This window comes from Triplophysa dalaica, chromosome 11 (assembly GCF_015846415.1).
Source record: "Triplophysa dalaica isolate WHDGS20190420 chromosome 11, ASM1584641v1, whole genome shotgun sequence".
NCBI classification, from domain to species: Eukaryota; Metazoa; Chordata; class Actinopteri; order Cypriniformes; family Nemacheilidae; genus Triplophysa; species Triplophysa dalaica.
This window is the reverse complement of record NC_079552.1, coordinates 21,687,273-21,975,630: the sequence shown is the minus strand read 5'-3', so window position 1 is coordinate 21,975,630 and position 288,358 is coordinate 21,687,273. Positions and strand designations below refer to the sequence as shown.

General features: G+C 39.5%; 10 protein-coding genes across 14 annotated transcripts; 5 read left to right on the top strand and 5 right to left on the bottom strand.

Moving 5' to 3' along the window:
- Window positions 1-57,429: 57,429 nt before the first annotated feature.
- Window positions 57,430-59,895, bottom strand: c1d (C1D nuclear receptor corepressor). Its single transcript, XM_056761089.1, has 5 exons — window positions 59,781-59,895; window positions 59,128-59,279; window positions 58,967-59,033; window positions 58,825-58,880; window positions 57,430-58,106 (listed from the first exon to the last, which is right to left on the bottom strand). Exons 2-5 carry the CDS (start codon window positions 59,263-59,265, stop codon window positions 57,930-57,932), a joined length of 438 nt encoding a protein of 145 aa, XP_056617067.1. The 5' UTR covers window positions 59,266-59,279; window positions 59,781-59,895; the 3' UTR covers window positions 57,430-57,929.
- A 548-nt stretch (window positions 59,896-60,443) lies between these two features.
- Window positions 60,444-70,864, top strand: LOC130431866 (equilibrative nucleoside transporter 3-like). Its single transcript, XM_056761085.1, has 7 exons — window positions 60,444-60,586; window positions 61,428-61,534; window positions 62,021-62,420; window positions 63,798-63,880; window positions 64,841-65,067; window positions 65,612-65,774; window positions 70,071-70,864. Exons 3-7 carry the CDS (start codon window positions 62,097-62,099, stop codon window positions 70,681-70,683), a joined length of 1,410 nt encoding a protein of 469 aa, XP_056617063.1. The 5' UTR covers window positions 60,444-60,586; window positions 61,428-61,534; window positions 62,021-62,096; the 3' UTR covers window positions 70,684-70,864.
- Window positions 70,865-71,316: 452 nt separating this feature from the next.
- LOC130431860 (broad substrate specificity ATP-binding cassette transporter ABCG2-like) lies at window positions 71,317-78,847 on the top strand. 2 transcript variants are annotated; one of them, XM_056761079.1, is made up of 16 exons: window positions 71,317-72,127; window positions 72,242-72,402; window positions 72,501-72,560; window positions 72,743-72,860; window positions 73,091-73,246; window positions 73,417-73,574; window positions 73,724-73,875; window positions 73,951-74,034; window positions 75,754-75,929; window positions 76,038-76,189; window positions 76,874-76,963; window positions 77,042-77,166; window positions 77,298-77,452; window positions 77,581-77,670; window positions 77,815-77,867; window positions 77,951-78,847. In XM_056761079.1, exons 2-16 carry the CDS (start codon window positions 72,266-72,268, stop codon window positions 78,096-78,098), a joined length of 1,854 nt encoding a protein of 617 aa, XP_056617057.1. In that variant the 5' UTR covers window positions 71,317-72,127; window positions 72,242-72,265; the 3' UTR covers window positions 78,099-78,847. The 2 variants fall into 2 exon arrangements, with proteins under 2 accessions (XP_056617057.1, XP_056617056.1); XM_056761078.1 differs by lacking the exon at window positions 71,317-72,127 and having other exon boundaries at window positions 72,139-72,402.
- Window positions 78,848-79,386: 539 nt separating this feature from the next.
- LOC130431862 (prosaposin-like) lies at window positions 79,387-88,247 on the bottom strand. The gene is made up of 14 exons (XM_056761082.1): window positions 88,088-88,247; window positions 84,011-84,144; window positions 83,854-83,928; window positions 83,654-83,779; window positions 83,153-83,338; window positions 82,913-83,056; window positions 82,751-82,807; window positions 81,475-81,639; window positions 81,287-81,379; window positions 81,012-81,195; window positions 80,754-80,917; window positions 80,443-80,523; window positions 80,255-80,362; window positions 79,387-80,149 (listed from the first exon to the last, which is right to left on the bottom strand). Exons 1-14 carry the CDS (start codon window positions 88,116-88,118, stop codon window positions 80,114-80,116), a joined length of 1,584 nt encoding a protein of 527 aa, XP_056617060.1. The 5' UTR covers window positions 88,119-88,247; the 3' UTR covers window positions 79,387-80,113.
- Window positions 88,248-90,111: 1,864 nt separating this feature from the next.
- On the bottom strand, window positions 90,112-90,471 carry LOC130432042 (28S ribosomal protein S6, mitochondrial-like). The gene has a single exon (XM_056761269.1). The coding sequence runs from the start codon at window positions 90,469-90,471 to the stop codon at window positions 90,112-90,114; it is 360 nt and encodes a 119-aa protein (XP_056617247.1).
- A 496-nt stretch (window positions 90,472-90,967) lies between these two features.
- Window positions 90,968-98,358, top strand: LOC130431859 (nucleolar and coiled-body phosphoprotein 1-like). Of its 2 annotated transcripts, none has more exons than XM_056761076.1 (12): window positions 90,968-91,125; window positions 91,696-91,751; window positions 91,848-92,005; window positions 92,237-92,346; window positions 92,421-92,538; window positions 92,619-92,743; window positions 92,836-92,962; window positions 93,063-93,188; window positions 93,280-94,605; window positions 96,579-96,664; window positions 97,005-97,088; window positions 97,210-98,358. In XM_056761076.1, the coding sequence occupies exons 1-12, from the start codon at window positions 91,015-91,017 to the stop codon at window positions 97,366-97,368; spliced, it is 2,586 nt and encodes an 861-aa protein (XP_056617054.1). In that variant the 5' UTR covers window positions 90,968-91,014; the 3' UTR covers window positions 97,369-98,358. The 2 variants fall into 2 exon arrangements, with proteins under 2 accessions (XP_056617054.1, XP_056617055.1); XM_056761077.1 differs by having other exon boundaries at window positions 97,028-97,088; window positions 97,210-97,349.
- Window positions 98,359-103,269: 4,911 nt separating this feature from the next.
- Window positions 103,270-160,025, bottom strand: LOC130431863 (calcium uptake protein 1, mitochondrial-like). The gene is made up of 12 exons (XM_056761083.1): window positions 159,857-160,025; window positions 152,759-152,923; window positions 150,537-150,720; window positions 144,088-144,250; window positions 127,676-127,719; window positions 112,784-112,898; window positions 112,163-112,245; window positions 110,146-110,346; window positions 109,071-109,208; window positions 107,082-107,190; window positions 104,222-104,311; window positions 103,270-103,976 (listed from the first exon to the last, which is right to left on the bottom strand). Exons 2-12 carry the CDS (start codon window positions 152,920-152,922, stop codon window positions 103,813-103,815), a joined length of 1,455 nt encoding a protein of 484 aa, XP_056617061.1. The 5' UTR covers window position 152,923; window positions 159,857-160,025; the 3' UTR covers window positions 103,270-103,812.
- Window positions 160,026-175,062: 15,037 nt separating this feature from the next.
- On the top strand, window positions 175,063-242,655 carry mcu (mitochondrial calcium uniporter). The gene is made up of 9 exons (XM_056761086.1): window positions 175,063-175,587; window positions 205,791-205,904; window positions 231,525-231,588; window positions 234,066-234,236; window positions 235,828-235,932; window positions 236,027-236,187; window positions 237,351-237,554; window positions 237,664-237,780; window positions 239,156-242,655. Exons 1-9 carry the CDS (start codon window positions 175,471-175,473, stop codon window positions 239,234-239,236), a joined length of 1,134 nt encoding a protein of 377 aa, XP_056617064.1. The 5' UTR covers window positions 175,063-175,470; the 3' UTR covers window positions 239,237-242,655.
- Window positions 242,656-244,501: 1,846 nt separating this feature from the next.
- Window positions 244,502-255,239, top strand: oit3 (oncoprotein induced transcript 3). 2 transcript variants are annotated; one of them, XM_056761081.1, is made up of 9 exons: window positions 244,502-244,581; window positions 247,719-248,093; window positions 248,171-248,284; window positions 251,503-251,625; window positions 251,706-251,828; window positions 251,907-252,067; window positions 252,403-252,815; window positions 253,567-253,666; window positions 254,528-255,239. In XM_056761081.1, exons 2-9 carry the CDS (start codon window positions 247,850-247,852, stop codon window positions 254,690-254,692), a joined length of 1,443 nt encoding a protein of 480 aa, XP_056617059.1. In that variant the 5' UTR covers window positions 244,502-244,581; window positions 247,719-247,849; the 3' UTR covers window positions 254,693-255,239. The 2 variants fall into 2 exon arrangements, with proteins under 2 accessions (XP_056617059.1, XP_056617058.1); XM_056761080.1 differs by lacking the exon at window positions 244,502-244,581 and adding an exon at window positions 244,606-244,855.
- Window positions 255,240-255,525: 286 nt separating this feature from the next.
- pla2g12b (phospholipase A2, group XIIB) lies at window positions 255,526-262,194 on the bottom strand. Of its 2 annotated transcripts, none has more exons than XM_056761087.1 (4): window positions 261,703-262,194; window positions 259,487-259,575; window positions 257,251-257,416; window positions 255,526-256,495 (listed from the first exon to the last, which is right to left on the bottom strand). In XM_056761087.1, exons 1-4 carry the CDS (start codon window positions 262,049-262,051, stop codon window positions 256,377-256,379), a joined length of 723 nt encoding a protein of 240 aa, XP_056617065.1. In that variant the 5' UTR covers window positions 262,052-262,194; the 3' UTR covers window positions 255,526-256,376. The 2 variants fall into 2 exon arrangements, with proteins under 2 accessions (XP_056617065.1, XP_056617066.1); XM_056761088.1 differs by having other exon boundaries at window positions 259,499-259,575; window positions 261,703-262,193.
- Window positions 262,195-288,358: the final 26,164 nt, after the last annotated feature.

Genomic DNA, 288,358 nt, shown 5'->3' with positions numbered 1-288,358 from the left:
TGTGTACTCAGCATATTAAATTTGTATCTATAAACACATACATGTATATTTCTAAGAAATATTAATATTTACAGTAATTGAAAGTAGTATATACAATATATAAATGTTTATTAAATTTGATATTTTTCTTAAATACTGTATGTGAATGTATGTTTATGTTTTTAATTAATATGCACAGTACATATATTTTGTAATCACAAACTTTTATTCTGGATGTGTTTAATCGCGACTATCGAATCGTTTGACAGCCCTAGGTATATTTGTTGTCTATAATAAGCTTAAGATCATATAAAACCCATGGCAGTTGTGTATTTGTCTATGTAGATACTGTTGTTGCTCTCTCTAACCACACAGCTGTGAAAGAGCTATTTTTAAAACCCCAAAGCATGCTGGGATGTCTTGACACCCTGCGTTAGCACGTGTTTCTACGAGCTGAGGAGCTGACGATATTATTACTTATTATTGAAATAACCTACCGCCACCTGTCTCCAAGCAAACTCCTGCCAAAGTATATACCTATAAAATGCCTCTCCTTACCGGCCATCACACCCACACCACTGCTCACTGACGGCTGTGAAATAGTAAATGAATTCATTAATCCATGTATCAACTATGCTCTCCTTGTGACTAGGACCTTGTTATAATTTACTGAACAGTATGACAGTAAATATGACACTTACTCATACAACCTTACTTCAGCGAACTTGTGGAGTATTCTAGAATTTAGTTAACTTTCAAATATAATTGTTACTGTACCTTAAAAACTTTAATTTTATAACTTATTATAAGCAGCCATCAAAGATGTTTAAGCTTCATGAACATGCACTTTTATGCAGGGCCGGGTCTGGGGGGGCTAGGGGGCACTGCCCTCAGCTTTTTCCTGGGACCGTCCAAAACTATCCATCTGACAATTAAAATGATTACAAATTAAATGTGCCCACATACTAAATACTTATTTGTCAATTTACTCAGATAATTATTTTTTAAATGAAGGATAAATTTGATAACTTGACATTCCTACCATTAAGATGTCTGTCACAAAGAGGGCTGTGTTCAAAAAGCGAATATTCTAAAGAGGGCATGAATGCAGCTGCATTTTCATTCTGACATATATTTACTTCAGGAAACTCAAACAGCAGCAGCCGCGGCCGCCTCCTCTTCGATACGCCCCATCATGCCTCACCTTCTAAGAAAACACCATGTCAGGCAAATCGCATCTGTGTGTTTGGAGAGAAATGGTGCCAGCGCGGTTCAGCAAAGCTGCTGAGCTCCCACCTCATCCATCAGGGCTGTAGAAAGGCCTGGCCGGAGACTGACCAGAGCGGCACGCCGAGCCGCCCTCCCTGACTAAAACACTTCTGACACTGTAAAGTCAAGTTATTACCACGAGAGCTAACCTCATTCATCGTCACTGAAACGGCGATCGTGGTGAATGAAGGCGCACGTGGTCGACCCCACAAGCGCTGAGTGTGTGTTAACCTCTGTGGATGAATACACAATGGACACAGAGCGTTCCTCTCCCCTTTACACGCTCAGCATATACACAAAAAGTTTTCCTCTTGCCATGTCATGTTTTACATAAAGCTTTTTACGGAAGGAAAATTCATGGAGATATAAACAAACTCTTTCTAATGCAAGTCCAGGCATGCAACTCTAAAGTGTCGAGAGTGGTGCACTTGATGCATTGGGCTCGATGCAGCGTGGTGGCTATGGTCAGATCTGCCGGTTGTAAGATTAAAGGGCAGTTCGGTATTGTTGTGAGTTAATAGCTCTGAATCTGAGCTCTTTTTGAAGTGGAGATCTTTAAGAGCACAGACAGAGGCCCCTGGCAGACAAGCAGGCCTCCGAGCATGTAATTACGGGCAAGGGCAGGGCAGGGACCTGGTGGCGCGGGGCTTTGAAGAGCGGTGAGGTCACTAGAGGTGAGCCGCAGGTCTGACAGGAGCGAGAAACACACAGAGATGTAATTCATTGGATTCCCCTCAAACTCGCAAAATACGGAGATCGACTGTCAAATCATGTGGACACTATCAAAATGTATGGCTATCTAAGTTGTATTTTAAAATCAAATCAAAATTGACCCTGGTCACTTTTTTAATGCATTTTGCTGACATGATTCTGCCACTGTGAACTGTTAAATTCACATTATTTTAAATAAAAAAATATTAGTCTTGGTAAACTTGATCTAATAACTTTTAATATATATATATCATTTTTATTTAAAAGGACAGTTCATACCAAAAAAATATTGGAAACACTTTCCTTGAAGCATGTATGTGTAATGCATAATAAAAGTAGTTTTAAAGCGTTATAATGCACCTTATTTGCATTGTAATGTCTTATTTCAGTTATTACAGTTAATACATTATAACACTTAGCAAGTCACTGTTACACTACACATATTAAATTGGTTATAATTCTTTACAACGACATATAATCAATTACAACACACATTATGAAGAATTATAATGCATTTTACACTTTAATAACTCTTTATAATGCATTATACATACATGCTTCAAGGAAAGTGTAACCAAATTATTCTTTCATCATTTGTTCATCCTTATGTCATTCCAAACCTGTATGACTTTGTTGCTCCAGAACACAGAATGTGAATTATTTTGGTCGTGCGGCTTATGTCGTGACAGCCATTGGTAACATTCACCCTCCACTATTTTACTGTAGAGACTTTGTTTAGGTTTCCAACATACCACATCTACAAATGCACATAACAAAGTTAGAGAAATCAGATTAGAGAAAGGTTTGAAATTAGCCAGGTAGGTTATCAAATCATACGACAGGATATATTATCAGAGAGGGGAGGGGCTTGGCTCCTTTATCTAATCAGATGGCATCTGTGCCAGCGAGATCTCTTCCTATAAGCTAATGTGCTGTATTTCCTCTAATTCACTTTCTTTTATTTATATGCTTTATGTGTAATATCTGAGCATGAATAAATATGACGTAATTTCATTCCATGTTGTTTATTGAACCTGATTCAGCTTTATTTTTTGCAGGGTGATAAATTGGGAGGAGGCCGAAGAGCCCGTATGGATGAAGGGGTAGAGAAGGAGACCTGCACTGGATTCATTTCTTGGCTGATTCAAAACAATTATTCTATCTTACCCTTGATCGAAATAAGGCCATTTCTATGAGCTCTAGACTCATGGTGACATATTGTTTGGGTTTGAAATCTCAGGTGGAGCTCTATGCTCTTTTCTTGTCTTTTTCAGCCTAGAATAAAGGCTACATTGTTGGCAATGAGGCAAACAGTGGTGGGGTCTTCAGGGTAAAATGATGTGTGTATGTGGGATTTTATTAGCTGTGTATCTCGTAGGTCTCTGGGATATATTTACTCTTCTGCCCTCTGTTTGAACTGCAGAGACATTTACATCCCAGTCAAATAACTTAGCTCTACAGCAAACATTTTCTGTGAAAGGGTGAAACTGGAATGAGTCAATCACCAGACCGGGGTCAGATGAAAATTTTGTCCTAAAAATTGTAATGTTGCGTGAAGGTTGCCCAAGTTCATTTCGAAAGTTAAGTTCATATAAAACTTCTGATCGTTTCAGAGGATTTTTTTCTCCCTAAAAGTATTCTTTTTTTACAGTTATGGAGACTTACAGGAATTGAGTCCTCAGTCATTTCATTTAAGTATCATCTATTGTTTTTAATATACTTGTACAGGAGGAAAAGGATACTCACATTTCTCTTCATTTAACCTCAGTACTGTCTAGGAAAAACAATTGAGAAATTGAAGCGGTTTCATTTGTGATTTGTCTTTCCAACATGTATCAATCATAGAGGCTATGCAGTCTAGAGAAAAGCTGAGAGAGAGCATTTGGCAGCTCCATCTGCCGAGCGGGGGCAAAGTTTGGGCACACTGCTCGGGTGAACACGCGACCACTTTATTTTGGGGCCGGTTAATGGGACAGAATTTTAAATTGAGATGTTTAACAGGGTCATATCCCACCGGCTGACAACGCAGAAGTTTATGACTCGCTTAGTTATTGGGTCACCCACCCTATACTCACTACTTACGCCAGGGTCAGTATGTGAGCACCATTATATCGCAAGCAAATCTGGTCGGGATGATGAGCTTTTTGGCAGCCAATCATAGGACATCTTGTGTTCCTGATAGGTCATAAAAACAATAAATAATTAGGCTTTAAAAACACGGATCTATAAAACATTTATACACCCACTCATCTGTTAACATCTTTATGCTTGAGCAAAGCCAGACTGCTCTCTGGCCACATACTGGTTATTGAATCTCAATACCAAATATAGGATTTGTTTCTTGAAAGATCCTGTACTTACGCTTACTTGAGGACATGAGTTTTTGTTGTCTTTTGACAAACTTACATTTGGCTCAAGTGTTGCTTTTGGATTCTGCAAATAATGAGTTTGGTTCCAAAATGAAATAACTCTGTTTTAAAACATATCAAAAATCAAGTTTTTTTATTGTGCAGTCCAATTAATAATAAATCAAACTGTAGTTGGTTACACAGCTAACTTATACAATAAAACACAATAAAAAAATTAGAACATAATAAAAGACATGATTTTTGATTTTATTTTAAAACAGAGATATCTCTTTTTGGAACCAAACTCGTCATATATATGTAGACGTGAATACATTTTATACAATACAAGTGGAAAAGGTTATCAACCACAAAAAATGTTAAAATTGAGAAAAATCGTCATGATATAATAGCCTAGCTCATAATTTAGTCTTCTCGTGGTTTGAATGCTGTTCTCTCTCACAAACTCATTGTAAGGGCACCTGCGTATGCGAGAATTGCCAGAGATCGCATTTCGTGTCCAACTTCGGCTTGTTGATCTGCTGATTTATTGCACGGGGTGGAACATAATGTAAAAAAAGATAACAAGGCAATGGAATGGATACAACACAGAGGCAAAAAGCTCACCCGTTTGTGTGGGTTCACAATACCCTAAAGCATTATCATTCCAATCTTAATCCCTACTCGTCTCCACAGCCCCAGTCACCGGTGTCCTATTACCCCTCCATTGGCACGGCTTCCACACGTGTGTGTGTGTGTGTGTGTGTGTGTGTTTAGCCGTCCTGACGCTGATACTCAAAGTCTTAGACTGCCCTCTGCAGCAGCAACAATAACTCTCTCATATTCAACTACAAAAAACACATTCCAAATATGTCATAAGTCGAAGCACACCAAGGCCAAATACAGCTCAGGTAACAGCGAGCTAATTTTAGCCCAGCTCAGCACACAGGAAAACACCAAAAAATCTTTAACAAGCACCATAAATCGACCAGCTAACCCATTTTTTTTAAGGAGGATGAAAGACTTATTACAGCTTCATACGGTATGTGGTTAAATGTACGACTAGAGACACACAAAGACAAACATGCAGGGTGAAATGTGTGTTTGTGCTACGCTCCTCCAAGGCAACGAAAACAACAGACACACACTGACTGCTCTCAACCTCGAGGTCTCACAACATTAATAACATTGCCAAAACTTTCCTACTGAGGGGATCTCTCAGTGGCCTCAGAAAGAACTGAGACATAATACACAAAAATGTATTACTGCAAGCCTTTGTATTATAAAATAACATTTAAAGAAATATATCACATATTTAGAATGTTATAAAAATTAAAATTGTTTTCTATTGTGCGCTCCACAATTTTGCATTGTAGACCTGTAGACAGTAAACGTAGGAAATGATTAAATATAGGCGGTTTCATCGGACGCATATACTGGTCCGAAGTTAACACACGGTCTGTAATGGTCATACTATTTTATTATTATGATTTTAAATTTAACATGTATTTTATATTGAATTTAAATGCATGTTGACTTATATTATTAATTTATTGTAAACTAATTATATTAAATTACATTAAAACTACTCAACGGTGATTGATTCTTAGCGGTGGTATACCGGAAGTTAAGTTTGTTTATGTTGTTGCTGTTAAAAGTGTCTATTAAGAATTCATATTTTTTCTTTAGATGTACCTTTGCAATGAAATTGGAAAAAATAACTTTAGCGATAATAACTGTAAAACTGAAATAACTGTAGATTGAAAGTAAAATGTCTGTAAAAAGTATTCATCTGCATTTATACGTCATAGTTAATGTCAATACAATTCTTTGTGTTACAACATTTGATTTTTGAAAATGTATTAGTAAATGCTGAAATGAACATAAACAAAGATTAATAAATGCTGTAGAAGTATTTGTTCATTGTTAGTTTGTGCTAATGCATTAACAAATGTTAACAAATACAACTTAAAGTGTTAACAGAATATGTATACGGTTCAACAGATCTGATTTCAAAACAATTATTTCAACACTTTCTGTTGTTAGAGCTATGTGTCCATGTGATGAACTACACCTGTGGTTACTCAGCTTGGACATATGTGTGAACTGTGAGAGACATCCTTCCACTAAAAATCACCCTGGGACCACTTGGTTAAGTAACTTCCCCAGCAAAGGCATTTGTTTGCAGATGCCACTTCGCTATCAAATGCAACGACATTTAGACATATTTACGTCTGACTTAAACATCTGAATACTTTTGGGGGTCTAGGTATTAATACAGATGCAGAAGTACCTCACAGGGTGGAAATAAACTGCACCACAGGAAACCTCCACCACAAACCTGCAGAGAGAGAGAGAGACTTTTCCAGCTGCACGGGACAGTAATATGATACAAGGCTCTTTTTTCCTACAGCGTTGAAGAGTCTCCCATGTGAGAAACAGTTCAGAGGAGTTGTAGAAAGTGAGAGAGACTACAGCAGTCTTGTCTGGCCCTGAGGCCTCGCTTTCTCCCTTTTGCTAAACCACAACCATTCAGTGCTTCCCTCTGAAGCCCAGTCTCTGGTACTCAACGTCTTCCAGAACCCACAGACTGACCACCAATTCATCTGGACTGTGACACAGACACGCACATATCATTTTTTTGGTGAAACTATTTTTCAAACCATCACTTTGACATGAGGTTGTGCGCAAATCTTCTCTGTGTACTGTGAAGAACACAAATTTGGGTTCATATGAAGAAAGCGTGGCAGGGTTTGACATGAACGCGTCTTCATTGACCTTTAAGAAAAAAAAGGTTACATCTGTAGTTTACAGCTTGGTCTATACTGAGCATGTAAATAACTTTAAATGTAGATTCAATATATTTAATATACACTACTTTTTATAGTAGTTGCTGTTTACTTTCAATAAATTTCAATAAAATAAAAATGTAATTGAATCTTAAAGAAAACTAAATTGACTTTGTTAATGCTTCTTAATTGGAAGAAAATATATTCTTTTCAGGCAGAAAATCATCAGTCCTTTTTACTTTTTCATCCAACCATCAGAACGTCCACTTTTCATAACCCAGTAAATATTCAATGTGTAAACTTAAGTCTTTTTTGTTGAATATGTCATAAAGAATGTACGTATAGAAATTCAATAGCACAAGTAAAACCAATTTGATAATGCTCTACAAATTATAAAACAGTTGTATCCCTGTTTTTCATCTCAACTTTTGAGACCTGCATACTCAAAGAGTAGCCGGGAGTGAAACTTAATGGCCACTTAAAGTATCCATTCTCAGTAAGAATTGCCAGCAAAATCATCCCAAACATTTGTTCCTTGACTAACACTAGTACATGGAGAGGCCAAGTGGACACCGATACAGATTACAGTTGAGAATACAGTAATACAGAACACAGGAGAGAACCCAGGAATACAGAACACATAAGAAAATACAGGAATAGAGAAATACAGGATACAGGATTGAATACAGGAATACTTAAAAGAATACAGAACACAGGAGGAAATAACGGATACAGGATACAGGAGAGAATTCAGGAATACAGAACACATAAGAAAATACAGGAATAGAGAAATACAGGATACAGGATTGAATAAAGGAATACTTAAAAGAATACAGAACACAGGAGGAAATAACGGATACAGGATACAGGAGATAATACAGAAATACAAAAGAGAAAACAGGAATACTGAACACAGACAAACTGTAGAGAATACAGAAACACAGAAGATAACATAACGATACAGAAGATAATACAGTAATGAAGATTAAAGGAAAAAATAAAGGAAAACAGAAATACAGAACAAATAAAAGAATGCAGGAATACAGATGAAACAAGACAATATTGGAAAACAGACCACCCAACAAAGGTGAGACTATAGAAAGACAGAACAAAGAAGAGAATACAGGAATACAGAATATATAAGAGAATACAGGAATATAGAATACAGAATAAAAAAGTCAAAACAGGGACACAATACAGAAGACAGTACAGAAACTCAGAAGACAACACAGAAATACAGTAGAGAATACAGGAATACAGTTTAGAATGCACTGTGGAAAGACATGTGAAATCACATAATTGCGGGAGATTTTGCCCTTGAGTTTTCTTCATGACGGATTTGGTTTCGTTGAATGAAATTAGACAGAATGACTCATAGTTCATTGTCTATTTGCAAAGACTAAAAAAACATTAGTTTGGTATAATCAAGTATTGACAGTGTAAAACTGTTTTAACAAAATAATGGTTAGTGACTCTGACTGTTGTTATTGAAGTACAGTGCTTGAAAAGAGAGCTGTAGGACTATCTATCAAAGAGCCACAAACTCAGGCTTTTCTAGTCTCCCTTATAGAGGCGATGGCTTTGTTGTCTCCTTTGAGGGCTTTCAAGCTTTCATCCAATTTTATAGCTGAACAAAGCCTGCAGAGCTTTGTTCGAAATCTCAAAGCTGCAACATAGCTCTGGAGAGCCACATAAAATATGAGTGGAAAAATGAAAACCGCAGCATAAGAAAAAAGCAGACGCAAACATAAAGACGTTTTTATAGTATGCAAATGCCTTTGACTCCTACATTGAATTTGCCTATTGAAACATGTGAGTTTCTTGGATTGCAAGCCCTTTTATATTTTTTAACATTCATATTTATAATCACAGCGAATCATGCTTCATAGAATCAATAGGCACCCTTAGAGAGATGTGCTTGAAAACACACACCAATGATTTCCAAATAAATTAAAATAAATGAATAAAAACTGCACGAAAAGTGAGATCACAGAACACAGATTTAAGAGGGACTGTCACTGTCAAGTTGGTAAGTTTGTATTAATAAGTGGTACTCCAGGAGATATTTACCTGTGTACAGTATAGGAATAGCCTCAACCCCTTTTGGGTTGGGTCTTTTACAGCCATGGACCATGATCCATTCTAGGGATGAACCGATACGTACATTTTGGCCGATAACAATATCCAATGATTCTTTAACATTGGACACCCACAACAGATATATTGGCTGATATACAGTATCTAGATCTTAATATAACATTTCCTAAGACTGAAACAAAATGCAAAAAATGGACAACTGCTTTTATATGAAAAACATTTACTGAAAAAAACAAGTAACTGTTAGTTCCCTTTTTTCACCTGAACAACATGTACCAAGCCTACTGTAAAGTCTTCTTAAAGATTATTTAACCTTCAAACTTTTCTGGAATATTTTTTATTCAACAAACAAATTAAAGATGTTTTTCCCGAGCAAACCAGAAAAACATTCTTAATATTCATAAGAAAGTCTAACAGGTCTCAAGACAGAAAGCATTCAGACAGCAATCGGTACCGATACCGATAACTTTAAAAATGACCATTTATCGGCCGATACCGATATGGCCGATGATTTATCGTAAAATTCAAGATAAAATTCCGATTCAATGCCAGGGAATTCATCATTTCAGGAAATGACATCACAGTCATTTAATTAAATTACAGTTCAAAGTCTTGTCTAAATGCATACAATTCTATAGTCCACGTAGTTCACTACTTCTGGACATTTTGATGCACAGTCTACACAAATCGTCTCGGGTTACTTGGCTGTAACCCTGTTCCCTGAAAAAGCGGGAACGAGATGCTGCGTTTCAAACGCTATGGGAGAACAGTCTTTGTTCGACCGGTTGTGAAGCACGTGTGTCAAACACGCCAAAAATTATTTTGGCTTTAAATAACCTCGGCAGGTGACGTGGCTAATTACACCCGCACCTGCCGGTTATAAATACGCGTGAATGCGGACGCGTCATCAGGTTCCAACTTTGTCTGAAAGGACGTCCGGGCACGCCTACAGTGCGGCATTGAGGCGCAGCATCTCGTTCCCGCTTTTTCAGGGAACAGGGTTACAGCCAAGTAACCCGAGACGTTCCCTATCAAAAGCTACACTCGATGCTGCGTTTCAAACGCTATGGGAACGAGAATACCAACGCCGCCGCACTGGAAGTGTCTGGAACCCCCAAGGTTGTGTGACGTGTGTGCACAATCCGAGAGGAGGCCTCAGATACGACTCTGGGATGTGGACTCCAGGACACGTGAGCCTGGAGTGGCATGGACATCCAGACTACAAAATCTAACAAATGTGTGCGGAAAGGACCAGCCCGCCGCATCACACACTTGCTGCAAGGGGATAACTCTTGTTAAGGCCATAGAAGATGAAACCCCCCTTGTGGAATGAGCTCTGACTCCTAGAGGTGAAGCTTGACAGCGCGCCTCATAGGCCAGAGCAATAGCATCCTCACCCAATGTGATATTGTTTGCTTTGTTACAGCCGCCCTTTATTGCGGCCCCCATAGCATATAAAAAGTTGCTCTGATTTACGCCACTGGCTAGTGCGGTGGACGTAAGTCTGAAGAGCACGTACTGGACACAGTCGATGTAATCGTTCCTGCTCTGACGTCGTGAACGGCGGAGGGCAAAAGGCCTCAAGAATAACCGTATGCACTTTTGAGAACGGAACTTTAGGCAAGCACCTGGGGTGAGGATGCAGAATAGCTTTGACCATCCCAGGGGCATAATTTAAACAGGACCCCATAGTCCCATGGAGGGACTGTCCTTCTAGAAGGAGGCATCGGCCGCCTTGCTCCACAATAAATCGGGCGAGTAAAGGGTGTTTCCCACAGAAACCCCATCAATCAGGGCGTGGCAAGCCGAAATGGCGGCCACATAAACCCTGAGAGTACCGCGGCTTGTCACCGAGGACAGTTTCTCTTGCAGAAACTCCAAAACTGAAACGATCTGGCAGTAATTGGGTCTGCATGGTGTACCATGCACCATCTGTGAACATCGCTCCATGTTAGGGCGTAGCTCCTTCTAGTGGAGGGAGGCCTAGCACTTAGAATAGTCTCTACTACATTAGGCGGAAGCTCGACATCTCTCAGCTGGTGCCCTTCAGGGGCCAGGCATGGAGGTTCCAGAGCTCAGGATGGGGATGAAACTCTGTCCCCTGCGCCTGAGAAAAGAGATCTCTCCTGACTGGGATTGCCCATGGCTATTCGTCGAGGAGGGATACTAGGTCCGAGAACCAGATACTGGTTGGCCAATGGGGAGCCATCAATAAGAGGCGCGAGCCCTGTTGACGGACCTTCGCCAGGACTCCCGGGAGCAGAGCTGCTGGAGGAAATGCGTAAAGACGCAGTTTGGGCCACGTATGGGCCATCGCGTCCAGACCCAGGGGAGCTGGACGAGTCAGAGAGAAGTAGAGGGGACATTATGCTGTCTCCTACGTAGCAAAGAGGTCCACCTCTGTTTCGTAAAATCTTTCCCAGATTTGACTACTTCGGGGTGGAGTTTCCATTCCCCGTTTGTCACAGCTTGTCTGGACAGCAAGTCTGCTCCCACATTCATATGCCCAGGGATGTGAATTGCACTGAGGGACAGAAATGTGCCCTCTACCCAGGGCAGAATCTGCTGGGCCAATGTTTTCAGGTGGCGCGACCGCAGTCCACCCTGGTGATTTATGTACGAGACTACCGAAGTGTTGTCCCCCCGCACTAGGACGTGGTAGCCTCGTAACTACCGGAGGAGGTATTTCAGGGCCAGAAATACAACCATCATTTCGAGGCAATTGATGTGCCATTCGAGAAGATGACCTCTCCAGATCCCTTGGGCTGGACAGCCATTTAAGACCGCACCCCAACCCATAAGGGATGCGTCTGTCGTTAGCAACTTGCGACGACAACACGGACCGAGAGTGGGACCTAAAGTCAGAAACCGAGGTCTGAACCACATAGTAAGGGTGAGAAGCCCCTGGCGCGTCACCCTTGTCTGCCTTTGGGGGTTGGCCCTTGAATAAAACCCCCGGCTTTGAGCCACAACTGAAACGGTCTCTTGTGCGGGCATCCCAGAGGTATCACCGTGGAAGCCGCCGCCATGAGACCTATAGCTCTTTGAAAGTTTTTGCTTTCTGGCCTAGCCTGATGCTTCTCAGGGTGCTCAGGATGGATTCGACAAGTGCAGGAGACATTTGTGCCTGCATCGTGGTCGAGTCCCATATTTTCCCTAAATACCTTGTATTTTACGAGAGAACGCTCTTTGTGGCGTTGAGTCTTAACCCGAGAGCTTTGAGATGAGATAGGACGACATCCCAATGTCGAAGCGCTAACTCGCAAGACTGAGCTTAAATTCAGCCAGTCGTCTATGTTCAAATGCGGATACCCTGGAGTCGCAGGGTGCATTTTGTGTATGTGCGGGGTGACAAGGCAAGGCCGAATGGAAGAACCCGATACTGGTAAGCTTCGCCCCCGAAAGCGAACCTCAGGAATTTCCTGTGTTGTGGCAGGATCTCTTTATGAAAGTATGCACTTTCAGATCGTTCGTCACGAACCGGTCGTGGGACTGAATGTACGACATAATCATCTTGATTGTCAACATTTTGAACATGTGCGTCTTTGGACGCAATCCCCCATCCCTTTTGGGAACTAAAATATACCGGCTTTAGTAGCCTAATTCTCTGTCTGGTAGGGGAACACATTCTGTGGCCCCTTTAACCAGCAGGGCTTGTAATTCTTGTGCCAACCGATTTGCTCGCTCCAGTTGCATGGACGTGAAGACCACGCCGTTCGCGGAGGGCGATATGCAAATTTTTATCCTGTAGTCCTGGTCTACGGTTCTTTCAACCCATGGAGAGATACCCGGCAGTAGTTTCCACGCTGCCAGCTTTTCTCCAAAAGGGGTATCAATTTTGGCACTTCTCATTGGGGGGATGCCAGATGTATGGCGGCCTGAGATATGGCAGGAGTCAACCGAACATCTAGCATACTTTTTGAGCCCGCTAATCCCCGAAACGCCCAGTGGCGGCGGAGATTGCAAAGTGACCTTTTGACGGTGCCGAAGGGGAGCCTCCAATTACTCTTGGAATTTTAAGAACCCCTCCTCGGTGGGGGCACATCCCCACAGTCCCGGGCACACATATCTTAAGATCTCTTCTTAGAAGAGATAAGGCACCTCAGGTCCGGCCCTCCCGAGGCGGCCTGAGGGGCACGGTGGGCCGCTCCCCTGCCTCTGCGAGGGGGGGCGCGACTCACCACACTCTGCCGGAGGACCTCACGTCTCAGGTAGACTGGACCCATCCGAGACTGTGTGCCTGGATGGGACTGTGGAACTGGTCCGGAGTGGGTGGCAGACACTCCAGACGCTTGGGCACGGCGGGGTAGGTATTTTACGAAAGCCTCCTCATGTCGTCTCGCCTCCCGGAACCTGGTGACAACGGTATTAACCGCATCTCCAAACAGTCCGGAAGGCGAGATCGGGGCATCAGGAAGGAAGGTTCTGTCCCTGTCCTTGATGCCCGTGAGGTTCAACCACAGGTGCCTCTCCGCAGTAACCAAAGCAGCCATGGAACGGCCGATGGCACGGGCCGTCTGCTTGGTTGCACGGAGAGACAAATCTGTGGCGCAGCGTAGGTCCGAAAACGCTGCTTCGTCAATCACCCCGCCAGTGCTGACATCATCTAGTAGGTCAGCCTGGTACGCCTGCAATACCGCCATGGTGTGCAGTGCAGCACCAGCCTGACCCGCTGCCTGAAAAGCCTTTCCCACCAGCCCAGATGTAACTCTGCAAGGCTTGGTGGGAAGAGAAGGCTTCTTCAGGGACGACGATGTCCCAGGGGAGAGATAGCTAGACAAGCTTCTCTTCAACCTTGGGCATCGCCGTGTATCCCCGTGTCCTTGCACCAACGATGGTCGAATAAATCAACGTCGATGGCACGAAAACACGGGAGGAGTGAGGTTTCTGCCATGAGCGAGATAGTTCGCCGTGGAGATCCTCAAAGAAAGGGAGAGCCCGATTTTGAGGCTCATCCCTCCAGCCACCCGACAGATATCTGTCGTTTAGCTTTGAACTCTTGGAAGCCTCTTGTTCCTGCGGCCAGTCGAGTTTGAGTCTGTCGACTGCCTTTGTTACCGCCCCGAGTAGATCCTCAACCGCTTTAATATCGCGAGAGGAACGCCCCGAGGCGGAGCTATCTAACCCCGCAGAAACAAGGGAAACCTCGTCCTCCGCCGGCTCAGAAGAAGTGCCGGGGCACGCTTCAAAAGCGGACGCGAGGACGTCGCGGTTCAGCGAATGCACGGGAGAAGCGGGCGGTTCCGTCTCCCGTGCATCAGCAAAAACAACCCGCGAACCACAGGGTGAGGAAGAGGTGGCTCGGTCTCGTTTAAAAAAGGCGAGCCGAGCACGCAGAACTCTCAATTCAAATACATCACAGAGTTCACACTCTCCCTCAAGTCCCTGGGCGGCATGGTCAGCCCCCAAGCATTCGAAGCAAAACTCATGCTTATCGAAATCGGAGAGCATCCTCTCACAGGGAGGAACACATCTCCGATCAGAGTCAGTCATGGTTTTGTTTTAATTTTCCTTATTCTTAAACTAGGCTAAGTAACTCAGAGAGTGCTTGGTCACTAGTGTAAGAATGTAGGTAATATCTTTTTCTATTTGTTTCTTCAAGTGAAAACAACAAAGAAGGAGACTTCTCCCTCACACACACGCACACACAAAGCGGTCCTTGAAGACAAAAAAACCTGATGACGCGTCCGCATTCACGCGTATTTATAACCGGCAGGTGCGGGTGTAATTAGCCACGTCACCTGCCGAGGTTATTTAAAGCCAAAATAATTTTTGGCGTGTTTGACACGCGTGCTTCACAACCGGTCGAACAAAGACTGTTCTCCCATAGCGTTTGAAACGCAGCATCGAGTGTAGCTTTTGATAGGGAACTACTATTTTGTCAGTTTTTTTTACCCAGCATTACGAGCTTTGGTCACTTGCGTGTCAGTGCAGATTGTCCCTTCTTGATCAAAATGAGCTGCAAACTGGACTTTATGCTTAAAGCCCCAAATAGGCGTCACAAAATCTCTATTGGGCCTTGGTTAGAGAAGATGATGTGTTGCCATTTTCCAGGTAGTTAGCTCTCATAAAGGGGAATATATCAGAAAGCAGCTGTTTAAGTCCCCATTAAAACACCCATTATTTCTGCAGCAGTGCTCAAATGACCAGCCCTGTCGTCCGGTTCGGTTAAGGTCAGCTCCGAACCTCCATTCGTGTTCCTTCTGCCCGTGTCTCTTCTCATACCCAACTACTTGTTAAAAGACTCCAGAGATCCAGCGCGGCTGTGAAAATACACTTGTCACATCATAAAAAGAGGATACAGCCGGCGTTAAACCCAGACGATAACCTGTTTGTGTGTGCGCTTGTTTGCATTTTGCCTGCGAGGCTCGCTAACATGCTAAATGAATGAGACGTGAGGAAATATCCAGAAGCTCGGTGATCAAGCAATAAATGATGGATTAATTTGCATTCTGGGATTAGGATTAGGTGCTAAATTAAAACGGATTGGAAAAGTGCATCTAACGCCCCAAGAAATGTCGGAGTGCTTGTTGAGGTTTTACACCACAAAGAAATGCGATGTTGTAAACTATACATAAAGCCTCAATCAGTTCTCGGCCTGGACATGCGCCAGATATCCATAGGGCATTAGCAACCAACTGGTGAACCTCATTAAAAAGTAGAGAAACCTATAACCATTAAAAGCCCATTAAGCAGCATGTAATTTTGTGGAACTAAATAGCAGAGAGTAATCTAAAGCACATGAAAGCCAGCTGGGAAACTAAGCAAATTGTTTCGATTAGGCGAGAATCCATCATCAAAAACACCAGCCTGTATTTTTTTTTTGGTGACGTTAAATTCGTTCTCAGCGCTTGTCTCTTTCCCTCTCTTCTAATTTCCACTTTAAAGACACAAACTGATGCGTAAAACAGGCGACAGTGCGTGACCTAAATACACTTTGTCCTCCAACAACAATTTCAATATTTCAAACTATAGATTTAGAAACAGTTAAAGGTACAGTTTGTAAGAATTTAGGCCAATGTTATATATTTTTTTCAGCTGAGTACTTACAATTTCTAAGATGTTTCCAACTGCTTATAAATCCTGAGAAAATCATCATTCTAAACAGTGGACAGAGGCAGTTTAGTCGCCTGTCAATGGTGTCATATCTGCGTTACTCTTTGTTACCGCCTTTACTGACGTGGCAAACGAGTGACACTGTCGTAGACATACGCAGAAGTAGTTTGTACCGTCGGTCCATCTAGAATTACTGCAAATGATGTGTGTACATTGAAAATAACATTTACTATGATTGATTTGAACTGCGCAGTGTTATCACACCATTGAATTGGACAATTACTGTAACATCTACGACTAACAATTTAGTTTTAAACCTTACATTACTTATTATAATGAAATAAAATGATTTCATCAAACGCAACATTTATAAAACTGTGTTACTTTATCTCATCCGCTAACATGATTTCTCGTTCCTGTCTGATTGACATATCCGCCGTACCATCAGTGGAGGAGTAGAAGACAACATATCCCATCATTCCACGCTTCTACACAGTGTCATCAAGCTAAATGATTGTTTGATCGTGCGTCCCCTAGCTATTTACAGAAAATACTGAAACCACATTATATTTATTGCACTATTAAGGTTGACGTTCCTTCAAAGCGGCAGATTTAAAAATCGGGAAACACATCAGACCACAGCACATGCTATTATTGCAAAATAATACGAAAGTTTTGCACTTATTTTGTAAATGCTCAGGTTTGTCGTATTTGATAAAGGGACAGAAGACATACGTATGTCATATGGGTAGGAGGATATGTTGGTTTTAATTTCCTTCCATGGCTCTTGAACCCTTTTCTGCCAATACACTTTGTGTAAAGTAAATGTGGTTAAAAGGTTCTTTACAGGAAGCCATAGAAGAACCACTTTTGGTTCCACATGGAACTATTTAGTCAAAGGTTCTTTAAAGTTCTCTTTCCTAATTTTTCATAATCCGAAGAACCTTTTTTGCAACAAAGAACCTTTTTGTGAAACAGAAAGTTTCTTTGGACGTTAAAGGTTCTTTATGTAACCATTTAGACAAAAGGTTCTTCTATGGGATTGCGAAGCACTTTTATTTTGTCTAAAATTGTCTTAAAATACTGTGACAGCTTCACTGCTGAATGAGACTTACTGCAAGGAGAGAAGACCTGTGCATTGTAATAAAATGCATGAAAAGGCCACAAAATGCTGAATTAAAGAGATTTGAATTTGAAATTAAAGATTAATTTGTTTACAGTTGTCTTTTAAACTGCATTGCCTTGTGTATTAGTATTGTTGCATTTCATTGTGATTTATGGACATGTTCTTAAAATTAATAGATATTGTCCTGGCTCCTGGCAGAAAGTTCCTAGTTTAAGATTTATTTTTGTACATAGTAGGAATTAGCTGGGGTGAGCAACCATTACATTGAATCAGTATTAAAACCAGTAAATTCATTATGATTCAAACATTGAGATACAAATAATCACAAATTACTCCCAGTTTCAATAGAAATTGCAAAATATTCCTGGTGGTGTCATATTTAAAAAAGACCCAAAAATGGAGAAAGTTCAGGCTCATAAAGAGAATTGTCAAACCACAGAGGACAGACGCACCTCACTGTTAAACGGTAGCCAAGACCCCTTTATTATGTGTAAAATGTCATTACACGCATCAAGAGGCATGTATACATACTGTATACATATATACATACTGAGTTTGAATTAACTTTTTTACATTTTTCAAAAATCATAATTTTTTTGTTAGCTGTATTTTTTAGTTGTTATGGCATTGGTGTAAATCAAAACAAATTAACGGCAGTTTGATTGACATGGAATGTACAGTAAAAAACATGATATTTGAAAAAATAAAAACACTGAGTCATCTCATTTTGGAAAAAACTATGCTTTCATACATTTCTTTGTTTTAGTTGAATTAATACATTTTTCATCTGTTGCTAAATATTCTGATTTAATTTAGAACCACAAGCTATGTTTTGCAAACAACAGGAAAAACATTGAATACAGTGAAGACACTCATCATTTCAAAAGATCTTTGACTCATTTTTAAAGATCAAGAGAATAGGGAGAAAATCCACCATCCTCCATAAAGCTTGTGTGAGGGAACGATCCACAGACCAATTTTCCTGTTTTCCTGACATCTCTTTCTGTCTATTTGACAGTCTTGAAAGCACATTGTGAAACCCTCCATGCACTGTAAACATGTAGCATATTCACAGGTACTGTAGACAAATGAAACCCACACAAAGCCCTTCACATCAAAGAAGAGATTAATGTGTTTGTATCATGTTTGTAAGACTCACAATTATGTAATTTTATTCAAACAGCATGAACCAACAAACATGAAACATTATATGTGAAACTGCTGATGTCTTTGATGGGCAATATAAACATACAGTTTTTGTTAATGCTCTAAGCAATGTGAAGCAGCTGAAGTGACCCTACCATGACCGTTTCGTTCTGTGGTTTTATTGTGTGAGCGCAGGCCTCTGAGCTCTGGGGTGTGTAGGCGTCTTTACAGAGATATTTTTGCCCAGTGGCAAATTTTACGAGAGGACATGCCCTCTACTTTGTTGATTATTACAGTGGCCCTGAAAATAATAAGGCAGGGAATTGGTTTACCAGAAATGGACCACAGTAGTTCTTTGAATTACAACTCAGTTAGAGAATGATTTTTTCGTTTTCGATTCAATACCTGGTTTGAAATTAGGAAAAACACTGATAGTGATTCATATATACAGTAGCTGCTGTAAGTATCTAGAAATTCAAGAATTCTTCACAAACTTACATTTATGATGGAAATTTCTGGGTTTTTTTTATAAGAAATGTTTCATCTTAAAGAATTAACAAACATTAGGAGGAAAATTAAATCAAACGTTAATCATTAAAATGTAAATCAAACTATTTAACACTATTCATATAATGCATGTGCATAGAATATATATATATATATATATATAGTGGGTACGGAAAGTATTCAGACCACTTCAATGTTTCACTCTTTGTTATATTGCAGCCATTTGCTAAAATCATTTAAGTTCATTCTTTTCCTCATTATTGTACATACAGGACATACATAATGACAGAAAAACACAGAATTGTTGACATTTTTGCAGATTTATTAAAAAAGAAAATCTGAAATATCACATGGTCCTAAGTATTCAGGCCCTTTGCTTGGACGCTCATATATTTAACTCAGATGCTGTTCATTTCTTCTGATCATCCTGGAGATGGTTCTACACCTTCATTTGAGTCCAGCTGTGTTTGATTATACTGATTGGACTTGATGAGGAAAGCCACACACCTGTCTATACCTCACAGTGCATGTCAGAGCAAATGAGAATCATGAGGTCAAAGGAACTGCCTGAAGAGCTCAGAGACAGAATTGTGGCAAGGCACAGATCTGGCCAAGGTTACAAAAATACCTTGTGTGGAGAAAACCAGGCACCTCTCATCACCTGTCCAATACAGTCCCAACAGTGAAGCATGGTGGTGGCAGCATCATGCTGTGGGGGTGTTTTTCAGCTGCAGGGACAGGACGACTGGTTGCAATCGAGGGAAAGATGAATGTGGCCAAGTACAGGGATATCCTTGGTGAAACCCTTCTCCAGAATGCTCAGGACCTCAGACTGGGCCAAAGGTTCATCTTCCAACAAGACAATGACCCTAAGCACACAGCTAAAATAATGAAGGAGTGGCTTCACAACAACTCCGTGACTGTTCTTGAATGGCCCAGCCAGAGCCCTGACTTAAACCCAATTGAGCATCTCTGGAGAGACCTAAAAATGGCTGTCACAGGTACCATCCAACGTTTACCATCCAACCTGACAGAACTGGAGAGGATCTGCAAGGAGGAATGGCAGAGGATCCCCAAATCCAGGTGTAAAAAACCTGTTGCATCATTCCCAAAAAGGCTCATGGCTGTATTAAATCAAAAGGGTGCTTCTACTAAATACTGAGCAAAGGGTCTGAACACTTAAGACGATGTGATATTTCAGTTTTTCTTTTTTTTATAAATCTGCAAAAATGTCAACAATTCTGTGTTTTTCTGTCATTATGGGGTGCTGTGTGTACATTAATGAGGGAAAAAATGAACTTAAATGATTTTAGCAAATGGCTGCAATATAAGAAAGAGTGAAAAATGTAAGTACGTACCCACTGTGTATATAAGGGCTGTCAAACGATTAATCACGATTAATCGTATCCAGAATAGAAGTTTGTGTTTACATAATATATGTCGGTGTACTGTGCAAATTAATTTTCTATTTAATAATACAAAAACATGTACATGTATATATATTTAGGAAATATTGAGATGCATTTACTCATATTTAACAACACATTAAGTTACATCCAAATATCTATTAATTATGTATTATTTTTCGTAAATATATGCTTGTATGTGTATGATTTTATAAATACAAAATGAATATGCACAGAACACAGACATATATAAACACAAACCTTTGTTCTGGCTCACAATGTTTGTTGTTTATTTAAGATAATTTTTTTTACATATTTATAAATATATTTTTTAAAGAAAACACAGTGGGTGGTTGTTTTAGGGTGTAGCTTATATTAAATGTCACATTATAGTTATTGATATAGATAATTTGATTGAAATGCATTGTGGGATACGTTATTCCACACATTCCATCTTCTGCTAGTATGCTTCCTTGTGTATGTATATTTGTTAAACATTATGTGGTTTACTATAGATAAACAAAATCTGCCAAATCAGCATTCTTTGTGATCATAGCTTTATGATAATAAAGGGCTAATGTTGTGATAACATCATAACACGTTTACAATTTAATGTAAAATATTTTTAGACGCAATGTTTTCGATTTTTACTGAAATTTATACGAATGCATTGGTGAAAGTATAAAAGTATATCCCATAATCTGTTTGTCATAGCAAACTCCACCTGGAATTTCCTAAATGTTTCAAGGTTCAAGTGCACCTTTTTCACCTTTCTAGTAAGTTAGAAATTCCTACTTTCCGAGCTGAATGTATCACAGCATTACTGCACACTCAACGGTATGTATTTTACCATCCTTTGTGAATTAGAAAGACACACGTCTTTAACAGTTTACTTTTGATCATCACTGATCTGGTTTTGTTTGACTGGCTGACCTGCAACCTGCTGACTGGCTAACTTCCATGCAGTGTTGTTTTGTTCTCCTGTTACATTGAATTCTGCATCATTGTTTAACACCCAGCTGTGATTGGTCAATGGGCTGGCATTGTGATATGAACTGTGAAGTTTCGCCTCCTTTGGATGCTTCATTTAGTGTGGGACAGCACTCACCTCTGACACCTGACACTGGAGGTAAGCGTGGAGGGGCTTTCCGGCAGGCATCGTTTTCCACATAGCCACTCAAGGGCGTCCTGCCGTAGTATGCTGGTCACGGGTGGGTGTTAGGGTCACATGACTTCAGATTCATTCCTGCAGAGAATGTGTGGGTCTGACAAACAACATCTGATAAGGAGTCTTTTGACTGGACAACCATATCGGTTTTAATTAAACCGTTGAAGCGGCTTTGTTTGGACATTCTGAGACTTTTCCATTGTTATATACAAAGAAAAGATTGCAGTGCTTTGTGAATCTCTGAACATTGTGAAGAACAACATCATACCAATCACTTGCCCCAAAAGAACAATTAGAAGTTGCCATCACACGAAAACCAAAAGCTTAACTTAACGTAACTTCCAGTAACAGTCATACGCGTGCTTGCACGATAGTTGAGTTGCTCTGACCTCATGGAGAAAATCACATACACCTGGGATGGCATACGTGTGGGTGAGATCATTTTCATGACTTTTTAGTGGAACTATTCTTTTAAGAATTCTCCAAAATTCAACTTTCCTAAAGTTGCAAAAGAGACCCCATAATGTTTTAACTGTTAAGACTTTCCAGTATACCAACGAGATTTCAATACGAGTTAAAATATTTCTCATCAAATACGGTTATAGGTCTGACTCACTCAATGGGTCATGTTTTGTATATAAAACACTGCGAGGGGAACATTATCGGTTCATCTCCTCATCAGAGCCACAGTCAACTGACGTCGCTTTCAGCCTAAAGAAATGTGTCCACACCCTTAACATAATGCTTTTATAATGGCATACATGGCTACCGAAAGACTGACAATCATCTCGCTTCATGTCTGCTTTCATCACTTTGTTTTTTTAACAAATGGACTTGGAGTCCTGAGTTCCTGAAAGGATTACAATAATAGTCCTTGTGAAACTGGATCGGATACTTTTGGACGTTTCATACAAGCTGTTGATTTTTCCAGACCCTTTTTCCTCCTCAAGTGCAGTTTCAGCTCTTCGGTCGGTGGACGTCAATAGCTCAGTAACCCTCATCCACCCTCCTCTCTGGCTTGGAACTTGATCTTGGAAGTTTCTTCCACTATTACTCATTTACAGCACTGGCCTCCAGCCTGAGGATTAATCTCCAATATCAGGCCAGGGTGATGTATTCTTTATACACCTCTAACTCCAACATTAGTCTGGCTCCCTCTTAATCCAGAGTGACTCCCGATCCTTCCCTGGAGGGTTTTTACACACAGATGAATTTGATTTTGGTGATGCTCAGGTGCAGAGGTCTCGGCAAGTGCTTGGCTGATGAAAAAGCCACATGCATTTCGACTTATTCTTCAAGAAATCTGATATCATAGTGGCGGCAAAGCACGGCCTCACTCTGAACTCACTGAAAAGAGAAATCGCGGAAACCTCTTTGATTCGAGACAGACAATAAGTCTCAATGGTGTCTTAAACTGTGCACAGATTTGCCAACGTCTGCAATCAAAAACTAAATACTTTAATAAAACCACAAACCATTCTTGCCTGAGCATAAATGATCAGAGCTAATTTATATCACTTACATACTCTGTATGTCAACATCTGTATCTATTACACCTGAAGAATTTAAGATGTTCTGAGAAACATCGAAAAGTTTGTTGAAACTAAATATTACTGGCAACAATACTAAGTCTCTGGATCTATTTGAAGCATGGCTTCTAAATCCATTTATTAGATTACTGATGTCCTGCCTTATTCTCGAGTAAAGTCGAGTGTGTCAGTACTGCGATGAACTCCTTCACACACTCACTCCATCAGGCTCAGAGAGGGAAACCCGATCGACGCAGGTTTTTCTGCCGGCCCTAAATCTTTTTCCCCTCAGACTGATGTGTGAGAAGGATTGATCGGCTTGACCCGGTCTTGGTCAAATATCTCTCTACCCCTCGTGCTGTTTATTTCTGTCGTTGCTCTCTTTCACTTTCTCCTTCAAGCCCTCCATGCATCCACAAGTACCCACAAGTTTCCCATGGCAACCGGACACCAAGTGCAATACTTGTGATGTCGTTAAGGAGGCGGCACATTCGGTGAGACATCCAATATCCCCACAGGGCACCTCAACATACCCCGCCTGCTCGCCGAGCAGCAAGTGATTATCTGTCTGCTGAGTGCGTTTATTTATTCTATTTGCTTACACTCTGCAAGAAAAATCGCAGATGAGATCTTTGTAATATCTCAATTATTTCTTCTAGACGTTTGTGAGATTAAAAGAATGAGAGCAAATGGAAACTTAATCCTAGTGTGTGTAAATACATCTCCTCTCGCAAGTGTCTTCAGAAGAGATCTCCACATAGTCCCAAACTGAGCTCAGCATAGTCAAATCCACAATCAAAAGATCTCAATATGAAATCAATCATTTCCCATCAATTTACCAAAATCCAGATTATTTTACCTCGACAATGTAATGTACATTCTTTTTAGACCTCCACACTCTTCATGGAATTCAACAAATGTCTCAATATTTTCACTTCTAAGCAATTTTAAGTGAAACATCTCAATTGATTTTTTAATTGTTACTCAAATGAACTCCATCAAATCTTCGAAGCTATGATAGATTATCTTCTGAGCAGTATCATTTTTATTGTTGGACAAAACATCAAGTTTGGGAGCAGTTTTTTGTCTATTGTATTTGTTAATTATTCTTATTTTTTCATTATAGGCTCAGCACAAAGGGTCAAGGTGAAAGTTGAGAAAACAGATGTTTTCTTGATCTGAGGAGTGCTCCATTGTCTGCTTCACAAATTAAACTGACAAGCACGATCTAAACAACAGCGAGTGCATTCTTATTGGCTGGCTTTATGCAATTCATGGAGAACGCCTAGAAACACTGTGTTGCTCAGAGGTCGCTCTCTCAAAGCTTTTGGGACTTGCTTGTGACCTCATTTGAGTCTCACTAAATGTGTTCTTTCAAAAATGATCATGAGGAAGAGTTTAATCGGGAACGTTGAGAACATTTGTTTAGATCGTAGAGATCTTGGCAAATCTGAGTACACTTTAAGATCAAATCTCTTCTGAAAAGAGATGGATAGATTACTGGCATTCTCAGGGGAAAAAACAAGACACGTTTTATTACTTTCTAGGAGAATGAAACTGGATGAAAATGTTATTGCTCAGAGGTCGCTCTTTGATAGCTCAGGAGATTCGATGGAGTTCTTCTTTATGTTAGTGTTGAGCTGTTAAAACAAACAAACTAGAAAATTGTTGACATCCATGAAGAGCATATGGAGGTGTACAATAAAATGAATGTAGATGTAAAATAGTCTTCATATTCATATTGAAATCTTCAATGGTATTGAGTTTTGACAGCAGACTTGACAAATCTGAGCTCAATTTGAGACATTGTAGAGATGTCCTCTGAAACTAATGGTCTCATTTCTCAGATTTTTTGTTTGTTTTCTCATATCTGAGATATAGAGGAGACTTCATGTAATCTCACTGATGTTATGCGGACTGGAGAGTTTCTAGTAACAATGAAGCGAGATGTGTATGTGAGGGTTTTATGATGGGCCTGTAGGGTAATATAAAGCGCTGTTGACTACTCACACCTGTCTGTTTAAGAGATGATTTATTTCTCACACATGACGGCTGCAGCTCTTGTTTTGACTGATCCTCCCAGAGCTTCTGGGGCCGGTATCGGAAAACAACCTCCCGCTGGAATGAGCCGCTCCTTGAAGGCCCAGTGACCCTTCTAAACCTTAAACATTTCTGGATGAATTTCAGTTGTCTTCCTATCACAAAGCGCTTGTAAATTAAAACAAGGCCTCTGCAGTCCTGACCACGGCTCCCATCCAGTCTTGTGTTACCCTTTGAAAGGACCTCCCAGCTCTGTTTGTTTCCTTGTGATTTTTTATTTATATCACTGCATACTACAGCATGCGTAGCTGACAGGGCAGAAGATATTCCCTGCATACTGGAAACAGCTGCTCCACGAACGCGGGGCCACATGTGCCCCCCGTGAAAGGCGGCCGTCATTGCGTGATGCTGGGATCAAACATGACGTCAAAGAGCAGGTGCTAATGGAAGCCAGTTATTGAGGTAAGTGGCAGATCGTGCGGTGTTGAGGTGCTGAAGGGCCAGCAAACATGTGACCCTGTGAATAACTCTCAGGGTAATTCATCAGGAGAGATTGGTGTCCTCTTGCAGACAGGCACAAACTAGTAGCGTGAAGCACATACCAGCACATACTTACTCGCACATCTCATACGAGGGTCTGCCAGGTACTAATATCATTGGATGAGCCATGTATTTTCAAATACATTTTATAAACACAATAAACCATTTTAAGTTAATAAACCATTTGTGTTTTACTATAGCAAAGCCGTTTCTTAAAATCACGGAATGGCTTAATGTTTTATTTTACAATTTAAATGCTATTGTAACTTTTGCCTCCGTGTTGTTATCTTCGTTTGAAAAAATGATATGTAACTTTATGTATTTTTTATATGCGTTTAAGACAAATTAATTCAATATGACAATATTTCCCATAAAATCGGACCTGACAGCTCAAATTATGAATCATGTTTATTCACAAAATCATTTATTTATACATTCATCTTTCACATTAAAAACTTACCACTGTGAATCAATATTGTAATTTAGTATTAAATTAAATAATCTCGTAATCATTCATTTTTTTATATTTTGTTTTAGTTTAGTATTTATTTATTTATGTTTATAATTTTTTTATTTCAGTTAATTCCTGAGGCGACATTTTTCATTTTAAATTAGATATACTCCTATATTTTTTTATATTTCAATGAATAAATTATTAAAAGTGTTTTAATAGGAATCTTGATAAGGAGACAGTGGTGTGACAATGCGTTTTTTCTTATTATTAAATATATATATATATATATATATATATATATATATATATATATATAATGAGTGTTGCTCACTAAACCCTCGAAACTGTGGTTTGATCACTATTATGAAATGGGATGGTATAAGAAATATAATAAAATACATATTTATAAAAAAATCTAGTTTTTTTTACCATAACTGTCCTTCTGTGATTCTCAAGCAGCTATGAAGAATCTTCTTTTAACTGATTTGAACTCGATGGATGGGTTGTTTTTATTGCTATTATAGGTTTTGGATGTTTATTTAGATTTTAGTGCCAAAACTACTTTCTTTTATCCCTTTTGATTATAAAATCCGATATTCACTTTCTGAGATCACACATTTGTGCATATGTCTACATGGATTGAACACAGTGAGATCAATTTATTGTCCAGATTCGTGCTCTACTGTAGGAGTAGATGAGCAACAGGAGGATGGCTGTTACCATGGAAACGTCCTGTTTGCATTGAGAGGCTGGTGGAATGTTACATGGTCCTGCTCTCTGTGGCTAAGTGGTTTCCTGTATTTATCTGTGCAGGGTACAACATTTTGTACAGTTTATCTGTATCAGCTGTTGGTTCAAGCCCGATAGTTTGTCAAAAACTCTTGTTTTTTATAATGTTTAAAATCCAATACTGATTTCTGTATATGGATTTGTAACAATCCAGACATTAACATTACAGTGTTTTTTATTAAAACATTTTCATCTACGTTTAACAGTTTGTGATGCTTCCCATTTTAAAATAGAAGTTAAAAACAACTCGTACTGCTTGTTTATATTGTTTTACTAACATTTTATGAATAGAAAACAGTAATTTGTGCTTTGACATTAAATAGCATTAATCATTTTTTCTATCCAGAAGTCACAAAAACTCATGTTTCTTAGTTCAAATTAAGAAAATAAGCAGTACCCCCCATCATTATCAGTCAAGGTTCTGTTTGCTTGAGTTTGTCGTTCACCGTTCACTAGAACATCTCAGAATCAATCATATTTTACAGCAGCGTTCAGTACGGCCCGACACGCATTGTAACATATTGCTCCCAGAAGGTCTTTCTCCTTTGACATTATTCCAAATGTAAATCCCTAGAGCGTCTTTTTAAATCCTTCATTCATGACATGTTTCTCTGATGACATATGCATCTACTTTTAGATTTAGACATATCGTCAAATGCATTCGTCATTACGGCCCTAAATAAAAACCAAATGTCCCGGAGACTGCGATAAAATCTATTTTCATGACTCCAGCGGAGTGTTGTATTACATGTTTTTTTCCTCTCTGCTCGCTGGCTTTCTAGTCTCCCCTCTGTCTTTGGATGCAGTAATTGGATCATTTATACAAATAAGGTTTGCTATTAAGCGGCTGGCAGATCAAAGGTAATTACCTGACAGAGCCGGGCCCCAAATGCAGCAGGGCCCGGCCCGTTCGGGCCCCGCGTTCCCACGCATTCCTAACAGAGAAGCAGAGTTTATTTGTGAAATGTGGTCAGTGCCTCTGTCAAATGCATTATTTAATCAGCCGGCTGTTTGATTCTGTGATAATTGATTCTGTGTTTTCTTACTCGGTTTAGGCACGAGGCATTTGGACAATAAACAGACTTTTAAAAAAGCTAATATTTTGTGAATGGGGTATTTATTTAAAAAAGGTAACTCCTGCCAAGCGCTTGATTATTTGTATGATCAAAAAGCCATTTTGCCACATTGTTTCATTCACCAGCCTTTCATGACCGGCCACATTTAAATAAATATGAAAAAAGGGTCCTGAATGGAAAGATCACAAACAGATGGGCCGCTCCAATGAAAATCACACTCTTTTAAAAGGTCCATGTGCTGGCCAGCACAATATGAATGTGATTTTTAATTGCCGGTGACTTGGGCTCGTGGTTTCCTTTCGAGGTGATCTCAATTAAAGCGCTTCAGGAAACAGTGAAGAATCGTGGAAGGAAAAGAGTTTGACTGCTGAACACGCGCTTAGCTGCGGAGCAAGAAAATGTCGTTTTGTATATCTGATTACAGATTTCAATGTGTTTTGTTTTTTCCATTAAAGTCCCCCACCACTACAAACAATCAGCGCAGAGATCGAAATCAAACCCTGCGCTCTGGAAAAGTTCAGATACTGGTGGGTAAGTCCAACACAATCAGAGCGGTCCCAAGACTGAGTCTTTGGTTTCACTGAGCTTTTGGCATTTTCATGACGTCGAATACCCACGGTCAGAGTGAATCAGAGGAAATTCAAACATGGCAGCCATACAACCCTTGTGTACTGTTATTTCACCTTTATGTCATATGTTGTATGAATTTTCACCCGAATGACTAGCGCTAGACTCAGTACATGAATTCAAGCATTTGTGTCCACAACATTTGATGAAGCATCTTTCTATCCTAAGGCCCTGTCCACACGAAAACATGTTTTTTCAAAACCGCAGCCTTTTCAATGCGATTTGGCCGTTCGTCCACACCCTAACGCAGTCACGGTCACTGAAACCAAACTTTTTTGAAAACTCCGGCGAGGGTGAAGATTTTTAAAAACTCCGGTTTCAGTGTTGTCATGTAGACTGAGATTTGGCGTATGACGATGGAACGTGTGCCGCTATCTCACTGTTTGACGTCAGATTCCAGGCTTCTGATTGGCCAACATGGCTTTATGGTTAGATTGCCACCTGTTGGTTTGGCATGCATTTGTCAGCGCATTATAGTGTGTTTTTGCATTTTCGTGTGGATTTCGTTTTAATGCCCACCTTCCAGCCAATCAGAATCGAGTATTCAAACAGACCATAGTAAAATACAACGTGTATAACCTGAAGTGTACATTATTTTTATTTTATGAAAGTAGTAAAGGTATTACTTTAATCTCTTATCTTTTATTTTTAACCATATCGGTTCACCACAGCAATCACTGTAAGAAAGTCTTAAATCAGAAAAAGTCAATTTAACTAAATGCAATGAGTGCAGCAGAAATCTATCTAGATAGGTTTTAGTGGGTGAGATTTGTTGTGGGTGAGAAAAGAGTTAACTTAACCACTATGTAAAAATATTCACTCATTTATGCATCGTAAAATAGTTGTAAAACTGAATAACATATCACTGCTGTCCTTCTGAAACCTAGTACGTCCAATTTTGCTGTTTTTCAGGAAACAAAAAAACACTGTACTTTTTAAATGATTAAAAACTGTGATGTCAACGTTGACAACATTTTATGCTTTTTATTGGTTGGATATTTGCGAAAACCAGTGACAAACAGTGAACAATAATGATGATTTATGGCAAAAGAATCATGTGTGACGATTTGGTTGTATTTCTGGTTCATGTTGTCTTTTATTTTGGTAGTTCTTGTTTTATGGGCATTATAGTTCTTCTCATCTGTTTCTTTCATTGTTCTTATTTGTTTATTGTTTGATTGTCATCAGGTGTTCCTTGTTGGTCTCTACTCAATGTGTGTAAATATACCACAATGTTTCATGTGGCTTAGTGTGCACTATAGTGCCTTATTATACGTCAATTTCATTTCTACATGTATATAACACTACCTCTACTTACAACATTATCCATTTGCACAAGTGTACCTAAAATCTGTAAATATGTTTATTCGACTATATAATACCCTGTATGATGTCTCTTATGTGTTATTATCCCACATTTTCTGTACAACAGTCTTTTATTTTATATATGCATATTTTAGAAACTTTTTCGATTGTTAATCTCAATATAGTTGTATTGTCATTGTGTTAAATGTCTGTAGAAGCTTCCAACCCCAAAGAAAATTCCTTGTGTGTTCAAGCACACTTGGCAATAAAGCTCTTCTGATTCAGATTATTGAACGTTATCTGGGTTGCTCCGTCATGTTTTCTGGTTCTCGCTTCATGTTTTGGATTATTTCAAATTTTGGGATTTATTTTATCTGCGAATAGACCCATCGGCAAGTTTCATGTTTTTGGCAACTTCGTTACATCCTGAAATATGGAGATACAAGGTTTCAGAAGGACATCAGCGATTAAAAATATTCTACCAAAACTTTCTTCAAAATTCCCCTTTCCAATATGTAAAGGCACCTTTATACTAGACTGACTGTCTATAGTCGAAGTGACAGAGCATTCAGCACGCACTGTATCAGTTTAACCATCAATGTCTCCAGCTCTCCAATTCTCCCTGAAGCGTAACTCAATCAAGCCCTGTGCCGTCAGGACCCATGAGAAATAAAGGCTGCATAATAACACACTCTCCAACAACATCCACAGCGTGTTCCCACAGCCCGTGTAAAACAAAACACATCCACGCTAACGGCGCATGCTCGACCCGTGTTCCCGGCGGCACCACATTAATTCACTTTCATGGTTATTTACAGGTCAGAGATGACGTGTAAACGAGCTGGAGTGTGTCTTTAGTCTTGGGTCCGAACTCCAGGCCAGGCTGCATAGTAAATAATGAGCTCCCATGGGTCATAGCTGTGCTGCCCTGGAGTCCATGTCCCCAAACTGCAGGCTTCTCATTACTTCACCAACATTCGATTCAACGGCCTGCCCGGACTCATTGTTAAGGTAAGCCAAGGCTTAGCAGCTCTGGGGGTAAAGACTTGTAACCCAGCGCTAAGAGCTGGCAGCAGATATGGTGTACTGCGCAGTCAAAAAATGTCATTGGGTTACCATTGCACTGAGGTAAAATATACAGTCTAACAGCATAATTGCCTAATATCCCCTGTAGCCGATTTCTAAATGGACTGACAGCTTTGCTTGGGCGAAAACAGCAAATTTGACAACTGCTACATTTTCCCAAAACTATAACGCATGTAGTACGGTTAATGTATATGTGAAGTCATGTAAAACTTTCATCTATTGTTTGTTGTAACTTTTGTAAACACAGAATGTTTATTTACCAAGAGTCTCTTTATTTTCCAATCTACAGACATGGTTCGGTTTCCGCCTTCATTGTATGCCTATAAAATGCAATTGGTTCACTGCTTGCCTCATCCAAAAGTCCTGATGCTTTGAATATGAAAGCTTATTAGTAGTATGTGCATGTGTGATTCATACAAGTGCATGTGTGTATTTTTACATATGGCCGTGTGTGCATGTGCACCAGACAGTTAAAGAGACATTTGTTTTGCTGCCAAGGCATTCCTGGACCTTGTGCGAAGAAAAAGCGATGGGTCTGCAACACCTGAATGCAATTCCTCAGATTGCACATGATATAAGCAGAACTTTTTTCATGCCAGTGGAAATGTGAGCTCTCACCAGCTGGCTTGGCCAGACCTTAGCCTCTAAATTCTATCCATCTGTTAGCCGATTCCCATGCTGCACTTCAAGGGTTCTTTCTGGGGAACATGGGACACTACGGAGAGCAGGAGACAGGCCGGATTTGATCTGGTTTTAATCTGGACTGTAGAAGAATATAGAGACTCACTTTGGCACTGCACGGCCATATCATGTAAAGAAACAGAGAGCCATTTAAGAGACGAGAGCCCATGAACGCCACCCCCACTGGGATGGGATTATCTTTATGCTCTGGTTATCAAAGTTTAGTGTGTGTTCAGGAATTTCTATAACTCCTGAAGAAATCATTTCTATTCATCTCAAAAGCTGTTGCTGGACTGACGTAGGACCCCTCAGAAGTCATTTGAATACGGCCAGTGCACAGTGATTTTCTGGCCAATTGCGTGAGGTGTAAATGCCATGTGACTGATGACACTGGAGCGGCAGGAGAATGATACTGATTCATGTCACCACAATAATTTACAAAAAAAAAAACCTAAGGACTATTCTGAGCTGTGTATACTACAAACAGGGAAAAGATGATGTCATTCAAACACAAGAGCCCTTCAAACACATATGGTGCTATTACAATATCTACTACAAAGTGTTTATTTGCATATATTATATGTTATGTTGTAGAAAAAGGTCTACTTTTCATGGGTGTATGAAATTTGAAAATGATCAAATTAAAAGAAAAATAGCACTTCCAGTGCCTCAGTTTCAACAATTTAACTTGAGTACAAATTATACATCATAACAACAATTTCAGAACCTGTAAGTGAAACATTTCCAGAGACCAGGAATCCCTATCAATCTATGTTGACCTTCAACCAATCTCTTCCTCTGTCTTTCCCCTTTAGAGGCCACAGCAGGTGTAAGGAAGGTCAGCCGACTGTGCTTCACCTCCACCTGTCCACAGGAGACGCCAGCTGCAGATGATTGAAGAGTGTGCAGATGTTTGAACACTCTAAAGAATTTGAGCAAACAGCGGTTTTGCTTGCTTTGTTTGTGTAGACGTCATCTGTTTTTGTTGCGGTTTTAAGTGAGTGTGTGGGGGTTATTCCACATAGCCTTTGAGAAATCAATCAAAGATTGTACATTATATCATGTAATTTGATATATTCCATGTTCCAAAGTTTTCGCCGTGTACTTACAGTACATGCTTTCTTTCATTCTTTCATTCTATCATTCTTTCTTTCTTTCTATCATTCTTTCTTTCTTTCTTTCTTTCTTTCTTTCTTTCTTTCTTTCTTTCTTTCATTCTTTCATTCTTTCATTCTTTCATTCTTTCATTCTTTCATTCTTTCTTATTTGCAACAATATTTATTAAAATATTTATTAAAAAAATTCTAATAAATAAGTTGTACAACTTGATACAGATGCACATTATGCATCAGAAAATTTTGTTCATTACACTATGACCACATTCAATTTTTGATTCAGCAGGTGTCCAGTTATCATCTACTCATTATAGTTCTGTTTTTAGTTTTATTCATATTTTAAATTAGCTTCATTTTATTTTATTATTATTTTTATGTTAATTTTTATTAAATCTTATTCAATTTTGATCTGCTCTAATTTATTGTTATATAAGATAATTACTTATATATATATATTAATTATAGGATTGTTTATTATTATACTTTTAGTGCTTTAAACTTATTTAACTTATTTCCGTTAAAATTTGTAACGTTTTTCAAAAAATTAGGCCAACATTTTTGTTGACCTAAATAAAAAGAAACTAAATAAGAGTTTTAATTTTAGTAAACTAAAATAAACTTGCTCTTAAAAAGTGTTTTTCTGTTTCAAATCAAATTTTGTGTCAAAGATGGCTGAAATTGCTCCACTGAACTGGTATTGAATGGTCGAGTGCATTGCATTGTGGGATACAATACTCTGCAGTTAAAACAAATCCACATTTAGCCAAATGAAGAAGATAGTCAGAATTTTCCTTGCATACCGATAATGTACATGCATGTATAGTCCTGAATAAACAGAGTATAGTAGGATGTTGATCTAACCATGGTGACACAAATCTTTGAAAATATACAGTAGCCGAGCAGAACACAGGACAGGAAATGTTACGTGAGGACATGAAGACCTTCCATTCATTCATTCTGATTTACAGTCATAATAATAATGTCCTTCTCTTTCACTCTGAACTCTAATCTCATTTGCGGCAGTCTGGCTGTTCCTACAACAAAGCTCACTGTTTCTCGTGAATTTATGACAGAAGAAGGAGAATTTGCCATGAAAGAGCGTTTCTTTCTTGACCTGGTGCAAGTCAGTAAATGATGAGGCCCATGTGTATTGGGTTGTGTAGTTTGTGCTTTTCTCCAATAGTGAGTAGCTGTAGAAATGGTCTGTTCTTTACTCTCTCCACATGAGCCAACAGTATATGAACTATGTGCAGTACTTGGCTTCGCACTGAAGGCGTAACAGTGGAGGAAATGTCAACGCATTCATGACCTTGCGGCGAACACATGCACACAGACGCCACCTGTGCAGGGACACACTGTGTGCTTGACTCTGAATTTATGGAACATCATTTATCTTGACACTGTTATGTGAAAGACGTTTAACATAACCTAACATAACATAACAAAGTGTAGAGAATCAGAGGCTCCTAAACTAAAACTCTGTCCTGTGGGATTTGGACCAGAGAGATTTTACTTGCCCAGATCTTAAGTACCCAACGTGAACAACAAAATCTCTGTGTCCAAAATCTGAATATACAAAGTCTGAAAGGCAACAAGGCATGCTTGAATCTATTGTAACACACTTAAGAACGTCAATTAGAAATATTTTTCTAGATATAACCATTATGTGTGTTAACATTTGCATTTATAATGATGAACATATTAAACAAAACATACCTGTAGCTTGATACTTTCTTGTCCTACAAGTACGAAGGAAGATGATGATTTGAATCCCTTGATTCCCATCTTTAATATCAACAAAATGTATTTCTGCAGTCTCAACACAAAATAAATAAGTAAAGTTTACTTTTACAACTTTAAATGGGTTGAACATAAGGCTGTGTTGGATACACTTCATAAATTGTTCATTCAAAACTACTCAAACAAAATAAAAAAATCTTAACAACAAAATATATGGATTTTATTTCATACGTTTTTAGGTTCTTTTATTTCAAATTATAGTTGGAATAAACAGGAACAGAATTATTAAGTATATTTACAGAATTCTTTTTACAGTATACATTTAAGGCAGCGTCCCAGCATTACAATTTGCATGGTTGGGGGAGAAATAAATGATGAGCAGAACAGACAAAAGTATAAAATTAAACAAATAAAATATATATTTAGTTCTGATGTTAAACTTTTGACATCCTCACTTTTAGTCTGAATTAAAATGTTGCATCGGTGTTTCATACAGTAGTTGTGCTTGGAGTATAATTTGAAGCTCAGTATTCAGAATTTCATGAGGCTCGATAAAAAATTACAAATGAGCAAATCTTACGGAGACAAGACCCATGAGAACGCCTTCAAAGTATTATAAATCCCACATTCACTGAGACACTCTAATTTGCATTTGGCAGAAAATATTTTGGTTCAACTCTACATTGGGGATCACTAAAAGCAAAGAAAGATTTTTTTCGCTTTTGGTCAATACTGTATATTTAACTCATTGTATACATGTCTACTTGGACATAATCATTAAATGGTTAATTGGGCATTTCTCACATGAAGCAGATGGTGTTTAGTCATGTCAAATGTGTTTCTGTATATATATATATAAATACACCATTATCATTTTTTGTTCTAACCCACCTGAACACAGAATAATAAAACACTTCTGGTTCGGCCAGTGATGTGGTGTGTGTAACTTGTTTGTGGATACGAAGTAGGTCGCTGGGGATAAGTGTGTTTGACAAACCATTGGGCCACACATTTCTATATAAATGTCATCCATAGTCCATCAATAATTGTCATATTGAATGAAATGTTACTGTACATTGATTTTACACTGAAATTTATACTCATCATATTTCATTCACAAGGCCCATTATTTTTACACTTCAGTTTGGTGCAGAATTGACACACTTTCCTTTTAATACCTTAAACAGATGTTTGTACTTTTTATACAGATTTCTCAAGCTAATATGTAATCAATGTAAAGTGCAGTACACATATATAGGTCAGCTATGGTTTCTCAAGTGTGTGTGTGTAGTGGACAGTGGCAGTGTGAGGGAGATTCCAGCGTGCTCAGGGGAGCAGTTAGTGCAGTCACGCTCTCTCACAGCCCCGCTGAAGCGCTCCCACTGTCTGTTTCGCATTAAAGTTTACTCACATAGGACCAGAAGGCACTGCTTTATGAAGGTATAAATTACCCACATAATTACACCATATGTAGCTCTCCCAAAACAACGGCAGGCTCAGATGAATATTAAACACCCTTCCAACCGTACTGAAAGATGGATACATTGACTGTTCATTACATCCATAGTCACATATACGTGTCATAAACAATGCTTCACGGGTTCTATGGTATTAGAATCTCTTAATTTACTGTGTTTTATGGATCAATGGAGTTTCATGTAAACACAGCATTGGGTGGAACAAAGGCAACGCGTCTCCTGAGCTGATATAAACCATTTGATTTAATGTATACATTACGAGCGGTGAGTGATTGAGGTCGTAGTTTAATACCGAATCCACGAGAATCACTCAACAGAGTTCGGGCTTTAACCTGGTCATGTTTGGATTGGGATTCTGACTCCAGATTTCTCAGCCAATGGTATTACAGGGATTTTTAAACAGTATAATATTGAGGAAATAACATGCCCTCTTAGCTGAAAAGTGAAGCCATAAATAAAGTGATGTATTGACTGAAGGCCAATCCACTGAACTCCAATATTACCTTCATTTGTATTTACGTTTTCAGCATAAGTGAGTTGTTTGTTGTTTTCTTATTTGTGGTGTGTACAATTTGTATCTTTCAATTGATTTTAAAAAATGTTATTGCATGCAGCTATGCTTCAAAAGCTGTCTTCAAAAGAGTTTGTGTCATGGCAGTAAAGCCAACATTTAAAAAGTGAACATAATTGATGGTGAAGATTAGATCTTGACTGCAAAAAAAGAAAAAAGTCTTTACACTTTACCTCCCGTTGACTCCAATTCACCACTTGAGACTGGTGACCTCACTTGAAGATGTTTTTGCATTTCATTGCATTCAAAAGTTCAGGGGACTCATTTATAAAACGTGCGTACATATTTATAAAACTGATCTTTGACGTGGAAAGGGCTTAGCTCCACGTCAGGGTCTGAGCAAATGTGCACACTTTTGCTTGTCCGAGTGCTGCAGGAAATATAAGTCATCCTTGCAGCTCGTATTGGATTTGGATGTTGACAGGTGCTCTTACATATATCAATGACATTAGTAAAACATCTTTAAAGGGGTCATATGGCGCAAATATGTGTTTTTCTGTGTCTTTGGTGTTATAAGTTGCCCATGCATGTATGATACACGAAAAACTGCAAAAATTAAAGTGGCGAAACAAAAGATGCATTCTTTCTAAAAGCGAATGCTCATCCGGACCTGAAACGCCTCTTGTAACCACACCCCCACAACTCTATGTTAGTTTGTCGTATGAGTTGACTAAGACCGCCCAAATGTAAACAATGTAAGATGGGTGTACTTTATGTTCCAAATATGACAAGAGGTGTTACATTTCCGTCACATGCTTGCAGTATTCCAACAATCACTACGCACTGGTTAACTGGCCAATCATAGCACACCTCGCTTTTCAGAGCCATGAGCTTTGTAAAAAATCTGCGCGTTTCAGAGAGGCGGAGCAAAGAGGAGATACAAACATGCAAGGTATGTGAAAAAGACAGCGTTTTTTAAGCTTAAATGGTATATACACGTTGCATTACATCTAAAACAAACCATAATATTTGTCTTAGACTTGTCATATCACCCCTTTAAAAGGCGGAGATCTGAAACTGTTCAGCTGGGCGCAATTTCTAAATCATATGCGATTTATAGATTTCACATCTGATAGAGAGGCGTACACACCTTTTCTGTGCGTATGTTTGTTCTATGAATCACACGTACGTACTCGTAAAATCAAATTCAGGGCGGTTTCTACTCAACATTTTTTAAATGAGGCCACAGGTTTGGTGAATTCTGACATGTGAATTTATATCATGAATGAAGTTGTACGATCAATAGAAAATTGAAACATCACAATGTGACTTGTCCAGAAAATCCAAGATGGAGAAAACACTGATCTTAGCAGAATTGCAGAATCCCATTTTGTACATTAGAGCTTTAAATAACAAAATCAACAATAACATCCCAAGCGTCATAATGATGTTTGAATAAAAAATCTGAAAGCCTTGTTGCTTGACATCATTTACATTTAGTCATTTAATAGACGTTTTTATCCAAATCGACTTACAAATGACAAAAATATCTTGTTGCCGACCAAATGTGTGCGGGGTGCCATTGAAACATTTTTCATGCTGAAGGTTTAGTGTGTGGTTGGTATTTTTGTCTGTGTACTGTATGTCTCTCCTCTCTCTCTCTCTCTCTCTCTCTCACTTTCTGTCTCGCTCATGGGCAGCATTTGAGATGGCCTGCTGGTAGGGTCATTTGTTAACATCAAAGAGGCAGATGATGGCCTCCTGTGAAGTGAGGAGAAAGAGCAAAGATTCATTACCGCCACCGCATGAGCTGCACCTTTAAAAGAGCTAAAGCGGTCAGAAGACGAGCAGCTCCTAAACTCTCACTTCAGTAGCAGGCAGAGTTTGCCTTTTACACATGACACAATTTCTAGGTAAAAAATTCCCATTAAGGTATGTTTTGTGAATTATATCTCTAGTTTTCGTTTTGTTTAGCTTTTTAAATGATGTTACAAGATTTGCTCAACCACTGGTGTTGGTACGGCGTGAATGACAGACCTTCCTCAGAAAATGACAGAATTGTTTTGGACGAACGTCGGTCAGGACAAACACACATGTACACACTTCCCTCGTCTCATTCAATCTGCAAATCTCCTCTTTCTCAGTAGACCGGAAGCGTGTCTCTGCTGACTCAACCTCTGACATTTTCACCACAGGATCTTGTGCGGTGGCCAAATTATGGGCTGGACTGCAGTATCTGAATGTTTGGACTCCTTTTTGTTGTTTGTAATGGCACACACAGACGCACACACACACACTCAATCCTCTGTTCTGACTCTGAGCACAGATTTGTTATGGCACCTGTTTGTAGTGTCACTGTGCTTCCTTCACTGAGAGACAGAGAACATGTGGGATTGCATTTTTGTGCAGGATACATGCACACTACATACATCTGGCCACAAATGAATGGGAATAAACTGAAAAATATAATGCAAAATAGTACACAAACATATATTGAAACCAAGTTTTCAAATGTAAATAAAAAATGTAATATATTGACCTTTATTATATTTGCTTAAATGTGCTACCTATGATGGCACCTTACTAGGTTCTGGAACTAATACAATTGATTGCAAACGGCAACTTCTGTCAGTATATTTAAAGCGATAGTTCACCAAAAAATAATAATAAAAAATAATTGTAATATAAATTATATTTTAAATATATTTTTTTTATAAATAAATAAGAATAGACTATTTTGTCATCATATACTCGCCCTCTTGTTATTTCAAACCTTTATCATTTTCTTTCTTCTGCATTACACAGAAGAAGATATTTTGAAGAATGTTTGTAACCGAACAATGGCAGTACCCATTCTATTGTATTGACACAAAACCAATGCAAGTCAATGGGTACTAACATTGTTCAGTTATACATTTTTCAAACTATCTTCTATTGCGTTCTGCAGAATAAAGAAAGTCATAAAGATTTAAAATGACAAGAGGGTCCAAACGATGGGAATAAACGATGACAGGAATTTCATTTTTGGGTAAACTATGCAGTTTGATTTTTAACATATAGCTTGCCTCATGATTTAATCCATACTCTTCATCTTATTACATCTGATGGCTTTTATACGCCTCACAGGCAAGGAAATTGCAGGGCTTTTTTCTTCTGCATGCATTATTAATATAAACATGGGCAGTGGGCGCTTACTGGAAACGTTAAGTGCTAAAAACACACGTTAGCCTATGAGCTAATGTTTAGACCAATTGACATTGGCACACTGAAACAGTCAATGGGGGAACAGACTGCCACTCGGGAGGGTGAAATCCGAGCGCTCTCTTCTCTCAGTGAGGGTTCGAGTGATGGGGTAACACCTCCATCTGCTGAGCAACACCACATAACTGCTAATGAAGACCGTCATGACACATTTCAGCTTGCTGATGTCACATAGAAGACCTTCAACCTGAAGCAGAGATCTATTTCATAGCTGAAATAAATAAACATGAGCATTGTCACATATTAGTCAACATTAAAGTTATGGTTCACCCAAAAATTGTCATCATAGTTGTTCCAAATCTGTATTAATGTCTTTGTTCTGATGAACACAGAGAAAGATATTTGGAAAAACGCTTATTACCAAACAGTTCTTGGCCACCATTAACTTCCATTGACTTAAGGAAAGGATGCTTTATAAATTTCTTTATTCTGTTGAACACAAAAGAAGATATTTTAAAGAATGAAGGAAAGAAAACCGTTCTGGGCACTTTAGACTATCATTGTATTTTTTCCTGCTGTGGGACTCAATGGTGACAAAGAACTGTTTGGTTATAAGCATTCTTCCATATATCTTTCTCTGTGTTCATCAGAACAAAGAAATGTTTACAGATTTGGAACAACTCAAAGGCGAGTAAATGATGACAGAACTTTCATTTCTGGGTGAACTGTCCCTATAAAGCAAACAAGCATCTTATAAAATGAACCATGGTTTTACTTATGTAATTGTAGTGCTACTGTGATATTTGTAATATATACCACTGTTTTATTGTATTTATTTTATAAATCATTTATAATAACATTTTAAAGATATTATAAATGACTTTCTGGCAGTTCCTGAAGTTGTACCCTTGGAGTGAATTATGTAAACAACTGTCTGCATCTCCACAGGTCGCAGTCAAATAGCCATTGTTGTCTTCCTCTCAGACAGAAAAAGACAAAAAAAGGTATCGAGAGACTATCACATACTAAAGAGAGAGCCTAAGGGTAACGTTACCTTTTGAGGTTATGATCTCTCCTGGATAAAATTCAATAAGACAAACTTCTTTGAATTGAAGCGCTGGAGTGAAGCCAGGTCTGTGTCAATACAGTCGGTAAAAGCAGAGGGAGAGAAATGAAGCTATAAGACTCATCCCTGAGCTTCTAACCTACTTCTATAGGTGACACCTTTTCTCTACTTCACACCTGAGGCACAAGTGCTGTTTGGATTAGTGAAGTAGCCAATACATTGCACTGGATTAGCACACATAATAGGCCACGACCAAGGCTGACAGCTGACCTTTTTCTGAAGAAAGCTGTGACAGATATTAAAACTAATATCTGAGGGTTCTTAGAGGAAGAAAAACGAAATCCCGGTCTCATGATGCCAGCCAGATCGGTTCAATGACCTGTTTTCATGTGTTTCTCAATGTGGGCCGCTGGGACCTGGGGTGGAAAAAAGAGAGAGCTGCGCCCCGAGACCTGATCATGTTCTCAAAAAGTGTCATCAAAACCAGCGATATACTCCATATATATCTGTCTAATCAGAGTTTGAAAAGAGCAAGAATTTCATTATTACTCTGGTTGAGTTACGATTACTTAGCTTTTTTTGTATGCTTGATCATATAAACCAAGCGTTTTGCATCTCATAAACATATAAAGACGCATAAATATGTTTAATGCAACAAGACTGATTGAAATAATGCTTGCTTTGTGGATGTGAGACAGAAAATTAAAATGTTGTAAAAAAAAGGAAAGTTCTGTCTCACCTTTGAAGTTTTCCAAATCTGTATAAATTTCTTTGTGCTGATGAACACAGAGAAATATATTTGGATGAATGTTTATAACCAGACACATTTTGCCCACCATTGACTCCCATAGTAGAAAAAAATACAATGGTGGTCAAAAGTGCCCAAGAACTGTTTGCTGTCACAAATTCTTCAAAATATCTTATTTTCTGTTCAACAGAGCAAAATAAATGATAAAGTATTTTTTCATACTATGGGAGTTAACAGGGAGGCAAGATCTGTCTGGTTATAAGCATTTCTCCAAATATCTTTCTATGTGTTTATGAGAACAAGGAATTGTTTACAGATTTGGAATAACTCGAAGGTGAGTGAGTGATGACAGTATTTTCATTTTTGGGTGAAATATCCCTTTAAGAGTAAGGAGAGAGGTTTTGGGGGGCCTTTGGGAATCCAGCTGTTAGTTTAAAGCATGTGGGTGGTCTTAGACACTCACACATACATCACTCTCAACTCTCCACATCATCAGGATTGATGTACATTAAATCCGCCACAGATCCACGCAGAAGCATTGCTCATTGGTAAGATTTATAACATGAGATTAAAAACTCACCTGCCAATATGAAACCAAACTCTATAGTTTTTTTCATTGATTTTGAGAATCGCCACAAAGAAAGATGCAAATTACAAAAGTGGATAATGGGCAGATAATGGACAGAGTGACCTTCAAACTAGTGTTTCAGTCTGAGCCACAGCTGTTTTCATGGGCTGAGACCGTACCACACAATGAGATTAGAAAGATGGCTGAAAGATAAAGGTTTGTACTTTCTCACACATTTCCTATACATTGTGTGGACTTTCCCTGAATACCCAAACCCTTAAATCCCTCAAAACATATTTACATTTTGTCTTTTAGCAGACGCTTTTATCCAAAGCGACTTACAAAGGAGGTAAACAATAGAAGCCATTGTAACAACATAAGGGGCCATTCACATTTCTCGTCTTTTGCACACGCAAGTTCATTGTTTTAAATGTATATAGGTAGCGATGCAGTTGCGACGCGTATCTTTTTCTCGGCGTGTCGGCGCCTCAACGAGATGGTAATATTTCAACTTTTCAGTGTGAAAAGCACACACCCTGGGTGACTAGAGAAAGCAGCACGGCTTGCGTTTTCCGTGCAGTTTTAGATGCGAAATGTGAATCACCCCTTAGGACAACACTGCATAAGTGCAATTAAAAATCGTCTCAGTTAGACTACCACAGTATACAAAACTAAGTATCTATTTTTAAACACAAATCCTCACTGAAATGTTTGCATTTTTACATATTTAAATAAGAATCCTTATGTATTATTAATAACCAATTTCCATTGTGGTGTGATTGCTGATTGGTCGCAATAATATTAGTAGATTTGACTACATCCCTATGCTTGTGGGGACATATATGTACACACCCTCCAACCCTTTAAAGCCTCCAAATCAAACTCTAACCAATTAGATTAAGTAGTAAAAACTAAACAATTTGAATATGACTACACTTTGGTTTATTTTTGTGGTAAATTCACATGCACATTTTATAATTATTATGTATTATTATTATGTCATATTTGGAACAAATGAACAAAACAAATGTAACATAAATATGGTCCATATGATGCACTACAGCACAATTTTCCAACACTGTTTATGTATAGCTTTGTGTGAGAACGGCCCAAACTTGTTGTTATTCACTTGTCATCTATAGTACACAACAGGTGTATGCTAGACAGTCAGTCTTAATAATAATGTACTGTGACATTTCCAAGGTTTATGTGCTCTGAACAAAAATACTCTTTATGACAGATCCAGTTACACAATCAGTGACCCCGGGTGCTGTAAAAATGAAATCGCTGAGGACTGGTCAAGTTAAATAAACCCATGCAAAACTATCTTTTGATAAAAGCAGTGAGCGCAAGTTTACTCTAATGACTTCGTCATAACTGATGGGAGAGTCAAATAATGCGTTCACTCAAAAAAAAGAGGAAGAAAAAAAGGCCGGCTCGCTTCCCTCTTAACACATGTTGTTAATTACACAAGCGTGTTTGACAAAGAGTTCAAATTGCACTGTTTTCAACTCAAACAACTCACACACAATTATTCTGCCAAGGTTTGTGTGCATTGGCACGTCGTTTCATCTTTACTATTGTTTGGTTAGTTATTAGTGGCTGTTTTCTCAGCATGTGTGTGTGTGTATGTGCGTGCGTGCTTGCGTGCATGTGTGTGGAGCTTCACATGGGCCCAATGATGACTACAGTTTTCATTGACAGCCATTGAGAAAAACATACAAATGTTTCCCAAAAGAGTTCGAGGATCGACATTCTACTAATTTTGTAGAATTAAAGTTGGATCTGTTTTAAAACAGACATCTGATTAATAATCAACTAGGCCATATGATGTCTCTTATTGAATCAACATTATTAAAGATGGCATTTCTCCTAAACCATTGTTGAGACCAGGAAGATTAGTAATTGTATTAGACAAACAGAGATAGATTGATTCATTAGCATTCCCATTTAACTCATTCCAAGTCGCTTGGCTTGCTCGTGGAGGGTCATACTGTACACAAGTGAACTGCAGTATACACTCACAAACATTAAAACATCAAAATAGTTCATTTTAGGGGAATGAAAATAATGTATATTTATAAATAGATGTATTTTGTTTCATTGAAGAAATTTAAAATTTTCCAGGTTGTACATATAAAGAGAGAAATGTTAATAACTCAAATTGAGGTCATGCCCTAAACCCTATTGCAATCATTAGATGACCAATTTTATTTATAAACAGATTTTGTTTAATTTGAGAAATATAAATTGTACATGTTGTGCAAATTTTGAGTTTGCATCCAACAAACATGATAATTCACTAATCGTTCATGGAAATTTGCTACATAATTAAAATACATTCAACTGATGACCTACAGATCAGGTCTGGGATCTTAATTCCACAAGAATAAGCTTCAACATGGTCCCCAGGTCACATTTTAACCCAAAGAATTTAAGAAAATTTGTGTTTTAGGATCATTGGTAATACTGCTATACAGTAGAGAGGAAGAAGGGTTCTGACAAGGTTTCTTCACAAATTAATTTTTATATTTATTGATTGTTTACTTTTTTTTTTGTTTTTTTGGCTGTTATTTTAATTGTTTTGTTTGGTTTACTTGTGGACATTCTTCTTTTTTTTCGAAATTTTTCGGTTTTTCAAATACTGAGTTATTCAGAGATAAGAACTAATATATGCTGATAAATGTGATTATTTTAAATTGATAAGTATATGTGATTTAATCATAAAGATAAAAGGATGGTCTTATTTGAGCAGTGGAGAAGGGGGTAAGATTATAGCAGATAGTTGCTTCTTCCTGTTCCTTTTCGGATATGTATACGTCAAGATTATTTTGTTTTGTTATCGATTGATTTATTAGGTAAAAATGTATTTTTTTACATCTTCGAAATTAAAGTTTTTTCATTCATTCATTAATTCATACAGTCAAGGATTTGTTCACAATCCTTAGGAAGTGATGTCATCAACAGTTTTCACCACAAAATGAAGGTCTGTGTCAACTTAAGTCATCATCTGTTTCAGGCTTATCATTTAAGCAAATATGTTAACATTGCATCTGCTGTGGTGTTCTCCACACATGGAATGAGCTGTTATCAGAAAACCAACTTTACACAAGTTCCCTTCACACAATGCCACTGTTCTTTCTGTGTATACACAAGGCACATCAATATCCCTTCCACTATCTGAGTCAATATTAACAGGAAACTATTTGGCCTCGGTGTCACTGAATCAGCAGGTGCCTCCATTCTGTGTGAAGATGCCAGTGTGCGTGTGTGGGCACCTTGTTGGTTTGACCTTGGCTTCCGTGTCAGGGACATGTAATACTGTGCTTATAACCTAAGACCTAACAAAAGCCTTGAAAATAAAAAAAACTGTTCCATGCACGCAAATTCTCATGACTGGCATGCGAAGACATGGAGTCTAATGACGAATTAATGGCCAAGAATGTTAGCGTGTACGGTACATTTTCACCATCTGTGCCCACTACCGTAGGCTACTGAACGTCCTTAAAGTCAACATGAAATCAAAACTTGAGTTGCATTGGCCAATGATTTGCATCTGTGCTTGTGTAGAGTTGATTTCTTGCGTGCTATAAATTGAGTAGGTGCCATTTCACAGATATCCCAGCATGCTTTTCATTTGACCGGAGCATCAGGCTAAAGGGCAGTCTGGGAGATCATCCTCCTCGGTGTCAGCTGTGTTGTGAGAGCGAGGTCACACCTGCAGGCACCCATCCGGGTGATAGATGATGTTTCTTTAAACTCCGGAGACCATGGGTTTCAGGAACTCTCTCTTGAAGTATAATGGGCTCCTTTGAAGGGGCAGAAGTTCTCAGACTGGGAGAATACAGCTCGATTAGTTAATGACACGTTGGGCTTAAATCAAGTATAATCACCATTAGCCACTCAGGCAGCTCACATGGGCTGTGCTATTTCCTACTAATAGCGGTCCGCTTTAAATAGCTGTGCACATCTTGCAGGAAAACAAGAGGGAGGTTGAGAATGTGGCAGTTGGATTGGCAGTCGGCTAAATTTTATCGTGGAAGAAGTTTGAGGCCAAACACAGCATATGGTATTATTGTTAACGGATTTGTCTTGAGGTTGTTCTTTAGTTTTCCCTGACATGAGATGGTTTGCAGGTCTGAGCTGGACTGCCTTGATAGTTTAGAAGGGTTTCTTTGTCACTGTCACCTTTGGCTTGCTCTCTGCAGTGGTGTAAAGCAGGGGGTTTCAAACTGTGGGTCGCACAGTGGCATGAGGTGGGTCGTGGAAAGTCACTTGGCTGTTAAATGACAAGATGTTTTTATATATTACCATAAAATAATTTGGTATTTTTTAGCTTAAATTTAATTTATTCTATGTAGAGAAATAAAAACGACTCTATTTTAAGAGGATGACTCTGTATTTTCTCCTCATATTTAGATAAAAATATTTTGGGGGGTCTCAAGGTAGTTTTTTCCTGTCTAGGTGGGTCCTGGAATGAAAAAGTTTGGGAATTGACAGTGTAAAGTATTGGAGTAAATGTAATTAGTTACTGTACTGAATTATTTTTCTGCCTACTTTGTAGTACTGAGTTTTAAAGATATTAGCAACTTTTACTCTCTTCTTTACTAGATTTTAGATCAAGTATATGTACTCAATTTGTAATGACTAATGCAATCACACATTACATTGCACCAATTTTCTTTGCAATAGTTAATTTTTCTACAGAAGAATTCATATTGCCATTTACAGGATATTGAAGGTACTTCAATCTTGTGGATTTTGCCCTATTTTTTAAATGTCAACATGGCTTCTTTATGTGAATAGGTGTGCAGCATCAGGTAGATGTCAATCGCTAACGGTTTATATGGGAAATGAGGACATGACTGCAGCTGGCAATAAGGCAAAAACCAACATGTCCTGAGCAAAAAAGCTTTTTCATTTTACTAAATATTATTTTATTTTTTGGTTATATTTACCTTTTTGAATGAGATTGGTTTACTTATGAGCACTTGAACTTTAATGAGACTTGGGTGTTTGTAATAGATGTAGGTTATGGTGTCGGCCATGATTTGTTGCAATTTTAAGGTGTTCAGTCTTGTTATGATTTAAGAAAATAAATGCCATTCTTAATAGATCAATTTCTTGTTTTTCACTGACATATCTCTTAAGTGTTCTGGACTAGTGCTTCTTTGGGCCTACATTCAGTATGAGTAAAATGCTCAAGTACTGTTAAAGTCAGGTACTCTAGACTTTTACTGAAATCGTTTTGGAATTGGTGACTTGTTACAATTTCGCTGCAAGGAATCTGTACTTTTAATTAAGTATGGTTTTCAGGTACTCTTTACACCTCTGGCTCACTGGGAGATCTTAGTTAGTTTAGACATATAGTAGTCTCACCACTTTGATCTCAATAACATGAACAACCCATTGAATTATGGGTAGTCACCGCCATGTTTTAGGTAACGATCGTCAGCCGCAAGTATTACAAGACAGTAATATCAAAAAGGAAAAACGATGCACCAATCCAAGGAAAAGAAAAATCTTTGACAACCAATTGAGGGTAGTTCTGTTTCTGATGCTGCAGTCCATTTCTTGAAATACTGATGTAGTTGTCTTTAGTTTAGTCACCTTTCTTTTAGAAACCGAGTACCATCTTTTTTACCTTAATTATTTGTTATTAGGCTATCGCTAACATACATCTTATAAAGCAGTCCTAATATGTACTGTAAATCTGCGTTGCAGTAATGCAACATGGTGAAAAGTGCTGTAGAAATACATTTGAGTTAATTTAAAGTACATGACGGGCTGCTAGTCAGCTGATCAGAGACATGAAGCTTAATGAAATGCTAAGCAGGTTGGTCAGGCTGAAAGACCAGTTTAAACCACCTTAAACCAGCAAACCATCTTAATTCAAGCATTCATTTTGTCTGTTCATAACAATGTTTCCTTGTCAGATTGTAAAATATGACATTGGATAGCCGCTTAAGCGTGTTTGTATTAGCAAAGGTATGCAATCATGTCGAAGTCTATGATTTAAATCTTATAAATCTATACAGTACATAAGTCATGATTTACAATACAGTGTTGATGTCTGAAATCTCGGATGTCCAAATTTGCTGATTTTCAGGAAATGGGAAAAAAACATTGTACTTTTTAAATGATTAAATGCTGTGTTGTCAAAGCTTACTTTTAATAGGTTTTGTTGGTGAGATGTTTGCTAAACCCAGTGACAAACATAAAGGGTGACATAATAACGATTAAGGCAAAAGAAATATGGAAATATTTTTATAGTGATCATTGAAAGATATTCATTTTGAACATTTAATTTAAGTACCATTTTAGTTTCATCTATTAAGTATTGTTATTTTCACACATTTTTTTACCATATTTGTGCTTTTTTTTCCACATACAACAGATTGTCATTATAAAGATACAAGTGTTTCCTGTAGTGATAACTATGTAATCAAAACCTATGCATACACAAGAAATGCTTTTTGAATCGCTGTCCACTGTAGGACCGCTTTGTGTGAAAAGATGAATAATACACCTGATATCTCACACATCATCACTTGCTGTGTTTCTATTGGTTCTTCGTTCAATGACCTTCATGAGAAAACTCAAACCGTAGAGTATATCAGGCGACTATATCGGCCTCATATAGAACGGTCAATCTAAGCCATCCAACACTTTTGTTTCTGCCAAATTATGTTTTTTAAATTTGTTTTTAACAACTAATTGATTGTGGACCTTTGATATTATGGCTACGTGCATTACAGTCCCACAATGTGTGTCTTTCTTTTAGGTGTAGTGGGTTCACGGGTCACATGAACTTTTTGCCTCATGTTGTCTTTTGCTACAGAAGCAGGTATTGCACACATATAGGATGTTTAAAGAAGAGCATATAAACTTACAGCCCGCGAGGGTCAGTTGAGATTCTTGTCAAGTGCTCCTCTTCAGTTGTGGGCCTACGGCACAACCATGATGTCAGAGTGACAGTCTAGACAGCAGCTGTCTCACCAAGAGCTTTTCCTAAACTCCACACAAGACATCCTTTCCTCCTACACGCACCAATCATTTATCTCTATTCAAGCCCAGTCAGAGGAGAATGCCTTTCACTGCATAGCTTGCTGGAAGATAAGGGTTTCATTGGGCCGTGTGCCCTGCAGAAACATTCCATCAAAGTGGTCTTTAAAGTAAACATGGGTATTGACGCCTTCAGGCATAGAAGTGCTAAAAAGCACCTGTTAAAACTCATATGGGGGCCAAACAAGTTTAAGAGCACTATTAGAAAGGTGAAATTTGATAATAAGGCTCTTATTGCAGGTGACACTGTTAAGAAATGATATATGACAGTCTATATTTTCTATCTGTGTTTTAGCTACATTAAATAATATAATACATGTTATATTGTATTGTGTTTTATCATGTTTTTATATTGTATTGTTTTATATTATATTTTTCTATAACCCAAATTATTTTATGCTATTTAATTTAAATCAAAATTAACCAACCGAAATATCGAACTAACACATTTCACAAATCATCAATTGTGATGTGTTGGTTTGTCAGACTTGCAAAAATTTTGTCTAGCAAATAGTAAAAGAAAATAAAGACTTACACTGAGGTCAGCTCTTCTGATTCTATCAATGCCCTGATGACCAGCTATATTGCACCCAAGGCATTGTATCCTTTTCTTGAGGAAATGTAAAGATCTAAAATTACATCATATATTAAAAATAAAAAGAAAGTGTGGTTAATCAAAGATTCTCTGTAAAGTAAAACACAGATAAGGTTAAAAGGTAGAAATTGACTATTGTCTATTAAACAGTGAAATGAGGGCCTTTGAATCTGCTTGCTTTAACAATTATTGGCATTTGTGTTCTTATTTGTGGTCATTTGTATATTTATCACCAGACTCAGTGTTAGTTTGTTTACAGTTTTAGAGGTTTAGAAGCATACCATCCTCATACAGTATGGCAGTGTGTTGAGCTGGTAAAAATAAGCAGTCTTACAGTGTCACCTAGTGGTCATTTCATGATACAGTTTCGTAACACAGTAAAGGTTGCATTCTTAGCACTTGGATGTTTGATCTTAGCCTACAATAAACAAAGAGGAGATAATAGGTTTTATTTGTTAATAATAATAATTTAAAAAGCTTATAAAAAGTTATGAGATAACCTTCTGCAGCGATTCGCACACAAAATCCTAAAGTTAAAAGAAAAGTGTATTGATAAATGAAATATAAAATAATACTGGCAATTCTAGCATTCAATATAATGAAAAAGGAATTCAGATGAAAAAGAAAGTCTGACGGGGGGGCACGGTGGCTTAGTGGTTAGCACGTTCGCCTCACACCTCCAGGGTTGGAGGTTCGATTCCCGCTTCCGACTTGTGTGTGTGGAGTTTGCATGTTCTCCCCGTGCCTCGGGGGTTTCCTCCGGGTACTCCGGTTTCCTCCCCTGGTCCAAAGACATGCATGGTAGGTTGATTGGCATCTCTGGAAAAATTGTCCGTAGTGCGTGAGTGCGTGAGTGCGTGAGTGAATGAGTGAGTGTGTGTGCCCTGCGATGGGTTGGCACTCCATCCAGGGTGTATCCTGCCTTGATGCCCAAAGACTCCTGAGATAGGCGCAGGCTCCCCGTGACCCGAGGTAGTTCGGATAAGCGGTAGAAAATGGATGGATGGAAGAAAGTCTGACGATGTCGACAACATTATATTGCATGTTACATGATTTAAATTCAGAAGACAATTTGTTTCTCTTGAATTACTTAAAAGTATCTAAAATGTATATATATATACAATGGTGATTTCTATTATAAAATTTATATTATAAAATTGTGCAACCTTGTTAATCTCATAGCAGGAAAAAGATGCAAAAAGATGAAAGATTACTTTTTATGATGATAAATGAGTGTTGAAAAAGTAAGCACAAAGCTGTGAGAAAATCATTAAATTTCATAAAATCATTTTCTCTAGATTTATATATATGTTTAATCTCTATTCTCTGTAAGGACACATGGAATTATACAGTTAAATCTTGGACGACTTATTTACATTTGTTTCTTCTTTACGTTATGTACATTTTGGGACATTATTTAAAACAACTTCACAGAATGCAAAAACTTTGAAGCTCATTATCTCAAAACTGCTGAGAATGCCGATAGCCTTGTAATTTCAAGGCGACAATAAAAGGTGCATTTTTGAATTTTCCTGTTTAAATAAATGTATAACCACCATTGACAGGGTGCTTGAAGGATATATACTTCCAGTCAGTCAGCCAGTGTATTGGATTCTGGAAAGAGAGAGTCTGAGGCTGTTTTTCAGCTACTTCATTCAGATCATAAAAGTGAAGGGCCCAGAGTTTACTACACCCTTAACCACCGTTACAGTGAACTCACATCAGTGTTGAGTGTGCTACATACACACTCCCCACATACAGTCATAAAACACAAACATGACACAGGGTAGACAGCCTCCCCTGACATTCTATAAAGCACTTATTTCATTGTAGGGAAAAAAAGAGAGCTCCAATACCCTTCCTAACAACCTTTAAACTTATCTACCAGCCATTAAACACCAACATCCCTCTTGATAATATACTTTAGATAAAAAAAAAGGTGTCAGTGTCATCGCCTTATGCAGAGTGATTCAAACAAAATGTAAATTTGCATCGTGTATATGGTCAGTGTAACTTATAATGTCTTTACAGTAGTATTTTACCTTCTTTTTCTGTTAAAATGACTTCAAATTGCAATGTACTCGAGTACTTTTTTGCTAGCACATCTTAAAATACTGTTAGCACAAAAACAGGGTAATACTTTATTTGGTCGACTTTATACATTCTATTAACTAAACCTAACTTTGCAACTTCTTTCATATTGGAGTATTCTATACATTAGTAGACTGTCTGCTTAATATCTGCAAACGGTTTATTTTGATGGTCCCAAAAAAGACATTCTATTGACTATGGAATTATAAAGTTAAATCTTAGTCAAACTGTGCAACTACATGGCAACGTATTCTCCTAACCTTAACCTCTAGCATAAATACTCTTATGAGCGTCTTTCATCTGTAAGTTGCAAATTAATGAGAGTTAGTTAACATATGTAGTTGCAAAATATGAGCTTGTATTGACATGTAATTCCAAATTAATTAAATTAAGTTGACATGTAGTTGCAATTTAATGAGAGTTAGTTGACATGTAGTTGCCAATTAACGAGTGTAAGCTTACATGTAGTTGCAAAATATGAGCATCTATTTACAAGTAATTGCAAATTAATAAAAGTAAGTTGACATGCAGTTGCAAATTAATGAGAGTTCGTTACTTATAGTTATTAGAATGTGCAAAGTGGATTAAGAAAATAAAGTTTTAAAAAACTATTACACAAATACCATTAAAAGCCTCTCAGAGGGAAGACTACGTTGTCCAGACATTTAATGATAATGACCACAGGACAAATGTTGGTCAGCTGCGGTGCTAATGCCAGCTGTCGTTTTACAGGGCAGATTTCATCCTGATCATCTGCCTTACAAACGCACAACACACACTTTCCTCCACAGTGCGTGTATACAGACAATCCTTAAAACCTATAATCTGTCATTGGGGAGAAATTTGAATTCACAGCCGTCAGCTACAAGTCTGAAACATTCTTCAGGAAATATATGTAGCGACAGCTGTGGTTTGCTCTCGCTATGACTGCTGAATAAACCACTGTGTTGGATCAAATCCATTACACAGCACCTCAGTGTGTGAGATCCATCACTGAAGAAGAACCTTTGGAGAGTTTGTGGCCTTTTAATACTTGGCAAGTACTTCAAAACCCTAACAAGCGTTCAGTCAACTTTCACACAGGTTTGCCCTTAAATTTAACAAATTTGTCCACACTCTGCTGAAAGGATAAATGATGAAAATATCTGAAAGAAGTCCCTTGCATCCATAAGCCTGAGTAGACGGTGTGTTTAATGTGCCGTGAACGAAAACGAGGCTCCTGGTACAGATCACATTTCACTCTAAAAAAAAGAAATTGCTTAAAGAAAATATAGCCTATTTTGGAACCATTGAGATTTTTGGCATTGTGTCAAATGCATGACCTCATTCTCATAATTTTTATACAAAAATTTGGTAACACTTTACTTAAAACATATACAGTATGTATAATGCATTATAAAAGTAGTTTTAACGTATTAATTATTCCTGGTAATGTATTGTAATGTCTCTTGAATAATTATAACCAAAGTTAATACATTAAAACACTTACCAATTTATTGTTACACTTTGCATTTTTGGGTAAAATTTTGGTTTAAATTCTTTACAACAACATTTAATGTGTTACAAAACACTATGAATAATTATAATGCATCATATCCTTTAATAACCTTTTATAATGCATTATACATAAATGCTTCAAGTGTTACCAAAACTTTTATTTAAATTTATATGTTATGCAGGATTTAATTTATGTTGTAAGTAAACGTTTAACATTAAACAATATGTAGCATTTTTTATTTATATATTTAATTTTCACATACAACAATTTTTCGGGAAAATGCCTGTAGCCATCCCAAATGAAAAAAAAATGCAGCAACTGATTTTGGATAAAATGCGACGTGATTCCAACAAGATACATTCAATTATGCCATCTAGGCCTCCTCGAGACTTGAGTCAAGGTGTTTCAAAACACCTTCTCACAAAATATCATTTCATAATCCATGAAGCACTTTCATGTAGTCATAAAGGCAAGACTCTGATCAAAAACCTGCATGCGTGCCTTCAGCATGCTGTAATTTCCTCTTAATGTAAAACCCCTGTGCATTGGGGAAAAAGAAACGGAAGAGAAAGCGAGAGGGGGAGTCTTTAGGCTCCGTGGTGGGGGCCGAGTCCGACTTTCAAAAGCAATTTGTCCCACTCAGCCCAGCGAGGGTAAATAAAAGTCTCTTATCCTGATTAATCTATCCTTCTACACCCAACAAGGTGAATAGAAGGTGGCACAAATGAGGGAGAAGAATGTTTGGTGTGCTGTGTAAACAGCCTCTGGGTCAGACTCCACTCCATCACTCACGGCAGGGACGGCCTCTCTTGGGTCCAGGCCCCGATCATTTATTTGGAGCCAACAACAGCACTGCTGAGGTCACGAGCTGTGATTAGACTGGGAGTGAAGGGGAGGTAAGGGTTCTTCCTAACATACTCTGTTCTTTTCCCATTCCATCTGTCGTGCATTCATCAGACCGGCTATTTGAAATAGTACACTACTTTTATCATTTGTGCAGTATTCCAATGTTCAGAGCACACTGCATGGAATAATATCGTAACTCACAATGCAATGCACTGGGCTTGACCTTGCATTTCCAATACAATTATTTAGGAACATGATTTTGGACACATTATTTGAATGGACTCCCAAAAGTTTAGACATAAAATCTTAAATGGAAAATAATGGTTATACTACGAGTCAAGTTTGGTAATCGGTTTCCTAAAATGGTTCTGTAAACTTCCACACAGAGTAAAAAGTTATGCGACAAGACCAATTCAATGTTTTTGTGACTAAGTCTGTGTAAACCAGACTAAAGTCTCATGATCTGATTATAAGATAATGGGCTTCAAAGTTTGATTCCTTTCACTATGATTTCGATCTTTGACATGACCTTACTCAAATATTTAAGATATCAAGAATATGTTCTCACATAATGTTCTTAACATAATTTTGCTTTAAATACGATTTAGAGCAAAAGTTTCTCTGGTGTGAATGAATATTTTAACTGTATATTATTGTGCTGCCCCAGAGAATAGCAAATACAGTTCACTGCCACATTAACTACACTGTCAAAAATATCCAATAAAATAATATTAATATTATTACTGTAATATTAATAACAATAATTACAGTCTAATATTCCAGCAGCTCCAGATAGTGTAAAATAAAGTTTTTCAGGTTTTTTCCTACTTATTTTCTAACTAAATTTTTACTGTATTTTAATGTGAACATTGAGTAAAAACTGCAAAATTCCATCAAATTAAAGGCTTTTAGTGCAAGTAATCATTTCGATGCACCTTATTGATATGCTTTATTATCAGAATATGTTTACGCACTTAATTGTACAGTAAAACCAAATGACTATGGACGAATTTTGACCAATACGAATAAGCTTTGCCGAAAGCTGTTAAAAATAAAGTTCTTGTTATTGAGCAGGAACATACAAAAACTGTGTGGAAAGCTGTCACAGCGATAAAGGCTTCTAGTATTTCTTCGGTCTTATTTATTTTAATCGTCAGAAATGTTAGTTTGGTGTCATTTGACTTCAACCCACGTTAAGATGAGTATGTACAGTTGTGTTCAAAATTATTCAACCCCCACTGAAATTGATTGTTTTGGTCGGTTTGACATTGATTATGATCATTCAGTCATCCTGCTTACAATTAAATCAAAGAGGCACGTGTAGGTCAGACATAACATAACATTTATAATGAAATAACCACAAATGTCTTTTCTGAGCTCACATCATTATCAGTTTTATTCAACCCCCAAGTGACATTCAATCTTAGTACTTAGTACAACATCCTTTTACAGTTATAACAGCTTTTAAACGTGAAGCATAGCTTGACACAAGTGTCTTGCAGCGATCTACGGGTATCTTCCCAATATCTCCTGGTACTGAAGAGAATTCATGGTACCTTGCACACGCTGAAGCTTCCCAGTACCTGCAGAAGCAAAACAGCCCCAAAGCATGATTGACCCCCCGCCATGCTTCACAGTAGGCAAGGTGTTCTTTCCTTGTTCTTCCTCCTCCAAACATAGCGTTGATCCATGGGCCCAAACAGTTAATTTTGTTTCATCAGTCCACAGAACACTATCCCAAAACTTCTGTGGTTTGTCCACATGACTTTTGGCATACTGCAGTCGACTCTTCTTATTCTTTGGGGACAGCAAGGGGGTGCGCCTGGGAGTTCTGGCATGGAGGCCTTCATTACGCAGGGTGCGCCGTATTGTCTGAGCAGAAACTTCAGTACCCACATCTGGCAAATCTTTTCTCAGTTCCTCAGCAGTCACACAGGGACTTTTCTCCACTCTACGCTTCAGGTAGCGCACAGCAGTCGAATTCAGCATCTTCTTTCTGCCACGACCAGGTAGTGTTTCAACAGTGCCCTTTGCCTTGAATTTGAGAATGATGCTTCCTTTGGTGTCTCTTGGTATGTTTAACATCTTTGCAATCTTCTTATAGCCATTGCCCTTCCTGTGAAGAGTAATCACCTGTTCTCTTGTCTTCCTGGACCATTCTCTTGACCTCACCATGTTTGTAACCACACCAGTAAATGTCTAGAAGGAGCTGAGTATCACAGTCATTTTAAAGCTGCCTAATTGGTGCTTATTGGGCTTTATTGCTGCTCCCTGATATCCACAGGTGTTTTCAATACCTGATTGAAAACACTTCATTGAACCTCTGTTCTTCAGAGTGGTAGTCTTTAAGGGGTTGAATAATTATGTCAATGAAGAATTCACAAAAGAAACATTTAATACTGTATTACAAAACTAATTGATGTCATTTTAGTTGCATATGGTTCTTTAAGAAGTCCTTGTAGGATTTCATTCTGAATACAATTACAAGTTTACACTAAATTCCCTAAAACCATTTACAGCATTGGGGGTTGAATAATTTTGAACACAACTGTATAACCTGCAGTGCAATGTTTTAAACACAGGTTGTGATAGAGAGGTTAGTATTACAGATCGTAGCTTTACTCAGAAAGCTGGGATTCCTACTGATAAATAAAACCTTGTGGAGCTAAACAACCCCATATTACTTGAAAGCAGCATAAGTGTAAAGGTACATTTATGTACCCCAACAGATAACGAACAGACGACAAGTTATTTTTTAAATGCAATTCTTCTATTTTTCATCTTTAAGTCAAGAGTTATTCCCCTAGCTAACTTTCTTGTGTGTCTTACTCTGATTAGTTTCAAGATTAATGCAATATCCCACATCACATCATGAGACATGCTGCAGTATAATTATACCCTTAAGCACTTCCGACAATAGTCAATATGAAGAATCTCTTTACCAAGTATTTCATAATTTTCCAAGACCCTGTAGTTTTCCTTTCAAGTATATTCTGCCTTTCAGAACTTTCATGTAAGTGCCAGTTCTCAGCAAAACAGTTATGGAACAAAGTTTTACTGCCCTCTGTTGGCTTGAAGCTAGTTTGACAAAATATTAAACAAAACTAAAGCAGAATTTAAGCACCACTTAAATCATCAAATAGGAATACAAGTAATAGTACAAATGACAAACGACTTTAAATCATGTAAACATGTTTATTAAACTAAAGTTGGCTTTCAAATTATTTCTCTGTAGAAAATTGTTCATTCACCCAAATATATTCAAAATATGTTCTTCCGATGTTTAAAATGTATCTGGCAAAGATTAAAAAAATCTTCAAATGACAAAAGAGGCTTTAAAAGTTTTAATGTGACAGTTGTATGAACGGTCCACATTCTAGATTATGTAAATCAAGAAATAAAACATATGCAAGACTATGAAAAACAAATGGAAAAAATAAAACAATAAAAATACTTTGAGTTTCTTCCTTAGTTGAACAGTTTTCAAAAAATACTACTGTTCAACATCTTTTCAGCACTAACAGTCACATATTTAAAGCTTTAAAAGCTCTTTGTCTGTATAATCAAGTGAGATTTCAACTGTACAATCCCCAAGTCAGCAAAATAACGTTTGTCAAGGAACACAAACTGCAAAGCGTGTGTGTGTGTGTGTGTGTGTGTTAAACAGTCAACTCAAGTCAATTAAAACCTCTTATGTTTTCCTCTGTGTGAATGCTCATTGTTGTCCTTTCGTTTCTTGTCCTCTGCATCCCACAATGCATTTCGAACAAACCGCGAGGCTGCGTCTGTGTTAAGCCGTGCAGCTTTCTTTTTGTCTGCGATCTCCTTTACTTTGTTCATATAAGTCCTGATTCTCTCCTGTGAAGAGGAAGACTCATTTCTGAATTACTGTCATTGACACAATAAAGTGTGCTTTATGGACTAAAACATTGCTGTTTCAATTCTGCAAAAAGTTATTGTATTTTATGAAAGTAATGTTCTAGGATCAAAAGGTAGAAAAAAAGTGTATTTGCGAGATAAAGGAAAAAAAAGGGCAATAAAAATATAACACACGTTAACAAAAGAAAATGTGGTAGGACTGATGAAAAAAATGTAAATGATATGAATTATGCACAAAGATTCAAATTCTTGAGACACAAAGGAAGAAAAACATACGATTTGCATTGGTGATACACATTTTAAAAGGAGTAGTTCACCTTCAAAATGAAAATTCTGTCATCATTTACACGCCCCTTTGTCATTTCAAAGCTATATGACTTTCTTTCAACCGCAGAACACAAAAGAAGATATTTTGAAAAATATTGGTTACAGAACAGCACAGCCCCCCCATTCACCTCTATCATAACCACTGCAAGTGAATGGGGGGCTGTTAACATCATTCTAATGTTCAATAATATCTCCTGTTCTGTGGATGAAAGGAAGTCATACAGGTTTGAAATGAACCCTCATTTGTGTGTTTTAAACTCATTGGCACCTCACTGGCAAGTGCATTATCATAATCATGTGTTGATTGAACTTAATTGTATTGAACCCAAAACATTGCCTCAAGTAAAAGATGATCCTGTTTCTCTCTTACCAACTCTTGTTTGATCCCATGGTCTTTTGGATTGACTCCTTGTGTCACCAAATACACTAAAAAGAAAAGTTGAATGTCAGTTGTCATAACTGTATAAAAAATGTTATCAGACATGCAAGTAAACCACACGTAGAAAACTTACTCCAGAACATTGAGTTGAGTGCATATACGGACATCAGGTCCAATTTAGCTTGATCAAGAGGACTCAACTTGAATGAGGGACAAACAGACAAAAGCACTACATGAAATGCCATCCTCTTGTGACAGCTCATAACATTGATTTGTGCATTATGCGCTGCTTACTTTAACCAGATGGTTGCTTCTGGACGCAGATATGAGACTCTGGACCATGTTTTGAACTGAAGTCACAGAGGAATCAAAGTCATTCAGGTTGTCCTCTATTTCAGTGGGATAATCCTCAACTGGACCGTCATCTGCCATTGTCTGTCAACACACTAAAAGCACCAGCACTTTATATTTATCACAAAGCAATCCTGAAAAACGCAAACCTTCACAGAAATTCTATTGAATTCAATGGTTATCATGGAAATTAAAATGGGGGCATGATGAACAGCTGATTGTTCTTAATAGTATTTGTAATTTACACTTTAAGGACGTGAATATGACAGATTTTTGAGTACATTATTACATTCACATTAGATGTTTGGAGCTACCGTGGACACCAGATTTATATTGGTGATTGATTATCATATGCTTCTAAAATAAATATAACTAATTTTATAATAACAATATAAAATAAACTTTTACAATGACAGATTGTTCCCATGTTCTAAAGAAAAAACTGATAAAACATGAATGCCACCAGTATGGCGATCTTCAGCTGTATCCACGTGAGTTGTTCACATGGTTATAGAGGCGCATTTAAGAATCCCGCTTTACAACGACAATCCCCACACACATGGATTTAAACATTATTTACATTAATAAAAACTTACAATTAAATGTTAAATGGGTGTTTTTTAAAGGCTCTTCTTCGCATATAATCACACAGGACACTGCAGCTTCGTTGATGAACACAGAGAAAAGTACAACCAACGGATTTCAAAATAAAAGACCCCTTGGATAGAGGCATAGTGCATTTAAAAAAAAATTAAATAGTAGGACTAATTGCCATAATAGTTTGTTTTTAACAGTTGCTACAAATAAATTCAGAAATAGAAATTTGATAACGAATGTTCAATTTTTTATTTAATGCAAAGTATAATATTACTCATTAATTTGGTTCTTTGTAAGATACGTCTTGACATGATTGTGCATACAACAAACAACTAAGTGGTATTAAAATAAGGTGCTTGGACAAGACGAACAAGAAATATACACAGAAATAAAATTGACTTTTAACATAATACATACAACTGCATAGCAAACCAATGTATGTGTAAATGGATCTTTGCAGATCAAGGCATTAGTCTTTTAGTGTTAATGCTGTTTTTGCACTGGCTGTTAGTAAACATGAACTCATGTTATTATAAAATATTAAGGTCTACACATCTCTCAAACCATAAATTAAACTTTACCTTACAATTTACCGTAAAACCTTATTTATTATCTTTTATTTTGAAATCCTGTCACAGATTATTTGTCACGCTACCGTCATTTCCTAGTACACTAGCAAATGTTGTTGTGTACTCACTCAGATGTAATTTAATGTTGTCATGTACAGACACGCACGATATTTTTTATTTCTTTGCCTGCGTCTGCATATATACATAGAATGAAATCGGCTAAACACAAAGTTTCGGTGAGTATCTAACTGAAAAAGAAAAACTACATAAATAATCGCTAGTAGTCGCGTTATTATAATAATGCAGTTGGTGTAAAGGTATGTGTTAAGAAATGTTATACATTACAGTCACCTGATGACGGTAAGGCTAACTTACACAAAATGTATCGACACTGTTTCTCCAAAACAACTTTCTTCTTACGGCATAGTTACATTATTTACTACATACGTTATATAACCATATGTTAACTTTCTAGATCTAAACCCAGTTCATTTAATTCACAAGCCGTTATTGACGTTGACGTTTCAAACATATTGTCACACAGTTTAAAGGATGTTGGGCAGGGCACTATAACGTTAGTCTGCCTTCTCAGTCATTCAGAAGCACACTTCCCTATTAATCTAATAATTGACATGGGCTGCCTCTCAAAACCTAATAAGATGCCTACATAGACAGATATCTTAGTATTAATTTCTCCCAAACTCTAACTTTTGATCTTACATAATGTTTATTTGTTTGTTTTTGGAGAAAGCCTTTGTGTCTGTGTTTGTATATTATTTAGAGACTGTCAGTTTCTGTGTTGTGTGGTGTCATGTGATCGACCAGCAGAAACCCTGAGCAGAGCACAAACACAAGCATGTGAGCTGGCTGTAAGTGGTGTGATCCATGTGTTTAACTAAAGCATCAGCAGTTTCTTGACTGATGCATGCACTGCAGATAAGAGAGAGAGAGAGAGAGAGATACCTCAGTAAAAGACAGCAGATGTGTGTGCGTTCTGCTTTAGATTGTGTGAAATTTACTGTACGAGTAATCCAGTGGAGATCTTTACATGTGTTCTTCTGTTTGGATATCTTGCAGAGTCTTAATCTCTCACCTGTATTCTGAGCAGAAACGGTCTCTTATCCAGAATGTCACTGTAATGTCAGCCTGATGGTCATTTTACAGCAGAAGTAGGTAGAGCTCAGGTAAGTGTGATGAATACACTTACACTCAGATTCCCTTTTGTGTGTGTGATATGTACAGCGCAAAATATTTGTAAGCATGAAATTAATTTGCATAAAGAAAATTAAGCCTCTTAAAAAATATATATTTTGATATGATGACAACTAAGGCATTCAGGTGTTTTACTTCAAAACTCAACCCAATTGTTATTATCATTTTTTCAATTTTATACAAGACAGTAAAACACTGCAATACAGTTCTTTTTTAAGCAGCATAATAGATAACAATCATGATTATTTATGCACTTCAAGAAATTCTACAATAATTTAAATATTGTATAATATTTTGCCATAAAATCACGTCCACACCAGGCGTTTGCCTGCAATAAAGTGACTAGCAGTAAATGCTATAATACATTGAGCCAAACACCTATCGTGTTTTGTCAGGAAATGTAAATATCTAGTTTTACATTGTTTTTATAAGGATCACAATTTTTCTTTCTCCTTCAGCCTTCTTTTATTCCTCCTGGTCAAGCTTCCCATATCTGCAACCTCCCTCCCCTCTCTTCATGTTTCCTGTGTAAGAATGGACGGTAAGCAGTCATTACAGCCCAGCTTGAACTCCACCTATATGCCCTCTGACATCTCGTGTGATGAAGAGCATTCTGAGGGCGAGAATGTGGGGGGTGACACCTCCCCGCTGCTCTCTCGGCAGCACGGCGCTGGATCACTGGCAGACCGTCGCCCGCCGGAAGACTCGTACAATATGGTGTACTTCATCTTTTTCCTGATGGGCATCGGCTCTCTGCTGCCCTGGAATTTCTTCATCACAGCCAAACAATACTGGCTCTACAAGCTGAGTAACAGCTCCAGCCCTTCAGGCCATGAAGACACTCAGAATGACATCGGTGTAAGTGTGTTTGTCTTTGTGTTTATATCAGTGTGTGCATGAGAATGATCTTGAGATATTTGAGGGATCCTTTCATTGGAAAGTCATTGGAGAACTGAAGTACACTTTTACAAGGTAAAAACTAGAAAATGGATGTTATAAACACATAAACTTTGGTTAATGATTTGACATGTGCAGTGTTTGTCTCTCTGGATCTGATTTTGTCCACTCGCTGACTGCACGTTAATTTTAAAGCGGGCGTAACACACAGGGTTTCTACCAATCTCATATTAATCTCGAGTACCTATAGAGTACTATTGCATAGGCCGTATGTTTGAAGAGTATTAAGTTTGATCACATGTATAAAAGATAGATACAGCTGTACGATTACTTCCAAAATCATACGGCGCATGGGGGGGAGGGGTACTGAACTAAAGCACATTGTCAACAAAACAAAGACATCAGTTTCACTCACCGCATGTGGTTCATATCCGGCATCTTTAGCGCTGGGACGGCTCGATAAATCACTTACAAACGATCTCCAAATCTGCGTTATATTCACCGTTTATATAACATTCATCTCCCAAATGCCGTCAACAAACAAACACCTGAACTTTGCGAACGTATGCTCTCTCTCTCTCCTGCCTAGAAGTGAAAGTGAAGTCTGCGTATGCTCCTTCTCCTGCTCTCCTGGGGACGCGCCACGTTCTATACCGGGAGAATTGTCCAATAAGGGGCTAAGAAAAGTTGTTACAAAAAGTTTTATATGTTCGTAAAAAAACTTTCCGAAACCTGTACGATCGCTGGTGGAGTGTGTCGAGCACAGAAATACTACGTCATACGCCCAACTCGTTTTTTGACAAGTTGACCATGTTAAGCATGAGAAGACCGCATGTTTAACATTGTAAAGAATTCAGAATGCATAACACATCGTTGCAGGGCCGCTTTAATGCTTCACTCTTTGTCACTCTCACTTCCACTCTGATTGTAAACTGAAAGGACAGGAAAAAGTGAATGTGTGTGTGTACAAGCTCCGAAGTTGTATCTGTTAACATTAGTTAAAGCACAATGAACTAGCATGAACCACTGTTTTACTAATGTGAACAAATACAACTTTATTGTAACGTGTCACCTTCTTTTTAGACATGCTGATGTTTTTTTAAAGCAGTTTTTTTATGAAAAGCTACATGGTGTCAATAGTATATAGAATTGTTGGTTTTGACAACAGTAAATGTATTAAATGCAACATTACAATATGATAATACTGTACCATGATCATTTTCTTTGTTATTTTATCAATGTGAAAATTGATTACACAAAATTGCCTACATGAAAAAACGAGTGCAGGTCACACATTTCAATATTTTGAAGGCTTCTTTCTCTTCATTTGGTCCTCAGGACTACTTTGAGAGCTATCTTGCCATTGCTTCAACTGTTCCATCAGTGCTGTGTCTCATCCTCAACTACCTCCTGGTGAACAGGTAATACACAAACACAGCCCCTCCTAGTGTCAATAGGCGTTTTGATACAGCAATACTGGTAAATAACTGGTAAAGCCACTCTGGTAAATTCATGGTAAATACACAAATGTGCTGTTCACACATCGCCTCTTACTGGAATTTGCCGGTAACGTTACATCTTCTATTACTGGAAAATTGGAAGTACCGATTTACCATAAAGATCCTGTTCACACATGTTCTGTTAACTGCAATATTCTTGCAATTTAACAGTAAAGACTGTATGTGTGAAAGGGACTTATGTTTCATTCAGGTCAAATGCTGTTAACTCTTCTTCATGCCACTCCGTCTTGTAATATTCCTGGTAGGACAACCAATGGGATAAGATGTCATCCAAGTAAATCTGGTGTGACATGTCCCAAATATTCAAGCACAAATGGCATTTTTGAATCTTCTGGTTTACATTAGATTAATGCATTTGACATTTTATCCTAAGTATGTGCAATCCCCTGGGATTCGAACTAATGACCTTGGCGTTGCTAGCACCATGCTCTTAACCTCTGAGCACCAGGAAAATTTAAGAAAGATCTTTCTGTTGGATGAAAGTTTTTACAACAGCACATGCAAAGCATTTTAGGCAATTTAGTTTGCAAACACGGAGTGCTTTTCAAGTCTACTGTGCTTTTGTTACTGTTGCCAATTCCCGTTCTTTCTGTGAATAGAGATTCTATGTGTTTTGTGTTACAAATGACAGCAGTTATGAAAAATCAGCCTGCCTGATAAACCCACTGCCAACTGCTATAGATGATGATGATAAAAATAAGGCCACACCTTTGAACGAAATAATGATAACTGAGTTTAACAAATCTTACGCCAAGTTATATAGTTCATTGGGCTTACTGTGGAACAAAGCCGTACATTATCATTTTTGATATCTTCACGCACTTGGCTCATCTAATCCAATCTTGTGTGTACTTTTGTCAGGTTTTCCTCGCGGGTGCGAATCTTGGTGTCTCTGATCTTGATCTTCCTGGTGTTTGTGGTGACCACAGTGCTGGTGAAAGTGGACGTGTCTGGATGTAGGATGCAGTTCTTTGGAGGAACACTGGTCAGTGTAGCGCTGGTGAGCGGGATGTCTAACATCTTCTCTGGCAGCATGTTTGGTATCAGTGGCCACTTTCCCATGAGGATATCTCAGGCACTCATTTCAGGTATTGTTGAGTTTTATTGATTTAATTCACCATCTGGACGCTGGAGTTAGTTCAGTTATAAATGTTATTTATAAAATTATTAAAAAAAAAAAAATAGTTCTCACATGATTTTTTTTCCAGAAACGTTTGATCATCAGTAGAAGGTCATTTACTGTATAAACATTTAAATTCCATATTTCAATTAAGTTAATACTAAATAATTCCAATTTAAAGTCTAATTTTCATCCGTTTGGGTGTTAAAGGCATGGTTTCCCAGACAAGGCTTAAACCAAGTCCGAGACTAAAGTAAATGTAAAAGGTGTCTTGATTGAAAAAAATTTGTACTGACATGTCTTAAAATATATCAGATTGTTTTGTCTAAAGATGCACACCAGTAATGTTTTTGTAAAGTATGTTCCTAAAACTGACTTAAATATCCTGATCTAACTAAATCCTAGTTCTGGTTTAAAAATTCCCTGTCAGGAAAACCGCCCAAAATTAAACAAAATAAAATTGGTGCCAATTTTCACATTTTGAAACATTACTTTGCTTGTTTCTTTGTCAGGTCAAGCCATGGGCGGCACTTTGAGCGCTGTATCCTCTATAGTGGCTCTGGCGGTGGCCAATGATGTGACCAATAGTGCACTGGTCTATTTCCTCATTGCTGACATCTTCACCCTCTTTTGTATCGGCATGTACCTGCTGCTGCCCAAACTGGATTACTCACGGTATGTTTTATTAACATCTACCACAAATCCCACATCAGCTCTCACGTAGGGGTAGAAAAGGTAATTTATTTATGATGTAAATGCCACAGTTGCCACGGTTTCAGGTTCAAACGCAGGGAACAGACAATTTAGATTACAGCATATGCCAAATAAATAAATGTATGTGGCCATGTGATAATTCGTATTTTTGAATAATCAAGTGAGGAAATTCAAGTTAAATCATTGCATATTTTTTTGTAAAGGGACCTTTCACCCAAAAATGAATATCATTTACTCACCCTCAGATAGTCCCAAACCTGTATAAATGGAACATATTTGAAAGAATGTCATTAACCAAACAAATCTCATCCCCCATTTACTGTCATGGTAGGGAAAATAAATATTATTGTAGTCAGTGGGAAATGAGAAATGTTTGGTTACTGACATTCTTCCAAATATCTTCCTGTGTGTTTAGCAGAACACAGAAATGGATACAGGTTTGAAACAACTTGAAGTTGAGTAAATGATGACAGAATAAAAACATTGGGGTTAACTATGACTTTAATCTATATAGAACCTTGAAATATATAATATTCTGGTTTAACTCAAAGCAAATGAATAATAAATTTGGGTTTTTATAACACTCAAATCTCATTTAAAGGGGTCATATGACACGGCTAAACGAATATTATTGTTTTTTTTAGATGTTTGCAATGTGTATACACGATTTAAGCTTAAAAAACACTGTATTTTTCATATACCGTGCATGTTTGTATCTCCTCTTTGCTCCGCCTCTCTGAAACATGCAGATTTTTTACAAAGCTCATGGCTCTGAAAAGTGAGGTGTGCTATGATTGGCCAGTTAACCAGTGTGTAGTGATTGGTTGAATACTGCAAGCGGGTGACGGAAATGTAACACCTCTTGTCATATTTGGAACATCTGGTTCCTCTTCAATTGTACTGACAGGTAGACCACCTTACTCGCGTATACATTTGGGCGGTCTTAGTCAAATCATACCATCAACTGATGTAGATTTGTGGGGGTGTGGTTACATGAGGCGCTTGAGGCAGGTCTGGATGAGCATTCGCTTTTAGATAGAATGCATCTTTTGTTCCGATGCTCTAATTTTAGCAATTTAATGTGTCTAATACATGCATGGGCAACTTATAACACACCAACGACAAAAAAACACGCATTTGTGCCAAATGAACCCTTGGAAATGTTAGAACAGGTGGAAATGTGATTCTGATTCCTCAAAACAAACGGCATTGTAAAATTGCCAGGTTCTTGCTTGATTTGTTTTGGACATGTATTTAACATTATGCCATGCATCAGCTTTTCCTTCGAGAAACAGCTGAAAGAACACCTGTTCCGCACTCACCTAATGCCCCAATCACATTACACAAGCGACAAAGCAATATGATCCCGTTCATTTAAATGGAGAGCTGGGGACTTCTGGCGACACGAGCAGTGTAGTGACAGGATCGGTGTGTCTAGTGACACGACAAAGTTGAGAAATGTTTAACTTATGCAAATGAGGAGCGACTTTTGGGAGCACCAGCCAATAGGAGTGAAGATGGGAGCTAACGTCATTCTTCTCCTCTCAGTTCCCGTGAGCGTCAACTAACCGCCAACCCCTGGCGACTTGCAGTGACAAAGTAAATATACTTGCATTGGGCGTAACTGTCAGCTCTTTTCCCTATGGCTTCACCTCTAGTCCTACTTGGTAACATGGCTTTGTGGGCTGCTCTCACTGTTAGTTCATTGACAAAGGTAACTTTCGATAAAAGCATCTGCCAAATAAATACAAATGTAATCTTCTTCACTCCTGTGTCAAATCATATACAGTAGTTGATCTTACATCTGCTGTGCTGTGATATAAATTGTATTTTTGAGTTATTTATATTGTTGTAGAGTGTATATTGTCGCCCGGAAGTCACCACAATGACCATTACACTAAACAGTACATCAAACAAAACAGACAACTTTTCTTTCTTTTGATTTGAGGATCTATCATAACCACAGCACATGATCTAGATAGTGTGTTGTTTGAGAGCAGATTGAAAGAGGAACTGTGGTGCTGCTAGTAAATCAGTGAGTTTCATCAGCAGTCTGAGATCAAACCGCAGTTTCATGACACACATGGGCTGTAGAGATCAGCAGATGCTGATGTGGCATAGTTGTAGCACGCTGCCACCCTTTGAAGATTAAAGGTTACTGTTGATCATTCTGGTGTTAAAGGCACAGTTCATCAAAACCAACAATTCTTACATTAGTAAAATGATTTAATCTCCTGTGTTGTTCCATAGGCCAGCCCTTAAAATATCATTAAATCACCATAAAAGTAAAAGGAGCTCTATTCCACATCTTTCTATGTAGGGCTGGTATCAATTCTGATGTTATGATTCGATTCCAATTCAAAAGCTCCCAAATCGAGTCAAAGATTTTAGATTTAATACAAATCCTATAAATATATAAAAAAACGATCTGTATCCATCAGATTACAATAGTGAATTAAAAAAAGAAATGAAGAGCCACAAACCTGAAGATTAAACTGTACTTTGGGGTTCACTTGGGAATATTGAAACGGAACAGTCACATGCCTTGATCAAACAGGATCAGGTTGTTTTACATTTAAGATATCAAACAAAATAAGCAGTAAAGAGAGGATGCAATCATATGAACCGCTGACTTTTATGTGAAGGTGATGTTCAATGACACACCCGCATCCCCCTTGTTAATAAAGCAATGAATGAAGGAAATGCTCCCTGATGTAACATCCACCCTTTGTAAAAATGTAAGTGATATCTAAATATGATTAAGTGATATCTAGTGGACAGACTAATTCATTCTAAATGTTATTAAATCTTTGTCAGATTGGTTTGTTATTTTGGACTTGTGTCAGTTTGAATATGGGGACATTTTAATGCGATTTAAGATTTTAGTAATGCATATTTCAGGGAATATCAACTTAAATACTGTCACATAAAACTTACGACTACAAAAGACTTCAAAATATAGTTGCATACAACTTTGGACAACTTTAATGTTGAGAGTTTAATACCTCATGGTGTTCACAATCATATTTCTACATGTATTTAGGAAAAGTTCCAAAAAAAAATCATTTATTAACCTGGATATGTATCACAGTTTCTGTGTATTATGTTGTGCTGTCTTTCACATTGCTGTTGGATGACTTTGTCACTCCTGAGGTTTGATTATATTGAAATTCAACAGACACTGGACTTGAATGACCACAATACATCTAGAATTGATCTATAATTAAAAGAGCAAAATTCCTACAACCTAAAGACTAACTACACATTTAACAACATTCATGAGGTGCATTTTGGGAAGAAAGTGTTTCTTAAGATTAGATGAAAGATAGATTTTTATTATATTACATTATATATTTACATTTACATTTAGTCGTTTAGCAGACGCTTTTATCCAAAGTGACTTACAATGCAGGGGAAAACAATAGAAGCAATTTTTGCAACAAAAGCTCAAAAATGCATGAGTGGAGTAAAACCTGAATACGAAGCTAATAATTTTTTTGGGGGGATAGGAAAGATTGTTTCAGGAACACATCCGGAGAAAGTGTGTGAGAGGGATTTTTCCCTTTGTGGGACAGCACCACAACACATTGTTCGATTGCAGAGTGCAGGGATCGGGCGGGTACATAAACCTGAATTAGCGAGTGAAGATATGAAGGTTTTGTAGGCCAAGACCAGAGATATTAATTGGATGCGGGGGAACGATACGGAACATTAGGCTGAAATGAGCTGTGTGTCATCCGCATAGCAGTGATAGGAAAAGCTATACATATTTTTTGTTACTGTGATTGAAAAAGTGAATAGATAAATCCACAAGAAGTGTGGCGACATCTCCAAGATGCCTGAAGAGAATCAAATATTTTTCTTACAAAGGTCTTGTTAGATTATTGTTGTTAATAGTAAAGAATGTTTTGGAAATTTATTTTGATATTTCCTACTGACACAGCAAAGTTGAAAACGTGTTGAACACATTTGTTTTTGTGAAGCATCTAGTGTTCTTATGAATTCTGAATGTATGTTTCGTGCATGATTTATTCCCACATACATTACATTTATCCATTTGGCAGGCGCTATTGTTTGCATGTCCAAAGAATGCTAAGGTGTTGTGGCTCACTTGACACAATAGTCATTTGTAAAAGCTGTTGTCAATTATCAGAGGGTTGTAAATTGCTTCTTTTGTTATAGTTAATGCCTCCTATTGAGTGTCTGGACTCTATGGTGGATTTCTTTTTTGTGATCATGTAAATCTCTCTCTCTCAGATACTACATGGAAATGGCTGCTACACCCGTCAGTGAGTCGAACAGCCACAACAGCACCTCAAACTCTGTACCGCCCCTCAAACCCATCCTGAAAAAGACATGGATGCTGGGCTGCTGCGTCTTCTATGTCTTCTTCATCTCCATCATGATTTTCCCTGCCGTATCATCTGGAATCCAGTCGATGAATAAAGACCCCGGAAACCCATGGACCACCACATACTTTGTGCCGCTCACTAGTTTTTTACTGTACAACATTGCAGATTTCTGCGGCCGCCAGGTGACCGCCTGGCTGCAGGTGCCGGGCCCCACCAGCCGCATGCTGCCACTGCTGGTGTGCTTGAGGACCATCTTGGTTCCGCTCTTCATATTGTGCAACTACCAGCCACGGTATCACCTGCACAACGTGTTTTTTGCACATGATCTGTTCCCTGTGGTCTTCGTCTGCTTGCTGGGGGTTTCTAACGGGTATCTGGGCACACTGCCAATGATCTACGGACCCAAAGTTGTGCCGCGGGAGCTGGCCGAGCCGGCAGGCGTCATCATGTCTTTCTTCCTCACGCTTGGGCTAGCTGCCGGATCGGCGTTCTCTGTAGGGCTTGTTTACTGTATATGAGTACTTTTTGAAAAATGTTGACACAGAACTGATCGTTTACACTACAGCAGCCAAGCACAGTGTCTATTGCCAAACATTTTTGATTACCTTTTAATAACTTTTAAAAACAATGTGACTGTTCTCAGAAAACGTGATTTTTAAGCTCCGTTTTGTCTTTTATAATAAAACATTTGGAGCAACATTGCATTGCTTCTTTCATAAAACACAGTTCCAAAACTACCAATCCCTGCCTTCTTAAACACACACCTGTGTTTTTGAGTTTGAGATGTGAGTTGTGTGACCTTTAATCCATGTCTGTTTAGATTGAGGCCATCTCTTATCAGTTAAACGTTTTGATACACTTGAACGAAAACAGTCACACAATTCTAAAACATATTTAAAGTCTTGTTTCAATGCTTAGTTGTGCGGATATAAATAGTGTCACCTTGATTTTTTGTAAATAAGTTTGAATGTATTGTGAAGGGTGACTAAGAATGAAAGCCAAAAGAGTAAAGTATAACACAATATACTTGTGTTGTTCCTACTGGAACAGAATTTAATTCAGAGGTTTACATCCCTGATGTTTCTGACCTCTTTCTCCCATTTTGACACGGATATTAGCCTTGTCCATCAGCTGAACACAAACACACACACTTCATAGGCAGACAACCCGGCAAATTCCTCTGTTACTGTATCCTGCAGCAGCTCTGTGTGACTTTTAATCTGTGACCTGCATAAATGTGCAGATATATGAAGAGATATACAGAGATACACTTGTATTGTGTTGAGATGCTCGTGGGGGTGTGAGTCCTTTGAATGAATCCAGCCCTCCGAAGGCAGGAGCCTCACGGGTTGTGTAGTGTATCCCACTGAATATCTCTCAACACAATGGAATGGACATTCATTTTCACCCTAACTTTAACTTATTAAATAGCGTAGCGTGAAGCGATTTCTCAGATAAAATATAGAAACCACTCGAGCGTGTTATTAGGGAAATGACCGTGTAATGTGCGACTGGACAGTTAACACGCATGTAATGTAGATTATCTTGGATATCACGTGAACACACGCTTCAGTTGTGTTGTGTATGCGTGTTTTTAATGTATGTGCGGTATGTTAAGAGTTTGTAATCGTTAAGCACTTTAAAACTTTGAAAGTTGCAGTTACGTTTCTAAAGTTTAATGCCGAGTCCGATTTCGATACGACACCGAAAACAAAGCACATGCTTCCGTAATGAAAAACGTGTACGTTAACGTTAGCTTTCGTGCTCAGGAAAAGGGGAAGTGCTGAATTTATTTTATTGTTCAAACGATAATACCAACAAACAGACCAAAGTCAAGTGCAGCCACTTCTTCTGGTTTCGTGCTTGTAAAAAAAAATCGGTTTGATCTCATTTACGCTTGTAAACAATGCATGGCGTCACGCGCGGTAACAGTTGTGACGCCATCACGCTGCTTGCGGCAGGGTGCGTTACGTTTCCCCGTCCTAGCGCATACATTGGGAGAGTATATCGATTCCACAGTTGAATTTAAACAGATGTGATGTAATAGCACCACTGCGTGTGTTTTATCTCGTGTAGGCAGGTGTCTCAGAGACAGACATCATGTTCGAGGAGTCAGTGGCGTGTTTTCAGGCTCCAGGTCCCACTGTCACCTTCCAGCATCTCACATACTGCGTGCGGGAGCGAGAGGGAATGTTCAGCCGGAAGTGGGTGGAAAAGCAGGTCCTCAAAGATGTCAGGTGATGTGTGCAACTGACAAAACATGTTTAAATAGACCGAAATTGAGTGTGTTGACTAATGTTTTATGTGAGTGTGATGTTAGCTCTTTCTTTTGCAGTGGAATCCTGAACCCTGGAATGAATGCTATAATGGGACCTACTGGAAGTGGAAAGACATCGTTAGTTCATTCTCAGTTATTTCTCCAGTATATTAAAACATAAAGATCGAAAATAAATATAAAGAGGATTAAGATTATGAGAGATTATATACAAAAACAACAAATATATTAGTATGTGTCTTTCAAGTGCAGAAAACATATGAGTTATATACCTGTATTGAGTTATTGAACATTTCTTTTAGACTTCTAGATGTCATCGCAGGACGGAAGGATCCAAAGGGCTTACAATCAGGTCGAGTTCTTGTGGACAACAACGTTGTGACCTCTGACCTCAGGCTCTGTTCTGCCTATGTTGTTCAGGTGGGAGAAAACACTTTTGTTTGAATGTAGGAAAGCAAACCGTTCTAAGGAACCTTTGATTATTTTTCCCTACTATGGTTGTCAATGGTTTCCCAGAAATGTCAGTTGCTAAGATTCTTCCAAATATCTTTGGAACAAACACAATTCATGACATCATTTTTATTTCGGGGCGGAGTATCCCTTTAAGTGATTTGTAAATGTCAATCATAGTATTTGCATTGTTTTTTCAGAATGATATTCTGACCGGCACTCTGACTGTAAGGGAGAACCTGGCTTTCTCAGCCAATCTTCGTCTGTCATTGAAAGAGTTTTCCTCATCGGATAAAGAGATGAGGGTCAACTCCGTCATACAGGAGCTCAGCCTTAAAGACTGCGCAGACACTAAGGTAACGAAACCTTATTACATTTGAAAGAATGTTGAAAACTGAGTTTTTATTCTCTGTGTATGTTGAGAAACTGGGTCAAGGTCACCAAAACTATGTCGAGAAAAACAATACTTAAGCCTTTAACCCACTTCCATTTTGATTCGACATTCTATCGTCTCGCTGTCTGTCAGATTGGGACGTTGTATCTGCGTGGCGTTTCTGGTGGAGAGAAGAAGAGATGCAGCATCGGTATGGAGCTCATCACCTTCCCCTCTCTTCTGTTCCTGGACGAGCCCACCACAGGTCTGGATGCCAACACTGCCAACTCCATCATGGAACTGTTGCAGAAGTATGAGCTCTTCTCATGTGGACCACATTCCACTTCAGAATGTCGTGTTTACTTTCCGTCAACACATATGACTTTCAGACATTTGTGAGATTTATTTATATATATCGCTCTGTTGAAGCCAGTTTTTACACATACTGTTTGTTGTTCAGGCTCTCCAAAAAGGGCAAGACCGTCATCTTCTCCATTCACCAGCCACGCTACTCCATCTTCAGGCAGTTTGATCACCTCGCACTCATGAACAAAGGAGAAATCATCTACGCAGGGTCTGCAGACAAAGCCATCGGCTACTTTGAAGACTTGGGTATTGACGGACACACCGTGCTGGATAAATCACCCAAAAAGTGATTTCTCTAACTGCGTCATTGCTTGTTCACAGGTTACAAGTGTGAGCCGTTCAACAACCCAGCAGACTTCTTCCTGGATGTTATAAACGGAACCATCCCGTCTCAAAATCACACAGGTGATATATATCACGGTTATTATGCTTTGTCTGGTAGGGCTGGGCGATATGACCAAAAATGAATATAACAGTGTTTCCAGATATTTTTTTTAGATTTATACCGGTTTGCAGGTACATGGCGGTATTTTTTGTACCTCATTTTCTACTGATTGAGAAAGGAAAGTGCTGTTGATTGACTTAAAATGCCCTTTTATACTGTCATGGTGACAGTGACAGTATCCCCTATCATAACAGGAAAGTTTAGAATTCTTTAACAAGTGAATATCATACAAAGGTAACTTGTATACATAAAATTTAAGCAAATAAATAGAGACCAGGGCTCAAAATTCACTTTTTTCCTTAGAAGCACTGGTGCTCTCAACTTCAAGAGTTAGAAGCATCCACCCAAAATTTATATTTGAAAACAAAATAGTAACAATTATACCATTAAAACATGCATGTGATATGTCTGTTGTGTTTTACATTGTCACAATGGATTCGTGATTTCCTGAAATCATATTTTTTATCATAAAACAATGGCTTAAATTAAATAAGTGAGAGAAAAGCGATCAGATCATGCTGTCAATCCTCCTAACTGACCCTTATTTCTCATCATAGCATAAAGAGAAACAGTTCAAACTTAAAACACATCATATTATATGCATATATTGAGCAGATATTAGGGGAACATGATCGTTTTTTGAAAATGTTTGTTTGTGGGTATATTTAATATAGCAAGACGCATGCAAACATCCAGACGCCTCCGTTTTTATATAGAAACATTATGATAAAGTAGTGCCCCGGCATAGAAAGACGCATTCTGTGGCTGCGTCCAAATACCCCCACTTGCAGTCTTGGCCACTTGAGAGCGCGTGCATGCAACAGGAAAAAGAGTTCTAGTGTGTCCAATGTCTTAAAAGTGCCAAAGGGCAGTGCACTTAATGCACACTAAACACCACATTAATTAACGTTATATGTTTCCACTTGCTAAGTGTCTCATTGGGTTAGAAACACTACATGCTTACTTTGGATCTTCACGCCCACTAAAACACTAGTGCCAAAAACAGGAATTACGTCATGAAAGTAGTCAAGTTTTCAAGTGGAATGACAGCAAGTGGAGGTATTTGGACGCAGCCTGTTTGAATGGCCGGTCACAGTGCAACAGTGCAAAAGGACCCCACTGAAACGGTTTCGCACTGCGCCAAGTTCTGCACGTTGATTGAGCGACATACACCGGTAAATTACGAGCGGTAATGCGAATATGAATATGAATGAAAATAAAAAATGAATATCATATCAAAAATATAAACTGGTATTTGGTACGAACCGGTATGTGGCTCAGCCCTTAGAGCACCACTGTTGTCGCCTGATAGATATTTTCTCTTTATGTCTATTTTCTCTATATTTTAGTTTCACTTTAATTTTGACCATTTCTTTGTGAAGTTTAACATGCTGAATACGAAAATCATTAGATTTTATACCACCAACGGTACAAACAAAAAATATCTCACACATTTATACATTTCGGTATTATTACTCGTACGCAGAAATGGTAACTGGCATAACACTGATCTTAAAACAACTGTTTAACACAATGGCTAATAAAATTGAGTCGTCCAAAAGGTCAGAAGTGTACATTTGATCGTTTTTGTCTTTTATTCTCTGACAGTGACAATTGGAAAATCGAGTGTTCTGTTGTTATTCTATACTCATCTAACTATGTCACTGATGTGTTTGTAGAGAAGTTAAGCAGCAGCGATGCGACACAGGAACATGAGAATCATCTCAGTGTGAAGTACAGACAGTCTCCCTATTTTATGAAAGTGATAGACCAGCTTACACGGATGTCAGATGACCTGGATCCTGAGGTCAAGACGGGTAACAGGGCCTGTTACGCTACACCTTTCTACTATCAGGTACCCAGAAGCAGATACGCTGGGCGAGTATAAACAGATAATGACAGCAATGACCTATGATGCTTGACCTTTGAAACGTTTGAGATAAAACATTTGTCCATGTTGCAGCTTATGTTAGTCAGCGGAAGAACTGTAAGAAACATCTTGCGGAATCCACAGACTTCCTATGCACAAGTGTTCCTCAACATTTTCTTTGGTATTTTGGTGGGACTGATCTACTACCAGATTCCACACACGTTACCCGAGGCGCTTCAGAACAGGTGAGCACCTCACACCACATCTTTCTTATCCGGTCAAGGGCATGTGACAAGTCAGGGATTGACAATAAGCATTTCATGTGGTTGTCCTTCGGACAAGTAAATTTGTCATTCACTTGTCCAAGTCCAAATATTACTTGTCGGAAGATAAAAATTCTATTTCATTTGAAGTATAATTGTTTCGGATCCTCTCCTGATTCATAAAGTTTGCTTATAAGTGTTTTACCTCATGTTCGCTGCTGCCACCGAAATGTGTCACAAAAGGGGTCATATGACACGGTTAAAACGAATATTAGAGATTATTTAACATGTAATGTAATGTGTATACATGATTTAAGGTCTAAAACGCTGTATTTTTCACATACCGTGCATGTTTGTATCTCCTCTCTGCTCCGCCTCACTGAAACTCGCTGATTTTTTGCAAAAAAGCTCATCGCTCTGAGAAGCAGGGTGCGCTATGATTGGCCAGTTAACCAGTGCATAGTGATTGGTCAAATACTGCAAGCGTGTGATAGAAATTTAACACCTCTTACCATATTTGGAACATCAAGTTCCACTGCAATTATACTGACAGGTACACACACCTTACTTGTGTATACATTTGGGCACCAACATGTTCAAGTAGTTATTACAAAACGTTGTATGAAGACATTGTCAAGACACAGTGTGTTGGCTCTCTCTCTTCAGAACAGGAGCGTTCTTCTTTCTGGTCATCAACATGGTGTTTGGCAATCTGTCTGCAGTCGAGCTGTTTATCAGTGAGAGAGTTCTCTTCATGTAAGTCTGTACAGACAAGTCTGATATTTAGACTTAAGAGTGAGATCTTTAAAATTGTTTCTGTCCTGTCATCCACAGTCATGAAAACTCGAGCGGATACTACCGCACATCTGTGTACTTCATGTCTAAGGTGTTCGCTGACCTCCTACCAAACCGCATCCTTCCTGTATTCATTTTCTCTGCCATCCCGTACTTCATGATGGGTGAGTAGCGGTGCTGAGACTGAGCGGACAGCGGTGAACTTTGACCTCAACTTCTCACTTTTTTTGAAGGTGGGGTATTAGTCCCATTTTTTCACTGACAAGAGATTGAAAACCGTTCTGTCTGTGTGCAGGTCTGAAGCCGGATGTGGAGGCTTTCTTTCTGTACTGTCTCACTATGAGTCTGATCAGTCTGTCAGCCGTGAGTCTGGCCTTTCTGGTCAGTGCCAGCGTTGGCTCCTTCGCCATGGCTAACATCCTCATTGCTATTCCATTTGTCTTTATGATGGTGAGTTTATTCATCCCTTTACAAATGAACCCAGAAGTTTTTGTCATGTGCTAAGTATATAAAGCCTGCAGCAATATCTGAGGTCAGTTCATCCCGGCAGATGTTTACTAGCCTCTGTGTGTTCTCAGGTGTTTGGCGGTTTCCTAGTCAATCTGAATTCAATGTTGAGCTGGATGTCATGGCTTAAGTGGGCCAGTATGTTCCGATATGGCTACAATGTAAGGAATATTTCACCAAAAATCACGTTGTTCCAAACGTTTAAAATGTTAAATTTTTCAGGTTGAGTTAATACTGAAGGAATTTTTATGTCCTTATGGTGTCTATTTGCAGGTTCATTTAATAAAACTAACTCTTTCCATTAGGCACTTGCTGTCAATGAGTTGAAGGATCAAGTCTTCACCAGTAACTTTACCACGTAAGACCGTCTACTGAAGTCAATCTAAATCATAGTTCAGTGTATGAGACAGAAGTAAATGAAGGTGCTTGTGTTGTTGGCAGGATGACTGGTGAAATGTATCTTGATCGTCAGGAGATAGACTACAGCACATGGGGTTTCTGGCAGAATCAGGTAGCTCTGGCAGGCATCATGTGCACGTGTTTGATTCTTGCTTACGTGCAGCTACGGCGGATCAATCGATGGAAGTGACATTTTAAGCTATACAGATATGCGTCATATATTTACAGCCGAGTGTGCAATCTGAATCTTTAACCTCTACCTCTGAATCGGCCTGTGGTGCTGTAATGTGTGAAGTTTGTGGAATGTTTTTTTTAGATGTTTCATTTTATATTTAAACTGTAAACTGAATATAGACGCTGAAGATGCTATGTTGTTAAATCTATGAGCTTTTTATTTGGACTTATAGATTTGTTTTTATATTTTTGAGACGTATCAAGCCATTTCCAATCCATTACTGCCAAAAACATTTGCAATGTTTCAACGGGTTTTAGGTTATAGACTAGCCCTAGACTAAAATAAATGTTTAAGTTGTCTAAACTGAGAACCGCTTCAACGGAAATATCTTGAAATACATCAGTGCCATTGTTTCGTTTCAAAATGCACACTCCTTTTTGTCAGGCATGCTTGTAAAAGACTGTTTAAATGTAGCAGTTTAACAAAGGGCTAATCCTGTTTTAATCCAATCCCTGTCTGGGAAACCAGCCCCAAATGAACATGATTGTATCAAGGTATGGTGCTATAACTGATTGCTGTTTTTATTGACAAATCACTTTTTATAGTGAAGCACTGACATCAAATGAATGTCGGAAGTCCACTCCACGTCGGTTGTGGTGCCTTTTCTCCTTTATGTTTTTTATAAGCAGCAAAACAATTTCTCTACTAAAGCTTTAAACCTTAAACCAAACAGCAGCCAAATAAAAATCACTGGACACTATGAATTGTCGCAACAACTTAAAAATGCTGTACAAAGTAGTGGACTATCATTGATCAATGTGAACAGACCTGGGGCCTGAAATAAATGCTTCAAAACTTTCCACACAAAATGGGATTTCCAAAAATTTCTGTAAATATGCATTTGCAAGCATGACACTTAAATATAGGGATAAAATATAGGCCCGGTTCCACAAACAAGGCTAAAGACAAGTCCCAGACTTAAATGAATGATGAACCGGTCTCAACTGAAAATAACCATTGTTTTGTCTGAAGATGCACACAAGGTAATGTTTCTTTCGAAAATATTTTTATAAAAGTGAGTCAAATGTCCTAATCCAACTAAGGCATAGTCCTGGTTTAAACTAAGCATTGTCTTTGAAACCAGGCCATAGTGTTTATTGCAGGAAGCCATAGATCTAAATTTATTGCAAGCTTTTTAAATATACATTCTTGTTAATTTAAGGAGATGTAGAGATCTGTGTCATTTGCATAAGGCTTAAACCATGTAAACAAAGGTGGTATATAAAACAAAACCACAAAGAAATGGATTTAGGTCGGTTTAATTTCATTTGTTTAAAACAGAAGACAATGTTCAAAGTGAAGCACAAGATAAAACCGGATCATTATTGAAAACATTTAGTGAGCGATGAAAGATCAATTAGTATGAAGGTCAGAAGAGACAAGTCAGACTTTTCCCCAAAACTCATTAATAACAGACACAACAATGACAAGTTAAAGAGAATCAATTACCATTAGGATCAAAATGTTATCCATTAAAAAGTCAGTGGCCTCACAGGTGATTTGTTCTCAGTTTACATCAGTTCAAGAGGCAGGGATATCAGGGAGTCCGAAAACTGTCAAGACACATTTCTGTCTCATTCCTCAGACCCTTCTCATCATGAAGGCACCAACTACACTTCTCTCACAAGACTTTCTGTGCATATTTGAAGTTACAACTTACATCTAAAACAACATTTTAAAACTAAAAAAAAAAATCCCCTTTAGAAAGCACAAATGCCAGTTTCAGTGCAATTATTTCCCATATAGCCTCACCTGTTACTCACACTCCTTCAAACCCCCTGCCCCCCCAAAAATATTTTTCTCAAAAGCTGTGCAGTCCCTGACAGTAGGCTTTTAAATCTGCTATGATGGCATTTAAATCTGTCAAAATTAAAAACAAAAAACAATTATTGATTTGACTACAGGAAAGCAGAGCTACAGTAATTCTCCTTCCGTTTCCCAAGATAGTTCTGGAATGTTCGGCACATCCTTTAACTCCATACGTGGCGCCTGCAGTGCTCCAATGCCTACAACACACAGAGTAAGATGCTTTTAAACCAAACATTTGACTATTAATGCATTTAATCATGATTTGACTAGCCCTGTATGGACGATGCTATATGAACACTCACATTACAGCGTGAAGCGGTCTCCACGTTCTTACACCAGTAAGCTGGTCCCCAGCTGCACTGATCCAATCCCAGCAGTCTTTGCACTGCCTCTGGACACGCTCCCAGCTTCTGTACACCATAACACACAAAAAGTCAGAGACACAAACATATGATACCATGTTAAAGAGAGCATGAGAGAGTACTCTCACCATGCAGACAAAGTCGGGATCCAGTGTCTGGAGCAGCAGCTGTACCAGCAGAGGTTCATACTGCTCAATGAGCTGATCACACTGCAGAGAGAGAACACATGTCAGTCACAAACTCCTGACTGATTACATAGTTCCGTTTGGTCATTTTTTATTTTACCAGATCAGTATGACCAGTCCTTTTATTATACTACTATGCTATTGCTAGCTCAAGTTCAAACCTGCAATGTGAACTTTTTCATCAATATTCTCCATTTTACTCATGTGGCAAGCAGATGTGTAATATGCAAATGAAAGTTTTTCGAAATAGGCACCTCGTCTTTGACAGCGTCAGGCAGGAAGTTGCAGACCTTCCTCACGGCCTCTTCGATCTGAGCCTGAGTGGCGTTCTGCTCGAGGATGCCATCCACGTAACGCACTGCCATCTTACACACGTCACAGAAACCACCCGCCTCATATCTGGTCTTGTCCATTACAGCTGCAATAGCAAACACAAAATGTCTCATTCAAACCTGAACTAGAACCTCAAGAATACTGCGATAAAAAAGGAGGCATGCATTGTTGACACGTACAGATAAAAGTGCGGCTGGCCTCCTTGCAGAGGCTGAGAAAAGTGCAGATGGTTTTGGGGTCAGCCTCCTGCACCAGCAGTTCAACGATGGCCTGTCCATAGGCTTCAATCAGGTCCTTGCACTGAGCGGTGAGGCTGGAGGGCAAGACGTCGCACACCTTCTCCACAGCCTGCACGATTTCTTGCTGAAAACAAAAAATTATGATAAACTCAAGTCTTCAGTCCATTTGTTCTGGCAGTCTGGCAAATAAGAGAATGTCATAGGTGGCCTCGTACCTCAGTTGTGTGATCCTGAACCATACTCTCAAGCTCCTTCATCATAAACTCACAGATGGCACACTGAGGAGAATCACGCACGCGCCTCATATCCTGTCAACACCAACAAGCAAAACCAGTTACAGACCTGCTCCATTTATTTGCTCCAGATCCCTTGCAAAAAAGGAATGGGTAAAACAAAACTGTACCTTAGCTGGCTTGCCTACAGCAGGCTTGCCTACAGCAGGCTTCTCAAGTTTGGTTGCAGGGAACATTTCAGCAGGGATGGATTTGGCAGGCACAAGCATCTCCATGAGTGCAGACTTGAGTCCCGAGGAGCAGAAACCAGAACGAAAACAGATGTCCTTGGGTTGCTGCATTGGAATTTCAAGAAGACACAGACACAAGGTCAGCAAATTCACATTTAATCAACTTCTCTTCCAGAGGTAAAGCAAGCTATATTCATCAGACATGCACTGATTGGCACTTTTGTGAAACATCTCCCACGATGCCATGCAGTATCCATTGAGTACTCTGACAAACCCTTTATCAATAATAAATGTCAACCCAAGCTCAGAGTCTCTCACCACCGTGCCAGTCTGACGCATGCAATACACCGGCCACATGCATGATCTAATGTTCAAGAACCTTGAACAAAACCAAATGTAAAACATATGGCTTCTGTTGTTTTTAAAATAGTTACAATGTTCTCCTAGATTCCAAACCCTGCACTTGGGATGTGTGCACTATGAATGATTAGTCTTGTAATATGCCGACAAACCAAACGAACACAACATATAAGGGTGGTTTCACATTTAGTTTGATTGTCTGGTCCAAACCCTAGTTCGATGCTTCCCCTGCCCCCACTTAGGGTCTCATTTTAATTGGGTCCGAATCATGGGTCGTTGGGGTCAGCTAGCCTGTAGTGGTTTACACCGTCGCTTGTAACGCCAAGGCAGGAGAGGGTGGCAAAATGCATAACATCTCGGAAAACAGCGAGCGTTCTCATCATCGAAACGAACTGAACTCGGACATTAAATGGAACACAGATGCGCACCAAAAGTGCAAATGTGAAACCGCCCTAAGAGTTAGGTCTATTTTAACAGCATTCAGATGAGTAGACGGAACAGATGATCAGTCAAACGACAGACAGATTAAGATAAAACGAAACAGGCAGTGCAAAGAGACCCACCTGTTCCTGTAGTCCAGAGAAAAAAAATAAAAAAAACACAAGAGAAAGGAAATGAGGGTGGGAATAAACAGAAAACAAGTGATTAGAGAAGTAGATTTAGCTGGCAGACAGGCAGAGTGGCTTAACAGAAGCATCAACAACTAAAGCCTTGTTCACCTGACTGCAAAAACTGCAACAAGCTCTACACTTTAAAACCCATTTGGTTTTTCGTTTTCTGAAATGAGTGCATGACTTGCACTTCTTAAGACGCCAGAGTTCACAAATAAAACAGAAGTAAGCCACAAATCACTTACCATAGACATGAGCTGCTGAATAACCAGTGGGCCGTACTGGCTGATGTACTGCTTGCACTGTTGAAACCGAAAATAAGTCAAACGTGTAAAAAGGAATTGCAGCACAAAATGCAGTGGAAGAGCTCAAGGTATCCAAGTGCGAGTCTTTGCGAATGTTTTTACCATATCAGACATGCCGGGTCCAAGGAGATCACACTGGGTCTCAACTTGTGTAAGTAGAGTGTTGACAAATGAGGAGTTGGTTCTGGCCTGGGTCTGAATGTCAGTGATGAATGTAACACAGTCCTGGCACACATCACCATTCTTCTGCAGAATGAAGACGAAACAAAAGTTGATAAAAACAGCTGGACTACAAATGAGCCGTCTGAAAAATAACATGCTCTTCTCGCCATGACTCCTCACCGGTGTTGGGGGCTCGTTGGCTTTCTCTTGGGGGTAGAGAAGCTGAGGGATGTTGAGCAGGAAAGGGTCGACACGCTGGGTCAGGTCCATTTCAGGAATCTCATTGGACATGAGCTGAGCTTTAGCCAGAGCTTCCTGCTGGGAGACGCACAGACCAAGAGCACCACACACCACACCAGGGTTGTCCTGTGAGAGAGTTGAACAGAGCAGTGTTTGTAAAGAATGACATGGACATAGGATCTTCGGCCAAGTCAACAGACCGAAGTCATAGTCCTCTTTAAAAGGACTCCAAGATGAGCTTTGAAAGACACTTTCTCTGTCCACTAGACACCTTAGCTTCAGTATGAGGTTCACAATTTACTAAGCCTTAGTGAGCAGCTTGTGGGAGAGCTGAAGTATTCTCACTTTCAGTACTGCTTTCCATCAGAAACTCACTTCAACAAAAATGTTAAAGCATGTTATGCAATCCATTAAAGAGGAAGAGAAGAACGTTGAGCTCACCAGCTCTCCTTCGATGATGCCCATGATAACGGGGAAGTAGGTGTCCACAATCTCCTTGCATTGATCAGACAAGCCCTCATCAGGGATCAACTGACAGGCCTTCTCCATGTAGCTAAGGACTTCACCCTAGAGTTAACAAAAGTTTAGACACTGCAAAATAATTAAAATCTCAAACCTTTGCCATCGCCATGTGAACATACCTCGGTGCTGTTATTTTTCAGCAGCTGCTCCACCACAGTCAACACCTCTTTGCACAGGTCACATGGCACAGATTTCTACAAGGAAGTATTGCACACTTAGTACTTGTGAATTATTCACTGGAAGACTAAAGTGCATTTGAGAATCAGGTCCACTCACCATCTGAGGCTTGTTCCACACATTCTGTTGGCAGTGTTGGACCGCACCACATACAGAAGCGGTCTTGACACTCTGGCACCAGTAGGGGGGGCCGCGGGCACACTGCTCTGTACCCAGTAAGGGAGTTGCCACAGCTAGAAAGATCAAAATAATTGACCATGTTCATAATATTTTCCATCATTTAGTTATGTTTATTATATTAATGTTTCAGCAAGCTATTCTTAAATAAGTATATGGCTTGAATTAAAGTGACAGTTCACCCACAATTTAAAATTCTGTCATTTACTCGCCCTTTACTACAAACATGTTTAAATGTATTTTGCTAAACACAAAGGAAGATATTTGGAAGAGCAGATCTCGCCCCCCCTCCCCCCCATTAAATGCCATAGTAGGGAAAGTAAATATTATGGCAGTAAATGGGGAACAAGATCTGCCCGTTACTGACATTCCACCAAATAGCTTCCTTTGTGTGTAGCAAAACAAAGACATTTCAACAGGTTTGTAACAACCTGATGGTGAGCAAATGATCAAATTTTCATTTTTGGCTGAACTGTCCATTTAAGATATCTTATTCCCCAACCAATGAATTAAACAGTTTGTCAACACGAAAATGGAAGGTGTGAATGGTCTCTCCTCTCAATCTTTGTGTCTCTCTACGTGGTTCTCTCGGTTTATGTGTGTGTACTGTAGCCTATACATGAGTGTGTGTGTGTGTGTGTGTGTGTGCAGCATGTTGGGGTGTGATTTTCTTAGAATTTTCAAATAATTCCCAGCGAAGATCAAATATTATTTGTGCTTAAATGCCCATCCCTAATTTATATACAAATTAAATTATATGTAAACATTTATTCCTTTTTGTATTTTTCTTAAATATCTACACGAGTATGTGTTCATTATTTATGCATGTGCACTGCGCGGATTCATTTTGTGTTTATGTAAATGTGGAACAGCCCTAGTTCAGAGTCAACACAATGTTGAAATGAAACTTATCTAATGGAAAACTTCATCTAGCTGCAAAAACATGAACAACTACATACTTCAGGGTTTCACAACCCGTTTTCAAACTATGAGCTGTTACTGAGCTTATGAGAGGTTTAAGCCACAGTGTTTTATCTGCCAGTCCTAAAACCACAAAAGGTAACAAACAGCAAGCCATTTAAAAATATCAAGTTACAAAAACTAAGGATTTTAAAAAGTAGCCCAGAACTTGTGTGCAAACTGGAAAAACCCAAATTTAACAGACAATTGATACCAAAATTCTCGTGATACAATTGTTCTCCTTATATTATGTTGAGATGGCAGAAAAAAAACTGCCATTTCAATCTAAATCACAAGCAGTGTCATCAATGGAGAACACTGCATTATAATGTGATGAATTATGATCTTTGGCTATAAAAATTAAAAACACGTCACCCATCAATAATCAACTATCAACCTCTTCTGATCCAGAAGTCAATTGTGTAAGAGACCAAATCAGTCAGTTTCCTTGTTGACAACAAAAATCAAGTTCATTTCAGAAATTCTTCACTCTGTTTGTTATACCACGGAGCCAACCAGAAACTTGTTCAATATAGACAGTTTAATCAGACACAAGTGAAGTTTAAGGTACGGTTTGTAGAAATCGCTGCTACAGGGCGCACGATCAAAACAACAATCGTGTAGCTTGACACTGTGTCGAAGCGTGGAATGATGGGATATGTTGTCTTAAACTCCACCGCTGATGTATCAATCAGACAGGTACGACAAATCATGTTTGCAGAAGAGGAAAAGTTTTATAAATGTTGCGTTTGATGAAATCATTTTATTTCATTATAATGAATCAGATCTGAGTAATGTCAGGTTTAAAACGTAATTGTTAGTCATAGATGTTACAGTAATTGTCCATTTCGATGGTGTGATAACACTGCACAGTTTTAAGTGTTTAAACAATCATAGTAAAAGTTATTTTCAATGTACACACATCATTTGTAATAATTCTAGATGGACTGATGGTACAAACTACTACCGTCGTCAGTAAAGGCGGTAACAAAGGGTAACGCAGATATGACACCATTGACATGCGACTTGACAGCCCTGGTCCACAGTTTAGAATGATGATTTTCTCAGGATTTATAAGCAGTTGGAAACATTTGAGATATTGCAAGTACTCAGCTGAAAAAAATATATATAACATTGGCCTAGTGGTTTTTGGATATTTTACTGCAAAATTCGTACAAACTGTACCTTTAACTACAGGTACGTTGTAGGCTATAACAATTTATTTTATATTTGATTTTTGTTAATATTGATTTACATTAATAATGAATTGTATATTAATTTAAATTAAAATGACTAGTTATTGATTCTTTGCAGAGGTCTACTGGATTTTCATTTAACATTTTGTGTTGTTTCCACAGAAATAGTGTATAAAACAAAAATAAATAAAAACCAAAAGGTGCAAGCTAAAAGGGTCGTGAGTCTCAACCAAAGAAAACAATAGCTAAAGAACTAGCAGTAAGTGGGTCATTTACATTTTAAAGGTCATGGAAGAGGTTTAAATCCATTCACTCATTGTAAGATCAGAAGTCAGAAGACCTTTCCTGAAAGTATATATTAAGAAACTAAAAACGTTAAAATATATATTTTAAAAATCAGATGTTTAAAAAAGCCCACAGCTTAAAAGCCAACATTTAAAGTCCCCGTGAAACGGAATTTGCGATCATTTTTTACTTCCGTATTCTGACGCATTTCCGAGTGAAAATTAATTTCACAGGAGAAAATTAGTGGGCGTGGTTGGCGTGGTTACATCTTCCAATAAACCATGAATAAATCGGACAACATATGCTTCTTTTGTTTATGGTAAATACAATTAAAACATTTGAAAAAATGAATAAGTGAATGCCTATGTCAGCAGTGCAGAAAAAGTTCTCCACTACTTCCGTTCACTGTCGCCATTTTGTGAAATAGGTGTATTGATTGATGTGTAAAAATAGCAGTTGCATTGATTTTGAAATGAAACTGGCAGCAGACTTACAGTTGAAGGGAAAAAGTTAAGGGATGCTTGAAGATTTTAACTGTAGATTATGAGGGTATAATAAAAATAAGAATTGTCATGTTTAATTTCACTGGGACTTTAACTTGAGCATACTGCAAATACACAACAGCTCTATAAAAAGACAGGTTGTGTTTGCAAAATCCAGAACTCATAAATAGAAACGAGACATCATGTTCTTCTTGTAGATTCTTGAAGAAATTCTGCATTTGATGAACAAAGAAGATGTGAAAGCTCAAAACAGCTACAGGCTAATGACAAGTGGACCTGACAAACAAAAACGCGGAAGCGACCTTTTTCTAAGAGAACAGAGACTTATACCCGAAAAAATAAAATTACTTCCTATAGTTTAGGGTATGACGTCTCAAAAAAGTCCGGGTATATTTGTACAGGGGGCAACCTTGAAAAACAGGTTTCATTAACACTGTCAGGATTAGACAACTCTTTTAGAGTAAACAGGCAAGATTATTGAAAAATCTAAAGACCGTTGAAATTTTCCTGATCAAAAGAGACTTCATACATTTTAACATTACAAAGAAATGATTGAGGACGGATAAGAGTCTCCTCTGGTCAAACAGACTTTAACGGGATCAAGTTTCTGGTAATAAAAACTACTGCGACAAAAACCAATACTGCACTTACTAACCGAAGTATAACTTGAATAAGACAGACGCTCAAATAAATGTTTAAAAATGAAATATTAAATCGTATTAACACTTCTGCGCAATTTATTGACGGTAACGTTACGCTTGTTAGATAACACCCAAGTTAGCTGGTTTGCTAGCGGTAAATTACGGATTTGGAAATGGACAACCTAGAAGGGAACCCGTTCATTTAAACACTGTTAGTTGCATTATAATAAAACCTTCGTTAGTATAAATTGTAGTATATTTTAAGCACGCTCACGACGGTTAACTTGCCAACCTACATGACATGTTTACCAAACAGATCCAGCGCCATTAACTACGTTTCAGCTGCTGAACACTGATGTGACGAAACATCGCGCAAAATCATATGAAAGAGAGCAAAAGAGAGGCGTATATTACCTGTGGAAATAAAAAGCAGCGTGAGAAGCATCGTGTGTCGGTGAAAAGGCTTCTCTTTAAACTCGTTAGGTCTCGTCTGTGTCAAATGAAGGTGTTTATGCCGCAGTGTTGTCGTGTGATGAAGCTTTATGCTGATCTCACTGTCAGCTGACCGCTCGCTGAACAAACACGTGACTGGAACGTTTGACTTCATCCTGCGTGCGCAAACCTATCGATGTATGACATCACAATACCGCGAGATCCATGCTAGAGCATAACTTTCGAACTGCTCTCGCGTTATTTGGATGTCATGGCCGATTGGTGTGAGCAGCATAAGCGCAACACTCCATATTTCTGTGTTGGCAGTTGTTTGGTTTATTACTGGCTAGTTGTCACATGGTCTATATCTCACAGCAGTTATAGAATTTAGTCCAACTGTATAATTGCTTGTTTTGTCTTGCATTGATTTTGTCTGCATATGTCATATTTTTTAACAGTTATACTGCTTAAACATTATTTAGAAATCAGCTTGTCTGAACATGAACATGATTGCTTGCATTACATGTGTACATGTTGCTATACTCTAGAATTGCCTCATCAAATACAAATTAAATGTTTCTGTTACATTATGTCTAGTGCAAAACATCCAGAATGTGAATGCTTGTAATAATTCTAATTCTAACATATTTATTAGAGACTTCTTAAAAACAAACCCCAGTAAATGAAAAAATGTACTGACAACATTAATCGAGGCCTCCCAAAATCTACAAAAGAAAAAATCTTAGATAGAACAGTTGTAAGAAACAAAGAACATTTGGACTTTGTATGGTTAGTAACAGTAACATTGATTTAACTTGATTTTATCAGTCCGTGAATGTGAATACTGATGTGTTTAACGTCTCCAATTAGTTTATTTTATCGTCTCCAAAAGAAGTAGATTGGATTGTTCTTTTTCCAAGCTCTGCATATTGAACAGTGCTTCCTATAGCTCTTTAAAGTCCCTTGAAAACAATCACATTGTATCAGCTATACATCGTCACTGAAACCTTGTATATCCAAATTCTCTGTTTCTAAAAGAAATGGGCAAAAACACTGTATACAATGTTGACATACCTTTTAATATTTAGATTTTTGACAAATATAAAGAGTGACTAATTATAATGATTTACGACAAAAAGGACAGCGACGAAATTATCGTTATTGTGGACCAACTTGCTCTGTTAAAAAAGATTGTGAGGCCTGAGTGTGTGAATTTTATTTTTATTTCTATCAAAGCATTTAAGTCTTCTGAATTTCTAAAGTAATTGTTTTGCCATAAATAACATATCACATATATATCAAGTAAATACACTTTTCAAGTATAAAACAATGACGATATTTATTTGTTTGGTGCAGAAGTGGTGTCATGATCCATCAGATGACAAAATCTTCCATGTCCTGGATAGAAAAAAAACATTGTTATATGACAGTTCACACAATTTTAACAGTTATATGTTGTTATAACAGCAAACGTTAAACAGCAACATAATTTACTAATTTGATACTAAATGAGATGGAAACTTTTATGATGACACATTTGAAAATTCCTTCTCTCCTTCTTATCTCTTACCAAACACAAACATATACTTTAAATATTCTTTATAACACGGCTCGTTGGAAAGCTTGATTCTGATTGGTCAGTCGCGACTCTCGCGACATCTGCAGGTTCGTTTGTCCCAGATAACAAACAACCTCTCAAAACTAAAAACGCACCGTAACCTGGATGCAGCAAATCATTTGGACTTTTTTGACCAAATACATATAAATATGTATTTAAATAACACACAAGACATTATATTTACTAATGATTTTCAAATCTACATTTCATGTCCAGTTTCTTACTCACAGGTAACGTTATAGTTCACATAAATTAAATGGACATCTGACACTTACACAGTGTACAAACATTTCGTTTGTCTTAACTTTAAATCATTACACCATGTTCCTCTTTCTGTTTGTCAGGTGGCACATGTTAAAAATAATATTGAAAACATAAAGACTTACATTTAATGCAATGAGGTTTGCTTGGATGTCTCTGAGGATGAGCCACAGCACTGTGCTTTGGAAGTCTCAATGTCTTTCTTCAGAACTGTCGGCCGCAAAACGTCAATGTCCCGTTCAAGGTGCTCTAACAGGCCGCTAATGATATTGGGCGAAGAGTGAAAGTCAATGGAGAAGTATCCACCCTGTGAGTGTCGACAGTCATGTTTGGAGATCTTGTAGGGCAGCCTCCGTTCACCGAGGTTATCCAGACCTCTCACGATCGCGCCCCGCTCGAACAGAGTCTCCACCGTGCGCCGCAGTACAGCCGCAATCTCCGGCCTCTGCATCGCCTTCAGGATCAAACACAGCTCATACCGCGGCATCTTACTATAAACATACAACGAGTTTACATCAATTTATATCAAGAATAAACTCCTATGAGATGACAGATCTGAGCAGCATGCGTCCTCTTGCCCTACAGATCGTAACACATATGTGGCCATTGTGCGCCACCTACAGTATTGGAGTATTACACATGGCTTATGAAATTTCGACCTTTCTGTTTTCAAGGCGAACACTCACATGATTTAAAGACTACGCTGCCTGTTCAGGTTCTAAATTAAAAATAAGGAACTATTTCATATTTAATTATTACATTTATAAAGCGGTAAAGCTGATCTCGTTCCAACCTTTTTAGTTCAATGTAGAATATGTACAGAAGCAAAATTAACACAATTACAAATTTATTTCGTTTTTTAAATTGATATTATAAAAGCTATTTATGCCAGAGGTCAATTTAATATTTGACAACGGTAAAATGTCTTTGGTAAACACATAATGACGTATTTAGTGTGCGCCATTACCTTCAGCGCCTCGTGAAGCTGAAATAGCCAATCGCGTCATTCTTCTTCACGAAAGCAGGGAAGATGGCGCAGGACAGTTCGGTGCCTAGCGATCTTTACCAGCATGTTTACTCGTTTCTCTTGGAAAACAAGTTCGCCAAGGCTGCGAAAGAGTTTTTAAAGCAGACTAAAGTGGTAAGCGCTCCTGTGGTTTTGTAGATTCGCGCGCGCGTGTAGTAACGTCCCGATCGGCGCACACGTTCTGCACACGCGTGGGTAATGACACGCAGTTTGTGTGAAACACGTGTTCACTTCATTGCTGAATTTACTCTGCTTAAAGACGTTTAATTTGTGCCGGTTGTTCGTTATTATGTATTTTTAATAGATATTATGATTGCTATTTATGATTACAATTATGGTTGAGTTATATCATATATTATGAATGGACATTGAGTTTTTTTCTGTTATGGACTTTTGTAACAGGTCGAGGGTTATTACAGTTTTTATTTGTTTTATCACTACAAACAAGGCAAATGACCTAAATAAATGTTTAAATTAAAATGTAACATCAAATACTTTTATAGCTTCGGTCTTCATTGAATCTTCATAGTCCAAATTAATCGGCAATATTTCAATGTAACGTTGTAGACTGGTGGAAAGCAGTTATATTTAGTTTCTAAGTGATGTGAATAATGTTCTGATCAATGAGTCATTAGACCACTTTAAGTTTTAATAAATCTGTCTGATGCTCTTTCTTCTGATCAGAAACCTCAGGATCAGAATGAGGACCGTCTCCAGGACATCTTCAATTTTTGGGTGAAGTATGTGCAAGCTTTTAAACTGTTATTTTGTTCATGAAGCTTGCTTTTGGAGTTTTTAATTTTCATTGATGGCCTTATTTTGTCTTTTTGCTCAAGGTCCCCTGAAACAAAAAAACGTAAAGCTGTCACTAATGGCCCAGCAGCGGCCAAAGGTCCGTCAGCCAAGAAAGCAAAGAAAGATGCTGAGAGTTCAAGCAGTGAAGACTCCAGCAGTGAAGAGGAAAAGGCTGCACCTGCCAAGAAAGTTGTGCAAGGTACATAAAAGGAATTATTATGATTATTTATTTTTAACCAAAATATGGCACGATACATAACTGTTCTGATGCTCTGGATCAATAATTCTCAAATATTAAGTACATGCAGCATGGAAACTGTTCTTAGTTTAGTAAAGGTTTGACATGAGAAAAGTAAGGGCTTAGAATTCAGCATTGTTTGTTTTAACTACTTGCAGTCAGCAACATTGACTTTCTTTTTCTACATTACAGTAAAGGCTCCTGCTGCAAAGAAGCCCGCAGCCGCCACGAAAGCAGAGAGCAGCAGCTCTGAGGACTCGAGTGATTCAGAGGATGAAGCTCAGACTAAGGCTCCAGCAAAGGTGATGACGGATACATGAGCATGTGTGACATCACTGGGTTTCCACTTCCCCTCACTTGTTAATATGTCGTATAGAAACCTGCAGCAGTGAAACCTGCCGTTCAGCCCGCATTGGCAGCCAGGAAAAAAGACACCAGCTCTAGCAGCGAAGAATCCGATTCAGACGATGAACCTGCCAAGACTCCTGCAAAAGGTGAGCTGAGACATCAGTGTGCATTCGTGTGGATTGTTAGGGTGGTTATGTTACTCAAAGCATTGATGTGTGGTACTCAGGAGCCAAACCTCTGGCTGTGACCTCTAAACCGGTGTCCACTCCAGCATCTGTGGCTAAGAAGAAGCCGGAGAGCAGCAGCAGTGAGGACAGCTCTAGTGATTCTGAGGACGAGGCTCCCGCTAAGGTATTTGGTCTTGTCTTGTCTTGTCTGTAGTTCATTTTTTTTTGATAAAAAAAGCTGTTGATATAAGTGTTGTTTTCAACTCTGCATTTCAGAAAGCAGTAAAAGCACCTGTCCAAGTGAAGAAGCCACCAGCCAAACCTGCGGCCACTGCAGAGTCCAGCAGTGAGGAGTCATCTTCCGATGAGGAGGAGGCTCCACCTTCCAAGAAACCCAAGACTGGTAATACTGCATTCTTTCCCTGGTCAAGTTCTTCTGCTTTATGAGATAAAAGTGGGTTTCTAAAAAAGAAATCCGTGTAAAAATTTACTTTGTGTTTCAGGACAATTCAGTGCTGTTCCACCTCCGAAAACACTGACAGCCGCTACTTCAGTCAAAGCCGCCCCAGTTAAGACTGTGACTCCCAAACCCGCTGCAAAAAAGGATTCATCCAGTTCAGAAAGCTCTGGTACAGCCTGATTATTACAAGTTGTTGTGTGTGTGTTTTTTTTTTTTTTTAAGTCTGTGACTAGAGTTTCTAATAAGTTTCTGTTTGTCAGATTCAAGCTCAGAAGAAGATGCAAAGAAGCCAGCGGCCAAACCCGCCCCGGCTAAGGCAGCTCCAGCCAAGAAAGTGCCCACTAAAGTCGCCCCTGCTCAGAAAGACGACTCTTCAAGTTCAGATTCAAGCTCTGAAGACGAAGCAGCAAAACCACCTGCAAAAGCCACACCTGCAAAAGCCACACCTGCAAAAGCCACACCTGCAAAAGCCACACCTGCAAAAGCCACACCTGCAAAAGCCACACCTGCAAAAGCCACTCCTGCAAATGCTAAAGCCACAGCTGCTAAAGTCACCCCAGCTGCAGCTGAGTCTTCATCTTCCAGCCCTGACGACTCCGATGAAGAGGAGACCAAGAAACCAGCTGCTAAAGTTGTACCGGTTAAACCTGCGCCAGCCAAGAAAACCCCAGCTAAAGTCACGCCTGCTGCGAAAGAGTCTTCATCCAGCTCAGAGGACTCTGATGAGGAGCCAGCCAAAAAACCAACTCCAGCCAAGGCTGTTTCTACTAAAGCTACCCCTGCAAAGACCACGCCTGCTAAGTCACCTGCTGTGAAACCTGCAGCTAAACCAGCTGAGAGCAGTTCCGACTCAGACAGCTCCTCAGATGAAGATGAGGAACCTCCAAAGAAAGCTGCAGCCACCCCAGCCAAGACCACCCCAGCTAAACCTGCTGCAGCTAAGACCACCCCAGCTAAACCTGCTGCAGCTAAGACCACCCCAGCTAAACCAGCTGAGAGCAGTTCTGAAAGTGACAGCTCTGAGGATGAAACTCCAGCCGCTAAGACGACTAAACCGGCAGGCGCCCCTCTAAAGAGCTCTACACCTGCAGCCAAAGCACCTGCTCCAGCGAAAAAGCCAGCGGCAAAGTCCAGCAGCAGTGATTCAGACAGTTCAGATGAGGAGGAGGTCAAGAAACCACCAACTCCCAAAGCAGCAGCGCCCGTGGTTAAGTCCGCCTCAACTCCAGCTAGCGCAAAGAAGACTGAGAGCAGTAGCTCTGAATCGTCTGATAGCTCGGATTCTGAAACGGAGGCAAAAAAAACTCCTGCCAAACCTGTAGTTGTCAACGGAAAGGCTGCAACTAAAACCCCCACCTCTGCAGCGAAGACCCCAGCCAAAAAACCTGCTGAGTCTTCCTCTTCAAGTGACAGTAGCTCTGATGAAGATGAGCAGGTGTCTAAAACACTGCCAGTGAAAACTCCGCCCGCTAAGAAAGCACAGGCTGCTAAGAAAGCACAGGCTGTTAAAGAGAAAGCAGAGAGCAGCTCATCGGATGACTCTTCATCTGAGGAAGAGGCAGCAGCTAAAACTCCTGCCACACAAGGTATAATCATATTGAAATAAAAAATATTAGCCTAAATCTTACATGTAAATACGATCAGAAACATAATATCTTAAATGGTAACAAAAGTAGTGATAAGTCAGTCAATCAATCACATTTGAAACGGAATGTTCGAACAAAAGGCAACATTTATAACTAAATCGATATTAAAGGGGTCATATGGCACGAATATGTGTTTTCTGTGTCTTTGGTGTGTAATAATTGGCCATGCAAGTATAAGACATGTTAAATTGTAAAAATGAGTTTGGGAACAAAAGATGCATTCTATCTGAAAACGAATGCTCATCCAGACCAGCCTGAAACGTCTCGTGTAACCACAAATCTACATCAGTTGATGGTCTGATGTGACTAAGACCGCCCAAATGTATACGCAAGTAGCGTGTTCAGTATAATTGAAGAGGAACCTGACGTTCCAAATATGGTAAGAGGTGTTACATTTATGTCACATCCTTGCATTATTCGACCAATCACTACACACTGGTTAATTGGCCAATCATAGCATACCTCGCTTTTCAGAGTCTTGAGCATTGTAAAATATCAGCGCGTTTCAGAGAGGCGGAGCAAAGAGGAGATCACGTAGTGCACAGACAATTTTTGACTGTCCAGTAGTTCACCTTCGTTGCTCCGTCTACTTTGGTTATGTACTACATGCTAACTGTGATGCTAAACTCTGACACATGCTAAACTCATGTTGAAGTCGTTCACTATATGTTAAACTAATGTAAATTCCGTTCAACCTGATTAATTGTCTTACATTAAGACTATGGTCATTTCACTGAGTTCTTTACCATAAAGGCCAAACACGTATACATATTTAGAGTAGAATTCACTCATAAGATTTTTTACTTTTTATTGAAGTGGCAGCTAAAATCAACCCACTTTTAGTACTACAGACCCAAGATAAAGACAAGTTATTTAACATTTCAGAAAAAAATAAAATAAAGCAATGGTCGTTTCAGAAACAGACAAGAATAAAGTTGAAGTATTTTAGTTATCTTAGACTTCTGTGAGAGTACAAAAATGAAAAAGGTCTATTAAGTGATTAAGTTTAGTTATATTTTATTATTTATACTTATTTTCAGTCACAGAGTTTTTCAATTTAAGAGTTATTTGGGCAAGAGAAGATTCTGTAATGTAATGCAGGTTGACAAACTGTATTTAGGGAAATTGTAATGTTCAATAATTTATGTAATGATAATAAAAAAATATGAAATGACTCGTATTGAAGAAAAGTAAATGTTTTTTATATACTGTCAATTATAGTTTGTGGATATAAAATATCGGCACGTTTCACTTATAATAATCGGAATCGTCAAAGAAAATTGCAATCCGTGCATCTCTAATAAGGAAATGATTAATGCATCAAGACCGTGATATTAAAAGATGATATTCACTGCGGACCTCATCATATACTTTATAAATATATTTTATTTATGAGCAGGTGGTTTTATGAGCCAAGAACAAATGCAACAAGCAAGATTAATGTTAGTTCACTCAAAAATTCAAAGGAAGGTATTTTGAAGTTGGTTACTGCACTGGCCCCCATTCAATTCAATTCTATGGTATGGACACAAATCCAGTGCAAGTGAATAGGGGTCAGTTAACAAGATTCTTCAAAATTTCTTCCTGTTTGCTCTGCAGTAGAAAGTCGGAACAGTTTTGAAATGAAAAGGGGTGTAAAGTAAAATTACACTGAATATAATAGATGGTGCAAAGTTGGTGTGAAATAGTTTCATGTTTATTTATGCTCTTGTAAAGCGTTAAGCCCTCAGCTCTGTTTTAAGGCCGTCGTGTTATTAGGTTTCAGTACAGTGGTTTTTCATTTAGTCATTGGATATAAACACAATTAGAGGAGTCAGTCATGCTGCTCTGAAACGTTTCATACTCCCGCGCTGCCGTTTCAATGTATGAAGATCTGCAAAGCTCTGAATTCTCTGCCTCTCATTTCATTACAGGCAAAAAGGGCAAAAAACAGGAGACACCCAAGAATGAGAAAATTACAACTTCCACACCTCAGACCTTTCCTAAAGTCAAACAGAAGGTAAAGGGGCTGTGCATTATGAACCCAGAGTTCCCACAGTCACTGAAAATTATCGGAATGATCAGATTTTAATGCCTTTAAATGTTATGCATACTTTAAGTTATAGATTGATGTAATATGAAAGTCATTGATAAAGTGGGAACACTGTGTTGATTCTGGCCCGTATGTGCAAAATGTAAAGTGCATATTCAAACACATCCAAACAAATATCTTTTGTAGATATGTACAAAAGGATTTTTGAATCTAAAGCCAGATGAGCCTTGATCTCATTACCAAGCTCAACAATGTCAGTGCTGTTTGGCACTTCTGTTTAAATGCATTTTCTGTCTGCCGTCTAAAGGCAAGCAGTGCTCCTTTCCGTAGAATAAGAGACGAAGAGATTGAAGTGGACCCTCGTTTAGCGAACAACTCTTTTGATGCAAAAGTAAGATGCACCTGATATTATTCTGTGCTGATATTGTCTTTTAATTTTGCTTAAAATAATGCATGAGAAACCCCGGTTGTCACTGTGTAAAATGAATTAAATTTCATTTGTTTACTTGAAGATGGGAGCCAATGGAGACTGGGGCCAGAAAGCCAACGACATTCTTAGACACACCAAGGGCAAATCTTTCCGGCACGAGAAGACCAAGAAGAAGCGCGGCAGTTATAGAGGCGGCGCCATTTCCACCTCGGTCAACTCCATTAAGTTTGACAGCGACTGAGATTCAAACAAAACAGACTTTTAGGACTCTACTTTTGACTCTTATCTTTCTTTGCAGTATTTGCTCTTTCTGTCCTCCTTCTGCTGATGTTCTATCTGTTCTGCAGTCGGTATGTTTCACCACCATGAGTTGAAGACGTGGACTGAGATTTGTGATCAGATCTACGGTTGTTGATACATTTTATGCTCAGTGTTTCATGCGGTTAGACATGGCAACCACACGGTGGCGCCAGTTCATCGCGTTATGTCAGTAAAAGCCTTTTGATTGTTTTCCATGTAAAAAGACAGCTGGCTTTTAAGTTGGTTTTGACAAAATTATGTATGATTGTTCTAACGGTCATTTGTTGATTTTGTACTAGATATGTAATCTTTTTTTATGTGATATCCCTTCGTTGGGGTAATTGAGGATTAATGTTAAACTTTGGTCATGACAATGATTTGTGTAATTTTTATGGATGCGTTAGGTTGAACCTTTTCATCTTCTCATTTAAAGCCATGTAGGTAATAACTCCGCCCACTTCAGTTTCACTGACACTGGAATATCATCCTTGAAATGGCATGCGACTCATTTATTCTTATTTGGTTTTAGTTTTAGTTTTATTCACTCAGATCTGTGTTAAGCAGGATTGTGTAATTTATAAAACCTTGACTGATGGACCTCAACTGACCTTGATGCGGTTTTTGACTATGGTTTTACATGGCAGCATGTGGTACAATTGAACATTATCATAAATTGGGTTCACAAAAAAAAAGTTTAAGGTAAAGTTCTTTCTCAAAACCAGACTTTGCGATTGCCTGAGGACAGTTGAATTGAAATCATATTGTGAGCTATGTACAGTGATGCTGCTTTGTTCTGGGCCCCTTGTCTAATTTCTAGTCTGTGCCCCTTGCGATCTCCCCTCCGTCTCTTCCATCGGCCGTCCGCAGAGGCGAATATATTTGTCTTAAAAATATAATTGTACAATTTTCAATTAAAAGAATAGTCAATACACGTGATAGATGTATTTACTTTTTCAACATTGAAATGTTTTTTTTTTTTAAACATAACGTCATCAAGATATTTACAGTATATTATCAATACTTTGAAGATAAAGAAATGCTTCTATTGAGTGTATAAATCTATGGTTGACATCAATTTTGTTTTGCACTTATCTGGTCGAAATTTTACTTGTCACTATATCAAAGTACACTTCAGTCTACACATAAAAGCAATGCACCTTAAAACACAGGATTAGTAGCCGAAAGAAACACACTGACATTTGTTCCCAATAAATACCATGAACTGAGCAATAGTTGTATTACTCTTAAGAGTGCGACTCTGTCCAGAACTTGTGTCCCGGTCCAGCTCTCCAGGGAACCAATATGACGCGCTTAAATCCTATTGCAATAATGCCAAAAGTCATTTTGTAATTGTTTAATCATTCGAAAAGCTAATAGTTTTATAATTAATGGAATCCATTTTCTGTGATGGTTTAAATTGTTGTTTTCAACAGGGCTATGACATCAGTATCAAATCTATATCACAACAGAACTTTTATTCATGCAAACTTTGGTTTTCATTGTGTTAGGGTTATAACACAACTCCTATTACATAATTTGTCAAAACATATTTATAAAATAAAATGCAAATGCAGAATAGGCCATCTAAATATCCCTGCTGAAAAAAACATCAGAAACTAAATACTAATGTCTGCATTAAAATACCATAATGAGCCACTAACTTTTCTATTAAAAATTAGTGTCTTGAATCAGTTATAATGTTCATTTTGTGTAGGTCAGTTTTACACCAATATGGAAAAACCCAATGTTCATTAAATGCTCAGCATCACTTTTCTGTTCATTCATGACTTAATAGATAAGGAAATAAATAATTTTAGATAGATAAGGAAATAAACATTGTATTGTCTAAAAATTATGTTTTTTTTATAAAAATATGTATAATTCTAAGAATAATTCTTCTGCAAACTAAAATCATAAATCATAAACTAATAATTAAACTAATAAAACATTAACCAGCAGATCTTTGCAGTGTTTTTATGATAGGATAATGCAACACAAGTGTGATGATATAAATATTTAATCATTAAAAAATAAAACAACATTTTCTTACACCTAAAATTATCTTTAATGGCATGTACAGGCAGGGCAAGACCCTGTCTACAGGTGCATCTCAAATCATTAGAATATTGTGAAAAAGGTCAATATATTTTGTAACTCATTTCACAAAGTAAAACCAATATATTATATAGATTCATTACACAGAGTGTAATATTTGAAGCCTTTATTTAGAAGATAAATGAAAATCAAAAATTCAGTGTCTAAATAAATTAGAATATTACATAAGATCAATAAAAAATGATATTTTAATAGAAATGTCCTGGTAGATGGCTGCGTTGACTGTGGACTTCAGAAAAGCACTGCGTCCATTAAAATGGCTCATTTGAATTCTGCCGAAGGCATTCAGAATATGTGTGCTACCCAAATAATGACTAAACGTAAATCTTTGAGAACGGGTTTCTCAAGCCAGGTGGCGCATTAGACCAGGGGCTCATCTCCTGCTTCCAAAATGCATCACAAACTGCTTGAGAAAGCTGTTCTACTATGATAATTGGTGATGAAAATTAAATTATGTTCAATAAGATGAACTTGTGTTTACTTCCGCATTAGCTAAGGGATGATTTGCGTTTAGGTGGTACTTGAGACTGGAAGAGCTCCTACAGTACATTTACATTTAGTCATTTAGCAGACGCTTTTATCCAAAGCGACTTACAAGGAGTTAGGGAGCAACAAACAGGAGCCATAATACATTAGAAATACAAAGTTACTGGTTTCAACTAAAGCTAGACCACTACCTGTTGAGAGAGTTTTTTTTTTAAACCAATTCCGCATTGCATAAGGTGCAAACAACCTTAGTCTTGTCGATGTTTCTATTGGGAAGCTTCTTAAAAATTAATATTCCCTGAAGCAAACCCGGCGGCTTCATAGCTGCATCCATGTTAGCACGTCACGTTTGATGCGGTAATTTCACAGTAACGTTATGTTGTGTTCAGACCAAACGCGAATGGCGTGTCAAGCGCGAGTGATTTATAAGTTAATGCAAAGAGCCAATAGACCTACTTGCTGCGCGAATCGCGCGAATGAAGCCCTGGTTATGAGATGATGAGGCGGCTTCTGCTTCCGCGAATGACGCGAATCACGCGAGTTGAAAAATCTCGTTCTCGCCCCGTACAGTGCAGTTAAGCTGGTATACATCCGCGCTAAAATATCAAGGTGAAAGTCATCATAGCTTGCGTAGTATAGACCCAGCTCCCAACCCAACTTTGAGAATAGATTAACGGCGACATTTTTTTTCTCGCGCGATTAACGCCGTTAACGGCCCACCACTACTTTTAACATTTCCCGACCATACATTCAGATTTTTTTTAAGCTGTGTGCAAACAGAAACATGCACACACATATATACATATGATATACTCATAAAAAATCCCCAGATAAAAAGGTCACCTTTTGTCAAGGAAGAAAGAGGCAGCGGCTCAAATCCCCGCCAGATGCTGCTTTACGCCGCTGGAACGATACGTCAATAGCGCCGCCATATTGGTGAGGGCAACAGTGCACTAAAAGCCCCAATGAACCCAATGGGGGAGCTGCTACTTTTCGGCATTAAAGGACAATCACGTTTACATTTCTGAACATATTTCAATGCTTTACGATATAAGTATAGAGTACAACTTTACCATGTCTAAAGTTGCTTCGTGTCTCGATTACAGGTACTTTAAAATGAATGGTTGTCATATGGAAATCCATCATTTGCCCGTTATTCGGTTGAATCCACTAGATGGCACCATGTTCAGTTCAATGGTATAGACAAGACAACCAACAGAATAAATAATACCGTTGTAGTAGTCGAGAATAAAACAAAGATCCTAACAAAGGGGAAGACGAAAGCATCTCTTGCCTAGTGTTTTATCAAATGAAAGTAATACAAGTACTTGTGTTTGTTTGTTTCTTATACTTCAATACATTTTACACTTTCCATCAATGGTTGAAGCAGGAGGTAAAAGTGTTCATTCACTGTGTATTAATGTACTGCTGCCCTGGGGTGAATATCTAAAACACTTATCATACTTCAGCAGTGTGAAATTAAATGATATTATGCTTCAAATAACTCGCTTCTGAAGTGCCCATGTGTCTGCAGTACAGAACATGAATTATGTTTTTATTCATCAACAGTTTACTGTAATATACTGCCTCTTATTATTTGTCCTTATGGCTGTACATGGGCATGAGGTTGCAGTAATGAACTATCTCTTCCTTTTTACATATTTTAACAAAACAACCAATTAAAAATAATGAAACGTTTTGGAGCACATTGACATTTTGCAACTCTGAAATATTACACTAGCCTTTCGTTGCCAATTACTATAAATGAGTTTAATGATGCTTTTATCCATTGACACACTATGAACTTTTACAAACTCAAACTTACGGTATTCATCATTTATTATTGTCAGTACATTGATAGATTAGGGACCCATTTTGCCTTTGTGTAGTAGTCTTGCCATAAAAAGTCTTATGAAACACGATCAGGAACAACAGGGTTGTACTACAGATTGTTTACCTGACAAAATATGACTATTGAATATAAAGATCTTTGAAGACCAAAATAACACTGATTCGTTCAGGATATAGGACTATATATCATTTCATATCTCAATAGTCTTTGTGCTTTCGCGGGGCATCAGTATTATCTGGAGACCTCCTGTGATTTATAAATGACCTCCCCACCTCAGTATTTCATGTGACGCATTAGCAAGATTTTCTCAAATGTACTGACTTATTTCCCAGATGTGATGGCAAGGCTTTGCGTATAGTTTGTATAGCCTATAATTGTATTGAGTTAAATGATATATGACCGTACCTGTCAGCACTTGAGACCAGTGATCCCGAACCGGACAAAAGATCACAGCGATCCCGGGTCTCAAATGTTACGAGAGTTTCCATGATAGATAAACAAATGGGAGACTCCCAGTTACTTATGGTACTTAACCTCTGCTATTAATAAAAATGACTTGAGGTCCTCAGGTAATACTAATCTTGTGCGAATAGTGCTCCGGGCACATCAAGCGATCTCTAACAAAGCAATAGTGACGCATAGTACGAACATGTTTTACTCACATAAGATTGCTGCGCATTCCCATCGGATCCAATATTTAAGGCACAGCACAGCTTTTTTATAATTTAAACTTCCACAAATCTAATGTCGTTCTCTGCCTTGTTCACGAAGGAATCCTCAGAGAAATGAAACGAACAAACGCTTCATGTTTTTCCCACAAGAGCTGGAACGTCTTTAAAAATAAACTTTAACCCTGCATTATATGTCGGAATCTGAAGGAAGGTTATGCAGCGACAGTATTCTTCTACAACCAGGAGTGTTATAATATTTAGCTATCTTTAATAGCATGTTTGTTTATGGCTTGCTCGCTCTGTCTAGTTCTGCGCAACTTGTTAGTACTTAAATTCTGTCATGCACGAACAAGTGGGCGGGGCTAGAGAAGTAGTCGTTGATTTTTTCTATGGAGGCGGTGTTCAACCTATTAATGTGGTCATAGATAGGTGCATCGCTGGGCCTGGTGTCAATAACAGATGTAATCTCAGTAATAAGGGCGTTTTCAGTTCTGACACTTACATGATGTTCGCGTGAATATGATTCCCTCTGATATAACATAGGCTTGGTTTAAAATTTAGATTTTAATTCATGCCTCCTAGGGACGCTTAGTTATAAAATAAAAGTACAATCTGCACTGTAAAGATGGTGGGAAGACTCAGCTTGATGTAAAAAGTACATAAAGAAACGTGCAATTTTGTGTTACAGATTTAAAGCACAAACACATTAATACATCACTTCAGTAGCATAAAAATGTTTTAATAATATAATTTTCAACTTCACTTATAAAGTCATTTACTTATCTGTAAATTATATTAATTTAATGCATTTCATCATAAAATGAAAATGTCTATAATAATCATTTGGGTTGTATTTTGGTTTTCCCCAGAGAGCTTTTTGCCCAAGAAGTGGCAGCGAGTGTTTCTAAATCAAAGCTGAATAACATAAATCTAAACATTCACCAACACCTTTAAACTCATAGCACTGGCTGTACGACACAGAGAGGCGTTTTATTTTGGTGACCTCTTGCCGTTTCCATGCCATCGTCAAACTAGTGTTTGCAGAATTACATAATCCAGCTTCAAAGCTAGTTAACAACAACAAATAAACACAAGTTAACCAAGATTTCTTTATGAAGTTGTCGGTAGACGTCTTAGACATGGCACGGAAGTAGAAGATGCATGAGGCTTTATACCAGATGTGCCATCCTAATGAGTTCATTCCTTAATGATTAATGAAAGTCCATACGGAGCGTAATGACAGAGGACGGCTTTCTGAGAGTTACTGCTGTTTCGGTATGGCAAAGTCCCAGGCGGTGTCCTGGGCGCACTTCCACATGGCGCGCACCAGCCGCGTGAAACCCATGTCCTTGGGCTTCTCCAACCCGCGCATCAGCCTCTGTTTCATGATGGAAATGAACTCCTTGTTACTCAGCTCCCCGTTACCTGAAAGACAGAAAAGGAGAGAAAGAGATTAAGTAATATGATGGTAAATACTGCCAACGTCATGTTATTTTAAACTGGTGTGACTTTATTTCTTCTGCAGAACACAAAAGAAGATATTTTAGAAGAATATTGATAACCGGACAACACTTGCCCCCATTGACTTCCACTGTATAATCACAAAACCACTGAGACATTTCTCGAAATACCTTCTGCAGGTCCATAAAGGATCGTATCCGTTCACTCACCGTCACAGTCGAAAAGCGCAAACACCACATCACACACATGGTCCGACAGCTCTACTTTGGCCACTGTTCGTGCAACCTGCTTCATTGTTGCTGGAAAGAGACAGAATGGGAGAATTATTAAACTCTTAAGATTTGTCCTGTATCCCGCTGGACATTCATTTCCTGCTACAAAGAAAGATAGAACAGCCTGTGGAGTATTTTAGTGGACAGAAGGGTGAGGAGACCCAGACCAGCCACAGAACAACGAGAGCATCTATCACAGTCTGTCTTTCTTCCAGATGAGATCACAGCAGAAGTGAGTGATGTAAAAGATGACGGGCTGATAGAAAGTCTCTTTGGTGTTCATGAGAAGAGGTGTATCAGAGGAGCTTCAGAAGGACGTGTTAAAGGTGAAAGATGAGATGGAGAGACACTGAGCTGCTGTATTATTCTGGAGTGAGATGAATCTTGTGATAAGTTCGCTGTGGATTTTAACACGACTGAACTCTCACGTACGAGCTGCACACATGATGGAAGCGCTGCACTACTCTAGATTTATCAAATATCAATGTTACTGTATAATGTTTCCTGGAGACTAGTGGTGAGTTACAGAATGCAGGAAATCCACTGATTTTAATAGAGAGGTGTAACAGAGACACACAAAAGCAGGATTTTGATGTTGGCATCCAATAACCAATGAGAAATGGAGAGAGGCAGTCCGTTTGTACTTTCACAAATCCAATACGCTGTTTAAGCTTCTTAATAAAAATTGGCATGTTTCAACATCTTTAAAACAAGTTTTGCACCAGTGCCGGTGGTCAAGTGGACTGTGCGCAAAAAGTGCTTGGAGGCATACCGAGTTTGAATCTTGGCTCCTTTCTCTCTCTCTCTCTCTCTCTCTCTCTCTCTTAAAGTGCAATTAATAAATAAAAATCAAGTTTTCCTTCTTTAGTGATTTGACTATAAGTTGTTAAGTGATTCAGAAACCATTGATTTCACATCACACATAATACAAATCAAGATTTAACGACATCGTGAAGCCTTGTGAAGGTTGTAATTTTTTATTTTAATTCCTGAAGAAATGGGGGGGAAAATTCTTACTAAGCGTTTTTTGTCTTGATTTCTTAAATCGTTTTTTTGTCTTGTTTTCTTAAATTAAGCTTGATATACAAATCTGTGATATAAACCTGAATTTACTTTGACCTATTACTACCTTCAGTAGGTTTATATTTTCTTGGCAGATTTTTTTGCTGGTTTTTAACATAAACTTACTTATAACTTGCAATGTGGCGATTTTAGCGGCATCTAGTGGTGAGATTGTGAATTGCAACCAACGGCTCACTCCACTTCTCACCCCTCCCTTTTGAAGCAATATGTTGACTGTCACAGAACTAAGATGTCATCACATATTTGCTTCTTTACCGAAGGACAAAACATATTTACAAAACATGCTCTGTGGAGCAGTTTGTGCATTTCAAGCTACTGTAGAAACAACAAGATTAATTTCATGTAAGGGGACCCGCTGTGTATGTGGATAGAAATAGCTCATTCTAATGTAATAAAAATATTTCTCTTCATTGTGTAAGGTCTTTATACACCTCTAGGCTATGTATTGCATTTCTGTCAATAGATCCTTCAAAAAACTACACACTGGACCTTTATGAGTTCACAGATCAGCTTTGACCTTTCCAATATGGCTGATGGTTTACATGTAGTGGTCAATAGAAACAGACCCTAATGAGGCATCTATGATAGCAACTCTCTTGTTATACAAACAGTATGCAATAAACAACACTATGTTTGGCACAGACAAGCACATCTCACATTTTTCTACAGATGATGTTTGAATCTAGTGTTGTCTGGAGATGTAAACTGAAAGCTGTAATCACACAGAGCTTTTATCTGGTGTGGCTTTGAAGGACAGAAAGGTGAGATTGTTAAATGAACAATTAAAGATGGAGACTTTTAGCACTGTGTGAAAGTGTGCGGGTACAAGTGTGTGTTTGAGAGAAGAGTCAGCGAGGATGAAGAAGATTATTAAAGCACTGCTGGGATAAGCGCCAGCTGCAGTGAAATGGGATGCATCTGGCAGAGTGTTAAACAGCTCAGCCGCTCTGCTGATGGCAGGCCAGACCAGATATTGGTGACGCAATATGGAAATGAGTCAAAAGCGCTTCACTGCAAAATCTTGCAGAGCCACTGCTGGCCATTGGCGTGAAATCTGGTCCACTTAGCAGTTTATTCTGGACAAAAGCCCTTTCCTTATACAGGCCGGGACCATCCAAGTAACTAGGATCGACTTTATTTGTGTGAAATTTATGGGCTTATAAATCTGATCTCGAGAATAACATCTGTGCATGCTATGCGATTAGGACAGGATGAACCTATCAAAACTCGTTAGTATAAACTACATATGTGCATTTTCTGAAGAAAATGTGAATGGTGCTCGCCGTGGAAAAACTTGGATGCTAACATGATTAGCATGTTTGCTAACATAATGCTTACACGATTAGCATGTTGCTTAAACAATGATCAGACAATTAACGTGTTGCTAACACGATGTGAACACGATTACCGTGTTGTAGCATAATGCTAACACAATTAACATTTTGCTTACACGAATTACATTCTGCTGACATGATGTTAATGTGATACTTAAAGTCACGAGTGAAAAGAATCAACCCAATGTCTCTACGATGTTCTGCTGCAGAGATATAGATCTTGCAAAATGGTTGCTAAGAAGCTTGTATATGGTTGCTATGGGGTGGCTTGACTGCTTCATGATGATCATGATAGACTGACTGATTGTAAAATGTGCTTTTAGTGACAATGCTGAAAGTAAAGTTTTAAGATTAGGTCAAGGTTTAAAGGTTTGGTGTACCTTTATCTATAGATGCTCCAGCCATATGATAGAAACTCAGCGCGGTGTCGACGTCGTTCACGTTCTTCAGGAAGGTAAAGAAGTTCTCCACTTCTTCAAACGTAATACCCTACAATCACAGAGACAGAGCCAAACCACTTCCCATTACTCCAGCAATTCATTTTGTTAAATTCTTTTACAAGACATTTGTTAATTGAGTTCAGAAATGAAAGAGAGATGATGAGCTCTTAACAGAGATGCTGAAAACATGCCGAGAGCCTGTGGACAGTATTTTATTATCTCTTAAACAAGCATGATTACTGAAAGAGAGGATTGAGAGAGCGTCTCTTTATAAGAGAAGTGTTGTTAAACTCGAGAGGGCTGCAGTACTCTCATCACGGCAATTTTTGAAATAATGGAGGAATGTTCCAGAGTTCAGTTCAATGCCACCCTTATTACAAAATGATTATTTCTCTGTATTTCCTTATTTTTTTATGTAGCTGAACTGATGTTAGTGATGTAAATTGAAGTGAAGCAAAGGTAAAGTTCATTATGTTGCTTTTTAACCTTTAGCAAAGGATCATAGGTTGGATCCCAAGCAAAACATTGTCTGTTTATAAACCCAAATGCTCAAAGCATCACTTTGAACAAAAGCATCTATACAATTGCATTATATAAAAATAAATAAGTGGTAACTCCAGCTATTTTTCTTCATGTGTACAATAATGTGTTTAACTGCTATTGTATATGTGATTTGTTTGTTCTTTCTAGGAAATACATTTTGCATTAAGACTCTACACTCACTGCATGTGGCCTGTCTCTGCTTTTACGTGTACACATTTGGCTTTTATTCAAAACGTGAATTAAATATTCTTGATTGTAAGTATAGAATAAAGAAATGGTTTGATGATTTTATTGTGTCAAAATGTTTTATTTGACTTAATTCCATATCAGTACAACTTGTCACTTGTGAGACTATTGGACTTCTCTTGACTCTCATGGTACGTGCCTGACACAAAATTCACCATATCGCATGTTCTGGAAAACATTTTAGCCGCTCTTCTGTAGCCATGGGAACTGAAAGCATGTGTGTGTGTTTGTTTGGAAGCTCAGGGTAGATGATGCCTATGCTTTTATTGTAATTGATGTAAGTCAATCTTACAAAACCTGTTAAAAGCATTTCTGCCTCATATTTCACCCCCACATACGACTGAATAAGAAATTTTACCCTGCTTAAAGAACATTTTTAAACACGAAATTACTTCTTTTTACCGCTGTAATGTGTGTTTACGTGCATGAATGAAGCAAGTATTTGTGCCTATTGCATCATGTCTGTGATTTGTTAGGTTCTAATAAATTGGCCAATTCGCCTCTACATATCATGGCCTCCTGATCATCACAATATGAACTAATAGTGTTTGTAACTCTGTCTCTTCTCCACCAATAAGCTTGTGTGTGGTGGGCGTTCTTGCGCAATATGGCTGCCATTACATCATCCAGGTGGAGGCTGCACATTGGTGGTGGTTGAGGAGATCCCCCTCTTCAATATACAGTGGGTACAGAAAGTATTCAGACCCCCTTACATTTTTGTGCATGTGATATTTCAGTTTTTCTTTTTTAATAAATCTGCAAAAATGTCAACAATTCTGTGTTTTTCTGTCAATATGGGGTGCTGTGTGTACATTAACGAGGAAAAAAATGAACTTAAATGATTTAAGCAAATGGCTGCAATATAACAAAGAGTGAAAAATTTAAGAGGGTCTGAATACTTTCCGTACCCACTGAAAAAAGCTTTGAGTACCAAGAAAATAATTTAATATCATATTATTAATAAAGTTACAAGCCAACTGACACAAATCTCCACTCTGTTTACTCCAAAAGCTTATTTGTTCTCGCATTTGGTGTCAGTTTTGTACCCGCTTGTAGTCTTTGCTACTTCATCAGTGTTAAATGTTAATATGCTCTCTTTCACACACACACACAGATACTTCATAGTAGTGTTTTGCCCACCTGCGCATCCTTGAACATCCGTTTGAGGTTCTTCTGCATCAGCTTGAGTTTGCGGGACTGAACTCCGCTGTAGGCCAGCAGCATTCCTCCAAACTGTTTCTCTGAGATCCTGCCGTCCACCGGGTCATTCCTCTCAAACTACACACACAAACGCGAAGTGCTGAACATTAGCATCAGCTGCTCAATACAATTTACAATGCATGTTCGACTGAATACATTAGTGTGGGGCATGGCACTGCTGGGTCATGATGATGGCTTTAGCAGATTTAAAGTAGCTGACAGCGAAAGTCGAAGAGCTTTCTCCATAAAATGCATCAGCATGGTGCTATAAGATTCATTTAAAGGGGCAGATCACCCTAAAAACCTTAATGCACCATATCATATGATAATATATACAAATTAAAATCATTACATATGGAGATTGGCTTCCGTGAACCGGAAGTTTCGATCATTTTTACTTCCGTATTTAGACACATTTTCTAATGAAATGGAATTCCGAAAGAGAACAATAGTGGCTTGTTTTTTCTTTGCGATTTGATTGGATGTATATAGACAGCCGTTGCATTTTGAAATGGAACTGGCAGCAGACTGACAGTTGAAGGGAGGAGTTAAAATATGCTCCGCACAAGCCATTTAACATACGTCATTTCAGATTTATAGTCAATGCAGAAAAGAAGCGCATTTTCAGTTTTTAACTGAAGATTGTGAGGGCATATGAAAAAAAGAAGTATTTTTAATTTCACTGGGACTTTAAGCCTGACAGAGACGATATATAAAAGTAGCATGGTGGCACAGCCGCATTACTGTTCAATAAGGTTTCATTCATTCTCCTTATGGCTCAACCCCACTCAACACTAAACAAGGATCAATGTGCTGTTATATCTAGGAAAGCACACAAAATTCTATCTGGAATGACACTGTACAAGTAAATAATGCTGGGCTTCACTTGAGGCTGAGCTTCCATTGCTGAAATCTGACAACTTCTAACTTAAATGTATTCTTCTGTCCTTTCAGATACATTGTCTACACTTCTCCATCTTTCCTCTCTTTCTCCACCCGGCTGTCTGCGCCGTACCTCGAGTTTAAGCACGTCATGCTGTAATTTCCTCTGAAACTCCAGGAAACTGCTGATGGTGAGTTTGCCCTTTAGATCGGCTCCAAAGAAGTAGGTGGTGAGAGCCGAACTGCAGCCGCCGGTTTTCAGAGTGTTTCCTGTGGTCGAGCGATCTCTGTGCCTCATTCCCATACTGGTCTGAGAACGGATGATGCTCTGAACCTAGAAAAACACCAAGAGTCAATTGTAATTCCATTCATTCATAGTTCATAAACTCGCTGCTTCAGAAATCCTTTAAAAGTGTCATTCTTTCCACTTTAAAACGACAAATAATTCATTCATAATTCATTAAATCAATATGAAAGAACCGAGACTTCAGGTTTTTGCATTTCTTCAACATAAACATGAGAGTGACACAAGAGAAAGATGGAAGGCTCTGAGAGAAACCGTAGGAGGTCTATAAAGGTGAATGTCTTAATGTCCATGTGTCGAGGGATAGAGGACGGATACAGCAGGAACAGGGTCACTGTCTGAAAACATCAAGGACGTTTAGCTCCTCTGGGTATAAGGGCAGTGTGTTGATAAGCAGTGATTTATGAGGAGTTCTGGGATGACGGAAAAATTCAATAAATCACTGACTCATATGGTGATGTTTAATGAAGCATTTCAACATTAAACCATTCTGAGTTATTTAAAATCTATGACACCAAAGCATCAGGTCACTGATTCTCGCTTATGTCCAAATACTGTTTTTGTTTTGGTGAAAAAAAGACTCTTCATATTTAAATAATATTTAAAAAATGCTTTGAGTTCACAGAAGTTCACTGGTGCCAACAATTTTCTACATTTTTCTATTCAGCATGTGACGTCACAAGGTGTCATGGCAACTGGCACAGTTTTTCTGTAAAATGAAATAAATCTGAGAATGTGAAAAATGATCAGCAACCCTGTTATTTTTTGTGACCCCGGATAACGAAACCAGTATTAAATGTCAATTTTTAAAAATAGAGATTTTTACATCATCTGAAAGCTGGATAGATTGTTATGATAGGACAATATTTGGCGGAGACACAACCGTTTAAAAACTCTGGAATCTGAGAGTGCAAAAAATACTGAGAGAATCGCCTATGAAGTTGTCCAGATGAAGTCCTAAGCATACGGTATCTTATTAATCACAAAAATAATTGTGTGATAAATTGACAGTGGGAAATTTACAAAACATCTTCATGGAACAAGATCTTTACTTAATATCCTATTGATTTTTGGCATAAAAGAAAAATCAATAATATTTGAAATGTTTTGTTGGCTATTACCACAAATATTCCTGTGCTACTCAAGACTGGTTTAGTGATCCAAACTCACATATATGACATTATTTCTTTAGATTAATGGATTGGCCACTTAAACAACTAATTTTCTCCAAAGCAATTTAATATGTGAATTAAAAGGTTTGTTGGAACTGACAAAATATTTGTAGTATACAAAAAGTCTTAATAAAAATGGAAAAGGAACATTCTATTAGATGTGACTGTGGTATATTAGCTCTGTCAAACAGTCTTTGTGCTGAAGGGCAAAGCGAAAGACTTTAAACAGTTAACTGATCTTCAATGACTTTGGAAACAAAAGGTAAATGTAGCCCAGGAGGCAAACTGAACAAACACAGATGATAATACACATTTGCAAAATTCACATATAGAGTATATGATAATCATTGCCTCTAAATGCAATACATAAAATTACAAATATTACCAAGTAGAAAAAATCACTGCATTAAATGAATGTGCAAATAATATGAGAAGAAAATAAATTTTTTTCATTTTTTGAAATTAATAAACAAAATCTTTCATTTGATTATATTTTCAATTAAAATCTTTCAAGTATTCCTAAATCCTGTCAGCTTACCTCTTGAATTTATGACATTTGACCACTTTTACATCTTTTTATGACTTTTTGGAATTTCAGTGTATAACAAGCATCCTAAGCATTCTGCTCCACAGAAGCTTAAAAGGTGTCTTTGAAGGTCTTTGTGATAACCTACCTGCTCAAACTCCTCGAGGTCGACCTCTCCGTCTCCATTCAAGTCAAACATCTTGAAGGCGATTTCAAAGTTCCTCTGAGGAGCTGCAGGAGGACAGAGCAGGACCACTCTTATCAGCAACCCACGGGTATGACAACATAACAGCTGGACTTTCTTAACATGGTTATCAAAAAAGCAATACCACTGCTTTCATGTTTTTATGAAACAGAATGATTGTGTGTTAAACCACACTTTAGACTAAGACCATAATATTCACAGCTGAAATCTTGCATTCTCCTCTCTTCAAACTATGATTTCAATATCACTACTAATACAATTACATTGAAAACCAATCCAGTTGAGATATCATTTAAGTGAAACTGTTGATTAATAATGATAAGAGTCGTGTAACAAAAGGTTCTTCAGTTATTTATCATACCACATGATGTCATGACTTATATTGTGTACATTTCCATAGTTCATCAATAAGTGAAGAACAATATTGAAACATTACCACAGTACCACAAATTTGTGAGGGAATTTTACAAGCATTAATGAGCTATACATTTTGTATGGGTGCCAAATACATCTGTGAATGGGATATTTTTACAAGTACATAAGTAACCAATGAGACACACTCACTGGAGAGGACGGTGGTGAGGAAGATGTAGTCAGAGAATGAGATGAGTCCACATTCCCCCAGCGTGTAGAAGATACTGTCCTCATCAGCAAACCTCTCTCGGTCCTGAGAGATCTTCTGCAGGTGCGCACACAGAAACACAAAAACAGAGAGTCAGCAGTGCTTCTCCTGACCACTAGGTGGAGCATTAGAGTCCTGTTACAGCGCAGCTCCGTAGAGTCTGTACAGAGCAGCAGATAGACGCACTAGCATGCTAACACGGACACATTCAATCATGCTATGTTGCATACTCATACAAGAGACAAGAGAAGAGCAAAGGACACGGAGACAATGTTATTATCACTTATCGTTATTAAAACTACACAGCACTCTTTACGGCTGCATTTCAAAACCTACACAGCCATACACAGTCTATACTAAACAACAAACAACTGCTAGAATGTCACCTTACAAATCACAACATCACCCTGTATTGCATATTTCTGCAATAAACTGGTTCACATTATATGAGTATTAATGAGAGCGTGACTCGGTGAACACAGTTGACCTGTGCTGTGATGTAGAAAGACAGAGACTGAAGAACAGGTGCCACAGACATTATCACGTGTGAGAAAAGAGACACACACACACATATATGTAGCATGCTAGGGTTGGGTGTCTGCTCATATATTGTGTTACCTCAGTCTGAGGGGATCCCATCAGTGTGTGAAGGGGAAGAAAGAATGGGTTAAAACAACCTGACCATCACGCAGTACATCAGGCCGACTGAACACAACCACAAACACACCACTGTGATGACATTCATCCAGTTCTGCATCTCAACATGCGAAAATGTGTCAAATAAAATGATCTATTATGTCAAATAACCAAACTAAACTACAAATTCCAAATCAAATAAAAAAGGAATAATCTGAAAATGCACTTGCGTCCTGTATTGACTATCTATCTTAAATGACGCACGCTAGACGGCTTGGGCGGAGCATCCGTTAACTCCTCCCCTTCAACAGTCAGTCTGCTGCCAGATCCAATTCAAAATACAACAGCTGCTTTTATACGTCCAATCAAATCGCAGAGACAGTTGAAAGCCACGGCCAACTATTTTCCTCATTCTTAATTCCATTTCACTCGAAAATGCTTCAAAATACGGAAGAAAAAACAAAGGCAACTTCCCGTTCACGGGGACTTTAAGAAATATCAGCATATCCACGTTTTTAGAGTTTGTAATAATCACAGCGACCCCTGCTGTTCAAAATGTGTATTGTGATTCGGACAACATAACCGGCTTGAATCGTCACATATTATATCTGGCTCACGGTGAATCGTTACATCCCAAATTATCATTATTGCACATACATACTAAAATACGTCTCAAATATACTCTACACGACAGTACATACATGCCTCAAGCTACACAAACTTGAATTTGCATGTTCTTTTCTGAAACAGGTCAGCGCCCAATACTTAAACATATAGTTCACCCCAAAATGTATTTGACTCCATAATTTACTTACTCACATACAACCCTACTGCACGTGTAATTTAACACCATTAGCCTTGTTTTACATGTTCAAAGTCTAACATGATCATAAACATATTCACGTTTTTACTTGGCCACCATTGACTACCATAGTGGGAAAAATGACAATGGTAATCAATAGTGTCCCAGAACTGTTTGCTTTCCTACATTCTTTAACTGAACATAAAAAATTATAAAGCAATATTTTTCTACTATGGCAGTCAATGGTGGTTTAGAGCTGCTTGGTTACAAGCATTCTTCCAAATTTGGAACAACTCAAAGGCGAGTAAATGAAGAACTTACCAGACTGATATCATTCTATCCAGACTAGAATATCAAAGAGACTCTGGGATGGGGCGGCGTGAAACGCCCAGTAAACACCCTAGTAACAACCTTGCTCTGACCTAGCGTAGCAACTCCTTTCCAACTGTATAGCAATGTGTTAAATGAAACCATTTATGAAACCTTAGCAGCCGCACAGCAACACCCTGGCAGCCACCCACAAGCTCCCTGCATCACAGCATCGACTCTGGCATGGCCACCCACATAAAAAATGTACAAATCTAGCAATGCTGCTCTTTCCTCAGTGTGTAAAGGGTTTTGTGTGTGTCTGGGACAAAGTGAACATAGTTTATTTTTGTACTGGCTTTGAAACTGGTAGTAGTGGGAATAGGTTCAGGAAGCACAGCAGTGTGTGTGAGGAGGAGCGGTTAAGGGCTAATAAGCTCCAGGCTCACTATGTCCCTGCCGTCACCTTCCAGAGGAGACAGTCTCAGATCTGAACGCCCAAAAGCAACATTAACAGTCTGATAGTGAGCGAGCAGCACACTACGCATTAACTCCACGCTAAACTCTCTCTATGGATACACCGAGGGCACAGACAGAGCGAAGCCTGCGAGGTGAACAGCCTTTGCTAAACAGAACCAAAGGAGGTGGGTGGTATAGAAGAAAGAGATTTAAAAAAAAAACTAGAGTCAGTCAGTTCTAGTCTTCTGATGAGTTCTTCAAATCTGCAGCTGGAGAACTAAGAGTCTCACATTGACAGAAACCTGGTGATGTTAAATTCGACGAAACACCCGCATCCGCCATGTTCATTAAGCAAAGAATGAACGATACGCCCCCGTTTGTAACATCCAACGATTGTAAAAAGAAAAGTGACATCTAGTGGAAAGTATAAGCAGTATTATTCACGTTAATAAAAGTTCAGTGTTTGCGGAAATTTGAAATGAAAGAAAATCGATTCACTGCTTTTGAGAATCGATATTGAATCAAAGCATTTAAAACAAATTTATTTTCAGTAATTTGACAGGTTTTGAAAAATTATGTGAAAAATCTATAAATCTGAGATTTTTTTTTTTACAGTGGCTTATATAATGTGACTGTATGTTCTCAATATGGACACACAAATGACTTTCAGCTTCTGAAAACAGGCTTTGTTGGAGTGGACTGTATCTGAGAGATTTGGATGCTGCATTAACCTTCTTTTAAAGGAGGTTCTGATATCATCCATCATTTCTTTTCCAGTTCAGCTCCTCTAAAGATGAATAATAATAATCTTCAGAGCTGTCCATGTGTGTGAAAAATATGGAGAGCGAAAGCACAGACAAGTAACAAGCCCTCTTGCCTGCCTCTAAGCGTTAGGCAGTAGGCCCATGGAGAGAGGATAAATGTGAACGGAAGGAAAGCCTGCAGCTAGTAAAGAAAGACCCGGTCGAGTATTATGCTGTTATTGTGCTAATACTTCAAAGTATGCTAATATTGTAAACCAGCACCGGTATCCAGTTGACAGTCCAACATTGTAGGCGTTGGTAAAACACTTTTCAACATTAACTAACTTTGTGAAACGCAGTCGTGGACGGGTCAGAACGTAATTGGGGATGGAATGCAGTCTCGAAGGAGCCGTACAACCCAGAATGCAATTGCGCACAGTCAAAACCATCGGGCCACATGTCAAAGAATTCCAGGGCCATTTTTGGTCCGAACCCAGCCCTGCCGCTATTTGAGCGAAGTAAACACAAATTCATATTTCCAGTTCTTATTATTTGTATACATATACCAATTATAAGTGAAGTTTGCAATCTATGCATCAATGGTGCCAATGCGGACAAGTAATCCTAACACAATGCTAGAAAGAGGAAGTGCGTTTAAATGTGGCTGAAAGCAATCTATTGCATTTCTGTTTGGTGCCACTCGTGCAGAATTCTGGATTCTTTACCTTTAACAATAACATGTTCATAATGTATACAGGATTATTTTAGATTTTCTGATTAATTTCACCTTCTGCTTCTTCCTCTTGAGTCATGCTTTAGAAGACCTTTTGCGGCATTAAGGTAATAAGATCTGTCTCTGCGGGAATCACTTCACAGGTGCCTGTTTCCTGAAACACAGGGAGTTTCATGCTGCCTTCAGATATGGCACCAGACCTTTGCTCCACGTGTTTTGTAATGTGTGTGTGTGTGTTTGTGTGTGTGTGTAGCCTGATCTGCATTTTTGTAAGTTAACAACCTGATTACAAATTATCAGCAGTTCTGCTCCATTAATGCCAGAGCTCACATAAAGTGTGCAGTGTAAAGAAAGCCAACAAGTCCCAAGTTTCCAGAACTCCTGACCGAACAAACACCGTTTAAACAATGCTGTAAGAAAACGAAGCCCAGCACACATACAGTATATTTCACTTATTTTCTGAGCGATGAAACTGAAAGCATCTGAATCAAATGAAGCTGGTGCATCTATATGTGCATGTTTGAGGTTTGATTTGTTTGATTTTGACAAGCCGATTGGATTACAATTCAGTCTAGTTTTAAAGTAAAGGGGCAATAATTTACAACTACCCACTATTAAATAGTTTTGCACCGCACGACTTAAGTTTTAATGTAGAGTTACACTTAACCTAATATTTATAGAAGTGTCAGATCAGAAGTAATGTTTGAAATACAACAGCAGGCTGACTAAACTAAATCAATAAGCTCTTATTTTAATGGAAAAACCTCAATCCGTTACACATATAAAACGATGCTGACATTAACACTCTCTTACAGCTCCGAAACAAATCCTAACATCCTAAATCCTAAAAACAGTGTCCCTCTGCGTGCATCACTCGGTGGTGTGCATGTCAAATCTCATTCAAAATATTTTTTGTAATCTTGAGAAGCTTAAAGATGCACATCAACTGCGCAAATTCTATCAAAGCGATACAGCCTAGTGGCTTTTGAGCCGCATAAATGATTTCATAGTTACGCAACTTTTAGCCGGAAGTACCCGTTTTTTGTTTTGTTCCCACCGCAGGAATCAGCAGTAATTGTAGTTCAGGCAAACCTTTTTGGAGGAACTCTTAAGCTACTTTTCCGAGGCAGGGGCTGTGTCCGAAATAGCCCCCTATACCCTAATATAGTGAACTATTTTAGGGGACAGCCATTTGTAGCGGTGTCCGAATTCATAGTGGACATTATTGAGTGCACTCATTCAATCCCATGATGCATCATAATGACGAGTGTACAACCGATGTACAATTGCGGATAGCTGCTAGGTATCTATCATGATGCTCGGGCTGAATGAATTCCAGAGTCTCGCCAGAATATGGCGCCCGCAGGATTTCCAGTGCACCGAGTGTCAGAATTTAGTCACTTTTCACCCGCTCCTTAAAGTGGACTATATTTAAGAACTAATGTAGGGAATAGTGAATGAGGGTATAGTGGGCCATTTCGGACACAGCCGGTCTACACCAGCAGGAAAGGAATGAACCGTGACGTAAGCAAACGCAAACTTTTGTTGTTTGGTTATCGCGCTTATATGACGTTGCTGTCGACCGGCCTCCATCCCTAAATAGTTCCTTTTGGTGGTGCGAATGCGAAAGGGGAAATGGCCAGAGGAAAAACTTAATTCACGGATGACAGCCCTCTTTACTCTCATCAGGTCGGAAAGCGCCTACAGGTAGGGAAAGTTCACCCAAACTGCCATCGACCAAAAATCGTGTCATCATTTGTTCATCCTCACGTCATTCAAAACCTGTATATGCTTTTTTTACAGTAGAGCAAAAAAGAAGATGTTTTGTAGAAATATCTCTTGTGATTTTGTGTCCATGCAATGAAAGTCAATGGAGGCCAAGGTTGTTTGGTTACAAACTTTCTTCAAAATATCTTTCTTTTGTGTTCTGCAGAAGAAAGAAAGTCATACAGGTTTGAAATGGCAGAGGATGAGTAGAATATATTTTGGGGTGAACTGTTCCTTCAAAGGGTGAGAAAAGTCGGACACACTGGGCTCTACAATGACCCTACATGACCCTTCAGGTCTCTCAGTAACTTGGGCCCTACAGACAGTGTGAAAAACTGTCCTGCAATGTGTTGTCATATCTTCAGGATGCAGGTCTAGCGACACACTCAGTGCTGTATCCCTGAGTGTTCTCTTTCATGGCATCAACCCACAGTGCCAGTGCTGTTCAGTACTGTGCCACGGCTCCAGTTAGGGGGCAGACTGCAGGGCACCAATCGCTAAGGGGAGAGATGATCGAACTGTGACAAATGATGTATAATTGTGCCATGCTCTCGGCCACACTTATTACAGTATAATGCATTTCTGATAGATGATTGTCTCAAATAAATTGCCTCTAGAGTGCAGCTCATGTTCTTTGCATCGCTTGCAATACATTTGGGGGCAGGGGAAGGTGGTTGGAATCAAACTTTGGTTCAGACCAAGCAGTCACGTCTGAATGGGAGTTCCTAACCCGAGTGTGAAAAACTGGGTTTTATAAAAACATTGTACTAACCTAAACATGTGGATTTCCTGTGACTTATTCTTGTTTTTGAGTTAAATAACTTAATTCAAAATGATTTTCTGTTCAGCATGCTTGTCTGTATTAGAAGAATACATTTTGAAATTAACTTATTTGATGCGTTTCCAGAAAAAGAGTTTAAAGGTATAATATGTAGCATTTTTGCAGAAAAATATCCTTAAACCACTAGACCAGTGTTATATATTGTGTTCAGTTGAGTACTTACAATATATCAGACGTTTCCCACTATTTGTAAATCCTGAGAAATGCGCCTGTCAATGGCGTCATATCAAAGTTATCAGAGACACTAGATGGAAAGCCTGTAACCTTCAGCGGAATGCAGGAGACTAGAGGCTGTTATATGATTGGCTGAGGTGCCTCATGATTTGTGTGACCCGTTACGCTTTCTCCAGACCTTGCATCTCCCTAATAACAGAGTCTCTGGTGTTGCCCTCGGTTTCTGCTTTTACTTCCATAGAAACCATGACAACATAGTATTACCTTGTAGCATCTATCCATCAACTATCTTGTTTTGCGCAGTCGTTATGTAGCACAATTATTCTTAACTGTTTCCAGATGGTACTGTTAACAAAGACATACGAGTTAACCAAATGACCCAAAAAGAGCTTGAGACAAGAAGATATACAGTAGTCGAGAGAGATCAAAGTAGGATCAATATCGGTGCGGCATTCCCTAAATGGAGAGAGCTGCATTACAAGTTTCAACTAGACAGACACGCTCATTTTGCATGTGTTTTACTAGACAGGTGAGCAACTGGCAAGATTCCTTTACTGACAGTAAACTTATGATTAAATATAAATGAATATATTTACTAAACAAGCAGTTATAGTTTTTCAATCATCTTACTGAATAGTAATAAATTAATTTGATAAATTACTCCTAATGTGTCTAATTCATTATAATGAAATAAAATTACGTCATTCATCTTGTTCATCATATGATGCATTGCACACGACTGCAATTTATAAACGAACACTTTCCTTTTCAGAATATCAGTAACTAACGGCAAGAAAGATTTTATCCCTTTTGTGATCAGATTTTCAAATGTTCAGTAATGGGTCAATGCCCACACCCAACAATACAACCACATGAGCGATAATACATCACTGTATGTGCCTCAGAAAAAAGAGAGAGCAAGAGAGAGGACATGAAGGGTTGTTTTTCATAAACACACACAGCTGGTGAATAAGAAAATATTTCACATACAAAACAAACCATATGCAAATATTAAATGTCAGCTACAACCCAATAACAAAGCCAAACAAAGCTCCATATGGACAACACGCCTGTGGGACTTTAGAGAAAGCCACTGTGCACACAGACTACACGCATTCAAGCTAACATTACAAATGTCAAATAAACACGTTCACACATACGCTTTGTTGTTTGTGCGTGTATTGTGTTTCTGTGTCTCACATCATATCATTGTTCTAGTGCTTGCTGATTATTTCTCCACAATAAAGCTAGAGATGGACATATGGCTCTATACTAAATTTGGTAAAAAAGAATATAAAGAATTCCAATTTTGAGGTGTCTACACAACACAACACTTCTATATTTTCCAATAAAGGCACCTGTTTACACTGAAAGGTCACGATAAGGTCATCCACAGGACATCAAACTGGTTTCAATGGACGGAGTACCATCAGCATCCCACACATATCAAACTCCACCCCCTCCCACCCACCCATTCATCACGATCACATGATTACAATGACATCACAGTACTGTACCTAGCAGCACCTGCAGGAATTCATATCACAAACAATCATAAACTTTCTTCCAAAGTTAGTCAACTCATGCTGTGTGCTTGTTCATGCAGGGCCAGTGAGAGATTAAAAGAAACGGTGCACGTGTTCCTAGGTCAAGAGCAAATTTAGTTGTCACCGTGCACAGGCAGGGGGCGCCAACTCTATCCTGTCCCACTAGCAGCCTGTCCTGCAGCCAGTCAGTCGCAGGCATGCAGCACAGGGCATGCACAGAGAACTAAAGCGCAGGCACAGGTCTTCACTTCCAACAGAGAGAAAGAAAGAGAGAGACAGAAGGAACGTTCATCTTTTTGAGTTGCCAGAGATACAAAACTCATCAATATCGCACCAGGTATATGCGAAAAAAAAGTGTGCTTCCAAAGTGATCTGGACAGTTTGAAGGCCCACTGAAATGCATACGCATTAATGTTATGTCCAATTAGGGCTTGTGTACTGAATGGCTCCTCCCCTTTCTAAAATAGCCAAAGTGATTAGTTTACCCTATAGTATGGAATCAACTAAGAAGCTAAAATGATGTCATAAAAATTTGTATTGGTGAAAGAGAGAGACTGTACGTTTTGAATGACTATACCTTCTAAATGGGAATTTTTTCTTAAAGGGATAGTTTCATCATTTAATAACTCTCATGCGGTTCAAAACCTGTATATGACTCTTTCTTATGTGGATCACACAGGGTATATTTTGTCTAATTGGCTATTTGTTCATACAATGGAAGTCAATGATGTCCGATGTTGTTTGGTTACCGACGTTCTTCAAAATATCTTCTTTGGTGTCATACAGGTTTGGAATAACATGATGGCGAACAAATGATGGTAGAACTTGGAATTAATTCCAATAAGGCTAGTCCGTAAACCTCCGATAGGCTCTATGCCATATTACATTGGACCTGAATGAAAGCAAGGCTGTGACTGAGTCTGCAGATTTTCAATTTGTCACGTTCATTGTTGTGTCTTAAATACATTGGTAATTAGAAGCAAGTATCCACCAATTATGTGTAAACACGTTTCATGCAAATGACATTCTGTGTGTCTACAGTATTAAGCCAACATGTACGGATGGATGACTAGTCTGATCCCCTCACTGTGCTGCATTATTCATGTGCATATGCATTTTCACATGCATGCACAGATGAACAGGCGCTCTTGCTTTATCTGTAGGTCAAACAAATGGAGAATCTCGATGCTCAATAATTCAACGTGGAGAGGCGACAGCTGGCTTTCCTCCACACTGTACAAAACAAGCCCTACTGCACATGTGCAAACAATAGACTTGGGTGCTGGTAATAAAGAGCGCGTGGGCAGAATCTTCTAGATCGATTGAGATTAATATGAAGTAACGTGCACAGGTAACGTCTTGTACAAGCGGTGTTTCGTTGAGTATGCACATACTGTAAGGCTGAGGCTCTAGCCTGACGGATCATGCACTGTGTGTGTGTGTGTGTTGGGGTGTGCCTTGTTTAACTATTGAGTGAAGATCAATACCGCACACTTACCACTTTTTACCTCATCCCTAAAGGTGATGAGCGTCATTTGTTAACTACAAATAAGACACTCCCTCATAGGTGGATTTACCTGAAAAGCAACATTTTGGTTCTATTAAAAATTGTGTTTATGCACATCATCACAGAACTGTTGTTTCAACCAATAGGGCGAGTTTGGGGCGGGGCTATTTGTTTTGTTATGAACAATAGCAGACTGGGGGAAAACCTGTTTGTCTTTGTCCTCACAGTTTTATTTGGTGTTGCTATTGGTGCAAAAAATTAACAGCCGATTTAAGACACGTTCAAGCATGTCAGCCATCCGCAGCAAAACAAACCCAAGAAGTTATGTGTTAAACGTGAATGCCTGGTGCGTATGACGAAACAGAAAAGACACTAGATGCCACGTCTGGCACAGAGACATCTGATCCAGGACGATATTCTCTCTAGTAGTACAAACTCTATCAGCTTCTCTGCTATGCTCTCTGTGAAAATGCACCGTCAGTAGAAAAGCAGTTTCACTTTTCCTCAATTCAAATCTCTTTTCTGCTGATCTCAAGTTCTCTTCCGCTCATCTGGCCGTGTCCGCAAGTTTTATTACCCATCCAGTGATTTTTAATGAAATTTAGAGCCATTTAATGCATTGTTTGGCCAGAGCTCCGCGCTCGGGATCTCCAGCGGACTTTCACTCTGACAACTCAAGAAGATTGAGAAAGCAGGAGAAGAAGACAGAGGAGAGGTCTAGAGAAGTTTTCAGTAGCTAAAGAAGCTAAATCACGCTTGTACACGCATACGCAGACCCATGCAGCTTGACACACGCCCCATACCTGCCAGAAGTCCTGCAGAGAGGGAGGGGCGCACAGAAAGGGGGAGAGGGTTCCAAGGGGGGATGGAGAGGTAAAGAGATGGCAGAAAAAAGAATGACGGGTTTCATTGGTTAGATGGGAGGCACGAAAGAGCCGAGAGCACAAATTAATAACAGTCAACACAACAACACGATGGTGTCACATCCCTAAAAAGTGAAAACAATAATGTAGGACATCTTGAGACCTGGAGGAACAATGAGTATGTGTGTTAAGTGAGACATAGAAAGGATGGAACATTGATATACAATTTATACATTTTCATACAAATACGGATTCAACATTCATATCAGAGCTGGGGAACTTAACCTACCTGACAAAAAGTGTAAGATGTTTTAAAAAGTGTCACTATTTTAATAATTCTATGTTTAATATTAATGTTATATTAATATCCCCTTAGACATAAGAAAAGCTAATATTTATAATATATATTTTTAAGAATCATCCCCAATCGTCATTATTTAATTGGGGGAAAATATCCTATTCTTACCACTAAAGCATTTATGAACAATATGAAAGTAGCTTTAATTTAATGTAATTCTAACATAAAGGGATAGTTCACCCGAAAATGAAAATTCATAATTCACTCACCCTCAAATCGTTCCAAAACAATATAGATGTCTTTTGTTCGGCTGAACACAAAGGAAGATATTTGGAAGAATGTCAGTAACTAAACCGATCTTATGCCCCATTTACTGCCAGAGTAGGGAAAATAAATACTATGGGAGTCAATGGGAGATGATATCTGTTTGATTACTGACATTTTTCCAAATATCTTCCTTTGTGTTTAGCGGAACAAAGACATTTATATAGGTTTGAAACAATCTGAGGGTGAGTTATTGATTTTTGGGTAAACTATCCCTTTAATGTAATGTAATTCTACTTTTTAATGGTACACATTGTTTCAAAGCAGCATTATATTAAAAAAAGCTTTAATTAACTTACCAAATAGTTTACTTTAATAGCTTACCTTACAACCCCTCAGTGAGCAGCCAAATCTCTTATTAACATCTTTCATTGCATTTAATTTACTCGGATTTAAAGTCTATGCATTGCAGTATTTCTACTGCCATTAATTTAATTTACATACGTTTTACAGTAATGATAATCTAATTAAACCCACCACTGAGAATAATGAAAAGTAAAAAGTCTGCGCACATTACATTTAACAAGTTTTAGGTGGAAAAAGTGCCTTATTGATATGAAAATATGCCACAATGAAAAATTGCATGTTACTTGTATATTAACTACATTTAATGAGTAAGTTGTCTCGTGAAACATTTCAAATAAGCTTCCCCAAAACTGAATGTCAAAAAGCAGAAAAACACCCGTGCACATTAAAAGTGGACAGAAGTGAGCGCACAAACTTCCTTTTCTCACACACAACCAGATTTAGCTGTGAAAATCACACTTGCAAAGCACCAGCTGCGATGACCTGCAAATGAATGTTGATGTATGATAAACACGAAGGTTAAAAGTGATGATGTGTTCACATTCTCACAACACAAAACAATTACACACCAGTGTTTATTAGCAAAGCACACTCGTGTGCTTAAAATACTCTTCCTGGAATTATTTCATAAAATCTAGACTTTAGTGGCTAATGGCGACGAGGAAGAAGAGAGAACGGTTAAGATGGTCCCAACAGTCCTGCCGGGAGACAGTATACTGTAGAGTAATCCAAGAGCAAAATCAGATGGAATAGAAAAGGAGAAATATAGAAATGTTTTCCACATCCTTCTGGCTGAGAACCTTCAGATAAAACAAACAGAGAAGTGTAAATAAACTAGAAGGAAAATTGAAAGCGGGAGAGGGTGTATATCACACAACATGGAGGATTTAATGGGGAAATAACACAAAGGATGTAGTAAGGGTTGGGCGCTATGACTAAGAATCTGTTTCATGTTACGAGAAATTTAACGGTAATAATCAAAATCACAGTACCACAGATATTGTGTAAAAATAAGCTCAGGATATTGTTATCTGTGCACTCAATCTGTCTGGTTTCCTCACGTGAAGCATCTCACTTGGTCAAAAATGCAAAGCGATGCACGCGAGTTAGCCACAGCCACAAATTGACGCTAAGGTGTGTACCATTATACCGCCCAACCCTCGAATGTAGTGCTACATTCAGATAGGCACTGTAGGGTGACTACTGGGGAAGTAGGCAAAAAGCCTCTTACATACAAATACATTTTTTTCAGCGAGCAGCCAATTATATTTCTAATATTTCACTCAATTAAAGTACATTTTTCGCCAAAATCTAACTTCTGGCTCAACCAATGGCGCTCTGGCAGGACTTGTTGGAAACAATACATTTGTGCAGTTCCGCGTCATTTGGCGTTATTTTGGAGCAAGTGTCCAACCCTGAATGTATTAAACCACCAAATCTTTTTTACCTGGTTCGATTAGCTGTTGGATTTTAACCCTGAGAAACTGAAGAATGTTTCAGCTTCTGGCCAGAGGCTGATTTACGGTGTGGTGTGTTCAACCAACTCATTCCTATTAATGTATTAAATAGTCCCATAAAGTGTGTAGAAACAGCACAAACACAGATTAGGTGACCAACCTAATACAAAGATCAGTCATATGTTCAAGGTACACCTGTACTTTATATTAGAGGTCTTCACGGGTCCACTTAGATCCGAAAACCCGAGGTCCGACCCAAGAACTGGCGGGTTCAGATTTAAAAGATTCACGGGTGCCTCGGACCCTGGTCGGGTATAATATCAGTGTCTTTGTGTCTCGGGTAATTTAAAATAAATATGTTTTTGCTGAAAAGACCCGAGAAGACCCAAACCGGCCCATCCATAAAAAGTGCGTCCCTGGTGTGTGCGTGCAGTTGCCATTGCCAACCTCCTCTTGCGACATCATGTGGCTGGATGGTAGACTAATTTACGTGAGCCAGACCTGTCAATCAAGAAAACTGGATCAAGCTGCGTCATACTGTTTTGAGTTTTCTGTTACACCATTTGCCAGAGTTGCCGATTCCATCAAGAGGAGCAACAATTTATTGACCTGTCAGTTTCATTTTTATTGACTTTTTTCATATCCACTGGTTCCAACTGAAAGACGAATTCTGAAATCCAAACACTACTAAGCGTAAATGAAATGACATTAAATGGAGCAGCGAGCCGAACTGGTTAGCAGGCCACTGGGATATGTTTCTGTAACCTATACCTCGAATGGTCAGGCTAGTGAGTGAGGGGGCTGCAGACACACATACATCAAAGACGTTTACATTCGGGTCCAGCTGGGTCGGACCCGGGTCATACTTTACTGGGCTGTCTCGAATCGGGTCTTTCTTTAAAAAAAAATGTATGCACATCGGGTTCGGGTAAAAAGTGTTCATTTTGGGTCAGGTGAAGATCTTTGGACCAGAGAAGACTTCTACTTTACATGCACAAGGATCATTTGAAATATCCGGCTGACAGCATCTGATCTGCATGAACTTCCATTCTAAAAACAGATCTCCGTTTAACTGGGGTCTCTGAGAAACTTGGGGTCTTTGAGACCTCAGCTAAAACACAGGGGTAGAAAACTGTAGGTTCACTCAAAATTGTAAATTCTGTCATCATTTTCTCACGTTCGAGTTCCAAATCTGTATAAATGTCTTTGTTCTGATCCACACAGAGAAAGATATTTGGAAGAATGCTTATAACCAGATAGATTTTGCCCCCCATTGACTAACATAGTAGTAAAAAGTACAATGGTAGTCAAAAGTGCCCCAGAACTGTTGGCTTCCCTACATTCTTCAAAATATTTTCTTTTGTGTTCAACAGAATAATAAAAATGATAGAGTAATTTTTTCTACAATGGGAGTCAATGGGGGCAAAATCTGTCTTGTTATAAGCATTCTTCCAAATATATTTCTCTGTATTCATAAGAACAAAGATAATTATAAAGAGTTGTAACAACTCGAATGCGAGTAAATGATGAGAGGAATTACATTTTTGGGTGAAGTATCCCTTTAATTGCAAAAAAAAAAACATAAACAATGGCTATAAATATCGGCAGAAACTGCAAGCTGTCATCTGCCATTCAAAAAGCCACATATTTTAAAATGGAAATGGAAAAAAAAAAGTTTAGTGAAGCAAGGACAGACATGTTTAAAGATCCCCCCGGCGGGGGAGTATTTTAAAACGGTAACCTAGAGACATGTTAAGAACAAAGAGCAGAGATGATACTGCAAGGCAAGAGTTGGCACATGACAGAAAATACAGAACACAAAAGGACAGCTGTCCCTGATGAGGTCATTTGCAAAACCGTTTAAGAGCACAAAGAGTTTTCCTGATCAACTGTAAAAGAGAGAACGTCTTAAAATGAGCTCAGAAGAATCTACAGTGGACGAGATTCTGTGGAGAGAGACTTTATGATGACTGAATAACAACAAATGGCTCCATCCTGCGTCATTCTATCGAGCTGCACAATGGCAGAGTAAAATTCATTCCCACTCACTCGCCCACATCTCAGTGCTTACCTTTCCATCATAGCGTTTCACCACAAACTGATCCAGACCAAGGTCTGTGAGGATGGAGAGAGGGAGAGAGAGAGAGAGAGAGAGAGAGTGAGAGAGAGAGAGAGAGAGAGAGAGAGAGAAGGTCAAACACAATGGCTAACAAACAAAAATACTTTACTAACAATCAAATATTTAATAACATTCACAATTGACTTTTCTCTCACGCCACCCTGGATGAATTTTTTTATCGATCCAGTCACTATGCATTATGGGATTGCCATCTCAACAACAGAAAAACATTTCATGCTGCCTTGAAATTCTGTCAAATAAAGATGAAAACTGGGAACATTTGCCTTAGGTTTGCATTTATGATGTCTTAAATGACGATCTGCGTAAAGTTTTGAATCAGAGTTTTTTATCACACATAAATAGGCCTATTTGTGAATGCATCTCACTTGTGACTTTAGCATTTAGACGTCCTTACAGGAACTAGGCCATTACTGACGTGTTCGAGTGATTAATATAAGCTATTACACCCTCATTTCCATTTTAGAGAGTGCCCAAATAAATGCCAGAATCATTGAGCATCCAGTCGTTCCAACATTAATCTTGTCTAACAACAGAGGGCTTAGTTTAATATTAAGGGTCAGTGGGCTGAATTAAGCCGAACGGAATCTGTGTCTGATCTGCGGTCAGATTCGCTCTGTACTTTCCTCTTTAGTTTCTAAAAGATTGAAGGGCACGTTGACCCCTAACTAGATTCTTAAAATAGCTGGTATATGGGTTCAGAATATGAAATTCAAAAACAGCTTACTGGTAGCTTCATGCTAATGCTCATAGCATAATTGAAATACATTAAGTTAGGAAAAATAAAAACAATACTTTTCATGTACTAAGAATGAGGTAATGAAAATAAATTTGGAGACATTTTCCAGAAACACTGGTTTGGACAATCAGATAGAAGAGTCAGGCTGACTCCCACTTTCCACTTCACGTGACATGAACTGCTTTTGAGCCGAGCGTATCTCTCCAATTCTGCCGCTGAAACGAGGATGAATTATGGAACAGCTTTCCTCGCAGCTAGATGAATAATAAATTTTATGTTCACTTCCCTTCTCTTTCTCCCTAAAGGGAAGCCAGACTCTTTAAAGTTATTTAACTGCCATCACAGGCCTTGGTAGCAAGCTGTGTGTGTCCTGCCATCCCATCCACAAATGCAAAATTAAAAGCCTAATTTCTTCAAAATAACAGTGAAGATACTGTGTTCCTACAATGAATGATACTACAAATGAATGACACAACACATCTAAACAACAGTAAGTGGTATTCTTTAAACCACAGCAGTGCTTTGTGATGAATTTATGAAAATTCCCATGTTACTGCACACCTCATATAGCCTAAAAGCTCCTTCAGAAAACAATTATTTATTCACTATTGTTTGAGTTTGTCACCCAGAGGCCAATGAAGAATACAGAAGAACTCTTTATTCAAGCTCAACCAGCCAGTAAAGTCTTATAAAGCCATTCGGCTAGGACGAGAGCCCATGAATTGGCATCCAACTCATGCCATTTTCTACTCAGTTTTTGCTGAACTCACTTCGTGTCTGCAGTCCAATACACAAACTCTGAGAGAGTACTATTTATCATCTTTGTGTAGTCTCCAAACGTTTGTTATTCATTTTAAAGCATATAATGATGAAATACTTGCTGCATAATAGTGCATGAGTAACAAGGGTCATTTTTTAAATGTGTTTATGGTGCTTTTTAATCATTATAAATCTTGACATCCAAGTCTCTATTCGCAGTACACTTGTACATTTCATTGTAAGGAAAAGATGAGCCCATTTGTCAAGTTGAACTATTGCGTTATGGAGAAATAAGATCATTCATATTCTGCAGATGCTTTTATCCAAAGTGACTAAAAGTGAATTCAGGGTACATTTTCTCAGTATGTGCGTTTTCTCATAATCAAATCAATACACTTTGAGCTTTAGCAATTTAAAGTTTAAAGTTTTTAAAAGCAAAAAATAACACACAATATAAGGCAGGTAAAATGACAGATAAGGGGAGACTGACTAGAGAGACAGGTTTTCATTAGGTGTCAATTTGGTATTACTTCAAACTATGTAAATCATTCAGAAAAAGCAAGTATGACGGATCAACCCTATGCCCTTCACTAAACACAACCGCACCGAGGTGAAGCAAAAACATATGAATACAATCGTAAATATTCATGTAAATCTGCCACCAATGAGGTATATGCACACGGAGCGATTACGTCCTTCCGCTTAAATCTATGCCACTTCTGTTACATCCGGCGCCATAGGGAACAATGGTGTTTCTCTTCAGGATGCACATAGGATTACGGTCAACAACGTGAGTCTAATTATTCAAACACTTCGCCATACATAGACAACCAAAAAAGAGAAGCACTTCAGGCTGTCTGTTTCAAGGTACATGAACAAATAAGAAAAAAGCGAAGTGAACTTTTGCACTTACTAGAGCCATGATCACAGAGGCACTTAACAATGCTCACCCGTAGTGCAGTCGGTTCGCCGAATTTGATAAGTTTTCTTACTAAACACATCCTTATCACTTGGTGAAAATCCCCTTAGGGCTACAAGAGCGGAAGTGACCTAGCTGGCAGCGATTTTAGCGGAAGTACGTCACCGTCCCGTGTGCATATATCGTATTTGCTTTGTTGAAAGGGCTCAGGATAGATCTCAGGTGTGCTGAGGTGGGCAGTATGTATTCACAGCCGGTCATCTCCACTATTCCTTTATTTAGACTTCAACAAAAGAAGATAAGAGTTCCTTATTAAAAAGAAGGATATGCCAGAACATTGTGCGATTCTAGTAAAAATACGCCCCCAAAGTCCTTATTTAGTGGGTCTTTTCTAATATCCACTGTGCTGTAATAGCGTCCATTTTTCTTTACATGGTCTTCCTGACAGCGCTTGTGCTAATGGCAAATCTAAATTTACAGCATTACAGAAAACCACAGCACAAGGTGATTTCCCCAACCAATCAAAGCATTGACTTTAAATCTTCATCTAAACAAAAATGAAAACGATTGGTTGATAGTAATGTTGTTCCAGGCGCTTCCTCAAAGGACACACCAAAAGGAAGTTTGTACCCTTCAAACTTTAATGATCTGTCTACAGAAATGATATTACAGGACCAGCAAAAGCTCTTTTCTGTACTTGTGTTATTCACACAGTTGTGTAATTCATACAAAAATGTGTTACCTTATTGATGTGCGTTATCAAGTTCATCATGTAAATTATTAAAATGCACTATTTAAAACACTATTTAGTGGGTACTTGTGCAAAATTGAACTTAAAGCGTGTATGCTTTCACAATTTTACTACCATCATCTCTAAACATACAACAGCTGCTTTTCTGAATCACTGCCCCAGTGGATTTAATGGATTTAGACAAAACCTTCCTTTAACCAACGCAATGTCTAAATATACAGAATTCCCAGGTTCAACAAACTGAGGCTTAAACACTCATTTGTATACCAAGAAATATGTTTGGTTGAGTTGAACAAGATATCCAAGCAAAAATCTAATTTTTAAGATGTGACTGTAATGGAAAAATTTGTGATGGTGTGAAGGTTTGGTACATGTTGTTTATGTATGGTAATGTACTGTTAAGATTGTTTGGTGTATGTTTATGTTTCTGTAGATGTCGACGGTTTTGTCATGCAAGGGAAATTTCAGAGTCGTCTTACAATAGAGTATATTATCATATCATATATCATGCCAAGGGTTTAAAGGAGGATAAAATTGTAACAAGAGCTTGAATTTCATATGACAGCGGCACCTGTCTGTAGCTGAACATGATTCTTCACTAAGGCCGTGTTCACACTTGACTTCTTTTTTGACAATAAAAAGTTGACAATGGCACTTTTTTAGTTCAAAAAAACGCTTTCAGCATTGTGGTTACAAATAGCAGCCGGCAATGTTCACAGATAGCATTTGTCCACGATGGCAGCTTAGAAAGACAGGCTTCATAGGCAGCATAACGGAAGTCTATTTGAATTATATACAGAGAGCGTCTTTGCAATTACCAATCACATAATTAGAGACTACTTTCTCTACTAATTTCTCGCTGGAAATGCAATCAGAAGTTGAAAATGAAATGTACATTTACACAAAACTATGCTCCAACTGGCGTTTCGGCCACCGTTATTTTTTTTAGCTTGAGCCTTCTCGACCAATCACGTTCCTCGCATGTTGTTACGGAAACGACAGGTCTTTGTCATTGGTTAGCTGTGAAAAAGGTGCTTGGAGTTGAACTTTTTCAACCTCAAAAGAAACTCTGAGCTGGCGTTTAAAAAAGCGTTCTGAACTTTTTTGAAAACATTGTTTACTCCATAGGATTATAATGTAAAACAGACGTTAGTAGCTTTAAAGAAGAAGTCAAGTGTGAACACGGCCTAATGTGTTAGACACATGACGTACAGTAATCACATATCACGGCTTAAACGCACACAGGAACGGACTCACAGACTCAGAAGTCATTCAGCTAGAGCTAGAGGCCAGTGGCTATGAGTGTATTTATGTGCGTGCCAAGCTCGCAGCTATTTACAGATATAGAAACAAGGCCCAGCAGGAACTGATATGTGTTTGTGTTTATGAGTGTGTGTTAGATACAGGGTTGTGTGCCAATCAGAACTGAACTGAGAATCCTATGCCATACGAGAAAATCTAAATCTGTTTGGTAGTTAAGCATTGAACTTATTTGGAAAACATGTCTACTTTAGAAAAATGTGCTTTGTACAGGAGTAAAAAACAAGCAGATAATTATTTAAAGGTCTCCTCATACAACCACTTTCAACAAGTTGGTATGATTTATTAGGGTATTCATGAAATGTCTGGAACATATTTAGCTTAAAAAAACTCAATGGCTACAGTTGTGTTCAAAATTATTCAACCCCCACTGAAATTGATTGTTTTGGTCGGTTTGACATTGATTATGATCATTCAGTCATCCTGCTTACAATTAAATCAAAGAGGCACGTGTAGGTCAGACAAATATAACATAACATTTATAATGAAATAACCTCAAATGTCTTTTCTGAGCTCACATCATTATCAGTTTTATTCAACCCCCAAGTGACATTCAATCTTAGTACTTAGTACAACATCCTTTTATAGTTATAACAGCTTTTAAACGTGAAGCATAGCTTGACACAAGTGTCTTGCAGCGATCTACGGGTATCTTCGCCCATTCATCATGGGCAAAAGCCTCCAGTTCAGTCACATTCTTAGGCTTGCGCACTGCAACTGCTTTCTTTAAGTCCCACCAGAGGTTCTCAATCGGATTTAAGTCTGGTGACTGCGATGGCCATTTCAAAATGTTCCAGCCTCCGATCTGTAACCATGCTCTAGTGGACTTGGTGGTATGCTTGGGATCATTGTCCTGTTGAAAGGTCCAACGTCTTTCAAGCCTCAGGTTTGTGACGGACTGCATCAGATTGTCATCCAATATCTCCTGGTACTGAAGAGAATTCATGGTACCTTGCACACGCTGAAGCTTCCCAGTACCTGCAGAAGCAAAACCGCCCCAAAGCATGATTGACCCCCGCCATGCTTCACAGTAGGCAAGGTGTTCTTTCCTTGTTCTTCCTCCTCCAAACATAGCGTTGATCCATGGGCCCAAACAGTTCTAATTTTGATTCATCAGTCCACAGAACACTATCCCAAAACTTCTGTGGTTTGTCCACATGACTTTTGGCATACTGCAGTCGACTCTTCTTATTCTTTGGAGACAGCAAGGGGGTGCGCCTGGGAGTTCTGGCATGGAGTCCTTCATTACGCAGGGTGCGCCGTATTGTCTGAGCAGAAACTTCAGTACCCACATCTGACAAATCTTTTCTCAGTTCCTCAGCAGTCACACGGGGACTTTTCTCCACTCTACGCTTCAGGTAGCGCACAGCAGTCGAAGTCAGCATCTTCTTTCTGCCACGACCAGACAGCGTTTCAACAGTGCCCTTTTCCTTGAATTTGCGAATGATGCTTCCTATGGTGTCTCTTGGTATGTTTAACATCTTTGCAATCTTCTTATAGCCATTGCCCTTCCTGTGAAGTGTAATCACCTGTTCTCTTGTCTTCCTGGACCATTCTCTTGACCTCACCATGTTTGTAACCACACCAGTAAATGTCTAGAAGGAGCTGAGTATCACAGTCATTTTAAAGCTGCCTAATTGGTGCTTATTGGGCTTTATTGTTGCTCCCTGATATCCACAGGTGTTTTCAATACCTGATTGAAAACACTTCATTGAACATCTGTTCTTCAGAGTGGTAGTCTTTAAGGGGTTGAATAATTATGTCAATGAAGAATTCACAAAATAAACATTTACTACTGTATTACAAAACTAATTGATGTCATTTTAGTTGCATATGGTTCCTTAAGAAGTCCTTGTAGGATTTCATTCTGAATACAATTACAAATGTACACTAAATTCCCTAAAACCATTTACAGCATTGGGGGTTGAATAATTTTGAACACAACTGTATGTAAACAAAACCCTGGTGCCTCGTCAAAAACAGCTCTGCTCACAGTAACCCGCTTTTGTGCATGTGTCTTTAAATGATAATGAGTTACAGCGCACCCCACCCCTCTTCTGTCCGGCTTTTCAACATACCCGTAGTATTGCTATGGCAATTGTGACGAGCAGGCTAAGGGCCAATCAGCGTCGTCATGGAAACCAAGCAATTACGCCATACCTGTTGCACGTCGTCAGCAGCTGAGGTGCATCAAGGGCACGCTTTATAAGCAGCAGAGGAACAGGAAGAAAGGGGGACTTGTTATCCTGAGAACCTCTTGATGACTAACCGTGTGCATGTTTCTTTGCTACAGAATCCAGCGGCTGAAGACGAGCAGACTCTCTTGCACGATTGCCCACTCACGGATCACTCTGCACGCACGGGACTTCCACGGACCACACCACGGACGGAGATAGGAGCTAATTCCCTTTTGTTCACCTGCTTCACCAAATTCACGTTTGTCACTTTCAATAAATCTCCCTCCGGGACGTGTAAAATTACAGTACTGTGTCTGTTGTGCTTTCTGCCCGTCACAGTTGGTGGAGAATGCGGGCATAGCACAGCACAGCTGTTAATTTCATCTGATATTTGTCCTCAGGAAAATCTCTCTCTCTCTCTCCATTTTGTCTACGGGAGACAGCAACCAGTGAGATGGAAGAGCTTATCCGGCGCCTCACGGAAATATCTGCCCGACAGATGCAGGTATCCGAGCAGATGAGTCACCGACAGGAGAGATTGGAACAAATTCTCGAAGCCATGACTAGCGCCTCGTCCCAAATTCCGCTCCCGGAAGCCAGAGGTACCGCCCACCGCCATTTGACCAAGCTGACGGAGCTGGACAGCGTGGACGCTTTCCTACATACCTTTGAAGTGATAGCAACGCGGGAAGCCTGGGATAAGCGTGAGTGGGCACGGATCCTGGCACCCTTCCTGACGGGAGAAGCCCAGCAGGCCTACTATGCTCTCCAGCCGCCACAGAATGACGACTACGAAAGTCTGAAGGCTGAAATCCTTGCCCGGGTGGGTTTATCACCAATAGCAGCCGCTCAACAATTTCATCAATGGGCGTATGATGAGCGCCGTCCAGTCCGGATCCAAGCAGCGCAGTTAGCACGATTGGGGAACCTCTGGCTGATGGCGGAGGAACCTACGGCAGCACAGGTGGCTGAAAAAATCATCATAGACCGGCTGCTGCGAGCCCTGCCACGCCGTTTCAGGCGATCCGTAGGCATGCGGAATCCCAGCTCCCTCAGAGACCTGGTCGAGGCCGTGGAATTGGCGGATGCAACGCTTGCCCGGGATGGAGGAGAGAGAGCGGTAGGCACACCCCGGAGGGGGGTTCAGGAATGGCGACTGCAGGAGGGTACCTCACGGCCCGGCAACAGACCCCCAGCCCCTACTCCACAGGATGAGCCCATGCCCACCGAGGCGCCGTCTCCAGCACCAAGGGCCTGGTTAGCAGGGTGTAGTGCACACCAAAAGTTTCCTTCCGGGGCTCCGGAACGGATGGTGCGGGTCGATGGGAAATCGATGAAAGCCGTCCTCGATTCTGGCAGCTAGGTGACTCTACTCCGCGCCGACGTCCTACCCCCAGAGAAAGAGAAGACCTCTTGGCTACCCATAACCTGTGTCCACGGGGAGACCCGAGACGTCTGGAGTTGCCTAGTCGAGATCGCCGCCAAACCTGGATCATGGCCGATAGAGGTGGGAGTCATCAAGGACTTACCGGTCCAGGTGTTGCTAGGCAGAGATTGGCCAGGATTCGACCAGCTCCTCGCTATGGCGGTGCAACCCGGCCCCAGGAAACCTAGTTATCCCCAACGTCGACGTGCACCGAGACCGAGACCGAGTCCGGAAGTAACCCAGGAGGTGAGTCGGGACCTCCGCCCTCTAACCCATTTGTTGATCTGTTTAAAGGTATAACGGAAGGAGGATCATTTGGGAAAGAACAAAGAGAAGATGACCGACTCCGACACTGCTGGAACCAGGTACGAGTGGTAGATGAGGAAATACGGATCCCGGCTCCTCATCCGACCCCATATTTCAGAATTGACAAGGGTCTGTTGTACTGTGTCGCCCAGAGACGGGGGGAGGAGAAAACCTTACTGGTGGTACCAAAGAGCAAGACTGGCATCATCATGGAGTTAGCACATGTGCATCCGATGGCAGGACACTTAGGCGCCACCAACACTGCCCAGCGCATACGCAACCGTTTCCATTGGCCTGGACTGGAAACAGAAGTGAAGAGGTTTTGCCAAAGTTGTCCGACATGCCAAAAGACGTCCCCACACCGACCCCCCCCCAGCCCTCTCATCCCATTACCCATCATAGAGGTACCCTTCTCACGGATTGGTCTGGATTTGGTGGGGCCACTGCCGAGGTCTGCCCGTGGCCATGAACATATCCTGGTGATAGTAGATTATGCCACCCGGTATCCAGAAGCTGTACCCCTCCGGAAAGCTACAACTAAGGCCATCGCGAAGGAAATGTTCATGCTGTTTAGCCGAGTGGGAATCCCGTCTGAAATTTTGACGGACCAGGGGACACCGTTCATGAACGGGGACACCGTTCATGATGGCTGACCTCTGTCACCTCTTGAAGGTAAAACATCTCCGCACGTCAGTGTACCACCCCCAGACGGATGGCCTGGTGGAAAGGTTTAACCAAACATTGAAGAGGATGCTGCGGCGAGTGGTGGCAGAGGATGGGCGCGACTGGGACCTAATGCTCCCGTATGTCCTGTTTGGGGTCAGAGAGGTACCCCAGGCATCAACAGGTTTCACCCCGTTTGAACTGTTGTTCGGTCGGCAGCCACGAGGGTTGTTAGACGTAGCTAGAGATGCTTGGGAACAACAGCCAGCCCCACACAGAAGCGTGATCGAGCACGTCCAACACATGAGGGATCGAATCGACCGGGTGATGCCCCTCGTAAGGGAGCACCTCGTAGAGGCCCAGCGCGCCCAGAAAAGGTTATATGACCGGCCCGCCCAACCCAGAGAATTCCAACCCGGAGATCGAGTGCTTATTCTGACCCCTACATCAACTTCCAAGTTCCTAGCATCCTGGAGAGGACCATGCACCATCCTGGAGAAGGTGGGGCCGGTCACATACCGGGTCCGTCAGCCGGGACGAAGAAAAGAAGAACAGCTGTACCACATAAACCTCCTTAAAAGATGGATTGCTCCGCCCCCCCAGATGGCCGCCTTCGCAGCGACAGAGGCCCCGGTGGTACACATGGGAGAACAGCTGTCTCCCACACAAAAGACCGAGCTGAATACCCTGGTACGTCAGTTCTCAGATGTGTTTCAGGAACGGCCCGGGCAGACCCATGTCATTCAACACGAGGTACGAACACCTCCAGGAGTACTCGTCAGGCAGCGGCCCTATCGAATCCCAGAAGCTCGTCGGCTGGCTATTGAGGAGGAAGTGACCAGGATGAAAGAACTGAAGGTGATTGAACCGTCGTGTAGCCCGTGGTCTAGCCCCATTGTCATGGTCCCAAAGCCCGACGGGTCACTCCGGTTCTGCAATGACTTCCGGCGCCTCAATGAGGTTTCCAGTTTTGATAGCTATCCTATGCCCCGGGTGGATGAACTGCTGGACCGTTTGGGTAAAGCGCGCTTTATATCCACATTAGATCTTACCAAGGGCTATTGGCAGGTGCCCTTGTCACCAGAGTCAAGGGAAAAGACGGCCTTTAGCACTCCGTCAGGTCACTGGCAGTACACAGTGCTGCCGTTTGGGCTACACGGGGCACCTGCCACGTTCCAAAGAATGATGGATATTTTGCTGCGGCCCCATCAAGAATACGCTGCTGCGTACATTGATGACCTGGTCATCCATTCGGGGTGTTGGGAGGAACACTTATTGAGGCTCCGGAAGGTCTTGCTGGAGCTTAGACGAGCGGGGCTGACCGCAAACCCAAGGAAGTGTCACCTGGGTCTAGCCGAGGCACAGTATCTTGGATTTCGAGTTGGACGCGGAATGATCCAACCTCAACCCAAGAAAGTAGAGGCCGTCCAGAAGGCACCCAGGCCCACGACGAAGACCCAGGTACGTGCCTTCCTTGGGTTGGCGGGCTACTATCGATGCTTCATCCCTGCTTTCTCTACTATAGCCAGTTCCCTGACCGACCTTACCAAAAAGGGGCAGCCGGAGAAAGTACAATGGACCAAAGAGGCGGAAAGTTCATTCCAGACCCTGAAGCAAGCGCTATCGTCCTCACCAGTTCTGCATGCACCGGACTTCGGCTCCCCCTTCACCTTGCAGACGGATGCCTCTGATACTGGAATAGGAGCCGTCCTCTCACAGACCAAGGATGGTGAGGAGCATCCAGTAGTGTATATAAGCAGGAAGCTTACTCCCGCAGAGACTCGGTATGCTACCGTTGAAAAGGAGGCCCTCGCTATTAAGTGGGCAGTCCTGGAGCTGAGGTACCACCTGCTAGGCCGAAAGTTTACGTTTGTCACTGATCATGCACCGTTGGTGTGGATGTCCAAGGCCAAGGATACGAATGCTCGAGTGACCAGATGGTTCCTTGCGCTCCAGGACTTCCATTTTGAAATCCAACACCGGGCGGGGGCCTCACACGGAAATGCAGATGGATTGTCTAGGATGTGGTCAGGTTTGGTGGTAAGGTCAGGGACATTCTCCCCCCAAAACCCTTGGGACCCTCATAGGAGGAGAAGGGGTACCAGGTCGACGCTTAGGGGGGGGGGAGTGTGACGAGCAGGCTAAGGGCCAATCAGCGTCGTCATGGAAACCAAGCAATTACGCCATACCTGTTGCACGTCGTCAGCAGCTGAGGTGCATCAAGGGCACGCTTTATAAGCAGCAGAGGAACAGGAAGAAAGGGGGACTTGTTATCCTGAGAACCTCTTGATGACTAACCGTGTGCATGTTTCTTTGCTACAGAATCCAGCGGCTGAAGACGAGCAGACTCTCTTGCACGATTGCCCACTCACGGATCACTCTGCACGCACGGGACTTCCACGGACCACACCACGGACGGAGATAGGAGCTAATTCCCTTTTGTTCACCTGCTTCACCAAATTCACGTTTGTCACTTTCAATAAATCTCCCTCCGGGACGTGTAAAATTACAGTACTGTGTCTGTTGTGCTTTCTGCCCGTCACACAATGGTTTAGCAAAATTATGTTTACTGAATTCCTCTGTGGTTAGTTTCGTCTTAAATGTCTCAAATCATTCGTCCGGTGACAAAAAAATCTGTCATAGCAAACAGCTCTCAAGTTGTGTGTGTATGCTTGCCTAAAATACACAGATTGCGCAACAGCAGATCTCAGCGGAATAAAGTCATTATAAAGTTATAACATTACACACACAACGTGAAAGCATAACTAGTAAGCTGTGAATGATTTTTCAGCCTAAGCACGAATGATTAGAGATGTTTAAAACGAAACTAACCTGCAGTGTTCACCCCTGATCATTAGCAAAACAAACAGCTTGCCGCAGCTAAATATATTAATGCACATAATGTATTAACATTCATACAATTAAACTTGGCAGGGCAGGATGAGATCCGCCCTGAGTACCTCAAGTCTCTGGATGTTGTGGGAATGTCTTGGCTGACAAGCCTCTGCAGAATCGCGTGGTGGTCGGGGACAGTGCCCTTGGACTGGCAGACCGGGGTGGTGGTCCCTCTTTTTAAGAAGGTCCAACTATCGAGGATCACACTTCTCAGCCTCCCCGGGAAAGTCTATGCCAGGGTACTGGAGAGGAGAATCCGGCCGATGGTAGAACCTCGGATTCAGGAGGAACAGTGTGGTTTCCGTCCCGGTCGTGGAACACTGGATCAGCTCTATACCCTCTCCAGGGTGCTGGAGGGTTCATGGGAGTTTGCCCATACAATCCACATGTGTTTTGTGGATTTGGAGAAGATATTCGACTGTGTCCCTCGCGGCATCATGTGGAGGGTGCTCCGGGAATATGGGATTCGGGACCCTTTGCTAAGGGCTATCCGGTCCCTGTACAACCGGAGCAGGAGCTTGGTTCGCATTGCCGGCAGTAAGTCAGACTTGTTTCGGTGCATGTTGGACTCCGGCAGGGCTGCCCTTTGTCGCCGGTTCTGTTCATAATCTTTATGGACAGAATTTCTAGGCGCAGCCAGGGGCCGGAGGGCGTCGGGTTTGGGGACCACACGATTTCATCTCTGCTCTTTGCGGATGATGTCATCGTGCTGGCCCCATCAGACCAGGACCTTCAGCATGCACTGGGACGGTTTGCAGCCGAGTGTGAAGCGGCTGGGATGAGAATCAGCACCCCCAAATCTGAGGCCATGGTTCTCAGTCGGAAAAGGGTGGCTTGCTCACTTCAGGTAGGTGGAGAGTTCCTCTGGGGGTATTGTTCACGAGTGAGGGAAGGATAGAAAGGGAGATTGACAGACGGATTGGTGCAGCTTCTGCAGTAATGCAGTCGCTGTACCGGTCTGTCGTGGTGAAGAAGGAGCTGAGCCGCAAGGAGAAGCTCTCGATTTACCGGTCAATCTACGTTCCTTCTCTCACCTATGGTCATGAGCTGTGGGTCATGACCGAAAGGACAAGATCCCGGATACAGGTGGCCGAAATGAGCTTTCTCCGCAGGGTGGCTGGGCGATCCCTTCGAGAAAGGGTGAGAAGCTCGATTACTCGGGAGGATTTCAGAGTAGATCCGCTGCTCCTCCACATCGAGAGGGGCCAGCTGAGGTGGCTCGGGCATCTTTTCCGGATGTCCCCTGGACGTCTTCCCGGGAAGGTGTTCTGGGCATGTCCCACCGGGAGAAGACCCCGGGGAAGACCTAGGACACGCTGGAGGGACTATGTCTCCCGGCTGGCCTGGGAACGCCTCGGTGTCCCCCCGGAAGAGCTGGAGGAAGTGTCTAGGGAGAGGGAAGTCTGGGCATCCCTCCTTAGACTGCTGCCCCCGCGACCCGGCCCCGGATAAGCGGTAGAAAATGGATGGATGGTTGGATGGACAATTAAACTCCAAGTGTCCATCTGCATTTATATTCAGTAAGTTGGCTTCAAATGTTCTATTTAGACCGTGACTGACTTGGCTCCCTTCGCTATCATATGCTAACGTTAACCTCCTATACATAAGGTACATTTATGTCAATTCAGACTGTTGATAGATATTACTTACATCGGCAGTTTTGTCTCGTTCAATCGGTCTCGAGATCTCTTGAGGAACAAACAACTTTGAAGCTAATCCTGCTTGTGCTGTCCCAGGTTGAAAAAGCAAACAAGCAGGTTTTTACTTATGGTTTCTGAGGGATTTCCATTAAAAATAAAGTAATCCACTGCTGTCTCCTCCTAGGATTGTACTCTGTGCAGCGACTTCATTGCATGTTGTCCACGAACATAAGCCATGGCGTCACATACAGCACTGTCGCTTGTGAAAACAACAATGGCGGAGCGTGGTGGGTGGAACTGTGTAGATTAAGGGGTGGTAACATTATAATTAGAGTTGAGCCGGATACTCGGCTGAAACGAGTATCCGGTACGGATAAAGCACTTTTGCCGAGTACGAGTAATTCGAGTCAATATCTGTGCTCGGATTGAATAAAAATCCTCATTGTGTTGCTGACTGTGTCCCGCTCTGCTCATTCACACACAGAACACTGAGAAGAGAACAGCGCTCTGTCTATCTGTCTCTCCCTCAGTAACTCAGGATTTGCGGGTCTTTTCCGTTAACGTTTAGGGTTTCTTCAGCGTCAGGTTTGTTTTTTATTTCGGTTTGTAGTACTTACTTATTAACGAGAAGAGTTCTGGTAAACGTGGGGTTTGTTCAGACGTGGTGCTTGGTAGAATGCGCCTCGCGTTGCGTCTCTGCCTGTCGGAGTTTATTTTTCTTTTTTAAACCGTCAGCTGGCTCTAACCAGTTTTTAATTAAAAGTTAAAAAAATAAAGTTATGTTGAGATGAAAACTCTTGTTCATTACATTTTACTTCATAATTGCAACCGCATGTGTTGTATTCATTGTTGCCAAACTTGTTCTGAATATAGTTCGTTTGTTATCGTGATCAAAACCATTGATCTGAAGCTCAATGCTGATGCTGTCATGTAAATAGTTTTATAATCAGCAATAAATATAACAATTTCTGATCAACCCCTTTCAATTGCATGCTTAAAATAACATACCGGTTAAAGCCCCACCCATATCAAGACAACCCGACCCACTTCCGGGTTAAATCCCGCCCATTTCCGGGTTAGGCCCCGCCCAGTCCGAGTACAGATACGAATACAGATAATTCATATGGTTGACAGATACAGATACGGATACAGATAATGCTGTACTCGTTCATCCCTAATTATAATAAAATCTGCTTTGGACATCACAACCGGAACAAAATCTGAATGGCTTGATTTCTCACATGCTTGCAGGGAAAGGCACACCAAAACAAACATACTGGGTTCTTACACGTTTTCTGGGTTGCTAGATGCACGTGGGGCCCGAATATAGAACTTAAACAGAGAAAAAGTGGGGTTTTCATATGATGTCTCCTTTAAAGGATGGGTAAAGATCATGTGTGAACGCAACCTTATCAAAAACACCAGTATTTTAATGTGCTTTCACAGGCTTTTGGAATTATCGGAAATATGACTTTTCGCGTTAAAATTGCACTTGAACCCCCTATGATGTCGTGTTTCCCACTGGGAAGTTGGTAAATCATTTTGATACTTGAGATGGGCGTGCCTTACACAATCAACATGGCGGATGCGAGAAGGATTTCTGCTGTGACAGATATGATTTATTTGGTTTTCCACAACAGCTTCATTGCCTTGTCTTGTCATTAAATTAGTTTCATACACAGCGAAAATAGCATGAATTTCACCAATATTCCAGAATAGTAAGCACGCTGACTAGTAAAACTATACAGTAGGATGATACTGTTATCGATACTTGCATTGTTTTATCTCTGTGTATTCGGTTGTTAAATGGTGAACTAGAGGCTGCCTGTCATTTTCCATCCCTGAATAATGGCCGAATGGCAGAAGTTTGCTTGAGGTATGTGTGATATCTAGGGCCATATGATTTCTGCAATGTATTTGTAACCTACTTGTTTTGCATGTTATTGAGTGAAAGAGTGGCATGGTTGCGCTCATAACATGATGCGTTGACTTTGCACTGTTTATGGACAAAAAATGAAAAATATTTTTTTTTATATTCAGATCCAAAGTGATCTTTTGCTTTTTTTGCAGAGAAGAGTGATCACAGTTTTTTTCAATATTTTTGTTGTTAATTTGTATTTTGCTCATTATGGTTAGTATGGTAAGCTTAATCTTAGCGATTATCATGTGTCCTTGTAAGATTTAACTATTTAGTGGTTTATTTTTATGTTACTATACAAGTTTAATTAATTGTTATTTTAACTTTTATTTGTTTTCAGCTAATAATTTGAGTGTCTCAATTTATACTTCAGTTTATTGCTAAAGCAACATATGTAACTTTCCTTCAGTTTAAGGTTATCAAATAATCTTAAGGCTGATACGCATGTTATTTAATTAACAGGTTTTTTATTTAAGTTTTAGTTCACTATAATAACCCAACACCAGCACTGGTGCAGCTGCTTAGATGTTTAGAATTCCTGTTAAAGATATCACAAAGATTTTTGTTATTTTGCTATGTGTGACTGGTATCTTTTGGAGTGTGAAAGGTATCTTACTGGTAAAAAGACAGAACATTAATGCACAGTAAATTTGTGTATTTATCGGAAAACTCATTCTGTTAAATTGATGGTAATTGCAATTCAATAAATTTCTCTTTCTATCAGCATAAGCAGCATTGGGTCAATTCAAAACATATTCACACTTATAGAACGTGACTTCTTATTTATGCTTAACCCTGGTGATAGAGAGATAGAGAGCAGAGCTGATACTCACTCTCCGGCTGTTTCTCATTGGGCGTGATGGAGCGCACAAAGTCCTGTGGTGTCATGTACACTTCAACCTCCCCGTGCTCGTGGATGATCTTCAGAGTGGCGAAGTAGCGAAATATCTTGTCTGGAGTGGAATAAGCTCTGATCCTGTTCTCATACTCCATCACCTGAATAACACACAGAGGAGTAATTAACCAAAGAAGCTCCTGTAACAAACAACATTTCTCAGTAGTGTGACGGTAGTTTGGCAGTAGCATGAGTTTAGGTTTTACAGTAATGAGCTACTTTATCTACAAATAGCAATGTGGTCTGACTAAATGAAATTACAGCATTGGGAATAAAGCTGTATATCCAATAGACCTCTAAAAAAACCAAGCTCTTTCCTATATGAAAAAGAACATTATATTGAATTGGTGTGTTCAGTTGACTACTAGCTTATCTACTTTATACAATTCTCCCCAACTTCCTGTTAGGGATTGACCTGGAAACATTAAGTCAATTGTTCACAGCATCCATGCAGCTGCTTCATGTCTAGCAAATGCTCATATTTGTGAGTGTTTCTGTTTATGCAAACTGTATTAATTTCTATGCTAATTCACTGTCAGCTCGGCTATTAGAGGACAGAAGTGATTGTAATTGGAAGATGATTTGAAGTTTAGGATATTGAACATTTGTTATGGGTAATGACTGTTATAACATTTATATTTGTCAATCAAACACTGACCTGAGTTACATCAAGCTTTCCTGTAGCTCAGTGGTAAGAGCATTGTGTTAACAACGCAAGGTTGTGGGTTTGATCCAAGGAGATTGCACATACCTATGTATGAATTTATAGGATAATGCAATGTAAGTCGCTTTGGATAAAAGCGTCTTCCAAATGCGTAAATGTAAAAGTAAGTTACAGGTCAATCATTTTTCTGTCATTATCATTCACTGTGTACTACAGTGGCATTGGTCAAAGATATTCATATTAACAAGATGCGCCACTGCCTTACAATAAATGGGGAGGAATGCAACCTCAATATGGCCACTCTAGCAAAGGAAGTCCCGCCTTCCAGTGAAACAAGACAATTGTCAATCAGTATTGTGAACTCAGGTCATGCACACACAAGCGCCACGTTTACTAAACTTCTGGTACAGATTAACAAACAATAGAGTGCCTGTAGATTATTTCTGATATCAAAAAAGAAAGCCAGAAGAACCGTTACTTGGCTAAACTTGTTTCTCCTATGTTATGAATTAAGACTGTGATACCAAGCTCAACCACTACATGTCAATGTGCCATATGGTTTCTTTAAATGTTACCGAACTACAGCACCCATTCAACAAATTGTTTAATTAATAAAAGGAACATACAACTAAATAAAACAAATCGTTTATTTAAAACAATTATCAAACAGTAAAATAATAATACAAATGAAAATTAACATAAATCAAATCAAATATAAATAGTTATATTATTAGACACTAGCCAAACACAAACAGAAAGTTAGCTGGGGGCTAGGCGGGCACGTGTATAATGAAACCGTCTGTAGAGCAACGACAGTGCTGTGTTGATTCTCATGCATTACAGGAGGTGATTGTCATTTTCACACCAGAATCTCATTTGGCCTGCGAGCAGTAGAAAGTAGGAAATACTTGAATCTGATGAAATAAACCTGAAATCTCAGTAATCCTGTTTAAATAAATCTGTAAACCTAAAATGTATAAATCAAGCTTTTATTTATATCTTTAGGGTATGTGAATCTCTATAGCCTGTAGCTATAAGATGCTATAACAAAGATAAAAAACTTATTCAGGCAAACATGTGAGGGGGAAGCTCAAATGTGTATTGTCAAAACTGGAAAGAGAATATGCTTCACACGCTGTTCAGATTACTAAAAGCATGTTGAAAAACTACACAACATCATTCAGAAAGAGATGTTTTGTGTCACTGTCACTGCCATAGAAACTGGTTGGCATGTATCTGCCACTCACTGTGGCCAGTTATTGATGCCAGCTGGTACATTCATACTATCATTCAAATGTTTGGTATCACTAAGACATTGTGAAAGAAATGGATCCTTTTGTATACCAATGTTGTTTAAAAAGTCTCGTTTTAATAGCAACTCCAGTCAAACTATATAACAAATTATATGATCCTCAGGAAATCCTTTAAATGTGCTCATCTTGAGAATCCTTTTATCCTATCACTAGCACAGCGGAAAATGGCTTTGCTGCTTAATGAAGTATACAGTAGATACTGTAATACTGTGTCTTGAATTGTGGAACTACTTGTACAGTCCAGTTTTTGTAAAATAACATTTTGTAAGATGCTTTTACGCACAGTAACTTACTGTTAATGGTGGACATTTTATTAGCTTGTGTGATTTCTGAGAATCAAACCCATTGTATCATTGTACACTTTTGCTTGTAGCTACACACACCAAACAGCAGTTTCACCCGTTCATGTTGACCATTCTTAGGCTTAGTTAAATAAAATAATTTCAACATCCACATGCTATCTCAAATGTTCTTTAGGCAAACCCGAACAGATCAATCAAATCTCCCTGGTTCCCATGTGTCTCGTGACCAGTGACTTCTCTTTCAGGGGCGCAGGAATGGGAAGCTCGTCAAAACAAGTATTTAGCCCATAATGTGCATCGTGCATCACGTCAAAATATGTGCCGGCTGCTAACGTGTCGAAAGGGTTTATGATAAAAGAGAATGTGAGCACTAGCTTCTCTTTTATCATAAACTCTTTTGACGGATCTGCAGCAGGCACGTATTTTGACATGATGGGCAATGCACATCGTTGACATCAGATGACGCTCCAAACACATATTTTGACATGACGAGCCATACACATGAAGCTCCGAACACATAATTTGGATTCCTGCGCCCCCGGAGAAGTCACCAACTGCCAATGCTTGTAACAAAATATCATATGGCAACTATTCACGATGAAATTGGAAGTTACCAAAGCGCTCTTATGAGTTTGTCAGACATAAATGTCCTATGACCTTATGAATATTAAATATTAAAGCATCCATAAAAGACTAAAACCCACTTCCCCACAAAATCCAAAATGTTTTCTACTATATCGCTCGCTCTGTTTGAAACTGATGGTTTCCTGCAGGAAACTGCAGGTAACTTGACAAACCAAAAACTGTCGAATTATCAAATCATTACGTCGCTTCTGTCAACTGTCGTGTCAACGGGAAAACTCAAGAGTCACAACTGTTTAGAGGGGAAAATGAAGCTGTCAATCCGAAACACAGACAGTATAGCCTGACAAGAATATAATTCCACACAAACAAACTCAAAACATAGACAGCTGTCTAATGTAGCTGCTACATGATGAATGACCTTTTCCATCAAAGGCACAGTCCCACCATCCTATCATGAGAGTCAACTTTCACTTTTTGTTGGTATGATTGATGCTGTTTATTGTAGTGCTGCATCCATTATTTATAGGGAAAACGTAATTCCCAGCATTTAGGTTGACTAAAAATGAGGAATAGAAGGGGTGGTGATATACACACTTTGACCTACAGGCTGGTTTTCCCGCCTCGTCTGGCTAAAACAGGGCGGATCGTGGCAAAAATAAATCATTCTGTCAAATTCTGCCCTTTTATGAAAACATATTCACACTAAACATAGTCCGGCTTAGCAAATAAGAAATTCAATCAAATTCAGCACAGGCATGATCCTCATAAATGTGTAAATGCCAAAGTCAATAACACTGATACATTTGCTAGGCTTTTCCGATGAAGCGGTTTACAGGGAAAGCAACAAACAAAAACACGAAGGAGTGATAAATCATGGCTAGGTGTGCCTTAAAGGATTTTAATTCACGATGTGGAGGGGAAGAACCATCCGTCGTGAATTGAAAGTGCATTAAAATCATCAAGTCCCGTTTTTAAAAAGCACGTAGGGAGACGCTCCTAGGTCTTGGGGATTTTGAAACCCAAATGTTGACAGATATGCAGGCAGTGCATTCTCCAATCTGCGTGTGTGTGTTTAATATGATTACGGCACAAATGTTTACAAAAAGTGCATTCATTTGAATTGGAGCATTCTCACAGACCACGGTATAAAAACATTTAGGAAAAAAACTAATAATGATGCCACAACTGGAATCCGGTCAGCGGGAATGTGGCAGAGTATTTATGGTGTACATATTGCAAGTAGGTATGGGCCAATTACATTTTTCACGGTTTATCACGGTTTAAACATCTGCGGTGTGAAAACCTCAAAATTTTCCCGTTAAAGCGTTCCTGCGGTAGTCACAGTTTTTTACTCGTCCTCAAAGACGGAAAGTGGAGGAATACCTCAGGTTGTGTGCAGCGAAGAGCGTAACGTGCCCCCACCTTGGTGCAAGCAGTCAGTGAGTGAGTGACGCCTGTGCGCAGGATTTCCCCGTCGAAAAAGACGCAGTTAAAAAAAACCGCTGCCATCGAATTATTACGTGGAGATGCTGGTCTAGTGGGTTAAACCACTGAACTGGTAAATCAAAAGGTTGCTGGTTCAATCCCAGCAGCCACCACCAGTGTGTCCTTGAGCAAGACACTTTACTCCACGTTGCTCCAGGGGTATTGTCCCTGTAATAAGGGCACTGTAAGTCGCTTTGGATAAAAGCGTGTGCCAAATGACTAAATGTAAATGTACAAATAGCAGCCGGACGCCATGACTTCATAGGCAGCGTCTATGCATGAAGGCAGCCCAGATAAAACAGATAGGCAGCGTAACGGAAGTCTGTTTGAATTATAAACAGAAAGCGTCTTTGCAATAACTAATCATATATTTTAAAACTACAATACTAATTTCTCGCTAGAAGTGCATTCAAAAGTTGTTGAAAGTGAAAATTAAACTATTATGTATAGTAAACTATGCTCAAACGGCGTTTCAGCCACCATTTTATTTTTTCGAGCTTTATAAAAAATAAAAATTCAACCTCAATAAACGCTCTGAGCTGCAGAAAATGATGCCAGTGCTGATGTTTAAAAAAGTGCTCAGGACGTTTACTCCATATGATTATAATGTAAAACAGATGCTAGCAGCTTTAAAAAAGAAGTCAAATCAGAATAATAAAATTTGGCTTTCTACCGAGGCAAATAACATGGCTAATCAACTAGCCCAACATGAACTAGTTTGAACTAGGTGAACATGCTTTACATTCCTGCATTATAACTTGGACTAAAAAAATAAATGTGTAGAATGTAAACATGTCACCAAAAACATTGTTCAGCTATAGGTTCGATGACTGTTTTTTACAGAAATTGTTTAAATTGTCGAGCTGCAGGTTGAGGCTCACTTCAGTGACTGAATTTTTTCCATTTAAAATGATTTTTTACAGAAAATGATTTATGTTCCGAACTTCTGATTATTGATGAGCTACAGGATAAGGCTCACTTAACTGACAGCATTTATTTTAATTTAATTAAGAAGAAAACATTTCGGGTAAAATCGTAAAAATAAATATTTGAGTTCTGTTCCAGAATGTTCTTAAAAATAAAACATATATTTTCAGTGGAAAAATCGTTTTTTTTTTTTAAATAACACATTGTATATATATAATTGTATTACCGTGACAGTTTTGCTCAAGGTTATCACATTGTCAGAATCTCATTCCTAATTGCAAGTATGACAACATTTACTGAAGGATATATTAAACATATCAAATATTTAATCCCAAAAAGACATTCTGCAATTTTATAAATTGTAGAATTAGATTTTGATCGTAGAATTGTATTTATTTAATTGTTGGTGAATCCACTTGATGTCATCATAAATAAAAAGTTAACTAAATACAGAAAAAAATAAAAAGTGAACTAAATACTGAAAAAAAAAAGGCTGATGTCACGTACCACCATACATGGAAGGTCATACTGTCTTTCCGGCTCCAAACGCCATAGGCAAACAACAAAAAAATTCTCATATACACTAAGGGTTTGCTTAAAACTTTCCCAAAAACACGATTGTAACCTTTATCCCCATATAACGAAACCGTACATTTTTATAATTTACTAGTAAATTATACTAGTAAGCACTGTGAGTTTATTAACGTTTCACGTAAATGTGTGATGTGACTAAAAAAGTGCTCATAATTGGCGGTGTAAATAGCCTCCTCACTTGAAATGTGTGGAGGGTTGAACCTGGAAACAGTATTCCTTACTTCATGACTTAACAAGCGGATACAATGTAATACAAAAACGAATTAAAATGACTTGTTTTTGTTTAATAGGCTCATGTGTTCTTTTATTGATTTCCCTATGATTTAAAAAGTTAGTGATAATTATCGCAGGTTTGGTCCTCAATAGCAACAATGACTGTTCAATTCGTCCCTGTGACTTGCATGGTGATGAGACGTGATGAGCCCACGTGTCTCATCTGCACATTGTGAATTCAGACTGGGTGAATGAGACTGACCTCATCCCAATGAGATTTTTATGAAATAAACACAATGATTACCTTGCGGTCACGGAAGCCGATTCTTGGTTTCTTCTTCTTCCCTTCTGATGCTGCCTCCTCGTCCTCCTCCCCGCTACTCGACTCGATTGCGTTTTCTGACTCCGCCTCCTCCGCTACCATAACAGTCTCCTCCTCCTGCATCTGTTTATCATGCTTGACTGAAGACCCCGCCTCAGCGTATGCTCTGCCAATCAGGATACAGACTGTGTTAACCATTGCAATTAGAGATAAAAGACCAGAACCATTAGCACTAAGCAAGCAAAATAGGGTCCTTTCTGAACATAGGCTGACTTAAAAGCACACTCTGAATTTTGTTGGGAAATCTATTATATTTGAGTTAAATCTGTCATAGAGTGTATTTATCTAGTTTATGGATGTGTTCCTCATGCTAGAAGTCAATGAAGAATACAGCAGGTCAATATCTTTGGGACACAAGGCAGTAATTGAAAAAAGCCCAGCAGTTGATGTGATGGGATGGGCGTTGAAAGTGTGTCAAATAACTCAATTTAATGAGACATAAGGAAAATGACTGCACTGAAACGTCACCTCATCCCATAACCCCCACATTCTATAGATCACCTCCCAGATGCATTTCACCGCATCGCTGATATAGTAAAAGCTCCTCTACTGGTACACACATCCAGCGCTGGACTGGCCTTCACCCAGATATCAGCAGATATCCGCTCTCTACAAACATTTGTGTTAAAGGTCAAGTGTGTCAATGTTAAAACACCTTAACTTTAAACACATTAGCTATTCGTAAGCTGAGGCCGCAGGTGAATTTACCCAAAAGCCAAGGGAAAACTTGAAAATGATATAATGTGATTTACCAAAAATATTCGGGTATAATATAATGTAAAACAATAGAATATAATACAAGGGATCGTTCACCTATAAATGAAAATTCTTTCATAATTTATTCACCCTCTTGTCATTTCAAACCTGTTTCACTTGCTTTACTCTTCACAATACAATACACGTTTTTAAAGAATGTTGATAACCAAACAACATTGACCCCCATTGCCTTCCATTATATGGAGACAAAACCACTCTGACATTTCTCGAAAGATCTTCTTTCTTCTTACACAGAATAATGAGTCATATACAGGTTTTCAACAACTTTACACAAAATAGTAAGATCTTCAGTGGGCGATTCACCTGTTAACACTTAAACATCGTGGAGATTTCAAAACATTGCTCTGTATGAGCCCTAGGGATGCAACAATAGAGCTCACCCACGGTTCAATACGAACCTCAGTTTTTCGCCCATGGTTTTCAGTTTGGTTCTGATGACTTCGGCACATTAAAGTGTTTGTTCAATGTTTTATGTTTATGTGACAGGAACAGTAAAAACTTAAGAAGAAAAATAAACTATTTTACCGAAATTCCCTTTATTTTACTTGACTTATTTTATTATCTAAAAATCAACTTGTACAAATTCCTGGTGAATTGAATAAATGTAAAGATTTACACTGACAGCTCACAGAGGTTTTTGGTTTACTGTTCATCAACATGCCAGTAAAATAAGCTTCTTGAACGTTTTGCACAAAACTTGTCATTTCTGTAATGGAAGTAAATCTGCGCTCAATGGGAAAGGCCAAAGATAATATATTAACAAGGTGTTAACACGAACGTGTTGCTTTCGTTTGTAGTGTAAAATACATTTTTGATGTGCCGAATTTGGACATTATCACTTTAGTACAACAGGCAAACAATAAAGCCAGCCCCCGTCTTTTCGTCAGCATTATATTCGACATCAGCACATTTCATCTAGTGTTGCAGGCCGTCTCGCTTCACCACCCGACCACCACACGCTATTAGATATTATTACTCGTGGGGATGCATTTATCCATCTCAGCTAACAGACATACAGACAAATACGGACAGAGGCACTTCACAATGTAATTAAGCTCACAGAAAAATTGAAGTGCAAAACTGTAAAACCGCAATTCACTTACACGTATTGAACCGTGGATGTCTTACCGAACGGTTCCATATTATTGAGTATTGTGGCATCCCTAATGAGGACTTTGACCAATGAAAAGAGTTTAGAGCGGGACTATAGTAGGAGTGTTTGGGAAACCTGATGGGGGACAGTTATTGTTTCGCAAATGCATTTGGTCCGCCATGTGGTGGTTCAGGAAATATCTTAATCAAACAAACTAAAAAACATAAAACAATGACAGCTGATGATATTATTGAGTGCAGTCTTTGATTTGTACCTCGTCCACATTAGTCCAGCACTGGCCGTGATGCCCGTCACTCCTACCAGGGCGGCCAGCATCACCCTACGCCGCTGATGGGAACGGAACGCACCACTGTGATGCCGTCTTGACAACTGCACCATGCCGACGGTGGCAGCTGTCAGTGCCCGGAAGCGGTACATACTGTCAGAAAAGAGAAAAAGAGAATGAATACTATGAAAATAACTGGTTAATTCATAACATCAATTAGATTTTTATTCAAATGGTTCACTGATTACACCACAACACAAATAAAACACTAACATCAGAAATAAATGCAATTTTCACTGATCCTCAAGCCTCCTCAGGTATTTTCATGATGATAAAGTATATTTATAATGATCATGTTTGACTGACTCATACTGCTTTTAGATCGACCAGCATTTCCTTCTGAACCCAGAGCCGTGCTTCACAGACAAGCTACGCATCAATAAAATATTCAATACCTTGGATTGTCGCAGCCAGCCCGGTTTCAGCAGGATTTAGTGGTAACCGCACATGTCTATGATGTCAAATGCACATTAAAATGTTTGGGGGTTTAAACTAAAAACACTACATGGGGTTCTGGGTTTGTTCAGAATACTTGACACTGGACTGATCCCTGAGATTGCACCCCCCCCCCCAAAAAAGAAACCAAAAGCTTGACTTTAAAGGAGTAGTTCACCTTTAAAATGAAAATGATGTCATCTTTTACTCAACCTCTAGTCATTTCAAACCTGTATGACTTTCTTTCATCCGCAGAACACAAAATAAGATATTTTGAAGAATGTTGTTAACACAGCACATCATTCACTTGCATTGGTTACAATAGAAGTGAATCTGGGGCTGTGCTGTTCTGTTACCAACATTTTTCAAAAGATGAAAGTGTAAAAAGTAGAGTGTAAATGATGACAGAATTTTAATTTTGAAAATGAACTATTCCTTTAACAATTGACTTTTTTTCATAAGGTTCTTAAATAAAGAAGTATAACGCATACTGTATATCAGATCTTAACGCAACTATATCAAATCTTTACATGAGTTGCTTATAACACATGTCCTGAATTAACAGTATTGCTTAAGAAAAATTCAAGAATCTCAATCATTTAAGGTATTCTTCTGCATTTAATTATACCAAAGATATTAATATTACCAAGATCACCACTGCCTTACAATGAATGGGGAGGAATGCAACACCCAATATGGCCGCTCTAGCCATGCAAGTTCACCTTCCAGTGAAACAAGCCAATCGTCAATCAATATTGACTGACAATTCCCTGGGGCGGGGCTCTCGGGAGGCGCTTGGCAGTCTGTGCGCATGCGCAGTAGATGAAAGAACCTCAAAAAAGGTGATTTTTAGCCCAATTTAAGCTCAGCAAACCATAATTGTACAGTTATTTCAGGTTTAATGATTGATAAGAAATGTGCTGTTTAATTTAGATTTAAAAAAAGATCTGCCTGCCCCCATTCAAGTAGATAGGACTGCGGACTATGAAGTAAATAACTGCACATAGGCAAAGCAAACATGCCGGCCGAGTGGCACGACTTCCGTAAACGGACTTTGGTTATACTTCTAGACGTGTAGAGGCATACTTCTCTTTTTCATGTTCCTCACAAGGAGTTAAATACAGAAATACATGGACCACCGGAGAAGAACATGGACGTGCGAGGTACGCTTTAAGCTTAAATAATGTAATATGTGATATATAACAATATATCAAAATACATCCATGCGTGTATTCCAAGTCCTTAAAACCACTAAATCATTTGAATGCTGGAAAAATAACTTTACAGAGTGCTTTATTTCACGTCTTTCTTTTTTCGCCACAAAATAATAAACATTTGTCTGTGTTAATCTGTGTGAATAGTTTTAGTGCAACTGAAGTGTGATTTCTTTAAACTGTGGTTTCATTCAGTCTCATTGGTGTGAGACAGAGGAGGTCGACTGTAGACTGAAAGTGTTTTTTGCCAATACCAATAACTCTAGAAAAACAAGTCAATAACAAATTAATTGTAAAAAGTTATAAATAGTATAATAGTATAGCATAATAGTACAAATAAGAAATAATCAACTCAATGTTGAACAATGCCTGAACTAAATTACAAAATAAAGGCTTCCACGAAGGGATTCAGTTTCTCACAATCGCTTGCCAGAAGCAAGATTCAAGGCTGGAGCGTAAACCGAAGGCTATTGGCTACTTAAAAAATGAAAGCCCCTTCCTGTTTCAACAGGACATATTGTACACAAAATAGCTTACTCATCAACCCATTCCACAAAGGCTTTAAAGTACAAATTTGAATGAATGTTATTTTTTCAAAGAACATACAAGTAAAGTTTTATTCTCCAAAACCAGGGGTAATGTACAATCAACATCTTTTTATTGAAGTGTCAATTTTCCAGTCCCCTCCTGAACCAGCATCTGCACATATTTCATTAAAAACAGCCAATTTATCATTTCACACACATCTTGTGATGTCAAACCAAAGGCAGTGAATGACGAACCATCCCTCTGTGCTGTTTCTTGTTCTTTAGAAGGGAAGCCAAACACTCCGTGGAGACTGAAAGAGCCACCTGTCTGTTCTCCAATATTGACTGTGGTTTGATTGAGGTCCTGATTCAGCACAACTTAATGAGAGAGAAAGCGCTACATGCTAATTGAAGTGTGCGCTTGTGCGTGACATAGAAGACTATGGGCACTCTGGTTTCTGGGGTTATGGACAGTCAAACTTTGGCTGCATCGTTGAACTGTTCAAATGGAGCAATAACTGCATTTGCCCATGCAGCAAATAAGTTGGTTTTATCATAGTGTCTGTGGTCCAAGCTTTCTTGACAAACACTTCATATCCTTCAGCTTCAAATAAGGCTTTGGTTCTAACTTCTTACAGTGTTAATGATGTACATTTGTGTAGTTCAACTGTTATTATGATGAGCTTTGCATTCAAAATCCAACGAGGGTCAAAGCTGGTCTAATGGAACTTCATTTGAAAACATATCAGGGTGTGAAAAGAAATTGAAAACAAGTTTTACACCTAAAATACTCTGCAAACAACGTAGGCATTCAAAAGCACTAAAACTATAGTGGTTCAAACGTTTAGATTTCCATGATAAAAACACAGGAGAAACCTTGTTAGGTCTTTTAACGCCGCAGGCAATCTTTTGCACTTAAAAATAACTAAAGCTTCATTAACAACTCAGTCCAAGGTTGCCAACTTTACCGAAGCAAAATTGACACAATTGTGTACAGTTACAGTATGATAATATATGATATGCCTGGCCAAATGCCTCATTTAGACTAATTACTAATACTTTACTCAACATTAACCTTCACAGATCATGAAGATTCACTCTAGTGATAAATGTGATTACATTTAAATACATCAGTCAACTTACAGGTTTTTCTAATTCAATCAACTCCCAGCACAGAAACAAGGAAGAGTTTTGGTTTGATTTAGGGATGTACGATTCACAGTAAGCCAGTTGAAAATCAATTACAATATTTAGGGATGCACAGATGTATCGGATTGTCGGATTGTTGGATTAGTGGAGGTAATATTCTATGTCATGCATTCTGACTTCATTATACTGTTAAACGTGCTGGCTTCTCATGCTTAACATGGTTAACTTGTTAAAAAACGAGTTGGACGTATGTCAAACTAAGTCATATGTCTGTGTTTTTTTGGCAAGCGCACATACGTGCATAATTGTGTGCTCGTTCTCAAGATTAATATGAGATTGGCAGAAACTGCATATGATACCTGATCTTTATTTTCACACCATCGGCATATCAGCAATAGCATGAAAAAGGCAGATACTGATGGCAGATACTGATTTATTAGGGCTCTTTAATTTCCGTGATGCTGAAAACACGGACGGTAAATAGCAAACACACCAGAAAATAGCATTAAATTGAGGTTATTAAATTCAAATTATGCTATAGATAGCACTAACAATTATTCAGCTGCTGTTCAAATATGCAGTCTTCCCATTCTGCATGTGAATGAGACTACACCGAATACTAGACTAGAGTATGCTGAATGGAGAGTTACAGATCACAGCAGTAGCGGAGTTTTCATGAACTTAATGATCTTGTGGTTTCTCCTCACAAAAAGCTATCGGATGAAAGAAGAACATGTTCAAATTTTGCGCCTGAAAACACTTACAGTATTTCTCATCATAGCATACAGAGAGTTGAAACTAAAAACACATCATATTATTTTCTGATGTTGAGCAGGTATGAGAAGAACACGATCGCTTTTTGAAGATGTTTGCTCATGAGTGTATTTAATGTAACGTAATGGGAACTTGTAATTGGTACAACTGTTTTACAGTAATCTACTGTTCAGATGCGCGGTGGGCCCACCCATTTCGACGCGAATGCAATATGTCATGTTACCGTTGATGCGAGACGCATGAGAATTTCCTAAGGCCTCCTTTTTAGGCATGTTTATATTAAAAAAATGATGATATAGTGTGCTGCACCCCGTTCCGCACGTTGTTTAAGTGTCATACACTGAAAAATTCATATCATAACAAAAATTGAACCGGTATATATTGCCCACCACTATATATATAGGAATCATGTATAATTGAATCCATATCTTTTTGTTTACAAAAAGGAAAGCAAATAATTTCTAATACATATTTCTTAAATCAGATACAATTGTTTCATTTAATCTACATCTATTTGATATGAGAAAACATTTTTTTTATATTATTGACAATTTTTGGTTTGATTAAATCTATTTGCGTTTATGGACCAAAACCAGAAACTTTCTTCAACAAGAAAAATATACTTTGTGCCAGGTTTTATAAAATAGCTTTCATAGACAGAAAATATCGTTGAGGGCAAGTTATTTCTTATTCATTGGCTCAAGTTATAAAATATAGATCCTTACCCTAAATGTTTTTAATTGGTTGAATGAAAACCTTTTTTCAATGAACATCCCTAATACTTTTGCTATTTTAGGAAGAACAAGATGAGATGCATTCATGTGGTTTAGGCTGATTTTCAATTGTATCCTACATTTAGAAAAAGACATGAATCACAGGAGGTGCACTCGTTCCTCTCTGCAATCATCATGTATCATCAAATAAAAATAAATCTGTGAAACACCTGAGTAAATAGCCTCAAGGTGTGGAATGCAATTTTCTCATCTTGTAAGACATTACCTCCAGCAAAAGAAGAAGAATCGATTATCTCGTGTGTACATCAAACGCAAGTTACAGCAGCACAAATAAAACTTCTAATGACTGTGGCAAATGTATGAAGTATAAATTTCATACGATTTTCTACAATGACAGAATGGATTGACACAAGTTATGTAGTTGCCCCTGTTTTGTCTATTACATGTGTTCTATTTTACATCTTTGAACTGGATGTTTTTATCTAAAGGGGCTCCCCAAAAAGTAATTGAAAGGATTTGGGGGGATTTAGGATTTCACCCTCTACGGTTCACAAAATTGCTCAGAGATGAAAGAAAATTGGCTGAATAACAGTAAAGCCTGCACAGACGTGAAAAACATTACCAGCTATAATACAATGACATGGACTAGAGAATACAGCCCTTGTCCATCTAGACCATTCATTGCTGCATTCACAGATCCAAGTTCAGTCTACTATTCAAAGCAGAACACAATGAGATCAATTAAGAATGTAGATTGCATTATTAAAAGATAAAAAAGGGCAAAAAAAATCCAACAAAAGCACAATTGTGCAAATGATGATGAATGAAGGAAAATTCTGCTTGCTAAACACGTGTCCTCAGAACTTGAATCTTAAATATGTGTTATTAAATAAAGCAATATGTTCAACAGTGGCAAACTTGGTTGCCCAATTTTTTCAGTATGTTTAAATCATGTACTTTGAAAAATAAAGACGTCAAATACTGTCTTACTGTAGAGTCGACACGGGCCCAGTTCCATAAAAGTAGCCACAAGTCTCACTAGCAATTAGTAAGAACTAATCAGTCTTACTTTTCATATTTCAAGTAGTCCAATCGAGCATTTTATGTAACTGTTTAAAAGAAGTTATGACCAGTCTTGTAAAGAAATGAGATGACTAACTTCTAAGACCAGTCTAAGCAGTTTTTCCACTGGCCCATGATGAACTCGAGTAAATCTACAAAACACACCTTATTGTTTGATTACCTTTTTCCATGTTGTCATATTTTCCTTATTTATTGCAGTTGGATCTAGTTTTGCATTTGCAAAATAAACCCTGAAAAGTTGTTAGGAGACATATACTGTATTTGTCACACAGTATACAATGTGTAGAGTAACTTCAAATTTGAGTATAACTTGTCACAATAAGAAAGGAATAACACAACATGCTATAACTCTCCATCTTGAGGTCTTTCCATCTAAATGTCAAAATATTACATTGAACATTTAATAAACATACTATGGTAAACCATGCAGCTTTATGAATGCTGTGTGAAAAGGATCAAAATAAAAGCGACACTCCACAACAACAAGACAGGGAGACAGATTAGTAAATCATCTATTAATAGCAACGAATATTATTTAACAAATTACAATAACTTAACGATTTAAATATCTCTAACTTGATTTTGTACCACGATCGTTTCATGGTGTCTTTCACAAAGTATTTCAAAGTACTGCCAACTGATAACACTGTTACCTTGGTGTTCTGATGTGCAAGCAACCAAAAATATGTCAGTAAAACGACTCCTAAACCCCTTTCTAACACAAACTTAAAACAACTTTTTTTAAAGTAGATAATAAGTAGACAATATTATAAGACATTATGAGATATCCAGACAACATTAATCTACATCCTACATTCAGCATCTCGTTTACTAGAGAGTCGATGCAGTTATATTAGCTTGAGCTACATTTAGCCCGCTTTAAACATTGTAATCCTCTATAACGTGAATGTTTAACCGTATTCTGAGAATTCTAATCACAGTTCATTTGGCGGTTATTAATCTCCCATAAGGTTCTGGAATCAAATGACATCAGGGCAGCTCGGGTCTATAAACACAGACCGACATCGGCTACACTCACTTGCTAGCTGCAGAAGCTCAGTCTCTAGCTGTCAGTTCTGTTAAAGGGATCGGTATAGATTATGTACTCACTTTTATACTCCCGGGATGCCAAATAAAGTCCTGCACGGGTTATACCTCCGGCAAATGGTATAGATTTACCTCCGATTATCCTTGAATACGTGCCGTGCTCACTTTCTCCGCTAAAGTTCCGCGTCTAAGGAGGCCGATCACACAAGAGTGAAAACAAGTGGTGCTGCGTAGTGCGCAGACCGATCACCAAAGTATCGCGAGAGCACTTCGAAAGCATCACTTTCTCGCGATACATTAATATCATTCACCGATCGGTCTGCGCAACGAGTGTTCCTTTGGTTTAGGACCAATCTGCAAGGAGTTTGTGTAGATTTGGTCAGAAATGTTTTATTAAGAGTAAAAACAGTTGTAATTATGATATAAATAATGGATGGATAGACATTCTCAATGGTGTCATTGTAATATTATATTAAGTAAATTAAAGTTATCCATGAATTTTAATCTAATTAAGGTAGTTTTTGGTAACATTTATAATTTCTTGTCACTCCTTACGCACTCAAGAACGTACTCATTATTTCTGATAAGCAAAAAATGTCCGGCATATCCTGTTTTAATACATATTTTCAGTTAATTAGATTATTGTGTATTTTGAAAACGTACTTGTTTATTAAACTTACAAATTAATGAAATTCATCTCTGCCAGCACACTACAAAGAGCAGAATGTTTTTATTTTTTGGGCTCACCTCCCAACATTTATGAACCTGCTAAATTCTTCTCATTCCTCCTTTAGCCCCACTCCTCTATTTAACTCACCCTCTCTGTCCTGTTTCTTGATACAATATCAATTATCTTTTAGTGTTATAATTCACACTCCCTGCAGAATAGACTGACTTTGCCAGATTTCCACTCTGGATCATTCAACCGTGAAACAGGATCTGAGCGGGCTGGTCGAATAGATGATTCGAACATGCAAAGCATTCTATTTTGGAAGATCTTGAAGACACAGATAAATTTAGTTTCATAACATACAGACTGAACATGAGCATTCAATTATTATTAAATGATCACGTATTGTATGACAAGTTCATTAAACATTGTGCTTCAGATCTATTGATCTATCGAACAAATAGTGAATTCCATGGCCATGTGGATTGAAAATAGATTTAATTTACTAGTTGATAAAGCAAATGTTCACCTGTAAACCCATTTAAAATGTAAAGATTTAAAGCCTTCTCCTAGACATTGGAATTAAAGAGGCATCTTGTCTAAACAGTAATGTAATCTTTTTTTAATAAAACAAGCTCACACTTCAAACAAAAGTCACACTTTTAATCGTTTTTTAGGACAATTTTTATATTTGAAAAAGTTATAAATATAATTATTTTGCTTATGGAATTTCATGATGGATACATGTGCTTTTTGACATTATGAAGACATAGAGAGCACACCGAAACAAAAACTGCTCATGAGTTGGATGGCAGAAATCAAATTTAATTCAATCAACTGAGCAACAGTCATGTCACAGCATATAAGAAATCTACTGGATCACCTCTGCATGGCCTTAAGCCACATGAGTATTTTTGCAGATATTGCAAAAATATTCATATTTATAGCCAATCATAATATAGTCTGTGTTTAGTGCACTTGCTATCTATTCATGCGTACGTACAGTATTAGTGCTGTGGAAAAATAACTGCAGTACTGATTTTGAAAAAAAGACTGTTCCAACATTAATTAAGAAAGTACAGCCAGACTGAAGAAATCTCATATTTTGCCCAATTTCTTGTTATATGTCTATAAATCTGCATATACATCCCTGCCTTTGTCAATTTTGAGATCTGAGATCAAATCCATTGAGAGTAAGTCCGCCATTTATGTAAAACATAATAACTTACTGCTATATTCAAGTCTATTTCAGTCTATATCACTGGTTCAGTGTTCAGCATATCTAATCTCTCTGATGTCAGGCTGTCAGAATCTCTCTTCAAATCATAAAGAGTTTCTAAGCGGCTGCTCACAGCTAGAATAAAACATGATCTTTTGTTTTGCACTGCCAAAAGGTATGCATAAAAACTTTTGTAAACAGATAATTTACAGGACCATTTTTCATTTTTTTAGAAAGTAACAAATAAAATTTATGTTGAAAATGTATTTGGGATTTTGGAGCAGTTTTTTGTGTGCCTGTCACGGGGTGACAAATAACCCCCGGAACTATTCGCCAGAGAAGTGTTCCCGTGGGGATACTCCCAGTGTAACACTGTCCCCGGGCCTGTGTGTGTGTCTGTTGCCATGGCAACTAACCGGCAGATTGGCAACAGGTGTGGGAACTTCACTCTGAGTGTCTGATTGAGGCAACGCCAGCATTCTTGAGAGGATAAAACACAAGGGGAAGAGAAGGCTGAGGTGTGTTGGGTCGGGTTGTGCCGTGCCGTGCCGTGCCGTGCCGTGCCGTGCCGTGCCGTGCCGTGCCGTGACGTGACGTGACGTGACGTGACGTGACGTGACGTGACGTGACGTGACGTGACGTGACGTGACGTGACGTGACGTGACGTGACGTGCCGTGCCTCCTTCTCCGTTGATCTGGAGTGGTCTCTCCCATCGGGAAATGTGTGTGGAGTATTACAGCTGAAGAGTTATCGTGAAGGAAGAAGAGTGTGGCTTGTGGGACCCCAGGGCAGTGAAAGAGAGTGGAATTCGTCGCCTGGACTGGGAGAGAGTGAAGGATTTTCAGGGAAAATTCAAGGAATATCGTCAGCAGTGGGAAAGACGCCAATGATGAGTATTTGATCCGTCGTTTATATGCACTAAACACTGAAGTGGTATTGAGAGTTCGGATGGTGTGTGGCACGAGTGAATTAGTACACTGAGTGGATTGTTGATCTGACTCTAACTTCTGTCCTCCCCTTTGCTGAATGTGACGATAGCTGCACCCGTCTTCTGCTTTTCTCTGGAGAGAATTTGAACCCTTGCAAGGACGAGATTTGATCTGGTGGGAGAAGGACCGGAGGGGTGAGTGCTGGCCCGAATGCACGGTGTGCGAGTGAGATGCTGTGCCTGAAGTGACGATTCACACGGTTTGTGTTATGGAGTGAGGTTTATTGTGTGGAGAAGTAATAGTAGTCTGCTGTGCACTCTCCTCCCAGTCTTTCATCCGCTGTTTCCAGGGAAGGGCTTTTTGATACCACAAAGCGCCGATTTATTACTTCAAGGCAACCCGGCTCTGTCAATTCTGAAGGTTTTACATGCTGTTGAACAGTTAAACCCGGCTGTATCGTTCCATTGAATAGCTGAAGTGGAGTGTTCCGCTCAAAGTGTCCTCTCCACCTGGTGGTCTCCACATGCCCCCGCCGAAAGCCTCTGTCCTGGTCAGAAAGGAAGAAGGTATTTCAGCTGGATGTTGCATAGACTGTTGAACAGTTAAATACTGCTACCTTGTTACTGTTGTGGTGATGACGCCCGTCCGCACAGCGTGAAGTATCTGTCCCCTGCCACACCCTTGAGGTCTGTTCACTGCTGTTTGAAGCTTTGATTCTGTCTGTTCCAGCGAAAGCCCCGCTCAGCTTGTGACATGAGTTGTTGCAGCTCTGAAACCCATCGGTGTAGTGTGAAGTACCCGTCCACTATTCGCCACTGAGTCCGGTGTCAGCGCCAGAAGGGAGTAAGCTCCGACTCACCTGTTCCCTTGGGACACCCACCTGTTTCTCACTCACCACTGTGAGCCCGGCGTCAGCGCCAGAAGGAAGTGAGCCCCGATCCACATACCTACCTAGGACACCCACCGTCCATTACTCACTACCGTGAGTCCGACACCGTTGCCCGACAAGGTTTGCTCTGGATTCCTAGGAAGAGGAAGGAAGAGGATTTTAGATTAGGGTTTTCAAATTACTTTTAAATATAAAATAAAGCTTGTGATTCTTTATTTCTGTCTCCTGCCTCCTCCTTTGACACGCTCCTCAGGGTGATCCTGGTTTAGGGGTGGGTGCAGTCTGGTTTGACCCACTCCGACCTGTGACAGAATTTGGCGTAGTCGGCAGGGTTCGCCGTGAGTTGAGCGATCAGAGGCAGAGATGGCGGAGGGAGAAGAGCCGGGGGCTCGGCAACCTGTTATGCCGATTTTTATGGGTGCCCCATGGGCCCCAAGGTACGGAGGACCGGGGTCCGAAGTAAGTTTGTCCCTGTGGAAGACCCAGGTGGAGTACCTGGCGGGGCTTCAAGGTCTGAGTGCTCTGCAGAAGGTCCAGTACGCGTTGAACTCTCTGGAAGGGGAGGCGAGGAGAGAAGTGCAGGCAGCACAGGAAGCCAACCGAGTGACGGTCCAGGCTGTCTTTGATTTTCTTACGGAACAGTATGGAGACACCACCCCGGTAGCTGTTCTGAGGACGAAGTTTTTCAATTCTCGCCAAGGCCCCCGGCAGTCTGTTCGGGCCTTCGCCTTGCAACTGCGGGAGCAGTTTTCTAGACTCACGGGAAGGCAGGACCATGGTTTGGGGGGCGAAGAGGTGTTTCTGCGAGATCAATTCTTGTTGGGGCTGCGAGAGGGTCCCGTACGTCAGAGCTTGCAGGTGCAGCTTAGGAGAGAACCAGATACGACCTTTGAAGAGCTGAGGCTTTTGAGCGTGACCAGGCGGAGCATGTGGAACCCCCCAGCTGTCTAGCTACCAATGTCGTTGATCCCCCTTGGCCACTGCGGCGCCCGATTGGAAGCAGGCCCTCCGAGAGGAACTGAAGCGAGATGTTCGGGAACAAATGTCCGTGTTGTCCAAGACGGTCATAGAGGAGCTTCGTCAAGAGCGCCTACAGCCACCCTTTCACTTTCGAGAACGGCTTCACTCCGACGGGAATCGCCCTTCCGAACGCCGTCCTCCCCGGCTAGGGGGTTCCCGATTCCAGTGGGATGAACAGGGGCGGCCCATCTGTAATGGCTGTGGACAGCCGGGGCATTACTTTCGCCAATGCTCCGTCCGACGGGCATCGCAAGGGGGTTTTTAGAGTCTCCGGCCACTGTGGGTCAAGTGGTCGGGACCCCTCTATTAGACCCCTCTGCTTCTACCACCTCTCAGAGTCGCTTGATAGGCCATTGCCCAGTGGTGGTGGCCCAAGTTAATGGTCAGGAAATACGTTGTCTCTTGGATACAGGCTCCCAAGTGACCTTATTTACCGAAAGTTTGGCCCATGAGCTGTTCGGCACCAATGGTAGACCTCCTGCAGAGGCCCCCTGGTTGACGCTACGTGGGGCAAACGGATTGGACATACCGTATGTAGGATACCTTGTGACCGATTTGAAGATCCACGGAGTTGTAGTGCCTCAGAAGGGGGTGGTAGTCGTCCGAGACCCGTGTCTGGGGTCCCATCGTGCCCTGATTGGGATGAATGTCATCTCGGATTGCTGGGAGGAGCTATTCCGAAGTAGACCGGCGCGAGCAGCTGTAACCCCAGCCGGTCGGGAGTGGGACCGTATCAGGGCCGATTGTCGCCGGATATGTTTGGCCGAACAACAGCATGATCGGGAGAGCACGGGAAGAGTAGCCTGCCGCTACGCCCTGTCCATCCCAGCCCGAAGTGAGGCCGTAGTCTGGGTTCGCCTGCCCCTTCAGCGTTACCATCCGCAAGAGTGGGTTATGGTGGAGCCCCACGAAGAGGGTCCCAGGGTGGAGGTGGCTCGAGGACTGGCAATTGTTCAGGGAGGCAGAGTCGCAGTGAGAGTTAGGAACACAAACCCTTTTCTTGTGCACCTGTATCGTCACCAGAGTTTGGTCCGGGTGACCTCAGTAAGACCGCAGCAGGTTCGTGAGCAGGACGAAGTCAGCTTTAAGCGGGTGAGTCCCACCGTGGTTGAAGTGGCTTTGGCCCAGGCCGGTCTAGGGGTGGAGGAGACGGAAGGGGGATTGCCTGCTCACTTGAGGGGAGAGTCTCTACGGGGCGACGGGCTGAGAGAAGAGCAGGTGGGACAACTTCAAGAATTCTTGAGGGGATGGCAGCACCTGTTCTCTACTCATGAGGAGGACTACGGCCGCACTGATGTGGTGAAGCACCAAATTCCAACTGGGGACGCTGCACCAAACCGAGAGCGCTATCGACCTGTACCCCCGACCTTGTACACAGAGGTCTGCACCCTGTTACGAGGAATGCTGGATAGAGGGATTATTCGTGAGAGTGGCAGCCCTTGGGCCGCGCCGATAGTGTTTGTCCGCAAGAAGACGGGCTCCTGGAGGTTTTGTGTAGATTACCGCCGGTTGAACCAGGTAACCAAGAGGGATGCTTTCCCATTGCCGCGGGTTGAAGATTCTCTTACGAGCCTCACTCAAGCTGCTTGGTACTCCACTCTCGACTTGGCCAGCGGCTATTGGCAGGTACAGATGGATGAGCGTGACCGGGAGAAGACGGCATTCACCACCCCTTTCGGCCTCTATGAATGGGACCGGATGCCGTTCGGCCTCTGCAACGCCCCCGCCACGTTCCAGCGGTTGATGCAGCGTTGTCTGGGCAGTCAAGTGATGGATACCACCCTTGTCTATCTCGACGACATCATCACTTACTCCCCCGATTTCAAGTCCCATCTGGAACATCTGGAGCAAGTCTTCCGCTCTCTGGAGCGCTATGGGTTGAAGTTACAGCCGGACAAGTGCCAGCTCTTCCGTAAAGAAGTCAGGTTTCTGGGGCACGTGGTCAGCGCAGCCGGGATCTCTGTTGACCCCGAGGAAGTGAGGGCGGTGCAAGAATGGACGGCCCCCCAGACGGTGCGGCAAGTTCGGTCATTCCTGGGCTTCGTGGGCTACTATAGGCGATTCATCAAGTACTTTTCCAAAATTGCAAAACCCATTAACCAGCTGTTGGGAGGCACGGGCCAAGTACGGGGTCGAGGGTCCCCCTCCATTCAATGGGACCCAGCCTGCGAAACCGCTTTCCAGCAGCTCAAACAGGAACTCTTACAGGCCCCGATCTTGGCCTATGCCGACTTTACTCAACCATTCATCCTATACACTGATGCTAGCCAACTAGGGTTGGGAGCTGTCTTGGCGCAGAAACAATTAGGAGAGGAGAAAGTAATCGCCTATGCAAGCCGAAGCTTACACCCCGCAGAGAAGAATGACTCAAATTATAGCTCCTTTAAACTCGAGCTACTGGCCATGAAGTGGGCGCTGGGCGAAAAATTTAAAGACTACCTGTGGGGAGCTAAGGTACGAGTTGTCACGGACAATAATCCGCTGGTGCATCTACAAACGGCCAAACTGGGGGCAGTGGAGCAACGTTGGGTGGCGCAACTGGCCAACTTTGACTATCAGATCCAGTACCAGCCAGGAAGGGAGCATACCAACGCTGATGTGTTATCCAGGTTACCTGGGGAAGGATCGGTAGGCCATGCACCGGCCCCAGGACTGGGGTCCGACGAGGGATTAATGGTGGGAGTTGTAGAGGCACCAGGGCAGACACCCGAGGACCCCCCTCCGTGTTGGGGGTGGGACCCACAACGCTGGAGACTGTGGCAGGGCGAAGATGGAGATGTGTTGCGGGTACAGACATGGGTAGAGCAGGAGATCTGGCCGGAGGGAACGGAACCTCGAACTCAGACCCGGAGTGTGCGAGGCCTGCTGGGACAGAAGGACAGGCTCTATTTGAGGGATGGGGTACTCTGTAGGATGCTTCAGGACCCAGGCCAAGGAGAGGAGGTTTGTCAGATCGTGGTCCCCGAAGGACGGTGGCAGGCGTTACTGGAGGCATATCATGTTAGGATGGGACATCAGGGGCAGGAGAGGACACTGGCTTTGCTAAGGCGACATTTCTACTGGCCCGGGATGGAGGGGACCACCAGGACTTGAGAGTTGCCTTCAGAGTTGCCCACGTTGCACCTTGTTCAAGTCCAGGAGGGAGGTACGGGCACCGCTGGTCCCGATTCAGGCCAGGGCACCCCTGCACCTGGTAGCAATGGACTTCCTCACTCTGGGACGGCCGGTGGACCAGATCCAGAATATTCTCGTTGTCACCGATCTGTTCACTAAGTACGCTTGGGCCATCCCCACTGTGGACCAAACTGCCCTGACAACTGCTAACGCTCTTTGGAAGTACGTGATTCAGCCATTCAGATGCCCGGAAATCCTCCATTCGGACCAAGGGGCCAATTTCGAGTCGAGAGTGATACAGGAATTATGCCAGCTGTATGGATGCAAGAAGACCCATACGACCCCTTATCATCCTCAAGGGAACGGGGGGTGTGAACGGCTCAATCAGACCTTGTTGGGAACCTTGGAAAAAGAGCAGCAGGACCATTGGGCTGATAGGCTCCCAGCAGTGATACAGGCATACAATAACAGCGTACACAGCACCACCGGTTATGCCCCTACTTACCTGATGTTCGGTAGGAATCTGCGGCTCCCGATGCTCATGGTAACCACTGGGGGAGAAGAGGAAAGTAGTCTGTCCGACTGGGTAGCGAACCACCATCGACGCCTCCAGTCCGCATACGAACAAGTCGCTGGCCGGATTAATCAGGCAGCCTTAAAGAGCAAGAGACTGTACGATCGGACGGCCCGAGAAGCCCCGCTACTACCCGGGGAGAGGGTGCTGGTACGAGATAATCGCCGACAAGGGAAGGGAAAATTGAGCGACCGATGGGAGGCTCAGCCATGCGTCGTTCAGCGACAACCCCATTCGGACCAACCTGTGTATGCCTTATGGCCGGAAGGTAAAACGGGCCCTGAACGGGTGTTACATCGCAACCTGATCCGCCCTTGCCCGAATTTCCCAAAGCCAGTGGTAGAGAACCCATCGGCCGAGACGACGTGGACGCCCCCGCTGGTAGGATGGGCAGTGATTCCGAGGGGCCTAGGCCTCGGACCACGACCTGAAGCACCCATCTCCCCACCCCGACGTTCCCAACGAGAGAATCGGGGTCAGCCTCCAGCTAGGTACGGAGACTGGGTGTCCGGAGACCGTTCTCGGGACTAGAACGGTTGGGCAGGGGGATATGTCACGGGGTGACAAATAACCCCCGGAACTATTCGCCAGAGAAGTGTTCCCGTGGGGATACTCCCAGTGTAACACTGTCCCCGGGCCTGTGTGTGTGTCTGTTGCCATGGCAACTAACCGGCAGATTGGCAACAGGTGTGGGAACTTCACTCTGAGTGTCTGATTGAGGCCACTCCAGCATTCTTGAGAAGATAAAACACAAGGGGAAGAGAAGGCTGAGGTGTGTTGGGTCGGGTTGTGCCGTGTTGTGTTCGGTTCTGTGCTGTTCTGTTCCTCCTTCTCCGTTGATCTGGAGTGGTCTCTCCCATCGGGAAATGTGTGTGGAGTATTACAACTGAAGAGTTATCGTGAAGGAAGAAGAGTGTGGCTTGTGGGACCCCAGGGCAGTGAAAGAGAGTGGAATTCGTCGCCTGGACTGGGAGAGAGTGAAGGATTATCAGGGAAAATTCAAGGAATATCGTCAGCAGTGGGAAAGACGCCAATGATGAGTATTTGATCCGTCGTTTATATGCACTAAACACTGAAGTGGTATTGAGAGTTCGGATGGTGTGTGGCACGAGTGAATTAGTACACCGAGTGGATTGTTGATCTGACTCTAACTTCTGTCCTCCCCTTTGCTGAATGTGACGATAGCTGCACCCGTCTTCTGCTTTTCTCTGGAGAGAAATTGAACCCTTGCAAGGACGAGATTTGATCTGGTGGGAGAAGGACCGGAGGGGTGCGTGCTGGCCCGAATGCACGGTGTGCGAGTGAGATGCTGTGCCTGAAGTGACGATTCACACGGTTTGTGTTATGGAGTGAGGTTTATTGTGTGGAGAAGTAATAGTAGTCTGCTGTGCACTCTCCTCCCAGTCTTTCATCCGCTGTCTCCAGGGAAGGGCTTTTTGATACCACAAAGCGCCCGATTTATTACTTCAAGGCAACCCGGCTCTGTCAATTCTGAAGGTTTTACATGCTGTTGAACAGTTAAACCCGGCTGTATCGTTCCAGTGAATGGCTGAAGTGGAGTGTTCCGCTCAAAGTGTCCTCTCCGCCTGGTGGTCTCCACATGCCCCCGCCGAAAGCCTCTGTCCTGGTCAGAAAGGAAGAAGGTATTTCAGCTGGATGTTGCATAGACTGTTGAACAGTTGCCACACCCGTGAGGTCTGTTCACTGCTGTTTGAAGCTTTGATTCTGTCTGTTCCAGCGAAAGCCCCGCTCAGCTTGTGACATGAGTTGTTGCAGCTCTGAAACCCATCGGTGTAGTGTGAAGTACCCGTCCACTATTCGCCACTGAGTCCGGTGTCAGTGCCAGAAGGGAGTAAGCTCCGACTCACCTGTTCCCTTGGGACACCCACCTGTTTCTTACTCACCACTGTGAGCCCGGCGTCAGCGCCAGAAGGAAGTGAGCCCCGATCCACATACCTACCTAGGACACTCACCGTCCATTACTCACTACCGTGAGTCCGACACCGTTGCCCGACAAGGTTTGCTCTGGATTCCTAGGAAGAGGAAGGAAGAGGATTTTAGATTAGGGTTTTCAAATTACTTTTAAATATAAAATAAAGCTTGTGATTCTTTATTTCTGTCTCCTGCCTCCTCCTTTGACACGCTCCTCAGGGTGAACCTGGTTTAGGGGTGGGTGCAGTCTGGTTTGACCCACTCCGACATGTGACATGCCCAAAGGTTATTTTTATGTTGCATTTCCATGGAATAATGTCTGGTTCCTCAGAGTTTTGGGTGGTGGGAGGTCTTTCTGGCTGGCGTTCAGAGAGAAAGCCATAGGCAAGAGTGGGCATTCTGATAATATCTTCACCTAAGTATTCTTTATCACAATAGACCTATTCAGCACCATCTGCCTACAGCATCACCCAGTCAGACATATTGGTGTCAAATATGCCTTCATTGATCATCTGTTTTGATGTTTGTATATCATAGAGAAAAGCATTGTTGTTTCATGTAGGTGATGCTGATGATTATGCATGTTCTGTCGTGTTCAGACTCTACATACATTGTTACTGGGATACACTAAAGATAGATTTCATTTTAAATTTGTTAAGTGTGAGTATGTTAGCCTAATCAAAAAGATTTTTTATAATATATTTGTTTTGTTTTAAGTAGTTTTTGTTTCTGTTTTATCATTTGTTATCAGTTTAATCCTATACACATATTTCTAATTCAATTTACAGAAAATCAATTTTTTCATCGAGAACTGGTTGTGACCTGCCTGAATTATAAATGTTTGGACCAATTGAAAACTCATGGACAAAGATGCAACGACTAAAAAAACCAGTCAACATGTGCTCTGTGCAGCAGATATTATCTTCGTAGCGGTAGAGAAGTTGTTGTTGCTGTTTTTATCTTTCATCGGTGTGTGTATGATTGAAAGAACAAGACTCAGGTTACAGCCCAGACATACAGTGATAATTGAAGGTGTGTGTTTGTTAATACACAACAAGTAATGCCGGTTCAGATTTCTGCTTATCTTGCCCGATCACTGAGACGGTATGTGTGTTTGTCCTGCTTGGCATGACAGGAAAGCAAAGTCATCAGGTGACGAGTCGTTAAAAGGAATAGCTCACCCCCACAAAACATTTTTTTGACCCATGTCATTCTGAAATTGGACCCGCCTTTCATTCTGCAAAACACAATAGAAGATATTTTAAAGAACATTGGTAACCAAACAACATTGAAATCCATTGACTTCCAATTATGGACACAAAATCACAGAAACCTTTCTCAAAATATCTTCTTTTGTGTCAGGTGCTCACTCCCTCTTTTGATTCTGTTGTGACCTGTAGGAGTGGTGCATACAGGTGCTGACAAATGTTGTGTGTGGTTTCAATCCTTAAGCCCACTCCCTACTGCTGACTGCATGCTTGGAACTTGACCTTGAAATAGGGCGTTAAGCGTACTTGAAATGGGACGTTACTATGCCACAGTTGTTTAAGAAAAATGCAAAGCGTTTACAAGGCAACGCTGTACTGTTCTCAAACATTATTTTATGTTAATAAAAGACATAACTGTTTATGGCAATGGTAATAATGCCAAAATACATTTATACACAGATTTATGGCTTTTTCTGGAAACGTTCTGAAATAACTGACACTCAGTGAAATTTTTTTAGCAAAATGGTGCATCAAATAGATCATCAATGCCATGGTTCGACAAAGAACCTTTAACATCTGAAGAACCCTTTGATCCAAAAAGGTTCTTTGTGGTGAAAAAAAGGTTTTTCAGATTATACAAATGTAAGAAAGAGATGGTTCTTTAAAGAACCTTTGATTAAATGGTTCTTTATGGAACCAAAAATGGTTCTTCTATGACAACGTCGTGAAGAACCTTTTAAGCACATTTATTTTTAAGAGTGTACTAAAGCTAACCTTTTCTTTGTTTTAGCTTATCTTAATGCTATTTTCGGACATTGTAAACATTTGTATTTCCTTCAGGAAATGATTCTAGCTGTATCAGCAGTGTTCTGTGAGTGTACATATGAAAGTGTGGGTTAGAGTGAGCACTGCCCTTATTTAACATGGGAGGGGAGATGTTTTCTTTACTTAGTCTATACTCTAACCTCCTTAGAGCACATACTATTCAGTCCCTGATACTGACTGTGTATGTTAATTGTTAGCAAAATACAATCCTTGACATTACTGAAGGGCTTTAAGAACATAGCTTGTGTTTTGTTTTATCTGTTTGACATGTCTGTCAACGTTCAAAGTGCCTGTAAATCATACAGATTCACTGATGAGATTCATAGACGGACCCGGCTCAAAATGTACACGAAAACCTCCCACAACAGAGGAACCGCCCGGAAGAAGTTGTAGGAAAATCAGCATGTCTAGATTGATTTCAGGAAGCAGGGGTTGTTAGGAATGGGCCTTTTGGAGTCTCTGCCCTGTAAATAATGACATTATTACTAAACATTTTTGTCTTTTTGTAGTAAAAATATCTAAAACTTGTTTAATCAACATACAATTGCTTGACAAGAAACGTGACCTTAGATATTTAGTCTTGATTTTAGAATGTTTAGATATTTGTACTACAAAACAAAACTCTTAGTAAGAATGTCATTTATGGCAACATGTGTGGGGAAATAAACTCACTGGACCACGTTTTAGTCTCTGCTGCAATCACATGGTAAAACTTAATAATGTGCATAACTTTTAAAGCTGTTGAAAGCACATGCTGTTTTTGTTCTACAGCACAAAGTGCTATCGTTAAATGTTCAATACATAGATCAAATTATAGATCAAGTTTGTTTATTTATAGTTTCTAATTGAATAAAACAAAGAAAACAAACTACTGTTATCCTGCAAACGGTTAAACATTAAAAGTAAATTACTTTATAGGTGAAACTTAACTTTGCAACACATCAGTTCACTTTCTTTCTCCATTTTTTGTAATGCCTTTTTATTTAAATTCAAATAGCAGCTTAACAGGCAGCAGTTTGGTATTATTTATATATGGCTTGTTGCAAAAGGCAAACAGTGGCGGTAAAAACTACATGGTGTTATGGAGAAACCTTGGGTGGAACTAGAGCTCAAAGGTAACACAGGTCCCCTCTGACCTACTCTGGAGAATTCTATCTTCAATAACAATCATTTGTAGTTGTAGGTCTCCTCATCTGATGCAAGATCTGATGTATGCATCTCATGGTCTACACTCTGCGAAGAAAAACAGCATTTTCTGACAGATGTGTAAATGCTGTGGCATTTCTGTGCCTCTTAATGGAAATAAAAATCACAGATTTTTCAAAGGACTACTCTAATCTGGCATTGGTTGGAGATATGAATACTACTGCGCAAGACGTTTGGTTGAGACAGTTTGGTTGGGATTCTTACAGTCCAGATGAAATCAAACTGTGTTTATTTCATTAGCTCACATTACCAGTTTTGTGATGAAGAAATTTTTTTATCTTCGTAGTTTTAATCAAAATCTGAAAACGTACTTCCACTCTGGAATCGGGATCCTTCGTGATGACGTCAGTTTGATGGTTTGGGCAGGTCATCTACTAACTCCTCCCCTCCAATTATCAGTTTCATTTATTTTCTAGATCCAGTCAAACAAGCCACACCCCCATTCCATATTCACTCAAAAATACATCACAAAACAATACTGAAGTTGACCATGACTTCGAGCTCATGTTGACTTTGAACAAACGGTGCAATGTTTTGATAACTGCACCTGGCTATTTACCTCACAACAACTTACATTATGGCTTACTTAAAGATGACTCTGCATATAATTTACACATAAATATGTAATTTTTTAGGGCTGTCAAACGATTAATTGCGATTAATCGCATCCAGAATAAAAGTTTGTGTTTACCTTTATACATGTCTGTGCACTGTGCGTATTAATTTTGTATTTTTAAACCCATACACATACATATTTAAGGAAAATATAAAAAATAATAAATATTTATAAATAATTTCAACGATTGGTAAACATAAATCTAAACATTTTCTAAATATAAATATATATGTATGTGTTTATCTTTGTTTTTATTCATGGAAATTAATATGCACAGTACACATACATATGTAAACACAAACTTTTTTTTTATTCTTGATGGGATTAATCACGATTAATCGTTTGACAGCCCTAAATTTTACACATGATTTACAAAGAATCAAAGACATGCACAGCTGAAGACCGTCTTTTGGTGGACTTTGGAATCTGTAAGAACATGTAGCAATTATGAGCCAAACAGGGTGTGACCACACTTATGCAACCTTTGAGCAAAAACAGTTTTTGAGATAATCAATTGTGTGTTGCTGTCTTTTTGAGGTCAAACAACAAGTCCCACATATGGACTTAAAGCTCTGTCCTAAAACAAGAAGCAATTTTGGTGTATGTATTAGTAGACTGAATTCCTGTTTGCTTTTGTTATTGTTCGAAGTCTAGTAGGTGTCCTGAGAGTGTATTGAATGTGCGTTGTCATTTTCTCATCCCCTACCTTCAGAGAATTGTTTGAAGGAAAAACTAATAGTAGAAACATAATTATATAATGCACAGGATAGATCAGTTGCCAAGACAAAGAAATAAATTACATAGTAACACAGAAGAGCGTCAGCTAGTCAAGGCGACGGTAAAAGACGCATTTCTACTCATTTACATTTACATAAGAATATTTTAGAATATAAATTACATTTATAGATGATATACATTGGAAGGAGTATGGTTACAGAAAATACAAATTCATGAAGAGGGAACGGCAGATTCGTTTTGATTGGTCGAATCAAGTATAATCGACATCGCCGTCAAAAAAATGTCAGGTGCATGGAGCTATCTTGTTTTTTTGACGTTGTCTTCAAGTAGTCAAACTAACTGCTCGTCTTCTTATTGGAGGGAAAGTGTTCAAGCATCGCCAGCAGGTAACCGCTAGACCAATCGCAACACAACTTTCATGTTTTCCCAGAGACATGGGTATTCATTCTTCCTTATATTGCCGGTGTAAAAGGAGTTTGAAATTAAATAGAAGACCCTAAACATCGTGTCAAATTTCACTCGTTAAAAGAATTAGCCTCAGCCTTGCATCGAATGAGGAAGTAAAGCGAGCTTTCGTTTTAAACATTCGTCGTGTGCTCGAGAGAGTGTGTGTGTTGTGTGTGTATGAAATATTAGCCCAGCCCAATAGCTCTTCCTATACTCCTCCCTTTCCCCAACGCTCTCAGTCGGTTCGCCCGCAGCGCTTGCGTTCCCTCGGCCGGGTTTCACTCCAGAGATGGCTGCGAAAGTGTGTAGATCGGTCCTCCTCCTATCCCGGAGCAGCGGAGCCGTAGCCTCTGTCTTTCCCGCATTCGGTGTCTCCTCACATCGACATCACCGGAGCACAAGAACGGTGAGTCCCCGGAATGAAAACCGAGCACGGAATGCTGCTTCTGGTCAAGGGGAGGGTTGTGAAGGGAGAGATAAGGGGGTTGGGTTCTTCTCTGTCTGGAAAGGATAAGATAGAAAGAAAGATCCCGCTACGGAAGTGTCGTGCGTGCATCGTTTTTGGGACGTTTCTTTCCGCATTGCACAGCGAAGAACGGCAGTGCAGCATCATGAAGCGGTGCACTTTCAGCGTGCCACCGGTACGAGACGTCCCGACGGCGTCTCACGTTACTCGTGTACGGTGTAGTGATATCTTCACTCAGCTATTCACCCACTACAGTACAAGTTTGCATGCATAAACGCGAGTGATCGTACGCGCTCGTGTGTTCCACGCGCTCAATTCCAGAATAACCTTGAAAGCAACAGTGGTCTCAACTTTAACGCTGACTGGACGCGCAACTCTGACACACGGCCGATTTCATCCACGTTGAGCGATCGATTACGTGGCACTGAATCACATTAACGAATTCGTCGTTGAGCGCGTGCTCTCCTAGGCTTTTTCAAACCGGACGGACCGCGGTTCTCTGCAGTGTCCGACTGAACGCGTGCGATACCGTGAGAAAGTGACAGTGCGGCAAAACTCTGGTCTTGAGGGGCGTCCACAGCAGATAGACCGAACTAGGTTGAACTATTCTGAACTTGACGCGACGTGTTGAAAACGCAACGCCCGCGACGCGACGTATGCCTGACGCATGTGTACGTACGTTAAAAGTATGTTGAAACGCAGCACAGGCGGAAAAACGGAACAAACGCGTTTAGTGTGAACTCAGCGCCTCCCCATCAGTGGTAAATGAGGGATTTACTTGATCTCGCGTTGACTTGTGTTCTTCGAGTAATTATATCACTCTTGACTCCCTCACCCCCCCTTTCCTTCTGCGGGTGTTTCCCGTTTCCAGCGGCAAGCCTCCGGGTTTTCCTTTAAAATCAACTCCAGTGCGCATTGCTCAATAGCTCTTCAGTATGTTTGGGAAAGCTCCTTTGTGTCATAGCTTTTCATTTGTCACACATTCATGACTTGCTCATGGATGAAGTGAACATGAGAGGGAAAGTAAAGGAGTTCCCTTACGAACAAGCACTATGGTGGTATTATTGTGGCTACACATTTTTTTTACCTCTTTTATTACTTATTGATTTTATAGAGTAAATGAAAAAAAAGTGAATACTATGCTCCCATTATGCTGTACTTTTATTATCCAACTTCTTTGGTATAGTATGAGTATGTTTGTTGACAAAATACCAAATGCAGCGTTTCATAAGTTCCTGACAGTATAAATATTATATAACATAAATATGGTCATCAGATAGTATTTTTTGTCATATATCAATAACCCGCAGGGCTTTATTTGTAAGGCTTGTCTTGGCACAGATATGAGTGATTTGAAATTGAATGCCTGAGCTCCTGCTAGTATTTGCTTTAGATAAGATGCAAATAAATAATCTTTTAGTTTTGCGGTGCAACGTGTCACTAGAATGGGAATAGACTCGCACCACCGGACTCTGTGAATTGAGCCTTTTTGTGGATTAAACAATCTCAGTTTGATCATGAATTCTGTGTGTCATCTATTTATTTCCCCCAGGGCAGTAGTGTTTGTGGCCCTGTTGGCATTCATAGTGCTCCCCAAACCAACAAAGTGTGGGGACTTGCCATGCTTAGCAGAAACCTGTCAAATCGGTTGTGAGCAGTGACAGATTTTTGACAGTAAGGCCGTGCTGCCTTCGTCTGTTCACTCTGCTGGGGAAACGAGTCTCAAAGCGCCGTTCTATCATAAGCATCCAAAGTGCAGAAGTGAGATGTTTAACCAATTGCAACTCCGCAATGGTTTCCCTAAAGACTGCACTTCAGGAAAACCAACAAGGCTTCACTTGGGCTTTGCATAAAAACTCTTTTGCTTTGTTCTCACTACACAGTACACACAAATCCAAATTGGTTCCAATTAATCCAAGGATTAATTGTTTACACTGTATTTTTAAGTACATTTGTTCAGAAATTCCTTGTAAAACTTAGTCATATTTTCTCAAACAGTGAAATGTGGGACTATGACGTGTAGAACACTTTAAATTAGGTTCTTGATATGAAGAATCCATCGAATGGTGACTTGCGTTTATTTCTTAATTAAATATTATTTATTAGAATGATCTTGCTTGTTCTATAAACACCATGCACTGTGCTGTGTTTTACCTTCTCTGTTTTTCCTGTTTGCTCCTGTTAAGCTGCTTTGGAACAATGCACATTGTGAAAAGCGCTATATAAATAAACTTGAATGAATGAGTGTACTGAACCCACTTGAAGTCGTGCGTCCGTCCCAGTTCCCAGTCCATTTTTGATCTTGGAATTAAGGAACAACCATTCTGATCTTGTTTGACCAAGATTTTTCGTCCAAACTACTAAATAGATACATTTTAGTCGCCTACTAAATCAAGGATCAATATTTTGATTGTTGGCTGAAACCAGTCATTATAAGGCAAAAGCGGCACTGAAATGTCAGTCACACAGAGAATCTGTTGTGGGACTCTTGAGATTAATACTTAACTCATGTTGACTCCCTATTGACTCCCCTGTTCAATAAAATCTTCCTATTTATTTGAGTTTGTATATGCCGAAACACTCGCAATATCTGAAGAACAAAGTAAATCATCTTCTAGGAGATCTCTGTGGTTCTCACTGGGGTCCATGCATAGATCTGTTTAAGGCCATCAGTCTGGGCATCATTGATCCATAAGAGACACACTGTAGTTCATTCCAGTGTGTCTTACTGTCACGCTACAAGATATTTTGTAAAGACTTATAGATTAGTTGGCAGATAAAAGGCCCAATGTATAAGAAATTATAGATTTAGCTCTTAAAGGGACAGTTCACCGAAAACATTTTAATTCTGTCATAATTTACTCACCCTCAAATTGTTACATTGGGATTGCACGTAATCAGAAATAAATGTATAGTACAATGCAATGTAAGTCACTTTGGATAGGCGTCTGCCAAATGCACAATTGCAAATGTAAATGTTAAAAACCTGTATACATTTCTTTGTTCGGCTCCCATAGTATTTATTTTCCCTACTATTGGACTAAATGGGGTATGAGATCTGTTTGGTTACTGACATTCTTGAAAATATCTCCCTTTGTGTTTAGCAAAACAAAGACATTTATTCAGGTTTGAAACAATCTGAGGGTGAGTAAATGATGACCGAGTTTTTGTTTTTGGGTGAACTGTCCCTTTAAAGTCTACGCACACATGGCCAAGACACAATTTCTATTAATTCTGATGTTTGTGTGAACACTTCAGGGGTCAAGTGTTAACTCAAGTAGTAAATCACTGAGAGATCCAGTGAGGTTGAAACTCATTTGTGAGTCGTTTTGACCGATTAATTCACAAATGGGTAGGTTGGTCATATTTTATGTTATTGCTTGCAACCAATGAAGACAATGCAATAAAACATGTTGTCTTTTTATTATCTTGATTTCACAGCTTTAAGTCTTTTTAGTAGTGTTCCATCTGCTTCGGTAGAAGAATGCAGAGGTTCAAGAAACCATTAGCAGATCTGAATGTCATGAACGTTGTTTAAATGAAACCGATTGTGAATCATCTCAGCCCTACGCAGCATTTTGTTCCTATCAGCATGTTAATGGAACAATTAAACGCGCGTGTGATAGACTGGGTGGCTTCAGTGATCTGGATTAGCAGGAAAAGCGTGAGACGACATGCACACCTCTTATTGTCCTGTTTCTGGAACAGACCTGAACACTGGCTTTTGAGTGTGTCTATTTACATGTTTTATGCATTTTTGACTGAATAAGTGATGTTTCTGGAGCTGCGGATTCTGCAGTCATCAAAAATGATTGACGTGTTCTTGTGACTAAGATTCACTGAAAAGATGACTTTGTATTTGACTGATTTATATGGCTATATAAGCTTAATACTGACTCTGCCACCAAGTATTAAATCTAGAGTCTGCTTGTCTCTCTCTAGACAGCAACGTAAACCATTTCCTCTCCTGTTCTCTGTCAGGTTTTTGAATGTTTCTCTTTTATCTTTTGTTGATGATAGAGTACTGCTGTCACAAGAATGTTGACAAGTTAAGTGTGCCTTGTTGTGCATCATTGTCTGAGGAAGTAGTAAAATGCCGGCATTGATACTGTGCCGAACGATATGACCCGGGGCCAGTGTGGGGCCATCTTTTTTTCTTGCAGTTTCAGCCTTTCGTTCACTTCACACCGAGACTGTTTTTTTGGCAACTAAAATTAAACATTTTGAACTATATGGTATATTGACTATATGCACAATCGCTTTCGTATTTTGTCAATGTCAAAGATATGAGTCATTATCCAAACAATACTTCACACATTGACAACCTTAGAGGGGAAAGGCTTCAAGCTATATGTTTCAAGTTGCATTCCCAAAAAACTAAGTAAACTTTTGCACTAACTCGAGGCTTGATCACAGAGGCACTCAACAATGCTCAGTTGCAGTGCTGTCGGTTTGCTTGAATGTGAAGTATATATATATTTTAATATTGTTAATGTTTGGTGGCATTACTTCAGTGCTATGAGAGTGGAAGTGGCTTAACTGCTAAATTTTATCGAAAATACGTCACCACCCTGAGTGAGTATATATTGTATTGATATTTACAATTTCATTTTCAATTTATAGTCTTGTCACAACCCACTTTCCATCAATTTTCCAAAATCTCTGGGCCATTTTTTGACATTGTTGCAAGAATTCAAAGAGTCAGAAAGAAATAAACCCTAGACAGAAATCATGTACGTCAATGTGTTTTCATATGTTTTAAGGTGTATTTTGGAAAACTGGACAAAGAGCGAAAACACAGTTTTTAAATGTATCTGGATTTAGGAGTTTGTTGATATGTGACCACAGACGCATTCAGTTTCTTTTAGAATGCGGTGGGTAGGTGATTTCATATTGACCCAGGTCAAAAGAGCTCATCACCAAGTCTCTATGATATTATGGTCATCAGACATAGCTCAGGTTTCTTCTTTTAATGTAAGTCTATAAGACCGACATTCTTTTGTATACATATGAGCAGTATATAGTGATGCATGTCGTTGCAAACACCAATAATCAAGATATATCAATGCTAATCCAACAGATGAAAGTGTTTTAGATTTTTTGTTACGGTTGATCAGTCTACTAACTGGAGGGTCTCCGAGTTGAAACGGGATGATTTCATTTATTCAGCCTGGAGGAATGTCATTACGGGTAAACAGCTGGATGAATAATGAGCTTAAATTTATGCAACATGGTACCGATGTGTTTAATAAAGTGGGAAAGGATCTGTTGGTTTAGTGTTCATGGTGATGCACATAATTATGACTCGGTTCAATTGTGCCTTTAATCTTTCAAAAGCCTTCAAGTAATGCAATTTCTTTAGGATATGTTTGGGTTTGGTTAAATGTGTGTGCTCAACATTGTCTATGTGTATCTTTCCCTATAGATGTATAAACACAAAATATGTAAACAGAGGGATTCCCAACTAGTCATGAGCAGGTCAATGACATTATTCAAGCGTTCCTTCCTGTGTAAGCTCCTAGAAGTGCTTTAGGTTTCATTGCTTTTCATGGATTTTCCAACAAGGTTTTGGGAGGAGCATACTCATGAATCAATTCTTTCAGGACGTGATGATGCCATTCTTTTGGCATTCCTCCTCTACCCCATCTCTTCCTTTTATCTAGTCTTTATGAAATTCAAGGAAAGTCCAGGGGGCACTTAAAGCTCGGGTTTAGCCTGTTTACATTGACTTCTATTCGAGTATTATATTAATATGTGGACGTTGACTCTATTCCAAAGTCCAGTCAGCTGCCTTCCTGTTCATTGCTGCCTTGGGCTGCGTCTTAAAATGGAATCCCACAAGTCACCGGGTTGGAATTTTCTAAATAGCCGGCAACTTTGAGCATACAATAGTGCTCACATAGAAATATTGAGTAAATAGTCAATTTATCAAATGAATTACATTACTATTATGCCCTGAAATGCAACCTACATAGGCAACTCTCTATGTTTGGGAATAGAGAGATTAGGTTTGCTTTAAGTTTCCGTTTGAAAACGCACGTGGAAGGCTCTTTCCCCCATTGGCAATACTGTCTCATAGCTGTCTTCAAATCTATTTAATACTTAATCAGCTCAAGTGGGTTCAATTGCAACAGATCTTGTGTGGACAGGACAGTGTTGATTTCTTTTTGAAGCTGACAATGTTGATTAGCAGATGATCAAGAGTTACTAGACGTGCAATCGGTATAAGTGAATGTACAAGAGAGCTTGACCTCTGCAGTCGCACCGGGCATCTCTCTGTGTTTTCCGACTGCCCGTAGGTGCAAGTCATCCTTGATAATGGAGGCCAGTGAGAGAAATATGATGATGGATGAGGGGCTGGTTGGTTACGTCTCTCCACTGATGTTTCCCTTGGGTTCTTGGTTTATAACAAACACCCGGCCTTCTCATCGGTTAGTTATTATCGGACACACCATGGATGTCATTACTTTTGACAGGAAAAAAATCTCTCTCCATTGAGAATCTGCATCAGCTCGGTAAATTAGATGTCTAATGATGTTATCATCTAAACCTTTAGATGAAGGTGACCTGTGATATGAGATCCCAGTCAGAGGGCTGCGCTATAATGCCGGTTCACTATAGATTTGAAAGGGGCAGAATGAATGTGGATTTGGGTTTATATCTCTGTCTGCATGTAGTTTTATGAAACATATCATGCAAGGTAGGTATGATCAAGGCAGCGATTCTTAAGTTACGTGTGATCACAGGTGAACTACTTTTAATGTGGCTTGTCCGATGTATTTTGTGTTGAGTGTACTGCATTGACTCATTTGTTTTTAACTCAAGCGTTACATAATTTAAAGCAGTTTTTGAGTCTGGCTTATCATTTTTTTTTTTATGAATAATCCTATTTCTCAGTTTATATCCATTAAATTCCAGATGAACAGAGCGGGAAATAGTCAAATAAGATAAAGTACCTTTCATTTTTTTACACATGCAATTCACTGGATTATCCTAGAAAGACATTGGCAATTGTTTATTTTTTATTATAAACAAATTATCTCTGAAGTTCCAGAAAAAAAATCACAGAGTTTTAGTACTTTTTTTATTTTATTTTTTGCAGATTTTTCATGTTTTTTTAACTTTGGAAAAAAACTACTGCACATTTACAAGAAAACCATAGTAAACATGTAATTTTACAGGAAAATCTGTTATTTTACGTTTTTTATTTAAGTATTTAAGATTTTTGTTGTTGTTCATTATTGAAAATAGGGCAGCCAATTTACAAGAAAACTGGGAAAACATAAAATAATTTTTTACAGGATTTTTTACCAGTGCATGATATACAGTTACTCATACCCTGAAACTGTTTTGGCAGTACCACACACTCCTCAAGCATTGCTTTAAAATGTGTTTGTGTGCAGTATGCAGGTATCTATATTTCTGGTCGTTGGAGGTCATATTCCAAACGTGTGATGCATGCCAACACTATACCCCTCACTCCTCCATCTGGCTTTTGCATATTGCTGTCCCCTACTAGATCCTTTATCCTCTTCTGGTCGTTTTTATTATTTAGATTTATTTAATTTCAAAACAATCAATGAAGTATGCCTGATGTGATTTGAAGTAGTCCTTTTCAGCATCATAACGAGTTTAGGAAAAAACACCATCCTGTTCAAACCTGTGCAAGTGTGTGAGATGTTGAAGGTGAATGAAGGGGTTGTCTGTCTGGCATAGGGTACTGGACATTTTAAACCCTTTCTTTCAGTGTCCAGACTGGAAAAATATAAAGCTTGGCATTATTAAAAGTGCTGATCTGTTTTTTACTGAAACTTCCAATGACGCAACAGTTTTATGAATGTATTTGTAATATTCGTAAGTGTTGTAAGTTTATGTGAATGTAAGTGTAAATGCCCCCTCACCTATGTCAACATCTCTTTAATGCTTTTCTCTTTGCTTGTTTTATTCTTACACAAGTTTTGATGTGTTGTGACATCATCAGACTGTTGTTAAGTAACATTAGTGTTGTTTCGCACAGAGACTGGGAATGTACAGATTTATCAAATCGACGGTGTAATAAATGTTTGCATAGCACTGAGGTTATGACTAAGATTACTTTGTTAGCTTGTTTGCATTTCCAGTCTCTCGTCTCGCGTTCTTATCAAAAGATTTTGTTTGCTTATCTTGGTTGAACATGCAGCCGTATCTAGTCATAGTGTATCTTGCTAGCTCCTCCTGCCCGTTTTTTCTTCTACACCCCTGCTCATGTGTAACTAAATGTGGTTTGTTGTTTTTCATGTAGGGTTTGGTGTACAAAGATGCTTTTTGTTTTGCAACTGGATTGAGATCTAAGCGTGTGAGGGCTTGACCGGAATGATCGATGTGGGGGTTAACAGCACAGGACCTTGTCATTTTCAGGCGAATATTTGTTTAGTAGTAGAAGTTCTGTAAGATCTCTGGTAGGTCATGCTAATGAAACCAAGACATCAGGGAATGTGGAAGTACAAAAATCAATGAAAGTGTTAGTGTGAGAGGTCAGCAGGGGATATGAGAGAGGAAGTGACTGCTGCTAACCTTGCAGGATGGTTTCGTGGTGGATCTGTGGTCATATTGCATCCAAAATTTCTGCTTTCTATATTAATACATGAGCTGCATTTCATTTATTGTGGTATGTAACTTACACAAAGTCGGCTACACAGGAAAAGAAGGAGAAGTTAAGTCGTGGGAAAAATTGATCCTAGATTGAAATTTCAATCTCAATTTGAAGAACGCAGCGCTCTTTTCTCTGAAATGAATGAGGATCTAAGCTAATGTATCAGCATTTAAGTAGAACAATTAAAGAGATTTTCAGCCTGTCTATTCATATAAAGTTATTGTATGGGTTCTGTTAACTTTAAGGGGCCGTTTACACGAGACCGTTTTCAACTGAAAACGCAAAAAAATGTATGTGTCTTGGGCGTTCGTTTAGATGGAAACTACTTTTTGGGGGATTGAAAACACAAACTTTTGAAGACGTTTTCCTGGATCCATGCAAATGCAGACAGTTTTGATAACGCTGTCATGTGTACGTAAAACTTTTCAAAAACGCAAAGGAAATACTTTTCCGTTTGTCAATGTGTAAACGTGGCCTAACTGTAGTTTTGCGATTACATGTATGTTTTTGGATAGAGCTCAATAGTCCAATATTCGCTTATTGATGATTTATTCCTCAAGTGCGATTTTTGCTTGTCAGTGAAGCGTGCAAACAGCTCTTTACAAACTTCTACAGTTTGTGTAAGTCAACTTCATCGAGCCAGTTTTTGTAAATTGAAAAATCGGACAAAGATTGCATCCTCATAGATGAATAATCACTGACAACGTTTACATGCACCCTCATAATGCGATTATAATAGGATTTCGGTAATATTGCGATTACACTTTACCTCATGTAAACTGAATAACTCAAACTATAATGCAATTGAGCTCATAATCACAGTAATCGAAGTAACATATGCCGTACGCCGGTTTTTATTGCAATAAGAAGGCATTTAAACACCTCAATCGCATTTATGCTGCTCTGACCAAGGTTCGCATGTGCTTCTATCACGCACCTTAAGCGCAAATTCATGGTTAACATGACAGTCTGAAGATTTACCATCAACACAACTCGCTGTTGGCAGTCTCTAGTCCTTATCTTCACACAGAAAAGACATGAATGCGATGACAGCATCCACACTTAAATACGTCCTTATAATGGTGTTTGGGTTTTTACGCAAAAATAATAAAACGATAGGCAGTAACACACTGTTTCTGAGATCATCGCTTGTGCTGTGAATCGGAGCGTATAATCAGACTAGTAAACTGTCATGTAAACGGGCGTGAGGTGTTCTCATGTCATGTAAACATGTTTTTGAGATTAAGTCCTTACTCTGATTATTGGAAATAATTGCATTATTGCTGCGCATGTAAACATAGTTACTGACAGAGCGATTACAGAAAATCTTTACTTGCATAATATAATGGCTATTTATGGCTAATAAAATGGCCTGAAGATGCCTGGGTGTCCACACTTGAAGGGTCTGTAATTTGTGTTAACACTGCCATTAGTTACCACAACAACAGCAGTCTGCTAAATTTACTAGAAGGGAGTCTGAAAACTCCATAAACACACACACACACACGAGTCCAACTCTGACCAGCTGCCGTGCTAACATAGCTTCTGTTGTGTTTCTACTCGATTACCCAGACTGCCCGTTTCTCCAGCACACAACTGACAAACACCAACCCAAACCACACGCTTCTCATTTGGTTCACACCTATCTGATCTCTGTGTGTGCGTATGCTTGTGCGTATGTATTCGTCCCAGTTGTTCCAAGGACGCAATCTTGAAAAAAAAACTAGCGGCTCCCATCTGATTCCTCGCCCTTGCAGGCCTGTCCCCAAGCTCTCGATGGCTTCTGCGCCAAGACCCCCCTCCTGCCGAATGAAAGCGAACAGGAGGGGAGGCAGGCTTCGCTGGGCTTGATCTCGTCCACTTAAGCTCTGTCACAACAGGAAATCGATATAATTATGCAGCAGCTAAGCATGTTGGGAAGTGGGAGGTTGTGCGGGAGAAAGGTAATTGTGGAAACTGGAAGAATGGGGAAAATTACTCTGTGAAGAAACAAAACAACAGATCATTTCTCAACCTGATTGGTTAACCTTTGGGGCATGATTTTATTAACTGTAACAAAGCAACCACACGCACCAACCTTCTCTAAAGAAGAACCATTGGAAAACTAATCCTCGGCTGTACGCCGTGGTGAGGTCAATGGCTTTGTAATGGATTGAAGCTGTGATCCACCATTGAGGAGGTGACTGATATTGTCGCCCACTTGCAGATTTTGAGTCATTAGCTTGTTCTTATTCTAGTGAACTTTGTGTGATAGAGTTGGTGTGAGATGTCAGAGGCCGTCGCTTGACTTAATGTATCTCTAGTCTTAATCTGTGACTATGAAAGACCTCATACAAAAAAGAATAAGCAGAAAGATGTCTGCTTTACTGAAATATAGTTGTTTGCTTAGTGAGGCACTAGCTTTAGCAAATTCCCCATTTAACATAATGATGCAATGCACATCATGATACGTATGTCACCGATATCATTATTCAATAACACACAAAAAATGGCATCAATTGTTGAAATGAACATAAACGCGAGTGAATCCAAGAGGATGCATTTTGAACAGTAGGAAAAATCAATATGGGTTAAAAGTTTCAATGCATAATATATCTGAATAATATCTGAATAGTTGTATATTGATGAATGATTGTGTCTGCAACGCACAGGTTATGTAAATGACATTGTCCCATTGCCTCTAAACCATTTAAAGAGGTGTCTGCCATGTAAGTAACACCTGTAAAAACTAGGGATGCTCCGATCCGATATTTGTATCGGAAATCGGCGTCGATACTGAATAAAATTCTAGATCGGGTATCGGTGAAAAAATTGCACCGATACCCGATCTAGCTTACATAAAATTTCTGCTAGGCGATGTAAAAGTTCCTGGAGACACCGGCGCTTAAACTCTCTCGTGGCTGTGCTTTGCGAAGCGTGTGACATCATACGCTAGCAACGTGCTCTTTACGTAGTGCACGTGAACAAGCGAACATAGCTTACATTGAGCAGCGAACAGCATGGAGCGACAAAAAATATCTGCCATTTAGATTTATTTTAGAACAGCTACGCCAACAAGTTACACCGCTGTTTGCAATACATGCGAAGTAAATGTTCCGAGGGGTGGTGATAAAGCTGTTCATTATAATACTACTAATTTAAGCACGCCGAGTTCAATAAGCTGAAGAAACTAAAACGAGACGGTACGAAGCAGCTAACTTTGGAGGAGACAACGAAAATAATTCAGAAATTTCCATCTGGTAGTGTGAAAGCAGCGAAAATCACTGAAAACATTTTGAATTTCATGGTAATGGATTTGCAACCGCTGTCCGTCGTTGCGAACAATGTCTTCAGACTCCTTATAAACCACCTGGAGCCGCGGTACGACATTGTGAAGCGTAACTGAGACCTGAACTGTACCAAAAAGTCTGCAAACATGTATACGAAAAAAATAAAGATGTTAATGCGGTGAGTTTTGTGGATAATTTGACTTTGAATTTCTATTTGCACCGACTACACTATTATATCTTTTTCCGTTTATTTTTACATGTGCAGCACAAGCTAGGGAAGCTAGTGTTTTGTTTATCTTTCGGTGTTGGATGTTAAATTTGATTTCCACTAAACTTTAGCTTAGTTTAGTGGACTTTGCTTTAATGACTAAAGCATTAAAAAGAGCTGATTCCTGTTTGAATATCTAAAGCAGTGAAGCTATTGCTTTTTTGCTCAATTTCAGCTGCTTTATTGTTTATTGTGCATTGATTTTTTAAATTATATTTGCACATAACAGTTATTAAGAGATTTTGTTTCCATTTATTAATACTTGTCTATCAAGCTAGTGAAGCTGTTGTTTTATTCAGCTGCTTAATTTGCACTTTAATTTTGAATTTCAAGTTTAAGATAGTGAACATTTTGTTTTATTTTGCTGGTTTAATAAATAATTCATAAAATTTGTGAATCATTTGTTTGTTATTTTGTTTTACGGGGTCAGGAAATTAATGTTAAGTCGAGCTTGATGTCTTGCACAGCAATGCACACAGTTTATTAAGTAATTGTGCACTTTAAAAATGTTACCTTAGTATCGGATCGGTACTCGGTATCGGCCAATACTGAATCTCAGGTATCGGAATCGGTATCGGAAGCAAAAAAGGTGGATCGGAGCATCCCTAGTAAAAACACCCGTAAATAAACTGGAATATTCCGGGAGCTGGGGCGACAAAAAATAGAGATCCACCGATATATTGGTTAATAATCCCAATTAGTTGACAAAATTTTTTTTTTCACACCATCGTATCAGATGATGGCAGCTCATGATCTGGGCCGATATATGTCAGTCAAAAAAGGACAGGAAAATTAAATTCATTTGTGCCCTGTATATCGAAAATGTTAAGAAACATCACCAGTACAATATGCAGATGTTCATATTAATAGTCATTATTCCATTCCATTCCATTTTCTACCGCTTATCCGAACTACCTCGGGTCACGGGGTAATAGTCATTATATGAAATAATATTTCTTAACTTTCTGAATGTTATTAATTTAATCTTCAGGACTGTTATTGGCAGATATCACTCTGAATAATCTGCCATAAAAAATAAAATTACATATTTTTCATTACATATATTTTACACCCAATTTGTAAATATGCAGTACATTTCTGTAATTTGACATAAATTATATGAAGATTCTGTAAAACCAAAATGTAAAATTCACTCAAATGAATTGTTTTACAGTGAATGTTACACTAACCCAAGTCGTCACAGAATGAGCTTTTAATTCATCTGCTGTCGGTGGAACATTGGCGTCTTTGTCGTTGTACATGATAAAGTCTCTTTCAGGTCATTGTGGTCTGTGGGGAGGGGGTTGAAACATAGAGATACTTTACATTCTCTAATTGGTAATGTCAGACATGAGATACCTCTTCTGCTCACATATGTGTCTTTCTGAGGGACTGGTTGTACATGACGTCCATTTAATTAGTCTAATTTTATTACGGCTGTGTAATTGTGATTATCTTTCTGGATTCTGCATGGCTCTCTACTACCGGTCTTAACGCACCTTTGGCTTATACGAGGCAAATGCAGCCGGTAAATGAGAACTGAAAAGCTCTCTTGGTTGAACAAGAGTGAATTGGATAATAAAGGCCTGTTGTTTTTCGTGCCCTCATTCTTAATTCAACATGTGCCGCTGTGCTGAGTAATGGGGCTTCTGATGTGGATGACTCAGCTTCCCACTGTTTCATGACTCTACTCTCCAGCCCAGGGGTCGGCAACCTTTTTGACATGGCTTGCCGTTTATTTTTTCACTGTGCAATATCAACATAATTGTTTCAAATAGGTTCAATTATATCTCGATATAATTTTACAGTATATGTAATCTGTTTACAGAATAATTTTATAATTTTATTTTTGAGGAGAAAGCATAATGCTTTATTAATATTTAAGAAATTGTGATCAAAGAGTATTTTGGTCATGCTAGTAATGTAGGCAACTAATGTTAAGAAATAAAACCTCATTTTACCTTATGTTATCTGAAACTGTACACACGTCCACCAGCTCTGCTACACGGCGCCTTGTGGTGGCGCTCCACTACAACTCTGTACTCCAGAGAGCGCCACGTACATGGTGTCAAAATTGTCTTTATTATACAAGAACTTCATCACAGAGACTGCAAGATATATTTATCTGTTTGGGATTAACGGAAAAAATAGCGCATTAATACAGAAAGCCTTGTTTGTTACTTAATTCAACCACATAAATAGCAACAGCGTGATAAAGTGCCTATTCATTAAATAACGTTCAAAGACCACATATTGTTGAATAAAAATAACATATATGTAGGCTCAGTTAAAATTGGTCCCACTTGCTTCAGGAGTAGATTTTGAACTTAACTCATTCGCCGCCAGCCTTTAAAAAAAAAAAGTTGCCAGCCTACGCCAGCGTTTTTTAACATTTTCACCCAACTTTAATGGCTCCATTCCATTCCATTTTCTACCGCTTATCCGAACTACCTCGGGTCACGGGGAGCCTGCGCCTATCTCAGGAGTCATCGGGCATCAAGGCAGGATACACCCTGGATGGAGTGCCAACCCATCGCAGGCTTTAATGGCTCTTTAATGGATATTCATTTGTTTGTTTTTTATCACTCCGTATATGAGAGTAGGTTCCTACAAAAATGCATCATTTTGATTAAACAGCTTAGATAACTAATGTTTTTTGTCAAAGATTCCGCCAAGAATCCACTCGGAACAATCATTAAAAAACGCTAAAACATATACGTTTTAGATTCTGGGATTCTGTACTTTTTCCCAAAGGTGTGTAATAGCGCCACCTGCTGTATAACAGTACAAACACTGATTGCCGTAAACTTGTCTTTGGTGGGGAAGCGTTTTTTATAAATGACGAGATAACTCGTCAATGGCGCTGAAAGAGTTAAGCTTGCACACAGAGTATACGTGTCCGGTGTGCGATACAGCTGTCCTTGATGGTAATGTGGCTGTCAAGCACCAAAATGACGAGTAGCAAGAAACATGGTCCATTTGTTTTTTTATTATTTAACATGTCATTTTTAGAGTTTCGTGTGAGGAACAAACCAAAATGTACGTCTCATGTAAAAAAATTGTTGAAGTTGTTGGAACCCTTCATAATCCTCACGGTCAACCAATTGATGTTTTATAACTGCAGTGCGAGTGTGAGGTTGCTCGGTGTGTCAAGGCTAGTGGAGGGTTAACGCTGAAGTATAGTTCCCTTTTTACACATAAGCGAGGGATTGTGTACAGTGCGCGTGATACAAATTTTGTCATCAGAATAGTACACACACCACCGGAATTTTGTGACCTCACATACATAATACGCGCATTCGCAAATGCAGTAATTAGTTTAACCACCAGGTGGCAACAGTGTACTGGGAGCATTGTTTCATGGTAGTAGAAGAAAACCTGACGTCTGTAGGCCAGAGAGGTATTGCAATATGTCGCAATGTGGTTGCGTCAATCAATACCCGTGTGTACGCGTACGAGTCGAAAGCAGTATACTTTCCAAAACTTTGCATTTGGCTGTACGTTCACGTAAAAAAGAAGAATGCCACAGGCATTAAAGTAAAGCTGTCTGTGTTGTTTGTCAGCTGCAAAAACGGCCTGTCTGATGGGGAAGTTCGGCTCTGGATCTGTCAGGCGTGGCTCTTGCGGCAGGATTTTTGCAGCCGTGCTCAAGCGTTGTGCTGTCAAAATGATACGGGCTTTCTCAATAATACTGACGAATAAACACACTTTACCTTCGACTGTATGAAGTTGAGCAATATTAGTATGGCACATAGTATTTAGCAATTAAGAGAGCCTTAAAGGATTGTTCTGGGTTTAGCCTATTGGAAAGTAGATAATCCAATACTAATCCTGTTTTTGCAAAGTTACAAAATTTTTCAAATTTGTCGCTGGTAAAAGCCATCCTAGACCTGGTAACTTTCACAATGTTCCTCCAAGAATACTATAGTATATGACGAAACGTGCTTGTTTACAATGGATGTCACTGCATCATCTTAAGTTAACATCAGCCAGCTGAGGCTTCATGGAGTGCATTGAGTCATTTACCTGTACGCAAGATAAACATTGACTAACAGACCAGTTAAGTGTTTTTCTGAAGGGCTACTAAACCCCACCCTAATAAAATACACATTCCCAGTGTTTTCCATGCATTGAGGATATTCTGTCTTCCTCAAGGTGAATATAACAAAGGCAGGCTTTAGGACATCTTAGCAAACTCATTAATGGCTTTTGAGTCCTCGGCGGGTGTTAGTAGGCAGAGCAGAGTGTGTGAGGGTCACCCCGGTGCAGAAGCATTGCATCAGGTCTCCTTGGCAACTGAGACACCTCCAGACTGTAATACGATTTATCTGAAACTGAATAAATGTAGAACAAAAAATATGGAACAAAGAAATTCATTTTTAGGTTGACCTCTCGAAGTGAAGCTTTCAAAATATTGGGTTTTTTAATGAGTGGTCTGACGTGTTACCTTCTGGCTTAACCAGTGGTGTGAGGTTCTAAGATTTGGAGACAGATGGACCATTTGGTTTTTACAATTCTGTAGGGTGCTGCTTTTGGTTCAGAAATGACATACTGGAGCTTTGAGCCGCTTCGAGCCGTCTTTTACTGGTGGAAATTTGCCACTGTTCCTTTATGAAAATATGGTAAGGCTTTAATGAAGTCCACGAGGGTTGATGCTGAGAATAGACCCGTTTGCCAGCACATATCTTTGAAGTATATCATGTTACATGAGCTGAGAGCAGAGGTGGGTAATTCTTCATAACTCTACAGTCTTCTGGTCAGTTTGTTGTAGAAGAGAAACAAAAGGGAAAGTGGAGGTAAGAGCAAAATAAGAACCAATTAGATTTATGGGTATCCAAACTTCACCTGTGGAAAAAGCGAAAGGAAAAAAGTATGAGGGCAGCGGTTGCACTAGACTTTAGGACAGGCTCGTAAAAAATCTGTCATAATCTATTTTTACCCGTCACATGGTAATTAGTATTTTCATGACATCATCACACTGTACCTTCGATTAATCTTGGAACTTGCTGTATTTGAATACAACTGAATGCCCAATAAAGCCGTAGTTGTTTATATTCATTTATATGTTAAATTTTTTTTGTTGTCAGACATACAATAATAACTACAGACAAATGCTTATGTTCATGTGTCCAGTCAGTAACAATGCTTGTAAATGGTGTTTTGTCACTCACTCAATTCAATTAAAATTTTTTTATATAGCGCTTTTAACAAAGTGGATTGTTCCAAAGCAGCAGGAGAACAGAAAAACACAGAAAATTTCACAGCACAGTGCATGGTGTTAATAGAACAAGCAAGATCATTCTAGTAAATAATATCTAATAAATGCCATCTACCGGTGAGCAAGCCAGCCAACAATGCCCTGTGGTGAGCGACCCAAATTCCACAGAAAAATTAATGGAGGAAAAAAAACCTTGGGAGAAACCAGCCGGGAGGGCCAGGTCTCCTCTGATGTGTCACAGCTGCACCCAGTGTCTTTGATAAAAAGTTACTGAGTAAATGTTTATGAAGAATAGGGAGAGTTTATTAGTTGGTATTTAGGAAGTTGCATTTGTGGAAACGGTTTGGGTCTAATTTGTATTATTTTGACATATAGATATATATTTTTTAGATTGTTATAATGTTTCAGCTCAGTGGTTAGAGCATTGCGTTTACAATGCAAGGTTGTGGGTTCGAACCCAGGGGATTGCACATACCTATGTATAAATGTATAGGATAATGCGATGAAAGTCGCTTTGGATAAAAGCGTCTGCCAAATGCATAAATGTACATGTAAATAAATGAAGGAAAATATTAATGGCATAATGCACTCACAAGTAAGCTGTGCTTTGGTCATGAATGTGCTGTTTCTCCCACTCACTGAACACAGACATCGCTAAGAGAGACATTTTTCCACTCACTGAAAGTTAATGTTTATCCCAAAAGACGCTAGTTGCTTTCTAAAGGAAAAAACTCTTTAACCAAATTTCCCAAAACGGACCATGCATTGTAAGGAAGCTAATGAATGGGAAACACACGTCTCTTCGAGTGTGTTCAGGGCTGGGTTAGTAGCCCATGATCATGCTCTAATGAAGGAAAATGACAAAACGCGGACTTACAAATTGCCCTTATTCTAATCCATCAACATGACGGACGGCCTTCAGATTTTTCAGTCACTGGTAAAAAAAATCTTTCACCGAGCACAAAGCTTTGTTTCACAGAGAATTTGCTGTGCCACGCGATTGTGGCGACTCCGTTAAGACATGTAAATCTGGACTGAAGTCAGCCACGAACAGTTTGAAAGGGGAAAGTGTGTGCATTCAAGTCAGGCTGCTTTCAGATGAGCAAACAGAGAAGAGACGGCATTCACAGCGCATATGACCTCACACTTCTGCCAGTCGCCATGGAGTTGCTGTGGAAACGAAAGGGTTTTTCAAGAAGTTCCAATTCCCCCTGCTGAATGTGCCCACTCTGACACGCTCCCATTCTTATGTGTGATACGTGAAATGTTAAAGCAAGCTGGAGAACTCTTAACACATGCCGTTAAAAGCACTTGCAGCAATTAGCTGACGGGGAATGAACTGAGCTGTCGGGTCAAGGTGTTCTCTAACGTTCAACTGTCTCAGACTAATGTGCTCATGTATTGACTTGCTTAGCTCATATCAGATGTTTATTTCAGATTGATTTGATTGTATGCTGTGGGGCCGCGCATTAATAAAACGCATTGAGTTTTGATGTCATCGAAAAGCTTGTGCTTTTCACGCAGGATTTTTTAGGGCTGTTAAGCTTCACTACAAAATTAAACCTAAAATCTTCATAGAAGTATAGTAACTGATGTAACGATTCACCATGAGCCATTTGAAAATCGATTATAATATGTGACGATTCAAGTCGGTTGAGATGTTAAATTAATAGATTTGAACAGCAGAGGGCGCTGTGTTCACTGCAGAAAAATAATATTTCAGATGGTCTAAACTCATTTTGTAAAAAAGTCGTGAAAAATTGTTTGTGACATCAGTATCGTAAATCACATGTGAATCGTCACATCGCTTGGAAACTGGATTACTTGACTCGTTTATCAGACATGCCCTCAGTCTGAAATTACCTACTTCCGTACTATACAGTAGACGAAAATAAGTCTTGAATAATATGTCCGAAAAAAAGTAGGCGAGAGATACCCGGATGGTCTACTGCTGAGATTTGGGAGTGTGCATTGAATGGACACTATTATATTCCATGATGCCACGTGTGCTGAGCAATGATCACATTTAAAAGTTAATCAAATAGCGAAAAACTTTTAGGTAGACGTCCATTTTCATATGCAAGTACAAAAAATTTTTTTGTTTTCACCAACGTACAGTTTGGTGTTAATACGTCATAGGTCAAAGAGCATATGGGTCACATGACAATTAAACTCAGGCAGTATGTCCGAATTGTTCAATATTCAGTGTTTCCCCTAGGTTTACAGCTCTGGGGGTCTCTATATTTTCTTTGCGGCTGAGGTCCGGACAATACTTTTTTTGCCCGTGCCTGTGTGTGTGCACATCGGGCGGAACTCAATACGGAGAGCAGAGGAGAATTGTAAACACGCGACCATGTAGAAACAGAAAAAGCGCTATATAGAAAATAAAACTAACTTGACCTTCAAGGGGGACGGGGGGTGCTGTTGGAGTGGCAAGTACCTCCCCCCTGAGGTAATGTCAGGGGAAACACTGGTATTCATACTACATTCAACGTACTGTCTTTCGGTTGATTGGAAAAATGTACTACGTGCTGTCACACTGACACAGCAAATGTGACATAAAATTGATGGAACTGGTACAATTGTTTTAGTTTGCAAAAAGGATACAAATGGGTGAGGAACACGTCAGAAAGTAGTTTAAAGTAATTATTTGTTTGGTGTTTCAACAAGGAGTTGCATCACAATATAGATACAGCTCAAGCAAAGATGATGTGGAACAGTGAGTGTACAGTAAATCTAAGGACTGCATTGATGGTGTGGGTTTGCTTCTCAGATGGCTCAGCGTGGTAAGAACTATCCAATGACCAGTAATATAATCAGAGCTCTCGGCAGTACAGGACTTATGTAGGTGATGTGTGTCATAGAACATGTCTACCCTGGAAACCTCATCAACCCTTTACATATCTTATGGATCTCCTCAATGTCACATATCTATAATTACACACACTGGAAATGGACTGAGCCATGGACATACACGTACCTGTATGGATGAATAGCAATGGCTAATGTTCCTCTGCTGGAACAACTTCAGTCTTGACAAAGCGAGGCCTGCTAATAGATGAGATGCGTGACTGGTGTTGAATGGAAATGAGATGGTAAAGAGACTCTCAGGGGTGTGAAGCGTCTAATTCCCCATTTAGCATAAAGCAGAGATGCTTTTCGCTGTCATTCACTTTACCGGCACTTTCCTTTACACATCCCTTCACCATCTGTCATGATTCTCTCTTGCCTAATACATCTGTGTGCGTGTCTGTCTCTCCCCAACACACCTACGCAAGGTGTAAAATAACACTAGAATGGCAAATGAGAGTAAAAATGACTTTGGCGAGTAAATAAAATGAAGTGACTTGCCAGTTGGCTGGTAACTTTGCTAGGAAATGCAACATGGTGTTGAATTGAAGTGTAAGAATGAAAGTCGGTTGCTGATGTGCAAGAGTTCATCGAATACGATCCTGTCACGACTCAAACAGCTTTACCTCGTACTTCGTGAAAGTTTGGATTACTCAACTTCACAATATGTATGCACTTTTTTGTGACGGATGCAGTTTCTTTAAAGAGTAAGTAGCATATGATTTTTAAGGTCCTACTTTGGTTTATGGAGTGTCCAACAACAAATTTATGTTTATATGAGGTGTAAAAACACTATTATGTTGCAATAATAGGCAGTTATTTGTACCTTACTTCTTGTCTGACTCTCAAATGATTCGTTCCGCTATTCATCCGCCAAGTCCCCTCCTATCCGCTAACCTTGTGTCATGTGATTGGTCAGATGGTGTAGTCTGTTGTGATTGGTCAAATGCGTTCATCATGTGTCGCAAATGGAACGCCTACCATCAATACAGGATTACGGTTTACAGGTGGTTGGATGTCATATATATTTTATGTGTAGTGTAGCTACATATGGCGGTGATTTTACCTTACCAGTTTGAGTCTGACGAAGAATCCACAACAAACTCCACCAGGACTGGAGCAGGATGTTTCTCAGTGGCGAGTGACAACTCTTGTCATAAAACCTCCCAGTGTGACAACATGCATGTTGTGCTTTTGCTCATCAATTTCATAAAAATTTCTACATGGACTAGTTGACACGGCATACAGTGTATGGTGTTCGTATCTTCAGATCTTAAAATAAATACTTGGAGAGTTAATGGATTGAACAATTAAATTAGCAGAGTTAATAGCCAGATAAACAAACTGTAACACCCCAGAAATAACGGTACATGGTAATGATAGCGTTATATGCATTAGCTAAACACAGACATAAGGTACACAAATATTTTTTGAAGTTAAGACAAAAATCAATAGTCACACTTACAGGTTGTGATTTGGTGGAGCTAACAGGTCCAAATAAAGTTGGTATTGCCTCCTCTTTCAAGGATAGTCGTTTCACATACCCTGCAGCGAACGCGACAAGATTATTGAAGTTCTTCCTTTGGTAGTTGAAATAAGACAGACTTAGTTTCACTACGTAGAACACAGGTTTTAGACATGATATATAAGCGTCACGAACAGTGTTTGGGGGAGGAGAGTGAAGTTTTCATAGTAGGCCCTGCAAAATGTAGGCGGGGACTATTTCTAGTGACGTAGATATGTGGCGGTACTAGTTCACGTCTCGTTTGTGTGATTCAGAATCGACTCCCATTTTATAAGCCAATAACTTGATTTATTCACCTTCGGACTTACAACTTGGCAGACAGCTTACTTTCAAACATGGCAACAGACTGCATGAAACGTCATTTTCATTAAATCTCATGCTACTTCTTAAAAAAGATAAGAAACTACGCTCCACAGTTAAATTTTGACTTTCATATATTAACAGTAACACCCTGTTTAGTTAACCGGCTTCATTGAGGTGCAGAAGCTGAGACCGACTAAAAACGTAATGGCAACCCGTGCTCTTGTTTTTCCCTTTCTCAAAGTGCATCCTGAAAATGTCAGGTAACCGTAGCCCAAGAAAAAGGCCAAGCGGAAAGAATAAAAGACAGTAAAAGGTAATTTGCTACAATGAGCAGAGGCATCGTTTCAAGCACTGTAAAGTCCTTTGGAATCTATTGACATCGTAAAGACTTCTTGCTTTACTGGGCTCTTGCTGCCTTTGTTGATCTTTTAGTGACAGTAGTCGTGCAGCATGTTCCCATTTTCCCCCTTTAGGAGGTCTACAGTGCGAACAAAGCGGCTAATATGAAAAATAATCAGCTTTTCATAATGCTACGCTACGTTAGGAGTGTAGATGAAATGTTTGCCTTCTTATTCACGTGCCGTGTCTCTATTTGTACGGCTGCCATGTTGCAGGTCTTTTATTATGAATAAAGAAGAGTGAAGGCCATTCATCTTGGCTTCTTCAGAGACAGCCAGTTTGAGAGATTAGCTACCGCATTGTCATTGAGCCTGCAAACCCACACACCACACTACTGTGTGTGTCTGTTGGGAGTCTCTGCATTGAAAGATTGATATTGATTGATGCGATGCAGAGAAAGTATGTGGCTCTAGTATGTAGACCAGAGTTAGAGTAGACGTGGTCTCTGCCTCAGGAAGAATAAGGACGTTTAGAAACCCTCTGAAAACCACGACCCATTCTGATCTTTGTTGAAACAATGAGCACTTTTGAGAAGGACTTAAACACAGGATTTACCAAAATGTGACTGATGGCATCAATTTAGTATAAGGCACTTAGCAGGTAAACAGAATATCCACGTGCAGAACTGTTTTTTTCTCTTTGTTTGTGAAAAACTGTTTATTACTTATTTTATACGTAAAAAGTCTGATCATAGAGTCTACTCACTTCAAATCACTTCAATTGAGGGAGAGAGTGCCTTCAACTCAGTTGACTCCAGTGGAACAGTTTTCAGAACAATGGCGGTTCATGGATCCTTTCAAAATCCCTCGACATGTAGCTAAACAAACCAACTGAGGTAAACCTAAACAAACTTAAACTTAAAAACTTCCTGGAACTATCTGAAGGCTCCATGAATCATGTGACGCACAACATTTTTGAACTTCAGTTATCGTAACTCTCTCTCTATGGCAAACCTTAAACATTGCGTATGGAAACAAAGAACTGTAGCTTTACAAAATGCTACAGATGCCCTCTTTTCCTCTTCCTGCTAAACAATGAAGGTACAACAGGATGACACTCAGATAAAACAGGACACATTGACTTTACTTGTGTTTACCACAATCTTTTTTTGTTCTTTAATATGTCTAGTCTAACGAAAACCTTGTGGCTTCCTTAGTGAGCCGATTTGGTCACTTCAGAGTCTATTTACTGTACCTGTTTGAGTTGGGGAATAGAGGAAAGTTTGACATATTTGTATTTGCGGCTTACTGTTACACAGCTTGTGTCCTCCATACCCACTCAACAAGCCTCCATACCCTACCACAACAAGCTGAAAAGAAGGGTATCCCTTCATTTCCAATTCAATCGCAGAGCTCACATCATCCCTTCACGAGTCCTGCCACACTATTGTTCCGCTGCTTGCTGAGCCGGCCTCCATCAGCTCTCCTGCATGTGTACACATACACTTATTCCCACCGAGCATATTGTATAAGAGCCTGCTCTCTGCTCCTCTCCATCCACTTGGTCTTCCCCGTTCACCATGCATCCCTTGTTCTCCTTCACTTCTCCTTTCATGTCGCTCTTGTTGAGCGTTTCATAAGTGTCCATCTCGAGTGGGTTATGTGATGCAAAGGAAAAGTACTTGCATTGGAGACCGTAAGAAGCGTAACAAGAAAATGAGTGGCGCCACAATGGAGAAGCAGTCGAGTTGGAAGACATTACAGTCCAATCCACAGCGCACCATGAGCTTGAAATTCTCCCTTAATGGGATACTTCACCCAAAAATGAAAATTCAGTCATTATTTGCTCACCCTTAGATTGTTTCAAGCCTGAGTACATTTCTTGGTTTTGCTGAACACACAGGAAGATATTTAGAAGACTGTCACATCGCGCCCCCCATAGTATCTATTTTCCCTACTATGGGAGTCAATGGGGGGACATTTTTCCAATTTTTTCCCTGGGTGTTCAGCAAAACAAAGAAATGTATTCAGGTTTAGAACAATCTGAGTGCGAGTAAATGGTGTCAGAATTGTCATTAAGTATCCCTTCAGGCCACAGATGTCTCTGATTTGAGGTGTCCATATCAAACTACGAGTTATGCACCCACATCTAATACTTAGAGTTTGATCTTTGTTCCAATCCCATCCGATGCCTTCGCAATCCTGCTAATAAAAGAACAGGAACAAAACGGAGCCCGATGGCTTGGAGAGGGCTCAACATTCCAACAAAGCGTACGTGTCTGACCCTCTCTCTCATTAGTCCGTGTACCTTCAAGTGCCTCTGTCCCTCATTCATATCCCTCATGCAGCAGTGAGATTTACATTGATTTTTGGACTCTTTGTTCCAGCAGCTGTCTACAGCGAGATTGCATTGGATGTAAGATTTAAGTGTTTCTTTCCTCTAACAGACACACACACACCAGTAGTCACAGTCTCACACCATATGGAGAAAAGAAAGTTAATTCGATTTCCAGCTTAAATACGGAGAAAGGCAGGCTGAGATTTCTATGATGCTGAGGCCTTTTTGCAGCTAATGCAAGTGAGACTGGAGCGTCTCGTGTGTGTCCAGTGCTGTAGTCAAAGTCTTAATGGGTGTTGACAAGTGTGCGTGCAAGACTTTATTTGCGTTGCCCTCCTCCTGTTTCCCACAGTCATGAGTCCATATTTAGAAATGCTGTACTTTGGATCATGTGTATCACAAGTGGCCCTTTTATAGTGTACTTATTTGTACTCGTTGTACTTGTGTTTTGTGTGTGACCATAAAGTTACTTTAAGGTTGCTATTCATCTCTATAAGAGAACAGGACCGTAGAGAATCTCATTTCCTAAAGTGTAAATCGAGTCTATTTGAGAGACGAAAGGGTTTAAACTCTCCTTTTTTATTGTGCAATTTTGTATTTAGTTTGTTACACATAATTTACCTTGTGTCAATCCTAGGAACACTTTTGACAACCTAACATTGATAATGGCATGTATTGGTATATAGGGATATTTCACTCACAAATAGACATTCTGCCCTCATTTATCATCCTCATGTTGTTCTAATCCTGCATTCGACTCGTTTCTATGTGGAACACAAAAGAAGACATTTGAGAAATGTCTTTGTGGTTTTGTCAATGGGGGTCTGTGTTGTTTGGTTATCCACATTTTTAGACAAGAAATTTAGACAGGTTTGAAATGACAAGAGGATGAATAAATGATAAATAAATGTTCATTTTGAGTGAACTATCCCCTTTAAAGAGATAATTTATCCCAAAATGAAATTTTTCCTGAAATGAAAATTAAAACATCCTTTACTCACATTCGAGTAGTCCCAAATCTGTATACATTTCTTTGTTTGGTTGAACACAGAGAAAGATATATGGAAGAACGCTTGTAACCAAACAGTTCATGGACCCCATTTTATTAAAAAAATTATTTGCTCTGTTGAATACGTTCTGTTGAAGATATTTTGAAGAATGTAGGACATCAAACAGTTCTGGGGTCTTTTGACTACCATTGCCATTATTCTTACTATGGAAGTCAATGGGGTCCAAGAACTGTTTGGTTATAAGCATTCTTCCAAATATCTTTCTCTGTGATCAACCAAACAAAGAAGTGTTTACAGATTTGGAACAACTAGAGAGTGAGTAATACATGACAGAATTTTCATTTTTGGGTGAACTATCACTTTTATTCCAAAACATGATGGGTTTCGAAGGGGAAGAAGTATAAGTTGTAATATTCTTCTGTAAAAAAGTAGAGCGGCCATTAGCAAGAGAGACAGTTGGGTTTTAGAAAATTCTCGGTGCGTTTCTCTTGCCGTGTCAATTCCTGATGAGCTCAGCCCTAATAAATCAACCTACACATCAATATTTAGCCAGTCACTAAAGCATTAGTTACGACTTCACATTCTGACACGGTTAACATGAGCGACTCTCCTGGGGTTTGTAGGTTCTGCAGAGATAAAAGAAGTCTCTTGTTATAACGAATAGACTGTTTTTAAACTGTCATCTGTTTTCTTTCACCTGTCCAGATACAAGCTACTCCTGGCTTTATACAGTGAAACATAGGAGTGTCCGAGATTATATAACTGAGACAGGAGAGGAAGTTGTTTAGCTGTTAAACACATTCCCAGTGTTTTGAAATGTAACCTTTGTTGCGTTAGTGTGATATACTTTCAAATAAAGTTGAAAAAGATTGATGTCTTGACATGAGCATAGAAATATATTTGAGGTATTTTGAAACCCCCAAGAAAGCTTTGAACTTGTGCATGTTAAGTTACACAGCAGATTTCGAATCTGTCAGTCTGCTCACAGACACCGTGTTTACAGGTCTCCCGAGATGAGATGTCCATAAAATTGCTGTCATTGTGTCGAGGAAAGAAAACCTGACGCATGGGTTGTTGATCTTTTGGGGGTATCTTGCTTTTAAACGTGACAAGATAATCAACAGTAACACACACACGGTTACTTTATGAAAAGTTGCGTCTTGGCAAGAGAGATGGCAACGCTCCTCAGCTCAAAATGTACAAAAGCAATGACCATGAAATTTGATTTTGAGGGTGATAATAAAGTTTCAGCACTTTATAGAAAGATAACTTTGTAACTTCTCGTTTCTTGGATATCCCCCAGAGTCTGAGGATGTCAGGCTTTTTGTAGAAGTCTCTTACAACGATGAGCAAAATATCTGGCTCTGTAGACACAGTTGGAAGTCTCACTGTCTGTTTTGTGGTGCATTTGATTTATAGCAGTTAAATTATTAGTAACTCTTTCTTTCCCAAGTCCTCCCCTATACTACACTGCTGTTCATTTTATTTTCCTGCATATGAATCCGCAGGGTACAATTACCATATCACGCCAAGCGTGCACTTTTAACCTCAAGTCACCGTAAACAATTACGGCTAGTGTACCGGGTTAATTGGAGTCTCGCGGCTCTACATTAAATTTCCACAAGATCTTTGCCCACACCGAACAGCAGGCAAAAGAGCTTCACCACACCTCCATGCTCCATTACCCCGCATGCAACTTTGCAACCTTTGAGTCATCTCCAACAAGCCTTGAACTCTCAATGCACCGCCAGATTTATCTTTGAATTTGAGTATCTTGAGGATAAATTTAGTGACGACAAGTGCTGCATCTCAATTCACCTACTTATTCAAGAGACTGTTTCATCGGACGCACACTCTAGGACTGCAGCGAACTTCCGATCTTTGTTTGTTTGTCGGTCTGGGTAGTGTCTAATAATATCACTATTTATGTTTTATTTAATTTGTTATAATCAATTTATTTTATTATGTAATCAATGTATTGAATTAATGATTTGTTGAATTTTGTTGTATTTTAATTTGATTAAATAAACAATTTGGTGAATCTTTGTCGCATTTAAATCCGTGTATCCGTATGGTGCATTGAAATCTAGCGACTGAGCTTGGTATCGCAGTCTAAATTCAAAAATTGTAGAGACCAGTCTAGCCAAGTAACTGTTGTTCTCTGTAGGGATGGGCAGTATATTGTACGATTCTTATGCTCTCAGTTTCTCAATGAATTACAGTTAATGCCGCCACATCCAAAAGCTGAGGGTGCTCTTGCGCTGAAACTCCAAATATTGGAAACGAAAGAAGAACGATTAGTTACAGGAAATGCCAATGGTCATATTCTATCGCTGTTCTTCAGCCTTTTCAGGTATTTTCATGGTAATAAAGTATCATGTATAATAAGCGTGAATTACGATATATATGGCCTAGCCCTAGTTTCTTTTGATTGTTATCTGAAATATTTCACAGGCTCTCTATTATGTTCAAATGTGTAACGGACGTTAAAGGGATATTTCAGGCAAGAAAAAAACTTCCCCATGTTTTACTCACGCTCAAGGCATCCTGACTGAATATGACTTTCTTCTTGAAGAATAATGCAGAGTTATAATACCATATATCCTTTATATTCCAAGGGTTGAATGGGGGGGGGGATTTTTGAAGCTCCAAAAAGTGCATCTCTCTAACAAAGAACTGCTCGACACAAGGCTGATTGGTCTTAACAAAGGTCTTCTGAAGCGAATCGATCTGTCCAAGAGAAATATCCATATTGACAGCGCTATTAACGATAATGTCCAGCTTCCGTTGTCCCCCTGCTGCGTGTGAACCTGAGGCTGGTTTTCCGGCAAGGCTTGAAGGCTTCTTCTGGTGATTAGCTCTTTCTCAGCCCAGAGAGAAAGTGCTTTACATTTTATTGTGCGGCATGCGTCACATGGCCTATAAATGGACTGTGGGGTTGACAGAGAATCTCTCCTATAAAAGTGCTACAGAACTATAGAATTTAATGGAGTTTTGATGGGTTTTTGTGAGTTGGTTGAAGCAGTAAATACTCAGGGGCGACGCAGGACTAATTGCCACTGTCATGGCTGAGTTGTCAAGAGCTTCTCTGATGTCTGGAGCCAGTGTCAGTTTAACAGAATGATTTAGCTGCTCTCATGGACTGACCTGCCACTACTAACTGTTCAAACTCTGGTGACACGACGGGTTTGAAACCTCATGTCTCGCATCTGCTGGCCTGTTATCTTTCCTCTATTACCTACTTCTCCTCATTTCTGATGGAGTGAACATCGTTTATTTGTCACTCTGGGAGTCAGAGCCGTAGAATTATAACACTGAACTGAAGGGATTGTCAAGAGTTCCCAGTTGTGTTTAATTTAAAGTGGTCATATGGGGTGAATATGTGTTTTTCAGTGTCTTTGGTGTGTTATAAGTTGCCCATGCATGTATAAGATATGTAAAATTGCACAAATTACAGAGTTTGAACCAAATATGCATTCTTTCTAAAAGCGTCTCCTGAACAACAGCAAATTTGGACATACAAGGTTTCAGTAGGACAGAGATGCTGTGTAAACATCGAAGTAAATCTTTCTCAAATAAATGTAGGTTGTAGATGTAAAATAATCTGGATTTGTGTAAATTTGACCAGAAATGATTGAGCTCATATTGTGATCTTCAATAATATTGACGTTTGATTGCAGATTTGACATATCTGAGCTCAGTTTGTGACATTGCTGACATCTCTTCTGAAACTCAACGTTTATGATATTTCCGGTTCTTTTTCTCAGAAGAAATATCTGAGTCACAAGAGACTTAAGCAAAATTTCCATTTGCTCTCCATTTCATCTCGTTGATGTCTAGGATAAATAATTGAGATTTAAAAAACAGATCTCATAAGTCATTCTTCTTTCTTATGGGACCTGTCTACATATGATCTCTCAAGCGTGTGCAAGACACGCTTAACGTCGCCCACATACTCCCACACACACTGTCCCTGCTGCTCTTTACATCTTTGATGCCACATGTTACCTGCGTCGATCACTGAGCTGTTGCATAATTCATTGTTTTGCGAATGTAAATGGACTTAATTGAATAGAGTACAGCTGCAGAATGCACCAGAAGAGGACTGTAGATTTAACTGGTGTATCTATGTCCAGTTTCGGCACGTGAAAGAAAACCTTGAAATTAGATATTTCATCACTGAAAGGGCTTTTTAAAGAGCCTAAGCTACATTTGTCTCTGTGAAAATCCATTTCGGTGTGGTGTAACAATAACATCTTTTCTTACAAAAGTCTTCATGTTGTGTTTGAAGGTTACCCAAAAAGAAATGTCTGCCTCCCAAAAAATAAAGAAACTTCACACAAACCCTTTTATGCCTGTAAGTAATATCCCATGTTTCCTCCATCCCTACAGGAGGCGCTATCTATTCCACTTGGAGGTCACCAGACTGTCAGGAGAGCGCATGGTGTGAAAACAGGTGCCAGGTCTGCTCTTTTCAGCCACCCCAGTGCCACTTTGACAGCCCAGGTCAGTGTCTCACATAATACTAGTTACAACTATAGGCTTAGAGGTTTTTAGTATAAGTACAGTGCAAAGCTACACTTGACACGTTTCGCTTTTTAAATCTTCTCAAAGCCGTCTTCAGCTCTTGCAGTGTTCCTCTGAGTCCATACTGGTGATGTAATATAGTGAAGACTGGTAGACTCATGGGCCGTCGTTTCAACACAACACATGTTGCTGCACCCAACCTACACGTCTGGGTCTTAAGCAATGTTTTGTTCTTCAGATCTTTCAGTGTGCTCCAGTGAGTTATGCACAGACATTGTGGTTTGTTTCTTTGTCTGATGTTTTTGTAAAGTTGTAAACAGGCTTACTACTTTAACCGTTTTTATGAAGTTATGAAGTTTGCTTCATTAACCGGTTACGAAGTTTTGAGTCGAAAGCTATGAAATGACTGTAAAAACAATATTGATAAGCAGTGGATTTACTTCGTTTAATCACTGTTCTGACCTATGGAGAATGGTAAATTAAGCATAAATAAAAAAAAATCCATGCCTAAATAAAAAAACAAATAAAGTCACCCCTAAAAATATAAAGACATTCCTGAATACATAAATAAATACTTTTGTCAAAAATATCAACTTTGTACCATACATCATGTATTTCTACCTTATTTTTGCATTTCTACATTTATTTATATATTTTTGTGTCTTTATGTAAATAAGCTAATGCTTGTATATTTATGTGCAGTGATAATTCACCCAAAAATTATAATTCTGCCAACGTGATTCAAAACATCTTTAGTGTTCTGCAGAAGAAAGAATGTCATACAGTTAAAAAAAATATATGGTATGTAAATGATGAGAGAATTTTCATTTTTGGGTGAACTACTGAATCCTTTAAGTATTTTTTTTACTCCTTCCCGGCCATTCTTTACTTGCATCATTATAAACATATATTTTTGAGTGTCAAATATTGAAGGTGTACCTTCAATGTTTACCTGATAAAAAAGTCAAGCACCTTTGTTTGTTTTCTCATTTAAAACCTCATCCCGTTTTACTCTAAAATATATTAGATATCAGTGGTTAACTTTTATATTGATTTTACGTTGAAAAACCTCCAGAAAACCTTTATTGTGTCTGGTTTGTGGATTATTTTTGTACTCTTATTAAGACCCCCAGAGTATTGAGATTCTGCATTTTTCATTTTAGTTCCTGGAAAGCAATTCCTGCATTCTTTTTTCTTCACTGGTAGTATTTGTTGCGGAAGACCATTTCACTCAGTGTCTACACTGTGTAATTCCCTGTGACAGGGAGATCAATTCTGTTAAATCTGCCCTGAGAAGCATTAGGATTGGCTTTCTCTGCAACGCTAGTTCGGTTAGCAAATCCAGCGAGGCATACATACGATATTAAAAACATCCCTGTCTGGTGAAGGATGTGTATCTTCTCCCCGCCCCTGCATGGGACATGAAAAATATATGATCAGAGAAGGATATTTGCTGTATTTAATGTTTGTTATCTTCTTAGCTGTATATTTAGCATTCAGCTGCTTCTGTGTGTGTGTGTGTTTCTGGTTATTAAAATGACCTTTAAAACAAGTCCCATTTCAAGAGTGTTGAGTATTCTCTTTCCCAGATGACAGACCTACTGAAGGAGCAGATAACCAACACTTATCAACCACTTTAGGACACTAGAACAAGTGCTGCTGGATTTCATTTTTTATTTCATCTCAGTTCGACTCGTACTGCTGCTGAATGCACCAATAGTATCTGCTCCTCCAGCAGTTTCTGAACCCCAGCCACAGAACAGAGGGGCGGAGCTTGGGATTTGCTTTTGTAACATGCAAACCTTCACACTTTTCATATCGTACATTTATAAGTTATAGTAATACATTACGGGACAGATCAAAAAGCTTGATAAAACATTGATCTTGTGTAATAGGCTTTATGCCAAACGTCACACTGAAAAAACTGTGGCTGCGGTTCTGCAGCTGGATTATATCTCCAATGCACAATGCTTGTTGAGCTTTTAGGAAAAGAGCAGCTGACATGTATTCAGAGGTACTCGAGCAGCAAACGTCTTAAAATGATTTGTAAAGGTCGTTCAAAATTATCTATAAAGTTAAATATATATGTGTTACCTTGATTAAAGATGGAAGAACAAACAATAAATTACATTAAAATGAATCGTTTACGGAGTCAAACCCTGTTAGCAAGAAACTAAGAATTCTGTTATCAGATGAAATACTGAAGAGGATTTGCAGTACTGTATCAGGATTTTTTATATCTTGTAGTGTCACATTTTAGTCAATATTTAAACAAAATTCATGTTCTGCGTCCTCGTAAAGCCAAATTAATTACTTTACTTTTTAATTTACTACTTTACTTTACTTTTTTTGTTTTTTTTGTTACTACTTTACTTTTTTTGTAAGAGTGCATATCTTTCTGACTTTCTTTTATGGTCTCTCATCTAGGGTGACCACCCTACCCGCTTTAAGCTGTACCACACAGCATTTTCACCCCTTGTCCCGCATATCGCATATTGAGAAAATGTGTCGCATTTTCATCAGTCTGTTGATTTTTTTGGTCGTCACATTAAGAAACATGTTCTTTAACCCCGAAATGCACATGATAAGCTTGTTTGCGCCATTGTTTATTTAACTATTATAACAGCACCGTGTCAAAAGCAGCAACCCGGTGCACACCACACTCATACAAACATACATATATAAAAACTGACTTTTATTCAATGTATGAGAAGACGGCAGTGTTTTCAGTCACCGAAGCTGTGACGTCTGTCTGTAGATCATGTGGCGATCCTCTCATGTCAACTTTAAGAACTCATTGAAACATCTTCAACTGTGTGGCTTTGAAACTGCGTTTAGCCTATATGTTGCGGTAGGCATATGAAACACAAATTATTTGTAAATCATGAAATGCATTATTAAACAATTATACATATTAATAGAGAAATTCTTTATTTCTCAAATTCATTATTTGTTTTTTCTTCATTCCTTTAGTTTTCTCTTTTTGAAAAGATCTTCAAAGTGTACAAACGATAACTTCACTTCTGATCTGTGCTCAAAATTTAAAGACACAGTGAACCTTAAATTGAAATTGCCATTGAAATTGTTTTATAACATTTGATCTTTATCTTAATTATGTTGTAGTTGGAATGGACTAAATAACAAATTATTTTTATAAACAAATTTTTTTTATAAAACTGTTTTCATTCTGTTATTATATCACAGTCACGCGCTACCTTTCAATGATGTCCTAAATAGGCCCTTTTCACAATGACGTTACTTAACTTCCGCCTTTTTACAAAGCAGTGTCTCATAACATCCGTTTTGCAACAAACAAGGAGAAGGAGAAAAAGAAGAACTTGCGTTTTGCCATCACGCTGGAATTCAACAACAGTGGGAAAAAAACCTGACAGAATACGTATTCAAGTACTTATCCTAGCACCTTCGCTAGCACAAAAAGAAAACAAAACACTTCATAATCAAACAGGTACCGTTTAACGAAGAATTTGTATCCTTTCTCTAACTTTGATCTTGTTGTAAGCGAAAATTTGTCCGCAAGATGTTGTACATCATCTAGCCGTATTTGTGGCAGCTGTGCAAGGGACTTGGTAAACTCCATTCTGAGGCGCTAGCGGAAGTAATGATACACTGCTTCGCGGCAGAATGGAAGATGAGTGACGTCTTGTGAAAAGGGCCTATTGTCCCACACAAACGGATTACCCGTCCCACATTTGGTTTGTTGGGTGGTGGTCACCCTACTCTCATCCTGCTCTCTCTCTCTCTTTCTATCTCTCGCTGCATTGCTATATTGAACTGCATCGATTGCCCTGAGCTGCAGCTCTTTCCTCCACTGACAGGTTATCTCTCAAAGAGAGAGAGAGAGCTGTACTCAGCATTATTCTCACATAGACATGATTTATCTCTCGCACACATACACACACACACACAGTCACAGGGCTGGGGAATTACCTCAGCAGAAAGCGTGTCACTCTGGGAGGGATGTGGGATTGGTGAACTGCTGCAGTCAGATGGGATTGGAAAGGAGAGCGTGATGAAGGTGGACAATGAGATTGTGTGCGACAATAAGACTAGTGACTCATCAAAGCACCTTCCCACCTGTTCTACCTTTTACTGTTGCTGTGCACCATATTACAGTATATGACAACTCCTTTCTTTTTTATTTATGAAAACTACATGTATTCCAACAACCAAATGTATAGTTGTTAGTTCTAACATGACTTCTTACTGTTAATGTGGGCTTGGAGGAAGTGTGAAAGCAGTTCAGTGTAAATGGTTGTTTGGCATTTATGGGAAAAGCAAAAACGTCATGTTGGCTGAAAACGTGTAAATTGGATTAGAAACGTCCTAGGAGGGTTAAAACAACCAACATGAATTTAAATGGAGACATTTTGTTCTCATTGATTCAGAAGCGAGCGGCAATTTTTGCAAATTCATATGCAAATAAGAACATTAACCCAGGGTTTGGTACAGTACAATGACAGATTTTAAATTCACATGATTAACACTTAACCCCGGGTCAAATATGAGCAAGTTTAAAATGTTAAAGGATATTAAAATGGAATAGGTTAACTCTTTCAAATGTAAAAAAACCCTCTTTTTTATTTCTCAGTGTTTGTTAATACTTTTCATCTCTTGAACTGTATAAATGCAATGTGCTGGTACCCACAGGGGGTACACACTGTATTTTTTCGATTATTAAATCTTAATATGAATCTTGAAACTTGTATGCAGATTATTAAGCCCTTACTGTGACAATTCTCGTTCCCCACATGATATTGTATTTGCCCCATTTGATACAAGAGAACTGACTAAAACTTTTGTGCTCTTGTGTATTCACATGACTTGCATGTTTTTCTCTCTGTCTGGTTTTATGAACCCCGCTCAGCACTTTTATAACCCATATCTGCCATTAAGTTTGATTGACTATAAACATTAGGGAACTGGCAGAGAAAAGTTTCCCATCTGTACTCTCTCTCACCGATTTACTCCTTATGAACAGTGACCGCAGCACCAGATATGGCCGGCCCGAGGTTCCTCAGTCATTTCGGCTCCATCTGTGATTGGCTGTCATGATCCAGATCCGTACAGAATGTTCCTGTCTGTTATCATATTTTATTACACACCAGGGTGCTTTCTAAGTATAGGGTGTATATTGATGCTTAGTTATATATCAAAAAGTCGTCGATCGCTCTTTTTGTCTGTTGTTCTTGCATCATCTCCACAAGTACCACTACCGACATGAATTTACTACAGTTTACAGCAGCTGTTTACAAACGTAACTACTTGTAACCATATGAGATGGCATCTTTAATGTTCTGTTTGTTTATTTTTGTGTTGTACTACAACCGAAACTTTCCGTGCACCAAGTAACTTTTGCATTTGTCTGCTGCGAAATCACAAAGATGGTAATTTATTCAGAGACTAACAAAGCAGCTTTGAAAAAAGCATTGTAGTGTACTCATTTTGTTATAAGTGTGAAAAGAAAAGAAGTCCTGAAACTGATTCTGATGTTGTAAAATAATATTCACAATTTCTGCCTCCCACGATTATTAAAGTCCCTGTGAAATAAAAAATAACAATTCCTATTTTTCATGAAATATTGCCGCGTTTATTGTAAAAAGTTTATCAATGTGGGACATTTCTTTATACAATTCATGTGCCCTCATAATCTTGAGTTAAATCTGAAAATGCACTTCCATCTTAAATGACGTATTTTATACGGCTTGGGCGGGGCATATGTTAACTCCTCCCCTTCAAATGTCAGTCTACTGCCAGTTCCATTTCTATATGCAACGGCTGTTTTCATACATCCAATCAAATTGCAGAGAAAGACTAAAACCACGGCCATTATTTTTCTCATTAGAAACTCCATTTCCCTCGGAAATGCGTCAAAATATGGAAGTAAAATGTTCACGGGGGGGGGGACTTCCGGTTCACAGGGACTTTAAGAGTGATTTCAATTTGATGCAAAATAATTTGATTATTTTACCCATGTTGTGCAGCCCTATATGAATGGAGCCAAATTCTGTTGTCAGACATGAAAATATTGTAGAAAGACCTCAGGATATGATCTTGAGGAAACAAGACGGTAAAATAATAATGCATGACCTCTGTGGGCATCATATGTTTGGAAAAACTCATTATTTCTGCCATTACGTGTGGGGCCGCTTTTAAATTGAACATCTGCACTCGGCTTGGATGCTCATTTAAGAAATTTCTAGCTGTTTTCTACACTTGTATCAGTCTGTCTTCTGCACAGACTTCTTTCTGTGTGCTGGGGGGCAATATCAGAAACAGACACCTCACAGTGTCCTCTTCATAGCTGTGTTTTCTCAGCTTTGTCTATTTCGGTTTTTATAAGCACACAGACGCTTGGTCACGGTGGCAAACGGGATATTAAGAACCCTCGCTCTCATTCAGCTGACCTCTCAATCATCCTGCGGTAGTTTTTGCCGTGAGCAAGCACGCTGCAGTAGTGTCCGGTGCCCGGTGAGAGAGCTCACCTATCAGGCACCGATCATTTAATAGGATCCTATTACAGTATATCTCACATGTGATAGACTCAGACCCTGCAAACTGTGTCAGTGTTGGCTGTGCTGTTTGTTTGTCATCTGAGTGTTTCTTTGCTTGTAGACATAAGTCAGTGTACATGTGATATTTAATTCGCTGCAAACAATGGGCCTTATTCATGAAACATTCGTAAATATATGAGTACATTATGAGTAATTTCATTCTCTGGTTTGCTACATTATATTGCATGAATGCATTTGATACTAATAGGTTATATGCTTATCAATAAATTAATCACGTAACCTGTGTCCACCAAAGCATTTTTATCCTGCTAAAATAATAACACCTGGTGCTCTTCTGAAAATGACCAGCTGGTGGTGCTTACGAACGCTTTGGAGGCACTGCACGTTACGCAACAGTTAGCCTACTTGTTACTTGTATCTTATTTTAAAGAGTATTACTTAATATGAAAATGAAGTAACCATTAATATCAACTTCAACTCAATCGTTGTGTATAATGCTTGCTCAATCTAGTGTTTGTCCCGCCTCTTCTTCACTGTGATTGGACGGCTGTGTAAAAAAGTAAAAAATTGTAAAAGACAGGGTTAAAGCTTTCCTGTAGCTCAGTGGTTAGAGCATGACGTTAGCAGCGCGATTGTCATGGGTGCGATCCTAGGAATTGCACATGCTTGGAAACAAATGTAAAGTACAATGCAATGTAAGTTGCTTTGGATAAAAGCGTCCGCCAAATGCATAGATATAAATGTAAAAGAACACGTGAAAAAATCATTATACATTATACTGTATCAAATGCAGTTTCATCGTGTGTCTAAAAGAATAAAGAACATCACACGTACTATTTACACATGGCATGGAGCAGGTGTACATTTCTTTTGTACCAACTAACAATTTGAAAGAACGTTCATTTTCATGAATCCTTAAATTAATGCCTGATCAAAAGACCTGCATATTTTTCTGCTATAGCTACTAGTTAGCTTTCAAAAGATGAATCGCGATTAACCGCATCCAGAATAAAAGTCTTTGTTAACATAATACATATCTGTGTACTCTGCATAATAATTTTGTATTTATTAACACACACATCCATGCACATATTTAATAAAACTAAAAATGAATAAACATTTATAGATAATTTAAATTATTGGTAAATATAAATAAATACATGTAAATATTTCCTAAATATATATACATGTGTATGTGTTTGTATTTATAAAAACAAAATTATCATTCACAGTACATAGACCTGTATGATGTAAATACAAACTTTTATTCTGGATGCGATTAATCGCGATTAATCTTTTGACAGTCCTAGTGTAAACACAAACATATTAAACATCACATAAAAAGGGAGAGAGAAATAAGTATTTCTTTTATCGTTTATTCCCTCATTGCATTCCTAACCTGTATGAACCTGTATTTGTCAAGCGCTCGTATAGCTGTGGGCCAGAAGTAGAAATTCACAAGGGCACAAGGAGGATGGAGCTTACAAACGCTGCATCGATGACCTTACTGACAGCAGAGTCATGAGGTTTTTCATATTTGCCAGAGAGGAGAGAGAACCCTCTGACCTTTTCCCGTCTCCAAGAGCAGTTGAGAAAAACAGGTTACTACAACTAAATGAAATGAGGACTCTGACAATCCAATTCCTCATGGCGCTTTCTGCGTCTGCTTCAATTAGATTAGTCTGAGACATGTCAGGAGAACTGTTGTTTACAGATGTCCTGAATTCCTCAGAGAAGTTTCTGCTTAATGTGTGACACACATAAGAAAGGGGACATTTGGAGTGTGGGGGTGTGTGTTAAGAGATGTGATGCATCACATTCTGTCGTTGTGTTATACTGGCTAGTAGGAGTGGAAATTGAGAACCGGTTCTTATTCATCCGTGTTTATCTTAGTATTGGAACTGAATGAGGTTTATATTTTGTTTGTGGTTCATGAATGTCAGCATTCGTCATTCTGGAGCATTGGAGTGAAATATTCTGACTGTGTTTCCTGGTAGAGATGTCTGATTCATGAAAGAGTGTTTTGTGAAACTCTGTGAAAGATTCTTGTTTGGTCCAATTCACAAATCACTTCTTACAAGATTTTCTTTAGTTCATACAGTTATTTCACTGAATCATAATCTAACAGCTCATTTAAATTTATTCAAACAATCGGGGTGGTAAATTAACTAACTTAAGAAATTTTATTTTAGAATTGGAACGAATTTCTGTTGGAAAAAAAGCTTTGTTTTATTGTATCAATATAGAATCAATCATTTCTATCTTGTACCGTGGTCAGTTTAAATACTCAATTCTGATTGGCTGGCAGGTGTGCATTAAACTAGTTCCAGCTAGTTTGATTTGAAATGAGCTTGTTGCACAAGATTCTTTTATTCCTGTTTCGTGAGCTTTTGCGACGCCAGGGATGGCTGACTAATTTACGATCAAAAAACACCAGGGGCAGACCGGGTAGCAAAATCGGCCAACATCTGATTTTTTGGCCCACATCGGCCTTCAATAGTAAGAGGGAGCTGACTGTAATCGTGAAATAAGCCCCTTCAGTGTGATACAAGACCCTCCGCTTCACTCCAATCACACTGTTAGGGCTTATTTCTGCGTTAACAACCGGCTGCCTGTACATTGTCCCTTACTGAGCGTTCACACCTGACGTGACTTGCGCGAATAAATCGTTGTTGGACCCTTGAACATTTTGAGTTTACTCTATTCATTCACTTCACAACAGATGCAAATTCGCATCATGGGAGGGGCTTTTGACAGGCGGCTCCAGTCTCGTGCATATATATATATATATATATATATATATTTAGCTCAAATTGAGTAAAGATCGTTTTTTTCTTACCAGATTGAATGACCATTTCACTCACTTTTTTCCAAATAAGATTCTTTTATTCCGGTTTCGATAAAAGTAAGATGTATCGTACAGCTCAAGGTATCCACATACAGCGACAATGATTTCGTCCTCTATTGTTGTTTTGGATTTCTTCCTCCGCTTGCTATGTCGCGATCACAGTACTACTAGTGAAAGCTCCTGATTGGTTAACGCAGCGTGAAGTTCCGATTTTAAACTCTCGTCAAACGCCCGAAACATTCAATTTGCGGCACGTCATTCGCGCGAATAGAGCCACAGGACGTCTATCGCATCTTTGCATTGACTTATCATGTAAATCACTCGCGCTTAACGCTTCATTCGCGTCTGGTGGGAACACACCATTATTTTACGAACTGCTCGGCAATGTAAAGAGGAACTGTCATTTCGCTGATATATTACTTTCTTCTTTTGTATCTTAAAAACACCCATATTTGCAGACCAAAATCTTTCTTTTCCCATACAGTTATACGATCTGAAATTCATCTGCTGATTCCCAAAAGCTCAGTGGCGCCATCTCGTGCAATAATAACCATCAATTTTCACCTGTCTGATCAAAAATGTCACATAAACATCATTAACAGCTTTAACTTGGCAAAGGACCATGGTATGAGCAGGATAATTCACAGCTAACCGTGCATTAAAGGATTTTATTGTTGGGTGGTCGTGCATAAAAGTCATTACATGAATCATTAAAAGGATACACTATTCTTCCAATCTCTTGGATGTCCAAAAAACACTTTTTTAAATAGGTTATATTGGTCAGATATTTGCAAAACCCAGAGGCAAACATAAAGAGTGACTAATAATGATTTATTAAAGATTCATAAGGTCATTTGTGACATAAAAGTATATTAATTTGACACATTCCTGTTATATATTCACATTTAAATTTCCATTTATATACCCCTGCCGTTAATAACACAGAAAGGGATTCATACGTTGTTACATTGAACTTTTTTGTTGTCTACTGGAAAACTTTTAATGCACGCTCTGTTGTCAGGAAGATCCTCTGGTAATTGTTTTCCATCAGAAATCTCTTTGTTATATATTATGTAGTTTAATGAGGGTTGGTTACACTACAGTTTGCTAAAATCCGAATTTTCTGGACCATACCTCTGGGATTAAGCCAATGATGCAACGCTGCAGACACAGAATAAGAGTCAACCCCAGACAGTGTGAGTGTGTTGAGTTTGATCATGTCGTGACAACAGAGAGTAGATGTGAACACTGACTCAAGACTCACTTCCCTCAGCCTGCAGTTCTGTTTCTGGATTCTGTTTGTCATGCTGTGTGACCGGCTTATATCTGCTAGCTTCCGATCTAATGATATCCAATTTGAAGATGAATCATTTTGAACCAGTTCAGTTTTATAATTTGGTGCCCATTGGTACTCTACTGTACTTACAAGTTACAACACGGCATGTGTTTGGTCTCCGCCGGTCACATCTGAATTGAACGGCAGGCAGGTTTGTAGATCTGTGCTCAACCACACAAATTCATCCAACATTGCACAGCTAGCTATTGGGGATAGTGTGATAATGGTTTCCAAACAAAGCTAGATGTTTTTCCTCAAAAGTTCGGAGGAATCTTTCCCACAGTCATTTCAGAATCGGGAACAGGATCATTACATTGTTTCTCATCTGTCCTTAATATACACAAATTATCTTCTAAATGAGCTGGAAACTCTCCATTATTCTGCTATAAATAAAACAATAATGATTTCTTACTCATGATCTTACCCGGGTGTCAGAAAGGTGCTTTCTGCTTTCTTAGAGCTGAGGAAAACACTTGAAACTGTAAATAGATGCTTTGTCAAAGAGTTGTTTTTGTGGTGATGAAGGTGAGCGGTGTTGTTCGGGCTGTGTTTTTGATATTAAAGTCGTCTGGAGATTCACTTTCTCCCCGTGGAAAACTGGAAGATAATGGTCTCTGGCCCCCTGAGATGAGAAACCCATCACAGGTATATAGCACACAGACCCTCAGCAGCCACACACAAACATCGGCTGTAATGTTGCTTGCCGCTGCTGAAATCAAAACTCGCAGATGAAAGTGAGTGGCCCAACGGAGTTCAAATGTCGTGCTGTTTGACAGATGGGCCAAGTGTGTGAAAACCAGTACTGTGACACACTTCACATGGTAACAACATTTCACTGGTTAGAAAATTCATGAAATTTTACTTCTGTACAGTATGAATTAGAGTTTTGATATACAGAAATTAGTTCGCCGACTCTGGCATCCCGAAAGCTCACCAGCGCCATCTTGTCTAACCAACAAATTTATTACAGGAACAGTTCATCCAATGATACAAATCCAGTCATCATTTACTCATCCATTAGTTGTTCCAAGCCTGTATACATTTCTTTGTTCCGACGTACACACTGAAAGATATTTGGACGAATGCTTGTAACCTAACTGTTCTTGGACCCCATTGACCTCCATAGTAGGAAAAATGACAATGGTAGTCAAAGTGCCCCAGAACGGTTTGCTTCCTTAATTCAACAGAACAAAGTAATGTAAAAAGCATTTTTTCCTTTGTGGTAATCAATGGTGGCCAAGAACTGTTTGGTTACAAGGAATTTTCCAAATATCTTTCCTCTGTGTTCATCAGAACAAAGTTGTTGTTGTTTTTTGACGTTTTTGCCTTTATTTGACAGACAGTTGTTTGAGAGAGTACAGGAAGCGAAGTGGATGAGAGATAGGGGGTGGGGTCGGGGAAAGGACCATGAGCCGGGATTTGAACTAGAATATACAGAATAGTGATACAAGGCTGTTGGGCTTTGAGTAGCAAGTTTTTATTAAAAAAATGAGCAGTGCAGTTTCTAGCTTTTAGGCTTAATGTTCTGTTCAATTTCAGATTAGTTCAGTTTCACTACTTACTACTTAGCCTACAGTAAGTCATTGAGCCGAGAGCAGTAACTGTTTGTTTGTCAGTATTGTTATTAGATCAATGGTAAAGACACATACATTGGCAGGTCGTTTGGTTGCATTTGTACTGCACGTAAGGCATAAAATCTGATATTGCTTTTAGATACTTACATAAATTGCATAACCAAAATAGTTGACATCATATACTACAAAATATGACCGCATTTAATCTCTCAGTGGAATCAAATCTTGTCCAGGTTTCAGTTCCTCCAGTGATGCTTTTGCAAATCCAACGATCATTTTTATTCTCAAAAGCTCTTGTTCAACCCCTGTACCGGCGGACTGATAAAAACCCTGTGTGTGCTCACGGAAGGCTGCCAAACCAATGAAATTGGTGTTCTTCTCAATTCCTAACAGGCTACCTCTGGAGATATTTTGTATTAACGGTTACTGCATCACTGGTGCTGTACTTTGGACATTCCTGGAGTCCTTAATGAAGCCGCTAGTGAAGTGGAACCATCCTCTCACTCATAGAGGAGGGCGGTGCAGTTTCAACTCTTGAAAACAGTCTTGCTCTGTTTGGTTATGGCTGAACTTTTTATCGGATCTCCTGGGAGGCGTGTTTGCCAAAGAGGAACAGCGTGATTAACGGAAGTAGGGCACGACTGCGAATTGAAAAGATAAGATTTGATTTTAATGGCATCGTTTGGCTGCCGTTACAGTGGGAAGTATATTTTCCATCTGAAGCGTCTGTGTGTTTTCAGACGGTGGACTATCAGCTTCTTCAGTGCAGAGAAGAGCTATTGGCAACCATTCAACCGTAAAGAGACTACTGTAGCTACAGTGATCCAGGGAAGCTGAAGATTTGGAGGAATATTGATTTTGAACCAGTCGTGACATTTTAATCTTTGCTCCTGGTTTCATTGAGCTACTAAAAAGCAACATTTGTCACAAAGCTTGTGTATTGGGGGACAAAGGGTATACAGATTACTCATGGGTGATTGCGTTCCAAACCCGTGTGGTTTTGTGTGTTCATTGATTCACTTCAATACATCATTTGTTTTTCATTCGTTCGGCGTCTCAGAGAAGCTTTTGTTTGGTTTGGGTGTGATTATATTAATGGAGACTCCACTGGTTGCTTTATCTATAAGTTTGCAGTTATTGTGAGAAGTATCACCTTAAGGCTTTTGTTAGGTTGATGCTATACGTTTATAGCAAAATTGGACCGACAAGACTGGACTCTAACGCTACATGGAATATTTGTATTATTTGAATGATTATATCGGCAGTCATGTCAAATTAAGCATCTAAATTATAGCGAGGAGTTTAGTTTGACCGTTTAAGTCTTTGCTGTTGTTTTTACAAGCCATGTTTCTTTGTTTGGTCATTTGAAGTTTGGGAATGTTTCGACGGTTATTATTAACATCAAGTTAGTTTCTGTGGATCAATCCATTTGGTGTGTGAATTGATTGAAAACTTCCATTAAGAATTGCCAAGGAAATCCCAAATTTTCCATTAAATTATATAAAACATTGTATAAAAACATTTATAGATTATAACTCAATTAAACTTTATAGCCCTTTTTACAATGTTAAAGCAGCTGTAAAGAGTTAGTTTTAGCATTAAAATAACAAGCGGTCCATCTTTGCTTAGTTTTATGCTATCAACATTTTATTTTTAGATTCATTTACATTTTGAATAAATTTACAATAACTGGTTGGCATGACTAGAAAAATTACATTGTAGCCCATTTTTGTACAAATGCATAAATATCTTAAAAGGGCTAAAAAATATTGTGTTTGTTCATTATTTTGGGTGATATTTAGGCCTGCTACAGTAAATCCACACTGGGGACCCGAGCCACAGAGAGAAGTTAGACAGGCAGTGGGAACTTTTGACAGAGGGACCGCAAGACAGGGCCAATTCCCATCCTCCCAGCCCAGCTGTGCCTGCGAGCGTGACGCTTCCATACAGACCCTGCTCTGACTCTGGAGACACAAGTATTCATTTAGAAAGAGAGAGAGAGAGAGCGTGATGAAGAGAGAGGGATAGAGACAATAGGAAAAATGAAAGACAAGGGTCAGGGTTCTATCGATTTTCTGTGGTGTTTGAAGTGGGCCTGCCTTTGTGTGCCCTGCACATTTATAAATTCTTCTTTTTCTTTAAGTTTATTTCCAACTGAAAATGTTATGTCACTCTTTTGACCATTTCATTACAAAAGATTTAGTTCAATTATTTGTAGACCACATTGGTCTCACTGAATGATGTTTTAGTGTGTAGTCAGCAAGGATGCGGTTAAAAAAAATGTGTTTTCTACACAATGCCTTTATATTATTTCACAGAGCTCACTTCACAATCTCATGACATTCAATTTAGACAGCAAGCTTACAACTGGTTTAAATTATTATTTCTTATTTGCTGTGGTGCAGTAAACACTGCAGGTACCCAGACCCCGACACACTGGGTGGGCAAATCTCTGCTACATGTTTTTACATTAAAGGGGTCATATTGCGCGAATACGTGTTTTTCTGTGTGTTTGGTGTGTTATAAGTTGCCCATGCATGTATTTGACACATAAAATTGCAAAAATTAAAGTGTGGAATAAAAGATGCATTCTATCTTAAAGCGAATGCTCATCCATACCTGCCTGAAACACCTCGTGTAACCACACCCCCACAAATCTACATCAGATGGTGCTATGATTTGACTTAGACCACCCAATTGTAAATGCAAGTAAGGTGGGTGTACTTGTCAGTACAATTGAAGAGGAACCTGATGTTCCAAATATGGTAAGAGGCGTTACATTTCCATCACTCGCTTGCAGTATTCGACCAATCAATACACACTGGTACAATGGCCAATCATAGTACACCTCGCTTTTCAGACCGATGAGTTTTGTAAAAAATCTGCGCGTTTCAGAGAGCCGGAGCAGAGAGGAGATACAAACATGAACATGTTTCATGAGAAAATGAGAACATGAGAAAATAACATGTTTTTGAACCTTAAATCATGTATACACATTACATTACATCTAAAACTAACCATGATATTAGTTTTAGCCGTGTCATATGACCCCTTTAAACATTATAGAGAAAACACACATTGAGACGTGCAGTCAATAGCTGACAGCTACAACAGACAGCAGTAAAAAATTTGGCAATGCAAATGTTAATGATTGTGGGAAAAGTGAATCCTATAAGTGAGGGAGAGATTAATTATTCAGCTCGTGACCAGGACTCCTTTGAGAAAATGAACTGGTGAAGTCTAATTTCATTTGGTTTTAAAATGTGCCGTAACCAATGTTCACAGCTATTTTTGAGGCAGCTGTTTTTTATCAGCTCATTAAGCAAAGCAGTCATAAATGTCTGTAACCCTTTTCCCTTTCTACAACAGTACACTGTAACAAATACAATTTTCTGGTAGCTGGGCGTCAGAAATAAACCATGAAATATAAAATTTTCCCTGTAAAATTGCATGTTTTTCCCTTTTTTTCTCGTAAATTTACAGTTTTGAACGTATTTTCAAAAATATACTGAAACAAAAAAATCTTGTAATGGTGGTGTCAGATATAAACTCTAAAATGTGTTTCCCCTGTAAAATGACATAACCTCCCCCCATTTTTCTTTTAAATTTGAGAACTTTTCTTTCTTTTTTTACGTTTTTTACAGTATTTGAAAAAGAACATGAAAAATGTGTAAAACATAAGAAAATTCTGTAAAATTACGTTTTTAAAGAGTACACCATATGTTGTTTATCAACAAATCAAATTATAAAATTCATAATTACTACATTAACTTCTCAACTATGTTCACTTTAACAAGCAGGTATTGTATATACTTTCAATTGACTATGTTTGTAGAGTCAGGCATGCTGCTGGTTTTCAATGAGTTGGTAAGATGAATGCAAAGTCGTCCGTCCGTTTGGTGTTGAATTGTGTGTTTTTTGCAGTCTGACTCTGCAGCAGATGTTGAGTCAGTACGCATCAATCTTTCATAACGGGATTTGCATTTCCCAATGCTTTATTTCATAATTAAAAACAAAGAAATATGACTTTGCGCATTGTGAAACCATTTGTGAATAAATCTGATTCATTTACAAATGAAATTTAATTAAATTTCTTTATATTCTGTAAGCATTGTGATCAAGATACTCACAAAGTAAAAAAAGGCAACAGTGCCCAAACAGCGGCACATGTTTGGTCCTTTTTTGTTAAATGAGTTCAGAATCAGATGGTTAAGAGGTGCTGCAGTTGTTTGAGTGGTTTATATTTTGCTGTCAAATCCATTCAGTTCAATTTATTACAGTGTGGGTGGATGCTATCTGTGGATTAGTTGAAACTGTAGTACTGGTTATTCGTGGATAGAAAAGAGCTCTTCACAAAGATTCTGGTTAATGGTGACCAGCCAGTGTCGTGGGTGTCTTGCTGTAGGTGAATATGTGAAAATGAATATCTGTGATATTATCTTGGGAATACAGAAAGCTGTACTGTTAGTTCCTTTCTATTTCACTACCGTGTATCTCCTTACAGAAAGAAGCAGAAGGGAAACTTAACAGTAAATTGGTCCACACAGGGTGATTTAGCAGCACTGACTTGAAACCAAATCTAATGCAGAAATACTATATCTGCCTGCAAGACTGCAATGAGGTGCTACGTCTGTAAATACTAGAGTTCATGCATCGTGACAATATTGTCTTCCAGAGAAGAAATAAGTGATATAATAAAAAGTCAAAAATTGCTAGACAGCTCAAGTGTGTTTATACCATACCTTCTAATGTAGACTGACACACACACATCCATATATAAATACGAACATACATGTATCCCAGCCTGATCTCACAGGAATTTGTTGCTATTTTGAAGGTTGGCTAATACGTATGAATTCACACAAAGTCCGTTTATAGAAGTTGTGTAGGCCGGCAGCCAGGTTTGCAACACCTCTGGACAGCTACTAATGTCATAGTAATACCACAGGCTGATATTTCTAAAATCCCTTGCAAAATTCTCAATTTAATAGCATTTATGCCATCAGTAATTAAACCTGACATGAACTGTACCATAACTTTGGTTTGCTAAGCGTAATAGAGCTAAAATCACTTTTTTCTAGTGGCCATATTGAGCGTTGCATTCACTGATCTATATAAATTACTGAACTGCTCTTGACGTCATTACACTGAAGCTACTGTGCCGCCATGTTGGTATGCCCAAATGTTCACTTATTTATAAAACAGGTACTTACCAGTCCCCGTATTTATATCTAAAGTAAGTGCTTACAACGCAAATGCCCTAAGGATGTAAATGGTAAATTATCTAAAGACGGGAATTTTTCGATGTAGAGTGTGAACGTTCTCTTTCAATACAGCGACGTACAGTACAGTACATAAAAGATCAGCAGACTAAATACAAATAAATACAGGCTGTATATGTTCTTTAAATCATGAAGCTTAATTTGTAAACATTTACACACGTGATATTACAACAGTGTGAAGTGCAGACTCACATTCTATACATTGATTTCTATACGGCCAAAACAAACATGGGAAAAAAACATCAGAAGTAACAATTCATTTAAACACACAAGCGAACTAGAAACCTATCGTGCGCCTAATAAGCTGAAAAAACTTTTATGTTAGATCATCATTTTGACATTTGGGCATACTAAGATGGCGGCGCAGTTGCTTCCGGTGGCTTCAACTCCTGCAGATGGTTTAGATTTGAGATTAACAGAATATAACGTAAAATATATAAAAAAAAGACTAAAACTGCAGATTTATTATAGTTTTGATTTGAGTTTTATTTATTTTCATTAACATTTAAAATTGGCTTTTATTTGTAGATGTTTTAATGTTCATTTTAGTTAAAAGTTTAAGCAATTTTGGAATATGCTTTTGTCATTTTATATATTTTTTTATTTTGTTATATAAAATGAATTCATTTTTATTTTTATTTTCATTTTTTTTTTGTTTTTTTTTTATTATAATTTTAGTGCTTTAAACTTATTTGAGTTTATTTTTGAGGAAACATTTACATTTTCCCCAATCATTTTTAGGTCAACATTAAATTTGATTTCAGTAACCAGAAACATTTTCAAATTTTTTATTTTAGTAGACAAAAATAACCTTGTAAGAAAGCTCTCAAAATCCTTTTCAGTTAGAGCACACACATTACTGTATACTAGTTTTACAGTGATGACCGTAAATGTAGTCATTTTGTGTGTTGTTTACAACTAATGTATAGATAAATTGGGATAGAGTTTTGTTAATAATGTGATTCCAGAGAAATAATATTACAGAACATTTAACTGTCAGATGTGATAAGAGGTGATATTTATGGAAGACTGACACTAAATGGATGTAATAACATCACGGTGTGATTCACTGTTTCACTGAGTGTGTAGAGAGTTAAAGAGGAATGGAGTCAGCAATGTGATTATGTTTTCAATACTTTATCTGAACTCCACACAAATAGAGGGAAACCTCAACTAGGACATTTCGGACATATTACCAACATCAGTCTAATGTAAAATAATTGTCTATAATGCTTTATTCTGAAGAAGAAATAAACGTTGCTTACAGTAGAATGAGTGTGTGTTTGTGCAGTGGTTAGTCGGAGTAATTTATCATTAACACAATGACCAATAGAAATGAATGTGACAAGAGTCCAGTATTTGTGTGTGTGTGGACCAAATGCCTCGGAGGCTGTATGTTTTAATGATGGCATTACCATCTCTTGCCTCTTAATGTTCATGATGATGATCAGCAGTGAAAAATGTGTGACGGTTTTATGATGCGTGAGAGAAACCCAGATGGTCCTGGTTGCATTAATACTCTGAAACGCTGCGGCAGGGATTGGTTAACTCTACACGCTCTAACATGTGTGACTGATCAAGGTGCTTTTATGCCATGCGTTTTTGTGTAACATGGTAACCACAGAAATCTCACATCCTGTGCAGAAATCCTAGCATGCATGCACGTGCACAGCGTGAGACATGCGTTCTGCTGAGCTCTTTCAGCGCAGTGCGGGGGAAGACGGGGGCGTCGTCGCATATCAAGACAGGGAAACACTGGCATTAATAGGGAGGGGATACCGGTTAGCGGTGGAGAGAGAGAGTTAGAGAGAGGGAGGGGGTGAGAGAGGTAGAGAGGGGTAACCCTGCTCTCCACGCAAGGGATTCCACCACTGCAGTAATCAGTTCTTTCTGCAGTCTGAGATCCCGTGGGCACGCTCACACACACGTGTTCACCATCAGTTACCTCACGCTCGGGTTTACTCTCTTTTTTTTTTCCTACCAGTGCTGTTACAAGCAATTCACAAAAGATGTATTGTTGCTAACAGAAATGAGGAATGGAAATAAAATGGAATCAAAAAATGGAATGACGATTTTCAGAGTTGTATTGTATTTAAAGTCAACATGAAATAGCGTTCACAAACCCATATAACTCCAGTAATCTGATGTATTGTGCAGTGGAACAGGATATCTTGTGTGAGAAAATAAATTGAATTGAGTAGATCTTGAACAGTGGGGGTATACAGCATTGGGGTTTGAAAAATAAGCGATGAAGCTCGGTCAGTGGCAGAAGGATTTGTTACATTTTTGTAAGAGATAACAAGGACAACTTACTGTATTGTTTTAAAAACGTGCACTGATAAATTGTGAATGATGTGACCTGTAATGTGTATCGAGCAACACAATTTCACAGCATGTCATGACTATTTTACAAGGTGACTAGTTCGATGAATTCATAAGAGTTGGGGGTGTAAGAATATATCTGTGTATCACGATATCAACAGAAGTCCTAGAGCTCTGCGTATTGTTTCATGATATGACATCTGTTTAATCATTTTGGTTGAGCTGTAAACATATCACCTGCGGAAACAGGTTTTATCTGCTGCTTTTAGAAGGTAAGAAGCAATCCATTAGAATTTAGTTTGTTTTGTTTTCTAATCCTTTTTCAGTGTATGTGAAAAATCTCTTTAACTTTTTAGGGACAGCTCCGTTTATTTTTGTATTCATTTATATATAGAAGGGTTTATTTTCCATTACATTTGATAAATATGTTTTACATTTCATTTAAATTGATGTCAGTTTTTATGAAAAAATCTTTTATTTGAAATCAGTTTTTATTTGATTACATTTTTTACATTTTGTATGAAATATTGTGATATATTTGTTCATCTGCTTTTTAGGGGTGTGGCCTAATTTCTGCTTTTATCTAATAATCATACATTTTTGTACAATTCACATTGTATGATTTCATACAGAAACACTTACTTCTTACTTCTCTTTTTTCAATCTGAATGTCATTGATTCTGCAGTTGCTGTGTTATTGACTATAGGCCTCAGTTGAGTATGGGGTATCTGGTGTGTGAAGTCGTTTGTGCCGGGCAGGCAGGAGGGGTTTCTGCTCCCCTCACATTCACTACATTGAACGCAAAACACTTTATACAGGACATACACACAACATGAACACGGGTCTGTTTATTTAATAAAACACCAGCTGTTTTGGTCACCGACCATCACAAGAGACAAATATTCCTTACAATGTATACTGCAGGTTCAATGTGTGTTTGTGTCTGTGCCAGCTGAGCAGTGGTTTATTTATTTCTAGAGCTATTGGTTTTAACTGCTTGAGGACGTGATGCCAATCTCTAGTGCTGCTGAGCCTAAAAGAACTGTGTGTGTATGTGTGTGTGGTTATTATTGTAATGCCTCTTACTGCAGCATCTGATCATGGCTCTTATTTTATCTAATGGCTCTTATATTTACTAAAATTAAAACTTTGAAAATGTTTCTGTTCACTGAAGTCAAATAAAATGCACTAAAAAAACAAAATATTAAATAAAATAAAACTAATACAAAATGAATTAATATAATAATCAACATAAAAAAATAAAAAAATAAGTTATAAAATGACAAAAGTATGTACCAAAATTGCTTATACTTTAATTAAAATAAAAAAAGCTCATTTTGAATATTAGTCCAACTAAATAAAACTAAAATAAAAACTATAATAACTCTGGGTCCTGTGTATGTGTATCTGTGTGGGTGTATCTATTGAGATTCATTGATATGATATATTCTACTCAAAGTGCCTAGCCTCACACAGGCAGATCATCACTGAACGTCATTTTTAATAATATTAGCCATACTGTGCAGCCTCTGCACACAATCACAATCTTCTTCTTGTACTATTTGGTGGCGGATGGCATACCAGCGTCTGGTACGTTTAGCACCACCTGCAGAAAAGGAGTGTTGAGGCTGCACAGTATGACTAATATTATAAAAAATGACGTTCAGTTTTATGAAAATATCAAACGATTCGTCAACATGTCGCCAGGAGCCGTTTTTGGAATTATGTGCTTTAGGAACTCTTAGACCGGTGGATCCCATTATATGAAGCAGAGTGGGCTGCGGTTTTACCATACAATCTTCATCATGTCTACTCAAGGAAAAATGTTACCTACATCTCGGATGGCCTGAGGGTGACTAAATAAATGGCAAATATAAGTTTTTGGCTGAACTATCCCTTTAATGCATAGATCCAGACTGATGGGTCATTACAGCCCTAGTCCTAAAGGGCAGCGTTAGACAGCCGGTGGAGAAAGCTCAAGAGGACTGTGACATGGATTTTCTTGTCTGCGTTCATGAGACAAGTGTGAGGGAGGTGAAAGCGGAAGTCTCGGCGGTTTCTGCACGGATCCAAGTCTCGGGATGCGTTGAGGATTGAGCTACTGGCAAAGGCAGAAATCAAGTCAGCATTGTTGACAGGCAGATTGGCAAACCAAAAGCAGAGAGAATCCGGTGGTACAAAGAAGAGCGTAGGTGAACAGGGATGTGTTTCTTTTAATGAAATGTGATTTGTGCCTGCGGTTACAGCAGGAATGTATAGTAGACCCACGTTGCGGACATGACAGGAGTAAAATAGAGACTATGATGGGTACAAGGTAAAAGAGATTGTGTGCCCTCTCTGTGTGTTTGCTTGGTGGATGCAGATCTTTACTCATGTCTTTAGATGAGGGAGGACACCTGTGTGTCAGTGTTAATTGTTTGTTGAGCAGTAAGTCAATGATAGCTGGGCACTCGAGTCCGCCCGCCTCTTTAATTAACCAACAAGAGTCTAAATAAATAAACTTAAACCAAAAAAGATTGTTGTGTGGGAGTAACTCCTCAACAATTCTGATGAAGATAAACCTTAGAAACACTTTCAAAGCAAACCATTCGACTAGTTAAAGTGATAGTTTACCCAAAACAGACAAATGTGTCATCATTTAATCACCCTTTCGTCATTTCAAACCTGTTCAATTCAATTCAAGTTTATTTATATATTTATATATTCACAATGTGCATTGTTCCAAAGCAGCTTTACGGGAGCAAACAGGAAAACAGAAAAGGTAAAACACAAGACAGTGCATGGTGTTTATAGAACGAGCAAGATCATTCTAATAAATAATATCTCATTAATAAATAAATGCTGTATGACTTACTTTCTTCCGCAGAACACAAAAGAAGATATTTTGAAGAATGTTGGTAACCGGCACTCCATCACTTGTAGGTTATGTGAGGTTATGTGTACAATATAAGCGAATGGGTGCCAGGGCTGTTCAGTTACCAGCTTTCTCCAAATGATCCTCTTTTATGTTCTGCAGAACAAAGAAAGTCATATAGGTTTGAAATGACAAGAGGGTAAATAAATCATGACAGAATTTTCATTTTTTGGGGAACTATTTAGCAACTTTACATTCAACCGTAGTCCCCAAGTGACAAACAACATCTCTGTGATGTTATCTCTTTATTTCATCTCTACAAAGGCCACCAAGTCACCAGTTTTAAGCAGGCATTTCCGCTTGACCCAAATATTTGTCTTTCTTTCTATTGGTAGTCATTGCATCACTTCTCATTTGCATAAAGTTGAACTCTGCTGTACTGTCACACTGCCAGCTGTTGCTGACGTTCATTTTCTCAAATCGCCACCCATGATTAAAAATGACAGATGCAAATCTTATTGAATGCCACCTGAGACCACAGGACTTATTGATGCTTAGAAGCGGAAATTTGAAATCTGATATTACTCTCTTGGTATTTTCCGAGATACCATGAATAAAGTGTTTATTTGTTTTTAATAAGCAAGGAAACGATACATATTGAATAAGCTAAATGGTAAATATCTAATATATAAATATATAAACTTTTGAGATTAAGAACTGGTAATGTTTTTTTTAACATTCATGTACTGTACACATTCGTGCTATACTCAACCCTGCCAAGGACAAGATTTTCTGTCAGTTTTTACTTCTCTCATTGTTTCACTGTAAAACAGTAGGGGGTGCTGTTACACAACTTCTAAAAGAGTACAGCATGTACGAATTTCTGAACAAACAAATACTCTTATTTGATCATCGTTTGCGTCTAACCTTGACTACGTTTTTGTATTTTTGAAGAAACATACATGCTTTTAAAGCATATGTTGTGTTATTCATTTGATTAATTGCATGTGCATGGTTTCATAGAAGAAAACAGTCTGGAGGCCATCTGAGTTTTGAAAGTGTTCAAAAATGCTGTCAACTTAAAGAAAAAATCATATGGTCTGTACAGTACAAACTCGTCGCATTTGTGTGTTTGTGTAAAGCCGTGAAATGAGTTTCCCCTCCAGTCCCCTCGACACCTTTTTCAGCTGTAATAATGAAATCAGACATCTCCTCTGTGGAGGAACACACTCATTATCTCTTCATTACTAATTAATGACACTCCTCGTCTGAAATCTACTTTGAAACAGCAATCTAACATCTGAAATGACCTCACAATCGCCCCTCGGGCTCGACCCACTCGCTCATTAAAAACTTCACACATCCTTACTGCCACGTCACCTGTCCTTGTGTGTCAGTTGATTTAACATTGAACCTTGTAGTGTTAGATTGACATTTGACCATCACACACTGTTTAAAACGACATCTGAAGTTCGTAGGCTTCATATTTTAGGTACTCGTTGCTTGTACGACTCATTACATAATCATTATTCATTTCCTTGCCTTTCGCATCCAAGGGACACGATGTGTCTTTCATCTGCTTACAGGAGGATCAGTTGCATAACTTTACTCAGATGTTTAGAGATGGTAAATAGTACAAGTAGTAATTTAACTGATGCTTTTAGCCAAGCCATTAACAATACACCCATTCCCTGAGAAATCCACCTGGAGCATCCTTGAGGTTAAGTGCACATTGCTGTCAGTTGCTCATCCCAGATCTTTCCCTCCTACTGTACGTCACAAGTGTACCGCTGTGACCCGGCTCTAGTAAATGTTTCATAACTGCCGCGGTGTATTTTCAGACTGCTGTCAGGTTGTGCGGGAGTTAGCGTGTGAATATGCCACGGGTGGGCGGATGCATGCAAAGCTCCATTTCAGACCAAAATGGGGCGGCTTGTGAACAGGATGTCAGAAGAGTCCCGATCGGTCCTGTTCACCACAACAGCAGGTGCACGCTAAAACAGCCACGCAGCACATCTCTGGACATTCTTCAACCAAACACTCTTACTGCTATCCTCAGCTTAGCACGCAGCGTGTTCGTTATGTTGCGTAAGGCAAACCTCCGTTGAATTCCCATGCTCTCAATATAGAAACACCACTCATTTGTGCCGTCATCCTCTCTCTAGCCTGTTTCTTTCTCTCCATCTCTCTGTCTGTGGTTAGAGTCCTCTCCAGAGGCACTGTGGAAAACGTGAAGCATTTTTCCCTGAATTCAAAACGTGCGGTTCCCGTCAGACCGCCTTTCACTAGAGGAACGCCCAACGGGGAGCGGGAGAGGGCGTTCCAACAGATTACAGTACGCAGTTTCTTCTGTCAAACTCTCATTTGCATACTGATGTGTTCATTACAGGTGCAAATATGTGCCTGCTGAGAACAACAAGCGAAGATATCGGCTAATTCCAATTAAGCATTTATCCTAGCAAAGTATACAGTCAACATTTTTAACAACCAATGTTTTAAGATTTCATTCACCCGGCAGAATGAAGCTCAGCCACCATTTTTATTGAAACGTTGGTCAATCTCTTCAGAGTTTCCATGATTCATTCCTCTGTCACTTCAGTCTGTTTGTATTCGTGTTGCAATTGCACATAAGTCTTGCTACGGCCAAAATAATTATTGCGGATCACATGCAAAGATGTGTGGAATGCTTTCAAACCTCAGCCACTGCAAACAGACAAGCCTGAACAAACTGAGAATGACTCCTATCTCTGAACCGAGTTTATTGTGTAAGCAGCGTGCTAGTTTTCAATGTTTGTATAGTGCTGTACTTCTTAAGCGAAACAAATAATCTCTCTCTCTCTTCTCTGTAGGGCTGGAGAGGCTCTCCCTCATGGCAGGGTCAAAGACTACTGTGCTCACCCGCTGCTACAGAAGGTGAGTGGTCATGTGTACTCACTGTTTACTTCAACATATGCAAATGTGTGTAAGGGTTTTGCATCCGTCAGATGGGTTGCCAACTACACAACTCCGCAATGACCTCGAACTCTTGGTTTTGGAAGTTTCACATTTACATTTTTGCATTTGGCAGGTGATTTTATACAAAGTGATTCACACATATGAGGGTTCAAATCCTTAAGTTGGTCATATTGATGTTGCAGGAGGTGATGCAACTAGCAAAATTCTCCACAGGCTAGGTCGTCTCATTTCAAATTGGTTTGTGGAGTTTGGAGACCGAATCCATGTCCTTTCAAGGTCACAGTCTTTAAATCGGGACACGGCTATAATGTGTGTACCAGTGGGTTCCCGGAACTGAATTGAGAACCACTGCCTTAGTGCAAGTACATGGTGTCAGATATCAAAACACTGTAATGCAATTTGATCAATCCATAATAAAAAGCATTTGCGGTGGGGACTGAATCTTGCATTCACACCATCTTAAGTGTTTGTTTCAATATAAATAAATGAATGTACTGTATATACATGTCTTAACTGGCCATGAGCAAAAATAGAAACGTACAGTATGCAGGACTTATGGGGCAGCATGTGCAAGCCCAGCAGCTGCCATTAAGATGTATGGGAATGCTAATATTATAGACGCCCTGAAATGCACCGCTCGCATTGCATTATGGGTAATGCAGATCTGTTGCTTCTAGCCAAGGGCTGTGGAATAGATTACAGTGGTGTCTAAATGGATTGGTGATGGAAGAGGAATTGACCTTTGTGCATTGAGGAGAAAATGATGCTCAGATACTTCAGATGGCCTGAGAGGCGGAGAGAGAGAGAGAGAGAGAGAGAGAGAGAGACTGAGAGAGAGAGAGAGAGAGAGAGAGACTGAGAGAGAGAGAGAGAGACTGAGAGAGACTGAGAGAGACTGAGAGAGAGAGAGACTGAGAGAGACTGAGAGAGATAGAGAGAGAGAGACTGTAGAGAGTGATTTACTTGACTTTAGATTTTAATAGCCGTTTCATTATGACAGTTTGATCATCTCACACCAAATTGCAGAGGAAGTAAGACAGGAAATTTGTCTTAAAACAATAAAGGACAAGAAGATTTGGGCGGAGAATGGAGATGGATGATGATACCCCACCGTACAACAGAGTGGCCGAGCTAATACAAACTCTCAATATCAGTCTGTGATGTGCTGTTGTGTACATGACCTGCTCAAGACCGACACATCTCCAGAAACAACTTGTACTCTAATGTAATAAAATGTAAGATCGTTTGTTATGATTATGACTCTCTGTCCCAATTAAATTCTGCACAAAAGTGGAAACGCAGTGGCTCTTTGGCACTTTTAAAACATTGCTTTGATTGCTATAAACGTTCCCATCCATCCAAACACAGCAACATTAGCTTTACTAATGGTGTGCAAAGTGTGTCAGGTGGGACTACCTGCTGGTCTGACCATTTCTTAACTACATTAAAGCAACAGTATATAAAGGACCAAAAATCTTATTTATACTTGTCATTGAAATGTTCTTACTGTATATAACTGAATATGAAGTTATGAAATCATTTTTCCATTACAGACAAGCAGTTCTGAATGTGGTGGTCCATAAAACAAAACCCCCAATGTTGGTGGCCACCGTGCTCAACAAATGAGCTGAAACCAGAATAAACTGGTTTGGTGGTCTCTAGCCAGGCTGATCTATTTGTTGGTGATGAAGTGGTTTTGTGCATGGACATGATATGGTGATAGCATAAAGATGCTAAAATTACATTACTTTTGATTTAATAAGTTTCAGATCTCTCTTTGAGTAGTTATTTGAATGCCTTTTGTGGCCTTTGAAGTTCTCAGATCTCCTACATGACTGGCCTTAGGACCATTTTAAAAAAAATGTGTTTGAGTGACACTCGTTGGGTGTTATTTTGATCTTAATCATCTCGACAGCTACACTGATACACTGAAGATTCATTAAACACAACGACTGCAGTTATGAGTATATCAAAAGCAGTAAAGAACTGTGGACATCTCGTAGTAGATAAATGGACATTAATTGTGTCATTGTGGTGTACAGCGAGGTCTAGTTACCCACCGTGACCGTAAGCTCAGGAGGATCATTCATTACGTTGGTTAGAGAGTACTAATCCTGCAGTCCAGATGATGAAATCACCCATCACTCAAAAGAGCCATGGACATCCCACCCTTTACTGTAATAGCAATGCTGCCCCCTGCTGGCCACAAATATATCACAGGTGTCTTTGCAGTGAGTTAACCACAGATTTGACCGTTCTTGCAGGAAGGATGAGGACTTCTGGATACTGTCTTGTTGGTTTGGTAGTTTATTGTCACTGGACTGTGCATTAGGTTCTTGTGTTAAGACCGGCCCTGGATGCAGTAGCTCAGGGTTGATAACAGGACTGTAGGCTTTGGCTACATTTGATGGCTGTTTGCTTGACTTTCTTAACAGATGTTACAGTGGTGTATCAGAACGGATTGCCGGTGTTCTCTGTACGCCTGCCGTCCCGACGCGAGCGCTGCCAGTTCACCCTCAAACCCCTGACTGACACGGTGGGTGTTTTTCTTCAGCATCTGCAGGCAGAAGACAGAGGCATCGATAGAGTCGCCATCTACTCTACAGGTAAACTAATACAACCCCTCTCACACACACAGACCTCTGTCATTATGAGTTTCTTTCTTTTTACAGGATATTTACATCTGGTTTAAGATTATAAACTGGTTTAGGATTATCGGTACATTTAAAATGAACAATACAACAATATTTTTTGCGACTTCACTGTCTTTGCTTATAAAGGCTTATCCGTACTGATCCAGTAAATATGTTTTTTGGCTCAGTGTGGATAATAATTTATAATGTTGGTGTTTGTGGATGTTTATTGGCATTTTTAGAGTTTTTTGGTGTTTGCTAATGTTTGTTGGTGTTTGTTAGCATTTGTTGGTGTTTATTCGTGTTTGTTGTCATTTGTTAGTTTTTTATGTTTGTTGGTATATGCAAGTTTGTCGTCATTTGTTAGCATTTTTGGGTGTTTGTTTATGTTTGTTGGCATGTGTTAAACTGTGTTGGTGTTTAAAATATGGACAATCTTAGTTCAGTCAGATTTTGCCTTCATTGATTTTGACCTTTTCTTGATAAAAGAACAGAGCTTAAGACATTTACGCATTGACCTTATAAATAATTGGCTTATTAAAGAAAAAGTCCATCTGAAAAGATTGTCAGTTATTTACTCACCCTCGTCTCATTCTAATGGTTTTTATTTTGGGAAACAAAATGAGAAGTGTACCACCAAGAAAACAGCATCAACAATACAAATAAACAAAACGGCATAAAAGTAATCTATATGCACCACATTTTTTTAAATGGATAAAACAGCTGTGTTTGTGGAACAAATTTAATTGAGCATTAAATGTGATATTTAAGCCGTTATCCTCTGATTTTCCATTATCACATCAGGTTTAATTGACATCAGATGTGCCTTTGGGTTTTTGTGCTATGTCACCGATCGCCAAACAGCAAGTTTGAAAAATGTGATGCAGATAATGTTCGAGAGCTGCGGCAGAGGAGAAGATTATCCGTGAATAAAGACTTTTTAAATAAAGATTTCTGCACTTTACATAAAGTTATTATGTGCCTCCAAAAACCTTGCAATATAGCATAAGTTACATAAACTACTTTAATGATACTTTAATGGTGCTTTCTTTGTGGCTGGGAGGTATAAATCCCTCTTTGTGTTTCACAGAAGAAGGATAATCATTGGCGTTGTGAACTATTCCCTTATGCCCCGTTCTTGTGTGTGGTTCATATAAAGCCATTTATTTGTTGGCAGCTATAGTTGTACAATTAAAGCTATCAAATATTTTATTTAATGCACAAATCATACACAAACCTGCAGCTTGATCTGAAGTATTTCATTGATAGTTCATTTTATTACTGTTATTGAGGAACCAGACTGGCATACTGCGTCATCTGTTCTTACCTGTGAGATGTGAGAGGTTCTGTGCTGTTTTTACTTCATTTTGTTTCACCTCAGATAGGAAAATGCTTCAGTTTTTGTTGGTGGGCACACTAGAAATGTGCAAGAAACTTTTATGTGATAAACATTAAGATTAAAACTCATATCTCTGATCTTTTTCCCTACGAGCATTGCTGTTTAAAGGATTGCATCTCCCGTCTTGGGCCTATTTGTCATATCTCTCTTGCTCTCTCTCTATAGATGGAGCGAGGATAGCGTCCTCTACAGGAGTTGATATTTTACTTTTGGACAACTTTAAGCTAGTCATTAATGACACATCGTTTGAAGTGCAGCCGCCCAGGAGAGGTGAGTGTGGCCAGTTGCATTATGGGTCATTACATGCAGGACATAGCCGTGACGCTGTGCTGTGTTTTTAATATTCCATTGGTGTCCATCACAGATCTGCTCCCGCACGAGGATGGGGATCGACTGAACGATGTCAAGTTCTTAGTGCAGCAGCTCTACACCACTCTCCATATAGAAGGCCATCAGCTGAACAAAGAGAGAGAGCTGATTGGTCGACTGGAGGACCTAAACTCTCAGCTCCGCCCATTGGAGAAGGTGCCTGCACTTATATCGGGCTAATGTTGTTTATTTTCATTGTACGTTGTAGACTTTGTCTCCAATGCATTCAAATTTTTTGGCGAGGGGTTCTCAACCTTTTCATCTCCAATGGGCCTGTTTATTTAACAGTATTTAAAGGCCCTCCTTCCGCTCACAGAAACTCAAAATTTCTACCCAATAAAATTTGTATTATATTTGTAAATTATAATTTCTCTGTGGATAAATCCACATCTACGTTTTAAGAGATTTGTGCCCATGTTGCCCATGTTGTGAGATTTATATGCGCAATGACGTCTAACCTCCCAGCCTAAGGAAGAAATCGCATCTTGACAGCAACCGCCGGTTTTAAGACACAATAAGGTTTTAAAAAATCACTTGTGGGTTATAATTGGTGTGTTTTATAAATAAATAAAACGTGAAAATATTTTTAGGGTTTTTTCACAGCAGACCTTACTTTGGGCGATTTATAAAAAACCCTTTCAAAAAACCTGTAGACTTTGGAGCGATGAAGGCGGAAGTCCTAAAATGCTAATTTGCTTCTGGGGTTCGCACACAAAAATACTTATTAACAAAGTTTATTCTGTGTTTTAAACTTTTTTTAAGACGTGTCCTAAATGTTGAAAACACAGTTGACAAAAGTTTCATATCTCACATAATCAGATAGAAATTAATAAGCGTACACGATATTTGGTTTGAACTACTTGTCGAACATTTTCTGAAGGTTAAGCGCCTCCTTTCACTGACCATTTACTGAAGAAGAAATTACTTCATTTTCAGGAGATTCAGGTCCTTTTTGAACCATTCGTGCAAAGTGTCTGATCAGCATTTAATACAATGATCACTTCAGTAATAGCGGACAATTGTCTATTAGAGCTGTGAGAATATAATGAATAGAGTTTTTTTAACATCAGTCTAGTGAATAGATCGAAAAATATTGGCTAAAGATGATCTGATTCGTATTATCTGATCACAGCGACTAGGGTTCTAACAGAAGACTAGGGTTCTAGCGAATCTAACAGAGCAGATGTGTGTAGAAAGTTAAGCAATGTTCCTATATTGACTCCATGTGATTTTACTATGAATTTAAGTGTATTATACAACTGCGCTGCATGTGTGAATATCATGTTTACTAGGATGTTTATTGATAATCTCTTCACCAGGTTAAAGAAGAGTTGAGTAAGAAAGCAGAACGCAGGACCACGTGGGTCCTCTGGGGTGGGATGGCCTACATGGCCACACAGTTTGGCATTCTGGCACGTCTGACCTGGTGGGAGTACTCATGGGATATCATGGAGCCCGTGACATATTTCATCACCTATGGCACAGCCATGGGCATGTACGCCTACTTTGTGCTGACACGTCAGGTGAGCGGCTTTACACTTTTTATCTTTGTTGAAGTTGAATGAAGTTTAGCTCTCCATGAATAGCGAGTGAAGATATCTCTCTGACCTCTGCTGTTGTCCCATCACACAGGAATATCTTTACCCAGACGCCAGAGACAGACAGTATCTGCTGTTCTTTCATAAGGGTGCGAAGAGAACACGCTTTGACATTGAGAAGTACAACAGACTGAAGGATACCATTGCTGAGGTAAGCTTGCTCATACACATGTTCGTACTACATTCTCTTAAAGGGGTCATATGGCGCGAATACGTGTCTTTGGTGTGTTATAAGTTGCTCACGCTTGTATTAGATGCGTAAAACTGCAAAAATGTAAGTGTTGGAATAAAAGATGCATTCTATCTAAAGCAAATGCTCACCCAGACCTACCTGAAACACCTCATGTAACCACACCCCCACAAATCTACCTCAGATGGTGGTATGAGTTGACTAAGAACGGCCAAATGTATACGCGAGTAAGGTGTGTGTACCTGTCAGTATAATTGTTTGGAACCAGATGTTCCAAATATGGTAAGAGGTGTTACATTTCCGTCACACGATTGCAGTATTCCACCAATCACTATGCACTGGTTAACTGGCCAATCATAGCGCACCTCGCTTTTCAGAGCCATGAGCTTTTAAAAAAATCTGCACTTTTAAGAGAGGCGGAGCAGAGAGGAGATACAAACATGCACGTTATGTGGAAAATACAGCGTTTTAGACCTTAAATCAAATACACATTACATTACATCTAAAACAAACCATAATGTTCATTATGGCCTTGTCATATGACTCCTTTAAACATTTTTCTTTTCTATGCTACTTATCTTTGATACAGATGGGACAATAATTACAAAAGCCTTATTAGTCTGCAACTAAAGCTTTGCTATCATACTGCCTGCAAAAAGTCAGTAAACCATGAATGATTTTGATTTAATGTGACGTGTGTATACAGTACATCACGGACATTTGCAAGGACAAGAAAAACATAAATAAAAGTAGTTTAGTAGTTTGCGCTACATGAACAGTTCTAAAGACACGTCAATGCTTGTCAATAGATGTTGATATAGAGCAAATATATTAGGAATACAGTGCAGGCTTGGTATTTTTGTCCCTTTTTCAGTATTCAGAATTCAGGATAGACACCAGATATTAAGCCTTGTTTTCTTGAGAAAGGCTAAATTAAGTTTACGGCTAAAACAAGAAATGATATCTGGCAACAGATTAAGAAAAAAACTTGAATTAAATACTTAATAAAGAGGATAAACTTTAACATTTATTTATCTTACCATATTGGCAGATCTTTTTCTTGTTTTAAGTGCAAACAGAACAAACAGGAAATCACTTAAATTTTTATATTTTTTTGTTGCCTTAGTAAATGTTTATAGAAACATTACCAAGAATTAGTTTGCAGTGCACGAGTTGTTCAGATGGCTTTCGTGTTCTTTTTTAATTGTCATTTTTAGAGCTTTGCAGCACTGGGTCATTGTGCACTTTTATTAAATGGATAGAGCAGGGTGAAGTCTTTACTTTCACTTTTGGATGAGTTAATCATGTTTGTTCTTTTCTTGCTGTTCTTCCTCAGACGGAGTTTGATCTAAAGCGTCTACGGGACCCGCTGCAGTTGAATCTCCCCATCCAGCAAGTCGATGCCAGCAAGGACTGATGACAACGTGAAGCTCTCACTCCTATCATCTTGATTTCATTATCTCCCTCTTATTGATTCCTTTTCTTTACTGTTTTAATTTCTGCCACCTTTGTGTAAAACCATAATCACAGCAAGCTTTAGAGTTTTATATTATCATTTCGATTGTTTTCTCTCGTTTCTTTAATTTGCCGAGTCTATGCAGAGGAGAAGACATTAAATAAAAGAAACACGACATCCCTGACAGAATGCTGATGACTTGTGCTTGTTGTCAGAGTGCATTTATAACGCTACAGGACCGCAGAGAGACACGCAGCTTCCAGAAACTCCCTGCTGCTGAGCAGAAAGCTGGTACATTGCTCGAGACAATGACAACCTCCACGTCTAGCATGACTCTGAGGTCTACAAACCATCGGTCCTTGAACTGTTTTTTTTCACATTGGAGTACTTCTGATATTCCTGATTTTGCAGAAGAGATTTTTGGATGCATTGCTCTTTTCCATCTCGGGAAAGATGTGTTTACCATCGAACCAGTCCAGTTACGGCTGAAACGCCACGTCGACAGCTGCACCTAACAGCCTAAGCTAAACCCCTCCTGACTTCCCTTGTCGCTTTCTGTACGGACCTGATAAAGCTGAAGACAGATCTAACAGCTGAAATATCACTGTGTGTTCTCTTATTCCAAATACAAAAAAAAGAATCAAAGAAACTTTGGCACTTTTTATTTTTGAAGCCATATTATGTTTGATATTACGGTGATGAAACGTAATGATTTTTTTGTTTGTTTTTAGTCAATCACCCAACATTTCACCTGCAATGCCCTGCTGTTTTATTCCTCAAGTGAAGCAAAGGTCACTTTGTCACACACACCATTCATTTACATTGTGATGAGACACACATGCGCGTGAATGCTTTGCAAATGTGCAAAGGTTTGTTTAGAGTTTTTTAGGTTTCATGAGATTCCTTTGTCACATTTTAAGCAATTTCAAGATAAATGGAAGGAGCAAAACTGCATATCAAGGTTATTTTAGTTAAAAAAAAATGTTGACCTAAAAATTATTCGAAAAACTTAAACTAAATGAAAAATTGAAATATTGCCTAAAAAATAAACTGAAATAATTTGAAAGCACTAAAATTATAATAATAAACATAAAATATTGATATATTCCTAGTAAGAAAAACATACCCAAAACAAACTACTTTGTCTGAAAACCAATCTCATGATCACACACAAGTAACCTTGCTAACCTTTTCCAGGAAAACATCTTGAAACAAGACAAAATAAGTTTTTTCTTTCAAACTTCATCAATGTCATTTTCCCACAGTGCCTGACATCATCTGTGTGCTTTCAGGGCTCATCTGATCAAACACTTGTTTATCGATCCGATCCAATGCAAAAGTCACTGTGCACAATTTTAATCATGTTTTATTCTTTTTTGTCGAGTTTCCATCGATTGTGTGGCGTTTTCAGCTGCATATATCTGCCTCAATATGCCAAGAGTCTTTTGGACCATGCCGAGAACGTGTAATATATTAGACCCTAGATTTAGCGTGTGTTTTGCACACTTTGTGGCATGCTATAGAGAGAGATTGTCGCATCCTCTGTCTGTGTGTGGTGTTCTAAGCAGAAAGGCCTTTGCAGCATCATCAACAGTTTGTCTCACTTCATCTTCAGTCCTTTGATTATGGAACATTACAATTATATACAGTATGACAGGTCTTTCTTATGTTTCAAGAGAAACGGTCTCCTTCGATTCAGAGTGATGTGAAATGCACCCTTGTTCTCAAAGCAAAATGATCAAGAATCTCATTTTACATGTCTGACTGAATGTGTTGAGATGAATGTGATGTGTTGAAGGCCTCTCAAGATGGCTCTCAACTGCAAGGCTTTATAATGTAGGTCATTTTAGAGAGAACATGACCCAGCAGCTTTTAAGTAGAGATGTTGCTTAATCTGAGTTGGTCTGATCAAACAAATGAAGACAGTGCATGGACACAGTGTATGACTGTGGTGTTGCCAAATGTTCAGGATCAATATCTGTTGTTGGTCCTGGAACAGCAGTCCAGCACAGTCCTAAGAAAAAAAATAAACCTCAGCCGTGTACCCAAACTAAACAGAAGCCTTAAAATCTGATTAGAATGTTGTTCTTAAATCTGATTGAACGATCTGAATATTATTCTATAATCTAATTGGATGATCTGAAATTTGTTCTACGATCTATGATCTGATTGAATGATCCGAAATCTGGTTAAATGATCTGGATTTTGATCTAAAATCTGATCCGATTATTTGAATATTGTTCTAAAATCGGATTGAATGATCTGAAATTGTATTGGTTGATCTGAATGTTGTTTTAAAATCTGATGGGATGATTTGAAATCTGATTGGATGATCTTAATGTTGTTCCAGGACCCTTAAAGATGTTATTCCAGTAACAAGTCCTCATTTGAAAAACAATCATTATACCTTGAATCTTTGGTGCAAAGTCTCTATTTTAACCTGGACAAAGTGTCGATGCTCATGAATTTTGTGTTCACAGTTTAATAGCAGCCTAGTCCAAAATGAATCACTTTTCATAACTCAGAAATGTTAGCGCAGGGCACTGTAGTTTCAAAAGCGCGCCCATCTCTCTCTTAAACATTTCAGTAACTTGATATCTGTTTATTTCTCAGGTCTTGGGCCTGATCATTATTTGATGAGTTTTTCTTATAGTTCATTTGTAGGGTTTTCTGTTTGTTCAGGGGTTTTATAATAATATATCAAATATATGGGACTTATTCTAAAGCGGGTGTTGCATGAATGTATGTTTACATGGGGAAATTATATAAAAAATGACTCAAAAAAGCAAAGATTATTATGAATGCTGATTGCAGAGGAATGAAATCATCAAGTGTTTAATTTTGCTCCAATCCTCCACGACCCGGCGGTGATGAGCGTCTCACCCGCTGTTGAATGGTCAAGGATATAAGATTCATAGTTTCTGCATTTCTGTGCTCTCAGTCTCATCTCTCAATACTGCCACTCGATGACTCGTGTCTGGTCAAGAGAGCTGCAGTGATGCCTTTATTCTCAACCCTGAGATGACACTGAGAGTATGAAAGGGCATCATTGCTCCGCCCATTTTCCTGTCTTTCGTTATTCGTCATAATACTCCCACACTGATTGCCTTTTAGATATGTATATTAAAGTTTTTCATGTGCACTTAAAAAGAAAATTATATTTCGGGGAGAAAGGAAATAAGAGTGATGTTGAATGGAAAACATTAAAAAAAATTCTTTATTCATATTCTTTGTTTATTGTGCATTTTTTTCAATGCCATCGGATGCTGTAATGTTAGAAGACTTTAAAATGAAAATGTAAAATCCTGTATCATTTATGAAATGTGTATAAAAGAGAAATGTAATTCAATTATCAATAAATACTTATCCAGTTTTGGAAATTGTTGTCATTTTTTATTTATTAATTCAATTATTATTATTATTTTCGTTATCATTATTATTGTTATGTAATTATGCACATAGAAAGTTCCATTCTTCAAAAAAATATATATTATAATATTTTTATAAAAAATTATACTAGCAGTAAATTATACTTTACTCCAATATTCTGTCACTGATCTTAAAGAACTGTTTAGGATTAGCGGGCAGCTCAGTTACTCTATAAGACATTTGACACGATGAAAACCTTTTCACTTCTTTATTAAATGAGAAGAAATCTCCTCCGTCTAGATTGAAATATCTATGCCTGTCAGGTTCTCCGGCTTAAAAAATAAGTCCAACTGCGACTGTGAGATTTTCAATCTCCTCTAGACAGTCATGTAAAATAACTTGAGTCCCTGTGCTGACCTGCAGATACTTTACTCTGTGTTAATGATATCAAAGATTAGCACATTGTACTGTCTTTTCTGTGTTCTTGTGAAGGACAGCAAACATGATAAAGTACAAAGATAAGTTTGACTGGTGGACAGGTCGTCTGTTGTCCTTTCTTTAATTACTAGAAATGATGTTGACTCCTTGAGATCACTGGAATTCTGTTTCAGTTTTTTTCTGTATGTTTGCCAAGATTTGTTGTTAACACTTTTGCTTAAGAATGTTTTTTAGCAAATGCCTTTATCAAAGGCAACTTTCAAATTAGGGAGCATTAATCATTACCTTAAAGCAACACTATGGAACATTTGCTCATGTGGTTGTTAGCCGCAATTTTCTGTTACAAGTGTCTTAAACACTGTCACTTTATAAGCTTCCTTGTGCTCAGTGCAATACATGTGAATTTGTTGACTAATCTGAGAGAAAAGGAACGATGTACAATGCAGAAACATTGTTTGGAAACTCTTCCAGAGACGGTGGATGTTTGTACCAACCCGAACACAGAACTTACCAAGTAAAGTTGTAGCCGCTATAACGCTCCTCAGGTAGCAGCGGCAGTAGAACTCATCCATTTAAGAGTTGTTCTACCACTGAAATACTTTTAGAGACATTCTTTTTAAGGTTCTATAAATTATAAAGTGTTGCTTTAAGAAACTCAAATAAAAAAAAAACAATAAGAATAGGCTGGAATTGCAGTAGCCTATATTTAATAATAAATTTCCATATTGAGCCAATTTCTTATATCATTTTTTTATTGCAATAAATTGTTTATTATTGTATGTACTTTCAATTTTATATTATCTTACCTTATTTGATATATTGACAGTCAACATATGTGAAAATATTTTTCCTTCGTGTAAGGGTTAAGATCCAATAACAAGTAAAAAGACAAAATGATGTTAACAATATATATTCTATATATTAAAGTTAAATAATGTCAAGTACAAAAAAACTCATTTTTCAGTACTTACATTTATATTGTTGGAAATAATGTATAATGTATAGGAAACATATTATTTCATATTATTTACACATCTTTTCAAATATCGAAAATAAATCAGCAAATAAAGAACAAATATATGACACAAAACATATGCACACTCTTGAAAATAAAAGTGCTTCACAATTTAGAACCTTTTAAATTTCAAGTGCAGGGTAGTGTTTATAAAATGTAACATTGTTTTGGTCAAGTAGAGAAGAAGTGTTAAAATCAATGTTGAAAATGTGAATAAAAATACTGTATTTGTTACACATCACATTATATTGAAATTAATTATAAAGATGTAAAATTACTGGTACAAATGTGCAAATTCTGACATGTAGCAATGTCAGCCCACTAGATTATTTCTAATTGGTGGAAATGATGATGTTACAACATTCAGGGATCTCTCATATCAGGGTGGGATGGATAAGCCAGACTCCAGAGACAATGAGAGGATGATCATGACTCCATCCGGACGGGAATGTTTGTCAGACAAAGGACAGAAGAAAAGGTCAAGGTGAGACTGTTGTCCGGTCCATAAGATGAAAAATAAACACAATATTTACATGTATTGCATTATCAGAGCCATCCTTCATATTAGGATAGATAACGCAGCACACTAAAAAAACCAAAAACTCTTTGCCTCAAACTGAAGTGTGAAGACTGGAGTGACTAGATGTTGCTTTTATTTGACAAACACAATCTGACGTTTGTACAATCCTCTCGACCACTGGACATGTTTTTCACCCTGCTTATTCTTCTACATACTCTGTGTAAAACCGAGGCCTTGGGTAAGAATACATTGTTGAATGTATTATGTTCTGCTAAAATAATAATGATAATACTTACGCTTCATTCTTAAAGACACCAGTTATGTTTATTTCTGATACAGCTTTAAAAAAGTCAACAGTTTTTTGCACAACTGAGGACATGTTGTTTTAATATACAGTAATATAAAGACAAAGTGTGGAAGTGTGATGTGTAATGTGCAGTTGCTAGGTGTTCTGAGTTATCATGATAAACACAATGACATGTTGTTATATGGTTGGTAGGTTGCAGTAATGTTGTTCTGTGTTTGCTTACTGGCACAAAAGTAATGACGCAATTAGATACTGTGTCTATGATATTTGATTCTAAATAGATTTATGTCATGCCTCCAGTCTGATCACTTGGAAAACTAATAGCACACCTCAACAATATGCAATATATAAGTGATTTTGGAAAACGTGTGGATAAGATAAGAATGAATATCTAATGTTTTTTAAATATATGTAGTGTTTGGTTCCAAAATGAGATAACTCTGTTTTTATAAAATTTATAAAATCATGTTTTGTCTTATGTTATCATTTTAATTGTGTTTTATTGTTGTTATTAAGTTAGAATTTGTTTTTGTTATTATGCTTTAAATTAAAACAAATCAACTGCAGTTTGATTGATATTAATTGGAATCCACAATAAAAAACACGATTTATGACATTTTTTAAAAACAGAGTTATCTGATTTTGGAACCAAACTCTTTATTTACATGTGAAGAATTGTATAATATATAAATAGATATTAACATCTCATGTTAAATTTGTCTGTAACTAAAGGGAAAACTGACATGTTTCCTCAAAAATAAAAATAAATAAGTTTAAAGGACAAAAATAATAATAATAATAATAAACAAAAACTTAAATAAAACTAAAGTAAAAATGAATTCATATTATTTATCAACATAAAAAATAAACAGATACATTATAAAATGATAAAAGCATATACCAAATTTGTTAAAAATTTAACTAGAATGAACTTAAAAAAAAAAGTAAAAAAGCTAATATTGAATATTAGTAAAACTAAATAAAACTAAAATCAAAACTATAATAACTCTGCAGCAAATAAGAAAAGATCATTATATTCAATCTATAATAAATGAAATCCTCTTAATTGCAAGTTGATTGTCTTCATACTCTAGAAAAAAGGCGGATTAAAGCAAAAGAAGATGATTTATTGTAGCAGTGTCCAGTAATATATCGTTTACATAAAACAGTCTTGACCTGAACATCCGCTTATCCTTGGCCTCCAGCTGTTCTTGTATGAGCTGAACATCCTTAAAAGATAAACCTATCTATAGTCTGTCTGTGCCGAGAGCCCTGTGATTCAATGCTTTTGAAACTCATACACGTCTGACATTCACATAGCGAAGGCAAACATCACTATTAAAATGTTTGTACTTTAGGTTCGGGATCTAGACCCCTAACCTGCCTTATTAAACTTCAGCGGGTGACGTGTGAAATTAAGTGTTCATCCACTTGACAATAGTGTGTTTGAACCAAAAGGTCTGATCCGTTTGAACATCTTAAATTTAGATGATGAGGTGAGTTCATCTGGATGTGTCCTGTATGAGGAACAGTGTCTTGCTGCCAGCATTGATTTTTCTTTTATGCCTGTTGATCATTTACTGTGGAAGAGATTTCCCTCTGTGCCTCATCATCCGGCTGACACCTCCTGACTAATCCTCATTCTCGCTTTACGCTTCATCATTTTTTATGTGCTTATTATGGTCCGGCAGAGCAGCCCAACTTTATATTAAGATCTAATTATGTGTATAGAGAATGTGAGAGAGACAGAAAGGGTGCAGTGTGTGGTATTGATCACTCAGCACCATTTGAACAGAGACGTCCCTTCACCTCTGATAACCAGCTGAGGTGAATCAGGTTCTCTACTAACAGACCAAGCTCTCTCTTACTCACGGGTGCAAGACATCTTGTTTACCAACTAAATGAACTGGTAAAGCTGGTTCTATTGTTGTGATGTTGGCTAACTGTGAAGGATTTGCTAGTTAAAATAAAAAGTGAAGTGTCAGTTTTGTGCCAGTAGTATAATCAAAGAATATGATAAATGTTAAGGAGGTTTTTTACAAAAAATCCCAATCTACTGTATCATTGTTTATAAACCATTTTGCAAGATGTAAACAAAACAGTTTAAAAAAAACACTTGAAGAGTGTATTGCAAAAACAGATTTTAAAATCACGTTATTATGTTATCATGTTTTTATTATGTTTTTTTTTGTTAGTTAGCTGTATTTATTTGAGTTATTATTACTTAATCAAAAAAAAAACAATTGCAATTTGACTGATATGAATTGAAATGCACAATAAAAATCATAAATCATAAACAATCACAGTTATCTGTTTTTTCTTAAAGTACCTCTTCACTTTCTAACATAAAAGACAGTTTTGTCTGACACGTGCGCGCCTGACCCCAAGTGAACTTCCGGTTTGAGCTTGGCTAGTGTCTAATAATATAACTATTTATATTAAATTTATGTTAATATTCATTTATATTATTATGTCATTGTATAATACTTGTATTAAATAAACGATTTATTGAGTTTTTTAGTATGTTCATTTCATTAAATAAACAATTTGTTTGAATGAGTCCTTCAGTTTGGACACATTTAAACAACCGTATGATACATTGACATCTAGTGGTTGAGATTGGCATCGCAGTCTAAATTTAAAATATTGGAGACATAAGGTTAGCCAAGTAACGGTTCTTCTATTGCTATAAATTGAGATTTTGAGTGCACATAAATAAAAAAAATGAACATTAATAACACAATTTGGTGACCAATATATGTTTGTCTTCACCCCTTGTCTTTACCCTGGTCAGTTATAGATCCCTGCTCGGCCTACATCAGTCTGAACGAGCCCTGGCGAAACACCGACTACCACGTAAACAACTCAGCGGGAGTCCCTCTGTGTGACCGGAATGTGGCCGGAGAATGGTATCGCTTCACGGGGATGGCCGGCGATGCTATGCCCACCTTCTGTATTGAAGAGAACCACTGTGGTACTCATGCCCCCATTTGGTTGAATGGTAGCCACCCACTGCTCCGTGACGGCATTGTCACCGTGCCCGCGTGTGCCAGCTTCAATAACAACTGCTGTCACTGGACCGCTAGTGTGGACGTGAAGGCCTGCGCTAAGGGTTATTACGTCTACCGCCTTCCCCGGCCCTCCGTCTGTTTCCATGTCTATTGTGGCCGTAAGTCTTCCTTGTGTCTCACTGGGTCTTTCTGATGAGTTTTGTGTTTGACTGGTTTGATGTGTGTTTTCCTGCAGATTTCTATGACATATGCGATGAGGTGGAGTGTAATGGGGCTGACTGTCCTGTGGAGCCTGAATGTCGCTGTCCTAGTGGGACTGTTCTAGGAACCGATGCTCAGACCTGTCTGGGTAAGGCCAGGGCAAAATAAAGCTGCTCTGCTATCAAACTAAATCCCTTTGACTCAGAAGGACATTCTGAGTTTTGTACACTATAAAAAAAGTTTGAATCATCTAAATATAGGGTGTAATGAACCTTGGTTATTAGGAAAATGAATTCCAAAGATTGCAAACATGTGTTTTTACATTAATTTATAGAGTATACTATATTTCAGAATACATCTGAAAAAAATTCTACAGAATATAAGGCAACAATACAGTTAGAAACATAATGCAAAAATAATGTAGTTTTGGTATTTTAATTATACATTATTCATTTTTCAAGCTAAAAATAATAATAAGTATGAACCCTGTTTAACTTTCCTGAGGTAAAACACCACTTGTATATAAAACCTAAACAAGTAAATAAATATATAATATATATAAACAATAAGCTAATAAACTATAATGAAATACTTGCTTTTGGATACAATAACATATAATATAAAATAATATATAAAATAACATTAAAAGCAGTTAATTTGTAAATTTTTGACCTAATTTTTAAAAGTTAATTAAATTAAAAGCTTAATAATTGTTTAGATAATTTTCAAAAAGTTAATTAAATTAAAAACTTAAATAATTTTTGAGTTAATTAAATAAAAGTTAATTAAATAACTTTTTTTTAAATAAATGTTTTATGTTTAATAATTTGTATTGTTTTTTTGAGTGTTTATAAATGTTTATATGACACAATGTGTGTTGAATTTATTCTAGCCGGTAGTGATGGGCGCTTTTCAAAACACTGCTCCTCAAACCGTCACAATAGCAAAACACTTCTTCATAGCATTAAATTGGCCAAGTTCCAAGAATTCAGCAAACAATGCTTGTTTACATCGTAACGTTTCACAATGTCTGAGGTTTTGCCTAAACCACACTTGTTTGAACCCAGTTTAGTTTTGAGGAACCAAACATTGCTTCAGAAACTATTGACTGTCTTGACAGTGAGTAAACAGGGCAGTTGTCTTTGGACACAGACGTTTTCTATTATGTAATATTATATTTGATGTAGGCATGTAAGAACTCTGAATCGTATATAGAAGAGGAAAAAGCCACAGGAGGACAATCAACAGAATATATACAGTTGAAAGAAAAAGTATGTGAACCTTTGGGCTTTGGGATTTCTTCATAAATGGTCATAAAATGTGTTCTGATCTTCATCTAAGTCACAACAATAGAGAAACACAGTCTGCTTAAACTAATACCGCACAAACATTATACGTTTTCATGTTTTTATTGAACACAACATGTAAACATTCATAGTGCAGGGTGGAAGAAGTATGTGAAACCCTAGGCTAATGACTCTCAAGAGCTAATTGGAGCCAGGAGTCAGTCAACCTGGGGTCCAATCAATGTGATGAGATTGGATGTGTTGATTAAAGCTGGCCTGTCCAATAAAAAACACACACCAGTTTTGAGTTTGCTGTTCTGAAGAAGCGTTGTCTGATGTGAACCATGCCTCGCACAAAATAGCTCTCAGAAGACCTACGATCAAGAATTGTTGACTTACATAAAGCTTGAAAGGGCTACAAAAGTATATCTAAAAGCCTTGATGTCCATGTGTCTACGGTAAGACAGATTGTCTACAAATGGAGAAAGTTCAGCACTGTTGCTACACTCCCTAGGCGTGGTCGTCCTGTAAAGATGACTGCAAGAGCACAGCGCAGAATGCTCAATGAGGTGAAGAAGAATCCTAGAGTGTCAGCTAAACACTTACAGAAATCTCTGGCACATGCTAACATTTTTGTTGACAAATCTACAATAAGGAAAACATTAAACAAGAATCGACTTCATGGTAGGACACCACGGAGGAAGCCACTGCTGTCCAAAAAAAACATTGCAGCACGTTTGAAGTTTGCAAAAGAGCACCTGGATGTTCCACAGCACTACTGGCAAAACATTCTGTGGACAGATGAAACCAAAATTGAGTTGTTTGGAAAGAACACACAACGCTATGTGTGGAGAACAAAAGGCACAGCACACCAACAACAAAACCTCATCCCAACTGTGAAATATGGTGGAGGAGCATCATGGTTTGGGGCTGCTTTGCTGCCTCAGGCCCTGGACGGATTACTGTCATCGATGGAAAAATGAATTCCAAAGTTTATCAAGACATTTTGCAGGAAAACTTAAGACCATCTGTCCGCCAACTGAAGCTTAACAGAGGATGGACGATGCAACAGGACAACGACCCAAAGCATAGAAGTAAATCAACAACAGAATGGCTTCAACAGAAGAAAATACGCCTTCTGGAGTGGCCCAGTCAGAGTCCTGACCTCAACCCGATTGAGATGCTGTGGCATGACCTCAAGAGAGCGATTCACACCAGACATCCCAAGAATATTGCTGAACTGAAACACTTTTGTAAAGAGGAATGGTCCAAAATTTCTCCTGACCGTTGTGCAGGTCTGATCTGCAACTATAGGAAACGTTTGGTTGAGGTTATTGCTGCCAAAGGAGGGTCAACCAGTTATTAAACCCAAAGGTTCACATACTTTTTCCACCCTGCACTATGAATGTTTACATGTTGTGTTCAATAAAAACATGAAAACGTATAATGTTTGTGTGGTATTAGTTTAAGCAGACTGTGTTTCTCTATTGTTGTGACTTAGATGAAGATCAGAACACATTTTATGACCAATTTATGAAGAAATCCATGTAAGCCCAAAGGGTTCACATACTTTTTCTGTTTTTCACAACTGTAATTCGTGCAATTGAATGGATGTGTGTTCAATTACTTGTAGAAGTAAACTTTTCTTGTCGATGTCAGTATTGTTAAAGGCCTTTGACATGGTGGTTGATTATTATACACTCTTCATGATTATTGTACAGTGTTTCTCAATCTTTGTAATGTCTATCATTACTATGAATTACAAGGAGCTTACATTTTCTCATGCATTGTGCAAAGTTCAACATCCAGAATGGTGCATGAAGTGTGAGTTTAATAATAGTAAGTAGTCATTGAAAAACAATTTAACATTAAAGCAAAATTTGTCTGTGGAATGTAGGTTTACGGTTATTGGAGTATTATCATGTTAGCTTAGCAACATGCTAACACCAAACTCTATTGAAATCAGATTTTAGTATGTAGGCAGTTGACAACAAGCTCGCTAGGTTTTGGAACAGAGTCACAGTTTCCATTTCCACCTACTCATCCGTTTTTAACTTGGCTCTGGTGTGTGTTGTGTCAGACGTAAATGAGTGTGAGAAGGAGAATGGAGGCTGTGCAGAAACATGCATCAACACCAAGGGTTCACGCCGATGTGAGTGTGGCCCGAGTAAAGTGCTGGACGTGGATGGAAAGAACTGTAAGGGTAAGTACAGCGAGAAAAGCATATTTGTAAGCAATCATTCACTTTACTCATGCGTTGTGGATATCTGTGGTATCGTGTAGAGATTGCTGGATGTGAACATATGAATGGAGGCTGTACCCATGGATGCTCCTCAGGGGACGAGTCGTATTACTGTCACTGTCCACGGGGCTTGACGCTGGGGGATGACAATCGCAGCTGTCAGGGTAAGATAATCACTCACATCTTTTACATTCTTACTCTTTGGATATGTAGATCTCACATAAACACTTTTCTGTGCGCAGTCCCTGTCCAGTGTGATCCGAGCTCCATAGAGGTCTCAGTTCCCAAAGATCTGGTGGGAGGGCTTGAGCTCTCTCTGTCGAACTCCTCCTGTCGTGGCGTTTCCAATGGCACCCACATTAACCTTCGCTTTAGCTTGAAGAGCTGCGGCACTGTAGTGCAGGTAAATCTTATAATAGTGCGTCTCAAAATAGTCTTTGGTATAATGAAGTTCATTCATCATTGGGCACAAAAGAACTACAATTAAGCTCTTTTCAGCCTTAAATACAGCATGAAGACCAAATGTAACCTTTTAAGTGCGTAATGTAATCTGCAGTTTCATGTATTAAACAGAGATGTTGATAGAGAGGCAAATGTTACAGATTTACAGATTACAAATAATATTTTAACAGTGTTGTAGGCTCCTATTGTATGAATACATCATATTAGTGAAATGGCTAGAGATTCTTACAAATGTTATTTTATGTTGACCCTGACCATTTTTTCCCTCTTCTCCAGGTCACTGATGATAAAATTGTTGGGACTAACTTGGTGACAGGTCTGCCGCGGTCAAGTCCTGGCAGTAATGGAGACCTGATCGTGCGCACCAGTAAACTACTCCTGCCAATTACCTGCGAGTTTCCACGACAGTACGAAGTGTCCGACGGTTACCTGCCCAGCCTACGCAACACGGCACTTGAGTTAGCGGGACACAGTGAAGGAGTTTTCCCCTTCACTCTGGAGCTCTTTAAAAACGCTGAGTTTTCCGAACCCTACAGCCAGCCTCCACAACTGCGGCTGCGCGACTCGCTGTACTTTGGCGTGGAACCTCTTGAGCGGGTGGATGGTCTCAGCGCTTTTGTTGAAAGCTGTTTTGCAACACCCAGCTCCAAGGCTGACCAGGCCTTAAAATACTACCTCATTAAAGATGGGTATGTATTGAGAGAGATGTATCTGCTGACACAAGCATTCGGGAAGTGATAATTCGATAGTGTACCCTCCATTAAAAGTGCTGTAAGAGTTTTCAGCTGTTTTGCTAACTTCGGCTTAAAGCTGCAATCTGAAACTTTTGCCTCTCTATCACCATCTCTGTTCGAAACTTAACATTGCAGGTTGCTTGCAGTAATTTTATTCAAACTTCCAGTTAAGTTCAACTCAAAATAAAAATCATCATTATAAGCTTACTGTTGTGTATCGGGTTAAGATAAAACTACAATTTTTACATTTTCTGGTTTATTTTTTTATCAATTGAATTTGACTTCCCCAAAACTCTCCCCTTCGAGGACATGTCAGCCAATCCAAGCATGTAAAAGTCAGAGAGCATTCTCTGATTGGCTGAAAGAAAACAGGTTGCTTTCGAGGGGTTCCGTGAAATAAATCTTTTTGGGGTAAACTTAAAAAATAAGTAACCTGGCTGCCTTTGAGTTCATTCAACTTAAAAATATTAGTTAACTAATGAATTTCATATAAACTTGCTGTGTTAACTAATATTTTTGAAATTGCATCAATTCAACATTTTAAGGCAGCCAAGTGATTTCGTGTTTCGTTGAACACCTATTTCTGTATTATCATATAAGGTACAATTTATGCCTGACATTTAAAAACAAAAGCTTACAGCACCTTTAAAAGAAGCAGAGTCTATATTTGGAAGCTCTTGTGTATTAATGGCCATATGTTTCTCAGCTGTATTTCAGATGAAACCGTGCGTCAGCTTTCAGCTAAAGATCAGCTCTCCAAACACTACCAGGTCCCTGTCTTCAAGTTCATTGGCAAGGACAACAAAGTGAGTAAGCGGTGCATGCTGGGAAATCAAGCTGACTCCTGTCACGTTGGCTTGCCTTCGGTTGATAATGTGCTATTCTCAGTGCTTGAAGGTCCCCCCATAAAACGTTTTTTTTTTGGAGGGGGTTAGTCTCGCAATATACAATTCATACAAAATACACAATATATTTGATAATAATATGGAAAACTATATACCATTTATTAAAAAACCTGCTTGCATTCTTTATCTGTATTTTGGATCAAATCAATGCAGGCTTGGTGAACAGAAATGACTTTTGAACAGTAGCGAAGGTCCAACAGAATAATTCTAGCAATATTTACCAATGTAGTATTTCAAATTTGTCCTAAAAAACAACGGGATGATTGAAACTTTTAATAATAATATTTGTTCCAAAAGTCTTCTTTAAATGCAAGAAACTAGTTTATTAGATATCAAAAATATAAATTATAACAAGACCGTCTGGGTGTTAGTGTTGTGGGGAAGCTTCCTCTTCCCGACTGCAAATGAAGGTTTATGATTCTCCATTTTTTAGCTGAAGTTAGCTTCACCGTAGTGATGCCAATCAAGAAGTCCTGTCAACGATGTCCTGCGGTCTTTAGATGTGGGGCGGGCGTTTAAGATTTAAAGAGACATGACAACCAGCCCCTAAACAAACTTTATATAAATTATTGTAAATAATTAATTGCATGAATGTAATCACATTTGTCATAATCATTTTTATTCAAATAAAAATATCTGAGGGACTAAGTCAATTTTTTTTAATCTTATGTCCCGTATCCCCCGAGCCCCCCTTCAATTCGAGAACTGGCAAGCCTGTCTCTGTATAAACAGTGTGAATCTACAACAATTTGTGTGTATTAGGAGGTGTTCCTGCATTGCCGTGTGCTGGTGTGTGGACAGGCTCAAGGCGAGACTCGTTGTACACAGGGCTGTCGAAAGCGGTTGAGGAGAGATCTCTGGGTCGATCAGCACCAGAAGCAAGACGTTCTGTCAAGTGGACCCATTCACATACTACCAGACCCATGAGACACAATCACCATCCAACATGTATTACTGTTAAAAACTCATACTGTACACACACAAACGTAACAGCACACCCTACAGGCTATTTTGGGCTGTTTATATACACACATTCATACAGAATAACTGCAGTAATCCGGCATTTATCAGTAACAAGGCAGAGTTGTCCAATCCTCAAAAAGTTAAGCTCTAAGCATTTGTTGCATAATAACAAAAAACACAGAAATACATTTTGACCAAGTCACACATTTACTCACTTACTAACCCCAGAGGTAAAACCGAGCCATTCTGATAATATATCTGTTATTCTGCAATGATTTTTTCCTTCCACTGCTTTTGAGCAAACATTTACAAATCATTTATAGACCATTTATAAACATATTCTAACTCATTCTGAAAGCCTAGGTGAAGTATATGGAGTGCTTATTGTAAAGCGTATCTGCCAATGTGAGCACAGAAACATTTGTTTTTTTTTATTGTATAGCATTCACAATTCAATAAACAATGTTCACAACTAAACCTGAGGATTTCAATAAAGCTTTTAAAGCCTTCACTTTTTCACTCATGTCATTCCACATTTATATATGACTGTATGCATATCTTCTTTTGTGTTCTCAGAAGAATGTTGGCAACCAAACAACAATAACTTTCATTGTAGAAACATAAAACCACCGAGACATTTCTCAAAATATCTTCTTTTGTGTTCCACATTAGAACAAGTCATATACAGGTGAACCTCATAAGGGTTAATAAATGATAACAGAATTTTTAAAGTCAACTATCCTTTAAATGCTTATAATATGTTCTGCACCGTTTTACTAAGAAAAAATGATACAAAATGATAAAAATTGCCATTTATTGCCTTTCACAGTCTAGTAAACATTTTTATTATTAACGTTCAGTCAGGTAAAATATAAATTTTAGGTTTAATTATTAAAAACCAAAACAACTTTTTGTATTTATGGGTATAAGAAAGTTATTATTATCTTAAGAATACATATTTGAAAAAAAAGGAAAACTTATCTCGATGCAAAAATCATGACAACAGCAAACTTTTTGGCACCCATGTTCATGTAACCTGGACTGGGAATAATGATGGATATTTTGTCCTCTCATAGGTAGAAACTAAACACAATGCAAATACTGTATGTCTGACAGACACTTTCATACATACAATATTAACTTAAGTTCTTTAGTTTTCTCTAATCCACCAGGACTAGTTCAAGTGTTCCCTTTTGACAAGGCACAAGTCAAAAGAAGAAAAACGAATAATAGAAATTATAATTTTGTTGAACAAAATTCAATTAACAAACCAGCACTGTGGCATCATTTTCACAACAATATATTGATATATTATTGAATTTGTTGTTGTGTAATGCATTTATTTTGGACTTGTACTTGATGGTGATGAAGAAAAATATACCGTAAAAATAACCGCATTACATTAATGTGAATATAATGACAACTATTATGTTAAAATATACTTAATTGTCATCAAAACCACACCTTACAAATTGTCCGAATGGTCCTAAAATAGCCTTAATTTATCTTATGCAAAGGAAAAAGTGTGTGTGAGAAAAGAGAGATGTTGTATTGAAATATGAACTGGAAGTGTATTCATGTTAATACTGATGCCTGCTGTGATGTTGTGTGAACAGGTGTTGATGATGATGTGTTTTTGTGCAGGTGTTTACAGTTCATCCTTCTCGTCTCCTTCACAATAACATGCTGCCCTCTGGCTGTTCATGAAGGGCCTGCAGCCCAGAGTCCATATAGTGTTATACATGGTGTCCGCAAACGTCTCACATGCTGGAGATAAACAAGAAGAGAGGTTATTACAATAACAATTCACACTGCATCATTTATCAATAATAAACAATTAGAAAATACCTCTCTTCGACAGAACAGCGAATGCTGCCTACAATGAATCTAAACAGATTTTGTTGTTATGTTATTTTCTTATGTTTATTCTGTGATGAAGCTCTAATTAGCATAAACAATAACAAATAATGGATGCAATATTAAGATCTTCTACCCTGTAAAAATTATTAGTGGTTTTCCATTCCATTCCATTTTCTACCGCTTATCCAAACTACCTCGGGTCACGGGATTAGTGGTTTTAATTTATAAAATTAAGTTACCTGGCTGCCTTCAAAAATAATATTGGTAATAATATTTTTTAGTAGTATAAAAAATATTAGTTGACGTAACTTTGCATCTAATTCATGTAATAACAAATATTTTGTTTATGTTGAATTAAATTAAAATTTTAAGGCAGAGTAACTTAATAATTTAAGTAAAAAAAAATCAATTTGTACAGTGCATTTTAATTTTAGAATTTTCATCTACTTTTTAGTAGGATGAATTCAAATTATAACTGACATTTCTCCTGTTTCTTCACCTTTTATGCATCATTATGTGATGAATCTGTTGCAAGTACCTGCGATGCTTCTTAAGAAATCTCTTACAACAACTCTTTCAGTGAAAATGTTAAAAACAGGCAGCTCGCTGGGTTTTGGAACAGAGTTGAGGCATGAATGTGTTGGTATGAGAGCATTTCGCACCTTCAACCTTTGACATTAAGCCCAGACTCTTCTTGAGATCGCCACAGATGCTGTGGAGACACCAGCGGAACTTGGTGTCACAGCGGTACTTGTTCGATCCACAGGTGTCATAGCAAACGTCCAACTGGTTACAGCATTTGGTCATGGCTGGAACACCCACATCAAACTGCGGAGAAACAGTACATTTCACAACATTAAAACAAGAGTGTCAAAAATACAGTGCAGCAAACTCTACAGGTGAGTACAGTGTCGTGTAGAATGTAGACAATGGATATTAAAGGGACAGTTAACCCCAAAATAAAAATTCTGTCATCATTTACTCTCCTTCAAGTTGTTCCAAATCTGTATAAATGTCTTTGTTCAGATGAACACAGAGAAAGATATTTGGACGAAGGCTTGTAACCAAACAGATCTTGGACCCCATTGACTATCATATTTTGAAGTAATTGCTCAATATTTTTTGTTCTGTTGAACACAAAAGAAGATATTTTGAAGAATGTAGGACAGCAAACATTTCTGGGGCAATTTCGACTACTATTGTCATTATTCCTACTGCATTCGTCCAAATATCTTTCTCTGTGATCAACCAAACAAAGAAATGTATACAGGTTTGACACAACTAGAGAGTGAGTATTACAAAAACAAAATTTTGGGGGTGAACTATCCCTTTAAGAAATATGTCAAGCTGCATTTTAAATATTTGAGATTTCTGTCCTCATCCTTGTCTGACTTCTTACTTTGGTACTCTAAACAACTCACGGATTGTGGATATCTTGTGGTTACCGTTCCATCTCTTAAATGAACATTATGACAGAACATGTTCACCTACAGCACATGATCTATTGTCCTTCCAGACATGGTGACGCCATGTAATTCTCTCTGCCAGCATATAATTCATGTGTGAAGACTTCAGCTGCTGCAAAAATAATTTATTGCTTTTGGATAATAAATGTTTCTATTTTGCAGAGCATCAGTTATTTATGAAATGTTATAATGGAGGTTAGAGTCGGATCGTAATTTGTGAAACAGACGATAGAATTTGTAGCCAATATTATTGGAGGATACAGATATATAGTCTTTATTAAGTGCTTTCTGAGTGGACACCTCAAACGTCAAATTTATTTTAGAGCATTAGATTCCACAGGACTGTCTCTGAGTCTTTGTGTGGAACTTAATTGGCTCATTTGACTTCTTTAACCCTGACAGCATTCCCATCAGCCGCTTGGCTGGTCGCCATCAGACTTTCTCAATCAGCTTAACTGAAACCCATTAGACGTTCACCGTCTCTTCAGGCTCTTTACTAACCTCTTCGGTTGTAAGTTTGGCTAAACTGTGGAATACTTGTCTGACCTAGCCTGACCTTTGATTTCTAACTAAGGTCTGGACCACATTGCAGCTTATTCACGAAACAACAACATAAGAATTCAAAGACATGTAAATAATCTGTATTATACCACACCAAAAATGTCTGAGTGCACACTAACTCAGTACAATAAAAAAAGGAAAATCGAATTCCTTTGGTGCTATTCTACACCTAAATGTATTTTTTGGATGTTATAGGGACATGTTAATAAAGGGTTTAGTGCACGTTAAGGGTGACTAAGTGCAAGCTCCAATTGAACACCATAAAACTATCATTAAAGTAATTGATATGACTGTTACTATAATAAACGTTATCTGAAACCATTTAAACTTTATTTCAGAGGCAACAAACGAACTCATCTGCAAAAATCACATCCTGTTAACATATTTTAATGTTGGTAATTTTGGCACAAATTTCAGTTAAGATTATGTGACACTACCTATTTTATACAGTCCATTACACATACCGTAGCCTCAAACACATGCTATTGGTGAGATAGGTGAGTGAAGTCAAAAAGTTGTATAGTGTTGCAAAGCCACATTTAAGTAAATTGCAGAATTGCATACTAATAGTTGTCACTGCACACCAAAAATGACACCCTTCACTTTTTTAAGGACTTATTTATGCTGCTTTATTTATAGATCTTAACAGCCCCTGGTGACCACAAAAAAGTATAAACTTAGTTCCATAGATGCAAGAAAATCACCCAGAATTGGATTGACATGAGGGTCAGTGAATAATGACATACAGAACAGTAATGTTAGTTTTTGAGTAAACAATCATTTAATTGACCCCTTTATATTCTGTCATGCACTGGGGTGGATGTAAAGAAAGTATTAGAGTTTATGTTAGTAGATAGAAAGAGACACATACACTGTCCGGTACCTGGAAGCCAAGCAGTGTGGTGCTACAGCCATCAGGTTCAGGCATCTGATAGCCAGGACGAGGCTGAGGAGCTTTACCTGAGAAAAAATACATCTCAATTATGGTCTGCATTTATATACAGTAACACCTTTCAGTACCATGAACACATAAATATACAGAAAAATGAAATGTTATTAAAGTACACTTGGCACATCACTTCAAAATTACATTGTTAAAAGTCTAATTCAACTGCTTATTTTTGCACAACAGAGACAGACAAAAACAAAACAAAGTTTGGTTAATCTTCTGATGATAGTTTTTCTGGTGTTTAATAATGTTTTCTATTTTTTCACAATATTACATTACTTTTTCTGAACAGGTGCTGGTGACGTATAAATGTTTTGGTAGCGTGTATTTAATACACAGTATCATGTCTTTCCGGTCCGATATCTTAAGCAATTTAGAGCTACAGTCAAGGGATCCCTTTAAATCTGACTGTTTACTTTGTATCCAATTTTGGTTTTATCAGTCAGACAGACCCCAGGTTGACTGGCACATGAGAAAACATCCCAAAGCTCCTAATGGTTCATTCCTGCTGTCATTGGAAGTCAAAACCCTGAAAAAGCAAGATTAAATGCTACACCTATTTTATTCCCTTACTGTAGCTTTGGCATTTTATCATCTGCCAAATGTTCAGTCAGCATTTAAATTTTTGCATGACATTAAATAAACACTGTAATAACTGTGTCATAAATGTCACGCAGCATTAAAAATATACGTACAAGAAATAAATGACGTATAATGAAACAGATGAAATGGTTTAAACAATTTCTGGCCTGCACAAGCTATGATTATAAAATACTTTTACTTACACTCATATACACATAAAGGTTAAAGTAATAGATTGTGTTTATTTTGGGTAAAACAAGGCAGATTTGTATTGATCTGGTAGGATGACATATTACGATTTATATATGAGCCTGTCTTTGAAATCCAGACTAACATCTTATAATCTATTCATGCGATTAAGAGCATCAAAGTTTGACTTCAAGCATCCATTTCATTATGATTTCCAACTTCGAAATGAAATTACTCAAAGATATCAAGATTTTAATGTTCTTTAAATTATGTAGGATGATGTTATGTAGAAAACAGTAAATAATAAAAATGCCTTTTGCACGGTATCACAGACAAGATATTTCGTAAAACAGGACTATGCCTTAGTTTAATTAGGATATTTAGGTCGCTTTGATATAAATCATATTTGATATAAATATGACTAGTCTGCATCTTGAGAAAAAACAATGGAAATGACATATTTGAAGATATGTCAGGGAAATATTTTTCAGTACATCAGATGAAGCAGTTTGATGTTATAGCTGCATTCAGTGACCTTGATTGGACGTTGCTGGGTGGGTGTTTGTGGGGAGTGAGGGGGCTTGTTGGTTGTGGTTTGGGGGATTTTATTGTTGGGGCTGTGTGGGTCTGGTTTGGTCTTGTTTTGTGGTCGATGTTGGACAACAGAGGAATAAAGTTACATTATGGCATTACTATTTTTCCCTGGTTGTCCCTATGTTTTCTGGTGACGATCGTGGAGTGGGACCGGGTTGGACCTGCAAGGTTTCGGCGAGTGGGACTTCCTGGGTAGTGGGCTCTCCCTCTTCTTTGGGATGTTTTGCTCGGTGGCTTTTGGTCGGGGTCACTGAGTTCAGCTATGACACATCAGAGGGGATCTGGCCCTACCGGCTGAGCCTGGTTTCTCCCAAAGTTTTTTTCTCCATTAATCAATCATTGGAGTTTGGGTTCCACGCCACAGCAGGGCAGTGTTGGCCTGCTCACCGGGAGACTGCATTTATTTATTAAATTATTTATTTAGTAGATATTATTCATAAGAATGATATTGCCTATATGTTTACATAAAAAAATTGTGAGTGGATGTTCCGTTACAGTGCCTCTGATTAACAACTTCAAAGGTTATTTTCTCAATATTTAAATATTTTTTCACCCTCAGATTTTAAACGCTTATATCTTTACCAAATATTGTCCTATATCCTAACAAACCAAACGTCAATAGAAAACTCATTTATCCAGCTTTCATATGATGTAACAATTTTCAATTTCGAAAAATTTACCCTTAAGACTGTTTTTGTGGTCCAGGGTCACAAATGTGCGGTAAACAAAGTGCCAAAGGCTTCAGAAAAGGACCACAGTGGTATTTCACCTACCGTATCTACAGCGGTACTGACACACACCATCCCGACCTCCCATCAGCTCCAGTACAGAGTCAAAGTATCCATTCACCGACTGAAAGCTGTCTCTGATGGAGTTGAGTCCCCAGTATGAATCGTCCTCAGACTCCTCGGTTGCACTTTGGGTCTCTGCTGGTTTTTCACCTCCCTTAATAACGTCTTCTGACTGAAACTCCCCAGCACGGTCTTCATTTGGGCTCCCGTCTGCCTGCGTTTCAGGCAAAACAGACCCGTCATCTGGTGAATCCACAGCAGCCTGGATGAGCGTGGCAGCCAGGCCTGTGGAGACACACACCAGGAACAGCACCAGAACACGAGACAACATGATGCGGCCGAGGGTCTCAGACGATCTGAAGAGCCCGAGTAGAAGGTGAGAGGAAAAGTATCGAAGGGTTTTGGTGAAAAGACCGAACAGCACAAACAGACAGTGTTGATAGTGTTTCGTGGAAGAGACTTTGACCTGTGATTAGATCAAGCAGACAGCAAAGCATTGACTGGTGCTCGGGTTAAAGGTAACCTCCAATCTCTTCTTCTCGCTGTGAATCAGAGACACACTCCCTGTTTGCAATCCACTCTTGTGCTTTCATTATCTGCAGTTCACATTATGTGACATAAAGACCACACTTTTCTTCTGTACACACAATGCTTTAATCTGATTAGGTTTATTGTGTTTCTGCAGGTTTTGCAATTGACTCTCAGCTGAAACAATTCTGTTCGCCGCATTGTTGTTTCATACCTATGAATTAGCATGGTCACGTGAAATGAGTGTTAATCATGGTGATAAGGATTGCGTAAAGTAATGCTGGATTGCCACACTTTGATAAGATTTCTAATATATTGGAAAAATGGTAACAGTTCAAACAGGCAAAATTTTCAGTTTGTTTTCTATGCTTCTTAAACACTTTATATAAATTTCTTCTGTATTTTGATATTAGAGGACTGTCTGTTATTGAATCTGCAGTCTACATTTGCTTTTTACACAACTGTAATATCACTGATATCAAAGGTGCTGATTGTACAAACTACGTTTTGGCTGATAACCAACACATGAGAGACATCAGCTATTAATATGACGAGTGCCCTAACATAAGTGCTGTCAGTCAAATACCCCCCCACACACACATACATAACCCCTAAAAAGTATTCACCCCCTTGGATATTTAACCCCTTTTCTTGAATTTATAAATCAGTATAATTTGAATTTTTGACAACAAAAAGTGAAAATAAGTTTCTTCAAAGGTAATGTCAATTAAATAAATTATTTATTTTTTAATATAGATAGTCTTATCCTAAGGTATTATAAATCAGTGCATGTGCACTGGAAAAACAATAGCGCCTCCTGCTGCCCTCCAGAATGTTGTAAGGGTCCTTATTAAATTTAACAGAAAAAAACAAATGTTGTAAAATTTTCCTGAAGATTATTACACTTTCATTTCTACAACGAATGTGTTGTCTTTATAATATCACACTTACTATTTATCTAACAGCTTAAATGCTTCTTTATAGACCGTTTCATCACACAACAAATAAACAATTTGTTGAATGGGTCATGCAGTTCTGACGCATTTAAACAAACCTTATGTTAGACTGACATCTAGTGTTTGAAATTGATATTGGAGTCTAAATTCAAAATATTGGAGAGACAAGTTTAACCAAGAAACGGTTTTCCTCGGTTTATTTTGCTTGTTATCAGATATAATCTACAGACACTTTATTGTTTGTGAATGTGTAACGGAAGTTAAGGGCAGTACACGATCGCACACATGCGCAATAAAGCTCATTTATGTTCAGTGGCTTCAATTAAAACTAAATCCGAGGCTAAGGTACCTCTCTTCCTAATGTCTCACATTTATTCATTCATTCCATCCTGGCCTTATCATAAAGGCTGCTATAAAGCCACAGCCATCCTTAAATATCATAAAGCACAAAACCCTTTAAACAATAAAGTGATGAAAACATCTTATAGTTTAAAAACAAATGGAAACCATACGAAAATGTAGTAGAGTGAGGCGGAATCGAACTGGCTTTGGATAGAGTCAAATCGATAGTCAAGCATCTTTCTCATTAACTCACTGAAGCTGCTGATCAATTTTTTTACACTCTTCTCTGGGGGAGAAGCCACCTACATTTTTTCATGCTTCCGATGCTCCTGCAATGAAATATAACTTTGAATTGACCTGACCAGACAGCCAGACCGCACCAGCCCCTGCCATACCCAAATGACGCCCCTATTTATGTTGTCGCTTTGAAACCTTCCATATCTATATCTGAATATATGGATATTTATTTTCGAAAGGGGGGGGTCCTTCACAATAGGTTCATCAAATTTGGGGGGCCTTGGCATGAAAAATAAAAAAAAACTCAAGTAGATGATTGGCATTGGGGTTCTTATGTTCACAAAGAAATTAAAGGTGATTTAGGTCAAAGTGAAGTTGTGGTGTCAACTGCTGACAGCCTTATGAAAAACTCACTGGAAGAGTTGACTTACAAGAATGGGTTTACACACAATACCTACAGTCAACTACTTTCACTTACTATTTGAAAAGACAAAGGAGGCCTCTGAACAACGCCCCATATTTTATCTACATAAATATGTGTTACAATACGGAAATGCAAGAGGCATTGGACAGAAATGAGTCCGCTTCATTTGTTTATCTTCTGTATACATTGTTCCATAAACTAAAGTTGGTCCGGAGCAGGAGCATACAGTATCATTCTCAAGACAGGTCAATCTAGCAGGTGAGTTTATGCATCTGTGTCTAGTAGAGATGGTCACATTCAGTGAGGATGACAAGTGCCTTAAAGTGGTAAAAACCTGTTGGTTAACTGTAAAAAACCTTAACAAACACACTTAAAAAGTGCAAAAGATTTAATTAGATATTACATTTAAGACCGGTTTCACAGTGACGGTTTAGATTAAGCCAGGACTACACCTAAATTGAATTACTGTAAAATATTTATGTTGTTTTATAAAAATAACTTAGTAAAATACATTACTGGTGTGCATCTTGAGACAAAACAATGGCACTGATATACTTTAAGATATTTCAGGGCAAGTTATATTCAGATAAAACCCGGAACACATTCATTTAATTCTGGGAATAACCTCAAACCTCGTCTGTGAAACTGGGCCTTAGTTCTAGTCATGGGCGTAAATCTCATTTAACAGTTTCTCAAGAGCAATTTTTGAAGGGAACTCAAATAATCCAGTCAAAATTGTACTAACTATTACATAAAGCAATAATATGTGTTAGTTTCATAGGTTTATCATGCAGACTTGCAGTCATATCATAACTGAACTGAACTGTCACATACTGCAATACAAGTGAACACATAATAAAGCTGTTTCGGTTTACATTTTTTTGTCTCTGTTTTCAAGACTGGAAACAAGTATAAAAACACTCTACGCATTATACTACATGTTGAAAATGAGTCACTGTTTAAACACATAAAAAGGCTGATCTAATTAACTTCAAGTATATTTTTTTAAAATAATTTTAAAGGTTTTTAAATGATTTGTTTTACTGTTGTGATTATTTTAGATTTAGATTTATTATTTTTATTTTCAATATTTTTAATGTAAAGCACTTTGAATTACCTATGAAATGTGCTATATAAATAAACTTGCCTTGCCTTATACTGCAACATCCTCTGACAAAGTCACCATACATCTACATTAAACAGTGGTGATTATTTTCCCATGTAGTGCACTTCCTCCGCCAACAAACTATGTGCACAGATGTACTATGTTCATGTACCCATACAGTCAGTGATATTGATAGATGCTTAAATTCTGTGTTGTACTCATTGATGAATCGTCGAGTTTCAGTCAACTGAATGTTAAACTTATCCGCCGTCCACACACTGCACAAAATAAATGAAAAGAAAACAAGCTTTTCCAACTGAATGAAAGCTGCACCTTCTTTTTGTGGAAATTGACTAAATATAGTGCCAAAGTCACTAAGGGTGTACTCTCACTTGTCCAGAGCACGATAACCCCCCCTCCCTACTTCCCTGCCGGCCTGCATTCACATTGCACTTTACATTCCGTGCCGGTGCGCGCTTATGTCATCATGTTGCGACTGTTTTGAAATAACCCGGAAGAGACACTCCAGCACAATAGGTGGCGGTTTGCAGTCACTCTCGCTCAACACAATGGAGTCAACACTACTCATGATACCTATAAATCTATTGGGAATTAATCTATTAAATGTTGAAACAAAACCTCACAAAACATTGTAAAAGAACATGAATCCTCTCAAGTCAAGTCCATTTTAATTGAAGTGCACGAACACATGGATTAAAGAAATATACCATTTACAAAATCTGAAAATATTACATACAGTATGATACAAATACATAGCACTACCTGATATTACTTAAACTTAAGGTGGCTAAACAATAGACAAAAAGGGGAATCAAAATTAACAACTGATCAGTTCAAGGCTAGTCTTTGTTAGTCTTTAATTTCATGCAAGGAAAAGTAATGGCTAGTTATGGCTTTCCTTGCACTTGCCATTTATATGTTGTAGAATGTTTGGCGAACGATGATAGATTTCATTCCACTAGATGCCACTGATCGGACATGACAGAGTAACGTCTTGGTTACGAACGTAACCTCAGTTTCCTGATCGAGAGAACGAGAATTTGTATCGAACCGACAGATGGGGTTCGCCCTTGAGAACGTCTTTGTAACGTCTGTAACCTCAGTTCCCTGATGGAAGGAACGAGACGTTGTGTCGAACCGACAGATGGTGTTCGCCCTTGTAAATCTTTTTGTGAGAGAATGCAATAATAACAGTAATGATAATAACAACAATGATCATATAATTACAGTTATGTTATTATTTGTTTTGCAAAGTATAAAGCTTTGATCGAGCTTAGGAGTCAAGCCTGTTTTGATTATTATAACACTATTAGGTGTCATGGTGGACAAAGGGAGACTCAAATGCGGGGCAAAAACAATGTTTTATTGACAGGCAAATAGTTCCACTACTGTCCGGAAAAACACACACCACAGATGACCCCCTGTGGGCAACGGGGAAGAATCTGTAGAGAACTTGGTCCGGGGAGGAAACTCGACCCGGAACTCGCTCTGCGAGAGAATCTGAAGAGAACTGGGTCCGGGGAGGAGGCTCGACCCGGAGCTCGCCAGGCGAGAGAGTCTGCTGTGCCTGGTAACAGGTGGAATCCAGGAGCAATGGTGGAGCCTGGTGAAGCAGGAGGTCGCAGTCCGGAACGCCAACGGGATCTGTAGTAAGTGCAGCGGGAGAGGTTACAAGGCAGGGCAGCAGAAAACGAAGAAGGGTAGATTGCTTGAAGAGCAAAGGCTAGGACCAGACTAGGCTAAGGCTAAGGCTTTCAAACAAGGGCTAAGGCTAAGGCTAAGGCTAAGGCGTCTAGAACATGCTAGACCGTAGGCAGTCTGAGCTGGCAAAAACACGCAACGGTCAGACAAGGAGCGAGGGAAGACAGAGGGGTGATAAGGGTAATTCTAAAGGGAGGTAATAGAAGGCAGGTGAACGTGATAATTACCAACGAGACACCGGTGAGGGGAAAGCCCTGACGGGGAAAACACGAGGGCGTGGAAAATGACGTACAGTTGTGTTCAAAATTATTCAACCCCCAATGCTGTAAATGGTTTTAGGGAATTTAGTGTACATTTGTAATTGTATTCAGAATGAAATCCTACAAGGACTTCTTAAAGAACCATATGCAACTAAAATGTCATCAATTAGTTTTGTAATACAGTAGTAAATGTTTCTTTTATGAATTCTTCATTATTCAACCCCTTAAAGACTACCACTCTGAAGATCATAGGTTCAATGAAGTGTTTTCAATCAGGTATTGAAAAACACCTGTGGATATCAGGGAGCAGCAATAAAGCCTAATAAGCACCAATTAGTCAGCTTTAAAATGACTGTGATACTCAGCTCCTTCTAGACATTTACTGGTGTGGTTACAAACATGGTGAGGTCAAGAGAATGGTCCAGGAAGACAAGAGAACAGGTGATGACTCTTCACAGGAAGGGCAATGGCTATAAGAAGATTGCAAAGATGTTAAACATACCAAGAGACACCATAGGAAGCATCATTCGCAAATTCAAGGCAAAGGGCACTGTTGAAACGCTACCTGGTCGTGGCAGAAAGAAGATGCTGAAATCGACTGCTGTGCGCTACCTGAAGCGTAGAGTGGAGAAAAGTCCCCGTGTGACTGCTGAGGAACTGAGAAAAGATTTGTCAGATGTGGGTACTGAAGTTTCTGCTCAGACAATACGGCGCACCCTGCGTGATGAAGGCCTCCATGCTAGAACTCCCAGGCACACAACCAGGCTGTCCCCAAAGAATAAGAAGAGTCGACTGCAGTATGCCAAAAGTCATGTGGACAAACCACAGAAGTTTTGGGATAGTGTTCTGTGGACTGATGAAACAAAATTAGAACTGTTTGGGCCCATGGATCAACGCTATGTTTGGAGGAGGAAGAACAAGGCCTATGAAGGAAAGAACACCTTGCCTACTGTGAAGCATGGCGGGGGGTCAATCAAGCTCTGGGGCTGTTTTAATTCTGCAGGTACTGGGAAGCTTCAGCGTGTCCAAGGTACCATGAAATCTTCTTAGTACCAGGAGATATTGGATGACAATGTGATGCAGTCCGTCACAAACCTGAGGCTTGGAAGACGTTGGACCTTTCAACAGGACAATGATCCCAAGCATACCTCCAAGTCCACTAGAGCATGGTTGCAGATTAAAGGCTGGGACATTTTGAAGTGGCCATCGCAGTCACCAGACTTAAATCCGATTGAAAACCTCTGGTGGGACTTAAAGAAAGCAGTTGCAGTGCGCAAGCCTAAGAATGTGACTGAACTGGAGGCTTTTGCCCATGATGAATGGGCGAAGATACCCGTAGATCGCTGCAAGACACTTGTGTCAAGCTATGCTTCACGTTTAAAAGCTGTTATAACTGTAAAAGGATGTTGTACTAAGTACTAAGATTGAATGTCACTTGGGCGTTGAATAAAACTGATAATGATGTGAGCTCAGAAAAGACATTTGTGGTTATTTCATTATAAATGTTATGTTATATTTGTCTGACCTTCACGTGCCTCTTTGATTTAATTGAAAGCAGGATGACTGAATGATCATAATCAATGTCAAACCGACCAAAACAATCAATTTCAGTGGGGGTTGAATAATTTTGAACACAACTGTAGACACCGAGCGCGCGCTAGCCGCTAAACACTGATCGCACGTGCTCGACAAAACAAACATACACCTCCCAAGCCAGACAACACAAAGACACGAACGGGATCATGACAATTAGGTATTACATGAGAGGAAATGATTATAAGAGAGGGACGTCTTTAAGTGATACGAGTCTTATATCTTGCCTTTATTTTTTTTATATTTTCTTCTGTTACTTGCTCTTTTTCAGTAAACTGAACTGTTGTCATAGAAATGCTGCTTAATGCTTCTGTCAAGAGATTTGAATACTGTAACAAATCTCCATAAAAGGGAAGGAAGGAGGCGGGAACCGGCAAACATTTAAACATTTAATAAAGTAATATAACAGCCGGCGGCCCCTCACGGACGACCGCCGGCGAACAAAACATAATATAAATACAAACATAACACAAGTTCGGGCCCGGTCCTCTCTCTTCGACGGTCCGGTCGCTCGTTCCTTTTGTATGCTCCCATCTCCTACGTGATTCGAGGCCGGTGTGCGCACAGCTGGCGCTAATTAACAATTACTCACCGGACTCGAACCACGGTCTCGCCCCGCCTACTCTACTACAAATACATTTAGTTAAAATGTATTAGTCTGTAAAGTATCTGATTTAAAAAAAAAAAATTAGCAGCCGGCTGTTATTACATTATTCAATGTTTAAATGTCTTCCGATTCACGTCTTTCTTCCTTTTATTGAACCTCTCTATATTGGTGCCGAAACCCGGGAGGAAGGAGAGACATGTTGTCGGAGATTCCTCTCCGCTGAGTGGCCTCGCGGTGCCGGAGAGTTGGCTGCCAAAGCTTCGGTGCGACGGCGACCTTTGCTGCCGCGTTCCTGGGACGAGGTGGGGTGGCTTTCGTCCGAGCGGGAGCGGGGTAGTTGCCGCCGTCCACCAGAGGCCAGAGCCTGCGTCAGTCCGCCCAAGGGGGAGGAGCAGGGGAAGGGGGTCTCGACTCCCCAATAAAGGAGGACTGTCGAGCCATCCACCGAAGCCCCAGGGCCCCCGCAAGGCTAATTTACAAACATTATGAGGTTCTTACACAGTTTTTTCATCATCACTAGGACACATTTTTCAGTACTCTATTTTTTCATAACTCTTCACACAGTTCTCCTTACCAACTTTCAACTTGGCACAGCAGTTCATTTGACATTCAAAATGCACTCAAAACACTTTTATTCACACTCACATCAAGTCATTCTTCCATAATACTAGCAACAGCATTACACAGTGTTTTCCTTTGTAAAAGTTGTGTAACAAAACAAGAACAAATTCAGAATTCAATGCAACATTTGTCACATAGTCCATGTTAACATACAATACAAAAATTATTCCCACACTTTAACCTTTTGTATGGTAAATGAAACAAAAAAAACTGAAACTTGTGTACTTGTTGAGTTACATTTTACTGCTTTGAAAGTATTAGATATAAATAAATTGGAACTCAAGTTGAACAGTTTTGAAGAGAGTATTTATGCATTTGCATATTGGCCTTTATAGCACGTCAAGTATTGGTAGAATCAAGTAAGAAAATAATTCACGTAAATTGAGAGATATCGTCAATGAAAACATTTTGTCATCAAAACATTAAAAATTGATTTAGAGTTTAGCTCACATAGACTGTGCTGTAAAAAGGGACTTGAGTATTGTTTTAGCGATTGTATAAAAAACTGTAAAAACAAGTATTAAAGGGTTAAGCTACACAATAATGCTTACAAAATGTCACAAAACTTTTCTTTTCAGGAGCCCTCTTGAGGTATTTACATTGCAAACTATTTGAAGAACAGAATACACCAGAAGATGAGGTTTAAAGCTGTGTGTTTGTGTGTTGCTGGAGTCATACTAATAACAGGTAAGATCATCTACCAAAACAATTAAATACAAATAATACCAAGTTGATTTAACTGATTTTTTTTGTAACTGATTCCCGAAACATTTTCATCACCATCACCAGCTAATTTATCATGTCCTTTTGGTCTTTTCACAGGTTCTCTCTGTCAGTTGGATGGTTAGTCTCTTGTAAATACCATTAAACTTACAGTATATTTCACAGAGAATGCTTTGATGTGTTTGTGAGAAATTTCAACAATGAACACTTTTCCTTATTTAAGTGTGTGGCACAGCCCCCATAAACCCAAGAATATCTGGTGGGGACAATGCCATTGAAGGGCATTGGCCTTGGCAAGTTAGTCTTCAATATCACGACAAGCATGGCTGTGGTGGAAGTCTAATCAGTAAAAGATGGGTTTTGACCATAGCTCACTGCGTCCTGAGGTATGATGTTTAAAGCATAAATAAAGAAAAAAGCACAATTACAGAGGAATTAAACCTTTTATCCATTTACAGCTGATGTGCACATTCCATGGTGGCATCCTTGGGACGTCAATGTTGATAGATCCAACTATGAGATATGGCTTGTAGATCTTATAGATCTAGACTTTGAGTCCAGTTTCATTAGATCTCTTTCCGTCAGGAACAAATTACACCTGGAGATATCAACTCCGTTGTGAGTAGATCCTTTAACCCAACCACCAGGGAGATATAGAGCTGAAGGGAAGAACAGCAGGCAGGAGACGAAGTGATGTTAAATTTAATATGTGTTTTTAACATTCAAGATTACAGTATCAAACCATTGTCTCATGACATTATTATGAACCTTGAGATGGAGACCAATGGATAATCATATCAGCATAAGACACAATACAACTCCCAATGAGGTTAAACAACAAGAAAGTAAGGAGCAAATAATATGAATAGAAGTGAATAATAACATAAATAAATAAATAAAATAAATAAATGAATGAATGAATACATATGATGAATATTGTAATAAATGGGATAAATGAAATAGAATAATAAAATGAAATAAACAAGAAACAAGTGTATGTTTCTATCCAGATCTATCAATGTCAAACTGGTCCAAATCCAAATGAGATTAGCATAGGAGTGGATAATGTGCACATACATCCTAGATATAAGAGTTCCTCACAAGACAACGACATCGCTCTAGTGAAGCTCTCCACTGCTGTGAATTTCACGGATTATATCAGACCCGTCTGTCTGGCTGGTGCTAACAGCTCAATCGCAGCAGGTACTGAGAGTTCGGTCACAGGATGGGGAAAACTCAGTGTTGAAGGTGAGTAAACACAAGTTGAAGACATGTTCTAGTGTGTAAAGCTCACCTCAAAACATCACAGCAATTTCAGAAGAAAGAAAACTATTTTCTAATAAAACTATTATGCTCTTTTTCTTGTATGCCTTATAGCTGACGGCAATACCCCCATACTGCAGGTGGCGAGCGTACAAATCATTAAGGAAAATGATTGCAAACATCACTGTTTCCAAGGGCTCACAGACAACATGATATCTGCTGGAAATGAAAGGGTCAAAAGCAGACGCTTGTCAGGTACATTATCAGACACTCCTTTCACGTTAATTCAAAATAAAATATATTTCAGGTCACGTCTAGATCCCCCAGGTGGAACGTGCGGCTGCGGTGCATCTGTGCCGCAGACGGCTGTCACCTGGGGGGAATCGGCCATGCCTACCGTCCAAGGCGTGTAGGACTTGGGCATCACTGGTGCCGAAGTCTTGCGCTGCGGCGGGCCAGACTGCCTCCTCTCTCTACGCCACGGCCATCCTGCAGGTCCGCCGGGCCAGGGATCTGGTCCCCTTGGTCCCCCTGTCACAGTCCCTGGGAGCTCGAGAGCTGAACACACTGTCTTGGTGGCTAATGAGGACGGTCCGTCTTGGTTACTCGATGCAGTTTGCCAGAGACTTTCCCAAGTTTCGGGGCATCATCTCTCCCTCTGTCAGAGGCAGGGACGCCTACATACTTTGCGTAGAGGTCACCACCCTTCTGGCAAAACAGGCATCGAGTTCGTCCCTCAAAACCAAGATGTTCAGTGGGTTACAACCCACACTTAATCGTTCCCAAGACGGCGGGTTGCGCCCCATAGGTCTGCGTACCCTGAACAAAGCACCTTCACAAGCTGCCGTTCAGGATGCTCACGCAGTGGCGCATCTTGACATCTATCAGGTGTCAGAATTGGTTTGTGCCTGAAGGACCTGAAGGAGTCCTCTCTTTCGGTCTGTCCCCGTCTCCACGGGTCTTCACAAAGACCGTTCCCTGCGGGCCACACACACCCCGGGCAATCTGAACTAGACAGCCGACGCGCTCTCTGGTCAGTTAACGCCTTGTGGAGAGTGGCGACTCTACCCCCGCGCAGTCCAGCTCATTTGGATGCTGTTCGGGCAGGCCCAGGTAAACTTGTTCGCCTCCCGCAACACAACCATTTGCCTGCTTTGGTATTCCCTGTCCAAGGCAGAGCCCTCGGCACGGATATCCTTGCGCACAGCTGACTGCGGGACGGGCGGAATCACACCTTCCTCCCCAGGAGCCTCCTTGCACAGACACTGTGCAAGGTCAGGGAAGAGGAGCACCAAGTGTTTTGGGTTACACCGCACTGGTCTAACCGCACTTGGCTTCAGAGTTGATGCTCTGGACAACGACTCCCCCTGAACCATTCCCATGAGAGAGGACCTGCTCTCTCAGGGGAAGGACACGTTCTGGCATCGCAGATCAGACCTCTGGAACACCCATGTCTGGTCTCTAGACGGGATGAGAAGATCCTGAGTTAGCTGCTCCCCCTGTATGGAGGAGACCATCACCCAGGCTAGGGCCCCATCTACTAGGTGGTTACACACCTCTAGACCGCGCCTCTTCTCTTCCTGGTGTCTCTCTCAACGAGAAAGATCCACTGAGGTGCTCGATCAGGATTGTGTTGTCCTTCTTACGAGACTGTAGACTAACATCTCCCCTTCACACTGAATGTGTATGTGGTCGCTATTGCCACTCATCACGACTCAGTTGATGGAAAGTTTCAAGAATGACGCGACCTGGTCACCAGGTTCCAAAGGGGCGCGAGAGGGTCTCCAAGCAGAGGCTGGCGCACTGGGTCGTGGATGCCGTTACGACGGCATTCCGATCTCAGAATCTGCCATGCCCATTGGCAGTGAGGGCTCACTCCTCATGGGGTATAGCCACCTCCTGGGGACTGGCCAGAAGCGCCTCCCTAGCAGACATCTGTTGAGCTGCGGGTTGGGCTACGCCCAAACACCTTCGCAAGGGTTAACAACCTTCGCTTAAACCCGGTGTCAGCCCACGTCCTGCGTGGCGACATGTAGGACTGGCATCCGGGGGGCGTATGCCTGCGAAAGCACATTCCCACCCTCCAAGAAGTTGGGTCAGTGAGCTATCTACCTTTTTCATACCCAAACACATGGGTAAGAAACTTGTTCCTCACAAACCTTCCTTCTTACCCAAGCACTGGTCAAGAACAGGCACTCCATCCATTACTAAGCAAGCACCCCATGGGGCTGGCTGGGCAGAGCAGCCTTCCCCCTTAGGCCGGGATACCATATGAACTATCAAAGATAGCTCTAATCGGACCTAGTGCTACCAGACGTCTGTAACAGCCCCTCCGTGGGCTGTTCCGTATGATGTATCCTCATGAGAATGGTTTCCCACTCCTGGTAACCCATGAGCTTCCCCGGTTGGACCTCTACCTCGCGGTTAAATACTCAGTCCACACGTTCCATGCGTTCTCCTCCAAGGACGAGATCATACCTATATCCACCATATTCCTCCCCACGGGTAGGAGGTGGCCTCTGCAGCGCTTCCCTAATTAAGAAAGTTGCGCTTACCCGGTGAAAGGCCGAGCCGGACGGCCTCTCACCAGTAGAGAGCTACGTCCTCCGTCCGTGAAAGGTTACCGGTCAGGGCTGTACCCATCTTTCTCCAAGAAAGCTCTGGAACCCCCCGACCACCACACTGGAAGGTTACAGTTTCACGAAAGCATCGAGCTGACATGCCCAGGCCTGTTACCGTCGCTTCGCTAGAGATTGTGATGAGATACAGCGTTGTGGCGTTTTCTATAGGTAACCCCATCTGTCGTTCTCGACCAACGTCGAGAGACCGTCAGAAAGGGAATGTCTTGGTTACATATGTAATCTCAGTTCCCTGATGGAGTGAACGAGACGCTGTGTCCCTTATGCCACAAACACATATCGTATTCTGCTGCAGGCGTGAGAGGCTCTCAGGCTCTTCAGAACATAGGTAAATGAATGCTGCACGCCGGCTTCCTTTTATACCGGACATCAGGGTGCGGAAACGGGCATGCATATTTAATTCGCCAAATTTCATTGGCCTTTTCTATAGTAGTCAGAGTTCTCAAGGGCAAACCCCATCTGTTGTTCTCAACACAACGTCTCGTTACTGTTAGAATGTAAACTTCTTACGTCCCCTTGTCTAAACAATATTCTACGGTTGAAGAGTCTAGTCGACGGAGTTTGCAGATCTGGAGACAAAGTTTGACACAGACACCAGGTGCTTGTTCAATCAGAGTCCAAAGTTTATTGTATTAAGGACTAAAATTTGGTATGCTTGAAACAGGAGGTGTCATATAAAACCACCAGAGTGGAAAATCACCAGACTTTCTGTTTAGTCTTATTCCTCCTGAACGATCAGATATGATCACGTATTTAATATTACAATATCAAAACAATTGTCCCTAGATATCATTAGGAACCTTGAGATGGAGAACAACAGATACTTATATCAACATAAGACAACATAAGACATGATACAACTTTCAACGAGGTTAAACAACAAGAAAGTAAGGTACATATTATATGAATAGAAGCTAATACTAATATGAATGAATATGAATGAATACATATGATATATGAACTTTGTATTAAAGGACAGGACGAAATCCAGATTCTCAGTTACCTCCATCAGGGAACTGAAGTTATATACGTAACCAAGACGTTTTAAATTTTTTTGCTTCATAATCCAAAACGGAATGTAATAATATATCATTCATAATAAGTAAATGCATTAAAACAGAAGAGTGAGGCGGATTCGTACTTGCTGTGGATAGAGTCAAATCAATGGTCACCCATCTTTCTCATTACCTCACTGAAGCTGCTGAAAAAGCATCATTGTGTTTATACTCTTCTCTGGGGGAGGAGCCATCTACATTTGAACAGACCAGACAGCCAGACTACGCCAGACCCTACCATACCCAAATGACGCCCTTGTTTATGTTGTCACTTTGAAACCGTCCATACCTATACCTAAAAATATGGATATGTAATTTTTAATGGGGGGTCCATAAAAATAGGTTTATCAAAAAGATCCTTCTTATGGTCGCAAAGAAAGGAAAGGTTATTTAGGTCAACGTGAATTTGTGGGGTCAACTGCTGACACCCTTATGAAAAACTTCTTGGTTATGTATGTAACCTCAGGTCCCTGATGGAGGGAACGAGACGTTGTGTCGAGAACGACAGATGGGGTTCGCCCTTGAGAACCAATGAACTCTGACTACTATAGAAAAGGCCAATGAAATTTGGCCGGTATAAAAGGAAGCCGGTGTGCAGCATTCATTTACCTCTTGTTCTGAAGAGCCCGAGAGCCTCGGACGACTGCAGCAGAATACGATACGTGTTTGTGGCATAAGGGACACAACGTCAGTGCAGTATATATACCCCGTGTGGAGTGAGCCGTCACCGCCAATGGACACGGGAGATTCTGCGACCGGTATGACGTCGTGACGGCATCCACGATCCAGTGCGCTAATCTCTGCGTGGAGACAGCCTTCCCCTTCTGCTGTCCTCCAAAACACACAAAGAGCTGATCAGAGCTCCTGAAGCTCTGCGTGCGGTCCAAGTAGAGGCGCATTGCGTGTACTGGACACAACACGGATCGGGTTGGGTCTTCCTCGATGGTGAGTGCCTGCAAGTTCACCACTTGGTCCCGGAAGGGAGTAGTGGGAACTTTGGGCAAGTATCCGGGCCTGGGTCTCAGGATAACATGAGAGTTACTAGGGCAGAATTCAAGGCAATCCGGGGAAACAGAGAATACTTCCCCTAAGGAGGTCCCCTACCCTCTTGAAGGAAGCGAGCGCCACCTGGAGGGCCGTCTTACTCATTAGGTGAGGAAGATCGGAACTTCTGAGGGGCTCGAAGGGTGGCCCAGATAGGCCCCCCAGGACCACATTAAGGTCCCAAGAGGGTACAGAGCGGAGACGAGGCGGATTCCGCCTTCTCGCGCCCCTTAGGAACCTGATGACCAGGTCATGCTGCCCTAGAGATTTTCCATCCATGTTTCGACACATCCAGATGTTAATTTCAGCAATGCATTGGCAAAGAGAGTCAATAGGCCTGTAGTCATTGGGTGAGAGGGCTAGGTAGATCTGAGTGTCGTCTGCATAGCTGTGGTAGGCAATTTGGTACTTTTTGATTATTTGGCCAAGTGGGAGCATATACAAATTGAAGAGGAGCGGAGCAAGAATTGAGCCCTGTGGAACACCACAAGTCATGGGTGTCCAGTCAGATTTATGGTTGCCTATGTTCACATAGTAACCTCTCCCTTTAAGGTATGACCCAAACCATTTAAGTACCAATCCAGAAAACCCTACCCAGTTTGAGGAGTATGGTGTGATCTACCGTGTCAAAAGCAGAACTGATATCTAGTAAAACCAGAACTGATATTTTTCCTGAATCAGAATTCAATCGAATATCATTAATTATCTTTATGAGCACTGTCTCTGTGCTATGATGCTGACGGAAGCCAGACTGATAATTGTCCAGGTAGCCATTTAAATTCAAGAATTTGGTCAGCTGATTGAAGACAATCTTTTCAATGATCTTGCCTATAAAAGGAAGATTTGATATTGGTCTGTAGTTAGACAGTAAGGTTTTGTCTAGATTGCTCTTTTTTAGAAGAGGTTTGACAACGGCATTTTTTAGGGACTCTGGGAAAGTTCCTGAGAGCAGTGAGGTATTAACTATTTTTAGGAGATCTGGTTCCAAACAGTTAAACACTCTTTTGAAAAAGGGAGAAGCAGTTTGCTGCAGTTTGAGAATCATCTTAAAGTCGTAAGTTTAATTGATTAATAGTGTGTGTGTGTGTCTCATTGAGTCTAAAGCAGTTTCGTTTCCATTGTGTGCGTCCGGTGAGTCACGCTGAGTCACGTGGTAATAGTTGCGTTAATTCACGTGTTATTGGGAGATTTTGGAAGCCGTGTCCAATGCCAGCTAAAGTATTTAAACAGTTGTTTAAGCCCAGTTCGTGGGAAAAGCAGTTTGTTGCAGTTTGAGAATCATCTGAAAGTCGTAAGTTTAATTGATTAATAGTGTGTGTGTCTCATTGAGTCTAACGCAGTTTCGTTGCCATTGTGTGTCCGGTGAGTCACGCTGAGTCACATGTTAATAGTTGCGTTAATTCGCGTGTTATTGTGAGATTTTGGAAGGCGTGTCCTGCTGAATTCTATTGCTAGACTAAACGGCATATAAGTAGACTAACCACCGCGTGCAGCGGCCCCGTGCAGCCCTCATCAGGTGAAGACCGAAGAGAGTAAAGACCATCGACTCTACCTGAGCGACTCCACCGAGCAAGGACACGACAAGGCACTTGAGTATTACTGTTTTGCACTTGTACTATTGCACCTTATTTATTCTCTTTATTCTCTTTTCTATATTTGTCTTGTAAATTCCTTCATTTTTCACTATGTGTTTTCAAATCCACACTGTCATTACAACTCGTAAATCACCGGTAACAAGCAGAAGGCCACGCATAGCTAATGCTAACAATCTGCGCACTCTTTCAGCATCCAAAACTACCTCCTTTACCTTTCCTATTGGTTTATTGGACTGCCAATCTGCTGTAAACAAGGCAGATTTCATCACAGCTTTTGCCAAACATTCTGGTCTTTCTCTTTTAGCACTTACCGAAACCTGGATCAAACCGGAGGACACTGCCACACCGGCTGCACTCTCCAATAATTACACTTTCTCCCACAGCCCGCGCATATCAGGGAGGGGTGGAGGAACCGGACTACTTATTCCTAATGACTGGAAATTCAAACAGCTGGCACCCTCTTGCAACAACACCGCCTTTGAATCTCATGCGGTTACTGTCATCCACCTTGTTAAAATGCATGTTGTAGTAATCTATCGTCCCCCAGTGCACTTTGGACTTTTCTTGGAGGAGTTGGATGTGCTTCTGTCATCTTTTCCCGAGTACTCCTCTGGTGGTACTTGGAGACTTCAACATCCACCTGGAAAACCACAGGCTGCTGACTTCAACAACCTGACTGCGTCGTTTGACCTCAAGCGGGTCCCAATTTCAGCGACTCATAAATCTGGTAATCACCTCGATCTTATCTACACACGCCATTGTTTCACCCATCACGCCCAGGTCACCCCGCTGCACAAGTCAGATCATTTCCTCATAACTCTTGATCTCGACTTAACTTCTCCAGACACTACACATGCTTCCCCACTGGTCACATTTCGCTTATCCTCTGCAGTCTCTGCCACTCTCCCACCCCCTAAACAGTTCTCTCTCCTTGATGCTAACACCGCCACCCACACCCTTTGCTCCTCACTAACCTCCTGCTTAGACATCTTATGCCCTCTTATGACATCTTAACGACCACCACCAGTAATCAATTCTCTGCGCCACCACCTCTTGACCACACCCAATCCCCAGACACATGCTTGCTCCCCCCGACTACCTGCCCCCTTGATCCCATCCCCACTCATCTCCTCCGGCCATTTCCCCATCGGTTGTTCCCTCTCTGACCCACATTATCAACTCATCTCTCACCACAGGTACATTTCCTACACTCTTCAAAGAGGCTCGTATTACCCCACTACTAAAAAAAACTTCTCTTAATCCTGCACGGTTAGAAAACTACAGACCAGTATCCCTCCTCCCCTTCGCTTCGAAAACTCTAGAACGTGTTGTATGTAACCAACTCTCATCCTTTCTCACCAAGAAAAACCTCCTAGACAGCAACCAGTCTGGTTTCAAGAGCGGTCATTCCACTGAAACTGCACTGCTCTCTGTCATTGAAGCCCTGAGACTGGAAAGAGCTTCCTCTAACTCATCTGTTCTCATCCTACTGGACCTATCTGCCGCCTTTGACACCGTTAACCATCACATCCTCCTGTCCAACCTCAAGACTATGGGGGTCTCCGGAATGGTGCTACAATGGTTCAGGTCTTACCTCTCGGGTAGGTCCTTTAGAGTATCTTGGAGAGGAGAGGTGTCTGAGTCCCAACATCTCGACACAGGTGTGCCTCAGGGCTCAGTGCTTGGTCCGTTGCTATTCTCGGTATACATGTCCTCCCTAGGCTCTGTCATCCTGAAACATGGCTTTTACTTTCACTGCTATGTGGATGATACACAAGTCTACCTTTCTTTTCGCCCAGACGATCCGACAGTTTCTGCACGCATCTCAGCTTGCCTAGCCGACATCTCGCTCTGGATGAATGACCATCACCTGCAGCTGAACCTTTTAAAAACAGAACTGCTTGCAATCCCGGCTGATACAAAGACTCATCACAGCCTCTCCATTCAACTGAGCTCATCAACCATCACATCTTCCAGAAAGGCAAGAAACCTGGGAGTGGTGATCGATGATCAGCTCAACTTCACAGATCAAGTTGCCAGCACCGCCCGGTCCTGTAGATTCATTCTCTACAATATTAGGACAATTAGACCCTTCCTATCAGAGCATGCTACTTAAGTCCTAGTACAGGCTCTGGTCCTGTCCAGAGTGGACTACTGCAATGCGCTACTGGGTGGACTTCCAGCTTGCACAAAATAAACCTCTACAGATGATCCAGAATGCTGCGGCAAGAGTTATCTTTATTGAACTCAAGAGAGCACACGTCACTCCTCTATTCATTAAGCTACATTGGCTCCCTATAGACGCTCGCATTAAATTCAAGACCCTGCTCCTGGCCTACAAGACCATCACTGGTTTGGCACCACCTTATCTTCACCTGCTACTGCAGACATATGTACCTGCCAGATCCCTAATTCCCTAAGACTCCTAATTTCTGATGTACTGAAGTCAGACTGACCTAACTGCCGCATGGAGCTTTGGCGATTTCCATTCTGATATTACTGATCTTTTGAAGGAAAAAAGTTGCAAACTCATTGCATTTGTCATCAGACAGCATTTCCCTCGGAACTTGACTAGGGGGATTTGTTAGTCTCTCTACAGTAGCAAAAAGGGTGCGAGTGTTATTTATTTTGGAGTTTATAATGTTAGAGAAATTGTCTAGCTTTGCCTAAGTCAACATTGAAGGCATGCAGACTGTCTTTATAGATGTTATAGTGAACTTCAAGTTTGTTTTTTAGATAGAGATAGAGACGGTCTATCTTCAGTGGCAGGACTGATTGATATATCAAAGAAAATACAGAAATGATCAGACAGTGCCACATCTCTAATAATAGTGGATGAAATGTTTAGACCTTTGCCAATGAGCAAATCCAGAGTGTGTCCACGATTGTGTGTGGGACCGTGCACATGCTGGATCAGATCAAAAGTGTTTAAAACATTTAAAAGTTCATTTGCAGTGTTGCTTTCTGTCTTGCCTACATGAATATTAAAATCTCCAGCAATAACAGAGCAGTCAAATTCTGAGGAAATAGCTGATAGCAGTTCTGAAAAATCATCAACAAAGACTGGGGGGTATTTGGGAGGTCTGTAAATAATTGTAAACAGAATGTGTGGTGCACCTTTTAAAGCAATACTCAAGTATTCAAAGGACAGGTAGTCACCAAGTAAAACTTGCTTGCAGTAAAAGAGATCTTTAAATAGAGCAGCTATTCCTCCACCTCTCCTAACAGCTCTGCAAACATTTATAAAAGTAAAGTTTGGCGGGGTCGATTCATTGAGGAATGTAAGCACTACAACTATCATCTCACCAAGTTTCATTTAGAAACATGAAGTCCAGTTTGTTACTGGTGATGAGGTCATTGACCAAAAAGGATTTGTTTTTTAGTGAACGGATGTTTAAAAGTGCTAATTGAATTGTAAATGTTTTAAGTTTTTTACCCCTGTCATTCTCAGAATGAATCTAAAAGGTATTAGATTAGATAGCTTTGCCATACGACTGGAAAGGACCTTAGTTTTGCGTTCACTTATCAGGACAGATATATGGAAAACTAAAGGAAAACTGGGTTCCCACTTGTTCTGTAAATATTTGAGATTGTTGCTGTTATCATAGCAGGGTCCCAATTCATATCAGTTACCAGTGCTCTTTGCAGTCTTGTTTAGTCCATCTCCATTAGATGGGGGTTTGTGTGATCCCTGTCGTTGTGGCAGAGGCCGGAGAGCTCTTTGAGGTTGACCCAGAGGCTTTGGTGGTTCTGGGACCCGTCGCTTTTTAGTTGAAACCTGTGGACTCGCAACAATAGAGTGGGAGAGTTTTGTTCCAGCAAATACTAGTTCCTCCATTTTCTCTGAGAAGCTCAAAAGAGATGATGTGGTAGAGAGGGAGAAAGTGTGTAGTGAGAGGGGCTGTGAGTCTGGTGTTTCTGAAGACTGAAGTATGTTGTTTTGGCTCTCCCGGTTGTTATCCACAGAAATATCCTTGGGTGTCGAGTCCTCGTCATCATCCAACTGATGTGATTTCACTGGGCAGGGTACAGCCTGAGTGGTGTTATCCAAATGTCCATCCAACTGCTGAGGTGGGTCACTATGGCCAGGTGTATTTGTGCCATTTAGGAGTGGTACACTCTACTGATGGGTGAAGGAGGGAGAAGAGGATATTGTCCTTTAGCACTTTTGAACCAAGTTTGTGTGGGTGGAGGCCATCTGTTGTAAAAAGTTGTCTCTGACTCCAGAATAGATTAAAGTTGTCAATGAAGTTCAGTCCTCTCATGTTGCAGGTTTTTTGCAGCCATATGTTCAGACTGAGTAGCCGCGAGAACATATTTGTTCCCCAAGCTTGGAGTGGTCCACTGATGAATGACTGGACTTTTAGCTTTCCAAGCATTTCAAAGAGTTCATTAAAATCCCTTTTTAGGAGCTCTGACTGCTCTTGTCAGTATCGTTTTTTCCCACATGTATGACAATCCGATTTACAGACTTGTTTCAGGATGTTCGACAGTTCCTTGCTTACGTCAGCTAATTGCTTGAGGGAAATAGTATGTACATATAGGCCTGCTATGAAGGTTTCTGATAATAGAGTCCCCCACTATCAGAGTATTTGACCTGGCTGCTTTCTGAGCAGAGTGCCGTTGCCTGTTTGACACAGAGCGTCTGCCAGCTGCAGTGTCCACTTTTGATTTTTGCCTGACCACATTTGGGGATTCTTCACCCATATTAGTATACCCATATATAACCATATATTAGTGCCTCATATCTATTTTCAAGATGTACAGGGGGTGGCAGAGTACCAACATTGTCTAGTCGAGTCTTAGCCATATCTGGGGTAGATGAAGCTAATGCGGAAATTTGTGAAACTCTTGAAAGTCTGATATTACGAGCATCTCTAGGTCTTGCGCCCTTTTTTTGCCAACGGTTTGTGTCCTCAGCTACCTTTGTTTGCATTTGTACAGGTTTGTCTGAGCTAATTATAATCTGATGAGAAGTGCTGGGTTCACAGAACTCACCGGCTGTATGCTGAGGGGGTCCACGGCGAGTATCAGCTGTGTGTTCTTGCAGGGACGGCAATATTGTGAGTAGCTACGTTTCGAGAACTGCAATCTTTTGTAGAAGTTTGTGGCAGTGTGAGCAGCAGGTGGTTGTTGATCCAAAAGAAGGCATTTTCACACCAGTTTGTGAGTGGGCAGCGGAGTTATCCTGAAGAGTTTCAATTGTCGGCAGTAAGCTGGTAAACCACCTTCCTAAAATAAATCCTGGTTGCTTGGCATTCGAAAGTTTTGAAGTATTTCCCAGTCTTTGGTTTTAGTGCCTAATTGATTAGTCTGAGCACTGTCCTGAACTGCTGGTGTTTAAATAAGATAAAGCATAAAAGCAGAAACGCAAAGCAGGGAGTGCTAGTAAATGCATCCGATCAGTAGCAAAGCCGGAAGAATAAAAATCATTGTCTGTGCAAGGAGGCTCACTGGGGGGGAAGGCGTACTTCCGCTTGTCCCGTGGCCAGCTGTGCACCAGGGCATCCGTGCTGAGGGGGGCCTCGGTCAGGGAATACCAAAGCGGATAATGGTTGGTGTCGTGAGAGGCAAAGAGGTCTACCTGTGCCTGTCCGAACAGCTCCCAAATGAGCTGGACTGCGCGGGGGTGGAGTCGCCACTCTCCGCAAGACGTATTGTTCTGTTTTCTGAGTTCAGTAATTTGTGAGATTTTTGTTTAATCAAATGTTTAGGAATACAAGTGTATACATGTTGCAAATAACACTAATGGAAAAATGTTTGAGGTTTAGCAGGTTATAGTGTAGTGCCCCTTTAAGAGAGGAGTGTCCTGTGATAAACATGTGACCAGTGTTTACTATAAAAGAGGAAGTGCAAGATTCACTTGATTTGTAATGACTTTCAACCCAGTGTGCAGCCACTTGGTAAGCTCTTAATTTCAAATGGGTTTTGTCTGCTTTGTGATGATGATGATGATGATGATGATGGTGATTATTGTTGTTGTTGTTGTGGTGTTAATATTATTATATATTTGTATTTTGACTGATGTTGTTTATTGTTGCTTATTGTTATTGGGATATTGAGGTAATGAACTGGGGCTGTTTGTATGTATGAAAATTGAAACATTGCACTTTCTGTTTTCCAGGTTTATTACCTGGTTATCCTTTGTGAAAAATAAACAAACAAATGTGGAATACCGAGTAATATCCTTTGTACACTGGGTTGCCCTTTCCGTGGGAACCAAAAACGGAACAGTAATAAACCAATGGTTCGAGAGCGTTAAGCCAAGCTGGTCTACCTATGCCCGAGCAGCATTGACCAGTGAAGGAGCACCAAGGGAAGAGGTATAGGCCGAATAGACCCCTCTGTGGATCAGCGCCTTGGTCAGTGCAGGGAAAGGAAATGGATTCGGCAGAATTAGTGGCCCTAAAAGGAAGGCGCTCAACAGCGCAGAGCTCTTTCAGCAAGAGAGCCAAAAGGCTGTCCCTCACTGTAGACCTCCTAGAAAAAAGGGTGCTTATCGACGAGATCAGAGCACTTTGTGTGGACTTTGGAAAGTTGCACGACATTGGACTCGAATATGTTGATGTTCTAGGGGAGGTGGAAAGTGAGGAAGAAAAAGCAGGAAAAGAAGCGGTTTGTGTAGAGGAGAAGATGGCGGTGTGCCTTGCCACCTATGCAGACGCGCTCCGGCTCGCTAAGGAGACGTTATGGTCCAAATTCGCCTATGTCGACCTTAAATTGTACGCTGACGGTGCAGAGGAGAAATGTACTGAAGTGGAGAACTCTGATATGAAGGAGTTATCGGAGGACGACTTTCAAGTCCTGAGAGAAGGCCTGGTGGAAAGAATTAAAATTCTTGAGCAAAATGGTTTGAATGGGAAGGTCTTGTCCCTGGAGCCAAGACAACAGTGTATAAGCAGCAGCAATACAAGCTGGTCAACAGACTGCATGACTGGGTACGGAGCTGGCAAAAGTTGAAGCGGATAGAAGAGGTTGAAGAAGTCGGTACTAATGAAGAACAGAGCGAGTTCGGTGAGGGGCCCAGTAGAGCTGGCACGCAGCCCCAAATCCCCAGTGTAATATCTGTATCCAGTACTGGAGCAGCTGCACTTCCAGATACACCATTACAAAGCGTCCCTGGCCTGCATCCTGGGATGTACAGCTTCAGACCACAGATCAGTCTTGAAAGAACACGCCTGCCCAGGTTCTCGGGAGATATGACTGACTACTATCGGTGGAAGGCTGAGTGGGAAGAGCACGAACAGCTGGGAAACCCACAGAGGTCGACTGGTGTTACAAGGTTCCACCTCCTGGCAAGTCTTGACGACAGGGTGAAGAAAGACTTGGTTCTGTCCTGCTGTGCTTCGGCGGATGAAATGTTTAGGCGCCTCGATAACCGCTTCGGGAACAAGGCGAAAATCGTCCTGAAGATATCCGAGGAGGTTCAGGGCCTACCCGCTGTAAAGGGAGAAAACCCTAGGAAAGCAATTGAGCTAATCCAAGCTGTGGAGCGGGCCCTTAGTAACCTTGTGATCCTGAGAGAAGAGGAGGTTATAAAGAACCGTTGGGTAGCGCAGTCCCTTGAAAGCAAACTACCAAGCTCCCTGAAAGAGAAATGGATTGCGCACAAGATGGAGTCGGTGAATGGGTTTGATTCACATAACCACTTCGACTGCTTACTGCGCTTCCTGAAGAAGCAGGAAGCAATCCTGGAGGAGCTAGATCAGCTGGAGGTAGGCCCTAGAGAGGGAAGATCCTCAGTCAAAGGCCCAGCCGATAAGCCAGAAGTAGGAGTCAAGAAAGCATTCTGCAAAGCTACCTCAGGCCGAAGAGAGTCTCAGTTGAAGCCACGCTGGGGCTCGTGCACTGCCTGTGCTGATGAGGCACACGCTGGCAGACTGTTTGCCTGCAAAGCCTTCAGAGAGTTAGATATCCAGGGGAGGAAAGCCCATTTAAAGACCCATGGGGTATGCAATCGGTGCCTGTGTTTCCATCTGAAGGATGGCCGTTGCAACCCGAAGTTCCTCTGCAGTAAAATGGACTGCCGCAAAGAAGAGCTTCACCATTATCTGCTCTGTCCCAAGTCCATCGCTCAAGAGAAAGACGCTGGCAGCGAGGTGCAAGTTACAAGAAGGGTGGAGAGAAGAGGCCTTGGTCTGACCGGCAAGCAAGAAGAGCTCCTGGCAAAGGTCACTCCGGAATTGAGAGCGGAATTCAGGAAGGCATTTTCAAACAAGGTCTCAACTACGATCTGCACTGCTGGAGGTAGATTGAAAGAGTACCCAGGTATAATGATGTTACTGGAAGTGACAACTAATTCAGGCCAGCTGATAGGCACTCTTATTGATCTTGCCTCTGACACCAATTATATAACAAACAAAGCTGCCCAGCGGCTTGGACTGATTGGCGAGCGCATCAAGTTAATTGTTCACGGAATAGGAGGGATGAGAACGACAGTCACAACCGCAAGGTACTCTCTGAGACTAAGAGTGAGGACCATCAAGGGGACGGTAATGGAACACAGACTGCTCTGCTATGGTCTAGAGAGTATTGCGGAGATAAGTCAGCCTGTCACTCCACAACAACTGCAAAAAATCTTTCCTGACGTCGCTGCAGAAGAGTTGGTCCGCCCTGAGAAAATCGATCTTCTGATAAGTCACAGGGAAGGTCGTCTAGTTCCACAGCCATTCAAGTTGGAGGGAGATCTAGTACTCTGGGATGGCCCATTGGGCAAAACTGTTGGCGGTACTCACCCTGATCTCTTCGAGGTGGTCGACCTAATGCTGCACCAGTCTGAGACTCACTTTGCAAGGTCTATGAGAACATCCTCAAGAGGGTACAAGGAGGTCCTTGTGGACACCAAAGACCTGAGTGAGGACCCAACGAGGATGGAAGACGTGACCCTCAGCAGCACCACTGTCACAAATAAGGAGGTGTTTGAGTGGTTCAAATGGGATAGTATAGGAGCAGCATGTGACCCGAAATGCGGGAGCTGCAAGTGCAGTAAGTGCCCTCCGGGAGGCAAAGAGATGACCCTTGGAGAAGAAAAGGACTTAGAAAAGATAAAGGACTGCCTCTCTTATGTGCTGGCGGACAAACACAGCGACGCTCCGCACTGGGATGCGGCCTACCCATGGATAGTAAGCCCAGCGATTCTGCCAGACAACCGCCGAGCAGTAGAAGCAACCTTCCTGAACACCGAGGCTCGGCTGGGAAGAGAACCTGTGTGGAAAGCGGCATATGGAGAGCAGATCCGCGAGATGGTATCAAGAGGAGCAGCCATCGAGCTCACGAAGGAAAAGATCAAGGGCTGGAACGGCCCAGTCTGGTACATCAGCCATCTGGTTGCCCCAAATCCTCATTCTAGCTCGACGCCAGTGAGGATAGTTTGGAACAGTTGCCAGGAGTTCAAAGGGTTGAGCCTGAACAACCTCCTGCACAAAGGCCCCGATGTCCTCAACCCAATCCGAGGTGTCCTGCTTAGGTTCAGGAGCAGATTGTATGCTGCTCTTGGCGATGTTAAGAAAATATATAATTCAGTGTGGCTGAAGGATGAGGAGGTCCATCTCCATCGATTCCTCTGGAGGGATAACCCTGAAGATGAAATCGGTGTGTTTGCCGTCGTCAGAGTCAACATCGGCGACAAGCCTGCCGGATGCATCGCTCAGGTTGCCATGAGAGAGACGGCAAACCTGCCTCAGTTCACATCCATGGTGGAAGAATGTCGGATCCTGACAGAGGACTTCTATGTGGATGACATCTTGACGTCGCATGATGATCTCCAAACTCTGATTAGGATGACTGAAGGAGTGGAAGAGATCCTTAAAGCAGGTGGCTTCTCCCTCAAGCCCTGGGTCCTGACAGGCCAATGTGGGAGGAGTGAAAATCCCATTGAGCCCAGCAACGTCAGGTCAACAGAGCCCAAGACTCTGATACTTCCCA

Coding starts and splice junctions, on each gene's coding strand:
- LOC130431863 (XM_056761083.1), bottom strand. CDS start 152,922: ATGTACCGCTTCCGGGCACTGACAGCTGCCACCGTCGGCATGGTGCAG. Junction 109,209..110,145: donor ATGACGTGCTTAAACTCGAG/GTACGGCGCAGA, acceptor TTGTGTGTGTAG/TTTGAGAGGAATGACCCGGT. Junction 107,191..109,070: donor GGATGTTCAAGGATGCGCAG/GTGGGCAAAACA, acceptor CTGTGATTGTAG/GGTATTACGTTTGAAGAAGT.
- LOC130431859 (XM_056761076.1), top strand. CDS start 91,015: ATGGCGCAGGACAGTTCGGTGCCTAGCGATCTTTACCAGCATGTTTAC. Junction 92,539..92,618: donor TGCCAAGACTCCTGCAAAAG/GTGAGCTGAGAC, acceptor TGTGGTACTCAG/GAGCCAAACCTCTGGCTGTG. Junction 96,665..97,004: donor TTCCTAAAGTCAAACAGAAG/GTAAAGGGGCTG, acceptor TGCCGTCTAAAG/GCAAGCAGTGCTCCTTTCCG.
- pla2g12b (XM_056761087.1), bottom strand. CDS start 262,051: ATGTTGTCTCGTGTTCTGGTGCTGTTCCTGGTGTGTGTCTCCACAGGC. Junction 259,576..261,702: donor TCAGTACCGCTGTAGATACG/GTAGGTGAAATA, acceptor ATTTTTTCTCAG/GTAAAGCTCCTCAGCCTCGT. Junction 256,496..257,250: donor CTTAATGTCAAAGGTTGAAG/GTGCGAAATGCT, acceptor GTTTATCTCCAG/CATGTGAGACGTTTGCGGAC.
- LOC130431860 (XM_056761079.1), top strand. CDS start 72,266: ATGTTCGAGGAGTCAGTGGCGTGTTTTCAGGCTCCAGGTCCCACTGTC. Junction 77,671..77,814: donor TGTTCCGATATGGCTACAAT/GTAAGGAATATT, acceptor TCTTTCCATTAG/GCACTTGCTGTCAATGAGTT. Junction 77,868..77,950: donor TTCACCAGTAACTTTACCAC/GTAAGACCGTCT, acceptor TGTTGTTGGCAG/GATGACTGGTGAAATGTATC.
- c1d (XM_056761089.1), bottom strand. CDS start 59,265: ATGGCAGATGACGGTCCAGTTGAGGATTATCCCACTGAAATAGAGGAC. Junction 58,881..58,966: donor ACTCAACTCAATGTTCTGGA/GTAAGTTTTCTA, acceptor TTTTCTTTTTAG/TGTATTTGGTGACACAAGGA. Junction 58,107..58,824: donor ATGGGATCAAACAAGAGTTG/GTAAGAGAGAAA, acceptor TCCTCTTCACAG/GAGAGAATCAGGACTTATAT.
- oit3 (XM_056761080.1), top strand. CDS start 244,741: ATGTTGCTTTTATTTGACAAACACAATCTGACGTTTGTACAATCCTCT. Junction 244,856..247,718: donor GTGTAAAACCGAGGCCTTGG/GTAAGAATACAT, acceptor TACCCTGGTCAG/TTATAGATCCCTGCTCGGCC. Junction 252,816..253,566: donor TACTACCTCATTAAAGATGG/GTATGTATTGAG, acceptor TATGTTTCTCAG/CTGTATTTCAGATGAAACCG.
- mcu (XM_056761086.1), top strand. CDS start 175,471: ATGGCTGCGAAAGTGTGTAGATCGGTCCTCCTCCTATCCCGGAGCAGC. Junction 234,237..235,827: donor AGTCGCCATCTACTCTACAG/GTAAACTAATAC, acceptor CTCTCTCTATAG/ATGGAGCGAGGATAGCGTCC. Junction 237,781..239,155: donor TGAAGGATACCATTGCTGAG/GTAAGCTTGCTC, acceptor GTTCTTCCTCAG/ACGGAGTTTGATCTAAAGCG.
- LOC130432042 (XM_056761269.1), bottom strand. CDS start 90,471: ATGCCGCGGTATGAGCTGTGTTTGATCCTGAAGGCGATGCAGAGGCCG.
- LOC130431866 (XM_056761085.1), top strand. CDS start 62,097: ATGGACGGTAAGCAGTCATTACAGCCCAGCTTGAACTCCACCTATATG. Junction 63,881..64,840: donor AACTACCTCCTGGTGAACAG/GTAATACACAAA, acceptor TACTTTTGTCAG/GTTTTCCTCGCGGGTGCGAA. Junction 65,068..65,611: donor ATCTCAGGCACTCATTTCAG/GTATTGTTGAGT, acceptor TTTCTTTGTCAG/GTCAAGCCATGGGCGGCACT.
- LOC130431862 (XM_056761082.1), bottom strand. CDS start 88,118: ATGCTTCTCACGCTGCTTTTTATTTCCACAG. Junction 81,640..82,750: donor TTCAGCAGCTCATGTCTATG/GTAAGTGATTTG, acceptor ATTCCAATGCAG/CAACCCAAGGACATCTGTTT. Junction 80,150..80,254: donor AGACCGCTTCACGCTGTAAT/GTGAGTGTTCAT, acceptor TGTGTGTTGTAG/GCATTGGAGCACTGCAGGCG.